General features: G+C 48.3%; 5 protein-coding genes, 2 long non-coding RNA genes and 1 pseudogene across 14 annotated transcripts; 3 read left to right on the top strand and 5 right to left on the bottom strand.

Moving 5' to 3' along the window:
• Positions 1-46,108: 46,108 nt before the first annotated feature.
• On the top strand, positions 46,109-165,844 carry LOC146433032 (uncharacterized). Its single transcript, XR_014853975.1, has 2 exons — positions 46,109-46,199; positions 156,761-165,844. It is a non-coding gene; the product is annotated as an uncharacterized LOC146433032 (long non-coding RNA).
• LOC146433036 (lysosomal amino acid transporter 1 homolog) lies at positions 84,611-89,877 on the bottom strand (annotated as a pseudogene).
• On the top strand, positions 93,219-154,818 carry VEPH1 (ventricular zone expressed PH domain containing 1). Of its 4 annotated transcripts, none has more exons than XM_085068903.1 (15): positions 93,219-93,414; positions 102,524-102,597; positions 106,077-106,357; positions 106,916-107,131; positions 108,936-109,110; positions 122,941-123,107; positions 124,138-124,347; positions 128,137-128,357; positions 133,767-133,976; positions 135,209-135,603; positions 144,369-144,508; positions 146,039-146,173; positions 148,061-148,178; positions 153,919-154,055; positions 154,394-154,818. In XM_085068903.1, exons 3-15 carry the CDS (start codon positions 106,220-106,222, stop codon positions 154,628-154,630), a joined length of 2,499 nt encoding a protein of 832 aa, XP_084925029.1. In that variant the 5' UTR covers positions 93,219-93,414; positions 102,524-102,597; positions 106,077-106,219; the 3' UTR covers positions 154,631-154,818. The 4 variants fall into 4 exon arrangements, with proteins under 4 accessions (XP_084925029.1, XP_084925028.1, XP_084925030.1 ...); XM_085068902.1 differs by lacking the exon at positions 93,219-93,414 and adding an exon at positions 99,888-100,198; XM_085068904.1 differs by lacking the exon at positions 93,219-93,414 and adding an exon at positions 101,403-101,452.
• On the bottom strand, positions 112,474-118,345 carry PTX3 (pentraxin 3). Its single transcript, XM_085068899.1, has 3 exons — positions 118,100-118,345; positions 117,093-117,617; positions 112,474-113,892 (listed from the first exon to the last, which is right to left on the bottom strand). Exons 1-3 carry the CDS (start codon positions 118,248-118,250, stop codon positions 113,279-113,281), a joined length of 1,290 nt encoding a protein of 429 aa, XP_084925025.1. The 5' UTR covers positions 118,251-118,345; the 3' UTR covers positions 112,474-113,278.
• On the bottom strand, positions 126,381-127,993 carry LOC146433034 (uncharacterized). The gene is made up of 3 exons (XR_014853910.1): positions 127,623-127,993; positions 126,768-126,867; positions 126,381-126,460 (listed from the first exon to the last, which is right to left on the bottom strand). It is a non-coding gene; the product is annotated as an uncharacterized LOC146433034 (long non-coding RNA).
• Positions 165,845-169,303: 3,459 nt separating the features above from the next.
• CCNL1 (cyclin L1) lies at positions 169,304-181,828 on the top strand. The gene is made up of 11 exons (XM_085068908.1): positions 169,304-169,596; positions 169,773-169,847; positions 170,008-170,117; positions 176,102-176,222; positions 176,662-176,726; positions 178,029-178,128; positions 178,237-178,341; positions 178,575-178,716; positions 179,855-179,966; positions 180,092-180,190; positions 181,111-181,828. Exons 1-11 carry the CDS (start codon positions 169,342-169,344, stop codon positions 181,457-181,459), a joined length of 1,533 nt encoding a protein of 510 aa, XP_084925034.1. The 5' UTR covers positions 169,304-169,341; the 3' UTR covers positions 181,460-181,828.
• A 5,888-nt stretch (positions 181,829-187,716) lies between these two features.
• LEKR1 (leucine, glutamate and lysine rich 1) lies at positions 187,717-218,221 on the bottom strand. 2 transcript variants are annotated; one of them, XM_085068907.1, is made up of 12 exons: positions 217,988-218,221; positions 209,830-210,044; positions 205,828-205,947; positions 205,283-205,458; positions 203,278-203,463; positions 198,081-198,162; positions 196,547-196,624; positions 196,105-196,308; positions 194,985-195,048; positions 192,375-192,527; positions 191,153-191,452; positions 187,717-189,770 (listed from the first exon to the last, which is right to left on the bottom strand). In XM_085068907.1, the coding sequence occupies exons 1-12, from the start codon at positions 218,033-218,035 to the stop codon at positions 189,441-189,443; spliced, it is 1,956 nt and encodes a 651-aa protein (XP_084925033.1). In that variant the 5' UTR covers positions 218,036-218,221; the 3' UTR covers positions 187,717-189,440. The 2 variants fall into 2 exon arrangements, with proteins under 2 accessions (XP_084925033.1, XP_084925032.1); XM_085068906.1 differs by having other exon boundaries at positions 194,955-195,048; positions 217,988-218,220.
• Positions 218,222-234,732: 16,511 nt separating this feature from the next.
• On the bottom strand, positions 234,733-259,591 carry TIPARP (TCDD inducible poly(ADP-ribose) polymerase). 4 transcript variants are annotated; one of them, XM_085068896.1, is made up of 7 exons: positions 250,581-250,655; positions 250,414-250,486; positions 247,486-248,483; positions 239,063-239,231; positions 238,192-238,373; positions 235,653-235,928; positions 234,733-235,443 (listed from the first exon to the last, which is right to left on the bottom strand). In XM_085068896.1, the coding sequence occupies exons 3-7, from the start codon at positions 248,418-248,420 to the stop codon at positions 234,996-234,998; spliced, it is 2,010 nt and encodes a 669-aa protein (XP_084925022.1). In that variant the 5' UTR covers positions 248,421-248,483; positions 250,414-250,486; positions 250,581-250,655; the 3' UTR covers positions 234,733-234,995. The 4 variants fall into 4 exon arrangements, with proteins under 4 accessions (XP_084925022.1, XP_084925024.1, XP_084925021.1 ...); XM_085068898.1 differs by lacking the exons at positions 250,414-250,486; positions 250,581-250,655 and adding an exon at positions 259,459-259,591; XM_085068895.1 differs by having other exon boundaries at positions 250,414-250,685.
• Between the last annotated feature and the right edge of the window lie 658 nt (positions 259,592-260,249).

Genomic DNA, 260,249 nt, shown 5'->3' with positions numbered 1-260,249 from the left:
CAATAAAAGTAGCGGTGGTGTCGATTGATCCCCGAATAAAGCAGTTCATTAATATGTGCCCGAGCGCCTGGCAGCCCCACGGCTCAGAACCAGCAGCAGACACCTTCTGCCTCCTCCAAATCCACTCGTCACGTCCTACCTGGTGTGTGTGGAAAGCACAGCTGCTTCAGGCAGAGCTGCCCAGCCCTGGGCAGATTTTGGGGTGTGTGACACAAACCTGGTGGAGACAACAGGAATCTCCAACCTTCGCTCAGCTCTTGGCACGTCTGTCTTCAAGATGATTGTAATAAAAAGACAGGGAAAAAATGGGTTTTTGTCCTGTCAGGGAAGGTGATTGGGTGGTGCAAGAGAACTGTGTGGTTTTTAGCGCAGCTGCGATTAAAATAAAATAGTCCTAACGGGATGTTTTTGGACAGGAATACTGACATTCCTGCTTTCCTTGGAGTGGAATGCCTAATAAGTCTACAGGCCAACAGAAGTTGGCCGGGGCTCTTCTGTTTCTATTTTATTTCTTAGAGTGTCTGAACCCATAAAAAACCCCGTAGATTTCCCAAAATTTAATTACAGCCATTTCACCAGCCAGCCAGCGCACACGATCTGTGCCTGCTGGAGAGAAAATTTTCGTGCAGGATCGACACAGAGACCAGCTGGCCTGCGAGGGGAATTTGGAGAGGGGATCCCATAAATGCTGTAGGAAGGAGCAAACACCTGTTTGTGTCCTCCCAGAGCCCACGGTGTGTGCAGCAGGACCTGATGCAGATTCTGCAGGGCTGGAGGAGCACATTTTGCTGGAGTTCCCTCATTTTGCTGGAGTTCCCTCATTTTGCTGGAGTTCCCTCATTTTGCTGGAGTTCCCTCATTTTGCTGGAGTTCCCTCATTTTGCTGGAGTTCCCTCATTTTGCTGGAGTTCCCTCATTTTGCTGGAGTTCCCTCATTTTGCTGGAGTTCCCTCATTTTGCTGGAGTTCCCTCATTTTGCTGGAGTTCCCTCATTTTGCTGGAGTTCCCTCATTTTGCTGGAGTTCCCTCATTTTGCTGGAGTTCCCTCATTTTGCTGGAGTCTCCACATTTTGCTGGAGTCTCCACATTTTGCTGGAGTTCCCACATTTGGCTGGAGTCTCCACATTTTGCTGGAGTCTCCACATTTTGCTGGAGTTCCCACATTTTGCTGGAGTCTCCACGTTTTGCTGGAGTCTCCACATTTTGCTGGAGTCTCCACATTTTGCTGGAGTCTCCACATTTTGCTGCCTCTCTGCAGCAGCAGCAGGGCTGAGGTGAGCAGGGCAGGGAGCAGCCAGAGGTCTGACAGGGAGAAATCACATCCAACCCCCCAATCCCTGCCTGGATCTCGGTTCTCCACACAGCAACACAGGGAGGGAGAAGGGGAGAAACCCCCGTGAATAAACCTGCATGAAAACACGCCAAACCCACTGTACAAACCTGCCGTGTCTCGTGTTGTTCACTCCCAGCTTTATTCCAGGCTGAGCTTTCCAAGTTGCCTTTCGGAGGAGCAGCATGGGCAAAGCTCTGGAGCCGCGATGGTTTTGCAGCCCTTGGAGTGAGCTGTGCCTGGAGAGGCACGGAATAAATCATGTGTTGTGCTAGCAGGACACACTGTGCTCCTTCCTGCCCAGTAAATATTGATACTTGGCCAATCTTGTGGCTCTTTCCATCCCGTTTGCCCTTGAATCCTCAGTCCCTCGCTATTTCCGAGCGTGATTTCCCTCCCTGTGAGGTACAGCAGGTGAAAGTGCACCTGAAAGGTTATTTACCGCGCAGGTTTAAGGGATAAAACAGCAGATCTGTGGCGTTTGTGTGGTTCTGAGGTGGGCAGCAAAGTTCTGCAGGGACCTGGAAAAGCTGTGCTCATTTCTAACCTTTCCCATACTGGAGCAGCTCCTGCCCTGCTTCGGCTGGAGGATCCCAGCAGTGTTCCCAGCAAGGGCAGCTGTCACTACTCACACTTTACACCAGCGCCCAGCCTTCCCTCCAGGTGCTCCTCAGGCAATTAAGTTGGTGTGAGTGAAGGAAATCCTCCGAGTTTTCGACACGCCGAGTGTCCGTGCTCTGGGGGCAGCCTGGGGGGTTTGGGGTGTGTTCGTGCTGCTCTGCCAGCTCCTCCCAATTCTGCCCGCCAACCCCAATTCCTGACGGAGGAACCAGCAGAGCCACCGATTCCCATCACCTTCCTCAGCTCTGTGCAGCACTGTGCCTGTTTGATAAAGTAAAGAGTGGCACAAACCCCACCCCTTCCCGGTTTTTTTGGGAAAGGCTGGGAGTGGCTGCAGGATCTGCGGGAATCTGCCGAATCATCCGTGTGTGCATCACCGATGCTGTGCCCACCCCCGGCTCCTGGCTGGGCTGCAGCCTCTCCCCCTGAAATGCGATTTTCGTGCTCACAGGAGCCTCAACTGTTCCTAGAGAGGGAAGGGAAGCTTTTCTCTGCTCAGAGGAAGAGGTTTGGGAATGTTTTCCTTCATAACGAGAGGTTTGTGGCCTTTGCACATCAGACATGCTGCTCATCCAACACCCATGTGCTTTCAACAGGTAAAAATCACCCAGGGAAAAATGCTGGGACAGAATTCCAAATGGGGAGCTAAAAATGCACGAAAGGAGTAAGGGGCAGTTTGACTTTCTCAGCAGCTGCAGCCACCCTGAAAGCAGAGAGGATATCTGTAAAGCTGGGGTTGATAAAACAGCTCCACATCTTCCTCAAGCTCATTTAGGGAATAGAAAACATTTTCAGGAATGATTTTAGAGGATAGAAAACAGTTTTAGTGATGCTTTTAGGAAGTGCAGCTGCACTCAGGGCTGCCATCCCCCGTGGCTCAGGCTGACACCCCCTTGGTGCTCCATGTCTGGGGTCACTCGGGGTCCCCCTGTGTCCTGGGAGGACATCCCAGCCCTGTGCAGCCACCAGGCTCCATCAGCAGCTCCCTGCACATCCCTCTCTCTGCCACCCTTGGGAACTCTCACCCTGGGCTCTGCATCCCCTGGCAGAGGCAGGAAGCATGCAGAGTCCCTCCTGTCCAGTGCTGAACTGGTCAGCAGCTGTTCACCCCCAGCTCTGGTGTTTGCAATGTCCAGCTCGATGTGTCCCCTGCACCTCAATTGTCACTTGGCACCCTGGGTTTGCACAAACGTCTCCTGCCTCTGTGAAATGGGAATTTGGTTCAGAACTCAGTGGCTGTGGGGTGAATTGACCCCACAGTTCCTGCTCTCTGTGAAATGCAGCTATTTCCAGCCTCCAGTCCCCAGCCTTGCCCTGGAGCTCCAGGGAGATGCTGACAAACTCCACACTCTCTGGCACAGGGGAAACATTTCGTCACCCCCACGTTAGTTAGGCAGCCACTGCCACCATTCCTGCCTCCCCAACAGCAGCTCAAACCCAGTGTTTTCTTTTCCTTGAGGAGGAGAGCACAACCCACCAGTCACCACTGATGAGAACTGCAGATGGAGAGGAGTTAACCCCTGCTGGAGCAGCTCAGGCAGGAGAGAGTGTTTGGAAAATAAGGATTGTCTGTGTGTTAATAGAGTCACAGAATCACAGAATCATGGTGTGGTTTGGGGTGGAAGTGACCTGAAAAGTCATCCCATCCCACCCCAGCTATGGCAGGGACACCTTCCACTGTCCCAGGCTGCTCCAAGCTCTGTCCAGCCTGGCCTTGGACACTGCCAGGGATCCAGGGGCACCACAGCTTCTCTGGGAATTCCATCCCAGCTCCTCCCCACCTCCCAGGGAACAATTCCATCCCAATATCCCAATATCCCAATATCCCAATATCCCAATATCCCAATATCCCACTAATCCTGCCCTCCTTCCCTTTGAATCCATTCCCCCTTGCTCTGTCCCTACACACTCTTAGAAAAAGTATCCAAATTTTAGAAGCAGCCAGAATGAGACACAAGGACTTTCCTTGGAGGTCCTTTGAGCTGAGTGACTCCGTTCTGCTGGCTGCCCTGATCTCCTCACAGTGTGCAGAGCAGGAGGTTTAACACCCCAGCACAGCCAGCAGTGAGCAAACTGTTATTATTAACAACAACACACTCACCACCCTCTCACTGTCCTTCGAGTAAATATTTAAGCAGTGGAAACTTGGCTTGCCCTTCCCCAGACTGGCAATCTGCTGGAAATTGAGATCCTGCCTGGATCCCCTTACAAAATCCCTGTGAACACTCAGAACATCTCTTTCACCATTCCTCCACTTAATGTACACATTTTAATTGTTATGCAGATCCTGGTTCAGGAAATATTTGGATTTGGAAGTGTTTGGCCATGTGGTAATCTTTAGGAAGAAGGTAAACATATTCTTTGTTAAAGAAAATGTAAATAAAGCATTGCCCCAAAATATCTCTGAGAGGTTAAATGCAGGACAATGGGAACCACATGGAAATATTCCTGCTGTCCCAGGGCAGGAAACTCAGGGATGTTCCCAGTGACTTGGTGGCTGCAGCAGGAATTCTGCTGGGGTGAAGTCCTGACCCTGTGAGATAAAGGAAATAACAGGCTGAGGAATTACGTGGGTTTGATGCATTTTAAATCACAGACCATTGAATGGTTTGGGATGGAAGGACCTTAGAGCTCACCCAAGGCAGGGACACCTTCCACTGTTCCAGGCTGCTCCAAGCCCTGTCCAGCCTGGCCTTGGACATTCCAGGGATCCAGGGGCACCACAGCTTCACTGGGAATTCCATCCCAGCTCCTCCCCAGCCTCACAGGGAGGAATTCCCTCCCAATATTCCACCTAAACCCATTCCATCATCTCAGACCTGCTTCAGATGAGCCCAATTACCTGAAGATCCATCAATTCCCAGAGCTACCATGGCTACAACATCCATCCTCACCCTGCACAGGGCTGTGAGCTCATCCACAGGGTCCCTGCTCATCTTTCAGCTGCTTTTCCTCCTTGTCCAACACCCACAGTGGGATTTGGGTTATTCCCTCACTGCTGGAACTGCAGGAGAGCATTCCCTGATGGGATCTGCTGGGATCTGGTGGAATCTGCTGCGATCTGATGGCATCTGGTGCGATCTGGTGGGATCTCCTGGGATCTCCTGGGATCTGGTGGCTTTCAGGCCAGCTCTGTCCTCCCCTGCACAGCACAGGCTGACAGACCCTTGGTGGGTTTGTCCCTTTTTCATGCAGCTGGCAAAGAGCTTTGCCACGTTAAGCAGATGACAATTCCTACATATGTAATCAGTTTAATTACAGAAGCAGTTTACAATATTCTCCTACCTGGGCGAAGGATTCTGTATGAATTTCAAAGGTAATTGAAGTGCATTCATAGTGCTGAAGGAAATACGAACATTTGCAATTCATGCATTATTTGACATTCAGATGTAATTAATGGGGATTAATTTCTAATGAACTCATTTTGCTTGTAATCAAGAACTTCTTTTCCCGGGCTGGGGGAATGCCTGTGAATTTTCCCTTGGAGCTTTCTTGCATAACTTGTGCCCCGAGCTGTGTGTGTGGAACAATGGAGAGGCAGATTTACAGGGTGTCAGCTCTCTGCTCTGGGCCTGCAGAAAGATGAATTAGGCCTCCTCTCAGAAAAGGGAACATATATACTTCAAAACAATTGTTTTTAGCCAAGATCTGGCCAAGGTCACGCTGAGTTCTGGGTGATGTACTCCTCTGAGTAATTTATCTCTAAGGCTCTTTAGAGGAAGAATTTATTTAAAATATTTTCCAAGTCGTGCATGAGTTCTTTAAGTGTCCCACTTAGGTTTCAGAAAAACAGAAATAAACATTGTCCAGGATTTGGTTTTGGTTTTAACTGTTTCCTGTGTGTTTGTGCAATCATTGCTCATCCATGTGGGGAGATCTGGGAGGATCCAATGGACTTCTAGTGTTGTCCAGGAGGAAAAGGGGAATTTGGTGTTGTCAGAGTTCAGAAAATTCAGAGCAGAGATGTGGATTAATGCTGGGGGCTCAAGTAGCCAAGAGAGTAACTGGAGCAGAAAGAAGAATTTTTGTTCTGCCCTTTGCAATTACAAATCACAGAATCCCAGAATATTTAGGATTGGAAAGGACCTTAAAGCTCACCATAAAGTCCATGGGCAGGGGCAGCTTCCACTATCCCAGATTCCTTTAACCCCATCCTGGAAAATGCTCAGAGTTTTGTATTTTAACACCTATAAAACTGGGATAATCTCTATTTAAATATGGAATTGAATTTGCACAGATTGAAAGAAAACTTCAAGAAAGTTGTTGGATGTGCACTGAGTCCCTCTGTGGGCAGGATCTCCCTGTTCCTGTGCTCTGAGGAGGAGGATGGAGGATGGATAGCTCCTTTTCCAGCCAGGATTCCCAGAAAAGGAGCTGCAGAATGTAAATGAAAACGAACAGAACAAATCAGGTTTGGGCACAGAAGAAACACATTGCCCACCAGCTGCTTTTTGCCAGGTTTCTGTACAGCTCCTGAATTGGCACAGCCCTGTTGAGCTTCAAAGGTCTGAGCAAATGACAGCCTGGGGCTCTTGGATGGTGGCTGAGGTGACTCTTATCACTGCAGTCCTGGGGATCATTTAGGAGCAAATGTCCATCCCAGCTCTGTCCCTCTGTGCTTCCCTGGGACACCAAGCAAGGCAGAAAATGGAGAAAAATCTCGTGTTAAAAAGGGATAAAATGGTTTAACACTGCTCAGGATCCTGCAGAGAAGAATTCCTGGAGCATCCCAAGGGTTCCTGGAGCATCCCAAGGGTTCCTGGAGCATCCCTGGAATGTCCAAGGCCAGCTGGATGGGTTTGGAGCAGCCTGGGACAGGGGAAGGTGTCCCTGCCATGGCAGAGACTGAGATCAGCTCTGAGGTCACTCCCAAGCCAAACCAGGCTGGGATTCTGTCCTTCCAGGAAAGAAATGAACTGCAAACACTTCTTGGAAGCAAACTGCCTTTGATCCTTGAATGACAACTTTCGGGAAAGAGCCAAATGAGTGAATGGCAGTGATGGAAAGGAAGACAGAAGACTTTAAGCTTGATATAATATTTTTTCCCACCACCAGGATTTGTATAAATAAACACATGAACAGCCAGCCTCGCCCTGGCTACCAGCAAACTGCAAGGCTTTGAATACAATTAATGCAAAATATAATTTAATGGGGACTGTCTGCCCTCATTTGCAGCACATGGATGGCATTCCAGTGGGTTGTGACCCCATGGAAATTCTCATGAGCAGCACTTACTGAGCTGGAGCTCCATCAGTGTAAGTGGAACTTCATGAAGGAGAGTTTTTATTTTTGACATTAGTTTTAAAGAAAATTAAAAACGAAATACCAGCTGATGTCTAAGCCCTCGGCAGAGCCATCCAGCCCCCAAAATCAGCTGTTAGTTGAACATTTCCTTGTGTACACAACCATCTCCGTTGGTTTGCAGGGAACAAAGTGCAATTCCAGTCTCTACCCGAAGCTGTGGCCAGGGCAGAGCTGTGGGAATCCTCAGGGGTGTTTGAACAGTGTGTGTCAAACAGCTCTGCAGCCACAGAATCACACAGAGCCCTGGGCTCCTGGGGCACCCTGAGCCCTTTGTAGGCTCCCTTTGGGACTGCAGAGGGAAAACATCCTGAATCAGTCACTGCCATGTCCTTATTTCCCTCTCAAAGCAGGGGCAGCCAGCAGGCTCTGTTCGAGGCATGTAAAGAGGTTTCCAGCTGGGAGGACGTGTTGGGATCTGAAGGCTCGTGCTGGAGCAGCTCCTCGTGCTGGAGATGAATCCCAGAATCTTCCCTTCTGCTCCTGGGGAGAGCAGGGAGCTCCAGGGGACCAGAGGGATCTTCCCAGGCTGTGCTAACCCATCCCTTGGGAACAAGCTAGGAGATCTACAGGGAAATAAAATCAGTGCTGGTTGTGCATTAAATGCTGGCAGTGCTGGAATTCGGGGGATCAAGGGCTGCAAGAGCCTCGAAACAGAATCTCACTTATATCATGTTCTTCAGACTCTCTCCACCAGGCAGATCCTGGGAACAGTTGGTGTAAAGTTAATTGTCTTGAATAAAGTTTCTGAAGAGAGAAAAATATCAGTTCAATATCAGAGAGAACAGGATGAGTGCTCTGGTTACATTTCCATGACCAATCTGGTTACATTTCCATGACCAATCTGACTACATTTCTATCATCACTTTATCAATATTTTAGGCTTTACTATTTGGATTTAAAAAAAAAAAATTGAGCTCCAGGACCAACCCAAGCTTCTCAAGGACGTGGTAGATTTTAGCTGCTGTTGGTTTATGCTCAGTGAGAACAGAGCAGAGTATTGGCAGTTGCTGAGTCTGACTGGGTTGATCTTTAAAGCATCAATTCATGGGGTGTTTGTCTTTCCCTGAGCCTGCTGTCTGCAAATCCTTTAGCAGGCACGGAGATCTGGGGGAGTCCTGACCACAGCAGCATATTTTATTTGTTGAAAATCAGTTTTGTATTGTAATAAAGAATATTTGCTGTGGCAGCCTGGGGTTTTTTTCTGGAGCCTGATTTATACCTGTCCAGACAGCTAAAGAAAAATGCCTTAAGACTTAACTGCACAATTCTATTATCCTAAGTATCGACTCTCAAATTCCTGTAGTGAACTGACTGTGAATTTCTGATTAAAAATGAATCCTAATTAATTTAAGGAGAGGAAAGAAACAAAAGGGAAACCATGAGCCTGACATCATGGATGGGAATGGCCTGGTGGGGATGGAGGGCTGAAAATGTGGGAACAGAAAATGGAATTCCAGGGTGCTTTGGGTTGCTAAAGCTCATCTGCCATGGGATGCTTTCCACTCTCCCAGGCTGCTCCAATCCCCTTCCAGCCCTGGATAATTCCAGGGATCCAGGAGCATCCTGGTGGAGCTGAGCTGACTCCCCTGGCAGAAGGAAAACCTGCAGTGAGGACAGCATGGAGAGCTTCCTGAAGGGTTCTTTTGGGGATATTCCTGCTGTGAGGATGTCCCCAGGCCTGGGGTTGGGAGCTCAGCAGCTCAGCCCCACGATGGAGGCAGAAATGCTGAATGTAACATCAGCAGGAGGAGGTGGAGAGAGGTTTGGGATTCCTGGATGGACTTGGGGTGGGAGAGGGAAGGAGGGAGGGAGAGCTGAAGGAGCAGAAATGACTCAGGGTGGAAACATTTCCTTCCTGATCTTTGGCAGGGCTGGTGCTGCTCTCTCCTGTCTGTCTGACCCATTCCTGGCCAGAGCCCATTTTTCCAGCTGGGATGGAGCTATTTACAGCCCTTTGGGATGGATGTGCAGGGGCAGCTCTGACCTGGGGCAGATTTAAACCCTGATGGGTTTCCCTGGAACCAGCCTGCTGCTGCCCCAGGAGAGGCTCCAGCTTCGGGAATCTCCTGTCCAGAGGGAGCTCCAAAAAGTGCCCAGGGATTAAATGATTGATTGATTGATTGATTGACTGATTAACCAGGAGTTATCCCTCCTCCTCCACCAACCCTCCTCACCCCCGATTTCCATGGCTCCTTGCACTGTCCCAGGCTGCTCCAAGCCCTGCCCATCCTGGCCTGGAGCATTTCCAGGGATGGGAATGAAGGTGATGCAGGAAAAACAAGCAGTGGAAATCAGAAAAGGTCACTCAGACAGGCAGCATTCATTCAAAACCAGTCCTCAAACCCTGTTTGTTTAACTTTTTGTTTGCTTGTTTCTAATTCTTTAATATAAACTAGTCATTTTTAATTATTTCAGATGCAACCAGAGACCTTTTTTTCTGATTTAAATTATATATATATATAAATTATATATATAAATAGTTATATTTATAACTGTTATAAATATCATTTTTCTCATTGCAAACCAAAGGAATCCCTAAAGCTGTTCCAGATGCCAGACATGGACATTTGTAACATTCCTACTGCAGGGATAACTTTGGATATTGAATCCAAAGCAACAAATTTAACAAACAAGAACTTGACACATGAAGGGATAACACGGTGAGAAGAAAAAATCCAGGCTGTAAAATTCAGGTGAAACTTCTCCAGTTTGTACAAAGAGTTTTACCAAAGTTGGTTTAAGCAACAATACAGCTCAAAAATGAAACCTGAGGAAGTGTGAAAGAGCTGGACTGGGGAGAAGTGGAATAAAATGGAAGGAAGAGGCAATGGAAGAGAATGAAACGAGTCAGCAAACAAATGGGGACTTTAAAAAGTGCAAAATGTCAAAGGAGAAAAGCAGAAAATCAAAGGAAATGCCAAGGAAGAATATTTTCAATCAGGCAGGAATAAAAGCTGAGCTGTACGAGGCAAAGTGCAAGAAACACCAGGAGTTACAATGTTCTAGAGACAGCAAAACTCTGCAAATACTCAGGAGAAAAGAGCAAATAGGAAAGCCCTCATTTTGCATTAATTGTGTTCCCTTTCAGACAGCACATTCCAGCTCTGGAAAAACTGCTGTAATGAGATTATTGTTTATTTATCCCTCAGCTGGTTGCTGCTCAGCCTGGCTCTGGTTGATCTCATTCTGTCAAACCTTGCCGTGGAGCTCTCCAGTTGTTACCTGGAAATAAAGACTTCATCACCCCCCTGGATTTGGAGCAAAAATCCTCCTTTTACAGCCCTGTTTTTCCCAAAGGCTTGGTGTGATTCCAGCTCAGGCTGCAGCTTTGCAGCTCCTGGGCAACCAGCAGCTCTCCATGGTTGGGGTTTGGTGGCTTCTTGACCTTGGGCAGCTCAGCTTTGGGAGTCACCCCTAAACTCCACTCAGTGCAAGGCAAAGAAATACAAATTCAATTAAGCATTCCACTCCAAATATTAATACAGAGTAATTCTGGCTGATCCTGTAATGGTTGTTGATAATCCCTGCCCTCACAGCCTGGCAAAGCTTTGCATTTTTGGGGAAAAGAACGTTGGCAAATAGGCATAAAACCCCCAAACATGCAATTAGCTGTATCTAAATAATCCCAGGAATACACTGAGGAAGCAAGTGGGAAATGTTGTAGGGAGATGTGGTTACAGAGGGAAAATTACTGTATTATCATGTATTTTAAACGAGCAGGTGCCCACATATTCCATGCACCAGCACCATTGTGTTAGACACTAAAATCAGATTTTAACCTCCTTTTAAATGTTCTCCCTTCCCCTCCACTCCAGGCTCTGGAAGTGTTGTTTTTGTCACCATTTTGTCACCATTCTCTTGGCTTCCCAAGCTTCTTTGAGCTTCTCCCCAATTACAGGAGCTGCTAATAGACCATCTCCTTGATAAACTCCCTCGTTAAGAGGAGGCAGGACAGAAAACCAGCCTGGTCCTTTAAAAGTTTATCCCTGTGGCACCATCGTGTAAGCATCCATATGGGACAGTAAAAATGGAAGACGACACATTAAATGACATTATTATAAAATGCAATACTCTTGGAATGATCCCTTATTAAATTAGGCTCTATGATCTGAGATGAATTTCCCCGATCCCTAATCCATCACCAGAGAAATATTAAAAGATAGGTCTCAACTGGTATTAGAATCGCACTCAGTCTCTACTTTCATTATTTTGAATTAGGGTGCTACTGGGGGGAAGCCTCTTAATGAGAATTAGAGTGATTCACTGGCCTCCTTTTGGATTTTGACAAGTAAAATATTAACTCTTCAGTCACAGCTGTCGGAATTAAAATACTTGGCAGCCACAGATGCACAAATTAAATTGGCCTTTATGTTTCCATATTGCTGACCTCCTTAGAGGCAAAAACATCAAACCCAACAATAACAGCAAACCCACAGCATGTCATGCCTTGGAAGAAAATATATTTATTGAAGTTTTTATATTTGTTTCAGTTTTGAACACATAATTGAACAAATACGGGACGTTTCTACAAAAGGCTCTTATTTTAATTTTGCGTTCTGTAAAACTTCAGCTACAAATCAGCTCCTCTGAACCATTAATCAGGCAATAAAATAATAAATGAAGTTATTTCGGGGATTTCTTAACTGTTTAAACCAACATAAATCAGATTTACATGCGGCGCATCAGTGAAAACATCTTAATGGCTTTGACTGGCATTTCTTTGGGATTGTTTCTCTGGTTTTAATAGATTCTTTTTCTTAGAAACAATATTTGAAAACGCACAATTATTGCAAAAGAACAAGGCTTTTTATTAGCAGCGCTCCGGTTTGGAACAGCAAAACCAGCTGGGGTTTAGCAATGTCAAGGAAAGATCCTTTCTGATCTTTCCCCCCCCTTTTCTGATTTACTGCTGTGGCAGTGGAATTTCAATTAGTCTCAGTTAGATGTGTCTCAATTAAGTGCATTTCAATTATAATAAGAGTTTCCAAAGCGGAATTTGCAGCGTGGAAAAGAAGGGAACGATGCAGGACTGATGCAGGAGTGATGCAGGAGCGTTTGGTTTTATTTTTCAAGCCATCCTTAAATTCGCTGCTCCATCACCGCGGGGTCTGTTATTCCTCCCCGTGTCCCTGGTCACCTCCAGGGTCTGTCCCTCCTCCCTACCGATCGGCATCGATCCCAGCGCTGATCGCTGGGGAATGAGCCGCGGGGGGACAGTGATGGATGCTCGGAATCCTCTCACCTTCGCATCCAATCCCGCCCGAGCTCCCGGAGCTGCGGGCAGCGCTGGGGGAAAGCTGCAGATCCCAAAGCAGCTCGGCGGGATTCCCTGGAGCTCAGGCTGGGATCTGCTCTGCAGAGCTGCGATGCTGGCAGCACGGAGCACCTCGTGTTTGATGGGAGGAAATCCAGTTTGTTCCCCACTTGCTGCTTTCCCACTTCTCGCTCATCCATAGCCAGGCAGCCCCTTCTGCTCCTGAGAGGGGAGTTCAGAGCTGATAACATCGCTAATATCCAAAACAATCCAGCTCTGAAACCTTCGTGTTTGGAAATACCTTGCAAAATATCTTGCAAGAAATATCTTGGAAATACCTTAATATTTGCAAATGCATCCAGGGATCTGCTGGGTGGATTTGCACTGAGCACGTTTGCTGTCCCTGCTCCCCACAGCCAGCTGGGAGCATCACCCCAGGGACAAGGGACACCTTGCTGTGCTCAGGACAGAGGCACTGGCCTCAAGGTGTGCCAGGGGAGGTGTAGGTTGGATATTTGGAGTAATTTCTTCACCAGAGGGGTTGTCCTGTGCCCGGGCAGGGGTGGAGGGGTTTAACAGCCCTGGGCATGTGGCACTTGGGACATGGGGCAGTGCTGGAATGGTGGGACTCAACGGCCTCGGAGGGCTTTTCCAACCCCAGTTATCCCTGAGGATGGAGAGGTTCCCTGGTGCTGGGACAGCTCAGGGTGTGACATCCAGCCCTGCCTGCTCACAGCCACCCCGAGAGGCCCCAGGTGAGCTCCTTGTGCTGCTCTCAGTCCCACATGGGGAAAACATTCCCTGCAGGATCCCAAAGCTCACCCAGAACCACTTCTACATCATTTTTAATCCCTTTTATTGCATTATCTCAGCCCTGCAAGCAGCTCCTTCATGGGATTGGGGTTTCCCTAGGAGCACTTACCCCATCTCTCCTCCTTGTCACATCCCCACTGGGTGGTGAAGCTCTCCTCCCATCTCCATCCCGAATTCCCAGTCTGGACTGGAGCTGCTAACCCACACAGACTTTTCCAGGCTCTGTGGTTCATTCCCAAGTCCCCTGGCCGGAGCTGGGAACACCACAGAGCCACCTCGGCGTGAGAATTAGTCCTGGGAACTACTTAATCCATCTTCCCCAGAATTAAATGTGCATGCTGCGCTGCCGGGGGCCACAGGCCGCTTTAATTTCTTCTTTAGAAGGCATTAGCAGAACTCGATAAAGGGTCAAGTAATTTCATCCAACTCGCCACCAGTTAGTTAAGGGGAAGCGACAGGGCTGGAGCCTGACGTGGCTACAGGAATTATTCCGTAGAACGGGAGGTTGGAAATTCCATTTGTTTGGTTGGAAGAGAGATGGGGAGAGGGATGGGATGGAGTTTTTAAGGATCACCTCTGAGTGATACCTGCAGTTTGTGGGGTGGGCTGGGAGCCCCAAAATGAGATGGTTTGCCCCAAACTGTCAGTGATTCCTCCAGTTTGTGGGGTGGGCTGGTTTTTGGGGTGGGCTGGAAATGAGATGGTTTGAAAATCCATTTTTTGGTCGGAAGAGCAATGGCGGGAGGGACTGGATGGAGTTTTAAAGATCACCTCTGAGTGATTCCTGCCGGTTTTGGGGTGGGCTGGGAGCCCCAAAACGAGACGGTTTGCCCCAAATGGTGAGTGACTCCTGCGGTTTGTGGGGTGGGCTGGCAGCCCCGAAATGGTGAGTGATTTGCCCCAAACTGTGAGTGATTCCTGCATTCTTTGGGGTGGGCTGGGAGCCCCAAAACAAGATGATTTGCCCCAAACTGTGAGTGACTCCTGCCGTTTTTGGGGTGGGCTGGCAGCCCCGAAATGAGATGGTTACTCGCGGCAGGGCAGAGGCTCCGCGGCGCGGCCGGCGAGCTGGCGGGGAGGCTGGCAGGGAGTAATTCCCGGGAATTGTGAGCGGACAGTGGGTCCGCGGGGAGCGCTGGCAATCATGGCGGAAACAATGTTTGCATCGATCAGCTGTCACGGTGATTTATGGCTTCATTTTGCTGTAATGGAGAATTAGTGGAAAGATTATCAGGGACTCAACACTTTGGCTTGTTACCCATGTCCAGACGAGCAATTTGTCTCCCTGAAGCAGTGAAATACTTGTGACAGCTCCAACACTTGCCCTAATTCAATCAAGAGAAAATGTTGGAATTAATTTGTTACAAGAAAATTTAAATATGTTCAGCAAACAGTAACCGCAGAGCAGCGGCTGATTTATTGTGCTCGGCAAGATATCGATCCGCTTCGATCTGGCCCATGTTGAGGTTTTAATGTGTAATAATTTCCAATTTAAAGCTCCTTTTCAAGATCACGGGTTTAAAGAGAGGGCAGGCTGGGTCTCAAGACCTGATTAGGAGCCTGTTGCAATGGCTTTGTCAAAAGCCTGTTTGAATGTAAATTCATAGTTATCTTTTGCACTATCTTTAATATTCTTGACATGGATTTTATTGTGTGTCAAACCTCAGGCCAGCTGCCTGCCACAACCATTAATGAAACATCTTAGGAAATAAATCTCAGTCTTTATACAATATTTTTAAAAACCTGAAACATTAGATGTCAGCGAAAAAGGTGGAACTGCATCCTTTTTTTTTCCTCCCTGCACAGTAAAGCACCAGAGATGGAGCAGTTTTACAGCTTCCCTACACAATTAGATTGAATTATTGTGCAAATGCTATTATGCCATAAGCCTAAATTCCAAAGTCTGCAGGAATATTTTAGGTGCTTGTACAGATCTGTTATCTCCATTGAAGGTGTGACAGCTTATTCGACCCGTACAGATCTGTAATTTTTAAGGTTTTCATTATTAAAATGCTCTCTCCTAATGCCTGTAGGGTGACACAGCCTGAAGAGGTGGCTGGAGAGTTGGAAATTTAGCTCCTTATAATTCCTGGAGCAGCCCTGGTGGTCTGCAGGCCATGCCAGCTCCTCTGCCACCCAACCCCTGCAAAATGGGGGAAATGAAATGTGCTCAGTGAGTCCTTTCAACCAAATCATTATGGTTAATTAAAGGGGAATCCAGGGCTAAAACCTGCTTTAATAACCCCCTTGTAGCTCCAGCTGTAGGTTTTCTCCAACATTTTTAGAGCATCAGTGGGTCACATAATCAGAGAGCAATCCTGTTCAACCTGATCAATAAAGAGTCATCACCAATGCTGGACACATCCATAGCCAAGGATTTTTTTTGCTCATTAGTAGTTAATTTTAGTTATTCTTAGTTTTTCTGCCTCACATTGAGCACTGCAAAAATCAGCTCTCTTTATTTTAACTGCTTTTTGTGCTGTCAGATCTGGGGTTTGGTTATCCTCACTGGGTCAGCAGCTCTGGGAGGTGCAGATTCTCCCAGGAAAACCCACAGCTGGATTTTCCCACATGGGCAATGGGAGAGGCACTGTGACACCTCAGCCCCACCTGGGCAATGCCAGCAGGATTTGCACCTTCCCAGTGCAGGAGGAGCTGAGCTGCTGAGCTCTCCTGGCCATCAGAGCACCTGCTGCCTGCAGGAAATCTCCCCATCCTGAGGGTGTGAGATCTCTTTGAAGGATCCATGCTATCCCATAAAAAAGAGTTCCCTGAGTGGCAGCTGGAACCACAGGAACCTCTTCCTGGCTTTGGAGAAACCATTGCAGGAGAAAAATTTGTCTCTGTTCACATTTAGAGGCAAAATGTGAAATATTCCTGATCCCACAGCCAGTTCTGAGTGAACAGAACCACAAGATGTCCAGGTGGGATCACATTTGCTCAGTAAAATGAGGTGAATTTGGGTCAAACATGCCACATGTGGCACCAAAACACAGAAGGTGTTTTGGTGCCACAGTGTCCCCTGCCACACCCCGGGGAGGTGACAAGCTGGGATTGTGGTCACTGTGCTGGGACACAGCCGTGGGATGTGCCTTGGAGCCTGCAGAGCAGCCTGGGCTGAGCTGTCCCTGTGTCCTGTGCCTCATTCCAAAAATTCCCTCCCTGATTTCAGCAGGACAAGGTTTCACCTGCCAAGGGCTCCCAAGATTTCCTTGATCTCAGATGGTGTCTCTGCTCCAAGGATTTAATGCTCCAGCCTTTCCTGGCAGACACATTCCCACCTCCCTCCTCTCCACGATGGAGTTTCACATCATCCCCCCTTCCTGATTTTCCTTCCACATGTGTGCACTCAGTGCCTGTGCAAAAGCAAATACAGTTTTATTAAATTTCGTGCACGAGTTAGATCATTTTAAAAAGGGATTATGGACATGCTGCAGCAGCTTTATGAAGGGAGGTGTCCCTGTATTCCTGAGATTCCCTCCAACCAGGGGCTCCAGGATTGGGAATTGATGCTTTTTTTATAAATGCTGTGATGATATGGTGCTCCCACCTCAGCAAATCCATAATTACAGCCCAGTTTTTCATTACAAACGAGAACCGTAAATATTCCTGTGGTCTTTGATGGAATTTAACTTCGGCAGCAAACAATATCTGCACATGTGTTTCCTATCTTGTTCTTCCCCGTGTAATACCAGCCATGCTACAGCCAGTAAAATATTACTGTAAAATTTATAATATTCAGCCTGTGTTGCAAATCTTGACCAAAACCCCAGGGATTTCTATCAGAAGTGTTCCTGAGGGTTCCTGGGAGTCAGCAGAGTTCTGTGGTTGGAAAAGCCATGGCAGGAGCAGCTTTATCCCTCATGGTCACCCTTCAGGGATGTCCCATCCATGGGCTCTTCCCACCAGAGCCATGCTACAGTCAATAAAATACTATTATAAAAGCCTCTTTGCTGCAAATCTTGACCAAAACCCCAGGGATTTCTATCAGAAGTGTTCCTGCTGAGGGTTCCAGCAGAGATCTCATGGTCAGAAGGGCCATGGCAGGAGGAGATTTGTCCCTCATGGTCACCCTTCAGGGGATGTCCCATCCATGGGCTCTTCACCCCAGAGACCCTCACAGCTCATTTTCTGTCCAATTCAGGGGCAGCCAGGCTGCTGCTGGTGGTTTTGGAGGCTCTGAGCCCTCATACAGAGGGATGCTGAGCATCCTGGGGCTCTGCAGGGAGGAAGAGAGAGCCATACCATGTCTGTGGGAACTGGAGGAGAACCAGCCCTTGACATTTCCAATTGAACCAGACTGGTATTTAAAACACAGATAAACTGACATTTAGAACAGGCCAGCGTTCTGTTGTTTCAATTCTCTTCTTTTTTCCTTCCCTTTCTCCATTTTCTCGTGGCTCAAGGCCCCATGACCTGCAGGGACCCCATGGCTGAGGTGTCACTCCTGCTTCTCCCGCCCTACAAGCAGGAAGGATTTCTTGCTCACCCCTGGCTGATTGCAGTGGGATGCAGCGTTGTCCTCACCCGTTAATGTGTCAAAATGCAACACCAAAATCAACTTGTGATCTCTCCCAAGCTGTCGGGAGCAACGCCAGGTTCAATTGTATTAAATGTTGGTCAGCAGTGCTAAAAGGCAGCATTGTGGATTAATAATATCAAGAGAAATCTGAAAACCTCATCTCATTTTCAGAGGGCTGCTCTTGGTTTTCTTTCCTCTCTCTCTGCTCGAACAGCCAGGAACTGGTTTGGTTCCTCCTGTGCCTCAGTGAGCCCCGAGAAATGAGCTTCTCCAGCTCCCACTCATCAGCCTGGCCCCGCAGCCACGGGCTGCAAATCCCACCGGGGGATGTTTATTTGTTTTTAAAAAACCCTATCCCGATCTGGATCTGCCCCTGCAATTGTCCTCAGCGCTGAAATACAAGTCTCAGGGCTGCTCGTGGCTGCAAACACCAGCGCTGGGACAGGGCTGAGAGAATGGCATTCCTTTCAAGTCCCATTTGCACAAAGCACAAAAAATCCGAGGAAAAATAATCTTGAGACGAGTTACCAATTGTGAACTTTATAGCAGTGCCAGCCATTAACAATAGACCCTCTCGGGTGGGTTTTGCTGCCTTCCCATTACGATGTTTTCTCCCCACAAGGTCATTTTAGGTCCTCAGCCTCAATAATCATTTGCTCCATTGCAGACAGGGCTGTCTTCAGCCTCTCAGCTCGGAGGGAGAAACCCAACCACGCCGTGGGATCCTTCCACAGCCTCTGCCAGCAAAAATGGCTTTATTGTGCCCAGAATAAGGATGTCAAGGGTTTCTCCACGAGGCTCTGGTTCTGCCTGCTGCCCCAGAGCTGATGGGAAGGACAGAGCTTTCCGTGGGGGTGAAGGCTTCTCCAGCATTCCCATTGTTGCACAGCTGAATCCAATCACTGCTATTTGTTTTTCAAAACAGGGCCCAGCTCCCTGTTGCTGGATGATGTTTTCATCCGCTGACATTTAAAAGGAGCTATTTCAAAACGGGCTGAGAACGTTCCTAGGATCCCTCTGTTTTTAAGGTTTTATCGAAATCAGCTTTTAATTATCTGTTTGGGAATAATTGTTGGTAAACAGCTCCGTGCCTGCTCCGAAGGAGCTCACAGGACCTGTAAAAACCAGCTAAAAATGACATATTTTAAGACAGGAGATTATTTTTTCCAAACCCACAGAGTGATCAGATAATGCTCAAGCCCAGCATGGCTGTGATTAACCATTTCCTTCAGCTCCCGAATTGCTGATGCACTCTGGAATGAAGGTAGAGCAAAGTTATTAAAAAAAGAAACAGCCTTTTCCTTGGAGAAGCCCCAGCCAGGCTCTCCTGCCCGCAGGGAGCTCCCAGCAGGAGCAGATTGCAGGAATTTCTGAGCATCCTGTTGTGACGCAGGGTCATCCTGGGGGATGCCTTTTATCAAGGTTGGGAAATTAGTTTTGCTCGATTATGGTTAGGATTCTCTTCAAACGATCTGCCAGGACTTGGGGATGTCGAGGAAGGAAGGGGAGAAGGAATGAAGTCCTTCAGAAGGCAGTTGTGACCTGCTGAGCTGTTGTGTCTCCTGATTCTGCCACAAAGAGCTGCCAGATGGCCCTGGTTCCTTTCCAGGGGGTTTGTTTCCATGATTTACATTCCCAGGAAAACAAGAAGCCCAAAGACCAAGCTTGGCTCATGTCTGCTGTGGCCACAGGCTTTGCCCTGCAACAACTAATTGCTCATAATTAATTATCACAAGTCGTCAGAGTGGAGTTTAGTCCTCGTGTCTGTAATGTCAATTCACAATTAATTTAATTCACCCCCAGCCTAACCCAGGTTTGGCTCTGGTGCTTTACTCACCCAAAGACAGCAATCCCTGTGCCTGGGTCACAAGGAAAGGTGGCTGAAATGTTCCAAGGAATGTTCCTCAGAGTGAGGGAACCTGCAGGGATGGATTTTGGTAAAGCATCAATGCACATCCCAGCAGCAGGGCCTGGGTGAGATGGGGAGATTTGGATGTTTGTTCTCCGATGAATAAGGGAGTTTTGGGATGGTTGTGATCTCTGAGGAGTGAGGTGCTGTGGAATCATAAAGCCATGGAATTGTTTGGGTTGGAAGGGATCTGAAAGAGCATCTCATTCCAAACCTTTGCCCCTGGCAGGGACACCATGGAGCCTTCCTTGCATCCTTGAATCCTTGCAAAGATTTCAGCATTTTTCCTGATCTGCCAGGATTGGCTCTCAGGGTACGAAGGACACATCCCGAGCTAAGATGACTGTTTAACTCCCATCTGGCAGAGCAGGCTAATCAATTTACCTTATCAAGCTCCCACGTCTAATTAGAGCTCTCCTGACACCATCCCCGGGCTGGGTTCAGCTCCTTCTGGAGGCACTGCAGCCCTTTTATTACTTTCTACAACTTAATCACTGTGTTTTAAAGACATTTTCTCTGAATTGCTCAAAGGTTAGCCCCTCTGTCAATTTAAGTCAATACCCTCTTCTTTTCAAAATTAATTGCTATTAATTAATCACCATCTGAAGCAGTTTATTGGTATTGATTGGCTCCCTTTTGTGTGTTTCTGGGAGATCTCTCATTGGTTCTCCTGGCTGGGTTTGTTTTCCAGCCCGTTTGGGTGAGCTTGGGGTGACAGATGAACATCTCAGGCTCCAGGACAACCTTCCTGACAAAAGGATATCCATGCTTTAGGTGCTTTTGTGGGATTCTCTGAACTTCCTCAGCCACTTCAAACTGCAGATTATTTCAGATTTATTCTCAGTGGTTTGAAAACACATCCTGGTTTTGGGTTCCTGACTCCAGTTCATTTTTCCTGGTGTGACCTTTGGGCACAGATTGGGAGCATTAAGAGGACAGTCACATCTTTCTTTCCCTGCTCCACCTGCAGTGGGAAGGAGAAGATCTCACCCTAAAATCTCTGCAAGGCTCTGCTTCCTGCTGCTCCTCAGTGCTGGTGGGAGGCAGGAAGGTGATGATGGAAAAACATTAATTTCTTTCAAGTTTTGCACCGTTATTGGCATTTTCTCTCCGACCTTTTTCCCAGTGTAATCAACTAGCAGTGATCAATACATTAAAAGTCAGTTTTCCTTGGAAGCCTCGCCTGGCAATGGGTAGTGACCAGTGCAGCACCATCTTCCCAGTCATCCCTAAACTGGACTTTTGTGGGGTTGAAAAGACACCCCAGGTCATGCTGGGGTGAGCAGAGTGGGAAAACCCAGCAGGAATGAGGATGGTGGTGGGAGGAGGTTTCACACTGAAGGAGAATCTGCACAGTAATGTGTTTTTCCCAGAATGAGGAACCATTTAAACCCAGCTTAACCTCGGCATCAGATTTATTCCAACACTTCAAACGTCCCCTCCTGGCCTGGGGACACCTCAGGGTGATTCACACCTGAGAGGAGAACAAGCCACATGTCACCTCACCTCCTCCCACAAGGACAGGCAAGGAGTGATTCCCAAAGCTGAGCTTCCCTGGAAAATCCCGATGGTTTTTCTCGCTGTCCCTCCAGCCAGTGACACCACGAGCCTGGTGACACCAGAGCCTGGTGACACCACCGTCCCTGTCACCGTGTCTGATCCAGGACTGCAGCAGCCACGTTCCAGGCTGAGTGCTGTCATTTGTCAGCCTCTGAAAAGACAGAATTCCTCCTCTCCAAAGCTTCCCCAGCTCCCCGGGGATGTCGTCAGCGGCTTTCACCGCCTTGAAAAAAATGTCATTTTTCTTTTTTAAAGAGTACTACAATTATTATCACCAGGCCTCGGGGCACTTCACCCCAAATCACACAATGCTATTTCGGGTCTCTCTTTTACCACAAATGTTCAAAACCGGCTGCTTAAATCCAGTTTTCAAGAGTGAATTGGGCATTTAGCAGCCCGAGAGTCTCCTGGCGTCTCTGGGATGCTGTGGAAGATTCCAGCCAGCCAGGAGCACCCAGAGGTCTCATCCCAAAGCCAGGAACCACATCAGGAGTGTCCTGGGATCCTTCAGGGTCAGAAGGGTTTGCTGGAACTTTTCTCCTCGCTCACTCTTCGGGATGGCCAGATGTGAGGATCCAGCTGTGCAGCGCTGGCTCAGGCAGGGTGGTGCTCAGTCACCCCACAGAAAATGAGGATTATATCTTGTATATGAGGCTTTTTGGATTAAAATTTGCCGAATTTGAGGGGCTAATTACTCCTGGGACAGATCCTCCTCCTGGGAGGAGCTGGGCTGGAATTCCCAGAGAAGCCTTGGACAATTTTTCCCCCTGCAGCCTCTCCTGGCCGTGTTTATGGCTGAGTTTCCCTGAGCACCTCCAACACTGAAAGCTTTTTTTCCACGAGACAGATGGAGCTGTTCCTTCCAAGAGTGAGCAATATTTAACCTTAAGCACTTTCAGATCCGGCCTCAGGAATATTGAGATGAAAGGCTCGTGGCACTAAGCTCCTTTCAGATGGCTATTGCAGCCGAGCTGGCTGGACAGGAGCGTGGCTGGGGCTGAGCAGTGTTTAACATGCTGCCCGTGTGCCCGAGCTGCTCCAGCAGCCCCAGCAAGAATAAATCCTCCTCGTTCAGATTTAATTTCCAGCGGCAGCTCCGCTCCTGCTATTGTGCTTCTCCTGAGCATCCTTTATTGGAGTTGAAGGTGCTCGGAGTGGCAGGGAGGGTGTGCAGGGATGGCTTCACCCTCTCCCTGCCAGCGTGCCTCCTGGGGCTGGGGTGGCACAGGGGACAGTGGCCTTGGTGGCTCAGCATAGCTGGGGCACTGTCACCAGCACGGTGCTGCAATGCCCGTGTGATTTGGGTGGGAAGGACCTTAAAATCCATCCATTCCCATGGCAGGGACACCTTCCACTGACCCAGGCTGCTCCAAACCCTGTCCAGCCTAGCCTTGGACATTCCAGGGATCCAGGAGCACCACAGCTTCTCTGGGAATTCCATCCCAGCTCCTCCCCAGCCTCACAGGGAGGAATTCCTTCCCAACATCCAATTTAATCCACACTCTTCTAATTTAAATCAGTGAATTGCAATTATTGAAATGATATTCAGTTGACAATCATAGAATTATAGAGTGATTTGAGCTGGAGAATAACAGCTGGAGAGAACGAAATGGGAAATACAAACACATTTTCAAGAGATTTGAGGTTTTCCCTGCCCTGTTGATCCTTTACATGCAAATCCTCATCTCAGAGCTGTGCACTGGGAGGGGAACAAGAGTGAGTTTTTCCTTGCTGCACAAAACACAGGCAATTCCCAGGTTTTTTTTAGGATCTCATTCATCCTCTGAGTTTCCCAGGGAGCCCCTTTTGGCTTTGTCCTCTGCAGTGGCCCCATGGCCTGGCCACGATCTGTATTTGTCTTGATCAGGATATTAAACCCCGCTCGTGCACAAAGCACGAGGTCCCTGTGCACCAGTGTTGAACTAAGAAATCATTATCATCAGCCAGAGGAGAAGGATGGATGATGGATAATGGGTCTCTCCCTGCCCAGCGATCATTACACTCCTGCCGATGAGGCAGCAACTGTCTTAAGTCCCATTAGTGGATGATGGGCTGTCTGGAAGAGAATCCTCATTCCTGGGCAGGCAGCTCGCTGCCCTAACCCCGGCCAGGAGGGACTGTCCCCTCCAGCCCAGCCCCCGGCGTGGGGAAAGGTGAAAGGGCTCTCCACGTGAGGCACAGAAACACGGAAACTGCAGCTGGAAGGCAAAATGCGCCTTCCCGGAGCGACTGCTGGGCAAAAAACACGTTTAGGAAAGTGCTAATGCAAGTCGGAGGTGAGTTTGGGGTTTTATGTCTGTGAGTTGCCTGCTGGCTTCTTTTATCTGTGCAGAGAGGGTTAAACTCCTCCTGTGCTCGAGGGATGAGCAGCGATGGCTGGCTGGGTCTGGTGGGTGCAGGGAGCGGGGACAGCAGGGACAGCGGGGACAGCAGGGACAGAAGGGACAGCAGGGACAGCAGGGACAGCAGGGACAGCAGGGACAGCAGGGACATCCCCACGGGTGTGCAGAGCTGTGACACAGCCTGCCACAGGTGAGGGTGCTGGGCAGCGACATGGGAACGAGCTGGAGAGCAAAAGTGATCTGCAGTGAAGGGCAGGAGATGTGGGAGCCACCCCGGGGTGATGTGGGAACAACCCCCAAAATGATGTGGGAACAACCCCCAAAATGATGTGGGAGTCACCCCAAGGTGATGTGGGAGCAACCCCCAATGTGATGTGCTTCACCCCCAGGTGGAGCAGGAGGTGAGGATGCTGTCAGGGGTGTGGGAGCAGCTCTGGGGTGTCTGAGCCATCCTGGCTCTGTCCTGACTCTGCAGACTCACAGAGAGCTTCCTGCCACAGGCAGTTGCATTTTCCTGGAATATTCTCCTGTTGCTGTGTGATCCCTGAGCTCTGCACGGGCACAGCTGCTGATCCCAGAATGGTTTGGGATGGAAAGGACCATAAATCCTATCCCATTCCACCCCAGCTATGGCAGGGACACCTTCCACTGTCCCAGGCTGCTCCAAGCCCTGTCCAGCCTGGCCTTGGACATTCCAGGGATCCAGGGGCAGCCACAGCTTCTCTGGGAATTCCATCCCATCCCCTCCCCACCCTCCCAGGGAACAATTCCTTCCTATTCCCAAATACAGAATCACAGAGAAACCTGAGCTCCAAAGGACCCACAAAGGTCATCGAGGCCAGCTCCTGATCCCCGAGCTGCAGCTGGGAATTCCCACCACAAAGGGTATCTAATCCCACCTCTGATCCAAACCTCTCCCCCTTTAATGCCTCAGCCCTCCACGAAAGCACTGGCAAATCTCCGTAATTTTAAGTAAACTTTGAGCAATTGAATTTGAAGTCATATCTAAATCAGATCCATGGCTGGCCTGTGACCTGGGCTGATGGTAATGAGCAGAGGTATCTGCTGGCTGTCCCTGGAGAGCAGCTCTTCCCTTGGCAGCTTCGCTCTGATTACACAGCCCTGACTGCAACTCCCCTCTGTGATTCATCCTGACGTGATCCCCTGGTGATGAGAGCCCGGGACAGGATCCTGTGTGCAGCTGGAAATACATTTAAAAATGCATTCTGGAGGGTTTTCTTTAAATTATTAAAGAACGGTAATTCACCTTTTAAACTCGCCAAGATGTAAAGCGCTTTATGGACTATCTTTCAAATCGTTTTAAAAATCTTCAGATCCCTCTCTTGGTGCTCTCATAACTATTTAGTAAAACAATAATAAAACCAAAACCGATACAAATGTTGCCTGTTGTTTAGAGAAGTAAATATCCTTGGTAAGTCTTAGCAAAGCACTTACAACAGAGTGGTTTGGATGCAGTCCAGACTGTTCAATAGTTAATATATTATTCATATTAATAAAATAATGTTTGGAAAGGCACCAAGAGCCATAATCTGTGCAGCCAAAGCCGGGGTTTAGCAGTTAGTTGACAATTAGTTACCAGTTGAGGGTTTTCCATGTTTCTCTGAGTTTTATTGGGGTGTGAAGAGGATTTCAAGCCATGTCACTGTCACAGCTGGGATTCACTCACCATTCCCAGTGTCCAAACCCAGCTTCTCCTGGACCCTGGGCTTTCACCCCGGGGGCTCCAGCGGCTGTAAAATCCAATCCCAGTGGGACACAAAGTTTGGGAAGTTCCTGGGTGTCCTGGATGGATCTTCCTGTGCCCCAAACCCTGGCAGAGCCCTGTGCCCCAGCAGCTTGGAGGGGCTGAGCCCTCCTGCCAGAGCGGCGCAAAACAAACCAGCCATTTGTAACCCTTAATTTAAACAGCTCCCGAAGTAATAGTATAAATAGTATAATGCAATTGTAATGGCTAATGAATTATGCATGCAGCCTCTTCCCTCTTTGAATATGCATGAGGCAGGAAATCGCCGAGTGGCACAATATTGCTGCTTTAGTGCTCGCTCAGAGCCCTGCCCTGGGGACAGCAGCTCCCCTGGCTCTGGGCAGCTCGGGGATGCTCCAAAAGAGCTGGGAAAAAGCTCCTGGTTGGGACAAACCCAGCGCCAAACGCTGTCCTTCCAGCCCGGGGTGAGGTGGTGTAAACATCACAGCCAGCTCCGCACCGTCTGGCTGAAAATCAGGGTGATATCAAACTAGTTCTAGAAGCTGAAGCAAATAAATTAATTTCAGTGACAGGAATAAAGTGGATCTAATTAGAAGTCCCTCTGCAGTGCCTCATTAGTGTGGTTGGTAAGTAAATGAAATTTCAGCGGCAGTGAGTCGGACGATTTGTCTTGGGGTATTTTTAGGGTTTACAAAATACCAGCAAACGGGGTTTTCCTCACAGAAAGTTCCCTTCATCAGATGTCTGGGGGCCTTTTCCACAGAGCGTGGCACAGTCACTTCATCTACATTCCTTGGACACTTCCCTCGCCTTCTGCAGCTCATTCACAAATTGGAACAAATCAAAGGGATTTTTGGAGGCAAATGGATTTTACTGTCTCATTGCCTGCCCATAACTCCACAGAGCACCGTGCTGCTGTCGCGTCTGAATACTTGAGAAACTTCATCCTTTTGCCCCTCTGAATAAAGGACTTTTTCCCTTTCCTGTGGGTGCTCCTGTCCTCCAGCAGGGAGACACCCCACGTCGCAGGGTGATTTTATTACAGGGCTGTGCGGGGAGCAGGAGCAGTCATTTGTCAGCCTGATTCAACTTGAGGCAGCTGTTGGTAACCTGCAATCCCAGACTGTCAGTCAGCAACGATTTCCCTTGACTTTCAGTGCCTGGAAAGTCATACCCCGTGGTAATTTAATGAGCGGGACATCAAAATTCTGCTCAGAGCCAGCCGGCAGTGGTGCTGGCAGATCATTTAGTGAGAAACCCTCCTTTCAGGACAGAGCGCAAAGTTATCCCACTAATTGTGTCCTCAACCCATCAGAACCCCAAAACCCCGGCAATTCACAGGGCTGATGGTTTTGGGATGTGCTGCCACCTCCCATGCTGTTGTTACTCCAACACCACGAGGTCTGGATGTTGGGGATTGGATCAGATTGATGGAGCTGCTGCTCTGGAGAGGTGGCCCAGGGACAGGGACACTGCCCAGGGACACTGCCCAGGGACACTGCCCTGGGCTGGCCTGGCTGGAGAGCTCTTCTCCTGATCAGGGGAAGCTGAGAGAGCCCAGCAGCTCTACATGCTGTCTGCAGCTTTCCAGGGTTTGTTTGTTATGCAAAAAGAGGGTTTTTTGGATAGAAGCTGCGATTGCTGCCAGGGAAAGGCACAGGTTGTAGCTGTGTGAAGGCACTTGGGTGATCACAGCTTCCCCTGACACCTGGAATGACAAGAGCAGGGCAAAAGCTTCCCAAAATCTCCATTTGTAGGGTTGGGATAAAAGCCTGCATGAGTTTTTGCCCCACTGCAACCTGAATTTCTCTATTTGGCAACAACCCTTGTGATGCTGGAAGAATGTTTGGATTGGGATTTTGCTGTTCAGCTTCCACCTCCTGAAATGCTGGAATTAGACACTGTTTTTATGGCAGATTGGAGTGTCCAAGGCCAGGCTGGACAGGACTGGGATAGTGGAAGGTGTTCCTTCTCATGGCAGGAGGTGGAACAGGAAGGGCTTGAAGTCACTTCCAAGCCAAATCATTCTGTGATTTTAAACCTGGTTTTAACCCAAGAGCAGCCCTAAAGAGGTGGCACAAAATTGGGGCCTAACCATTGCAATCGGTTCTTACAAAAACATCAAATTGAACTGGGTTATTTTAGCTTTATTAGACTACAGAGGTTTGGACATCTAAATTAGTATAAAGTCCTTAACAGATTTTCAGCCAATGGCTCTGATTAACATCTTTATTAAAAATTTTTGCATGGATTAAATTCAGACACTTCCATTCTGTTCCACAGTGTGACTGCCTAGGAATTGGGCCACACAGGATGATTCATAAAGTTTAGATACCAGAATAACATCCTCAGGCAAGAATAATTTGATTTTCCCCCTCTTCCCCAAACATGTTGCCATAGATTTTCCTAAATGTTTTACAAACAGTTATTAAAAGCACATTGAGAATCTGAATTCCCCGTGGGCAAAATGTTTTTGTACTTAACTTTCGTTTAATTCCAGAAAAAAAATCCCATCTGGTCAGAGTTGCAGCAAAACATGGGAAAATCCTAACCCAGCTATCACAGCAAGCATGTGAACCCACGGATTGCTGGTGGCCACCTTGCCTCACCCCATTCCCTCCGGGCTGGCCAGGCTGGGCTGTAGGAATCCCTTTTGGGATCTGCCCGAGGCAGAGCTTTGGGTGGTTCAGACATCTCCCCTTCCCCAGGTGAGTTTTCTGGATCACAGGAGCACCCTGGGCTCATCTCTCCGTGGGTTGGTGGCTCTGTGTGCAGTGGTGGTTCTGAGTGGAGAACTGAGTTACAGAACCATCATGGAATGGTTTGGGTTGGAAGGACCCTAAAGCTCATCCCATTCCACTTCCCCACGCCAGGTTGCTCAGGGTGACATTAAATGACAAGGAGGAGCTGTGGGGTTTGGCACACCTTCCCCACAGCATCATCACAGACAGCAAAACCACCCCAGCATGAATTCACTGACGTTCAAAATACGCATTTACCAGCTTGTGCTTTTAAACAGCTCCTAACTGAGCAAATAGATGGGAATTTTAAAAAAACCAACCAACACCCACCACCCCTTTTCAAACCTCCCTTCCCTTAACAGCCCGGTAAATTTTCAATGTCATATTCCTGCGCTCGGCCGCCCTTAATCTGACAGTGTCACAGGGATCTATCTTCATTTTCTCACTCTTTTCATAATCTAATCCTCAGCTCTAACATGCAATTAGTGCCCTCCTCGCCCCGCGCATACCGAGCAGGCTGATTGCTACAGCTCTCGCTGTGCAATCCATTTAGCGCCGCGCCGCGTAATGAATATGTACATGGGGGCGCCGCGCCGGGCAGGGTCACAGGCAATCAACCTTGGATTCAATTAGGCGAGTCAAGGTTAATGACTCGGCGCACTGGTCAGAGCAGCGCGGCTGCCGCGCATTCAATCAGCTGTGGCAGCTGCGGGACGCGTGCGGGCAGCGCGACAGCGACAGCGACAGAGCTGGCACTGCGGGCAGCGCGACAGCGACAGCGACAGCGACAGAGCTGGCACTGCGGGCAGCGCGACAGCGACAGAGCCGGGGCTGGCACTGCGGGCTGGCACTGAGGGCTGGCACTGCCCAACCCCATCGGCAGGGACCCTAATGAGCATCCCTAATGGGGTCAGGCAGCGCTGGGTGGGGTGCGGGCTGTCTGTGCCCTCCGGTGCTCCCGTGGGGACAGCGCTGTCACCCGGGAAATACCACCGGGCACTGATGGAGCATTTCCCACCCGGGACAGGGACACTGAGAAAAAACATTTTCCACCCGGGAAAGGGACATTGATGGAGCGTTTCCCTCCCGGGGAAGCAGCACTGATCAAGCATTTGCCACCCGGGCAAGGGGCACGGATCAAGCACTCCCCACGGTCACTGCAGGGCTCTTACCCCGCAGGAGAAGTCCCAAGCTGCAGCTCTGTCCTATGCCATGTCCCTGCTGCCCAGGATCCCTGGGATCACACCCTGGGTTAGGCTGGAGCACCCGCGGAGCTCATTTGGTGTCACTGTCCTGCTCACCCCAGAGCCCATGGCACAGCGCTGCGCCCAGCCAGCCACAGCCTGGGTGACACTGGGGCACTGTGCCTTCTCCAGGCATTGCAGGGGCCTGGAGGGTGACACCAGCTGAGGGGGGACACCAGCTGAAGGGTGACACCAGCTGAGGGGGGACACCAAGTGAAGGGTGACACCAGCTGAGGGGGGTCACCAGCTGAGGGGGGACACCAAGTGAAGGGTGACACCAAGGTGAAGGATGATACCAAGTGAAGGGTGACACCAGCCGAAGGGTGACACCAGCCGAACGGTGACACCAGCTTCCCCATCCTGGTGTCCCTGCCAGGAAGGGCTGCTCCAAGCCCAATGCTCACCCTCATCACCCCCAGCCCAGACGGTGGTGTTTCAGCACAACTTCCCAGCTGATATTTCTATGGCACCTATTTATCTTATTTATTTCATCTCTCAGGGACACAATTTTTTGCTTTGCCCCAGGAGTAAGGATTGTGTGAAAGGGTTTGGAATAGGAGGTGAGGCTTTGATGGGTGACTGCAGACACTTTATGGCACCTATTTCTATTTTTTCATCTTTCAGGGACACAACTTTTTGGTTTTTTGGCCCAGGAGTAAGGATTTTGTGAAAGGGTTTGGAATAGGAGGTGAGGCTTAGATGGGGACTGCAGACACTTTATTCCACAATTCCACCCCAAAAGGTTCAGTTCCACCCCTGGCTCTGCCAGCCCTGCCTCCCTGTGCCCATCCAAGGCTTCCCACGGGGCTGCACACCCAGGGGGGAGTTATTTAGGAGTGCAGACAAATTAAAAACATAAATAACCTTCGACTGTCGGAATCTTTTCAATAAAAACAAATTATGGGGTTTATGCATGTAAAGCAGTTTCGCTTGGTGTGAAGAATCTTTTACATGTGATTTATGCTGTTATTAAATATGGGGCAATTTTTAGAACCAAATCACTGCTGTCATTTGGGGACCATTACATTATATTTAACACAAATTCCTAATGAATGTCTTTTTCAAAATGTTCTTCCAACGCAGAGATTTTAAAAGAGAAGCACCTTTCTTTAAAAAATATAATTTTGTTTATTTTGTCTTCTTTTCCTTTCTTTTCACTTGGAGAAAAAATTGGAGAGGGCAAATGAACAACTTCAGTTCCCATAACTGGTCAGGGATGCAGCCTGAGAACAGAGAGAGCATTTTAATAAATCCAAATTCCTCCAAATAAATTTAATAAATCCAAATTTATGAAACATTTCCCATGCTCAGGTGGGCATCAGGTGCCCATCACTCTCCACACTGCCCAATGTCAGCAAGGATGTGCGTTTGGAGCTGGAAATTTGGAATATCCTCACTGCATTCCTCAGTAAAATTCCTGCAGAATTTCTGGGTTTGTTGTGTTTTTCTCAGTGTCTTTACAACCGAGGTTGGGAAGTTGTTCCAACCAAGTTTGAGACTTGGATGTGCAGGGCTGGGGACACTGATCACCTCAGGACAGCCCTGGGGAATTGATCCTGGGGGAAAAGGCATCTCCATATTTATATTATTTATATTGAAGTCCCAGCTCTTGCCTCTGCTCGGCACTGCAGTCCCAGGGGTGAGGGGAGAGCACCCAGGTGGGTGTGGAGTTGGGGTCAGAGCCAAAGCAGCTCCAGGCTGGGCTGCTCCATCACCTCCCTGATGTCCCAAAGCCACCATGGAGCCACCTGGGCTCCCCAGGGTGAGGTGACACTTTGCATTGCACTGTCATTCATGCAGGAATTACAGATTGCTCCCTCCAAACAGTGATCAAAAGGGAGCATAAAATACTGACAGACAAGCTTAAATCCCTTCCTGCTACATAAAACTGGAGAAAGTTTCTGGAGATCTGTTCAGCTCTTCCATCAGCAGTTAAACCTCCAGCAAACAGCTCTCCCAGGCAAGAGGAAAGAGCTTGTGAGAGCTTCAGTTCAGCCCTGGCACTTTGGACAGAATTAAACTTTCAGAACATTTCAGACAGAATTAAACTTCCAGTACATTTCAGACATATATATTCCCAAAATAAATTCCATTGTAGCAAAACACATTCAGTTATAGCCATGAGATCAGACATTTCAAACCAGTGCCATTATTACACACAATTACATTGAATATTACTTTTATTTTATTTTATTTTATTACTTTTATTTTATTTATTACTTTTATATTAATAAAAGGCACCCCAAACCCAGACTTTCAGACACTTTTCTGGAAACTCCAAAGCTTCCTCAATGAGCACTGAGAGTTAAATAAAGCTTTCCAAAGGATCTATCAGGTAAATGTTATGGATTGCTGTGATTTAATTTATGGGATTAGTTTGACTTTCAATTACCAGGCTTCACACTGAATCACTTTATATTTTGAGCTCTGTAAGTAGCACTCCTTCCACTCGATCTTTCATTTGGGGAAGGATTATCAATAATTAGACACCATGGCCTTATTGATCAACTAATCAATAGCCACATTAATCATCAGCAGCCTGAAAACAATTCACTCTTTGCATGAAAAGGAGTCGTTGCAATCAAATTAGCATCCTGTGCCTCACCCCCTGCAGGTGGTTCCTCTCTGAGAGAACGGGGGAAAAAGAGCTTTTGCTCTTCTCCTGAACTTCCTAATTCAGTTTGAGTCGTTATTTCTTCATTTTCTGCTGTTGATTTGTCACTAATGATCACATTTGGCCCAAAAATGTGTTGGATAAAGAGAGAGAGGTGACAATCTATCCCCTCGTGGGCAGCAGGGAGGATTGCAGGGTGAGCCCCAAGGCTGAGCTCTCACCCACAGCCCCATCACCCCAAAGCTCAGCACAGGGGAGGTTGAGTTCCCCCAAACCAGCTGCTTCACACCAATGGCTCTCTCTGAGCTTTTCCCCCTTTAATCACTCAGAATTTCCCCAGGAATTCCAAATGATTGTACCTGCACATTATCCAGGTTACACAGGGTTTCCTCAGTCCAGAGGGGAGCACCTGATTAAGTTTGTGTTTGCTGTTCTTGGTCATAAAAAATCATTTATAGCCAAGCCTCTCCATCAATCAGGTGAGACTATTAGGAAAACAACAAACTGCCCAATAAATTATCCTAATCTGCTGTAAAACTGATCTTAGTAATTAATTTAGTCAATTATATTTAACCAGTTGGCAAGTGGCCTAAATAATGTAATCACATTGGGTTTTCCATGGAATAAAACCTGGGAGAGCTGAAAAAATCATTCAGAAGAACCCAGAACTGTAATTTTGGGTGGGGATGTCCTGCAGGGCTGTGGCTCAGGTGAGCACATGGCTTCAGGTACAGCCAGAAATGGGGAGGGGAGGTTGGGTTTGCTGAACCACATCCTTTCCCACTTCCTGTGGGGTGGAGGTGGCTTTAGGGGATCTCTGTCCATCGGTGGAGAGGACTCTGCTTGGCTCTGACACCCCTGGAGTGCTCCCCGAGCTGGGTCACTGCTCAGCCCCTCAGCTGAGGGACAGCAGATGCAGATCCATGATTGCCATGGGGCTTGAGCCTGGAGTTCTGTTTGCTGAGAGTCAAACAGCAATTCCTGAGCTGGTCACAGCAGGATGGGTTGGTGTGTTCATCAGTGCTCTGGATTTGCAGAGGAATCATTGGGTTGTGCAGGTCCTGGTGGGAAGGAGCTGTTTGTTTCCTTCCTCTGAACAGGTCCTGCTCCCGGTGTCAGGGGCTGACTCTGCACTTGGAAATGCCAGCAGGATTCCAATGGGATTTTAATGGAGACTCCATGGATAACTGAGCTGAAATCCATGGGCTGCACTTCATGGAGTTAAATAAAGGCCATGATTGTGGTCAGGAGGGAGAGTTTGCTGCAGCAAACCCTAAACATGAGCTGTTGGTGGGATGGCCATTGGGGAGAGCCCTTTGCAGTGTCCTTTGCAGTGTCCTTTGCAGTGCCCAGCGCTCGCCACCGGAACATTCCCAGTGCTCCCCGGAACACCAGCTGTGCCACTGGCAAACCCACAGGGAACCCCCAACAGGGCTGCTGTGCTCCTTGCCAGGCACATTAGCATCGCCTTCAAATGGTAAATCCATTTCTTAATCACATCTTCTCGTTGCTGCATTAATGGAGGAGCTCGTTCCGCGCTCCCTTCTCCGCAAAAAGCAATCAAAAACCTGGCAGAGCAGCAGCGGTGCTGGCTGTCCCCTCCCTTGTCACCCGAGCCTTCCCTGGGAGTGACTTGGGGTTTAACCCGTGTGGATCCAGCCTCGGGCAGGGCTGGGACATGGGGACAGCCCTGGGGGATGTCACAGGATGTGTCACCATCGGGAGGGGCTTGAGCTGTCCGCGTGGAATGTTGGAACTTTGAGGAGGGAGTTTGGAGCTGTGAAGGGGCAAGAGGGCTGCTGCTCAGAGCATGCAGTGGAACCATGGAAGAGTGGAGCTGTTCATTTGGAAACAGCCACTGAGGTCATGGAGTCCAACCATTCCCCAGCACTGCCCAGGCCACCACTGATCATGTCCCCAACTGCCACATCCATGTGGCTTTTAAATCCCTCCAGGGATTGGGACTCCACCACTGCTCTGGGCAGCTGTTCCCAAGCTAGACAGCCCTTTCCAGGAAGAGATTTTCCCAATATCCAACCTAAACCTCCCCATGGCACAACTTGAGTCTGTTTTCACTTGATCTTTGAGAAGAGACACCAACCCTCACCTGGCTGTCCCTCCTGTCAGGGGTTGTGCAGAACCACAACGTTCCCCCTGAGCTGAGCCTCCTTTTCTCCAGGCTGAGCTCCTTTCCCAGCTCCAGCCCATTCCCTTCTCTGCACACTTATGGAACCTCCACAGCTCATCTCAGCAGGCTCCATGCCCCCATCCCATCCCATCCCATCAATGCCATCCCATCAATCCCATCAATCCCATCAATCCCATCAATCCCATCCCATTATCCCATCTCCCATATCCCATATCCCATCCCATTATCCCATCTCCCATATCCCATATCCCATCCCACCCCACCCCAGCAGGTCAGGCTCTCGGCACGTGCCATGGCTCACGAGGAACCAGAACTCCTCACCTCCTAGCCCAGGGCAGCTCCTCCCTGCCCACAGCCCCGTGCAATAAAGCCTGGCTGCAAACCCCATAAACCCAGCAATTAAAGGCACGGGGTGATGTGAGGCAGGGCTGGAGCAGAGGCCTCCTGCCTTTGATGTTTATTGCCACAGCGCAGCAAATCGGAACAATGCCGGGCTGCGCTCTCAGCGCTCGGAATTGCACATTTGTTTCCAATTTTACCAGTTGCCATTGTGGGCTTTGCTGCTGCCATTGTCTGAGGGGTGGCAGTTGTAATTTCCCCTTTGTGCTGTGTGACTCGGAGCAGCCCAGGCCGGGCAGGCACTGCCCTCCTGCCCCTCCTGCACGGCAAGGTCACCCTCCTCATCAACTCCGCCAGCGCTGTTGGTTTTATTCATTACATTTGACATATTAAGCTTCTGTATCTTGGCATAAAGGACACAATATTGCAGCATATTGGCAAGCTCATTTGCTTTTCACAGCCAGTGTTGTGTCCAAATAGCAGTCCCTGGGGAGCAACACGTGGATCTAGACTGCAGGAAAATGAGCCTCAGCAGCAGGTGGCCTTTTGCAGCCTAATGAACACGGCAATCTGTTACCAGCACGGCGAGCCTTTTCACCAGACAATTAGGCAACTAAGCATGTAATTATTCAGGCCAACAAGAAGAGCCTCTTCTCTAATTTCATCTTTTCATTGCTGTTTACTCACCCACACTCCCCTCATTAATGAGAGATTTTCCAGTCTATGCTAATTGGTTTCAATAACATTCATTTCAGTTGAAAGGGAGCGATTCTGTTAATTGGGAATCGAAGGCGTCTTTTCATTTCAAGTGCGTCCTGCCATGGAAATCTGAACACTCTCAACAGGTTCGAGCTAATGAAATTAAGTTACACAGCCACCGGTGGTGTAATAGAAATAAAGTAATTTATTTTCACTGAAGCATGTGCTCTAGGTCCTGAACAATTAATCCAGCTCGTTCAGGAGAGCCATCAGAGAGGAGATTTGGGATAAACAAGGCTGCAGCTCCAGAGCTGCCACTGCAATTCTCAGGGTGGTTTCACTGCTGAGCTCTCCAGCACAGCCCAAAATGTTTAATGGGAATGAGAAGCATTTATGGAAACACTAATTCTTTAAGAGCTGTTTGGGAAATAAAAAAATAGAGTGCGGAGCTTGCCAGCCTGTTAAGTGTGAGGGTAAGCTAAAGCACCATAAAATAAACAAATGGGTGGTTCTTGGCTCTGAAATCAGAGCCCAGCCCAGGGCACGTGGTGCTGAGAGGACTGGGGAGCTGTAATCTGAATTCTTCAGTGTTCAGGACCTGGAAAATGAGAGGGGACTGAAGTTGAGTATGTTTGGGTTTTTTTCATTGACCAAAAATACGAGGAATTGTTTTGAAGGAAAGCTGAGATTCTCAATTGTCAATGTTTTTCTGGTGTTCAGAAAACCTTAAGGAAAACTTCAGCTACCTTCTTCCAGCTTTAGGCTTGGAACTGGATGGTTTTTAAGGTCTCTTCCAACCCAGCCCATTGTGGGATTCTGTGATTCTGCCTCAGAGAAACCTCAGAACATCTGCAGGCATCAGCAAGGTGGAGGAGGCAGCTGGAGGCCAGAGCATCCTGGCCATGCCCTGTCTTTTCCTTATCACAGAATCCCAGAAAGGTTTGGGTTGGAAGGGACCTTCAGGGTCATCCAGTGCCACCCCCTGCCATGGGCAAGGACACCTTCCACTGGGCCAGGCTGCTCAGAGGTTTCCTCCTGGAGTGGCTGATCCCAACTGCTGCAGCTCTCTGCAGTGGTCGTTAATTAATTAAAAATAGATTTGCATGCTGAGAGCTGCAGTCTCCAAGAACTACAATCTCCAAGCAATGCCAAGGCTAAAGGATGGCTTTCCATGTGGGAAAAATCAGGAAACTGAAAGCTTCAGTGTGGAGGAGACCAAAGCTGGAGCATGTCCAAATGTTCTCTGTAGCTGACCGTGAGCCAAGGGCAGAGGGAGATGGAATTCTCTGCAAATTCAGATGTAGTTGTTTGTTTTTCAGCTCTGATGCAGTATATATTTAAACTATTGTATGGTCACCTAAAATACTTATGTACAACTGAGTAAAAAGTGCCCCAAACCATATGTCTTCCTGACTTCATCAACTTTTAACGGAGATTTCTGGGTTTCCCCACCTTTTTTTCCCAGCCTTAAAGCAGCCTGACAAATTAATTTTAACACAGGTGAAAGTGCAGTGTGCAGCTTTTGTTTTTATCCAAGCTGCTGATGGGAGGTGCTGTCCCACACCTTTGCGGATAACCCATCCTGTGTGCTGCTGCTGCAGCTGGAATATCTGTGTGGTGGGAGATGCCCTTTGTGCCAGCAGGAAGAGGAGCCCTGGTTTGCTGCAGGTGCTGGTTGTGTTTCATCTCGGGTTTATTTATCAGCATTCATGCCAGCATGGGGGATGTAAATGCTAATGTTGCTTCTTTTCAAACCTGGCTTCCCAAATGCATATTAGGCAGAGCCTTATAAAATAATACTCTGCAGCCTGTTATGAATATTTCAAAGAATTATTTCTTTATTTTGCGCAGAGCTCATCGGGCTGACGTTTGATTCATAGCTGCACAAACGTACCTGGGGTTGCTAAGGTTACCCAATTTCATTCACCCACAGATAGTTGAGATCTACATAATCCCATCAGATCTTCCACTGCATTTCCAAGTGCTATTGATGAATGGGGCCTTGCTCAGATGATGTGTCCATTTACATGTGATATATCTCACGAGTCCTGTCTTCGGAAATATTGCAGCTGATGAGATTTCCCATTATGTGCACACACAGAAAGCAGAGGTGAGTGGGTTTATTCTCAGTTTGAACAGGTCCCAGAATCAGGAGCCAAGGAGGGTGTTTTGTGCTTGAATCTTGCTTTTTTCTGCCCAGAATTTTGGGGCTGTAATGCAGACTTTGCTTTGGTCACAGCTCCCTGTGGTTGCCACCAGAAAGTCTCAGCCCCTCACTCCCCTGAGCCACAGCTGACAGTGACACCCTCCCCACCTCTGAATGGAAAATATCCCATGAAAAAGGAGCAGTTTTTCCAGCAGAAGTCACAGACCCTGGGATGGCCCAGGCTGGGCATTGTGGCTCTCGGTGGTGACAGAAACCAGGGGACAGCTGGGGCAGGGGGGAAGATGCACCATGGACAGCAGCAGTCCTGAGCAGTGCCCTCCCCTTCCCACCTCCTGAGGACACAACAGATGAATTTCCATGTTAGAAACCACAGCCAAGCCACAGGTGCCCTGTAATTTGAATTTACAGGGGCTCAACAGCAACCATCAGCCCAGAGTGCTGGGAGACAAAGAACATTTTAACTCCACCAACCAGCCAATTCCAAATCCCTCTCCCTGTGCCCCTTTTCCTCAGAAACCCAGCCCAAACCACATCCCAGGGAAGCAATGGGACTGTGGTTTTGGTGGGACTGGGGTGGGCTGGGAGATACTGGGGACTCGTGGAAGCCCCAGGAGCCAACCTGAGGTGTGGATGCTGCCGGGGTGGTTATCCCAGGGGAGCATCCCTCGCTGCTCCAGGGCACTGCCAGCCCTGCTGGGACACACTGGGACAGATCCTGTTTGCATAGAGAGGATGAAAACCAAACCAACGTGGTGGGAGTGGGGTGAGGACCCTTGGTCATTTATTCTCAGAGCAGACCTAGTCAGAGTCTGATCTCCAAACCCAGAGGTGTTTGTCCCACATCTTCTCAGAGATACATTTGTGAGTGGAATGAGGGAACTATTGTGGAGGCAATCTGAGGCCTGTGCAGCCCTGCAGACCCACGCTGTATTCCATCCTTTAAAAGCTATCACTTTACTCAGCAAGCTGCTTACTACAATTATACAATGTTTTTCTTGGCCCCCAGCTACATTAAACATCCCTTTTACAGCGTTTGCTGTGCTCCCCCGAACGCCTGGCTCCCGAGGAGGGGATTGTAAAGGGTTATACTGTAAAAAGGGACACGGGTTCCTCGTTAACTTTATAGTTTCACTGCCTTGTTTTGGGGCACCTTCCCTTCCTTCCCTTCCCTTCCTCCCCTCCCTTGGCTCGTGGGGCTGAGCACAGCTCCTTTAGCCATTGCCTGGGAATGTTATCCAGCAGCATCCTCTGCTCTTGGCTGCAAAGCCCTTCCTAAGGTGGATTCAAAACCCTTCCTAAAGTGAATGTAATGCTCCTCCTGAAGTGGATCCAAAGCCCTTCCTAAGGTGGATCCAAAGTCTTTCCTAAAGTGGATCCAAAGCCCTTCCTAAGGTGGATCCAAAGTCCTTCCTAAAGTGGATCCAAAGCCCCTCCTATCAAAGCCCCCAAGCTGAGCACAGAATCACAGAATCTTTTAATCACAGCATCTCGGGATCGCAGGGACACTGGGCGGTGTGGGTGGGAAGACCCTCAAAGCCCACCCAGTGCCACCCCCTGCCATGGGCAGTGACACCTCCCAGCAGCCCGGGCTGCTCCCAGCCCTGTCCAAGTGCTCTCCCGGGATCCATCCCCGGCGGCTCCCCGCTATCAGGGATAAGGCACCTCGGCAGCGGCGAGGGCAGAGCTCCCTCCAGAGCCGCCCGCCGCAGGATTTATGTTTCCCACACGTTCCCAGGCCAGCTGGACTTTTTTACACCCCTGCACATTATCGAGACAGGCAGAGCAGCCGATTAAATCATGTTTGAACGTGCATAAAACCTGTCCTCGTTCCTGCACAGCCCGGCCAGCCTGCCTGCTGCTAATTATAGCCGATAAAAGCGGCCGGCGCGGCGGAGCCCTGCGAGCAGACAACGTCTCGAGCTGTTGATTATTTAGCCCTATTATATATTGATAGCTTAGGATTTATTCCTGAGAGCAGAGCCCAAGAGCTGGGGCTCGGCTGGCTCCGGGAATGGGCTAGCCCGGGGTAATCTATCAGGGGCAGCAGGAGGAGGAGGAGGAGGAGGAGGAGGAGGAGGAGGGTGCTCCAGCAATTAGGGAGCAGCAATCCCGGCGATGGGCTATCGGCAGCATAATAGAGATAATGGCTTTTACTGGCCAGGCCGGGCACGGGGCTGCTGGGGAAGCAGTGACATGAGATAAATAGAGAAATGCTCATTAAAAGCTGCTGCGAGCGCGGGCGTGAGGCACCACGGTGTCTGGATGGAGCAGATCCTCCCGATACGGGCGGATGTTGCAGGGAAACCTAGATGGCTGCGAGTTTAAGGGCATACATTAGGCTGGTGTTTGTGACAGAATTAAGTTATTTCCAGCCCAACGTGTTTTCCATTACAGCCCCCCCTCTCCAAGGTACTATTTTTACCGCCTGCGCTGTGAAATGCCCCTTTTTTCCCCTCAAGTTTTCTGCCCCAAAATGCCAGATCCTCCCCAGACCTCGCTCTGCCAAGCATCAGCGCTGGCTGCCGGGGTGGCAAAGGTTTCACCTGCAAGGGAACATCTCACGGGGGTCAAACATCCATCAGCCACCAACAGCAGTGGTCAGCCAGCATCAGGCACTGATCTCTGCTCTGGGACAGGACAGGGAAGGGCTGGAGCTGTGTCAGGGGAGGGCTGGGATGGAGATTAGGGAAAGGTTGTTCCCCAGAGGGTGCTGGCACTGCCCAGGCTCCCCAGGGAATGGGCACAGCCTGAGCGGCCAGAGCTCCAGGAGCGTTGGGATAACTCTCCCAGGGATGCACAGGGTGGGGTTGTTGGGGTCAGGAGCTGGACTGGGTGATCCTCGTGGTGCCTTTCTGACTCAGGACATTGTGTGATTCTGTTTCATGAACAGCCAGCAGGGATGGTGGTCACCCTGCACACCCACTTCTCTGTAGTTATTGCAGTCTTGCTGAGCAGTTCTGATCCATTAAGGAGTGGAAATTGGCTCCAAATGCTGGACTTCATAGAAATGCATGATCTGTTCACACAAAGAGGGCTGACCCTGGAATTGGGAAGCAGGTTTTGAGGGAAGCAGCTCTCCAGAATGAGAATGTGCTTTATCTTCATTAGTGTTTCACCCTTACACAAAGACCCTGGGTACAATAATTAACAGGTGAATTATGGAGGTTCCAGCTCACACCCAGGAATAAATGAATACTTTTACTGCAAACCCCTTAAAGATGAGCGGGTGGCAAAGTGTATAGGTTAATCAAGTGTTCAATAATAAATAAATTCATATACTGCTAATAAATTATCTCATTTTGTCATCCTCCAATTTGTGAACCACAGGGTATCAGAGTAAAAATTCATATTGGAGTTGTGCTGCCTGAATTGATGGCAGCTGGGCATGGGAGAGGCACAGGGTGAGCATCATCCCTGGCAAACACCTCACACATCCCTCTTTTCCGAAAGGAGGCAGCGAAAGGGTCCTGCTTGAAGATTTTCTCCTCCTGAATATTTCAGTTTAGCTGAATATAAATAAATCAGGCACTTCCAGACTCAGCAGGATCCTACCTCCTGCGATATTGCTCTGTCATCCTATTCCTGCCCAGCCTTCCTTCGGCATCGGCCCGGCTGCATCCTTTATGAGCTCCGTGCTGCCCCCGGCCCTGCCTGATCCGGTTACCGGAACACCCACGGCAACCGGGAGCTTTCCCAGCCACCGGTGTGTCCTCCCGGTGCAGAGGGAAGGCTGCCTGGGCTCATCCCAGCAGTGCCATGGCTGCTCCCAGCCCAGCCCTGCTCCTGCTCCCCCACCCGCAGCGGGATCAGATCCAAAGGAAGCCTGGCACAGGGGTCTGCATATGGCCAGGGAGCAGGGATTGTGTCCCTGGGGAAGGGATTCCACCCCCAGCACGTGCAAAATCCCACTATCCAAGCAGGTGGGGATTTTGGGATTTGCTCTTCTCTATAGTACGCTTGAAGTCAGTGAGCTCAGCCCTTTCCTGAACATCCCTGGAAAGGCAGTGAGCTGGGATGAGCTGGGACATGCTGGGGACTGCTGGGGTCAGCTGGGATCAGCTGGCATGTGCTGGGATGAGCCAGGGTGAGCTGGGATGGGCTTGGAGGTGCTTGGGATGTGCTGAGATCAGCTGGGACATCCTGGCACTTTGTCCTGGGATGAGCTGGGATGAACTGGCATGCACTGTGATGCTCTGTGACATCCTGACACGTGCTGGGATGGGCTGGGATGTACTGGGGTGAGATGGGGGATCCTGACACATGCTGGGATGAGTTGGGATGTGCTGGGGTCAGATGGGGGATCCTTACACATGCTGGGATGATTTGGGATGTACTGGGGTCAGATGGGGGATCCTTACACATGCTGGGATGAGTTGGGATGTACTGGGGTCAGATGGGGGATCCTGACACATCCAGGGATGAGTTGGGACCGAAGGTGCCTCTCGTCAAGCATTCCCCTTTTCCCACATCTCTTTATTCCCAGTCCCACTTCCCACAGGCACACACAGGCCTCGGGGGGTGACTGCTGCTTGCAGATTCCAGGCAAAGGGAGGGATGCAGGAATTTGGCAGAGCATCTTCATTTTGGGAACTCCTACAGCACTGTCAATCACAGCACACGAAACATCAGGAATCTCACAGCAACAGCAATTCTGAAATTGTTTCCAAAAAGGTTTTCTGTGAGTTTCTCTGAAGATTCCTGGGATCAGGCTGTATTTCCCCAGCAGGCTGAGTTTTACTGCCACGTTCTGCTCAGCAAAGGAGCGAATCCGATAGCGCTGCTCCGGGAGGATGTATTGATCCCAGCAAGGAGAGTGCCTTGGCTCCGGGTGGATGAGGGCTTGCAAAACGCAGATTGATTTTAGAAAGAGCTGCCAGGAAGAGCTGGGATAGCTCGGGGATGGCAGAGGCACCTGGTTCATCCCTCAAATATTTGCCCACAAGCACGGACATGGCTGGAGGACACTGCTGCAGGAGGGATGAAGGTGGGAGGTGCTGAGATGTGTGTCCTGAGCATCCCTGGTGGGGATGGGAGCAGGAAAGGGGCTGATTCCTCATGTCCTGCAGTGCTTGGTGGGGTTAGAACATCCCTTTGCTCCTCTTAGGGGTCTCCCACACACCTCTGCAGGCCCAGGAGTTGGAGTTGATCCTTGTGGGTCCAACTTGGGGTATTCTGTGATTCTGGGATTCTGTGATTCTGTGGTTCTGTGATTTTGTGACTCTGTGATTCTGGGATTCTGTGGTTCTGTGATTCTGTGATTCTGTGATTCAGGGACTCTGGGATTCAGGGATTCAGTGATTCAGTGATTCAGTGATTCTGTGTCTGACACCCCTTGGTTTCATTAAGCCCCTCACAATTCCCTTCTTGCTCTTCTCCAGGCCCTGCTCTTTGCTTTCTCTTCCTTACATGGATCCTGAGGACATTCCCAGGGAGGTAACGTGGAGCAGGAGCAATAGGAGACCCAGGCTTTGGGAACTGAAGCAGCACAGACCCTATTCCTCCAGCCACACACTAATTACACTTAATTTGCATGTGCTAATTTCCAGTGCACACAAAAAATGGGGCAAGCAGGGCACCCCAAAGCTCAGCTCTCCATCCAGTCCTCCCAGACTACTGGGAATTCTCCTCTGGCTGAGGAGACTGAGGAACCACAATGGGAACCAAAACCCAAGGGAAACAACAACAAGAAAAGCCATGGCAGTTGTTAAAATGTCTTGTGTTTCTTTCCTGCATGAGAGAGACTATTTAAACTGGCACAAAATAAATTTAAGGAGCATATTCTTGGAATTACATAGAAAAATACCCCATACGTTTTGGCAGCAGCTAAACATATCCTTAATGGAATTCATATGGGGCCTGGAGTGATCACAATGTTTGGAGAGGAGCCAGATAGTAAGTAATTTAAACATCACAGGAAATTAAATTTTAGAATTCAATTTTGCATAAAGTTTTCTGTAATGAAAATGTCACACATAAATTATGAAGTCTGATTATATTCTTTTTTGACTTTTTAATAAAATAATAGAGGCACTTGACAGTCAAGAACAAATGCATATTTTATGTGAGGAGCATTACGTTAAAGCAACGTCCTGTGGAAATAATGGAACAGATGTTAACACTGCTCTATCAGTTATCAGGTGCTCTGTTCAACAGCTTCAAACACAAGTATTTATTAAAAATGCTAACGGGATTGTCTCCCAGGGTTATCTAATTGTGGGCTTTAAATGGAGGTCTTTAATGTAATTAATTATAGCTGTGGAATTATGGAGTTAGGCCATAATTTATTGGATATGTGGATGTGTCCACGTATAAATTATAAGCTGCTGTTAATATGGAATTAATTCAGGGCAGGGGGAGAAGGACTTTGTGAAAACACAAACTTGGTCATAACAGAGCCATAAATCAAAACCAATCCAAATTGTCCCTTCGTTTCCATGGAGAGACTCAATGCTGGCACACGTGTCAAACTTCACCCACCTGGGGACATCCAGCCCCCGAGCTGGGCTGAGAGCCTGGGGGGACACAGGGACAGCCCTGAAACCTCCTGCTCTGCTGGTCCTGCAGCGTGGTGGACATCCTGGTGGGCATCCATGTGGTCATCATGGTGGGCATTGTGCTGGGAATCATGGTGGGCATTGTGGTGGACATCATGGTGGGCATTGTGCTGGGAATCATGGTGGGCATTGTGGTGGACATCATGGTGGGCATTGTGGTGGGAATCATGGTGGGCATTGTGGTGGACATCATGGTAGGCATTGTGGTGGGAATCATGGTGGGCGTTGTGGTGGACATTGCTGTGGTCATCCTGGTGGGCATTGCCGTGGTCATCGTGGTGGGCACTGCTGTGGTCATCATGGTGGGCATTGTGGTGGGAATCATGGTGGGCATTGCTGTGGTCATCGTGGTGGATATTGCTGTGGTCATCATAGTGGCCATTGCTGTGGCCATGGTGGTGGCCATGGCAGTGGCCATCGCAGCAGGCAATGTCCATCTGTAAAGCCCAGCCCTGCAAGAGCCACCAGAGGCAGCTTTAGATCAGCAGAACTGTATCGATTCTCAGCAAAGCCGATTTTTGGCCAAGGACATTGCTCTGCAGCCTTTCTATAATAGCACCAGCTTGGCTTTGTGGCTTTTTCCATATCCTGACAAAGTCCTTGGTGGCTCTTCCTGCCCAGCAGCACTGGATGGGTGTTTTGGCTGGGCTGGCACCCGGGGCTGGGTGGGATGCTCGTCCTCCTCCTCACCTTGGGGTCAAAAGGATGCAAAGCTCTCCCAGCTGGGAATGTTGGGAGGTATCAGGATGAGACCCCAGTGCTGGCTGGATCCCAAAAGTTATTTTTTCATGGAGTAAATATCCCTCTGAAGAGGGATATCTGAGATCCTAGCATGGAGATGTCAAAAAGCTGCATCCCTCTGACAGGGGATGTTAAAAACCTGGCACAGCAGCCACAGGAGCTGTGGTGGGGAACGAGATAAGGGTTTTCCTTGAGCTTCCCACACTGTCCCCCATGCATCCCTGTCCCTAAGGGATTATAAATGTGCCCAGCACAGGCTGAAGGAAGTAAAATGCATCAGTGGGTTTGCAGTTTGTCCTCATGCCCCATTCCCAGTCCCTCACTCCATCCTGGTCAGGATTTGGGGTGGGTGGTAGGGTTGGGGACACCTGCAGCAGTGGCAGTTGGGTGAACAGGAGTCATGCAGGTGGCTGTCCTGGGGAGTTCAGGCGTGGGCTGGGTTTGGGGGACAGGAATATCCTGGAGAGAGACCTCTGCTCCTCTCAGAAATGTCCTGGAGGTGCTTTGTCCCCTCTTTGGGTGCCTTGTCCCCTCATTTTGTCCCTGCAAGAGGAGCACAACCCTTTTCCTGCTCCCAGGGCACAACCACCCCGCGTGATCCCAGTTTTAGGATCAGTGTCTCCTGCAGTCTGGGACCATCCCTGTGCTGAATCCTCCTGCCAGTCTGAGGAGAACCTGGTGGCACAGATGGCATCTCCCTGGGCACATCCCCACTGCCATCCCACCAGGGCTCCCAGATTCCTGCCAGGAGGATCCCCAACTCCTGCAAACCCTTGGCTGCAACAGGCTGCAGCCTCTTCCAAACAGCTCGGCAAAATACAGTGGGATTTGTTTGCTTGGATTTAAATGGGTAAATTATTTGAATTTCTCCACCCCCAGGTGAATGATTTAGATGGCCTTGACCCCAGGCTGACTGCAGGGATTAATGTGGGATAATGATTGCTGAGGCTATCATTGCAGCAGGCATCATTAATTATCCTTATTGATTGGAGCTTTCAAAGATAAAGCATTATGCTGACTGGAAAATACCCTCTTCCTGCAAGGTCAAGGCTAAAATAGGGCAGCTAAATAATTGCATTAACAAACAAAGAAATAAAAATAACCTCTCGCTGAGTTGTGTAATTAAGATCCAATTACAGCGTTCGGCCCTGCTGGGGGAGCAGCCTTGCCTCGTGTGGGATGTGGGATGTGGGACAGGGGATGGGGGAGCTCATGGGATCCTGCCAGCCCCACCTGCAGCCCTGCCAGGGGCTGGGGGATCCCTCTGGAAATACTCCTGGGATGGGAAATTAAAAGGGTCAGATGGAGAAAATGATAAATGGCCTCAAGTGCTGTTCCATCACTTTGGGGTCAGAGGGTGGAGTTTAGAGCTGTCCTGGGGGTGTTGATGTCCCTCACTGTCCCTTTTCCCTCCTGCAGCATTCCTGACCACAGGGAGCACCTGGCTGCAGTTTGCTCCCATGTTTCTCCTGCATCCATTGCCCAGAGAAGCTGTGGTGCCCCTGGATCCCTGGCAGTGTCCAAGGCCAGGCTGGACACTGGGACTTGGAGCAGCCTGGGACAGTGGAAGGTGTTCCTGCCATGGCAGGGGTGGCACTGGGTGGCTTTGAGGTCCCTGCCAGTCTAAACCATTTGATGATTCCATGATGCCAGATCATCACTCCAAAGGAAAAATCCTCCAAATCCAATGCTTAAACCACCTTGGGTGGGAGGAGAGCAAGCCTTGGTCTCTGGTTCTGTGTGAGAGGGAAGATTCCCATCTCCTGCAGCCCACATGGGCTTTGGATCCTCACCAGTGTTTGGGGGGAGCCTGGTGAGCTGAAGCCCTACAAACACACGAGGTCAGAGTTAGTTATTAAAGCCCCAAGGGTGGCTCTGGTTTGGTGCAGGTGACTCCTGGCCCTGCCACCCCACGGCACAGCCAGCTGGGAATTACTGCTGCTCTTTGAGGAACGTTTGCCTAAAGGTCTCAGTTTATTTTCCGTTTTGTCATGTGCTCCGCTGCCTGATAGGATGTGATGTGAGGTTGTGAAGTGTGTTTCGAACTGAAACATTTTTTTGACATCCATTTAATTAGAATTATTTTAATTCAAACATTTGTCATTAGGAAGCAGACGATCTGGCACACGCTCCAGCAGCCCTCCTGCTCCTCGTCATTAGGAATTCTTAAACCAATAAAATAATTTATTTAAACACGAGTATCAATTTCCATTTAAGGCATTTTACAACTTGGGTTTGAGCTGAGGGAGCCCAGTCTATATCAGCGGGAAAGATCACCTCCTATCATGGAAAATTGCTCCAAATGTGAGGTTATTCATCCCTTACAATGGGTTTTGTGAAAGCCAGATTCCTGAGGATGGGAGCATGGGGTTGAGCACTGCCAGGGGGAGGTTTGTCAGGAGCAGGATCAGCTCCTCAGGATGTTTCCCCACTGGAAAAGAGGATGGGAATCTGACCATAAGCACAGGAACTAAGTGGTGTGCTGGTGCAGGGATCTGCCCATCCTGTGCCCTCTGGCACCCCGGTGAGGGATCCTGCTCCTGTCCCTGGCACAACATCAAATCCATCCCACGTGTCTTCCCCAGAGCCCTGCAGGAGCACCCAGAGGGTCTGCAGGGCCTGAGCTCACACCCTGACAGGATCAGAGCTCTGCTTCCTCCCGCTGCAGGTTCAGCCTCGAGGATTAACAGATGAGGCTGAAGACTTTTGATTTCCAGATGGTTTTTTTGCCGAGGCCATCCAGAGGTGCTGGAAGATGGAGCTGTGGTGGTGCTGATGGGAGCAGGCAGGGCTGGATGCTGCTTCTGTGCTGCCATGGGATTGCTGGCTTGGGCTGGGAGCTGTGCTGGCCAAGGGCCAGAGCCTGCCCTGACAGCTTCATTAGCCAGAGACAATCTTTGCAGAGTTAGAGGTGTCACGTTGGGTAATTAATACATCCCCAGATATGCAGATTTTCCTGGGCTTCTCAGCAGAGCAACCCAGAGAGCAGCACAGTGTGAGCTGAGGGGGGAATCTCTCAGAGAATTGTGCTGTTCTTTAGACTTATCACTCATTATAGGTTGCAAAAGGGGGGGAAAACTGTGAAAAGGCAACTCCGGGAGCAAAAAGAGTTTGCATTATTGTTCACCCTGTGAAAAGCGAGGTGCAGGATGTAAAGCACAGGGGGAAAGCTGCCAACAATAGACCCCATGGCAACAACAACTTCTAAGGGGGAGCGGGTGCTGCACATCCCACTGCCCCTTCCTTGATGTCGCTGCTGCAGCCCCGCGAGCCAGGCGGCCCCGTGGGGACAAAGGCCCCCTGCTGCCCGCCGCACAAAGGCAGCTCCTTGCCTCGCTCGGCACAAAGCGCCTGGCTGGCACACGGCACGGCTGCACCCCAAACCAGGCACAGGGGTGGCTGGCAGGAGCAGGGGCTGCAGGGTGCTGGGATGCAAGGGAGCCATGGGGGTCCTGTGCCTGTTAGAATGGCCCACAGTGCCCAGCAGGGAGCCAGCCCAGCTGGCACAGACCTGGTGCCAATTGGGGTCCTGTCCCAGTTAGCACAGACCATGACGCCCATCAGGGTGTCCATTGGGATCCCAGCCCAGCTGGCACAGCCCATGGTACCTGTTGGGATCCCATCCCATCCCCATGGCCCATGGTGCCCACTGGGATCCCATCCCCTCCCATCCCATCCCATCCCATCCCATCCCCTCCCATCCCATCCCATCCCCATGGTGCCCATCAGTTTCCCACCCCAGTTGTCACAGCCCATGATCAGCACCCTGGGGACATCACCCACACACTTCTCACAAAGGCACAACCAATTCCACACCCACTGTCCCCCATCTCCTCCCCTGCCCTTCCCTGTAAGAGCTATTTTTAGCTCTTTTGGGCTGCTGGTTCCTCTCCTCTTTGTCACCAAGCACAAACCACGGGGTTCAAACCACATTTCCCTCGCTGCATTAGCGAGAAGAGGAGTAATTTTGACTCAATTTTTACATGCAAAGGTCACCATTAGAAAGTCATCATTCAGCTGCTCCCAGGGCTGGGTCCTGCCTGCGCTGTCATTAGAGCAGAACTTCAGGAGGTTCTGCCTGAAATGAGAGGGTATTTTTAGCTGACAGAATCACAGAGGGAGCTGGGGGTGCGTGGGGAGATAAGGGCATGGCTTAGATTTCTGCCTTTACGCTCGCTGTCAGATTCAAAAAAATAAATCATAATTTTGATTTTCCACGTCCCTGAGGGAGAGATTGACAAGAGCATCCAGTGCTCATAATTGGATCATTCCTCTGGGAAAGTTGGCTCCTCCGCTGAAATCCTTACATGCTCTGAGGAAAATTGCTCTCAACGTTATTGAAAATATTTTAGGAGACTGAAGATTCTGGGGCCTTTCCAATGCGAGTGCTCCGGTCGGTCCTGCCAAAGGAAGACAATAATGGGAACCAAATCTGGAGAGCATTGCACTTAATTGGAGCCCAATCCCCTGAGCCAGGAAGGCCCACGACCCCCGGGGGCTCTGAGCCCTCTCTGCTGGGGACTCGCAGGAAGGAGCCACCAGGATGCCTTCCAGAATAGATGCCTGAAATAAATTATTGAAAATCTTTGGGGTTTTTATCTTTGATAATGAAAAATTCAAGTGTTTTGACGTGGGTAAGTGCCGGAGGGCGGGGCTGGGGGAGGTTGGTACAAAGCCTCTCCTGCTCAGTCCTTTTCATTGGTGCTGCAGGATTGTGGAGACAAACCTTTGGGGTGTGTTGGAGTGGTTCACAGCCCCTGTTTGCATCCTCAGGGGGATGAGGTTCCTTGCAGAGGTGCTCTGTCAGCCTCACCCTCCATCTGAAGGAGGTGGAAACCAGGTGGGGTCAGGCTTTTCCCTGAGAAAACAAGGGAGAGGAATAGAAACAACCTCAAGTTGCACCAGGGGAGGTTTAGGTTTGATATTGGGGAAATTTTTTTAATGGAGAGAGCTGTCAGGGTCTGAAAGAGGGCAGTATTGGAATCCCCATCCCTGGAGGGATTTAACAGCCCTGTGGATGTGGCACTTGGGGACATGGGGCAGTGGCCTTGGCACTGCTGGGGGATGGTTGGACTCGATGATCTTAGAGAGCTTTTCCAACCTGAAGGATTCTGGGATTCTGCAGGCTTCCAGAGAGTGCTGGAGACTCTTCATCCTTCCCTGTGGAACTGCTGGTGCTGTGCACGGCTTTACCCAGCTCACTTTCCGAGGACAGGGCTAAAAGGGAAGGTTTTGATGAGATATAGCCTCCCCTGCCTTCCACATAAATTAATTTCACAGTTTAATAAACTAACAGGTGGTTCCACTTCAGAGTGAGCAGATGTTACCCTGAACGAGCCGAGTCCCCCTCGCCATCCCCTCATCCCCCAGCTATTCCTTCCTTCCTACCTTCCCCTTTCTCCTCACCTCTTCCCTTTCCCCCTTCTCCTCTCCCTGATTTATGAGCAGCTCTGATATGAAATGTTTTGCCTGGGCTCTATGAATATTGATGATGGGGCTGTGCTGGTTTGAGCTGCATTCATAACTTTCTGCTCTTCCTAGGAGCATCCCCTCTCCCAGGCTCCAGCGCTGCTCTTCCATCCCCATTTATTCCGCGGAGTTTTCGGGAGGCAGCCCCATTTGTTAGAGCTGCACATTTGTCTTGGATTATCTCCCGAGGAGGAGACGATAAGTACTTACACAAACCTACGCCGAAATTAAACACACAAAACAAATGAGCCTGGCGTGTTCACATTCTTTCATTTCCAGGGATAATGCCCGGGAGGAAACACTTGTGTGACCGCAGATGGAGGATGGGTTGGGAGCCCCAGGAGGGGTTGGGCTGCTCTCTTTAGAGGAAAGCTCTCCTCTACTTCCCATATGGAGAGAAAAAATGATAGCCCTGCTAATGGCTGGGGCACGGCTGGGCACCGATGGGAAGGAGGAGGTAGCTGGGGATGGAGGGAAGACTGGAAAATAATAATGGGAAATGTTTTGATAAGAAGCGTTGTGGTCTTATACAAATATTCCAAAACTTCTGGAGCCCATTTATCCCCAGATTGAACCCAGATGACAGCAAGCTGCTCGCATGGGCTGGAATGTGCCTCCAACAGACACCCAGTCCTGGGCTGGGGACCCAGGGGGGGACATGGGGGCAGCCCTGGGTGGTTCCCACCCCCCTCACCTCCTCCAGAGCCCCAAACATCCCTGTCTGACCATGGCTGGGCACTCCTGCACCCCTGGGATCTCCTTGCAGTCACTCACATCCCTCCTGTGGTAAAGGAGAGGTTTCCAATAGGGACACAGAGTCCTGGAAATGGTGAATGGAGCATGGAAAGCACCTTAAGCTTTTCAAAGGCTGGAAAGGCAGGTCCCTGCCCAGCCCACACCAAAATCCAACAGCAGCCTGGCACCTCCCTGGGCCTTGGAGAAGATCTAAACCAGAACAACTCAGCGTTTCCACTTCTCCCTTGACCACCTTCCTTTTGCCTCCTCTTTCTCCAGCAGGCACCACCATTGAAATTTCCTTTATATCCCTCCTAAGCTGCTTCTGATGTTCAGGAACAAGTGGCAATAAAAAGTGTTAAACACTAATCCCTCATTTCCTCCTGGAAGCTCTTGAGTGTGATCCTGGTGTTTATTTTCCCTGGAGCATCCAGCCACGTGCTTGAAGGGCCACAGCACCGTTCCCTGCTGGGGTTTGGCTCTTTACCTCTGCACGGGCAAAGCCTGGAACTTGTAGTTTTAGTGCAAAAGTCAGCAAGAAAACCCAGAGGCACTGGGTAAGATCCATTCCTTTGCCAGCAGTCACTGCTGAGCATTCCAGAAGGATGAACCCTAAACACTGGAGCACTCCAGCCATTTCTTTGCTCCATCCAGGGAAAATTTCCAAGGAAAGGATTGTCCAGCCTGGCACAGCTGCCCAGGGCAGTGGTGGAGTCTGAATCCCTGGAGGGATTTAACAGCCATGTGGATGTGACACTTGGGGACGTGGGGCAGTGGTGGCCTTGGCAGTGCTGGGGAATGGTTGGACTAGATTTTACATTTTTCCAACCTATGCAATTCCATGATTTTATGATTTTGTGGGCTGGTGTTGGCCCCAGAGGCCTGGGCTTGTTGCACAAACAGCGTTGGCTGATCAGAGCAGCTCCTGGAGAGCATCGATAGCAATCGGCAGCAGCAGGAATGAACTCGGGATGTGTAATTCCCATCCAGCAGGAATAATCTTCAAAGTCCTGCTGGGGTGCTTTTTGGACGACAGCAGAGTTTTCCCTGCTGTAAATGGGATGCGAAAGAATTAACTGAAGTTGGAATGTTATTGTTTGTGTCAGACTCTGTTAACCACGTTAAAACTATATATAATACTTCAATTTCCTATGTCAAAACTCTCTAATGGGCAATATTCCGAAATCAAAGTCTTATGGAGCGGTTAATCTTCCGCATGGACAACGCCAAGTTTAAATCCAGTCCAAATGCCACTTCTCAGTCACAGCTTTAAAGGATTATAAATGATTATAATGGTATTTGTCTGCTTGCCTGATACATAAGTTCACGTCAATGTTATCTCGAAAATTGACATTCGGTTTCATCTCGGAGGTGAGAGAATAAACTGTTGACTACCAGCTTCAGAGAGGAAAATGGATTAGCTCTAATGTAATTAGGGCTCCATTCACAGATGATTATTTTCGGCGGGCGCACAAACGGTGCTGATAAGGAGCGAGCTCGGCGGGGGCGGCCGGGGGAGGCTGGGGATGGATTTGCTCTTTATTCTGCATGGGGTGATGGGTCCTGTGTGCAGCTCCTGCTCCAGACCTGCACAGGGGTTGTGCAGTGCCCAGGGGCATGGGGCTCCCACACTTGGATTTCCATGATTTCCATGATTGCCATGATTTCCGTGTGGGTGCTGATGGGGATGAAGGTTTGCTGCCAGGCTCCCTCTGACAGGTCAGCTCTTGTGAGACTGAATCTCTGCTTTGGTGCTTTCCTGTGTCCTGTCCCAGTGTGCCAACTCTGACATCAATGCCAACTCCAACCCCAATGTCAATGTCAGTGCCAAAATCAACACCAGAACCAACACCAATGTCAACACCAAAGTCAATGTCAACATCGACATCAACACCGATGTCAAAATCAACACCAATGCCAAAATCAGCACCAGAACCAACACCAACACCAATGTCAACACCAACACCAATGTCAACATCAACACCAATGGCAAAATCAGCACCAATGCCAACATCAGTGCCATGGTCACTGCCATCACCACCACTGTGATGGTGTCCTCCAGCTCATGGCTTTTAAGTCCTTTCAGCACTCCAAAGACAACTAAAGCCATGGTGCCTTTTTAATCTGTTCTTTTTCTGTGTGACACTTTAGCTCTTAAAAAATACGTGAAAGAATAAGGATTGTCCCCGAGGATGAAGGAACAATGGGAAGCAGTGATGATTTAATGAAAATAAATATATTAATCTGTATACACTGGTGCTAATACAAATGCTTTGTGAACAGCATGAAAGATTTTGCATTATTTTCAAAAAAGCACAAAACTCTTTTCTTTTACATTTAAAACTCCATTTAATTTTTAAATCACATGATAAATGGTGGCAAATTGAACTTTATTATGAATTCATGAACGCAGTTTAATACAACTGTTCTCTCTGGCCTTTGTGCTTTAAAGACAGTCCATTCTGCCACGATGTCATTTTTTAATGTGCCAATTCAGTGATGATGACCCGTGGCTTTGCTGGCTGCAGGTGCCACGCTCTGTGTCCAGCCTGGTCCACTTTGAGATCACAACTGTGGAAGAACTTCTGCTACTTTCCCATCCCTTGGATTGGCAGGAAAGACCCTCATGCAGAGAGCTACAGGGGAATTATGGAGTGGGGATTATTTTGCGAAGACAATGCAAACTCTGAGGCGTGAATGTCAGTGCAGCGACTCTCCGGTGAGGAGCCTTTTCCTCGGCAGCCTTGGCAGCTGACAATGGCCCAGCCAGCCCAGCCAGCCCAGCCTCCAAGCCAGGCTCCAGGGAGCCAGCCCAGGAAACGCCAAGACGTCTTGTTTTGGGCACTGAATTGTTCTGTTCCTGCATCAACCCAGCCAAGTCCTCCTTATCCCCCTCCTGCCACCCTCAGCAATGGCAGCTCAAGGACAGGGCTGTTTGTCCCCCCCATCCCCCTGTCCCCATCACGGAGCCACCAGAGGAGGTGACATCTGCACATCCAATACTCACCTGCCATGAAGAATATTGAATCCCCCACTCTGTTGGAGGATTAACAGGAGACATCACACTGGCTTTTCAACAGAATAAAAAATGGACAGATAAAAATTGTTAAAATCATGATGGGGATTAAATAGGTCTGTGCAAACTACAGAAATGCAATTGGTAGCTGAAAAATGTGTGTGCACACTCTGGGTGTTTCTGTGGGCAGAGCAGAGTCTGTGCCTGCAGGAAAAGGATGCCCAGTCCTGAGCACAGCCCCAGCTCCTGCACTGGGCTGAGATTTCTTGCAGAGACTTTGGCAGTAAAATAACCACAGCTACTCGGAAAAACTTTTCCTCTTCTTGCTGGATACCCCCTAAATTTAGAAGAATTTCAGATGGACAAATTAAAAAGTACATTTGAGATAAAATACACAGTCAGAGGCAGATTTGAACTCCAGATCTAACTCCAAAACTACTTGCATCTTGACATGGCACAAAGATTTACTGTGCTCATGATTATATCCTGTAGGTAGCAGCTCTGCAAGTGGGAAATAATTCAGGCAGGGATGTGGAAAGGGAATAACTTTTCTTCTGAGTGCTGAACTTCAAGAGCAGCAGCTCAAAGCTGAAGCCCCACTGTTTCCAGTACTTGAAGGGGGCTTGTAACAAAGAAGGAAAGCAACTTCTTACACAGGCAGATGGTGATAGGATAAGGGGGAATGGCCTTAAAATAAAGGAAGTGAGATTTGGGTTAATTATTAGGTAGAAATCCCTCCCTGTGAGGTTGGGGAGGCCCTGGCACAGGTGCCAAGAGAAGCTGTGGCTGTCCCTGGATCCCTGGCAGTGTCCAAGGCCAGGTTGGACAGGGCTTGGAGCAGCCTGGGACAGTGGGAGGTGTCCCTTGCACTCAGGGACTGTGGGGTATTAAACAATGAGCCAGCAGCAGTGCAGGGTGATGGTGATCATGATGATGATGATGTGCATTTGGGATCTTGGCCCTTCAGAGAGCTTTTCCCCTATTTTGCTCACTGAAAATGATATAACCATACATAAAATAAACTCTCTTAGCCCCTTTCTTCATGCACCAGGAAATGCTCTGTGAAGGCCCTTCATAAAAGGCCTGTCCCACCTTCTCAGATTTAATTATAAAAATACTTGAAACACAATAGTCCTTCACATGCAGGGCTCATTTTCTAATTGAGTTTTGATATGGATACACACCCAGGAGACCCTCTGCTGATGCACACAACAGATGGAGGGACTGAGGCCTCTCTCTCCTCTCCCTGCAGCCCAGGCACAGCAGGAGGATGGGTCAGATGTCCGGGATCATCTCTCCAGCCCCTCCTGCCCACAGGACATGGAGCTGGTCTGGGTGCAATGTGGGGACCCTAAAGTGTCCCCAGGGTGGCCAGGGGGGAACTGGGCAGGGTGGGAGCTCCTGGGCACTGCAGCACCTCCTCTTCCCTGGCAAGGATGTCCTTGAGCCTCAGTGAGCGACCTGTCACCAACCCTTCCCCACCTAGTTAGGCTACACCAGCAAAATTAATCCTGGTTGTATTTAATTTATTTTTATTGATTAAATTTTATTTATCAAATACATAAAATTAAATTTTATTTAATTCATTTAATCCTGAGCAAAGGTTTAAGCACTGAATTGGAGGCTGAGCCCAGGAGGTGAGCAGTCCCTGCCTTGCACCAGTGCAGTGCTGGTGGGCAGCACTCCGAGGGGATGACACCCCGTGATGAATTACTCACTCCTCTAACATTGCCCAGCTGGAGTGGCTGCAGCAAGCCTTCATTTACTATTTATAAACCTCTCCAGCTGTATTTTGCTAGGCAGAGCAGCTGGCTCGTTGCGGGAGTGTGAAGGAGGGGATGTTAACAGGTTGGCTGGTGGGACTCTGGAGAGCGTTTGCAGTGGCACAGGAAGGAGTTCATGGGCAGGACAGATCTGAAAATCCTCCTGCAGCCAGGCCAGGGCTGCAAACCCCCGGGGCCAGGCTGGTGAGGGGGATCTGGATGGCTACCTGTTCAAAGATGATATTCCTGCCATGATTATGGTGAGAAAACAGCTCGGGAAGGCAGAGCCCAGGGCTGGTGGTGCCAGCCTGGCACCCACTATGGGAATGGGGAAAATCCTTCATTTTTTCACCCTCCTTTTTCACTGTCCTGCTGAACTCCAGCCTGGGCAGCTCCCCCATGTGCTCCTGCTCTCCCACCTCACCCCTGGCAGTGTGGGATGTGGTCCTAGGTGGGGACTCATGGAACTGGGAGGTCCCCACACCTTGGGGAAAAACCCACAGAAAACCAGCAAAGCCCAGCAGAAATAGAGGCAAACCCCACACACACATTCCCTGGGTCAGAACCACACGAGCTTTGTGCAATTGCTTTGTGCTGGGTGACACATCCCCACGCTCTGCATAGGCTTCTCCCACCGCTGCTAATGCAAACATTTAATTTTGATGATTTATAGCACAGCTATAAAAAAACTCTGGATTACGCTTTGGAGTCAAGGTCTCAGCTCGAGAGCACATTTTTATGGAGTCAGCATCTCTGTTTTTAAAAGTTATACTTCAATATTAAATATGACTTTTTTTTTCAGCAAGTCAATAAAATCCCTTTAGAGCAGATAATAAACTCATTTCTTCTGGGCTGGCTATTGTTTCTAGCCTGGGTCATATCCTGAAGCCTTTTAGGCTGTTCTTTGGTTTCTCTGAGGAGGAATTTTGAGTTCAAACCCTCTCAGGTACTGCCCAGGCAGGAGCAGAGCCCCAAACCAAGCCTTCCCTCATACAGGCTCTGTTCCTCAGTGCAATGTGCTTTGCAGAAGGAACCACCAAAGTGTGGCATAATAAGTTCTCTAAGCTCTCTCCCTCTCCCATGGCTGCTCCTGGACCTAAAACCCTGCCTAGCCCAAGGAGCAGCAGGAGAGAGGGAATTCTTCATTGTGGGGTCCTGCCTTGGGGCTGAGCCCATTGCTGCAGCTGCTGGGGCTCATCCTCACCCTGTCCATCCCTGTCCCAGGGCATCTCCATCCCATCCTCATCCCACCAGGATCCCCAGTGCACCCCTGTGAACACCCTAATCCATTCCCTGTCCCATCCTGACCCCATTCCCCATCCCATACTTTCCCATCCCCTCTCCCCTGTGCCTGGCAGCAGAGCTGGGCTGGGAATGGGGCTGGGAATGGGGCTGGGGTGCAGGATCCTGCACCAGGGTCACATCTCTGGACTGCAGGGAGATGCCCACAGCGGGACAGTTGATGGCAGCAGTCCCTGCAAGAGACAATCCATGTCTGGGACTGGGTGGAATTCCTATGGAGCTGCTGTACAATAAAACACAACTTCTGCCTTTAAGGGCAGACACGTGTTTTATGTCTTTACTGCTCTGAGAATTACCCTGTAATCTTATTTATTTTCTAATACAAGTTTCTGTGGAAAAGGGTATCATAAGATAAATAGAAATTAACTGATTATGAGGATTGTCATTCTTTAAGTACATATTTATCGGGCCATTTGCTCATTCTCTGCTAATATCTTGACATAAGAGTGTCAAATTAAACACTCCCCAGATTAGGATAATACCCAGCACTTTTGTAGCTTTCCTATCTGATTTGCAAAGCTTTCTTCTCCACAAATGCACTTGAAGTTGGTGCTTTACAGGGCTTGATAGAATTCATTTCAGGATTAATAAGCCTTCTCTGAACCATTTAACAAAATCTCTGCAGCATCCTAGTCTTGAATGGGGAATAGATTCCAGAGAGCGCTTTAATTAATTTGTCTAATTAATGGGGGGAAATGGAAGTTGGTTCTTAGCTGCAAATTGGTTCACGTTCAAATGTCAGCAGAGTTCCAGGGGTGGCCCAGCCTCACTGCCAGCTCTCAGGGTTATCTGGGGGTTCAGCTGTACACGAAATTCAGCGTCTGGGCCCACAGAGGCTCTAATTGCTCTGGCCACGCTGCCTTTGTGCAGCCATTCATCCCAGCCCCGCTTATCTTGTCATCCGCGCTGTCATTAGCGGCGTTTGAATGCATTAGTGACCCAAGGCAGGTTGGGCAGGCGGCGATTAGGGCGGCAGGGCCTGAGTGATGCTTGAAATACTGGAATTGTTCTGCTCGTTTCTGTCCAAACACGAGGCTGAGGCGGCAGCGGCCTGCCCAGTGCTGCTCTGAGGGGAAACACTTCCTGCTGTTATCGTGGTGTGATCGCTGTGCCAATTAACCTCCCGCTAACGAGGCTCCGGTGAGGTGGGACAGGTGGTGCCAGAGCTGCACAGGGTGTTTGGACAGGGAAAGCAGCGCCTCACCCCCTCACAGCCCCCTCAGAGCTGCTGCTGCTGCTCCCAGGATGGTTCTGCACACACAAACACCTCCAATGCACCTCCAGTGCATCACTGAATCCCAGAAGGGTTGGGTTGGGTGGGACAGACCTTAAATCCCATCCAGTGCCACCCCTGACGTGGCAGGGACACCTTCCACTATCCCAGGTTGCTCCAAGCCCTGTCCAGCCTGGCCTTGGACACTGCCAGGGATCCAGGGGCAGCCACAGCTTCTCTGGGCACCTGTGCCAGGGCCTCACCATTCTCACAGGGAACAATTCCTTCCCAAAACCCCACCTAACCCTGCTCTCCATCAGTGTGAAGCCATTCCTGTGCACTGTGGCCAGCCCTGCCCGGCTCAGCATCCTCCTCGAGAGACGCTGAGGAGGAGGAGGAGGCACCTGGAGCTGGTCATGGACCAGAGCCCAGGGGACCCTGCTGGCTGCGCAATCCCACCAGGAAATGGAGCTTTCCAGGCTGAGGGACATCCCTAATGCAAGAGCAAATCTGTGGAGTGTCTATGGACAGAGTTTGTGGCGTTCTGATTTCTGTGGTGTGAAGGAAGACGTCCTGCAGCATCCATGTGGACACTGGGGAGTGTGAGGGGAGGAAAAGCAAGCAGCCTGGGGGGTCTTGGATCAGGCTGAGATTTATGGAAGGGAAGCTATCCTGTGGCTGCCTATGTACAGAGCATCCTCCTGCCCTGAACTCCCACTGAAATCCCTGCAGCAGGAATTGTGTGCTCCTTGCTGGCTCCCACGGCAAATTAAATCAAATACCTGGACAATTAGTACAATCCTCATGTCAAGGGAACAGCCTCCAGACACAGCACACACACTGTATGTTTGATAGATCTGAAAAATCTTTATAGTCAAGATATTTTACGCTGAGCCGCATTGATTTCCCATCCATTTTTTTTATATCGGTGTGTGTAACACCAGTCCAGCAAGGAATACAATAAATACCAGCAGTGATTTATCCAAATGGCATTCAGCAGGCACTTTGCAGTCACTCAGTTCATAGACCCAGCATAAATAAATCAACAGGAAAACAAAAGCCAGCACGTAAATCCCATGTGCAACCTGCACCCTTCTTGGGATGGAAAATCCAAAGGGAAAACAGAGCAGGCATGAGCCATTCCTGCTGGAGAAGCTGCACATCTGGCTCCCCTTGCTCAGCTAAGAATTTGCTTTTCTCTTTTCATTAAATTTTGCAAGGATATTACAGCATTTTATCTGCCAGTCCTACTAGCAGAGGCTGCATTAGCCCACGAATTACCTGGGTCCTGTCGCCTGGAAATTCAGATAAGAGCAGGCAGGAACAGCTCCAAAGGGGCACAGAAATGTTTGTGCTCAGAGTCTGGTGGGTGGAAATGGGCAGGAGGAGATGGGAAGGAGAAATGGGAAGGCTGAAAATAAAAAATACTGATACCAAGAAGAAGAATGAGAGGGAGAAGGAGAAGGAGAAGGAGAAGGAGAAGGAGAAGGAGAAGGAGAAGGAGAAGGAGAAGATTTTCTATATTTTATATAAAATATAGGATCACAGAATCATTAATACTGGGGAAGGCCTTTAAGATCACCAAGTCCAACCATTGACCCAACACTTCCAGGTACATATAGATACACTAAATTAATGCCATGGTGATGTATTTTAACTGAGTGAATTTAAAGCCTCCACGTTCAGAGTTTCATTTAACCTCTTGTAATATTTAAGATGTTGCAGATGCTCTGTTGCAGCACAGATTAGCTCTCCCACAGTTTCCTGCAGCTCTGCATGGAAGTTACTTTATCCAATTGATTTTCTAGTTAATTTAAAACAGCAAGACTAACAGGCTGTGTGCAAAAGTCAGTGTAAAAGTGCATACTTTAAAATGGGGTTGAAGCAATTTTAACTGGAGATATTTCTTCCGTCTGCCTGTAGGAAAATAAAATAAAATAAAATAAAATCAATCCTAACTTAATTTGGAGACCACAAACCAACTTCCCTGTTTGCTGCTTGCTGTGAGGAGCACAAGAGGCTGGGTTTACAAGCAGGATTTGGGGCAGGGAGCCTGAGAAACCTGTTGCATGTACAGCAATTTTAATTTTCACTCCTTTTAAAAGCTCTGCTGCTCCCACAGATCCAAGGGGATCACCAAAGCCAGCTGCTATTTCAGGGCTCTGGATATGAACAGCAACCCTAGGAACCCTGGAGGCTCCCTAAAAGCCCTGTGGAAGTGCAAAGGATTATTAGTATCAGATCAATGCTCGTATATCTGCTGTGAGTGTTTATTGTGCAGCGGCTGCTGGGAATGGGGAGCAGTGGGTCAATCCTGCCCGCCCAGCGCTGCCTTTTCCAGGAGAATTTGGGATCCCCAGGCTCAGCAGCACCTCAGGGGGTTCTGAACTAGGCTTTGCACCCCAAGGCACACCCCATGAGCCAGGAGTGGGGACTCAAACCATCCCCTTTGGGTGTGGAGTTACAGGATAGAGGGAGCAAAGCAACAGGACTTGAGAGCCAAAGGGACCTTCTGTCTCTGGCCCAGCAGAAACCCTGGGGTCAGTAAAAAACCATCCTAGCCACAAAGAAAGTAGAAAGAGTACATTGTAAACTTATAAACTGCTAAACCTAAAAGTGAAAAACACCATTTATTACCTTAATAAGTATTGTTTAACTGTTGCCATAAAAAGTAATGTTATAAAACACAATAGTTAATTGAAACACTTTGCAGTGTAAAGTTGTTTTCTGTTCATGTTGTAATATATAAAAAAATCATCACTGAGCAATAAACATCTTCTTTGCTCACCACCATCTTGTAAAGTGTGTACCCTCAAAAAACACTGCATTTGAGTGCTGGTTCTGTGGCCAGGGCAGGACTGGGGAAAGGCATTCTCTCCCTCTTCAAAAAAACAAATATTTTCTTGCCCGGTTCTCCTGAAGGTGGGAAGTTTCTCCTGTGTGCTTTCCCCACAAGTGCCAGGAGGGAGGTTAATCCTCTCTGTCCTGCAGCAGGGAAGCAGAGCAGGGCTGCTGGCAGACCCCTGACACTGAGTTTATTTCCTCACCAAAATAAACCCAAACAGAGCTCACAGGGATGGGGTGTGGAAACCTCAGCCTGAGAGGCAAAACTTTCTGTCGAGTGACAGTCAGGGATGGAAGAGACAGGGCAGATTGCTCAGGTGCAATAAGCTGATTTTAGTGACACAGAGCTGAGTATTTATACCTGCTCAGCAGTACCAAAAAATAGATCCCTCTATAAGCAGTAATCACTATAACAACCATATCTATGTCTCTCAGTAATGTTGCAAAGCAGATACATACCAAACAAGCCTTTCTCTCATGCTCCCTGTTTGCTGGTAGGCTGCACTGCCTGCCATGGTTTGCTGGGTCCACATGAGTTTGGCAGTGCTCTCACTTCTGCTTTCTAACTGCATCTCCACATCTTTCCACGTTATTCCATCCACCCTCACAGATGCTGTGCTCCAGTTTGTGGAGCATGGAGTGGGACAAGGCTGCTCCTTTTCTGCAGGGAGAACAAGATGGCAGAGCTGCCAGCCCAGCTTTTCCTGGTGATGAGGAGCCATCAAACCTCACAATATGACTGTAAAACCCACCAAGCTGGGAGGGGAAAAAAGAGAATAAAAATCATATTAGTGTTGGAAACTCAACTTTCTACTTTTCTTCCTCTGGCAGGATTTAATAAAGCCCTGTCCAGGGCTAGCGCCGCTGACAGCCACAGGAGCCCCAGGCAGGCACCTCGGGGTGAGTTTGCAGTCAGACATCGTGGTGAGGCTTTATTAAAGCCAGATCCAGGGAGAAACCTGTGCTCTGCAAAGCTGAGTCACAAACAGGGCACACTGCAGCTCCAAACAACCCCATCCTGGGTGAGGGGCTTTTTTGGCAAGGCACATCTGCTGATGTGAAACTCCAAGAGAAAAGGAGGGGAATGGCTCAGGATGGAGGTGGCAGCAGCTCTGTCTGGGGTGGGTGAGGAAGCTCTGCTGTCGTGGTGGTTGCTGGGTGGGACTGGCAAAAGTGACCGAAAAACAGAGAACACTCCAACAGGGTGGGGATCCATGATGCCAAAATTTGGGTTTAAGGCAAGCAACCCCCCATCTTCTTCTTTTGGGGAATTTTGTTTGGATTGTTTTTTACACATGTGAGTTTAACTAGCAGAGGTTCTGAGGGTTTAATGGGAAGTTTGTTCTCCTGCAGCCACAGCAGCCCTGCCCTGCCCTGCTGGGCTGAGAGGCTGGTGGGGTTTGAGACTGGATTTGGTTTGCGTTAAAGTCCAAATTTGGTTTGGGGTTTGGGTTTGTGGAGGAGTTTGGTTGGTTTGGGTTTTGGTTTGGGGTTGGGGTTGGCTTAGGCTTCGGCTTTGGCTTTAGGTGAGGTTTTAATTTGGCTTGGGCTCAGATCCAGGTTTGGGTGTCCCAGGTTGGGATTGAGTTGAGCTCAGGATTTTGTTTGGGTTGGGCTCAGCTTTGGGTTTGGTTTAGTCTTGGTTTTGGGTTGGGATTTAGGTTTTGGTTGGGTTCAGGTTTGGGTTAGGGTTGGTTTTAGGTTCGGATTGGGTTCAGGTCAGGGTTGGGCTGCGTTCAGGTTCAGGTTTGGCTTTGGCTTTGAGTCCATGTTCGTGTTTTGGTTTGAGTTCACGCTGGGGTCCCAGTCCAAGTGGGAGTTCAGGTTTGGGGCAGCAGTCCTGGTCCCTTTCCAGAACTGCCCCCAGCTCTGGAGGATTTGGAGCTCAGGGTGGGACAAGGACCAGAGGCTGAAGATCCAAATCCTGCAGGAATGGAAGAGGTTTGCAGTCAGAGCAGGACTTTCCCAGAGCGCTTCTGAAGCAGAGCCTGTCGGAAGATGAGTTTTCTAAATGACTTTCCTAACTTGTCTTTTTGGCTCCTGTTGGTAATTGGTTCATTTCCAGGTACTTGCAAGAATGTAAATATGGAATGAATCAACTTTTTCCACATTTTCTTTAGCAGCCCTTTTATGAAGAACAGATTTTCCACAGAGGAAATTAAAAAGTACATAAAACTGAGAAATCATGGTGTTGTTGAGAACAGCATCAGCTTTCAATGTCACTTTATAACTGGCAGCACATACTGTATTCCAATGGCATTAATAGAAACTACAAAGTTTGTTTCAATTAGCTTCGTTTTTCTTTCAGAAAAGGAATTATCATAAATCCCTGAAATAACATTTGTCCAGAGGAGATGTGTAGCGTTACTTTAGAAATCTTTTATGCCTGTTTTTAAATTACACTTCCTTGTAAAAATGATTATACATTGATTTAATAAATGCACTTGATTTGTGTATATTGCTGAAATTAAAAAAAGCCACGACACAGCTCTGATTTCCTGTACAAGGCTGTCAAACAGCTTTTCTGCAGTAAATTCTGAGAGAAGGCTCTTGGCAACTTGCTCTGTGCATGGGCATGTTAGTGAAGGAGAAGAAGAGGTTGCATTAGGATTTGGGCAGATTCTTTCAGAACAGCTTCAGAAATAATCTTCCTTCCTGATCCATCTGTCCACGTGGGAGGCCCTGGCCCTTGTGGAGGGTGATGGGTGTGGACAGCCCAGAGGGTGGGACTGACCAGTGGGACTGACCAGTGGACTGACCAGTGGGACTGACCAGTCCAACCCCACACCTGGATCCTGCAGGGTGCTTCTCCATCAGCTTTGCAGCTGAAGCTCCATCCATCCCACACAGGTCACTGAGCAGAGTGTGCCCAGGTGCTCCAGCACTGGAAATAATCTTCCCTTAAGAGTCTAAACAAGCCTTCCTTCCCATGCCAGGGAGAAGCTCACAGCATATTTAGTCATTTAAATGTGACTTTTGCATCTGATTATCTCCATTGTGGTGATGATTTGCTGACAACTTTACCAGGAAACCACCCACTGAAATGGTGCCCATGTTAAATGTGGCATTTCATGGTCTTCTTTCACACCAAGGCACTGATTTTTGGGGTGCATGGAACAAATCCCGAATCTCTGTGGCGTGGGGAGGAGGTTGGATGGTTTGGTTGCTGCACTGGTGGCTCTGGGGGGATGCACAAGGGGCTGGGGGGATCCTGCTCTTAATTAAAATATCACAAAGGTCCCTCCATGCAGCTGACAACAGATATAATTTATCTTGTCAGCTGTCCCCACATCAGAAGTGCACTCTTTGAAGCAGTAGTAATAATAATATTAATAAAAATCATCTCTGCCTACAATGTGGAGCAAGTTGTGGCTGCTCCCCTGCCTGAGCCTGCCTGGGTGGTGGAGCAGCTCCAGGCTCTGCTCCCGGACACTCCCTCGCTATTTCTGCTCCAGGAAAAATGGATTTTCCCAGACGTTTTGTGACTTTTTCAGGAGACCATCCCATATTCCCTCGGCTCACCACTCCAAACAGCCCTGCCCCTCGCTGAGCTGTTCTGGGGAAAAGAGCAATAGTTGTGCATTTGCTGGGAATTACAGAGGATGAAGACAATTACAGGATTAAGACAATTAGGGCATGAAGCAGATCTGATCCTCTTTCCATTCCCCAAATCACATTTCCTACTTTGTTTTCGTGGCACTCAGAGTCCATCTCGTGTGTGAAGTGCTGCTCACGTGTGACACCCCCGTGGCCCCATCCCGGGGGAGCAGAATGAAAACCTCACCCGGGGCTCCCCAAACCCAGCCCCTCTCTTTGGGCTTCTCTCCCTTCAAATGGGAGAACACCAACTCCTCCCTTCCTTGGCCCCTCTAGAAAGTTTTAGAATTAAAATCACCACCGAACTTTTTGATTTCACATCCAGGGGAGCAGCAGGACGAACCCCACGGGCTCTCAGGCTGTGTTGCACGTGGGATTTTCCATCATCTCCCCACCAGCCCAGGGCTGCGGCAGTTCCAGCGCAGTCCCCCTTCCCCTGCCTCCATCGCCTCCTCTCCAGCGCCCACCGCAATTATCATGCAAACCAGCGCCTCGCGCCTCGTTAATGCCTTTCAAACCTGAACTTCCTTGAAGTTCTGAGGGTTTCAAACCCCTGCTCCCCATCAGCAGCGTTTTTTCCCCGCGCCACAAACGCGCAGGACGCTGGAAGGAACGACAGCAAACGCCGCGTCGGGAGTGTTTACACGGCTGTTGTGCAAAACGCCGCCGCGCTAATGTATTCCTGTTCCTTAAATTCTGTTAGCAGTTGTAAGGCAGTCGGATCCCACCCATGGGAGCGTGTGCCCTCATGAAACACAATTACAATGAGAATATCTCATTATCTCATTGGCTTTAGCTTACTCTTCTGTTTCCATGGTTTCAAATACACAGAGGAGCCCGAAACTAAGCGCGCCGCTAACAAAGAACATCTCCTTGTACAATGACATCAGATCGTGTCCGACAGGACAGACTCTATTAAATGCCCCCCGACGTGGGGCGAAACGCACGAGTTGGGGACACTTTCAAACGCACGAGCTGGGGACATTTGGAAACGCACGAGTTGGGGACACTTTCAAACGCACGAGCTGGGGACATTTGGAAGCGCGCGAGTTGGGGACACTTTCAAACGTACGAGTTGGGGACATTTGCAAACGCACGAGTCGGGGACACTTTCAAACGCATGGGTTGGGGACACTTTCAAACGCACGAGTTGGGGACACTTCCAAACGCGGTATCTCCAGGCTGCTGCGGGGCTGGGAGGTTTCCCCGGGGAGCAGCCGGGCGGTTCTGTCGGCGCGGCGACCGCGGGCAGTTCTGCAGTAAAATCGGTTATAAAACGCTCTCTCTCCACGCCGAGCCCTGTCGCACCTCCCCACGGCCCCTGTCCTGCCCAGGCGCGGGGTGGGTGACGCCGAGTGACTTGGGGCGATGCTCCGGGGAGGACGGGGGTGTCACCCAGCCAGCCCAGCGCGCTCCCAGTGACCTTTGCCCCCCGGTTTGTCCAGCAGGAGTGCTTTGGCCCCCGGGGAAGGGCAGGCCGGGCAGTGCCCAGGTCCCAGGCCAGCCCTCCCACCAGCCGGGCGGCTCAGCCGCGGCTTTCCAGCGGCTGCATTAAAAATTCCACGAATCATTTATTTACCCTGGAGTATATCCGGTGACATAATGTGACAATAATGACATCCCTAGTGGTGTTAATTGATTTTGTCCTGGTAGAGGAGGTAATTTGGCGTCCACAGCAGCTTCTAGATCACGGACCTGCTGATTGTCTGCCGAGGTAATATTACTGTTAATGAAGAGAAAACACGCTTTCCTCTTTAAAAGACAATATGCTAATTAAGACAGACAATAGAGAGTCAGGGGTCATTTATTATTTTTAAACAGAGAGTTAATGCTAAACGACTGGCATGGAAGTGCAAAACGGCTGTAAATTAATAAGTGCGATTCCTGGCTCATAAAATCCATCGTCGCCGTTAAACAAAAAGAAGGGCATCATGAAATATTCCGACCGTCGGAATACTTGAAGGTGTGAATAATTAACAGCCACAAGTTAACATCCACCAGCTTGTAAAAGGTCTGATTAAAGGCAGTGTTCATCAGCCACCAAACTATCACAGCTCGTCGGGTCAACAGCTCCTAATTAATGATTTCTTATTAGGGAGATAAAACGTATTTTCTGGGGAGAATTATTTTTAAAAAGGGAACGAGTGTTTTCAGTGTAATGAGTGGAATAATTAGAAGCCGTTTAATGGGGCTGAGGCTGGCTGGGCTCCCCGGGGGGTGTTGCTGTGGGCAGCGGTGGCTCTGGTGGCTCTGGTGACACCAAGGGCTGTTGGAGATGTCCCTGGGCAGATGCTTCACCTGGAGCCTCCAGCTCAGCGCTGAACTCTGCTAAAACCCAACCCCAAAATCTGCATTTTCAGCTTTCCCGGAAAATACATCAGCGCAGCACCCAAACCAGCACCCAGCTATGGCTGATGGGATACCAAACCCTCATCTCCCTCCATCGGTGTGCTCTTCCACTGAATTTGTATATTTATTTCTACAGCTTTTCTTCACAGGAATGAAGGACACTTTTCTTGTTCTGTTCTAACCTCCTCAGTTGAACCTGTACATTTATTTATCTCCAGAAAGAGGGACTCTCTGCATTCACCTGTTGCAGAGTTCATGGTAGCATCAAGCACTGGCATCACCTCAAACTCGGGATCACCACTGAGGTGCTGTTTTCTTGAATTCTACTCCTTTTGCTGCTGCATTAATATAAATAATCTTATTTTCAAGAATAAGTTGGTTAATGGCTCTGGGGATGGGTTTGGAGTTTGGGATTTGTGTTTAAGGATAGAGATTATAACACTGTAACCCTTTTTTTTAACTAAAAATATCCCCGGAAGGGTGAAGAAAATACATTATAAATTAGGAATTAGGTCACTGGGATGCTACAAACCATGTCTAACCTGAATATTGAAGAGAAGGAGATACCATTTTAGTGCACTAAAAACCACCACAGGGGGAGTGAACACCTCACAGCATACCCATGAGCTGTGGAACTCCTTTCAGGGATGTTAGGGAGAGGAAAACCAGGAGGATTCCAGTGTCCCCTCAAACCCTCCGGTGTCACCCATGCTCCTCACCGGACGAGGATCAGAGGAAAACGAGGTGTGGCAGAGCTGGGAATTCAGGTCGGAGCTCCCCCGGGAGGGAGGAGCAGCTTTGTCCCCAGTAAACAGCACAGAGCTCTGGTGACAGCGTGGCCCCTGAGGACTGGGGCTTTGGGCTTCAATTTACCTTTTCAGCCCAATTTCTGAGCAGGGACCTGCGTTAAAGGCATCTCCTGGTGCTCATCTGCATTTAAAGAAGATAAGTTCAAGCTCTAAACCCTCCAAATTCTGCGTGGAGCAGGGGCTGATGAACCAATATTGACTCTGGATTCATTTTGGGGCCTAAATGGCATTTTAGGAGGTGTTTTAACGAGGGAGCACTGCGCATGCCCCCGTGCTGTTTTGGACTCGCTCTAATGATCTGGAGGCGTGGCCAGGCTTTAATGATCCATTTAATAATTTATCAATAGAGTTTGTAAGTGCTAATTTGCACTTTTAGGTGCACATTCTCCTTTTGAAGCCGCCACACAACCCCCTATTAATGTTAATGGGAGTTGTGCTCACATTAAAAGGAGATTATACCCCTAAGGTGTTTAACATCTGACTTCCCCAGGTCTGCAGCGGCACTGCTGAATGTCACTTCTTTCATTTCGGGAGATGGCTTTTGGTTGGGCTGTCACCACGCGAGCGAGAAGGCAAAGGAACTTCAAACAAGGAGGGAAACTGGGCAGTGGTTAAGTCAGTGATTCCTAGTCTTGGGCTTAAACCCAGTTCCAGGGGGAGGTCGGTGATGGAGCAGCTCCAAAGGGAGACGGAGTCCCCTGAGCCACCCAGGGGTGTGCAGGGGTTAATTTATGCCCAGGAAAAGGGAGAGGGCTGATAGTCTGGAAAGCAGATTTCCTGCACCAGTTTGAGAGAAACTCTAATCACTTCTGGGGGCAATTCTTGCCGTGGCATCAACTGCTGCCGTTTATGGATTGGCATCTAATTAGTGGAGGGAGGTGAGGACTTGTGTTTATCTCCTGACTTAACAAATCACTTCAGCAGGAATTTAAATCCTATTTGCTGCGCCGGAATTAATTGGGTTAAATGACATGGCTACGGATCGATGCAGAGAGGGTTTCACCCCTTAACCCTTTGCTGAACCCACACCTAGCAATGACTGGGATTTGGGGAGGTAAATGGGTGCAGTGGGGTTTGCACAGGGAGCAGTGTGTGGACACAGGGAAGAGGATTAACTAGTTACTAAAACCCATTTTCTCCCCCAGAAATGGTGTCAGAGCTCAGCCACTCACCTGCATCACCTCACCGAGGTCCTCAGATTCACTCTGAACCCCTTTGGAGGGATTTGGGGGAGGATCAGATGATCTCTCTGGGGTCAGTTGGGGTCAGCCGCTTGGGCTGGGTTCCCCTAAATCCTGGTGTCCCCAGAGGCAGAGTGAGGAGCAGAAGAGCCCTCGGTGCTGTGTGAGCTCAGCAAGGACAAGAGCAGCCCTGGGTGATCAGCGCTGCTTCCAGCACAAATCCCAAGCACAGCCCCATCGCAGCTCCTGCGAGGAGAATTAACCCTCCCGCAGCCAGAGCGGACACGCCTTCACCAGGAGGGAGGCAGAGCGAGCCTGCTGATGAATTATGCATTTGCCCCACCTGGGAGTTCATATTTACCATATCTTGCTGCAATCCATTAGGAACAACAAACATTGTATTTATCCAGCACGCTCCAAAGGCGTTCATTTGCATCCCTGCCGGGAGGAGAAGGAGCCAGGCAGGCTCGGAAGGGCCAGGGCTGGCTCCAGGCTCAGATCCAACTTCGGGAAAACCCTCACAAAAAGCCCTGCACACTCCTGGGACAGCTTGGAGGTGACTCAGGCTGCAGGTGCAGGCAGGGACGGGGGTGAAGGGCTGAGTGCACCCCGAGATGCTGCACCCCAACACCTCCAGCACCCTGAGAACCCTCAGGACCACCAGTGCCCTCAGCATCCTGAGAACCCCTGGGACCCCCAGTGCCCTCAGCATCCTCAGCTCCTCAGGACCCATAGCACCCCGGGAACTCTGGGGCTCCCAAAACTTGCAGCATCATCACTACTCCCAGGTACCTCCAGCATCCTCAGCATCCTCATCGCCCCCAGAACCCTCAGCATCTCCAGCACCCTCAGCACCCCCATAATCCCAGTACGTGTAGCACCTCCCAGTACGTGTAGCACCTCCAGTACCCTCAGCATCCCAGTGCCCCCAGCACCTGCAGCATCCCAGCACCCCCAGCACCCCCCAGGAGCTGCCTCAGCACCAGCACTGCCAGCACCCCAACCCCAGGGTGGCTGATGCCCGGCCGGTGGGTGTGGGTAGCCTGGGCTGGGAGCCCCCAGCCCCCCAGCCCCCCACAAGCACGGGGTTTGGGAAGCCAGGGAAGCAGAGGAATCCTGTTTTGAAAGGATCGATGCTGGCAGAGGCAGGGGAGGCCCAGGCTTCTGAGGAGAGCAGCGCATCTCCCGCATTTCATCTCGGCTGCCCGCCCGTCCCTGCAGGACCGCGCCTCCCGCCAGCCGGCCTTTCAACCGCTCTGCCAGCGCCGTGTTTGAAGATGTCAGGGGAGAACGGCGCTCTCTGTGAAGCGAGCTGCAAGAAAAGAGCCTGTTCCCTGTCCCTGCTCGGAGACGAGCTCTTGAAAGCCTTCAGGAGCTCCCCAAACCAGCCTCGCTCCCCTTCCCGGAGCTCCACCGCGGCTCTCACCTGCCGGGATGCTCCGGCAGGGAAGGAGCTGTGCTGGAGGCTCAGGAGTCCAGAGGAGCACTCAGATAACCCTTTTCCTTCTTTCTTCCTGCTTAACTCAATAAGGAAAAAATAAAAGGAGAACTTCTTTCCTTTTTTCTGACAAGGAGTGGAAAGCTGCGGCAGCGTTTTCTGCAAAGCAGCAGCTCCAGCAGCCCCCCGGGTCTGCTCTGCCCACCCAGGCAAACCCTGGGCGAGCTCTGGGCAGGAACACGCTGGGCTGAGGTAATCCCCAGCCTCAGCAGCACGGGGGGAGTTTGCAGTGATGGACTGCGAGAAGAAAATGGGAAAATTCCTTCCTGAATAGCAGGGATGACCCATGGCTGAGGTGGAGCCTCTGGAGAGCACATCCATGAGAAACAGGGAATGGCTTCACACGGACAGAGCTCCGGGAAAATTCCTCCCTGGGAGGTGGGGAGGGGCTGGGATGGAATTCCCAGAGAAGCTGTGTCTGCCCCTGGATCCCTGGAATGTCCCAGGCCAGGCTGGATGGAGCTTTGAGCAGCCGGGGACAGTGGGAGGTGTCCCTGCCATGGCACTGGATGGCTTTGAGGTCCTCCCAACCCAAACCACTCTGTGATCCCGAGATTGATGCTGCTGAAAGAATAAGGCAAATATTGATATAAATATTTAAACTTCACTTACAGCCCTCAGCGTCTATTTACTCCAAAGCATCCCCTTGGAAAGTTTCGGCGACATGATCTGCAAATGAAACAACTTTTCAAAAGCCACTCCAGGGGCACACAAAGGACCCAAACTGCGCTGGCTCGGGGTTGTGCTTTGAGGCTGAACACGGGGCGGTGAATGCAGGGCTGGCAGCGCCGGGCACAGGGCGAGGGGCACAGGGCGGGGTGGCCATGCCCGGGGCTGTCACCAGCGCCGCGGTGGCTCCCGGCAGGGCTGGGCACTCGCCACAGCCCGGGGAGAGAGGAGCACATGAAAGCCGGGCTGGATTTGCCTTGCAATGACAGCTGCATATTAATCTAAAGAATTTCTGAAAAATCAAAAAGACATTTTTCAGCAAAATACACCCCTAGAGCCTCAATGCTAAAGCAAGGGAATAAACTTGAAACAGGATTGATTTCATCTTAAAGGGAATAGCTCTTTGAAATGCTACCAGCTGCAGTTGTCTTATTTGGTTTTCAATACTATAACAAAATTGTGCCATATTGTGTCAAATAAGGAGATAATATAACAGCTTTAAACAAATTTTGTAATTACGGGATCAATCGGAAATGAATTAAATCCGTGTGCATTAGGTAAGTGGTGCCACTGAATACTGAGTAGCTCCAAATCCCAGCCCTGAGCCCATCTCCAGTGGTGGCCCCGGGGCTGGGAGGGGAGGTGACACCAGCCGGGGGACATGGGGACAGGGCAGCCCCGGTGGGTGCTCCCGGGCTGGGGAAGGAGCACAGGTCACACGGCACCGTTCAAAGCTAAAAGAGTGAAAAGGAGCTCCCCACAGCAGGCTGTGCCACCAGAGCAGTGCCAGCAGTGCCAGCTGACCTGGGGAGAGCTGGGGCAGCACAGTGGGGTTTGCTCTTGGCAATGGGAATGCTGGTCCAGCCCAGGATGTCCCCAGTGCCCCTGTCTGTTCACAGAGGGATTTGTGTTCCTGCAGCCAGGTTGGGTGGAATACAAAGCCACTCTCTGATAAAGCTGTGTGCCCCACACAGCCACCCAACAGCCAAATTGATCTTTGGGGTTCAGGTTTCTGCCAAACCAGAAATCATCCACAGGGCAGCAGTGTCAGACCCCATCCTGCAGGGAAGGACCATGGCCAGAGCTCCTCTCTGCCCATCCAGGATTGTTCCATCACTCCATTCCATCCTGTGTGACCAAAGAACAGCATCCATGCCATGGTCACTGATAACAGCACTGAGAAGATCCCACAAAACATGGTGCTGGTGCATCCCAGAGATGGTGGGAAGAAAAATCACTGTGACCAGGAGAAGCTCTTTGGCCTCTCCCCCTCTGATGCCCTGCCTGCTCAGGGGTGTGGAGCCCATCACTCCTGCCATTTAATTATTGGTTAATGAACTTCTTATGCAAATGAAGCACCAAGTGGCCCTTCCAGCTGGGATGTCACCCCAGAATGTGTGGGGAAAGGAGCTCTGGGTGCTGCACGGAGCAGGATTGGATCACTGAGGAATTCCACCAGGGACTAATAAAACTATTATTTGGAAAAGCTTCTGCATATTTAATATTCTTATACAAACTGGAGCATTCCAAATCAGGCCTTTCTGCTCTTTCAAAGAATGAGGGATGCTGTTAGGGAATAATACATTAATAGCTGAGATGCTGCACACAGTGGCTTTTCTGAGGCTCTTTCTGCACCACTTGAATAATTCTGTTGATTCCTCCACTTGAACATCAGATTTGTGTTTGAGCTGCTCTCTTAGAAGCTGCTGCCACAGCTGGAGCTACAGGATGAGTCAAAACAAGGATCTGTGAACACAGGCAGCTCAGGAGGGGGGACTGTGTGCAGGAGTGCTCATCAGCCCTCCCCAAAATTAGCCTCTTCATTTCTTTGTACTCTCTTTGATTTCCCTTTTCCCACACTTCCTTCAGATTCCTGTTTTTCCTCCAGGGCAGCAGTGCAGAGCTCGGCTGGGACAGGATTTGGATCAAATACCAGGAGCCCAAGTTATGTGTGGCTGGGAAATGCAAACCCCATTTTCTCTGCTGGAAAGCAAATACCAGCAGTGGGAGGGGTCAGGAGCTGAGAAATTTTGAAAACCCTGAAATTATCAATACAATTATTAAAAAAAATATCTCTCCTGAATACATTGCACCCCAATGAGCAGAATCCTGGAGATGTGAGGAGCACCACCAGCATGGAGAGAAGCAACCAATCTCCTAGAAACTGGAGATTTAATGTCTTTAAGACCCAAAATTTCATTTTTTTGGTTGCATTTTAGAGGATTGAACAGTATTTCCTTCCATCCTGTGCAGGTCTGGGCTCCCAGGCCATTTCCCATGTCTATAACTGGTTTATTACCCTGAGTGAATCTCCTCTCTAAGATCCCAAACACACCAAAACAGCTCCCCTCATTCCTCACTCCTGAGCTCACCCTCCATTCCTTTTTGAGGGGCTGCCCAGGAGTTTTTGGGTTAGAGCTGCAGGGAAAGTTCACCTCTCCTCCTCTGCCTGTGCTGCCTATGCTGCTGTGACAACAATGCCAACAATGACAGCCAGAGCTGCTCCTGTGTCTCAAGAACCAACTTTGCAGAAGACATCAGCAACTTCAACACAACAAAAATCCCCCCCACCTTTAAGGGTCTCGTCACACTGAAAACTTGCTGGGGTTTGTGACAGCACTTTTATATAAAGATACAAGAATTCAGATTTTCCGTGTGATGCAGCACCAAAAATCACATTAGCAGAGAGCTGGAGCAAGAAGATCAACATTTATTACATCCCCATCATACACCTGCTTTTAAGTATGAAATGGAATATTGGATAAAGAGGGTTTAAAATCAAACCTGTCTCCAGCTTTGTGCTTGGGGCGACTTCTTGAAGCGCCAGCACCGCTGGGGTTGTGTTAGATTTGCTGTGGGGATGCAAAACACAACTCCAATCATTTGTCTGGTGTGGTCTGGGAGATGGAACTGATAAATGTTTGGGAGATGGAGCTGATAACTGGGGGAGATTGGGAGGAAGGACGTGCTCCAAGGGTTGATCCATCCGGATTAGATATTCCAGTCTATTCCCAGTACTCTGTGTGAGCAGCAGGCAGAGTTGGCACCCTGAGCCTCCAGGCTGTGGTGCAGTGCAGAGTCCCTTCCAAACCCTTTCACCTCATTTCTAACCCCCAAATCTCCCTTTCTCTCAGCAAGATGTGGATTTTACCTGGACAGTGGATGGGCTGCACTCTCTGGGTGCCAGCAGAGCACAGCCTTGGCTCACTGTCAGATGTTCTGTGGGGTGGAATCAGAATATCCTGAGCGGGGAGGAACCCACAAGGATCATCCAGTTCCACTTCTGGCCCTGCACAGGACACCCCCAAAATCCCACTATGAGCCCAGAGCTTTGTCCAAACACTCCTTAGCTCTGGAAGGCTGCTGGGCAGGGAGGGCAGCAAGGAAGGTGTTTGTGCTGCAGGTTTTTGTTGCACTGAGCAGCAAGAATTGTACTTTGGCAGCACCTAAATCAGGATTTTCCCTCCCAGGCAGCGCAGCAGGAGCCTGGGAGTGACTCTGCCTGCCCTTCCAGTCCCAGCAAAAGGCAGCAGGCAGGCATGGGAGAGTCACCTGCACCTGCTTTGGTGTCAACAGCATCCTTTTGGGGCATCTTTTACAGCAGCAGCTCAGTATCCCAATATTTCATCTCCCAGGACAAGCCATGGCTCCCATCCTGCTGCTCGCCAGCTCAGCTGCTCCAAACTCACCCTCTGCTGAGGTTCCTGCAGTTTCAGAGGCACAAACAGGCAAAAGATGCTGGTTTCCTTTGGAAAGACTTCAACCCATCCCATCCCTGCAGCTCCTCCATCCCACAGCACCTCCCACAGCAGGAAAACCACAGGGATTGTCCACCATCCACATTTGTGCAGGGAGAGACAGCAATAAATAACAAATGAGTTCTGATTATGTAACTCAACCTTACTTTCGATGTCCAGACAAATAATGGGATGCAATACTAAATCACACCTTTGTGTTTCACCAGTGCAGAGCCAAACACACACTGCAACATCTGGAGCTCTGGCTGAGCCTTCCAGTTTTTGTGGGTACCTGGAGCCCGAGGTTCACCTCCAGCAGAGCAGATGGAAAAGTCTCAAGTTTTAACTCCTGTGGTTCTCACGGAAGTGCTGGCAGGCAGGGAAAAGCATCACCCTCGGTGACAATGTGCAGCCAGGGCAGGAGGGGGTGGGAACAATTTTTTAAAAGCAGTAGGAAAGTCAAGGTACAGACTCATAAAATTATTCAGGTTAGAACAGCCCTGCAAGGCCATCGAGTCCAACCATTCCAGCAGTGCCAAGGCCACCACTGCCCCGTTTCACTATTAAGTGTTGACAGATTTTTTAATTTTTTTTTCTCCCGTTTTGGCCAAACCAGGTGAAGAGTTTGCTAAAAAAGCACCGCCCCTGTTCCCAGCTAAAACCTGGCAAAGTTGGGCAAAACGCGGGCAGAGCTTGGACATGCTCAGGCAGCAGAGGCTGCTGGAACAAAGGAAGCAAAGGACCAAAGCAGCAGCGGCTGAAGTTAGTTTCTGGTGGCTCTGTGGGTTCTGTGACAGATCTATCCGCGGGTTCTTCCCGGAGCTCCGCAGGGTTTGCGATTGGCGGCTCGGCGGCGCTGGAACAGCAACTGCTCCATCTGCTGGGAGCGGAGCCGGCAGGGAGGCGATTCGGGCTGCAGCTCCCCGCAGGAGCGGGGCGATCCTGGGGAGATCCTGGGGAGATCCTGGGGCCATCCTGGGGAGATCCTGGGGAGATCCCGGGGCGATCCTGGGGCCATCCTGGGGTGATCCAGCGGCGATCCTGGGGCCATCCTGGGGAGATCCTGAGGCGATCCTGGGGAGATCCTGAGGCGATCCTGGGGAGATCCTGAGGCGATCCTGGGGTGATCCTGAGGTGATCCTGGGGTGATCCTGGGGCCATCCTGGGGCGATCCTGGGGCGATCCTGGGGCCATCCTGGGGCTCCCGGGGCTCCCAGCATCCCAGGGAATCCCGGCTGGAGTGCGGGAGAGAGCACAGATCCTAAAGAACCCGGGCTGAGCCGGGGAGCAAACGGAGCACTTGTAAAAGGGGATTTAGGACAGATATTGGGGCAAAAACCTTCCCTGGGAGGGTGGGGAGGCCCTGGAATGGAATTCCCAGAGAAGCTGTGGCTGCCCCTGTATCTCTGGCAGTGTCCAAGGCCAGGCTGGACAGGGCTAGGAGCAACCTGGGACAGTAGAAGGTGTCCCTGCCATGGCTGGGGTGGAATGGGATGAGATTTAACCCAACCCATTCCAGATTCTATGAGGTTTCCCAGGACTGCAGCTCAGCCTGGCACCAAGCAGGGTTGGGAGCACAAAGCCTCTGCTGTGCTCTGCCCAGGGTTCCAGTTTCCACTTTAAAAAACAAACACAGAAATGCAGGGGAAAAAAATGAATGTCTAACATTTAATCTTTCCTCTCATACAAATTTTTGCTTCCTCACAGCCCAGGGAGAGTACAAGACCAGGCTGGACTGCAGGACTCATTCCCAGATTAATGATTGTGGATCTGCTTGGACATCGATGGCTCCAAGCATTTATTTGTCCTGGGCTAACTTGAATGAGCTCACACTCCAGATGGGGTCAGACTGCCCCAGGTGGAATCAAAGCACCCCAAAAGAGATAAGACTGCCCCAAAAGAGGTCCAAGTGCCTGGCTGTGGGTGCTTAGGTGTGTAATGGGAGAGATGGCCCAAGCCTGGCCCCTGGCCAGGGGCTCCCAGGGGGGTTCTGTGCTATCCAATGTGCCTGATGGATATGGAGACATCCAGACAGACGTGGATGTTGGAAGAAGAAGGGAAGAAATACTTCCTTGCTTTCTAAGCGTGGCATTTTTGTACCTCAGCAAATTGGCGTCGCTACCACCGGCAGTCCTTACCTTAAAATATGGGCATTTCTCTGCTGGAAATGCTTTCCTGCACTATTTCCTTGACCTGAAAGCTGGGAGTGTCAATACATCAGCACTGAAGTCTGCTGAGTGCCTAGAAATAAGGGGATATCATCTCCAAAATGAGTGCCCACCAGGCTCTGTCAGCTCTGCCAGTGCAGAGCAGCTCTTTGCAACTTTGATTTACTGGCAATTGTTGGAAAAGGAGCAAGCAAGGAATGAAAACCCAATATTTCCATTACCGTTTACTTAATAAAAAAATATTGTAGGGAAGTCAGACATCATAAAACGCCCATCCTCGCTCTGTATTTACAGGGTCATCCAATAACTTGAGCCAGACCAGTAATCAATTTTAAAAAGCCCTTTGCAATTGAAGGCACAGACAAGTGAGTGCTCAATATCAATATTCCCCCAGCAGAGCAGCAGTCATGCTGCTCTGGAGAGCCCCAGCCACGCCAGGCTGAGTTAGATCCTCGCAGGGGATGAGGTGCTTGGCAGGGAGCTCTGGAGAGGGAGGGAAGCTGATTTCCCAAGGAGCCTTTTGGAACCCTGAGAAATTCTTTCTCCAATGTCCCCAAGAGCTCTTCTGCATCATCCACTCACCAGACGCCTTCTCTCTGATGTGGGAGGTGTTTTTACCATCAAGCTTTGGGGTTCTGGGCAATCCATGGGGCAGAAGTGCTGCTTGTGGCAAGAGAACTCAGTTCTGAGGAGGTGGTTTCTCCTCTCCCCCAGTATTACATCCCCCCTTCCTTGGCTGCTTCTGGTCCTTCCCATTGTCCCAGAATCCCAGAATGGTTTGGGTTGGAAAGGACCTTCAACACTGTCATTCTGACCCCTGGGCTGGTGGCTTTAGGGCTGCCCAAAGCTGAGGCTCTGCTCATGGGCAGCTCAGAGTGTTCAGCTTCCTCAGAGTCCCTTTGCGCCATATCTACAAGAATTCCTTTAAGAGGAGAAACCTCAGGCTGCTGCTGAAGAAATCAAGGTCAGCTCAAAGGTGTTCACACTCTGGAAAATGTCCTCCAGGCAGGAGCAGGTGGACCAAGGCAAAACCACACCATCCTTTTCCTTCCTGTTGTCTGCACTCATCCTCCAAAGCCATTTTCAGATAAAATGTGCTGTTTCAAGAGCTGCTCTTTCTGAGGCTCATGCCTCATCCCTGAATCCCCAGGGAGCAGCAGGAAGTTGCAGGGAGCAGGAGAGGCCCGGCTGTAAAGTCAAAGCAGCACTTCTGCCAGAGTCACCCAGCATCTCTCATTTCTCAGTCGATGGTTTAATCTATTTTAATGATTATCAATACTGATGGTGAGTGTAATCACCTTGTCTGATACAATTGCTAGAATCTAAAAGTCAACTTGATTTTAATGGTTTATCATTAGGAGTATTATTTAGTCGGATTAAACTGGTCTTAATTCCTCTGCAGTCATTATTTAAAAGCTGTTTGGAGCACATTAGGGCAACCCCCCTCATCCCAGAATGAATCAATGCCCTGTCTCCATCCCATATATTTCCAGCAGCCTCTCACAAGCAGCCACACGATGGACACCAAGGCTCTATGAGCTGTTAATATTCATGAATCCTCCCTCCTGCCGTTCAGATTCCCTTAGCTGACCCCACAGCAGGGGCTGGTTGAGCTCTCCTGCTGCCATGGGGTTATTAACCCACTCTGGCAGCAGCAGGGCTGGGAAACACCCACGGACTGGGATGTGGAGAGGCTGGAGCAGCTTCCAGGGAACAGCTCCAGTGCCTTCAGAGCAAGTGCTGTGCTGCCAGGGAATCTCCAGGTGCATCCCTGTCACTGCCCACAGCAGGGGACACAGTGCAGCAGCAATCCCAGCACATCCAAGGTGGGATTTTTTCACTGGAGCTGGGTTTTCCAGCTGCATGGATGTTGTCCCGAGGCTGCCAGCGAGCATCAGCTGCTGTCTAACCATCCCCTGCAGGGCAGAACGATGTCCACCAGCGCCTTTGGGAGTAAAACCTCCCGATGTCACCCAGACCTTGGCTCGGGAGCCGGATGGTGCTCTGGAGCAAGGCTGGATCCCCTGCTGCCTCTTCCTGCTCAGGTACCAAACCCGATCTCTCCTTCCTCTTCCTGCTCAGGTACCAAACCCGATCTCTCCTCCCTCTTCCTGCTCAGGTACCCAACCGGATCTCCCCTCTCAGGGACCAGCAGCCCTGCTCACCCTCAGCCCCAGAGCCCCCCATGAGCAGGGCATTGCCTTCGCAGCCCTCTGTCCCCGGGAAAGCAGGGACGGGCTGTGCTGCTGAGGCCTGGGGAAGGCTGAGCACCTGCAGGGACTCTGCTCGGTGTGGTGGCATTAGCTCACTGCAGCCACAGCCCCAAGCACATTCCATGTGTTTTCCACATTATCCATCAAGGGGGTTTTGCCCCTCTCACAGTGGTTGTACCAAAAAAATTGTGGGAGCATCTTGTGTTGCTCCCAGAGGATGCTGAAGAGCTCTTTATTAGGAGTTGGAGGGAATGAGATGTTGGAACAACCGACCATGGCTAACAAGTGCTGCTCCACACTTGTGCTGAAGCAACTTTCCTTCCCAAAATAACACAAGTTCGGGCAGGGAGAACAAAAGGATGAATTTAAGAAAACCTTACATTCCAAGAGACAGGCAGGAGGTGCAAATGAAGCAGTTTTCTTATTTTAAATTTTATTTTTTTTTTAATTGAACAAGAGATCAAACCCAATGTGTAACATCCAGGAGTGACTCCAGTCCTGGAGGAGCCTTCTGAGGACAACGAGAACTGTGGTAGCTCAGCGATGGGATTAATTTGTTTAAAAATAAAGCCCTGGAGACATTTTAGATGTTTCCTTTAGTTAATGAGATTTCCATGATAGTTAAAAAAATAAAATTAGCAAACAATGCCGTTAATCTCGGATTACAAGCAGCACCAGGGAAGAATTAGTAAAATAAATCAAGAAGATTTAAGGCACTTTGCTCTCCAGTAAAGTAGCTGGCATGGGAGTTCCACACTGTGCTTTCCTGGGATTAAGGAAGAGGTGATTTGGATCTGACTTTCAGCCTTTAACCTGGAATATTTGAGCATGGAAATAACATTTTCTCAAGGCTAAATCTTGATTTAAGCCATACACAATAATAATTTATCTATGACCTATAAATAAATAACTACCACAGCTTCACATTTAAAAATTCAAATTATTTTCAGTCCAAATCCTCAAATTAAACCACAGCAACTTCATACACCCCACATTCGGCTGTTCTAACCAGCAGTGTGAAACAGGGATAAAAAGACATCCCAAAATAGGATTACACAGAGCAGCAATAAAAGGGGAAATAATCTTTGAAGAAATGATGGAAGAAAAAATTCTAAGGGCATTAAGAAGGAACAAGTCATGGTTTCAATCACAGCCAGGCAGGAGATTGGTAATCTCATGTGCACAGTAGATAAATCTGGGAGGACAACAAATTGCATTTTAATTTATGTAGTGAAAAGGTTAATTTTTAATTCCCTCTACTCACTCCAGAAATCAGGGAAATACAGACTGAAACTAATAAAGTAATGGAGTTCTTTGAGGTGGATCCTCAAAAACACAGAGAAAAACATTTCATTTTTAGTGAGGGCTTTTGGCAAGAATTTAAATATGATCAATTGAACACATTGGTTTCTTTTGTTATTTAAAAATAAATTTATTATTGATTAATTTGTATTACTTAAAACCAAAATTTATATTGTGTTCCTTTAAGTTACTTGAAATCAAAGGGAAGGAGCTTCATGACCAGCCCACAAAGCCTTGTTTTCTGTACTCCTTCAAGGCAAAAAGTTCCATCACATTTTACTTGTAACCCTAGAAAGGAGAAAATACAGAAAAATTCCAGCTCCAAACTCCAGATCCCCTTGGGTGTGTGGCTCAAATATCCATGAAAATGTCCTTTCAATCTCATCCTTGTGCTTTCAAGGGTCCTAAGTGTCAAATAAAAGGATAAGAGGAAGGTCAATCCAGGAAAAACTGGAGAATCTCACATTGCCCTGCATTGCTCCAGCACCAGTGCTCTAAGTGCTGTGGGCTGGGAGAAGAGGTTGGTAAGGAGAAAAAGTTATTAAAAAGTTATTTAAAAACTCTTCTTAGCAAGAGCTCAGCAGGGCCTGGTCACCAAACACAATTCTCATCTCCCACAGAATTTCCAGGCAGTCAGATCTCCAGGCATTGACACTCAGACAACAAATGACTCAACATTTAGTGCTGTTTTCAACGCAAGTTGGGCAATTTGACATCATTATTTATTCCCATTGTAAACCAGACCATTGAATGGCTGCTTATCTCAAAAGAATTATCAAGTGTGTCCTTGTTCTTTTTCCTGATGGTGTCAGCTCTCCAGTAAAATCACTGACTTGGAGCACAGACAGCCCTTAAATACTAAATAATGACAATTCTCCAGAAGTTTTGCTGGATAATCACGAGTTTTGTGCTTGAGTTCTGAACTTGGTACAAACCACTTTGCTTTCTAATCGCGGTTTCCCTGTGAAATGGGAAAAGTGCTGAAGTCCCACTGTGGATCAGAGAATGCCAGAACCATGGAATTTGGAAGGCTGGAAAATCCTGGGCTGTAGCACCCTGAGCCCCAGTTTGCTAACAGCACCAGAGCTCTGCAGGTGAATAAATGATAAACACTAATGATGTGGAGCTTATCAAAGAGTATTTCCAGAATGGTTTTCCAGCAAATATATCAGCTGCTTCTGTTTTTTAGAGAAGGCTAAACTGCCAAAATACTGAATACAGGAACTTTCAGACCTCAAGAGACAGCCCAAAGTGGAGGAGACAACCAAGCTGAGTTCCAGAGTAAACTCCCTGAGAGCCACCGAGCTACTGCAGCAAATCTGTTCCATGAAATTAAACAATGTACTGACAATTTAAAAATCTGAGATGGATTTAAAAAACGAGTTTAAAAAGTGGAGGCAAACCTAAGCACTTGCAGGAATGCAGAGAAGTTGAATGTCTGGCTGGGAAACTCTCCTGGCTCAATTGTCAGGCCAGGCTTCTATTTTTAGTGCAATAATTAAATTGCAAAGCCTGATGTTTTGTGGAGGAATAGAAAGGATTCCAAAGGTGCAGGGGAAGTCTGTGTAGAGCAGCTTGGCTCTTGCTGAATAAACTCTGGCTAGCCAGTAACAGCCTGGCCATGCTTAATGAAAACATGTGGAAGAGCTGAACACAATTCCCTGAAAATAGGGTGATGTCAAAGCAAAAAAAAAGAGAAAGAAAAAGTCTTGGTGAAGGGCTTTGTCTGAAGTAGACACAAAGCAGTTGTTTGGGTTTGGAGGGAGAAGGGGAGGAAGGACACAGGGTGGGAAATAAGAGGAAAGGATGAAGTTTTCCAGAAAAACTGGATTCAGGCTGATAGAAACTTCAGGGTGGTGCTGCTCCAAGAGCAAGGGCAGGACTGAGTTAGGACTTTAAAACATGTAGGACTGCAGCCCTGTGAACAAGGGAAACATTAAATTATCGTGGACAGAACGTAAAACTCTAGTAAAATCCAACCCAGGATTAAGCATCCCTAAGAAGCTCCAGAATATCTCAAGGAATCCCAACCACCTCCCACTTCAAAGTGAGAGGAAACACTGAGTGGAACAGGAAATGATGTCCAATTTATAATTGAAATGTGCAGTGATGAAACTCCTCTCAAAAGGAACAGGAGTACAGCTTGTGCTTTACAGACAACTGAACACTTCCATTAATTATGGGAATCACTGGCTCCTTGTACTACCAACCAACCTGAACTGCAGCCACCAAAGAACTGGGATGAGTGTGTGGTGATCCTGTTAAAGCTGAAATGACTGCAGGGGAATCCTGCCCTGCAGCTGCTGCTCCAGCTGTGAGCTTGAGCCCATTTGTTTCCAGAATGAGTCCATGCTAGCCGTGGCAGATGGAAGCAAAGGAATAGTGCAGCAGACACAGAGTGAGTGAACTCTTAATCCTGCCTTGGACCTTGAGGAATGAGGGTTTATTTTCCACCTAATGAAACTCTGGACACAATCAGGAATAAAGTCGACCAGAATTAGGCAATTTCTCCTCAAAACAGACTGCTACACAAATACCAATGATGAAACACCTCCCTCTTAGAAATTAGGATTTTTGGGGTTAATTCCTCTGTTTTCCGAGACCCAGGTGAGCCTGTCCTTTGGTTTCTGGATTAAAGTGATGGATCAATTTGTCAGATTTTTATTTGCTTGCTTTGCAAGGAGGAGCAATGAAGCTGTTTTTAAAAGCAGTGCCTTCCTTACCTTTAGGGCTCTCCAAGCAGGAGGTCTGCTTTTGTTTTCTCTTGATTACAAATACTTCATCCATTCCCAACCAACACTCTATACTTGACCAGATTCTTGTAAGCTCCTCAACCTGATTTGGAAGCATCTGTTTCCAATATCATTTGAACTGGAGGACTATTAACAAGATTGGATTCAGACCCCAATCAAGGCAGAACCCAGGAATTAATGTCATGTGCAGGCTGGCACTGCAATCCCGGGGCAGGAATGGAGAGGGGGAGTTCTGGGGGCAATAAAAACTTGATTTTCAGAGTCTACCATAGAAAAGCATCTGCAAATCTGTACAGAATGTACTGTGAGGGTCATCAAGATCAAGTTCTGGGGGGTTTTTGGGTAAATAAATACTGCCTGGTTTATGTTTCCAGCTGGGGGCTGGAGGACAGGAAAGTCAGGATTTTGTTGATGGAATAACCCCTGAATCCCACAATCTGCTCACAGAATGCATTGTCCCATCAAAAATAAAACTCATATTTGCCTCAAAACAGGACTCAGTTTAGTCTCCTCATCTCAGTGGGGGATTGTGTTCCATGATGCAGAAGGTTTTGCCCAATCCACATTCCAGGGGTTGGGAATGACACTGGAATTGCAGGGCTCATCCCAGAGCCAGAGCTGTCTGCTCACTGTGATTGCAGGGCTGATGAAATTACTTTAATCAGAAAGACACCACTGATGCCTGGGAATCATAACTTCTGGAAGAGTTCCAGGTAAATCTGGTGAAGAATTTGCTTTTAATCTGGAATGGATGAACACAATATGCTGGAATCACTCCTCATTCCATCCTGGTTTATAGCTCCAGTTCATGGAGTTAAGCACCAAGATGTTTTCACACACAAACCTGCAATTCTTTCTGCAGAAAAAAAAAAATCAGAAGATCATCTTTTTATACTCTTTTAAGTGCAAATCCACGCTGTGGTAACAAGACAGGTGACTGTAGTGCACAATCCAAATCCATCCCTGTTCAACAGGTGTTTAAACAAAAGTAAAATATTTCTCCAAACATTTTGCTTTTAATTTCTTGAGCACAAAATGGCCATGTTCCATCTAGAAAGAGAATGACTAACAGCAACTAAGACATTGTGGGAATCTTGGGTATGAATATATTAATTTTAAAAAATCAAACCAGCACAATGTGCAACCCCTCCCCATATTTTAGTGTCTACTTATTGTATCCAAGTAATAAATTACCCTGTGCAATGTGGCTTTAATGTTGATATTTTCTATAAACTTACTATTCTTGTGAGAATTATCACTATAGAAAGGGTGCAAATTATGGTTCAGCAAGAAGATTTTATTATCAGGTTAGAAAAAATGTGATTTTTTTTTAAAAATCCACTTTATTTCTGATCTACTTATTACCAAGCCTGTCCTGAGAATCTTTAGCTGTAACGGGAGAAGGATAGAAAAGTGTCAAGGAACAAAACTCCAAAGCTCCCAACCATGGCCAGGGCAAAGAGCAAGTAAGAGGTGCTTTCTGTGGATCTTCTCTGGAGCTAAACACAACTACCATACACAAATTATTAAATTAACTGCTTTATAAAAACAAAGAAATGTTAAAATATGCCCCACGGTAGCCAGTTGGAGAGAATTTTGGCATTTTGTGGTATAACACATTCAAAGAGTTCCAGGCATTCTTGTCCGTGTCTTCCTGGGGTTCTCAATTTTTTGAGTTTTAGCACAAATCACTGAAAATTCAGGAACTGTGGCAGTTCTTAGAACTCTGGTTAATGCCATTTTTGTGGGAGTGCAAACAGCAGGGATAATCTGCTTCCAAATGATGACTAGTTTTTAGAGGATCTGTTGCTGTAGCAGTATATTTAGTAGATCTTTTTGAAAATATTGCGGCATTCCAGGTAGAGAGGGAGTATGAATAGGCTTAGAAATTAATTAATAATTTCCATAATCAATTAAAACATCTGTATACAATTGACAAAGTAAAGCCTTCTTGTCTTTTGATGTGTTTGTTGGGGTTTTTTAAAATATACTGATAGTGAAGAGGCTGTGGGGAACAGTCATGGCATCTTGGTGAAAAGGGGCTAAGATTTAAAATTAATTTCCCTCTAACTTTTATTCCCATTGGAACAGTTTGGAGAAAGAAAAGGGGAGATGCCACTTCCTCATGACAATCACACAAAACAGGCTTCTGCTCACATCTGATAAATCCAGCTGTAAATATTCCCTCCCTCTTTCCCTGCCAATCAATCCTCTTCCAGCACTCAAAGACCATCACTTTCCTAAAATTCTCATCAGCCTTCTCCAAGTGGGAAAAAAAACCCAACTTTTTTTCCAGTCACAAAAGCAAAGTGGGGGTTTGAGTTAAGGAAGACTCAGTGTGAGGGAGAATCCAACACTGGAAGCGACAGAAAATAGAGTAAACAAGTGCCAAAATCACATTTTTTTATGGAGCTGAGGGAATCTGCTGCCCAGGTAAAACACAGAGGACACAGAGCCCCAAATACAGCCTGACATTTCAATCATATCAGGAGAGCTCTGCAAAAGGAAAGCACATGGATTTTGGCAAGAATGCTCTGAGGCATTTCAGAGGATTAAACTGAGAGTCCATGGGTGAGTTTGTGGACAGAACTCCTTTCAAGCAGTTCAGTGCTGCTCTTCAGATGACCAAAGAGGGCTAGAAAGGGTTTAATCTTCGTCTCACAACAATGCAGATCAAAACTGGTGCCAGGCTTTGGGATATGACACTAATATCAATCCAGTCCTCCTGCTAAAAAAGCCTGGGCACAACAATTCAAACCAAAACTAACAACTGTAGCTCGAGCCAGGAAAAAAAAAATAGAATCATCCTGTCTGGAGAAAGCAAAATACTCATTTTTCACAGTTTCAGAGTTGCTGGTTTTCTCACTCTGGCTGTGTTTTGAAAATAAGCTGCTTCCCTGCTGGGCTGTGCTGCTGGATTACAATTATTTCCCTGGCATTAGCAGGAAGGCCATCAAGCTGCTGCAATAGGCTGTGAACTTTCCTGCTGGACTGACAGCTGCAGGTACAATGGTGATTTTATTGATTTTTTTTTTGTGGTCTCCACGTGGATGTTTACAGCATTTCCCACAGGCAGAAACACAACATTTATGTTCTGTTAGTTCAGAGCAGCACATCCTCGGGACCCAAAGGACACAACAAGCTGCTGAAAGGAACAATTTTATAACTTCTTGATTTTGGGATGTGTGGGAAAACCATCCACATACATGATTTCTAACTCCTCGTTAAAAAGTCCTCCAGATTTCTTTAAAGTACACAAACTTTTCAGGACACTTTTGGGTGGGATTTTTATTTTTTTTTAAATGGGAATAGGTAAGAACTTATATTTTTCCTAGGGATTGCTGTGCTCCTGAGGAGCAGCTGACAGAGGGCAGTGACACACAGAGCTCTACATCCCACAGTCCAGGCTGTGCCCAAATTCCTCAGGCTGCGACTGCCTGGAATGACACACAAACAAATTAGCTGGAAAATAACATCTGCTGTTGATTTGAGGTCACTTTCTGTTTGCAGTACAAATATGTAAATGTAAAGGTAGAATTTCATGTCTCTTTTTCTTGGCAGCAGTGGGAGTTCCACCTCTCTTTTCTGGGCTCTCTGCCCACCCCTGCTCACCATCATAACTGTGCTCATTCCAGCAACTGGGGGCAGCAGTGGAGGAACTGCTGGGGAACTCCTTGGTGGACATTGCTGCTGAGAGAAAGTGTTCATTCTCATCTCATCTCTTATTATATATTTATATATTATTGTATTATAATTATATATTATATCTAATTATATAGGATTAAATAACAGCTAATAAACAAAACGGCTGAGTAGAACAGAATACAACTTTGTCTCCACACATCTTGACTAAAAACTGCAAAATCAAGGATATTTGAAATGTGAAATACTAAAATCCCTGATTTTATCATCAGTAAAGATCCTGATGATCACATCATTTTGGAGCAGGCAGTGGCAGTTCAGTGCACCAAAGCCTGGGTTTGTTTCCAGAGGAGGCAGCAGGAAGGAAATCCCTCAGCACTGCCTATCTCCAGGTTTATTATCAGTTCCATATTGAATCTGCTTTATCCCTATTTAGTCTGCAGGGAGGCATCTGGTTTACTTCAGCTTTTTGTTACCTCTGCTCTACCATGGATTTTCTTTCTTTTTTTTTTTTAATTGATGAGTTAATGGTTTTGATTTGATACAATATGAACAGAGCTGTCTTCCATTTCAGACAAAACAGTAGTCCATGGGCAGGCTGAGCATTCCAACCACTGCTGGGATTTTCTCAAGCACAACTCCAGTAATTTCATTCCCTGGAATACGTTTTTTTTAAATGCATATATTGAAACAGAACACACGAAGATGTCAATATATTTTACGCTATAAGCAAATAAAGCCCAGTTTCAATCAGTGGGGAGGAAACCAACTGAACCCCACAAAGAACTAAGGTTTGGTTTCAACTCCCACATATTTCCACAAAACCCATGGAATCAGTTAAAACATGGAACCAGATTACACAAATCTATTGCATTCTTTATGTCTCTATCAACTGAAAGTACTCCATGGAAAATATTCGCAGATGTTTGTGGGTCAGAAATGAGAAGGAAGGGAAAACTGGAAGCAATAGGGAAAACTGAAGGCAACAGGTTTCAGAACTCCAGATTTTGTACACTCTATTCTTTGATCCCTCTGGAAAAAAAAGTATTTAAATTCTGCAGGAAAATCAGTAAAGACTGTGCTACATGATGGAGAACATTTTAATTATTGTAAAAACGTGTCTTTTGTCACCTTCTGATTCTTGAGCTCACAGTAAACAAATTGTGAAACCATAATTAGGTCCTTGTTCACACAAAGAGCAGCAGTGACAATCTGAGAGAGGAGACACATTTGCTTGTTCAGTAGGCAAACAATCTGAAATAGCTCAACAGCATAGAAATGTTGCTTCATAATCATTATGGGAATGACAAACACCAAATCACTGCCAGAAAGAAGCATCCATGTAAATATTTGGGCAATTATGACTTGGTTTATAGACGGCAGATCAGTGAATGGAATACAAAACTCTTCTCTCCCAGTGTGGATTTGGCAGTGCAATGTTAGGCTCTCCCAGAGTTTAAAGGGACAATTTGAAAAAGATGAATGAAAAAGCAGGAATATGAACAGATCACCTGGACTGGCAGCTGGTTTGTTAAACAGCAGCCTAGGAAATTGGTCAGATCTGCAACCATCCTGGCCTGCAGGAAGGCCCAGGACAGTGCTGGATCCACTCTCCCACTCTGGCTGGCGAATTTGACTGCAACAAATTCCAGAAGGAATTGTAAAACAGTGTAAGCAAAACAAGGTTCAATACCTCAGAAGTTTGGGGTTTTTTTAAATAAAAGATTAAAGCTGCAGGTACGGGGACCCCTCACAGCAGCACCCCTCTCGCCTTTGGAAGAACTTGGTGTCACCACAGCTCACCAGGTCCTACATCATGTGACAAAAGGCACAAATCATAAGCTCCTTTTTTGTGAACTGCACTGAAACACCATTTTGTGGTCACCAGAACTACATCACAAGCCTTCTACACTCACCTGCTGTAAACACCAGCATTTCAGTTCCTGAAAACAGAAAACCCTCATAGAAGGGCTCAAAATGAACAGAGAGTTCTCAACTACTCTGAAGGCCCTAAACTGGAAAGCTATGATTGACAATGAGGACCAGGGAGAAATCCCAAACCTGAGCCTACTGGACATATCTCGATGAATTCCACGCCCATAAACATGACAATTTGAATGTAAAGCCCTTTTCCAAATAATATTTCAGCTCACATTTCTGCAGCTCAACAGCTGAGCAAGCATGGTTTTATTCCACTCGATTTCCACAGCCCTTTTACCAGTTCAGTAAATTACATCCCCTTTATGGGCACAGACTTTGGAGTCAATCCCATGTTTTTCCAGGCATTTGTACCTGCTGAGATCATTCCCACTTTCCCTGTGTCATCTCCTACCTGAATGCCTGAAACCTGAACCCAGTGACCAAGTGATTCAGCACTGTGCAAGTGCCAATTTCAGTGCTGCTCCTGACCTTTTCCCAACCCAAACTGAATTGGCAGGACAGGACTGGAGGGAGAGCACGGAATTTAAATAAACCGTGAGCCAGCTTGTGCTGCAAGTGCACACACAACTCAGGGTAGAGGAGATAAGAGAGGAGAGGTGATTTATTCTCATTTGCTCTAAGTGGCAGAGATTAGTGTCAAGTCAGTACAACAGCACAGTACATCAAGCTCATTTGTCAACCACCAAATATTTTTGCAAACATGAACAACATGCTTCTCTGGCATATTATTCTATCTGTATTATGCAGATAGAGGAACATATCCAAGATAAAATTAAAAAAAAAAAAAAAGGCAGCTTTTGCAAAAGGCTTCAGGCAAGATTACTCATGTTTGAATCTGAGAAGTGCTTAAGACTTTCAACTTGGGGGAGTGCAGCAAGCAGAAAGCAGACAATGGAAATGAGCCCTGTGCCAACACTCCAGCACTCCCACACATCCCTGGCACATTCTGCAGGAGGTGCCAAAGGCAGGCTGTTCCATTCCTGCCCAATCTCCTGTTCTCTGCCGGCAGATACTGAGAACATGTGCATGCAGCTGAGGAGCCATCATTCCTGGACGGAGATCCAATTCCAGAAGTTGATTTCTGCCTCCATTCCCAGCCTGTGCAAATCCCCAAATCCCGTTAGGGCTGCTGAACATCCTCTGTGCAAAGCCCTGAGCATCCAGACAGCCCTGCATGCAGCAGCTCAGGCAGCCCAATCTCCCACAGAAAGCTGCCAAATTCCAGGGAATAAATACAGCCACTGGGAATGAGGCATTACCCACACAGTGCTGCTCCTATTCACCCATTAACACACACAAGTTGAACTTCCAAGAAAGAAAAATACTTGATGGATCCAATAAGGAACACTCCAAATTTATTGCTGCAGCATTTCAGTCTGAGCTCGTGTTGGATGAGGCTGTCATTGCCACTGAGGGGCCAGAAATCTGCTACAGGATGAGCTAAACCAAGGGATTTATTGGAATTTAAGACCCAAACTCTGATTTTTCATGTTCAACATGATGCTAATAAAATCACAGTACTTTTTTAAAGGTACTCACCCAGATCCTGAACACTCTGCACACTCTTTCAAAATACATTTATATAAAATATTTATCTATTTGTTGGTTCTATGCAATTAATTTGAAAATAATGCCATGAAAAAAGTAATTTAAGATTCCAGGTGAGCTTTAAAGTTTACTAAAATCCATCCAACCTAATCAGTGACCCCACATAGCATCAATTTCTGTTATTTAACACTCCAGAGGAAACAGGGGAAGCATAAAAAACCTTACAGAAAGCAGATACAGGTAATCCTACCCCCAAAATTCCCTAAATAATGGCACTGTTATGCATCAAACTATTCAAATCTTGAAAAAGCTTCAAAGTTTGTTTTTACAGAGCATCATTCTGTGTAAAATTAGGGCTTACTTTGCTCATCAGCCAGAAACTCCTTTTTCTTGCCAGGAGACTTCAAGGTTTTGTGGCTTTAAATGCTGGAACAAGTTTCCTGCAGGAATTGGCTGCTTCTCCAGAGAACTGTCATCATAGGACCTAAACCAATTAAACAATGAAAATACAACATACATTTATACACTGAGAAATCACCTGAGCCTGGAGGATATATTCACTTTATTCTCCTTACACTGGGGAAGTTATTAGACTTTATAGTTATCTTTGAAAATAACTGTTAAAGTTTAAAAAAACGTTGCAAGTAATATTTCAAGTATTTTTTATCCCATTCTGGCACTGTGCAGCTGAGCAGACTCACTAAAATGGGGCAAAGTTTTTAAATTTAATTTTTGGGGTTGTTATTATTAAATATTTGTGTTTCTAGTCCCTAAGACTATAATTTTAGTATTATAAAAATTGCTATTTTTCTTAAATCCCTGGCAAAATATCCTGTCCCAGGAAGAGCAAACCCAGGAATTCCACATGAAAAGAGGATAAGGAGACTGCCAGGACATTTCTTTGCTTCCTGTAGTATTGAAGTTGTCAGTGATGAGAAAAGCATAGAATGGTTTGGGCTGGAAGGGACCTTAAAGATCATCCGGTTCCAATCCCCAAATAATAAAAATTATATTAAAAATTGTTCCTATAACAATTCTTTGCCTGTAACCTCATATTCTTTCTTAGATTGCTGCTCAAATACTGGTTACTTCCATCTGGAAAAGTTCCAGTGAAGGTGTGAACTGGGATCCTTGGCATCACCTCTTTCTGCAAAATTTGGTGTTTGTCCAGCTACAAATAAACTGTTGTGGTCCAAGATATTTAGGAATCAGGAATCAGTAACTGGAGCCTCTTGTTTGGACACTTTTTCTCATTTTAATATCTTACTCTGGACGAAGTAAACAGAAATAGACAATGGTTTGGAAGTGAAATCCACTTGCTTAGGAAGAGCCTCCCAGTGCAGACAAGGAAAAGCAAGTTTTCCCTGGAATTTGGGAGATTTGCTTCTCTGCCTCTCCAGCTGCTGTGAACATCCCTGTGCTCTGGATGTCAAATAACCAGAACTGCAAGTGATGTATGAGGATGTCAGATGTGTGTTTGGCTGACGTGCAAGTTCTCTAAACTGCAGTTAAGAGCAGCTCAAACCCCAAAAGGGGTTCATTTGTACAGTGCTCATCATTTAATTCCTGCTGGGGAGGGAAAAGGTGGAGCTGGGCTATGGAGTAACCAGGATTTCTGCAAACATATCCCAGTATTAACCTGCTCACTGGATTTTGGTGTAAAAGCATTTTTACACACTCCTGGTTGTGAATCCTGCCTGGCCAGATTTCACCTGGAAACCAAGGCCAGTTCCCAGAGAACAATCCCATTTTATTTTAACCTGGGATAGTGGAAGGACCTTAAATCTCACCCAGTTCCCCCCCATGGCAGGCCTGGCAAGGGATGAGATTTAAGGTCTTTCCAACCCAAACCCGTCAGGGTTCTATGATTCTGTGATCTACAATTTTCTGGTTTTATTATCAATAATAAACCAAAGAACAAACCAGAAGGAAGCGCCTTTCAGAAGAGCCCAGCATGCCATCTCCGGCAGCGGGAATGGAGCTCCCGGCGCTGCTGCTCCCCTTGTCCCTGCCGAGCCGGGCAGCGCCGGCGGGTCCCGGGGGCAGTGAGGGGATCGGGGCAGGCAGGACACGGCAATGACAACCGGGAGAGGCAGGACACGGGAATGACTAACCGGGAAGGGCGCTGGGAGAGGCGCCGGAGCGGGAACACCGAGCTGAGCCCGCCGGGCTGCGGCGGCTGCTGCTCCGGGGGCGGCGGGAGCGGCTTGAGGGAGACACTGAGGGCGGGAAGGAGACTGGGAGCAGGGACGGGGCCAGCCGGGTGAGGGGGATGAGAGGGATGAGAGGGATCAGCGGGAAAAGCGGGATAATCGGGAAAAGCGGGATAGCCGAGATGCGAGGGATAGCCGGGATGAGCGGGAGAGCTGGCAGAACCGGGATGAGGGGAGTGACCGGGATGAGCGGGATAGGGAGGATGGCCTGGAGAGCCGAGGTCGCCAGAAGAGCTGGGATGGCCGGGAATCCCGGGATAGCCTTGGTGCCCGGGATATGAGGGATGACCGGTATAGCCGGGGTGCCCGAGATAGCCGCGTTGCCCGGGATATGGGAGATGGGCGGGATAGCCGCGGAACCCGGGATAGCCTTGGCGCCCGGGATACGGGGGATGGTCTGGCTGGCCGGGATTCCTGGGATAGCCTCGGTTCCCGGGATAGCCAGTGTTCCCGGGATAGCCGGTGTTCCCGGGATAGCCTCGGTGCCCGCAGCACCGCCCCAGCCCCGGCTCCCCTCAATCCCCTCAGAGCGCGGGCACAGGGCGCCCCCTGCGGGCGGGCGGTGTGAGGGAGCGGAGCGGCGGGAGCAGCTGAGGGCCCTGCAGCCCGAACAGCCCAGACCCAGCATTTCATCCCTCAGTCCCGGGCTGGGCAAGGCTGGAAGGGATCACAGCGTCCGGATGTGCCTCCCGGGGCTGGGCAGAGCGGCAGGGTCGCTCCCTCACCTGCTGGAAGTGCTCTTCCCGTTGCAAGAGCCTTAGGAGACCTTCCCACTGTGGCACCAGCACACACCTGCTCGCTTGAACACATTGGAATCTGATTGGTAAAGACCTCAGTACAAAGAATTCTAATTAACAATCCTGGTATCTTTGTAGGGATCTTTGTTCTTTTAGAAACGTAGAATGGTTTGGGTTGGAAGGACCTTGAAGTTCAGCCAGTGCCATGGCAGGGACACCTTCCACTGTCCCAGGCTAATCCAAACCCCAATGTCCAGCCAGCAGTGGACACTTCAGGGATCCAGGGGCACTACAGCTTCTCTGGACACCCTGTGCCAAGGTCTCCCCACCCTCCCAGGAAAGAATTTTTCTCTAAAATCCCATCTAACCCTGCCCACCTCCTGCCCAAGGCCATTCCCCCTTGTACCATCACTCCAGCCCCCTGTGAAAAGTGTCCCTCCAGGCTCTCTGCAAGCCCCTTTAGGTGCTGGGAAGCTGGACATGAATATTTTAGAATATTTTGATAGGGAAGAGTGTTGTATAATTTACTGCATTTTTAATACAGTTTTACTTTTTATTCTCATACAGGCTGATCATGTCAGTGGTTGCTGCAGCCTAGCTAATTAACACAGGGCTGAGAGAATGATTAAAGGCAGGCTCTGGGTATCTGCATTGTTCTAGTTTAATTGCTGCTCAGGCAATGATTCAGTGTTGGTTTTGGCAGTTGAGCTGCATTTGTCTGGCACTGTGAAATTCCCTGTTATGTGCATGACACTCATCTGTTGTGGATGGGCAAAAGCAGGAGGAATTATAACAGTTCTAGTGGCAGGCTTGTGGGAGGAATAGGTTTTGTTCTGTGGAGAAGACCAGGCTGGGTGGGGTTTGGAGTGACCTGTCTAGTGCAAGGTTTTTCCTCCATCCCAACCACTCCAGGATTCTGTGATTGTAGGAATCCTACATGGACCTGGATGGACCATGGAAATTGGAGGAATCCTGGGTGGAACCTTCATGCAAACACACTGTCCTTCCAGCCTGAATCCATCCCTGTTCCCTTTGGATCTGTGCTGTAGCCTTGTCACAGGTCCCCTTTTTCACTCGGTTTCCTTTTGTTCCTGGGTATTTAAAAACTCATATTAAGCAAGAGGAAAAAGGAGCAATAAAGCAATTTAAATGTGGAAAAACACTGTAAAAATACCACCAAAATCCTTCCAGAGACACAAAAAAAGTCTTCAGAAACAGAGATTGACATTCCTGGGTTTATCCAGGCCTGTTGCTGTCCCTGTTCCTGAATAAACACATCTTTGATGTCACTAGCTGCATTTCATGACAATCCCTTAAAAAAGAAGTGACTAAAGAGAGGATAATGTGGAAGACAGCCAATTACTCCATAAATGTAAACGACATTAAAAGTGGTGTAGAGCATTATATATTTATGGCTACAATTTTGTTCTGCTGTCACATAACAAAATGAATAATGCATCAGTCCAAGAACTTGTCATTAAGTGAATTTCTTTGTTGCCTTGCTATTAAAATATAAAAATCCTCGGTGGGTGTATATGTGTGACATTAACCCTTTTCTGGGAGCAAAATGTAGGGTGGAGGAAGGCACTGTTTGACTGGAAAACGAAAGTAGATTTTATAATTTTAAAAGTGAAATAATGCTAGCGATATTCATCAGAGGGATTTGATGGTGTTCAGAAAGGTTTTTTCTGTTAATGAGGGGTGATAAATGCACTTCACCTCTCAAACAATTCAGTACAAGAAGGACAGGGACACACTGAGTCCAGGGGAGGGCCATAAAAATGGTTCTCTAAGAGATGAGACAGTGAATAATTAAAAATATTTGACTGTTACTCCTATGGTTAAAGTTAAGGTGAAGAATCTGCTGAGCTGAGATCTGGTACCTCCTAAAAACACCTCTGAAGTTCATGGTCTCCACCTCCAGCTCCTGTGGGTTTCAATCTCTTTTCCACGTTGCCTTCCTTTAATCCGAGGAGAGGGGAAAACATCTATTTACAGCCTGCCAGGGGAGACTAAAGGGCCAATCTAACTTCTGATTAGGAGAAAATTGCCTTTATGGTTAAGCTGGATATGGAATTTCAGGCCCCAGCTGAAATCCTTGTCCTGTCCCATGAGTCCTGCTGAGGGGGAAAAAAAGGAAACCCTAATTCAGTTTGATGAGGGTGAAACTGTTTTGGTGTTGAGCCTTCCAGACTCTTCCTTGTAGATGCACGTGATGAGTTTGCACCTCTCAAATGTAAGATTAAACTTACCTGAAATACCATTTATCTCAGAATGCATTAATCTGATTTTTTTTCTATTTTCTCCTATTTTTCCCTAAAGTAATTGACAGCAAAATTGAATCGGTTTCCTACCGAGTTGGACTTGAAAGTTGAACAGTGAATTTTCTATTACTTGGTTTCAATGCAATGTGTACACCTCATGATTTGATAAATTCAGACCTGCTGGGGAAAAGCCAGGAACCACATTTTGGACACAAAGGATCAGATTGTGTTTTATTTCGCAGGGACTATTGGTTTAAATTTTGAAGTTATGAGAGAAAAATGGTTTCTCTGCAAAATGTGTTGAAAATTCAGGGAGTTGCTTTCTGGAGCAGGAGGTTCTCAGGTTTGGGAGGATGTTGGAGGAAAAACAAAACATACAGAGATACTACTTAAAAAAACCCCAAAACAACCACCTCAGAAACAAACCCAAACTAACAAAAAAACCCCCAAACCACAGAGAAACAGTGTAATGTAAGCTTTGTGAGGATGGCTCAGGAACAGGACAGGACAACAGAGCAGAGTGAGAAAGAGATGAAAAAAGATATTTACTCCAAAAGGAGACTTTTGAGAGAGTAAAGAATCATTAATTCAAACACCAGGACAAACCAGTGATGTGGTGTCCTCTGTTTCTAATGGACCAGGGAAAAATCTCTGGCTAATGAGTAATTTCCTAATTGTGAACTGTTGAAAAGCTTTGCTTAGGGAAGCAAAATCAGGACAAACATCAGGTGAGCCTAGACCTGGCAGCTCTTGCCTCAACAGGTTTGGTAACCTCGAGGATTTTCCAATCCAACATTCCTACAGTTTCATGCTCACTTATTTATACAAAGAATTCTACAAATACAGGAAAAAAAAAAGAGCAACAAACCAAACAAACAAAAAACCCTTTCCTGCCAAGCTGCTTCCATATCGGTGCTGATATTAATTAATTTAAATAACTTTTTCCATGAGGTGCTGCCTGGTGGAAGTGTGTTCCTCTTTCAAAGCCCTGTGCTCCTCTGAGGTGCAGCATTAATGATGGATAGCTTATTAAGCATCTGAGCAGATGTTTTCAATTTTTTCGTGCATTACTGAGGCATCTCTCCGTAGCCAGGAGGAGAACCTGAGCTCAAGGAAGGCGTGAGCACCTTGTGGAGCAGTACTGCTTCTCTTCCTCGTAACTCAGCACAAATCCCTGGATTAATTTTCACCGCCATGGATTATCTGGTTTCATTAGCAGCTTCAGAGGCTGCGTGTTTAATATTAATAATCCCTGTTAGCCTATCGACTTAATTAGGAGGAGGAACAGCTGGATGCGGTGCGGAACCAGCCCTGGCTGCAGACGGGCTGTCTCTGCCCTGATTGCTGAGCTCTTCACTCGGGGAACGGCATGTCCTCACGGCTACTTATCGATACTGCCGCTCCTTCCTGCTGCCAGGACCCTTTTAAAGGCTGCTGGCTCCTAACCAGCCTTGGGAGTGTGGCTGGAGCAGTGCTGTGGTCAGGCAGGTTTCCCTCTGTGTGTGAGTAGCTGCCTGTGCTCTCCTGGGGTGAGTTTTCCTCGCTGCTGCTCCCAGGGACAGAACTGGGTTCTTTGGGCTGTCATCAGCTTCATTCATTCTTCCTGGTTCTCCTTAAAAACAGTCGCCTAATCCCAATGCAGCTTTTGACCCCTTGGGGTGTTAGCAGGTAGGAAAAACCTCCGGGAATGTGAGAAGTGCAAAACATAGCTGTTAAACTGCTCCTCACCTCGCAGAGCTGCAATTCCAGGGACACCAACCCAGCCCTCGATGCTGGGTCAGGTTCAGTGTCTAAAGCCCCAGCAGCAGCAGAGCTATGCAGCTCAATTAGCACACTTCATCAACTATGCAGCGCAATTAGGAGAGTCCTGTCTGTGGAAAGCAAAGCCAATGGAAAGAGAGGCCTGGAGTAATAAAAGATGCAGTTCAGTGGGAAAATGATGCAGGTGGTTAATGAAAATGTTATCTGAGATGTGAATGTGTGTGTGGTTGTAAAAACGAGGCTGGGTGTGTTTGAGTGACTGTGGATATGCACAGTAACTGGAGAATAAGAATTAATATGGAAAAAAGAATTGTTGCCCAGAGAGGTTGTGGATTCCCCATCCTCTGGGATGTGTCCACATTCCCTTGGAAATGTCCAAGGCCAGGCTGAGCAGGCTTGGAGCAGCCTGGGACAGTGGAAGGTGTCCCTGCCCAGGCCACCCCAGCACAGAGCAGCATCTGTAACTCAGATTTATCCCATCCCACATTTCAGCCTCAAGCCCAGACAATTATTAGCCAAACTGAACCCCCTTGGAGGTGTGATCTGTGAGTCCTGCCCAATTCTCCTTAGTTTTCATGGCTGAGTCCTGGCATACACCAGGATTCTGCCATTGGGAAAGGCTGCAGGGACATAAACCTGGTTTTGCCATCAGCATTTTATGTTGGGAGGGGGTGGATTCCTATGAGTACCCAAAATTAAAGAGACTCCAGCCTGACTGTGAAATTAATAGAGCTCTCAACCCCCCCTCTGTCATTATATAACAATTGTTAATTATTTACAAGCAAACTTGTGCAAGAACAGTATTGTAGCTGTCAGCATTGTCATTATTAAAATTAAAATGCTTTGTCTGGGTGGAAGATAACATGACTCATTTTGGTGAAATGTAATGAATATGGAATATTCTGTTGCTTTTCCCCAATTAGTCGAAGGGAGAACAATAGCCTGTCTCTTCCCTAACAAGATGTTTGTTTTAAAAAGTCTAACAAAATAAATATTTTCAGGGCCTTGCTGAAAAAGGGCGTCATTCATTGTAGCTGTTATAATAGAAGTTAAAACCAATTTTTTTTTCCAGAATGGGGAAAAACCTATTTTCATAAAGGAAATTCTCCTTTTTCAGCTGCTGAAAGATGTGTGTGAATCTTTTTCCTTTATTACCACGAAATCTTGGTTTGTCTTATTAAAAGACTTTAAGGCTCGTCTTGTTCCACCCCCTGCCATGAGCACCATCCTCTATCCCAGGTTGTTCCAAGCCAAATCCAGCCAGGCCTTGGACTCCTCCAGGGATTGGGAATCCACAATCTATGGGCAATTTTAGGTCAAAATTAGGTTCATAGTGAGCAAAGGAATCAACCTCTTAATTCCTACTTAATTAGTTATCAGATGGAGAAATAAAATCCAACCCTCTGTCTATGCTCTCCTAGTCAGGCCACCCTGCCCTGTGAAATTTATTCTATTAAAATCTCCTGTTTAGAAAACGATTCTCAGAGTGAGAATGTTTCTGTTCTGCCACCATGTCACAATTTTTTTTACAGTCTCATAGAAGTGGGAGTGAAGCCAGCTGTGTTCGTGTCCTTCCTGAGTTAAAAGGAAGATGTAGGGAACACACAATTGTATTTCCCCCAAAGAGCAACAACAACTTTAACATCGTTAAAAGAATGTGTTCACCCCCCATTAATTTTGTATTTGATTGGCCAGGCTGTGGTGCAATGAACAGGAGCAAAAAAACCATTAGGAGGAATTGCCATCAAAATTGAGGACCTGAATGTGTATTCTAAGGAGCAGATTTTTTTTAAAAAACCATAAATGATAAACCCCTTCAGTATTACAAAAGGCCTAACAAGAGTTGTACAAATGTTTCTCCTCATTATCTTTGGGCAAACAGGCTTTTCTTTCTCCCAGCAGCTGCCCAAGGGTGCTTGACCTCACACTTGGCTGTTCCCTGTTGGTTCCTTTGATATTTCTTTGGCTGTTATTAGAAAAATGCCTGTGCTGGGACACTCCCAGAGGGGCTTTGCTCCTGGAGAGGAGGACACAGCCAGGTTCGTGGGGTTGGTCTGTAGGGTAGGTTTTAGTCGAGCTTGACTTGGTGGGAATCTGGAATTCATTTATTAGCGGGAAGTTAAGGGGGAAAGTGTTTAATGTGTAAGGATCAGGTGTGTGTGGAATGCCACTGGAATGCTTTGGAAATCATAGCTCTGCTGCAGCTGCCAAGCTCTGGAGGTGCTCAGGTAGGTCCTGGGCACAGATCCCACCTGGGATGTTCCCTTGGGAAGAGCTGGCTGCAGTCCCAGGAGTTGGTGAGGTGCCCCAAGTGTCAGCTGAAAGGCTGCATTTCCTCAGGCTCCTGCTCTTCCCCAACTTTCCTTTTGCCTAAAGCTCCTCCAAAGGCACTGACAGGCTCCGAGAAGAGGCCCCATAAGTAATATTAACTTCTGCAATTTCCTTGTTACTCTTAAGCAGGTTATTAATTAACTGAATGTAACCACTGGCTGTTGATAAATCCTTTTAACTAATTCAAATTCCGTATCGGGCTGGGAGCATTTTCACTCGAGCTGCTGCCCAAGTGAAGCTGGGTGAGGAATTATTCCCGATGTGTTTTCCAGCGCCGGAGTTGGGGCAAAGGGAGAGAAGAGATTTGTTTGCTTGATTCCACATGACAACTCCAGGGTAACTGAACAGCCTGCACGGTTGGGTTGACAGGGCTGAGCACCAGCCAGCCTCACATACCAGAGCCAGGGGGATGGAAGGGGCGCTGGCAACTGGGATGGAGCTGATCCCAATTTCTCTAAAGAGCGACAATTTGCCGTCAATTATTCATGGTTTGCTGAGGTCTCGCTTCTGAGAGGTATGAATAACTTAAATATGTGTTCATGTAACAGTTTGAATAATGAATACATTACCGCGAGGAGAGGAGTTGAGGAGCAGAGCTGAGTGTTAAATAATGGAGGAGGTTTTGGAGGGAATGTGGTCGTTAATAGTGGGACTGTTCTGGGTTTTCTCTGGCTGCAGGAGCTGTGGTTATGAGATGTACAAACGTGTTACAGTGATGGCTGTGGGTTGGCTGGAAGTGCCAGGGAAGGGGAAAGCAGTGCCTGTGTGTGAGACATGAACCTGCAGAGCTCTGGATCACCCTGGGGCTCAGCTGTTTCCTTCCCCTCCCTCTGCTCGGGGGCTCTTTGTCCCTGGGCTCAGAATTAATGCCTTATTTTGGGGAGCTCTGACGGACTGGGAAGCTTCTGGTCCTATTAAATCAGGAGCTGGAGAGACACTGGGGTGGATTGCCAGGTACCTGGGAGGAACTTTAGGACATTCAGTGCTTGTCTGCTCACTGCTGTTTCAGGACACTTTGAGGTTCAGTGATTTTTGCATTTATTTACTGCTCTAGTCCAATTTTCCCTTCCAGAGTGGCATTTTTCGTGACAAGGTTCCTGTATTCTGACCCTGTCACCCCTCATGCTCTGCCTCATTTCCTCCTTCACTCTCTTCAGACAGAAATACACATTATTCCTTGTAAAATTTTAAACCAGATTCATTTTCTGTAACATCACTGCAGTCTTGAAAATAAGTCACAGATCTGAAAGCTCATTAAGCAACCCTTGAAAATGAGCAGCTTTTGACAGCATCATTGTGACAGTGAGGGAATTGGTGTTTGTTATGAAGGAATTTATTCCATCTTAACACTGTGTTGTTTAGTTTAGCCTAATATTTTAGTATCATGGAGACATTTACACATGGAATTCTTACAAATCTGCCTTACTGATGTTAAAAATGCTAAGTCTTATGAAGTGTTATATAAAGCACCAGTGTGTGCTGAAACAGCAGCCAAATATTTCTTACAGACTGCAAATCAGAGAAAACTGTCTTGCCAGCACCCAGATTATCAACTAGTTTATTTATATAAAAAAATTGATCAAGTTGTGTGTTTGCAACAGTAGAAGTTGCCAAGTTCCTAAGTACATTCTTACCCCTCTGCAGCAGTGGGTTCTGCATGGATTGTGCAGCCAAAATTGCTGTGGAGCTCAGTGAGATCTGAGGTTCACCTCAAGCAGCTTCTGACCATCAAAGCTGCTGATTAAACCAGCTCAGCCCTGGGATTCTGGTAGGAGATGACTCCTAAAAGGCTCTGTAATTCCGGATTATTCCTCAGTTGTCCCCAGAAGGACAGAAGTTCCTTGTGTACAAGAGCAAGTCAGCTCCCAGCTCCAAGGTGTTTCATTAGCAAAAACCAGTTTTAACCCCAGCCTGATTAACAAACATCATAATTTATTGTTTCATCCTCTGGTCCAGCTCAGCATCCATTAGGTTTCAAGGGATGTGAAGTGTGGAAACCTGTCCTGACAGAAAAAAAGAGAGAGGCTTGTAGGAAACAATGCTTGTCTTGTGGGAAGATTTTAAGTATATGCAGCTGATCCCATGGGAACTGCTCTAGTCTATTCACCTTGGGTGAAAATGATGCTCTCTCAATATAATCTTTAATCCTTTTCTTTCACTGAAAAATGTGAGAACTTTATTTCCAAGTTTTGGAAGAATGCTCTGGTTTAGGGAGTAAATTCTTTCCAACTATAAAAATAAAATAAATTGTTATTAGTGCAACACAGAGGGGAAAGGTTCTCTGAAATATCTTGTAATATTCTGTCCATTAAGTGCATGTGGGAATGTTCATGGGAAATGTATCCAGATTTTTTTTTTTTCTTTTTTTCTTGGGTGGGTGCAGGGAGAAAGGAAATATCCTGCACTCTTGGCAATATTTCAAACTTCTATAACTTTGAGACAGAAATACCACAAAATAAATTTTCCTTGTGAGATGGGGAAGAATAATTTCAAGAGAAGGGAATTCTACCTGAAATTCAACGTTTTCTTTGAAGATGATTCCAATCTTCCTGCTATTCATGGAAAAGGAAAATAAAAGCAAATATGCAGCAATAAAAATTGCAAACATTTATCCCCAGAGCATGGAAATCTAAACCTGCTCTTCACTCCATGCAGATGTGAATAACATCAACCCCAGAGAGCTCAGCAGAGCTGCTCTCCTGGCCTTCAAGGGCTCAGGTCCTAAAGATCAAACCCTGTTTGGTGAAAAACAATCATTCCTGGAGGTGTCCTAAGGTAAATTTTACAGTCTGGAAAGGCAAAGGATCACTAATAGTATTTTCCTTCTGTTTTCCTGCAGTGCCTTTCATCCAAGGCATCCCAAGCACTCTGTCTAATCCCTAAGTGTGTTAAGCATGGCAACATGGCTGCGAGGTAAGGAAATTGAGGTTTTTAGTTCCTTTTCCTTTTTAAGGATGCTCAAAGCTTTGGGCTCTGTTGTGCCCAAGATGGCCATGGTACAGAAACACCTCCCAGTTCTTTAACACAAGTCAAAGGAAATTCCCAGATCACTTTGCTGTGTAATTTACTGGACACTTTAAGTTACTTTTTTTGAACCAGATGCTTGTTTTCACCTTTTAGATTCTGAAGATTTCAGAAAAGTCTTTGGGAAGTTAAGGAAATTATTTTCTTGTGGAATTTCCTTCACTGTAAATATAAAAAAAAATTATCTTTTCCCTTCCTCTTTGGTTTAAAAGATTTTTTTTTCTGTCCTTCTAATGTCATTCAGCAGAAGCTGAGCTCTTGATAAACTGTAAGGCTCAGCCTTTTAGCTCAAGTTCAATTGGCTTTTGGCTGCCTGTAGGTCCAACTGCCCTTTTCCATGGAGTTTTTATTGTTAATCTTCTATCATTGGGGGAATTATTTTGCAAACAGACCAATTTGGTAGCTTCAAGCCCTGAAACCTGTCAGGCTGGCTTTTGTTCTGATTGCTCCTGATAAGGAGCTTTGGTAAGAATGCTGTGCCTGCAGCAAGTGGAGAGACTCACCTTGGAGGGGAGCAGCTTCAAGGGTCTGGGGAGAGGGTGGGTCTTGCAGCTTGGCATGGAAAGGGAAAAGGGGTGCTGGAAATCAGATCAAACCTTGGAATTCATGTGGGACTCCACCAGAACCAGTGGAAATGGCTTGTGTGAGAAGCTGAGGGTTTTTTCCTGCATCATGATGGCTTGAAGTTTGTTACAAGCACTGGAGCTCCTGCTTTGTTCCCCACGTTTTGGCCTTGGGAAGGTGTGGATTCCTGCTGGGAAGGTGTGGATTCCTGCTAGGAATCCCCTCAGATGCAATGGCAGTGGGGATTCGTGCAGGATGGACAAGCTTTGGCAAAGCTCTGCCTTTTCCATTGCTTGTGGGACACAACAGTGAGAGGGAAAATTGCTGGGTGCTGTGGAGTTGAGGTGATGTGGATTCGAGGAGATGAGACACCTCAGTAACTACACTCTGAAGCAATTTTATCATCCAACTTGACCCTCTAAAGAAAGTAATTTTAAAACACCATTTTATAAGACACACAATTTGTTTTCCCTCTTCCCCAGTGTCTGCTGCCTATTAATAGCAAATCCTGTAGCAAGCAAGGAAATGCTTAAGTAACAATTCTCTTTAATGCCTATGCAAGGGAAATATTTCCAGCACTGTTACACAATGTAAGCATTAAGAGGATTTGCTATAATTCCATTTCAAAGAGCTCACAATAAATAAATAAATGGTTTTTTCTGCATCATCCTGAGCATCGTCTAGAAAACTCATGTCAAAGTGTCTGTTCAGGTGGAGCTCAGGTAGATCCTTTGCAAAAGGCCAAGGATCAGGGAATATCCTGAGCTGGAAGGATGTACTGTGAGGATGATGATGGATATTCCGTGGGGATGATGAAGGATATTTCTTGAGGATGAGGAAGGATATTTCTTGAGGATGAGGAAGGATATTCTGTGAGGATGATGAAGCCCAACTTCTGCAGAAGGGGCTGCAGTGTTTCAGAGCAGCTGATCCAAGGGAAAGCTCCATGGACATTCCTTCCTGGGGCACTTTCCTACTTGATGTGGGCACATTTTGTTGTGCTGCTTCTGAGGGTGATGTTAAAAGCCAAAGCAAACCTCAGACCCTCTTTTGTGCTCATGTAAAAGCTGCAGAACGACAGCATTGATTCCCTTGGCCAGGAAATCTGCTCTCCAGCAAGGCTGTTCACTTGTTCTCTTTCTTTCAATCAGTGTGAGCTTACCGAGGGCTTTTTCCCCTCCTTCCCGGGGAAGGATAGCTTTCCACTAACACAGAGAGGTCTGTTTTCTCTATTAAAAACAACTGCCCTCAAGTGGAGCAGGCTTTGTGTTTTGCCCTGGAAACAGAGCAGCTCATTCAGAGATAAGGCCTCCCTGCTTTTGGGTTCCCTCAGTCACCTGACGGAGCCATGGGTAACTTTTAGGCTGCTTTAGTCTGCATTCCTGGGATGCTTTCTCCGTGGCACTGCAATTAACAGCTCCGGGATCCCTGCTTGCCACCCTTCCCGGCTTTCTGTGGCCCTGGATGCTGCCCGGGCTGAGAGGAAAGGCTTTGTGCCCAGAGCACCTCTGCCCATCCCCGAGGATGGCCTGGGGGAATCCCGAGCAGGTAAAACCATCTCTTTGTGTCTGTGGCTTTTGGAGCTTTTATTCTTGAACTTGAGACTGGCTGAGTGTGAGCAGGGTGTGAGTGTCTGAGCTCACAGCATCCCTTTGGTTCTGGGATATTAACCTGTTGGCACTGGCAGGAGGATCCAACCTCGTGTGCTTTGGGGTTTGCAGTTTTAGCTCCTTTCTGCTCCTGCCTGATGAAATTGGGAGTCCTGTGGAATGGTATGATAGAGCTGGGAAAATTGACACAGCCCTGCCTTGTGGCATTATCAAGTGCAATGTATTAAATGTGTATTAAAATAGAGATTTTCAGGGAGTTGTTTCCTGAAGGTTCTCAGTGTTTTGCACTGGTTTTGCCCCAACCCTGGCAGTGCTCAAAGCCAGGCTGGATCAGGCCTTGGACAACCTGGGCTAGTGGGAGCTGTCCCTGCTCAAGGCAGGGGTGTTGGGACCAGATGGGCTTTAGGATTCACTCTAATCCCTCAGAGTTCTGTGATTCTATGATTATATTTGGCTTCCCCCCCTCCCCCTGCAAAATAGCATGAAATAGAGTAATTTGGGTCAAGGATCTCCTTATCTCAACTAATAATTGTAAGTGATCTATTTTGTGGCTTTGTTTGTCAGCTCAGGAGAAGAATCCAGAGGAATTGACATCCAGGGTGAATCCATGTGGGACCCAACTCTGAGCAGAGTTTTAGTTCTCAAGTGCAGGACACTTCCCAAAGCAGGACACTTCTGCTCCACTCCCCAGCCAAGGAGAAATGCAGATCCAAGGCTTTGTTTTACACGAGTTGAAAAGACCCCAGGGATCATTTTGGCAACAAAAGTGACTGTTTTTTCTAAACAAAAATCGTTATCTTCTCAATCTTGTTAATAATGTTTTTCTGGAGTCAAGACACAACAACCCTGAAAACAAAGGAAGAGGCTTTGCCCTCCTCCCTGAACTCTGCTCCTGAGTGGGCAAAGGGGTTTGGAACCCTCATCAGCTGCTCTAGTCACCAGCCTGCTCAGATAATATGCATTGAAAGCAAGAAACCCTTGGGTTCTGTTATTATGTATTTTTTAATCTAATTTTAAGTTATTTAGTGTTTGAAGGTAAATATTCACGCAGTTTATGAAGATGCTTAAGGATGGCCCTGGGTCAGGGGGTCCTGCCTGATGCTTTCACACACATTTAAAAATCTTTGCTAAACTGGAATATGTCAATCAATGCATTTGCTAATATTCCCTTTTTTTTTTTTTTTTCCCTTTTAGACTGGGGCCAAGGAAGCCTTGAAATACAGCCCAGATTTATCCTTCATATTCAACTGATCACTGCTGCCCAGGCCTGCTCCCATTTTGTCCCCAGCTGAGTGCTCCATGCCCATGGTGCCTGCAGAGGGTGGCTGAGCAGGGCCATGCATCATCTCTTCGGGCTGGTTTTGGCACAGAAGGACCTTTCCCGGGCAGGGGATCTCTTCTCCCTGGAGGATGCTGAGATCGAAGGAAGCCTCTCTGAAGCTCTTGAACAGATCAGAATCATTAGTTCAGCTGCAGTGAGTGAAACATTATATTTTATATTCTATATTTTTTATTTTATATTTCCGTATAATTTCTATATAATTTCTATATATTTTCTGTATATAATTATAGATAAATATATAATTATACATAATTTATATATTATAATATTTATATATTATGTTTTTATATATTTATATATTTTTTAATATATATAAATGAAGGGTGGGATATAAACAATTTAAATTTCTGATGAGACTTGAAGAGCAAAATGTAAGATCTAAAAATGTGGTAACAAAATACAGTTCCCACCAGCTGGTTTTCCTCCAAGATATTTCAAGTTCATCTTCCTAATGATTTTTACTAAATAGTTACTTAAAGCATATTAAAGATTAACATGAGATTACAGGGCTCCATATGTTGACAGTAATGAGAATGCAGACCTGTGGGGTGACAAATTCCTGAGTTTAATCGTTCTGAACGTTTGTTGGAAAGGTAGAGATGGGCAAATGGCCACTGGACTGCTACAAAAACTTCATTTTGTTTGTCGTTGCCAACCAACTCGCTGAAAAATGCCTTTTGCTGCTCGCCAGGACTACCAGACCAACGACAACGACCAGGCTGTGGTGGAGATCTGCATCACCAGGATCACCACGGCCATCCGGGAAACCGCCTCCATCGAGAGGCACGGCAGAGCCCTGGTGGCTCTCTGGGAGTCCTGCCTCGAGCACAACCTGAAGCCCTCTGGGAAGGATGAGGATGCTCCCCATGCCAAAATTGCGTCTGACATCATGAGCTGTATCTTGCAGGTAAAAGTGGGCTGGGAGCATTCATTGCGGATGTCGTTTTCTCTTCTAAAATGGATTTATTTCTCTTTTTGGGTGTTGGGTGAGTGGTTCTGTTTAAAACTAAGGGTCTGGGGAATTGCACTGTTACTGATTCCTCCTGTCTGGAAGTCACTGAAATGAAATGAGTCAGCTCAAAGAATCATGGAGCAGTTTGGGTTAGAAGGACCCAAAATCCCATCCAGTGCCACCCCTGCCATGGCAGGGACACTTTCACTGTCCCAGGCTGCTCCAAGCCATGTCCAGCCTGGCCTTGGACACTGCCAGGGATCCAGGAGCAGCCATAGCTTAGTTCCAAAAGTGCATTTACTGCTCCCTGAAACAGAGCTTTTATTGGCAAGTTCCTCTGCATTTAAAAAAAAAAAAGGTATGAAGTGAGGTTTGCTAGCAGATGTGGGGGATAGTTGGAACAATACTGAATATCTGCCAGCTGGGTTGGATCTCAGGCAGGTCTCTGTTGATAGCAGCAGCAGGGAGGTCCCCAAGGTTTGCAAACGTCACTGGATCCCTTTATTGAAATCTGCTCTTCATTGTCACCTCCCCATTTTCTAAGTGTGCCTTCCTGCCCTGATGTTTATCATGGAACAAACAAAACCTTTCTCCTTCCCTCTGAATTCAAACCTTTCCTTAACTAAGGATTTTATTTTTATTGTAGCGGGGTGGGGGAAAAGAATTGTTCTTCTGAATTTTCTTAGATCTTTTAAATCCCAGTCAGAGAGCCAAGCCTTATCTTCCCATTCTTTGTGTGGAGTAGCAGAGCAACGACTTGGAGCAGCATTTGGCTTCTGCTCAGTGGTGTCTCAGCCAAACATAACGAGGCATTAAGTTGATTTAAACATGCTGCTGCAGAAAGCTCCATTTCTTTCAAGGGCTTTTCTCATTAAAGATGCAGCTTTTGGTCATACGGCAGCTGCCAGAATGATCTGTCTTGACACCGAGGAGTGGCTGCACTTCTTCCTTAGGGGTCTCTGGAAAGGACTGACCACTTCTTGGCAAGTCTGAGTTCCAGGGAAAAATCCTGAGAGCCACTTCAACCCTCTGGAATAACAGATTTGGCCTTTCTCAGTCTAAATTTTGTTCTATTCAGAGCTGCTCCAGAATGAAAGTCCAGCAAGTCTGCTCTGCCTTCCTTTGCACTGTTTTGCTGCTGTCTGAAACATCTGGGTTCCAGGGGTTGCCTGTGATTTCAGCTGCTAATTAAACATAATCACATTGCAGGATTATTTTCAGAAACAGGGATGTGCTCCAGTTTCAAAGAGCTGCTCAGAAGGAGTGGAGAGGAGAGGGAAGCACTGGTTAAGGAGGCTCCAGAGGGAATGTAGACCCTCAGTTACACACCAGTGTATCCACACAAAATGTCTTGTTAGGAATGTTTACATTTAATTAGTGCACTTCAAATCTTATGTCTTTTATTTTTATTTATTTTTATTTAACTTTAACTTTAACTTTATTTAACTTTATTTAACTTTATTTATTTTATGCGCTTCACATATTTTATTAGTGGATTTTTTTTGCTTCCTCTATCAGAACACTAAAATAGGGCTATTCTTCACATTTCCTACTGCATTCATTTTCAATTTCCTAATTTGCTCTGTCTTTGGTTCCTGCCTTCACTGGTGCTACCAAACCATGACCTTTCTTGACAGGTTTTTTTGCCCTTTTCCCCTTTTTGTTTTGACTTTTGTTTCCCTCCTCTGCCCAACAAGGAAGGTTTTTACATTAATCAAACAGGACTTTTATATTAATCATTTTTTCCCCATTTTTGCAGAATTACAACCGGCCTCCAGTGATGGCCTTGGCAGTGCCAGTGGCAGTGAAATTCCTGCAGAGGGGCAACAAGGAGCTGTGCAGGAACATGTCCAGTTATCTGTCCCTGGCTGCCATCGCTGAGGCAGAGCTGCTGGCTGAGCACACAGAAATCATTGTCAAGAGTGTCCTTCAAGGTAGGACCAACCAGAGCTTGGATTTAATCCAAATGGGTGACCACTGGGTCAGTTAGGCTGTGTTAGGATTATAGAATTATAGAATTGTATTATACAATTATTATTATTATTATTATTAGATTATAGAATCAATCATTAAGAGTGGGAAAGACTCCAGGATCAATCCAACCATTAAACAAATCATGCATAAAAACATGTGAGATGTATAAAGCAGACCTAGGGAAATATCTATAAATATGATCAAATTAATCAATCCAAATGGGTGACCATTGGGTCAGTTAGACCGTGTTAGGATTATAGAATTATATTATAGAATTATTATTATTATTAGATTATAGAATCAATCATTAAGGGTGGGAAAGGCTCCAGGATCAATCCAACCATTAAACAAATCATGTATAAAAACATGTGAGATGTATAAAGCAGACCTAGGGACATATCTATAAATGTGATCAAAAGTATTAATCACACTCCAAGAACAGATTTGATGAAGGAAGATGTGAACTTCCTGCACCTCTGGAGGTTTGGCTATGGGTTGGCTGACCCACGGGGCAGGAAATACATCTGTACTCGTTAATATTCCCTACTAATGGACTCCAAATTATCAGCCCTGATATGAGGCACCAGCCATGGAGCTCTCATCCTTCCCCCTAGTGTCACTGGCAAGTCTCCAAAAGAGAAATGGGGATGAAATTAATCCCATTCTGCGGTGGAATAGTCAGATGGAAGATATAAAAGCTTTGTAGTGGTTCTTTAATTTTGCCTAGGTTATTAGCTTTATATAGAACAATGTTGCTAATCTCTTTACATTTTAGTTTTTGTGGTTTGAAGAGCCAAAAATATTCATTCCTCTATAAAAGGAAGTCCAATTGAATTGAAGTAATAAAGTTCACAATGTTTGTTGCAATACAGTGCTACTGCAGTGGTAAAATCACTGCTGTCCTTCAAGCAGGGCTAACAGCAGTAAGTAGCAATAACTAATTTTTAAAAGAATGCTGAATTATGAAGACATGAAGCCCTCAAATTAAATATGTGCATCCTGTATTTATTAATTTATTAATCGTTATATTCTTTTAAGGCTTGACATTAGTATTTGTGTTACAAGTGGTAATGCACAATATTAACCCAGTTGTAAGAACAGAAAGAAATAGGGAATATATTCATATATAATCACAGAGCTGGAAAAGCAATTCCCACCTACAACTGAAGGTTTCAGCACGACTGAATTGTGCATTTTTGTTCTTCCACCAGCAGATGTTGCTGTGGATATCAGGTTTGGGAATTCCAGCCTGGCAGAGGCCACTCTGAACAGGCAAAATGGTTTGTTTTGCGTAGTGCCTTAATTACACTGCACATAATTGGTGTGTCAGGCATGAAGAGCTGGGCCTGCAGCAGGCTGAGAGTCAGGCTGTCAGGCTGTCTGCTGAAGGGAGAAGGGGAGCAGCAGGAAAAGCTGCTGAGGATGAATTTCCAAGGCAGTTTCTGGAGACAAAGCCGTGTTGTGGGGCTGCACAGACGGGGCTCAGCCTCGTGGCACCAGGCTCAGCAAACTTTGGCCCCTTGCCTGCAAATGTTGGAGAGGAACTGGAGCTTTTCATTACTTGGGGCAACTCTTTGGCTGCACAGCCAGGTTCTTATCTTATTAGCTAAAAAAGAGCTCTTTAGAGTTTGACTGCTGTGCTGCAGCGAGGGTGAGCTCTGAGCACGGCTGTGCTGAAGGCTGACACCTTCCATCAGCACCAGGGGTCACACGGATTTATTGCCATTCCCGGGGGACAGCAGCAGCTCTGCCCTGTAACTGGAGAGTCCCATGGCTTCTCCACCATCCCAAGGAGCTCAGCCATCCTGGGGATGCTGCATCCAGCAGAGCTGGGCTCAGCACCACACTCAGCCAGGCACAGCTCAGCCTCGCTCCTTCATTTGTTGGCAGTGCAGAATTGCAGGGGCTTTTCCATAACTGGAGTCCAAAGTACCCCAAAATACTATTTCCTCGGTCTTTTCCAAACCGTTGTCAAAGGAAAATACAGTTGAGCGAGGAAGGAAAGAGAGAAGTTGTGCTGCTGGGCTTTGGGAAAGCTTTGCTGCTCCTTGGAGGTGATAAAGGAAGAGCAAAACATTTGGGAAAAGGGAAGTTTTCGAGCTGAGTCAGGGAGGATGGAAGGCCTGGCTTTGCATTTGGTCCTCTGCCAAACCTGAGCAGAGACAGGAGAAGGCTCCTTGCAGGACAAAACATTTCAGGTATGAGCTACAGTAAGGAAAGCAGCCAGCAAGGATTTCTGGTGATCTTTTGGAGGATTTTCCTTTTCCTGCTGCATTTCATGGACATTTGTTTTCACTTAATGGAGGGCATTGAACAGAGAGAGGATTTGAGAGTGGTTTTGCCCTTGCACAATGTTGGGACCCCAAGTGTTTCTGTAACTCTGAAGATTTGGGTTTTGGCTGCCAGAGATGAACAGAGGTAATATTTCATTGTTCTGCAGTTAAGGTTATTTGCAGATATCACTTAGTGAGGGATTTTTGTCAAGTTTACTGCCAAGCATTTATAACTTAGATACATTTTTATTGCAGGGTAACAGGAGAAATTCCAGCAATCAGAGCAATTCTTTTTCCCTTAAGTAAGCACTGCTGCCAAAACTTTGCAGCAGGTCGTATAACTTTAGGTACAAAGCACAACCCCCTTGAATGGCACAGCAAAGTGGAGTTTACCTGTTTTTACCACTTTTGTATCCTGTCAGAGAGGATCTGTCATGGTCAAGAATAGGTGCAGCAGCAACATGTCAAGAAATTTGTCAAAGTGTGTTCTTTGGACAGCTGTAGAGAATGAGACAGGGAAATGTGGGAATAGAGAAGAAGGATGGGCTGCTTCCAGGGGAAATGGGAATTGCTTTGAATAAGACATTCCTCATGATAACTTTGTTCAGAGGCTTCAACAGGTAGCAAGTAATGGTTCTTGTTGTAAATGGTTATATATCCAGTGAGTACCAATTAATCACTCTCTGCTCATTCTGTTTTCTACATGAAAATCACCCCCAGTTTCTTGGCTTTCTGCAGCTGCTGCTTATGCTCTTTATCCAGCACTGGATTTTACTGGATTTGGGATAAGTTTGTGAGAGAGGGGAGAGTCACTGGCAGCAATTCTGAGCAATTCTGCCTTGTACAAACACCCTGAGGGCAGCAAATAAGTCCAAATCTACCTTAAAACTGTCCCCAGAGGGCCAGGATTGTGCAGGGGGTCTCTCTGCTTCTAGGAGAGATTGCTATTTCTGTTTTCTCTATTAGCAGCTCAAACTGCATGGTTCAAACATGGAAAAATTCCCACTTGGGACTTGGTTCAGAGTTTTGGTTTGTAAGAAGGATGGAGAGTTTTAGTCTAGTAAAGTATCTTTATTTACAAAACAACTTTACAAAAATAATTTCAATAAAATTATCACAAAGTCAATTTACAGTATAATACAGCTGCATTTTCTCCCAATGTAACATCGGATTATGAGGGGGAATATTATTTTTATATCAATCCATGGCATAAATAATGCTTTAAACAAGGAGCTAGTTTTCTTAGAGTCTACAAATTACTAACAATGATTAATAGACAACAGGATTCTTGATTTGGCTGGTTCCTCTGTGAAATTCACATTAACACTAAAGAGCCCAAGGACTGGAGAAGCCTGGAGGGTGCCTGGAAGGGTTTGGGTTGGAAGGACCTTAAATGCCATCCCATGCCACCCCTTGCCATGGCAGGGACACCTTTCTCTGTCCCAGGGTGCTCCAAGCTCCATCCAGCCTGGCCTTGGACATTCCAGGGATCCAGGGGCAGCCACAGCTGCTCTGTCTGTTCTCCAGAGCTCAGCAGGGATGTCAGGAGCTCCAATTGACTCCCGAATGTCCATGGTGATCCTCACTTTATGCATCACAAAACCTGCACCGGAGAGACAGAGCTGCCTGACCTCAGGAGCAGCTTTTCCAACGCCATGCCTCCATCTGGGGGTGTTTCCTCAGTGTTTCGCTGAAACAGCAGGCAGAGATCCAATCCCATCCCCACAGTACCTCGTTCTGTGAGCTTGCAGTGCTGATGTTCCTTGGGAATCCCAGAGGCAGAGGCTCCTGCAGCTCTGGCTAGTGTATTATTGACATTCAGCTCTGTGAATCCACACCCTGTGCAGTTCAGGCTTTAGGACACGTACTGGGCTCCTCCGTAGGGCAGCACCTCCGTGACCCCCCAGCCCACCACGTTGCCCCGGGTGCCACAGGCGTCCCCCCCGCTCTGGGCTGTCACCTCGGCGGGGCTGAGCACTCGGTCCCACAGGTTAAAGCCCGTCAGCTTCCCCGAGAAGGCCAGAGCTTCATCAAACCCTCCTCCCACGCAGCAGCCGTTCTTCTCCTGCCCGATCTGCAGGATGCCCCCGTCGGGAATGGTGTGAGCCCCAGCCACGCCCGAGGCACTGACTGCCAGCTCCCCCTGCGCCCACAGGGATGCAGATCCGTTCTCCGAGCTCCACGTGCCGCAGAGGTGGAGCCACTTCCCGGGAATAACCACATTCCTGGCAGCCAGCTTGTGCTGGGCACCCCCGACAGCGAGCACTGCCGCGTCCCGGCTCAGGTACAGCTGGATTTCATAGGGGTTGAACTTGGTTCCGTAGGAGAAGACAATGGTTTTGTCCAGAGCCTCGGTCACCTTGAGCCAGATGCAGGCAGTGAAGGAGCTCAGGGTCATCCCAGCCGTGGGGTGAACACTCCCAAAGATCTTCCTCGAGCGCATGGGGAACAGAATTGCTGTTTCACACCCTGGAAGAGTTTAGAAGATTGTCAGGTAAATAAGAACTGGTTTATTTGCATGTGCAGAGTTGGGATCTTTGGCATAGCATGGAATCAGTAAGGTTGGAAAAGACCTCTGATCACCAAGCTGTGGCTGTCCCTGGATCCCTGGCAGTGTCCAAGGCCAGGCTGAACAGGGCTTGGAGCAGCCTGGGACAGTGGAAGGTGTCCCTGCCTTGGCAGGTGCGATTGGAATGAGATGATCTTTAAGATCTCTTCATCCCAAACCATTCCATGATTCTGTGCAATCCTACTGCCAGCCCAGCACCACCTAAACCAGCTCCTCAAGTGCCACATGCACACAGTTTTGAACACTTCCAGGGATGGTGACTCCACTGCTTTCCCTGGGCAGCCTGTCCCAGTGTTTGACCCAATGCCTTCCCAAAGGGAGCTGAGAGCTCAGCTCATCCAGTGGGATGCAGGAATCCACCCCAGGATGCTTTGAAGGAGCTGTCAGAGCTGATGGAGGACATTTTTGGACACTATGGCAAGGGATAATCCTGCAGGAATCTCTTGGCTCTTCCCCCTGCACAGGTGGGGATTGCACAGTCCTGTGCCATGCTAAGGCATCTCCAGGGTCAATGCAGCCTGACTGCCCCACGCTCTGCAGCCAGCACCTCCTCCTGCCACAGGGATTCTTTAGCCCCTGACATCGGGTAGTTAAGTCAGGTAATTAACCTTCCCTTGGTGTCATGGAGCTCTTGGCTTAGCCTCTGTGTTCTGTTTAAGTGTGGATAGTGAAATACCAGCACTGTGCTGGGGAAGGGGGTCAGGGATCCCTCAAATGCAGGTTTGGATCCCATGGCATTCCCGGGATAGATGGGAGGCTGTGCCTGGAGCAGGGGACTGCTGGGTGGCTGTGCCATGGATAATGGGACATCAGGGCACAGGAGCTTCTGAAAAGCAGGAGGTGTTGGCAGGAACCCGCTGAGATGGGCTTGATTATTTCATTAACATAATAACTCTCTTTCTTGGCCCTGCCTTTAGGATTTTTTGGTCAGGAGCACTCACAGGCACTGGTTAAACAGGAGAAATGTGTAAGACAACTGATAGTTTTTAAGCCAGTTCTTCTGTCACATCCAATTAATCAATGTGTTGATAATAGAAATTAGATTCGTTAAAACCTCTCACAGAAATTTATGTGACTTGGGGAAGCAACTGGTGGTTCTCAAAGCCAAGGCATTTTTGGTGGTTTATGTGCTGTTCCCTGGTTGTACCTAAGTTAATATCCAAGGTGACAGGGGGGAACAAGCAGCCCCTTCTCCAATTAAGCTGCTTCATTTCCTGTTTAAAGAAGCTGGAGGATCTGAAATGTCTAAAACGTGTGTGGAAATTTCTGCTCCGGGGAATGAAGGACTCTTTGTGCCCTCCAGGACTGAGCTGCTGTGGTATTTCATGGGCTGCTTCCTTCCAGCTTTGAGCAGATTTTACATCTCCCATTGACCCTTTTTGTGAGGGGCAGGGTCAGTGAGCAACTGCTGGGGATTCTCCTTAAAATGCTACTTAGGAGCACCATTGTGAAAAAGCTTTTAATTAGCAGGCTTTCAGGCTTTATTATCAAAGCCTAAACAAAATTAAAACCAGCCTCAGTGAAGAACAAAAAAGTGTGATTAGAAGATCCCTTAAGAATATGGCTGGCAGTAAGTCAAGATGTGAGAAATTAAAGTCAGTTGCTAAAAATTCCCTTGAAAAAAAATCCACAGAGATACTCTGGAAGTACTTAAAATGTAGCCTTTAAATTCAAAAGTATGGTCGTTTTATATAAAACCATGTAGGAACCAGTGGAAATAAACTGCGTTTCCACTGCTGATCCTCAATGCAGAACGAGTTTGTTGCTCTCACCTAGTGCAGAGTAGCTGCTGAGGCTGGCTGGGTTGCAGGGAGATAAGGAATGAGATCATGCTGTCTGGAAAGTTTGGGGTTGGGGAAAAGAGGAATATGCTCAAAGATCTCCTCCCAGCACACAAAGATTTCTGAGGTGTTGTGATAAAGGAGTGAAAACAATTCACTTCTAAAGCTGAGTCGGTGCCCTACATGGAAGGATGGATTCGGGTCAGGCTGTAAAAGCTTTGATGTAAATGATGTTGTGGCTGTGAGTTGCTGCCTTTGCTTTAGCAATTACAGACTGTTTGTTTTTGCTCCCTGCTGTATAAGTTCTCTCTGGAGATGCTGCACCCCACCTTCCTGCACACCCACCCTGCAGGTGGAGATTTTTGGGGGGTGTTAGGCTGCAATAACTGTTATTTGTGGGGAGCAGAGCCATTAATCAGCACTGAGAAGGCAGGCAGTGAGAGCTCGCTGGTGGGCAGGGTGATTTCAGGGTGATTTCAGGATGGTTTCAGGGTGATTTCAGGATGGTTTCAGGGTGATTTCAGGATGGTTTCAGTGCAGTTCATCTCGCACACGGTAATTTTGCACCCACACTTTAAACAAATGAGGGGCTGCTGTGCCTCACCCAAGGTGCTGCTTTTTGGGTTGCACTGCACAGAAAAGCTGAGTTGGGATTGGAGGTATAAACCCACCTTTCTATGGCCACCTCACTGACCAGTGCCAATGTTTTGGAAGGGGAATAATCCCCCAGACAACAGCACCACAGGTTAATGATTTCTGTGTGCCAGAGGGAATATTCTGTCCTGACAGTGCCTGCAGGGAATGTGCCCTCCTGCCCTGGAAGTGTGCCTGGCTGGCTGGCAGCAGCAGATCCTGTGCTCCTGGCTGTTGGAGTTGGTGAGGAGATGTTAGTTTAGGAATGGATGTCAGAAGGAATGGGAACATGCAGGAGAACAGGAGAGCAGAGCTCCGTGAGTGGTGTTAATGCACAGCAATTACCAGCTCAGAAGGCAAAAGGTGAGAGAACATCATCTGGATGTCTAAAACACATTTGCTACTCTCTGGCAATGGCTTTGATCTGGGAAAGCCTGGAGGAGGTGGGATCCTGGCTGGCTCTGCCCTGCACGAGGACTTTGATGAAACCTTTCTTTGATCCCACGTTTGAAAAGCTCAGTGCCTCCTTCTCCACAACTTCTGGGGTTCCCCCTTTCTACACTGCCTGTTCCAAGCTGCCCAGCAGCTCCCGAGGTTGCTTTGGAGAGGGAGGAGCTCAGGAGGGGTTTTTGGGATCCCTGTCTGCACAGCCCCCCAGGCTCTCAGGTGAAGCCCCCAGGACTCACCTGCTGGCAGCAGGTGCTGCTCTGCCCATTGCTGCGATGTCCTCAGCTCCGCCCGGGTTTGCTGCAGCTCCTTCCACACCGAGCTCAGGATGGCATTGTCCCCTCTGCTGGCACCGAGTTTCTCCTGCTGCTGCCCAGCTGTCTCCTGCTCCTGCTGCTCGGCCCTCCTGCGCCAGGCGCTCTCCAGCCAGCCCAGCCTGGCCGACACGTTGTGGCTCAGCTGCAGGATGTGCTCCAGAAGCTTGCCCTGCTCCAGCTCCTGCAGCCTCCTGGCCTCCTCAGCCTGCTCCCTGCTCCTCCCCAGCGCCTGCTCCACCTGGGCCACCACGCGGGAGGTGACGGTGGCCAGGGTGCCCGCCAGGGTGGTGGTGAGCTGGCTCAGCTCTGCCCTCAGGGTCTGCAGGTCCAGCCTGGGCAGCTCATCCAGAGCCTGCAGCATCATGTTCTCCTTCATCTGCGAGTTCTCCAGCATGATGAACAGCTTGTCCCACTTGCTGGGCTCCCGCTGGCAGTCGCACGAAGCAGCTGGAAAGGAACATACAGATGTTGCTGTTCCTTTGTACTGAGTTTGAAATGGGAGTGTTTGGTGAAATCTGGCTCTGTGCAAGGCTCGTGTCCTCCAGACTGTCACGGCATCATGGAATCACGGGCTGGTTTGGGTTGGAAGAGACCTTAAGGACAATGCAGTCCCCATCCCCTGCCGTGGTGGGGTCACTGCCTTTCCCTCTGTATCAGAACAGGGAAGCAGTGTGATCACAGAGATCCTAAGCCTGTGACAGCCTTTTGCAGGAAAACGGAGAAATAAAGAGTCTAAAGCACAGTCCAAGGCACCCCATCCGAGTGGGTATAATACAGAATAACTTTACCATTATTGTCATCATAATCACTGCTACAAGCACGAGCTTCTGAAAAACGCAAATTATCTTTGCAGTAATAACTCTTACAAGGGCTAGGCAGCAACGAAGGCAGTTCTGCTCTTAACATAAATGTGGTTTAAATTTACTTACCTTCCTCAGTCCCAGGGGCTGGACCTTCGATTTCATTATCCAGGTTCACATACAGGACATGCTCGTAGTCATCATCTTCATCCAGCACAGAGCCAGAAGCCCTGAAAACACACAGCAGCGTGAGCAGAGAGAGCAGCTCTTGGGGCAGCATTCTCCTGGCTGCTCGCTGGCGATCGCGGGGCTGTCGGGAGCTGCCGGGGCTGCAGCAGAGCCAGGACTGAGCGGGAGAGGCGCAGGCAGCCCCTAATAAACGCTGCAGCCCGAATGAATGAGCAGCCGCCGTGCCAGGGATGTAACCGGAGCTGCTGGCTGTTGCTCTTGGCTGCGGGAGGAGGGGGCGTGCAGCTTGCTCAATCCCAGCTCCCAGCTCTGCCGGGGGGATGTTCTGCCCGGCCAAGGGGAAAAACGGGGAAAGCTGCTCTGTCCCCGGAGAGGACTGGGGCTGGAGGCGCTTGGGCTGCGCTGGTCGTGTTGTTCTGTGCTATTTGCGGGAAAGAAAGTGTTCCCTTTCACTGAATTTCCCAAATTCAGTTCGTGGTCGGTGTGTGCCAGGGCTCTGAAGGGGATTGGTAGAAAAATAAACATACCTGGAGCTGCTTTGGATCTGGTTTAGCTAAATAGTGCAGCTTTTTTTGGGTACTTAGGCACTGTTATATAATAAATTCTATTATATACCAACAGTTTATTGCTTTAAGCAATAAAGGAGGATTCTTAAGGAGTTCTTAACCACTTGTTAGGGTTCTGCTTTTCCAGCCCTAATTAGCACTTTTCAACACCATTCCTACGTGGATAACTTTAGTGCTGTATCCTGTTTTGGGCACATGTAAATCAGCAGCTGTACAATCAGAGTTGCATCAGCTACCTTTGAAAAAGCAAAACAGGGTGCTTTTGGATGAGGCATTAATTTAGGCTTAGCATTATTGGCATTAATCTGGTTTAAATTCTGTAATCTTGTTGGTTCAAAAGGCCATTAATCATGTCACAGATGCTTTGCTTAGGTGACATTAGGGGTGATCTCATGCAAGTTATGGATTGGCTATGAAATATCCAGAGAATAGCAAAAAAAACCCTGCTGTAATTACATATAACTTGGAATCTGTGCTTCCTTTCCATTTGTGTCTCTGGTTTTGCTTGGATATTGGGGAGGAATTGTTCCCTGGGAGGGTGGGGAGGCCCTGGCACAGGGTGTCCAGAGAAGCTGTGGCTGCCCCTGGATCCTGCAAGTGTCCAAGGCCAGGTTGGACAGGGCTTGGAGCAACCTGGGACAGTGGAAGTTGTCCCTGCCATGGCAGGGGTGGAATGAGGTGGCTTTTAACCAACTCAGACTCTTCCCTGATTCCAAGATATTGGTTCCTGCCACCATGGGGGCTCCAGCTGCTCTCCTGAAAACGCAGATAACAAATTGTAATGTCAAAGCAATGTATTAGAAACCTGAAAAATTAGAGATGATGTTTTTTCAGAAAATTTCTTCACTGGAAGGGACTGTCCAGGCAGGTTTGGAGTCCCCAAGCCTGGAGGTGTCCAAGGCAGTGCTCTGGGCTGGTGACAAGGTGGGGATTTGGCACAGGTTGGCCTCTGATCCTGGAGGGCTTTTCCAGCCTCAGTGCTTCCATGATTTTCATGTAGACCTGTGCCGAACCCGAGTCATCCCAGAGAGGAAACTGATCCTGGTGTTTGGGCTTTTGTCTTAGGAAACTGCATTTGGAGTTTCTCTGGGCATTCCCTGGGCACGTTTTTCTTCCCAAACTTCCCAGACTCTGGGATGGGCAGAGCTGGAGCTCGGGGCTGCCTTTTCACACCCCAGGGTCCCTCCCTGCCTGCCCTGCGGCCATGCAGTGTCCCCAGCTGCAGGACACTTTGTGCCGGAATTGTGTCACTCCCAGCGTGTGGTCTGCTCGGCAAGGGTGAGAAATCCTAGTCTGGAAAGGATTGGGGGTCAGGGTGGCAGGGAAGGAGGAGGGAAGGAAGGTATTTAGGGAACTGAGTGGGATGTTTTTCCATTCTCACACAACAAACGTGTTTTCAGGCTCTTAGTTTAGATTAAGGCGGATGAAGCAAGATTGGGAAAAAGTGAATTATTCATAATTCCTGCTATCCCCTCCGGCTGCCCGAGCTCTGGGAATCAGGAGACTGGGGAACTGTGTGTGCATAAATCCCTTAGAGACCACAAAGGTGTGACAAACAAACGGCTCTGAGTGTCCCGTACTAACTCAAACATGAAAATACCAGAAAATGGCAAACTGGGTTGTGCCCGGTGACCTTTGCTGAGCTCTCTGAAGAACAGACCCAACCTGGGCTATCTGGCTTTGTTTGCAGTGAGCACACCGGTTCTTCACTTCAAAGCAATTCCATGTCAGTGAGCTCACTCCAGTCTCACTGCACAGGGAGGGGATTGCTCTGAATTGCCTTTGCTTTGGGTTTATCTCGGTTAGGGAACATCACCCAGCAGTGTTTGCTGCGGGGAACTGCCCGAAGCTGAGATGCACAGAGTAGTTTTTGTTCGGAGGTTTGGTGGCTGCAGTCCATCCCCTGCCTCATGTGTGATTGCATCACTGCTGATACACCCCACACTGCAAACGCTCCTTTGCCAGACTGAATAATGAGCTTTCCTTTCCAGATCCCTTCCTATCTGTGACATCCCAGCTTAGGCAATAGCATGGCTCAGGTTGGTGTCTTTCATGCTTAAAGCTGTTATTTTTATTACTCCCTCTTGGATTCCTTCCCATCACACTTCTATAGCTGAGAGGAGTTTTGTCTGTGCAGGAATACGGGAATTCCATCTTTTGCAATCATTGCTGAAATTTGACTGGAGTTTAAGGGTTCTGCTCCATGTGGGCAGAAAACTTCCAGTGGAAACTAAGGATGGGTAAGTGCAAAGAGAGGATTTAGTGCTGGAAGCATGACATCACCTGGAGAGAAAACAGTTTTTGGTGTATTCAGTACAAAGTGCTCCATTTTGAACTATGAAGTGAGTCTAGAAAAGACTATTCCGCCATAAAATATGTATTCCACTGAATACATCCTCTCACCTTTATATCATGGAATATTGTGAGTTGGGAAGAACTCCCAAGGATCATCAATCCAACTCCTACTCTGCCCAGACACCCCAAAAATACCACCCTGTGCATCCCTGCAGCTCTGGCAGCCTCAGGCTGTGCCCATTCCCTGGGGAGACTGGGCAGTGCCCAGCACTCTCTGGAGGAAGAACCCTTCCTGATCTCCAAGTTCTCTGGGTGAGTTGGTGTTTGGCATCAATCCTGTGGAATGTTAGTGGTGACTCTTCTTACCCAGATCCACTGGGAACATCAGGAAGAGATTCACCCAGGGAATGTGGTTAGAAAATGGCCAGAATGGAGCGGTTTGCTCATCTTTTTAGGCTGATTCATCAGCAAATCTCTTTCCTTTGCCCCTGGCCTTTGTGATTGTGTAGAACAGAAGATAAATTTGCCACATCCATGGGGGGAGGTGGGGTGTGACCTCCCTTTGGCACTGCTGGGGCTCAGAGCAGCCTTGGGGAAGCAGGCAGGGATTCTGCAAGCAGGATAAGGTGCAGAAGTGTGGCTGGCTGGAGAGGAGAGACACTCCTGTGAAGGATAAGAATCCCTCAAGGATCATTACGAGCTGTTGGACTCAAAGCTGTCTGAACCTGCAGTGAGTTATGTGCTCTTTTCTTGGCTCAGGGCTGTGACACCCAACTGTGTCCTGGGGTGCATTTTCTGCATCTGCCAAGAGCCCCACGTGCTCCAGGCTGAACCCAAATATCCTTTTCCTACCATCCATGAACAGATCTGCTTATCTTCCAAAATTATCCGGCTCAGATCTAAATGGGAGAAAAAGCAGCAGGCCAGAGAGCTGATTCCTCTTGGAAACCAAATCCAAAGAGGCCGTGAGGACTTCCAAGGGTTTACAAAAAGGATTTTACAAAAAGGAGCCATGCTAGGCTGCAATAGGCAGATGTTTTCCATATGTTGCTCGAGTGAAACTTAAATCCATTGAGGCAGGCATGTACTGCATTGTGAAGTTATATATTTTGGTATGAGCCTGGGCTTCAAATTGAATTATGCACAGACATCTTAAGAAAATGTGTGAGAGAGGGTTTAGCATATCTCTGTCTGTCTGCAGTTGGCTCTCTCTGGCTCCTCTCTACTCCTGGAAATGGCATCCTTAACTATTTCTGTTCAAATGCATGTTTAGTTCTCCTGTTAACCAACTCTTCCTTCCGTACGATGCTTCTCTAATTTGAATATCTGAATCTCAGTGAAGGAGAATTATAGTTTTTGTCCTTTGTTGTTTCTCTTTGTTGTTTTTCTTTGTTTGTTCTGTGTCATTTCTCTCCTTCTTTCTCTCTTCTCTTCTTTGTTTTTTTGTTAATTGCAATCACACGTAGCTTGGCCTAGGACTCCACAGAGCACCATCCAAATCTGAAAGCTCATTAAGCAGCATTCTCATGATGTTCAGAAATAAGATGATAATTAATAGGAATTGGTGGGGTTTTTTTACACAATGTTGTTATGCCTGCAATGATTTGTTCTAATTTGGTAATTTATTTGCTTTCTTCGCCCAAAATATAATTTTCTACCATTTTCTATAATTTTCTACAGTTTTCTTTAATTTTCTACAGTTTTGTGCCTCCTTGGTTTTGTGCTGATGATCCTTCAAGGCTGGGTTGGAGCAACCTGGTCTAGGACAGGCATCCCTGCCCAGGGTGGGGAGTGGAACAAGATGATCTTTAAGGTCTCTGTACCCCAAGCCATGCTGTGATGTGTCTCCAGGTGTGTGCAGGTGCTGAGGGCACTGAGTGACACTGACCCTGTCCCTGCCCTGTCCTGCTGTGTCCCCAGGGAACTCCCTGCTGCTCCGTGTGCTGCCAGCCCTCTTCGAGAAGCGCCCAGAGCCCATCCTGGCCCGCCTGCCCGAGCTGGTGGCACCTCTGTCACAGCTGGACCCGGCCGAGCAGCACCACCTCCTCAGGCTCCTGCTCATCGTGGCCAGGAAGAGAGAGCTTGGGGTAAATCATGCTGGGAATGTCTCCCTGATAAATGTGTGTGTCTCACGGGGTTGGTGAGGGGGGAATCCTCAACATGCCTTCCTGCACTAATTCTCTGTAAATCCTCAAATTCCATTCCAAGTTCTCCACCTGGTCATAAGGAGAACAGAACAATGACTCTGCTGGACCTAAAGGTTTGGGTTAAACCTTTTGTTTCCAATGGGTTTGGCTCTTCCTCTGTCAGCTGAGTGTGAATTCCCATAACTCTGTCTCTGTCAGAGTACATGAAGTGTATGGAAATCCATGTCAAGGACAATTAAAATGATTTAGGAACTGATGAGAACTGATAATCCTTAAAAAACAGAATGGGTTGTTTTATGCCCCATTCCTGTGTCTGAATGTCTTTTCCACAGAGGCAGCAGTTTCCCTGAATCCAAGGTGCATTAGTGTGCTTTGTATTTACCTAAATTAATCCCTCTGTGGGAATTTGTGTACACTGCATCCTGTTTGGCAGATGGCTCCAGAGACTACAAGGGTTCTTACAAGAAATGACAACTTACCTGCAGCACTTTTATTATGCAATGAGGGTTTTGCCCCTTGTTTTCCCCTCTCTTCCAGCTCCTGACCTTGTCAAGTTGTTTAGCTTCCGGCAGAACCCAAAAATTTCTACAAGCTCTTTAATTTACTGCATCATTGGGGAAGGCTGAGTCTTATGCTGTTTTTATCAATAAAATATAGACTGGCCTGGAGCAAGGAAAATATTTGGTAAAGGTGTTTTTTTGGCCTTTTTTTTTTTTTTAATTGGGCATTTCCTTCCTTATTTATGCATAACTGCCATATTTGAAAGCAGAGCTTACCCTTATTCCATATGTTCAGTTGAACTTGGATTGACCTCAGCAACAGCTCCATGCAAAGGTCACCAAGGGTGGAAAACTCTTTTATTAACCCAGTCTAGTGGTTTATTTTTATCACTCTGCTGGTTGTATCTCCTCTGGTTATATGTGTTCACAATTCAAGATAGAGATTCAATTTGTTTCTGACTTTTTAATAGGTGCTGAAGGAGTGTTTGCCATTTTTATTTGGCCACCTGAGAGATCCCAACCACAGTGAGGTGATTCTAAACATCCTTCTGGAAATATCCAGCTATGAACCAGCAGCCCTGGCCCCTTTCCTTCCAACACTGAAAGAAATTGGGGAGAATTTCCCCAGTTTGATTGGGCAAACAGCAAAGATCTTCGGAGCTGTTGGACATCTCGATGAGGTGAGGTGGGAAACAAAAGGACTTGGTTGGTTTTGGGGTTGGGTTGGTTGGGGCTGTTTTCATCTTGTATGAAGTCGTACATCCACATATTTCCTTCTTCACAAGTAACCAGACTGCCCTGCCATGGAATCATGGAATGGTTTGGGTTAGAGGGACTTAAGGACCTTCTTACTGCAGTCCTTCCCCATTTGGCATTATTTTGGGTGTGTATTGGCTGAGCCTGGCGTGTCTGAGCGCCGTGGGTGCAGCACAGGAAGACACCATCCTTGCTGTTTCTACTGATCTGGAGCTTTATATTCATTTAAAATTAAATTTATCTTGCAAGAATCAAAACCAGATTTGGTTTGGCTTTGTAAATCTTGTTTCTGTTGTGTGGGAAGAGGAGCCAAAATCCCATTGAGGCCTGGGAGCCAAATGAAATTTGTTGTTCTCTCCTTGTTTACTTCCATCCCCCAGTAAGTTTTACTTTTATAAGATCTGCAGGTGACCACATTTAATTCTGCATTTAGTATTTGAGAGTCAGCATTTTCTAGAAACGTTACAGTTCCTAACCAGCTACTCCTCAGCTGAGCACAGCTGGGCTCAGAAGTGAGGGATGTCGTTTGGATTCTGTGTTTTGGGGTGTTGAACCAGCTCTCCCCATCTGGGTGTCTCTGAGGCTCCATTTCCGCTGAGCTCTGCTACTTCAAAGGGGCTGAATTTATTTATTTTGCCTTTTGTTGCTGGGATTGTTTTATACCAAGAGTAAGCGAGGAACCAACTGGCCCTGCTGTATGTCATGTCATGCTGGAAATTGCAGGCTACACAAAGTTTACGGAGACACAATTCAAGGAATATTTTCTCCTTATATTTTTAATATCATAATTATATTAATTTTAATAATTTTAATATAATTTTTTTTCCTGTTGGTTTATGAGGATGCACCAAGCTACTGAGTGGAACATACTCAGCCTGCACTGAACAATTCACCTCCAATCTCTCTGGAGTAAGTGTTGAGTAGCTGGCACTCTGTCCCCTGTCATGAGTCTGATTTTTTAGGAAGCTGCTGACTCAGCAGCATGGGGAGGACACATTTGTCATTTGTTTGTCACTGACATCCCTGGGACTGTGCACTCCAGACTCAAAAACAGGGATAAAGCAACATGCAAAGGGTGGTGGAGGTGAATGTTCCAACAGGAGATCGATGTCTCCTTTCTTGTTTTGCTCTCTAAAAAGTTAGGAAGTGTGAATGATTCTGACTTGTGGAAGGTCTTGAAATCAGGGAGTGGTTTGGGTTGAAAGAACTTAAAGCTCATCCCATCCCAGCCCTGCCCTGGGCAGGGACACCTTCCACTGTCCTGGGTTGCTCCAAGCCCTGTCCAACCTGGCCTTGAAAAAGGAATCATCTCATCTGAAAGGACAAAAAATGCCTCCAAGGCCAATTCCTGAGCCAAAAGGTGAGATCATGGAATCAGAAAATCTCCCAGGCTGGAAAAGACCTCCAAAACCATGGAGTCCAACCATCAACCCACTGATGGTCTCATCTCCCAGCCCCCATCTCCAGGCCTTCCCAAAACCCTCCCTCAAAAAATCCCATCCCCAAAATCCTCCCCCCTTCTCTTTCCTAGCGTGGATACACTGCCACTTCTTAGACAGAAATCAGCATCCTCTGCCCGGCCAAGCCAAACAAGTGGGGAAGGAAACATCAATGGCAGAGCTGGAATTTTGTTTGTTGATGTTTTATTTCGCTGGAAGGTTTGCCTGGGGAAAAGAGTTGGCAAGGATTGAGGCTTGGCCCTGGACGGTCCAGACTGCAGATCTGAGCAGCAAATCCTTGCTGGCTCCTAGAAAAAGACTCTTGTGCTTCCATGGACCCCGGGAGAGAGGCAAGCTTTGGGTTGGAAAGGTTGCCCCTTGTTTACACACACCACTCGTGTTGGTGTCAGCCACACTCTCGGGGGGAAGTTGAAATCAGAATTTCTCCCTTAACCATAAATTTGTGCAAAGCAAAACCACCGTCTTGGGGCTCAGGGCAATTGGACACTGCAATTTATTTTTTTCCCCTGTGTTTTGAACCAGCTGGGAATTGGAGCTATTTCTGAAAGCCTTGTGATCTTTTTGTAGTCTCCTGAACCTGTTTTTAAGAGAAAAGCACAACACTTTGCCACACCTCATTGCCTGTGCTTTAGCTCTTCACCTTGTGGCAGATGTAAAGCCATAAAATGCAGGGGCTGCTTATGAGAAAATACATGAAAATACATCAAATAGGCATTGCTGAAATAACAAGGGGCTCTGTGCATCCAAACAGGCTTTCTGAACCACTTTGGATAAGAATTGTGGCAGGGATAACGGCTGCTTTCATGTCGAGCTATTTTGCTGTAATTTTGTTTTGTGTAACAGTTACATATTATATTACTCAGGCGAGTTTATTGTTCTTTTACCTCACTCCAGGCGAGTAGCAGCATTTCAGCATGGCTGGAGACTCTCCAGCTGGATCAAAGTGACAGGAAAATGGTCAAAACTGCTCCTCCATTTAGTCTGCTGCACAGTTTGTTTAGAAAACAAAAAATGTGTTTTAAATGTTAATTGAGCCTGTGTTTATCTCTTGGAGGAAGGATCGGCTTTCAAATAAATGAGTGACTGTGCACCAAAAAGTCAACCTCGTTCAAGCCTTTGAGGAAGCAACTCCTCCGTCACAGCCCAGCCCAGGGTGTAGCTGGAGTTTTCCCCATATGGCTGAAGGGAAATAATTTCTCTGATTCCCTCTTCCCATTTATCTCTGTCATGATGCAGCAGAGCTGCTTTTCCCTGAATTACGTTGCCTTGCTGTTCCAAAAAAGCCTTCCTCCTGACGCTCTGGCCACGTCCTGCCAAGCCCCCTGGGTATTTTTATGGCCCAGCTGGATTTGGAATCAAACTTTCAGCAAGTTTTGCTCCCTGGTTATGAGTCCTGGAGGAGAGGAAGGAGTAGGGCTGTGACCCCGCAGGGTGTGGAGCACGTGCATGGCACACGACCTCCCTGCTGACCCTTGGGAAGAGGAGAGCTGTTGATTTTTGCCTTTGTTTGTGTTTCAGCACAGCCTCTGAAATCCAAGTATCTCCCAGTTTCTGGATCATTTTGCTGAGGACCAGGTGGGCTTCCCTGAGTGGAGCCAGACCCAGCTACCCAGGGAAGGATCTGATGAGAGTTCCTCAGTTAATTGCCAGTTTTTCCACTGCTTTTCCCACTTGGGTATTTTTCGAACAGTGGAACCCAATGCAATTAGGATAACCATAACAGAGGAACCATAAATAACCTGGAGATGTTCAGATCCAGGCTGGGTGTTCCCCATTCCTGAGGTGTTGGTTGGAGCAGCCTGGTCTATGGCAGGTGTCCCTGCCCATGGCAGGGGTGGCACTGGGGGATCTTTCAGGTCCCTTCCAAGCCATTCTCTGGTGTCATGGAACAGCTGAGCCAGAGGTGAAAAGGTGAAAGGAGAGATTGGTGCTGCTGGTGCCCTGATCGCCCAGCCAGGCTGATCTACCAACCCTGAACATTTTAGAGCCCTAAAGAGCCTTTAGGGATGTGGCTGTAGGTCTGAGGAGGAGACAAGATGTCCTGAGTTAGGCTGGGTTAGGTAACACCAAGAGGAACAAAAGCCACTTCAGTGTAACCACAAATGAACTGGATTGGAGGCAGCTGCCTCTGTGTCACGGTGGTGCAGCCACTCTTCCCCAGGGACAGTGACTCACGGCGAGCTCACCAACCCCTCACAGAACCCAACAATGAATTTGTGTGTTCAGAGCTGCTCTTATCTCCCCGCTGCCCAGGAGCGAGCCAGAACATCCCTGCTGTATCTGGTGAACCAGCTGGCCAACATGGAGCACTCCTTCCACCACATCCTCCTGCTGGAGATCAAGAGCCTCACGGACAGCTTCTGCAGCATCCTGGGCACGCAGAGCAGGGACATCTACCGCATGAGCAACAGCTTCAGCGCCATCGCCAAGCTCCTCCTGCGGCACCTCGAGCCTGACGGCCTGGGGACAGCCAGGTACTGGGGGTGACAAACCTCAGCCTCCCCAGGGCTCTGCAGGGCAGCAAAACCCCATCAGACATACTCACATCAACCTGTGAATGATGTCCTGTTCTGGGAACTGCAGAGAAGCAGGACAGGGATTGAGCCATAATTATAATTATTATTGTAATTATTATTATTTACACAACCCACCATGATGCACCAATTTACGGTTGAAAATTACTTTGTTAATTAAAATACTGTGATATTCCTATTCCTTACATTCTGTGCTTAACACTTATAAGATAAGAGCTGATTTTTGAAAACCAGGTGGAGTGGTGGCAGCCAAGTACTGTGGGGCTGACAAACCTCAGCCTCTGCAGGGCTCTGCAGGGCAGCAAAATCCCCATCCAATATATTCCCATTGCCATGAAAAAAGCCATGCCCCCGATAAGTAGACTCAAGCAAGCTAAAATGCCTCAGTTAAAAATAAATCAGTGAAGTCAGGCCTCACAATTATCATTGAGTTTAAAATGCCCACTGAGGGGGGTGAGAACAATGGCTGGCAGAGCTCCCCAATGAAGATTTGCCTAAAAAAAGTTGAAAAAAAATTTCTCAAGCATCCACAGTGAGATGTTCTGCTCACTCAGCTGCTTCTGACTGCATCCTGAGGTGAAAGAGTTGTGATGTTTGTCAAGGTGGGGATAGAAGTGTTATTTAAATACATAGTGGGAGTCACTTCTAATTAGTGAGAGACTTATAATTAGAGTTGTGTACACTGCAATAGGTCAGGAGGGCACAGAGGAATAGTGCTGCTTTGAAAAAATGGAGCACAGATGTCAGAAACTCCTCACAGTGAAGGACAGCCCTGGAGCCAGACTGGCAGCAGTGGAGCCAAAACAGTGAGGTCAGTGGAGAAACAATTAATTGGTGTCCCAGAGAGAGGTGAAAATGAGAGAGGAGAGGAACCCAGAGAGAATCCCTCATCTGACTACAAGGCTGGGAGAAATGTCCAAGCCTCACCTGGTGGCAAAACCTCACCAGAAATCAGCCCTCAGTGCTTGTTTCATGAAATATTTCACAAGAGACAGTGAAAAGGCCAAAGAGGAGATGATAACGTGAGCAGGAAAAGCACCCAGCTCTTCCAAACTAGCCATGTTTACTGGGAAGAACAGGATGCCAGGTGCCACTTAGTGAAGGGACCAGGAGGATGTCCTGTGTTCTGGAAACTGCAGAGAAGCAGGACAGGGATTGAGGCATAATAATAATAATAATAATAATAATGATAATAATTTACACAACCCACCGTGGTGCCTCAATTTATGGTTAAAAATTGCTTTATTTGTTAAAATTCTGTGATATTCCTATTCCTTATTATATTCTGTGCTTAACACTTATCTCTATAAGAGAAGAGCTGACTTTAAAAAAAAAACAGTTGAAAACAAGAAAAGGTTTTCATCAAAATCTGGCTGTTTCTCTCTGAAATTCTTTTTGTTAAGAAGTGGCTGAAGAGTAGAAGCTTTGCTGTCTGAGTGTGGTTACAGATGATTTTCCCTCTCTGCTCCTTGATTTTATTTCTTTCTTTCTTTATTTCAAATTTCATTCCCTCCCCAACCCTCTGTGCCTTTATTATCTCAACCTGGCTGTGTGAGATCACAGCAAAATACTGATTTTCCAGTTTTTAGTGATTTAGTTTTGTTGCAGGCCTGTATCAAGCAAATCATCATCTAAATCAGACAAGGCTGAATGAGAGTTCTCTGCTGATTCAGGCAGAGTTGATTCCCTCTCGACCTTGGGAAGTGGGATTCATCCAGATGTGGACAGGGAATTGCCCTCCCAGCTGTGCAGCTGCTGCAGTGCTTTATAAAGAGCAGCAATCCAGAGTGTTTGTGCTGGGACAGGAAAACAGGGGTTTAAACTGTGTGCCTGGATTATAACCATTCCTCCCAAAACTCGTGTGTTTACATAAGGAGAAGCTGATTTCTGCAGAGCCATGGCTGGCCCGGCGTTGTTTGACACAGGGAATTTTACATGCAGGGACTGCAGAGCTTAATTAAAACCAGGCCTTGCTCTGCTGCTCCTTACTATCCCAAAATTGCAAGTTATTCAGTCCCAGAGGGGCTTTTAAAGAGCATATAGAGGGTTTTAATGGACTTAGCCAACCTAGAGGGGCAGTGCAGTCAATTAAAAGGAAGGAAAGGTTCAAAGTCCTTGTTCTGGGCAAGAGCTGAGCTCACCAGGGCTGCTCATCTCAGTGCTGGGGCTGCTTGGAATTGTCCTTATTGTCTTTGACACTGAAAGAGGAGAGAATTTGGTTGAGTACAAGGAAGTTCTTTGCTCAGAAGGAGGTGAGGCCCTGGCACAGGGAAGCTGTGCTGCCCCTGGATCCCTGGCAGTGTCCAAGGCCAGGCTGGACAGGGCTTGGAGCAGCCTGGGACAGTGGAAGGTGTCCCTGCCATGGCAGAGGGTGAAATGAGATCAGCTTTAAGGTCCTTCCAGCCCAAACCATTCTGGGATTCTGTGAGAGAGGAGCCTTGGATTTAGGATGAGAATTCAGGTCAGTAGAATGGGATGAGCTTTAAGGTTCTTTCCAGCCCCAAGCATCTGTGATTCTCTGGCAATTTTATGATCTTTTCTCCACCCCTTGCCTCCAAAGCTGTGTGTCTGTCCTGTTTGAGGAGGTGACTGTCTGTCCACTGACAAACCACAAGCACCTGATCCATCCTTGTGGCCTCCATGTGCACACAGGTGAAGCCCTGGCCACAATCCCAGGTGAATTTTCAGCAATCTTCCTTTGGGATGCTCTTTTCCCCACTGATGATGTGCTAGCAGTGCTGCTGCTCTGCAGAAATGTCCTTTACACCGAGAGATTGAGGTGCTTTAGTGCAGAGGATTTCAAAGCACAAAGCCATCAGCAGCCTGGCGCTGTCTCTGTCCTTCTGGTTTCTCCAGGAGCTCCTGCATCCTCCTCCTCTTGCAAAGAACTTTGGTGTAAGCTGATCCAGCAGCCTCAGCAATGCTCCAGCTCCTCTGCCAAGAGTGCAAACAATGGCTTGTTTGAGTGGAGCTGAAGGGGAGCCCAGCAGGAAGAGCTGCCAGGCATCCCCACGGGGTGGGATGGAGCCCAGTGGGGTTTGTGTGGGGTTTGTGTGGGGTTTGTGTGGGGTTTTTGTGGGGTTTGTGCTGCTTGTGGCTCCCCAGGGAGCTGCTGGGAGCACAAGGCCGATGCAAGGAGAGCTCGTGGTGCCCAGGGGGTGTTTGGTGTTCCTCTGCTTCCCCCTCAGAAATGCTGGTGAGGTGAGGTGGTGGCTTGGGGAGCTCATCCTCCACACCCTAGGGGTGACTTTTTTCTGCTCCACACATGGAAAATAGGATTCATCCACGTTTCTTTTCGAACCTGAATGATTTTATGATTCTTCAGGAGAACTGTTTCCTTGTATTCCCTTCACAAAGCCATGGGAGCTCCACAGGAGAGTTGTGGACAAAGCAGTGCTGTTTAAAACATCATTTTTAATTCCAAACATCACCAAGGCTCCCTGGTTGGGGTCTGTCACTCCCACAGCCCATCAGTCCATCAATCCCCTCTCTGTCCAGAGGCTTTGCCCATATTTACCCAGGGAACACAGGTTTTCCTCAGTGCTCCTTCCCCACAATGGGAGCAGTGTTGGGAGCTGTGGTGGAGTGACTGCTTTCCAATAAATTAAATCTTGTCCTACATCCCCAGAAAGATTTGTTAGGAAAGGTCACATCAAGGGTCTTTATTACGGAAGAATATTTTTCAAGTGCTCCTCAGTGTTAATGTATTATGAGGTCTTGCTTAAATTAAAAACAAAGCAAGACAAAACTTGCCAACTCCCCCAAGAAATATCCTGAACTGCCTTTATCAAAACAAGTGAGAAAGCGCATTTTGTGATGCCGCATCTCTGGTTGTTTTTTAAAAACCTGGCAAAATTAAACATTTTACAATGGGTAATTTGAAGTTTGGGGAGTTTTTAATGATCTTCCCCACCGTGAGCGTGACTTGTGAGGCTCTGCTGTGCTGGAAAGGCTGTGTTAAACCTCTCATTTGTGGTTTTATATATCCCTGTTTCACAGATTTAGCTATTCAGATGTTTGTTCATTGGGGGAAAAAACCAGAAAATCAAACAAAGAAACGGTCTGAAGCAAAACAAACTTGTTTTAGAGCTGGGGGTAGCATTTAAAAAGCAAACACAGTTTTTTTGTCCAATCCCCCTTGATTCTCTGAGAGATTCCTGCTTGCTTTGTGCTGCCTCCATGATTTTTTGTGCCAGTTACTCCAGAGTGGGATGGCAATGTGCACATCATTTTTTGTGCCAGTTACTCCAGAGTGGGATGGCAATGTGCACATCATTTTTTGTGCCAGTTACTCCAGAGTGGGATGGCAATGTGCACATCACCCCAGCAGGAGAGGGAGAGAGGAGGAGCAGTGATGCTCTTGCTGGGAAATCCAGTCCTGCTGCTGCTGCAGAGTAAAGATACTCAAAATCCAGATTTCCTGCAAATGGCCAAATATTCAAGGAGCTGAGTCTCTCTGCAGGCTCTGAGTGATGAAGGAACCCAAAAGAAGTCATTTTCAAAGCTGCTGGAGGGAATCCAGCACATTTTTACCAGCAGATTTCGTTTTGTCCTTTGAAATTGACAGCTTCCCTTCAATTTATCTTAAAGCTACCTCTGAATTTTGTATTAAAATGTTACATATTGTGGCTGCCCCTGGATCCCTGGCAGTGTTCAAGGCCAGGTTGGACAGGGCTTGGAGCAACCTGGGACAGTGGAAGGTGTCCCTGCCATGGCAGGGGTGAAATGGGATGAGCTTTCAGGTCCTTCCAACCCAAACCATTTCATGATTCCCTGATTCTGTGATTTTTAAGAGTAACAGAACAAATCCAACACAAAACTCTTTGTCCTGCAGGCCTACAAGTTCATTTTAACTCTTCATTTTCTCTTCGCTGAATTGGAATCATATTGCTTAGAACTTTTCCAGAGTTTTAAGAGGTATTTTTCTTCCTCAGAGTGCAATAATTCAGTTAGAACTGCATGTACTTTGGTCAAAGCTTTAAAACCACGGAATTCTATAAACTCTGCAAATAGCTTATGAAAATAATGCAATAAGTCAGTGTTTAGCAATTTTGAGAGAGTGGTTTGAGTTCAGATGAAACACTTTTTGACTCCCAGGGAAAGAGTTGTGATTTCCCTATGCAGACACAGCACATGCAGTTTCTAATCCAGGGCTGTCAGGGATGTTCAATGTTCTGATGCATCAGAGAAATTAATCTAGAAGATGTTCTTCAAAATAACCTAAGGAATCTCTGTTTAAACATAATTATTTTACCAGACCCAAAACACAAGTCCCAGGCAGAAACACAGCATCAGCACCATGACCTCAAAGTGCTGCCAGGGTTGAACCTCTGCTTTCTGCTTCCTCAGGATGGAAAACGACCCTGAGGAAGAATGTCCTGTGCCACTAGATGATTTAAAAGCTGTTGTGAATGGCAGTGAAGAAGATGAAAAGCTCCAAGTTAAAATCCAGGCTTTTGAAGAGAAAATCAATGTGGACAACAGCACCCCTGGCTCGGTGAGGAGATACAGCCTGGGCCAGGTTTCTAAAGAAGAAAGGAAGGATATGAGGTTTAACAGGTATGGCTCTGGAAAATGTGTGAGGGGTTCAGGGAGATCAGCTTTGGCATAAAAATTTATCCAAATATAGAGGGTTTGGTCTGCCCATGTGATACCCACAGGCAGCATCAGCCTGATGTTAACCAATTTTTGTATCCAAAAATTCAAATGCTGGATGGCATTTTTCCAGGTCATTAATCCTGGAATGGGTTGTGGAAATGACCTTAAGGCCCATCCAGTGCCACTGTCCCAGCCTGGCCTTGGACACTTCCCAGGATGCAGGGGCAGCACAGCTTCCCTGGGGAACCCATTGAATCTCTCTGTGAAGGAAAATAATTGCATAGAGATACCACAGAAAGGAAGGAACTGAGAGCTTTTTGGGGATGTTATCACCAACAGCATTTATCAAATGTGTCCCCAGTGTCCTCAGGCTGTTCACAGCTCCACACAGAGCTCTGCTCTTCCTGCTCCAGGAGTTGCCCTTTCAGTCCCTGTTGCTCTCTTTGCTTCCCTCCATCCCCAGCAGAGGATCCAGGGCAGGAATGGTCCTGCTTCAGCGAAATGCTGCAGGATGGCATGTTTATGATGTGCTGGATAAAGCAGCCACACCACTCCTGTGGTTATAAGATCCTTGCAGAGGAGCTGCCTTGCTCCCCCATGGCAGATGTTGGGATATGTGGATATTATTTGGATATTATTTCATTTCACTTGCTTGTTAAAGCTTTGGAAATGCAGATTTCCCAGAAGGTTCTTTCCCCTGGCTCGGTGAGCCCCACAATCAGCTCGCTGCACAGAGCACATTTTGGGGTGAACAGAACCACTACTGGGGTGAATAGAACCAACAGAACCACTGTCTGCTGAATCTTTCTCAATATAAGTAACTTTGGAGTTTATTAGTTAATTTGAACAATCTCATTGTAATGTGTATTAATTAGGAGATACCTGTTTTTCCCAACTCTAAGCTGTTTTTAGAGGTTGAACCAATCCAGGTTTACAAAGCTCTGCTACATAAGGCTGAAAGGCATATTTTCAGATGGAGCAGACATCATGACTAAATCAAACCTTCCCACAAACAGAACAGATAGCAGAAACCCTAATAACACATTCATAAATCTTTCACTAACAGATATAACAATGATAACTAAAGTTATGTGATTATTCAAAAAGACTTTAATGTTCAGAGTATAAATTTGGGGGGATTTTCATGCCCTGCCCCTATTCCAAACCCTTTTTCCTTCCTCCCTCCCCTGCAGGTCCAAGAGCCTTGCCCTGCACGCTCTGAGGATGAAGGGGCTGAGCTCAGAGGGGGAGCAGGACGAGGAGAACGGGGAGATCCCTGCTGGCATCTCCTTCTCTGAGATCTACCTCAGCCAGGAGCAGGAGAAAGGGCATTTTGGGGTCCATCCTGAAGTGATGCACGTGGGGAACTCCCTGATTTCACACCCAAGTGCTGATTACCTGCAATCTGCCAGTCTGCCAGAACCCACCCCAGAGAAGGCTGCAGAAGGAAGGGCAGAGGCAGCCACAGGCCCTGGGGAACAGCAGGACAAGCTCTACCTGCACTTGAAGGAGAACCTGGGGAAAGTGAAGGAGTATGTGCTGGAGATGGGCAGGAGAATTCCCATCCCAGACCAGTGTGTGATCGAAGGTAAGCGGCAGAAGCTTTTCCAATTGTAACAGCTCTAACACCACCCAGACCCCCTCAGGGCTCAGGAAAAGGGGAGCAAAGACCCCCAGCACAGGCAGGAACTGCAGTTTTATCAAACAATGCCTTTCCCAAATGGAATGTTCTGAAACCTTCCAGGATCCTTTTCCTTCAGGCACACAGCACATCCCTCACCTCTCCCAGCCTCCCGTGAGGGTTCAGGTGAATATTGCCCTTTGGATGTCCCAGGAATGAGCCCTGAGGGGGGCAGAGCCTGGGGGCACAGGGCAGGGCAGGGCAGGGGAGGGCACATTCCCAGCTCCAGGCTGCAGTTATGGAGCTGAAAAATCCCTGGATTTATATTTGATATCAAATCCCTGCATTGCTATCCAGGGATCGATGTGTGCAGGATGGCCATGTGCCATGGGCTCTGGGCTCATCTCTGAGGCTCCTGCTGGCTTGCTTTGGGGCAGATCTAGGTCTCCTCCCTCATTATCAAGTTATTCAATCAGCTGGATGATGCCAACACAAATCAGGACCCTCAGGGCAGCACATCCCAACCCCAGAGCTGCCTGGGGCACCCAGGGTGAGATCCCTGCTGGGCTGGGTTGGGTTGGATCCCATCTCACAAACCCCTGGTGGGTTAATGCTTTGTGCTTTCATCCCAGGTGGCTCTGTGATGCTGCTGCTCTTTGAAGTGAATATTTTGGGTTAGGTTGGGTTGGGTTGGGTTGGGTTGGGTTGGGTTGGGTTTGGTCAGGAACCTTCTGCTTATTCCCTTTGAGGTGAATTTGTCAGTATCCAACCCCTCACTGGTGGCCATGAGCTGTTCACAGCCCAACCCTTCCACAGACCATGGTGATCCCAAAGAGCAGCTGCCTCAATAAATTTAATTTCATTTAATTCAATAAATTGAATTTTCAGTCACTTCAAACATCACCTTCTAATACAATGTCACTTCAGCTCCAACAAACATCAATGAAGTTGATAAAATATTTATTTCTTTCTCAGTGGTCAAGAAGTGGAAAAGCAGTTTCCACTCATAAAAGTGATATAATTCCCTCTATATATTTTTAAAAGCTTATGCTTCTGAAGAATTTCCTAAATACCTTAAATTCCAGGTTTAATAGTTGAAATAGTTATTTGGTAGAATTAAGGATAAAACTTGTGTTCCATAAAATTCCAGTGAAAACATGAGAGTGAACAATGTGGCTTTTGAAGTGCTGAGTGCTCTGACCCCTCACTAATGAAATCCCATATATTGAATATTTTTTAATGTATTGCTCAGTTTCCTTTCTGCAATACCTAATATGATACGTCCTAGGCATGTGACTATTTCCAAATTCATTCAAACTATTGTAATTTCCTGAAAATCCTCAACTAGCATTCCTAGGGAAATTCCTTGAGTAGGGACACATGTGCAGAGCAGAGATTTATGGGATTTGTTCTAAATCTGTTGAAGAAATGCAGCCCAGCTCATTCCCCAGGGGACAGCTCTGTTAATATTTCAGATATTGCATAAACCTCTCCAAGAACTGCACTTATTGCACTTCAGAGATCCCCAAACTCTAACAAGGCCCACTCAAATGCGTGTTTCACATTTCAAGAACGTGTTCAGAAGGAAAAAAAAATCAGAAAATCTTAATAAACACAGTTGGCTGATTTTCTGTTGGCTACGTGGGAGTCTGGACTGGAAATGTAACGTGTGAGACATGGGAGATGTGAAAAGATAAGGACTTCAGAGCAACTGCTCATGACACAGAATATTTGAATATTTGAAGGAAATAGTGGCAGAAGGTGTTGCAAGAACCTCCCTGGATGAGCAATCCAGGGAGTGCACATTGCCCAACGTGGCCTTTCCTTGCTCAGCCCTTCCCCAGGATTTCCAGTGCAGCTCCTGGCGGCCAGCAGGGTGCTAATGGCAGTTAGGAGAATTTCTGAGGGATGATGGACCAAATTCTGGTCTTTTATCCAGAATTCCACCCTCTGCTTGCATTTCTGCTGGTGTCTGACCTTGGAAAGACTGTCTGGGAATGGGGGGAACTCCTCATTGCTCAACCCCAGCTGGGGATTCCTCCAGAAGGTGGTGTGCTGGTGAGGACAGAACCTGGGGAACATCCCAATTCTCCTGTAGGACCTGTCAGATCTGGGCACTGATGTCACAGGGAAGGTGTCCCTGCCCAGGAACTGGAGGGTCTGTAAGGTCCTTTCCAAGCCAAACCACCCTGGGATTGTCTGCATTAATGAAAGCCTCAGTTTGAAGGATAAAGGAGAGAGTGGCTGCAGGAGTGTGAGGAAAATCAGAGACCTCCGTGTGGAGATAAATGGACTCAGCAGGCTGGAGAAGAGATTTGCAATATCAGGAATGACTGGGAGGATTAACTGAGTGTCTGCAATGATCCAGGTGCTGGAGAACACACAGTGAAGTTGTCAGAGGCAAGTTCAGAATACACAAAATAAGCACCTCTGCTCTGCTGAATTGTCTGTGATTTGCAAATTGGCTTTTCTGCTCTTGAGGCAGATGTTTGCTGGGTAGGTCTTACCCCTCACAGAGTATTTCTGCTTTACAGGGTGTGATTTGAGGCTCCTTGTTGACTTATAAGCTCATTCAATTTATATCCCATGTCCAAATGGATGCAATATGAGCTGGAGTGTCAGATTTTACAGCTGGGAAGGGCTGCAGGTTAGGAAGTGTCAGGGTGGATCCACGAACTGTCTGTGACAGTTTGAAGATGCTTCATACAGACCTTGAAAAAATGCCATGTCAGCTCTGTTGTTGAGTATTTCTTATTTTTGGCTGGCTGTGCCTCGGGCAGGGGAGAGCTGGGAATGGGGTGCTGATCCTGCAGCAGGAGCAGAGTTAGGGTTGGGCTGTTGGCCAGAAGGTTTTATCCTCAGCAAAGGGCTAAGCTGGGGTGTTTCACAGAGCAGACAAGCTGCAACACCAGACTCGTGTGCATGAGGGAGGTTTTTGGAATAGCACTGCAGTCAGAGAGGGGATTTGAGCTGGGGTGGAAAGAAGGAACCCAAAACTACAAAAATCCATTTATTGGTTCAGTTCCTGCTTAGTTTGAAGCCCTGATCCACATCTCTGCCATACCTGCAGCAATTTGAGGCTTTTTTTTTTTACATCGTGTTTGTCACTTTAAGCCTCTTAATCCTGGAGATATTTCCCTCAAAAAAAAACCAACAACCAAAAAAAAATTAAAAAAAAAAAAAGGAAAAAACCAAGCCACCATATTTGTCAGGCTCTTCATGGAGTTCAGTCAATAGTTTCCCTCAGCCCCTATTTTTCCAGCTGGGTTGGGATCCTGGATCTTCCCGACCCAGACCCTTCCAACCCAACCCACCCATGATTCTGGGGTTTTAGGTGTTATCACCTGCCAGTTCTGGTTTGGGGATGACCAGAACATCCAGCTGGGAATGAGATCCCCCCAGGTTTTCCTGGCACAGCCCCATTTCCCTGCCTGGAGCACAGGAGCCCTGCAGACCCACCTGCTGCAGCCTTGCTGCTCTCACCTCGACCCTGAGCCCTGGGGGATTTCTGACTTGCTCTCCTTGTCTCCCAAGAGCTGCCAGAGTGGTGGATCAGATCCATGGCCATGTGGATCCTGCCTTTAGGGGTGGCTGGGTGCAGATGATTCCCAGATACCAGCCTGTCCATCTGCTGCATTTGGTTGTAACAAGGGCAGGTCCTTGTTTTCCACTCGAGTTCTGCTGGATTTTTAGGTAATTTGGGTAAAAATCCAGCACACGAGCTCAGAGCTTTGTGTGTGGAGTGAGCTGCTGGAAAAGCAAGCATCTGATAATATCTGTGTGTGGAGGATGCTGAAGGATTTGCCATCTCCAGCCTCCTTCTGAAAGGACAGAGCCCTGGGAGAACACAGAACCATTCCCTCCTCACCCACTGAGGTCACATCCAATGACATCCCATGAAAGACATCAGAACCCTCTTGGAGCAGTCACCCTGGCTCCCCAGTGCCATGCAGGAGGAAATCCATGCAGCACACATCCCGTGGGGCTCCTGGCAGCAGGAGGAGGCAGGGGGAGCAGGTTGCAGCTCTGGCCCTCAGTGTGGTTGTGATTATGTTTTATGTGGTACTGAGGGATAATGGGGACCAGATGACGGCGTGGATGGAAAAGCTCACTGCTCCCCTGCAGTGCTCACCCCTGCTCCGGCCTGATGAATTCCTGCATTCCATCAGCCAGGCCTTGATTGGGAACAGATGGCCTTGGGTCCTTCAGTGGGATCAGTGGGATCCCACATTTGGGGAGAGCAATCCCAGGGAGCAGCGCTGCTCTGCTGGGCACCACAAACCTCAGCTGCCATTTCATCCATCCCAAAGGTGTCCCAAAGGTGGGGGAGGCAGGGAATGGGAGTGATCCCACCCAGGACAGCCATGGTGCTCCTGGTGATTGATCCACGGGGAAATTCCTAGTGCCACAGGCAGAGTGCTGGGAATGTGCCCAGCTGGTCACTGGGAATGTGCCCAGCTGGTCACTGGGGATGTGCCCAGCTGGTCCCTGGGAATGTGCCCAGCTGGTCACTGGGAGTGTGCCCAGCTGGTCACTGGGAGTGTGCCCAGCTGGTCCCTGGGAATGTGCCCAGCTGGTCACTGGGAGTGTGCCCAGCTGGTCACTGGGGATGTGCCCAGCTGGTCACTGAGGATGTGCTCAGCTGGTCCCTGGGAATGTGCCCAGCTGGTCACTGGGGATGTGCCCAGCTGGTCACTGGGAATGTGCCCAGCTCTTCCCTGGCTGCACTCACACACCTGTAGCACATCCTGGCAGCTCCACCCTGCTCTCCAGGTGGCTTTACCTGGCAGCTGGGACACTCCTGCTGGGTGGTGACATCAACCAGGGCATTGGACTTGGATGGGGCTCAGAGCAGCCTGGTCTGGGGGAAGGAAGTGGAGGTAGAACAGGATGAGCTTTAAGGCTCTTCCAGCCCAGCCAGGGATTCTGTGATGATTTTATGACTTCCAGGCTGCTGGATTTGCCTGTTGGATGTGAAGTCTGTGTGCTGAGTGCCTCGTTGTTGGTGACCAGCCCTGGCACAGCCCTGCCTTCTCCGTTAATTTTAGTGTAGCTCACTGGAGGTGAAACCTTTGCACTGAGTTATGCCCTGCACACAAGTTAGCAGTGTTAAAAACAACATAAAGCAGCATTTCTTGAAGCTGCTTGCTTTAAAAATTGCCTTCTCCTCCCATAAACATATTTATTGTTTGCATACTTTTTTGTGATCCAAACTGAAGAGGTCAGGCACAGGAAACTGAGGAAGCTGAGAAAGCTTAAACCCAAAATTTAAAAAGTTGCATCCATTTCTTATTGGTTCCATGCTTATGTGTGGGTTTGATTCTATTTAGGAAATTTATGAGCATACTTTTGCTCCTATTAACAGATTTTATTTAATAGTAAAGGATTACCAATGTAAATCAAATCAAATAATGCATTAATTGTTCCCAGAACCAGTGACTCTGTACCCTCCTGCTTTAGCCCAGCATGTTAAGCTGGAATAGGTAACAACTGACAGCTCTACTGACATTCTTCTGGTTATATTTTGCTCCTTTTCCCAGAAAAAGTTCACAACCACTGGCTTGTGAACTTTAAAATTGCAACCTACATTCCCTTATTTCCTGTAGGAGAAACAAGTTGTTGCAAATTCCCTGGCTGGAAGGCAGAGACTTGACAAGAGTTGGGCTGAGAAATGTGCCTTGACTGGAGGAACATTTCCTTGGGGTCTTGATAGCCTTATGGGGCATTTGGTGACTGGGTGGGGTGGGTTTGTGAATTGTGTTGCTGTTCACTTGTTCTCTTGGTTTAAAATCCTTTCCTTGTGGGACTTGGACTCTCCTGCCAAACAAGCACAGCCAGGCTGAGGAAGGAGGAGAACTCAGCAGATAGTGAGAGCACACAGGGAAATGGTCTTAAACTGCCAGAGGGCAGGGATGGATGGGATTTTGGGAAGGAATTCCTCCCTGGGAGGGTGGGGAGTGGCTGGGATGGAATTCCCAGAGCAGCTGTGGTTATCCCTGGATCCCTGGAATGTCCAAGGCCAGGCTGGACAGGGCTTGGAGCAGCCTGGGACAGTGGAAGGTGTCCCTGCCATGGCAGGGGTGGAATGGGATGATCTTTAAGGTTTCTCCCAACCCAAGCCACTCCATGATTCCATGACTCTGCTGACATTGGAATAACTGACATTCCCCACTATAAATGGAACCTGGGAGTTCATTGCAAGCCATTGAAAAATGCACATAGCAAAGGTGGGTTTGTCATGAGGCAGTGCTGAATTGAGCACAGCAAACCCAGCAGAGCAGCCCTGAGTTACAGCTCAGCTCAGTCCAGAGGCTGTGACATCGTCTGGTGTGGAGTTAAACACACAGTGTCCACCATGGTATGGTGAAGACACTTTACTGCAAAAATCCAGGGTTGTTATACTGTTAGTTTGTTCTGAGTTTCCATACTTGTGAGGCACAACAAATGTGCTTAACTAACCACCCCAGACCAGATAGGAACAGCATCAGGTGTGACCAACCACAGCCCCACTGTGAGCACTGATTGTTCTAATAATTGTTTTACAATAATCTAACTTGTTTCTCACGTCCAATTTAGCTGAGTCATTCCCAGAATGCTTTTCTAGTTAGCCAAAGTACCAGAAGTGAGCAAGGACTTTACAAAAGCAGCAAGACCCTCACTTTGCAAAGCCTTCCTGCTCCACACAGTCTGGTTGGAGCTCTTTGCAGCTGGGAGTGACAAATGAACTCTGCTGTTTTCCAGGAGCTTTGTGCTCAGCCAGCAAGGGCTCTGCTCTGCTCTGGTGTTACCTGGTGTAATTTTCTCTGGTGTTGATTTTGGCACTCAGCCCTGTGTGCTCCTCAGTGTCACCCACAAAACCTTGCCAAGCCCTTCCTCAGCAGCTCCTGTCCCTCCTCTGTCATCTTTTATCCTGCAGCATTCAGGGATGTCCTTCACAGCCCATCAAACATGATCCTACCTGGTGCCTTTCTTATCTGCTCACCAGGGCCTGGAGCTCTGCCTCTTCTGCTGCCAGGCTTCCTGTCAATCCATGTGTTTGTAACTGGAAAAATAATGGTTGTGCTCCAGGGAGGAGGAAGGACAGACTGCCTGCTCCTCTTCACTGTGGTTTGGAGTTTCTTCTAGCTAAGAGTCATTTCCCATCATGAAACATCAAACACACACACAGCCCAAGGCCAGGCCTTGATTTCTGGTTGAATGCAGCAATTTAAGGGTTTTAGTATCTGTGAGAGGTCTGGAGTTGGAAGAGCATCTGTCAGCAGCCTCCTTGGAAACGTCACTGTGTGCTTTCATGTGTCCCAGGACTTGGCATGGCTCTAATTAACCCCCTTGGCTTCCCAAACCCCTCTGTTAGCTTGAACATGGGCACTGGCAGGTTTGGGTAAGAACCAGGAGGTTTGGGTAATTAAACTCAAGTTTTTCCTATAGCCACTAATCCCAGGGTGTGGATTTTATGCCCCTAATCCAAGAGCAGTGGATTTATTCCCCATCTTTGCCCTGCAGACAGTGGGATGGGAAGGTTGGCCTGGGCCAGCTGTGCAGGGATGTGACTCAGTCTCGAGCTGTCCTGGTGAGTCACTGCAGGGAGAAGGAATAAAATGCTCAAAGCAAATCTCCTGTAACTGGAAAAATGAGTTGTGACTTTTGAGAGAACGTGACTAAGGAGAGATGCTTTCTGGGTGTCCTGGCAAGGAGAGGCTGAGAGCAGAGGCAGCCTGTGTGTCCAACAACAGACCAGCTTGAAATGCTTGTTTTTAACATTTTCCATCTAATCAAGATGTGAAAGCATAGGAAGGAAAGGTAATAAATGCAGTATTTCACATGTGAAGAATGAGTTTAGCAGAGGTACAAAAGATGCGTTGCTATAGCAAAGTGTCAGTGGTCACACTGCCACTGAAAATTCAGAAAATCTAAAAGTGGGATGTTGGAATCTGCCAGAAATGCTGCAGAGAGGCCAGATGGCTGTGAGGCTGGGAGCAAAACCTCCTGAAGCTGGCAAGGGGAAACCATTTTATCATCCTTTCACAAAGCTGTTTGATTTGCTGAGGAAATGGTTCTAGATGGACAGAGGGCAGGGATGGATGGGATTTTGGGAAGGAATTCCTCCCTGGGAGGGTGGGGAGGGCTGGGATGGAATTCCCAGAGAAGCTGTGGCTGCCCCTGGATCCCTGGAATGTCCAAGGCCAGGCTGGACAGAGCTTGGATCAACCTGGGATTATGGAAGTGGGTGGGACTGGATGGGATTTAAGGTCCTTCCAACCCAAGCCATCCCATAATTCTGTAAGATTCAGCAAAAGCAGAATTGTGCATCTCAAGGCTTCATTTCCAGTTGAAAACATCCCCTTGGCAAGGATTCCCCAGTTTTCATGGCTGGGGCCTGGCAGGGCAGGGGGTCCTAAAAAGTTCTTCAGATCAGAACAAGCAATGCAGCTCTGGTGGATCTGATGGTTTGAAATCCCAAACAGCAGGAAGCACAAAGACAGCAAACAGCCTGGCTGGGCTGGGCTGGGCTTCCCCTCGTGCCTGTGGCAGTGAAGGGCTGCTGGCTGAGAGCTGAAGCACTGAGGAATGAATTTCTCTCCTCCTTTAGGGGCTCAGACACATCAATGCCCTTCTGGCCTGCAGGAGATCCCAGAGTGGGAATGTTTGCCTCCTTGGCTGTGGTTCCCCAGCCACACACACTGAGTTTTCTCTCTGGTTTGTAGTTTAATATTCCATACATTCCTTTGCAGATAGTGTTCGAAGCTGTGTGGCAAAGCTGTTCTTCAGCTGTCCCCTGAAGGGTCACTACTGCCTGTACAGCAAATCCAGCTTCACCCTGGTGAGCCAGCAGCCTCCACTCTGGATCCACATCATGTTCCTGTTCCAGCAGGTGAGGGGGACACACCAGTGCCACCCCTGCCTGTGCAGGTGGCTCTGGGGAAAGCATTTTAATGGTTAAACTCATTAAATACACTTCTAATGACAGTGGTTTGTGAGCCTTGTGATTCCTCACAAAGTCATTCCACTGGGATGAAGTTATTCTGTGCTTTGTAAGTTTTTTTATTTCTGTTAAACGCCCCAAATTCAGACTGGCTGGGGAGATTACAGAGTCTGGGGATAAAAAAGTGGGACCAAACCATATTGTCCTCATTCAGGCAAAAATTCCAGCTAGTCCCAGGTGCCTTGGAAGCAGCCAGGAGTTGGCAGTGGATTTTAGGGGAGCAGCACCAACCCCGAGGCTGCAGGAGGAGGTTGGAGGTGCAGAACCCACAGGGGTTTTTTACTGCAGAAGTTTGGACTGAGCAGGATTTGTAAATCTGCTCAGGATGGTTCTACCAGCCCTACAGGGATTTTCCCATGTTTAATGCTGTTTCCAACTGCAGCCCAGAATTTGGACACATGTGGAATGTCCAAACAGGTTACAAATGGTGTGAAACTAAGGGAAAACCCAACATTCACACTTCATGATGAAACAGGAGGGGTTTGAGTCAAAATACAACGTTCATTCTCTAAACCCACACAGAGCCTTTTGCTGCAGTTCATCCCATCCTGAGGCAGCCTGGGAAACACCCAGGATTTGTCCAAAATATAGCACAGGGAGGGATGCTGTGGATGTAACAGCCTGAATTGCTCTGCCCTGTGTGTGTTCCTAGAAATAAGCACTTTTCAAGAACACTGGTCAGTTAATTTAAAAAATATTAATGGAGAGTTCTATGGTGTTTCAAAACCCTTGGATGGAAATTGGGAAATTATTAGTGCAGGACAGCAGGATTAGGCTTGATGGGTTTGCTGGGAAAGAGGAGACAGAAAGTCCATCCAGAAATCCCATGTTTGAAGGACATTGCCCATATTGTGAAATCAAATAGTTGTAGTATGGAAAATCAGATTTGTTTGTGCACTCTTAGCTTGGCTCCTGCATGCAAATGCATTCTTCAATTAAAAGATCACGCAGGAGATACAGGAGAGGCACAAATGTTCTCTTGGCCATGGTGTTCCTGTAATGAGTGTTCCTCCCTGTGGCTGGAAATGCCAGGTTTTCCCAGAGGGATGCACCTCACCCTCACCTCTGTCTGCTGCAGGAGGCCAGCGCTGCTCACCTGGTGATAAATGAACATTTCGTGGTGATAAATGAACATTTCCCATTTCCCACACCAAGCTGTGTGGTGCTCATTGATGGGTAATCCTCGGTGAGCCACAGACCTCAGAGACATGGGATGCTCAATGAACTTAAAAAACCCCAAAGGAAATGAGGGATTTGATGCTGTAGCTCCTTGTGAGCCCATTGATCCATCAGGGCTCCTCCCAGAGAGCTGCACTGAGCCCTGATCATGCCCATGGCTGTGTCCCTGCGAGGACAAGATGCTCCTTGTTAGTGGCCAAGTGACAAAATACCTGAGATAATTTGCACTGTTTCCTTCAGAGCCTGTTTGCAGAGCCTCTGTCCATCCACAGCAGCTCTGTGCAAGTCCTCAAGGCCCTGTGGGAGAAGACCCAGCTGAAGGGGACACACAGCTTTGAGACTGCCATGATCCAGTCCACATTCCCACACCAGAAGGTAAGGGATTCTCCTCCTCACAGATGAGAGCAGCAGAAGGGCTTTGCCCTGGGTTTTGGAGCCTTTAGGATAACTCCAGTCAGGCTTTGCTCTGCAGAGCTCCTCAGGGGTGTTTTGTGCTCTGAGAGGTCCTCAGGCTTGTTCTCCACCCCTCCATGTTCTCCATGTGATGAAAACCTGGGATTTCATCCCTGAGGAAAAGCAGGGATGCTGAGCATGGGTGTTACCTGCTCACAGTCTCCAGCTCTGCCCTGGGCTGTTGGGCAGCCCTTGGAAGTTCTCCTGGTGAAACACAGTCCTGGATTTTATGGGATTATTCATCTGCCCATTAGTTACCCCCATCAGTGTCAGGGATTACAGCCCAAAGCTCTCACTGTCTCTGGGATTTCAGCAAATGCTGTTTCCAAGCTATTAATCAGCTTCTTGGAAAAGGCTGCTGTAGGATTGGGAAAAAATATATTTCTGAACATCGTCATCCAGCTCAGTTGGATGAAATGAGTTGTCAAATATGATTTTAAAGCACTCTCTAATGTGATTTTAAAACACTTTTTCTCGGAATACTGAGGGCATGAAGATGTCTGGTGGAATCAGATTAAATTACCATGGTTGGGGCTGATTTAAACCCCAGAGTACTGCTAGGAACACCTGCTGAACTCCCAGGATAACGTGGGGTTGAAGTGGGAACTCTTGCTGGGGCTGAGAGGAGAGGGCAACCCCACCTGTGAGAGCAGTTTGGGGCCAGTTGTACTGAGACACAGAGGAGCTGGAGCTCAGGGTGTGAGCTGCTGTGAAATGCAGGCCTGGCTTATCCACAGGCATTAGAGCAGCTTTGCTGCTCAGCACAGGCTTACCCTGAGCTCCTGCCAGGCTGCACTCATCCAGAGTCAGAGCTGGTGCAGCAGGAAGGAGTTTGGGGGAATAAAGAGCTCAGGGCAGAGCAATCCTGCAGGGGCAGGGTGGCTATGGGGCTGCAGGACATCCCAACCCTGCAGTGGCATTGCTCTGCAGTGCTTGCACAGCCTGGTAGTGCTCACAGACAGAAGCCTGGCCTATTTTGGGAACTTTCATCACTCCATGACGGTCTCTGGGTTCCCAAAATAGCAGAGCTGGGAAGGGAGATGCTGATCTGGGTTAATGAATCCAGCAGTGATTGGGGTGGGGCATGCCAGGAGCTGTGATTGCCCAGCAGCCTTGGGAGGCTGAGGACAGTGGGACAGTGGGATATGTGAGCTGCTCAGGGACTTCAGAGCCACTTGTGGGCTCTGCACTTCACTGCTGCATTTACTTTCTGGTTTGGTTTTGTTTATTAATACAGAAGAAGAGTTTGTTCCGGTTTTGTTGCTACTAAAAACCTGAGTTGTTTCTAGTGCCATTTCCATTCAGTTTTCTGGGAATGAGGACTAGGATTGCCACAAAGAAGGCTTCCTTTAGCTTTCACATTTCCAGAGAATCTACCTGGAACATTCCCTGCATGACTTTGTCCTTACTTTCCTCAGCTTCTGCCATAATGGGAATTTGTCATCTTAGTTGTCCCCATTGCTAATTGGGCTTCAAATATTATGAATTATTTGACAAAATTATTGTAGTTGTTATTGTATTGTAGATATTCCTCTGCCAGCGGTCCAGGAAGCAAAATTCTGAGGGTGTGGTTGCTTCATTAAGCACAGCACTTTTGATTTATGGATCAGCTGCTGCTGCAGCTGGAGAGACAGAGCCATCCTGCTCAGCACACTGCCCTGGGCTGTCCCTCTGCAGGGGACACAGAAAGGACCCTCAGTGTCCCTCTGGGATTTGGGGTTGCCAGCAGGTGTCTAGCAGTGCTTCACCTGATGAGTTTGGTGTCTAGCAGTGCTTCACCTGACGAGTTTGGTGTCTCTCCTTTGCCAGGACCTGGAGAACGTCCAGCTGCACCTGGAGGAGGTGAGGTTCTTCGACCTGTTTGGCTACAGCGAGCAGGCAGGAGCCTGGCAGTGCTTCATGTGCAACAACCCCGAGAAGGCAGCAGGTACAGGGGGTCACTGCCACTGCTGGGCTGCAGTGACACTCACAGCTCATGCTGGCTGTCTGGGCACGCTGGGGAAAGGGGAAACCAAACTCTGCAGTGTCTGTTCTAATTGGAATTCTCCACTGAACCCATCAGCACAGAGCTGATTTGCTGTGAGCTTAGAGGGACACAACCCCAAAGCTGCACCATCACTGACCCCTGGGGAGAGGCAGGGCTCTGCACCCCTCCTGCAGCCCAGATAAAGGATTTGCATCTCCTGGGCCACATCCCAGGTGCTCTGGAGCCTGCCCAGGTGCCACAAGTCAGGGGGTGTTGGCACAGAAACACCACCTGGTTCATGCCACCTTCACTCTCAGAATTACTTGCTTTAGTATCATTTACTCCACAGTACATATCTCCTTAGGGACATGGTGATTAAATATTATTAAGGCATAATATTTCAGCTGTATTGGGAAACAGGGTGAGTGGAAAACAGGAAAAAATATCCTTTTTCCCAGGTAAAATATCCTGGTGCCCTGGTTTTGAAGCTTCCTGGTATCCATGTGTTTCAGATCAGTGCCCTGAAAGGCAGAGGAATGCCTTGTTCTTGGATGCTTTCTGCCAATCTGGAGAAGTCTGGCCAATCCTGGCCAAGAATTTTGACTGTTTTAGCCAAGTTTTTGAGTAATTGGCTGTTTCAGCTATTTATTTTAACAGTTAGTGTCTCTTCAGACTTCATCAGCCCTGAATTTAGTTAAATCTGGCAGGAGTGGCCCAGCTGCTGCTGCAGGCCAGGCTGCCCTTGTTTGTTCCATGGCTGTTTGAGCATCTTCTCCTTCCCAGCTCCCACAGCACTCCAGGACCATCAGAGAAATCTTGCTTGGAGTTAAAATTTCAGCTCCTCCATGCTCTCAGTGTGGTTGCTCCATCACATCAGTGATGTCAAGCTATGAGGAAAACGAGTATCTTGCTTCAAATGTCAAAGCTTAAAGAAATAACTTTGGTCTGAATTTCCAAAGACATTTAGCCAGCCCAGCCTTGCCTCACTCTTGCTCTCCTGGCTGTAACTGTCCTTTTCAGGAGAAAGTGCTCTCTTTGTCTCAGTTTAAAAGAATTTTTGTCAGAAAGGCTCATTGTGAGTATCATGATTTGCTTCTTGGCTCCAAAGGCCTTTAGAAAACCAAGAAAATACAGGCCTTGAATGGGTCATGTGAAAGCTGAGGAGAGGAACGTGGAAGAGGGAGCTCAGTGGAATAAAAATTGGCAGGAAATGACAACTTCACCTTTGTATTGGGGGTGCAGAGCTGTGGCAAGTGGGGAGAGTTGTGGCAGAGTGAGAGACCCTGCAGGGTCTCTCTGGGTTTATAAGATCTGACACAAGAAAGGATTTGGAGGTCTCCTTGGATTGGGCAGGAATTTAAAGGCTGTGAAACATCTTTTATTTTCATTCCAGAGCCAGAAAGACCCTTTGAAATCTGAAATACTTTTGAAAGACAAGAAAGCAATTTCTTCCTCTCAGCAGTGCTGTTTAGCAACCAAATTCCTGTTGACGAAGGAATTCAGAGGCAAATTCTTTGTCTATTATTGTCTGCTGGGTTTGGTTCATGTGGGGTTTTGTGGCATTTTTTGGATGCCGTGTTGCAATTTGCCATTTATCCTCCAGACTTGGGCAAACACTGCCTTAAAACCCTGACCTTGCCTTGGGATGGAATTCCCAGAGAAGCCCCTGGATCCCTGGAAGTGTCCAAGGTCAGGCTGGACAGGGCTTGGAGCAACCTGGGACAGTGGAAGGATAGAGCACCCCATGGCAGGGGTGGGATGAGATGATATTTAAGATCTTTTTCATCCTAAACCATTCCATGATTCTGTGATCAATAGTTTTTGTTTGGATGCAGCTGGGAAGGTTTTTGGAGCTGGAGCTGATCCTGTGTGGAGCAGAGTGGTGGATGCCCCCACAGTGACAACTAGAGAAAGTCTGAGTCTCTCCCGTGCGTTCCTCTGGCTCCAAAACATGTCTTGTACAACCACACTTCTCCAGAAGTGCTGTTAAATCATCCTGAATTGGCTTTTCCTGCCACTGAGGAGGAGCATTCCCACAAATCCTGCTCATCTGCTCCCATACACGTAGGAGCTCTGGTCCCAGAGGGAGGAAAATCAGCTCACACCATTGTGTGTTCCAATTATGGCCACAAGGCATTGGGAATGTTGGAAAATGCCAGGAATCCTCTGCAGGAATCCAGCATTAGGACAAGCTGGTCGTTGGGAGCCTCATTGCAGCACAACCCTCAGCCCTGACAGTTTGGCTCCACCAAGCTCTTGCACAAAACATTCTGCAGAACCACCGGAGAGCTGGCAAGGGAACTGCAGCACATTCCCTCTCTGGAAGCTCCCAAAGATGTGGCAGGGATCCCTGTGGGCTGCAGAGGAGCCATCTGTGGGCAAGGATTCGGGAAAAACTGAGGGGGCTTGCGAATTTCTCTGGAAAACTGCAATTCCCTGTGAAAAGCCTACAACACATTAACTTGGGAATGCATTTATCTCCCACCAGCAGTGCTGATTATCCAGAGAAACTACGGAGCCCAGCTATAATTTTCACTGGAAAATCATAAAGAGTGGCATCCTGTGATGAGTTCTTTCCAGGTTTTCAGCAAAACCCCATGTGGTGATTAATGGAAGAGAGTGAATCCATATTCCCCGAGGTTAATTGCATTTATCTGCCACACATTCCATTCTTTCAAGTTCATAGGGGTTTATTATCACTGAGATCATTCATGAATTCTTGTGGAGGATTTTATGTTTCATCAAATGCAAGATTTAATGCTTTGGGTTTTATCTGTCTCAAGTTCATCTTGGAAGAGTTTGGAGGGTTTTTAACTTTTTATTCAGCACCCAAACTACTTAGAGCTGGATGTGTTGTAGTTCTGCAAAGAAAGCAAGATGGAAAAGAGAAAATTCCAACAGACACATCAACAGGAACTATTCAGGGGTAAATTCGAGTTAGAGTCTATACTGAGATTGTTGGAGAAAAAAATGGTTATTTCAAGACCCTTGGATATTTCATGACCTTTTCAAACTGAAAGAGGAGGAATTTAGAGGGGATATTGGGAAGAATTCCTCCCTGGGAGGGTGGGGAGGAGCTGGGATGGGATTCCCAGAGAAGCTGTGGCTGCCCCTGGATCCCTGGAATGTCCAAAGGCAGGTTTTGGGGCTTGGAGCAGCCTGGGACAGTGGAAGGTGGTGACACTGGATGAGATTTAAGGTCTCTCCAACCCAAACCATTCTGAGATTCGGTATCACAGTAAATAACTTTTGATGATTAAGGAGATCACCCAGGACAAGAGCTCACCCTGTCAGCGCTGTGCTGAGGCACAAACTGGAGCAGGAGAGGTTCCTGTGCCCTACAAGGGAAAACTTCCCCACCAGGAGGATGATCAAGCACTGGGACAGCTGGGCCAGAGATGCTGTGGAGATTTAAGTCCCACATGGACAAATCCACAGGCAGCCCAGTCTGACCCCTTGGGTGACCTTGCTTGGAGCAGGAGGTTGGAGGAGAGACCCCTCTAGCTCTCTTCCAGCTGGGTTATTCTGGGATTCTGTGAAGTCAACCACAAGGAAAATAAGCAGAAGGACTTAGAAAAATATTGGAAAAGAGCTTCATTCTTATCTTGCCTGAATCTTTCTCTCCTAATCAGCCCCTCAGACATGCTGGCATCGGATTCATTACAGCCACTCTGCAAGCTGACATCAGAATTCCCCGTGGGCTTCTTTGTGATACACAGGAGAAGTCCTCTGGTAGCATTGCTTAAAGCCACTGGCTCCTTAAAGAGAGACCAAGCTTCTTAGTAAATCCTGGTTTTGAAAGATTTTGGCCATAAAAATTCACTCTAGGCCAAAATTGCACATTGGCTTCCTTTCTCATGTTGTGCTCCTGACCACAAACTATCTCGGTGTCATCTGACCCCTGAACCTTTTGTGCCTTACCCCTCTCAGTTTGGTTAAAACACGTTCCTACTGCTTCAGAATGGGATTGAAGATGTTCCTGTGGGACCAGGAGCCAGGCAGAAAACAATATTTAACACAGTTGCAAAGTTTTTGGTAAGGGGGACACTAAAACATGGCTCTGTCCCACTAAGGAGCGTGTGGGGAGAGGGTGCAGCCCCAAAACAGCTTCCTGGTAAATCTGTGCCATTTTGCAGTGACAACATTTACACAGGGAGGGAGAAACCCTCTGCTTGGCTTTACCCCATGCCAGGATGGGTGCTGCTTCCCAACACATCAGTGCTGGCATGAAAATATAGGGAAAAATGGTGGAGTTAGGAGGCAGAGCATGGCCTGGTCCTGCCGTGGAAATCCCAGCTGCAGCTCCCCCCCGGCGCTGAGGCTTTGCCAAGTCCCCTTCCATTCATCCATCTCCTTCCAAGCGCTCCCTATCTGCAGAGACACAAATATTTATGGTCTTTCCTGAGGAAATTGCACGAGCCCGCAGTGCATCCCCCCGCCGGCCTCGCTGCCAAGGAAAACAACACTGGGGGAAGAACACAGCCTTTATCCACAGCTGATGCCTTGGATTGGTGCTGGTTTGGCCTCTTCCAGACAGGAGCTGGGTGCCCAAAGAGCCTTGGACACTGCCTTGGGTAGCACTTGGCTCACCTCCACCCTCACCAACCTTTGGGCTCAGGGAGCAGAGCTTTCAAGGAAAAGTGGTGCTGGAGGGATGGGAGAGCAGCCAGCCAGGGATAACTGCCCGTCTGACAGATGCTGGGCTGAGCTCCAAGGCAAACATCCCATCCAAAAACATCCCTTCTCACACTGCCTGTGCCTCAGACTGCCCTCCAGTCTATCTGGTCCTTCACGTCCCGACTGTGGATGTACAGAGAGATGAGAAAGGAAAGAGACCCCTAGGAGACATTAGGGCTTTAAACTGCTGGAGGACTGGGATGGATGGGATTTTGGGAAGGAATCCTTCCCTGTGAGGGTGGGCAGGCCCTGGCACAGGGTGCCCAGAGGACCTGTGGCTGCCCCTAGATCCCTGAAGTGTCCAAGGCCAGGTGGAGCACCCTGGGACAGTGGAAGGTGTCCCTGCCCATGGCAGGGGTGGAGCTGGATGGGTTTAAGGTCCTTCCAACCCTAACCACTCTTGGATTCCCTGAAGGTTTGGGAACACTTTTCCAGCTCCCAAAACCTCACATGCATCCAGCCAAGGTAAGTGCCAGTGAATCCTGATCCCACCTTGGCAGAGGTGGCCACAGCTGGATCCACACCCTGTACCAGGAATTGCTGTGGGACAGCAGCCCCGTGGTGTCTCTCAGCCCCATGTGTTCATCCCACTCCTGGCTCTTAATCCCTTCTCCATGGGGCTACTGCAGTGAAGGGAACTGCTGCAGTTCATGGAGAGTGATATCCTCAAAATATTCCTGCCCAAACAGCAGAAAACTGGGAGATGTTGTGGGGGGGAGAAGTTCAGGATGGCTGAGGGAGCAAGAAGAGCAAAACCATGCAAACCATGCAAAACCATGGAATTTCTCATGGAATTTAGTCCTGAGAAAGGCAGGTAGACATGGAAGAGAGGGCAGGTAGGATGGAAGAGGGGTCTGAGCTGTCAGCTCCATCTGCTCAGCCTCCCCAGCAGGACATGGAAGTGAGAGCTGGATAATGGAGGTTGGGAAATGAGAAAGGCAGAAGAACCTTCCTGCAGCACAGCATGAGTTTTTGGCTGGGGAGAAGGAGGGTAGAAGTGACCTGCTGTGTGTTCCCTCCTCAGTTGTGAACCAGGATGGGCAGCCCCTGATCGAGGGCAAGCTGAAGGAGAAGCAGGTCCGCTGGAAGTTCATCAAGAGGTGGAAAACACGCTACTTCACCCTGGCTGGCAACCAGCTGCTCTTCAGGAAGGGCAAATCTGTGAGTCACACCCCAGCAGCTGCATTGCTCCCTTTCCCTGCTCCCCAACACCATTCCCAGAGGTTTTCACCCCTCAGCTTAGCCTGTGGTATTTTTCCCACTTGCAAAGTGCATGGCAGGGGACAGCCAGGGACAGCCACAGGCAAGGGGCTGCAGCTGAGCTGTCACTGCTGGGCACAAGAAGGTCCCCAGCTGTCAGGGGTGTAAGGACCACCTCATTCCACTATGCCAGGCTGCTCCAAGGCCTGTCCAAGCTGGCCTGGAACATTCCAAGAGCCCGAGGGAGGTCAGGGCAGAGCTCCTCCCGCCAGTGACAGTTCTGTGCCGCTGTGTTGCAGAAGGACGACCCCGACGAGTGTCCCATCGAGCTGAGCAAGGTGCAGAGTGTCAAGGTGGTGCCCAAGAAGCGGCGAGACCGCAGCCTGCCGCGCGCCTTCGAGATCTTCACGGACAGCAGGAGCTACGTGTTCAAGGCCAAGGACGAGAAGAACGCCGAGGAGTGGCTGCAGTGCCTCAACGTGGCCGTGGCGCAGGCCAGGGAGCGCCAGAGCCGCGAGGCCACCACCTACCTGTAGCCCTGCGGCCACCGAGCCTCGCCCTGGGGCACTGGGGGATGGCCACTTGTCCCTGCCAGCCCCTGCCAGCCCTGCCAGCCCTGCCAGCCCTGCAGCTGTGGCAGAGCTGCCCGCAGTGCCCAAGGGACAGGGACACCTCCAGGGGACTCGGTGCCACCACGCTGGAGCACACCCTGGCACAGGGACACCTCCAGGGGACTCGGTGCCACCACGCTGGAGCACAGCCTGGCACAGGGACACCTCCAGGGGACTCGGTGCCACCACGCTGGAGCACACCCTGGCACAGGGACACTGCCTGCTGCAGGAGCAGCTGCCACCTTCCTGGGGGAAATCCAGTGGTTGTTCTTCAGCCTGATGTCCTGAAAGCCAAGGAATGTGGTTAGAAACTCAACCCCTCAGCCTGAGGTGCTCCAGGCCTCTGACACTGCCAAGGTCTCCAACACTGCCAAGAGAATGCCAGGAGAAAGGACTTTCTGCTTTCCTCAATCACCTTGATGTAAAAAGGTAATCTTTTTAACAGGTAATTATTTAATCCCAGTGGACTTTATCCTTTGGTTGGTTATATGTGTCCGTGCTGCTGCTTTCAGGTTTTAATGGGGCAATTGGAAAGATTTTGTATGGATAGGAAATAATTTTAAATATTTAACTGGTTTGACTCTCCCTCTTTCTCCTGGTTTTGCTCCGCTTTGTAAGTGAATGTAATTTTAAAATTTTATTTTCCTTTTTTTTTTTTTTTAATTCTCTTCTCCATTCTGTAACTTTTCAAAATTTCTGCAAATCTGGTAAATTCCCAGTTTGTTTGATTTTCTTTGTTACTTTCAAATTACTCCAAAGTGAAGGAAGTGTTGCAGAAGAGACTGAAGGAAAAGAGGGGGGAAAAAAGAATGAGAAGTCTGCAAGGGAAGAAATTAACTCAGAGATCACTCAAGGCTGAGTAGAAATAAAATCTGAAATTTTTCAACCTAGCAAAATATCTCTTTTGCAAAAGAATCATGGGATGGGAACAACATGGAGTGCAGAGCTCTGGAGTTAGAGACACCCCGGTGCTGTGCCAGAAAATAATTCCCTAAATTAGGGAGCTCAGCCACACTTCTCCTGACTTCAATTAAAAGTTGGAGGAAAATAAAAGACAAATTCAGCTGGCAACTTTTTCCAGTCACCCTCCTAAAAGGAGAAACACAGAGATCATCAAGCCAGTGTAGGATGAAGCAGGGGACTTCTCAAGCAAATGTATAAATAGCTTTTATTGGTTCTTTTTCAAACAACTCGGATCAAAACACTTTGGATTTAAACATCCAAAACCTTCTGGATTTAAATATCCACTGGGAACATGTTGGTAGCTCTGGCTTTGCAGTGAACACCCTGACCATTCCTGAATGTGGGCAATTCCCAAACCCTCCAAGTTTCATGGATCAGCATCACTCCTCTAGGAAACAAATCCTTCCAAATATTGCCTCCCACTTTCACGAACGTGTTTCTGCAAGGACAATGATCCATGGTTTCTGAAGGAGCTGATGGCCACATCCCATGCATCCTTCAGGGATCCAAGTCTGGCTGAGTGTGTGGCCTCAGGAACAACTGCTGCCTCAGCTGTGGTGACACAGGGGACAATGCCAGGGGTCTGGCAGGGAAGGGCTGGCTCACACCTCGGGGCCTCACCACATCCCACCCTGCAGAGGGACAGGAGCACCAAGCCCATCCCTGGTGGGATGAGCTGGCTTCCAGCTCTGTGCAATCCACAGGGGACCTGCTGGGCTGGATCCCTATGGGAGTCACACTGGATGTCCTTCCTGAGGCTCCTGCCAGCAGGAATTATCCTCTGATCCAAGAGGGTTGCCAGGAATGTCTCAGCAGCTGCGATCACTGCTCCAAACGAGCTGCAAAGCAGAGCCCTGGAGCCTGCCTGCACTCCCCAGGGGGGGCTGTGGGGGATTTGCCCACAAGAGGGCTGATAGGAGAAGGGAAATGAGAAATAGGCTGTCTGACCATGGGCTGCTGGGGGAAATGGGGAAAATCTGATTCCTTCAAAACTGTGTGTCACTGGTGCCCAGAGAAGCTGTGCTGCCCCTGGATCCCTGGAATGTCCAAGGCCAGGCTGGACAGGGTTGGAGCATCCTGGGACAGTGGAAGGTGTTCCTGCCATGGCAGGGGGTGGAACAGGATGCGATTTCAGGTCCTTCCAACCCAAACCAGTCTGGGATTCCTGAAGGCAGAGTGATCCTCACAGCTGCTGCCAGGCCTGACTAGACCACGAGTAACAACACTGCTTCCTGCAGCTCAGAGGAGCACAAAGAACAAGGCAATTCCATGGTAAATACTTGTAAGATAAATATGAAAATCAGTGATATTTACCCAGGCAAATGACAGGTAATCATTGATTGCTTTAACAAATGTAATTACTTCAGCTAATTCTTTGTTGCTCACAAGCAAATCATTTGTGTTTCAAATATTCTAATTTGTTCCATTATTCCCTGAAAAAATCCTGTGTTCCTTCCTGTGAAGAGTGTGCAAACAGCTCCTTCTGATCACACCTGGGCTGTGCTGGTCAGTTTTTCTGCCCCCAGATGTGCCAGACGGGCACATCTGTGGTGGGATCACACCTTCCAGAGTCAGGGACAAACAAGAGCTTTCCCCCACAAACCTCCTGCTTCAACTGTTGTTCTCTCCCGAGTGCTAAACTGCCTTGAAGGTGCAAATTCCCATTTTTCTGCCATTTTGGCTGTGCTGACCAAGCCCCAAGTGGGGCACATTCTCCAATCCCAGCAGGAATTTCCAAGGCCATGCTGTGCACTCCCCGAGCCCCCTGTGCTTCCACAGCCTCTGCTGGACGGGATTTCCTAGAAACAGGAGCTGTGCACCAACCCTGCCTTCCCAGGGCTTGTTTGGGAGAGCTGAGCCCGGCTCTGGGAAGCTTTCCAAGGAAATGTTAGCCTCCAGTTCCCCCCTCCTCCCTAAGCAAAGCGTTCCCCAGCGTTTGACAGCAATGGACTGGAGCAGGCGAGAAATGCTGAGGCACTGAGCACTGGCCTCGCAGCAGCGTGGGGATAAAGGGAATAAGCTGCACATTATTTTTCCAGCTATTCCAATTCCGAGCTCAGCCACCCATGGGACTAACCTTGCCTGCTTCTTGTTGACAAGTCCTCTAATTCATCCCGATGCTGATGACTAATATTCCTTGGGTAAAATCCTTGACCTCACCGAGGTCAAATGCAGAACTTCCATTAACTCTGATAGGGCCAGAATTTTCCTTGGACCCCTGAGTGTCCTGGTGGTGCCTTTCCAGCTCCCTGCACTGCCCAGGCTTGGCCAGCTGCACAGCACCATCCCTTCCCTCCCCACCGACACACCTCGGGCACCTGGTTGGCAGCCAGGAGGATTTTGGGGAGAAAAGCTGCTTCCCAAACTTAGAGCAGCACGAGGAATCAGCTGTGCCTCCAGCAGGCTGCAGTGAGGCCATCCCGTGGGACCTGTGGGATGTGACCACCCGGCAATGTCACTTCTGGGGTTTTGGGGGAATTCTGTGACAGAATTCCTGCGGCTTTTCGTGCTCCAGCGGCAGGAGGAAACAAGAAATGGGGGTTGACTGGGGTTTTTTCCAGAGAAATAAGAGACATGCCTGCAGCAGTTAGGAAGGGTTGATATTGCACCTGTGAAGGAGTGGGACATTGATTAATTAGATGTCAAATTACAGCTACATTGAGTTGGCTCAATTATTCCATAAATCTCCCCGTTGTCTAATTAGGCGAAGAAAGAAGCAAAATCAGACTTGATTCATTTGACTGTTTCACTGCAATGACCTGGAGCTCTCAAAACAGTTTGTGCTGGGGTTGGTTTTTGCCAGGACATGGATGTCCCTGGCTCACCCCACCTGGGACAGCCCAGGGTCTCTGTCCCACCCCAGTGATCCCAGTCCTGGTCCCTCCAGGGGATCCCAGGGAGCCCTGACAGCTCTCACACTGTGTCAGGACATCAAAAGATTTCCATTTATTTGCTTCTACAAATGTGGACTTTGTAATATAAACATTCTGTCCATCTTCTGTGGATATCAACTCCTCATCCCTGGAAGTGTTCAAGGCCAGGCTGGGTGGGCCTTGGAGAAACCTGCTTTGGTGGAAGGTGACCCTGCCCATGGAACAGGATGGGCTTTGGGTCCCTTCCAACCCAAACCCTTTTATGATTCTGTGATAATCCTGGCATGTAAGTAACTGCAATGTTTAGGACACACCAAAATCACTTGTTGTTTTTAGGACAGCAGTAAAACTTCGTTTACACAATAGCTATTGTTTAAGAGCCAAGCTTTGCCTCCTGATCTCTGCCCCTGCCCTTCCCTTCAGCTCCTCCTCAGCAGGAAAATCAACATGGACATGTGGTGGCTGTCTGTCTGTCTGAGAGGGGATGGATGGGGACACTGGAATCCGAGGGGTCCTCCCCAACCAAGCCAGGCTTTTGCTGGCAGTGTCAGAGCAGGTGGCTCGTTGGCATTGGTGACACCACAGCCACCCCCAGGCACTGCCTTGGATGTGGTTTCACCACCCAGGGCGTGGGTAAAGGTCACTGAAAATCCAGGATCACAGAAGGAACGCCAATGCCTCCAGGTTAGGAGCAAAAAAGCTCTGTTTTTCACTGGCAGCTCTTCATGGAAAAGATGTGTCTGTAAGAGGGTCCTTTGTTCACAGAGGTTTATTGTAAAGGATAACTTTGCTCCTGTCAGAGGCTCCAGGCCTGCCTTTGGTGGAGGGAGGTTTCAGTCAGGGTAAACAACAGGAGAAGGCCATGTGTCACAGAGCAGCTCTGTGACCAGAGGGCTCAGCCTGCCTGGGCTCTGGGGCCTCCAGCCCCAGGGAAAACATTCGTGGCCAGGGTGTTGTTTTTGCTTTGAAGGACACAAGTGTGAAGATCCTTTGCTCCAGTGCAGGTGGTGTTTAGGCAACAGCAGAGTGTGTTTGTCCAGCTGTCCATGGCTGTGCCTCAGCTCAGGGAACCACAGAGTCCGGGAATGCTTTGGGTTAGAAGGACCTTAAAGACCACCTTGTCCCTCTCCCTGCCATGGCAGGGACATCTCCACTGTCCCAGGCTGCTCCAAGCCCTGACCTTGGGCACTGCCAGGGATGGCTGCTGGTTCCATGAGTCCCTCTGTGTCCTACTGCCCAACCAGCACCAGGAATATGAGGGAAGCACAGAATCCACTAACACCTCCAAAGAAAGGCTTTAAAACATCAGCAACAGCCCAACTGGAAAGTCCCCAAGCTCTTTCCAAACACATCCCCAGTGTGCATGAGACACACATTTGTGTGACCCACCAGCCTGCCAGGAATTCCCACTGTAATGGTGGTTTGAATTTTCCAGCTCCTTTCTACCAACTTCACACAGGTTGAAGTGTCCCATGGTGGAGGTTCCCTGCCTCTGGCACCTCACTTCTCTCAGGTGTCCCCGTGAAGTCAGGTATGAAGTCGGAGGTAAGTGAAATAAAAGACGAAAGACGGGGGAAAATGAAGTTTCATGGACTGACATAGAATTCTGAAAAAGAAAATTCTGAGGGTTCACTGTCAATCCCCAAGGGGGCACGGGCACCCCTGAATTATTTACTGCACACCCAGGGCTGCAGGGGCCACAAGTTTTCTCCTGCAGAGAATGTCAACAAATGCTGTGGATTCACCACATTTCCCACCAGGCCTGGTCATTGCAGGAAAAGTCCAAAGAGGTGCATCTTGTTTTGATCATTACATTTTGGGTTAGGAAACACAGCTGGACATGAAATCCAAAGATGCCAGAAATGCCTTTTGTCCACCAGTGGCTTTCAGCAGCTTGTTAAACACTCACAGATTGTTTGGGCAGCCTCAAAGCTGACAGCCCTGGGATGGAGACATCTTTCCTTTATTTAGGCTGATGGGTGAGGTTACACAGCACTCACTCACTCCCTTTACCGTTGCTGCAGCCCAAAATGTGCAGTAAAAATGATAATTCTAGTAAATGATGACTTTTCTCTTGATGATGATGTATGCAAATGGGCTTAAAGGGAACAACTGAACTATGCTGATCCCTTCTGGGGCTCCCCTGGGACACCAGAGCAGACGTCTGGCATGGTTTGAGTGCAGAATCACCACGGGTCTTGTTCTGCTGCACAGCAGGGTCAGAAGGTCTTTCTCCCAACCCTCCTGGCAATACCTGCAGGCACAGAATGGCCACAAAATCAGAATTAACGCCTTTTGAACTCCACACAATCCTTTATTCGTACAATGCAATTTGCAACTAGTGCAGGAGAAGTGTGGAATTTCACTTTTAAAGTTCCCTGAGCTTCCCACCCTCTCTCTGGAGGGGCTGAGCCCCTCTGCCACCCTTCCCTGCTTGGGGAAGATCAGAACGGCAGGATCCACTCCTACCTTCTGCACAGCCTCTGTCAAACCTGATGGAGACAGACAAGAGACCGCGGGTGTTATTTTCTTTTTTTTTTTTCAGTTTAATTTACCTCAGAATTGAGTTTTACCTGAGGTCAAACACAAACGTTGTGAGGTTTTGGGATGTTTTGCAGTGACGTGCTGCCTCCTGCTGGGTAAAGGGCTCTGCAAAAGAGACTGCTCGGTGATTTATTAGAGAGGATTTCTTTCACCTGAACTTTGGAAAAGGCTTTGCAGAGATTGCTAAGCATTATTATTACATATACTTGACAAAACCCATGTTTAATAGTTTAGGGAAATACTAGAAAATTATATTGTCAGTCTTTCCAGAAAACTAGAGAAGGCTTAAAGCATTTTGAAGAATCTTCTCATTCAGACTCTGATCTGTTCTCAAAATGAGTGACAGAATTATTTAATAGTGTTGACAAAAGGGGATTTATATTACAGAAAAGCTTTAATATATGATAATGTACACTGGGGGGGAACTTTGCTCATAAAGGTAGAAATTCCTATTTCTGTCAATCCTTGAACAAAATGTCTTCCCATATCCTCATAAATGACCTATTAACATGATTTTTTAAAATTAATTTTATTCCCTTGTGTAATTCCCTTAACTAACAGGAACTGAAAATATTCTGGGATATGAATCTCCCAGACTAAATTTATACACCAGTACACCCTGGCAATGTACACCCTGAGTATGTTTAAATATCAGTTTTCTCTTGGTGCTCTGGGGACAGTGAGCTTACTGATGACACTATAACTAATTACTTCAAATAACCAATTTCTTCTGTTTACAAGTGGCTCATGGGCTGTCAGTGGCAGTGCTGGGTGTGTTCAATATTGCTGTTGTTATATCAGTAAGCAAAATCTTGCCCATATATTCTCACTTTGATTTCCCCTCCCTTTGCTGGGGAGGTTCTTGTCCTTGTCCCTTTTGCCTGTCCTGAGACTGCTGGGGTGATATAAAAATAGCCATCCTGAGGCTTTTCTGCAAAACCCCAACAACCCACTAGATGGCAAACAACCCCTTGAAAAAGCTCACAAATGCAGCTGCTTTAGATAAATAAAGACAGTAAAACTCACCACTGGCAATTCGCTAATGGAATTACATTTTGGTTTATAGTTAGCCCCAGATGACAGTGAAGTTTGTCAAAAAAACATTAGTAAGGTATAATAGTAAAAGCTGTTTCACATTCCTGAATGTTGAGGTACAATATGAGCTTTTACCTGGAATGGTTTGGCTTGGAAGGGACCTTTAAAGGGACACCTTCCACTGTCCCAGGCTGCTCCAAGCCATGTCCAGCCTGGCCTTGGACACTTCCAGGGATCCAGGGACAGCCCCAGCCTCTCTGGACAAAAATTCCTTGGAAAACTTGTGCCAAAGTCTCCTCACCCTCACAGCCAGGAATTCCTCCCCAATATCCTGCCTGAATTCATCCTCTCACTTTTGTCAGTGTGATCCACACCTCAAAGAGGTTGTGCTGTTTTCCTGCACTGTCCCACTCTGCCCAGAAGGACAGAGTTCCACACTCTACTGCAATCCATGGGAAATTTGCCACTGACTCAGAGTTTAGTGGAGATTTCACTCAGACAGGGCAGGAGAAATAAAGTCCCTGACAGAGCAGTAGATGAAGAGGCAAGGACCTGATGGCCCTGATCTTTCTGCTGTGAATCATTCTCTGAGGGGGAAAAAATAGCAGAAAAGACCGCTTGAGGTTAAGGAGTCACTTGAAAATGCTTTAAAAGCAGAACAAACTTGCAAAGCTGTGAAGAAATCCTTGAAGAGCTCACAGACCATGACAGGAATTCATTCCTACAGGGAGAGAAGGGGTCAGCTGACATCACCCCCAGCTCTACTCTCACTCTGCTCTGTGCCCTCTTTGCTTTGCCAACTGGTATTTTAACACTTGGATGACAGAAGTAACAACTTATTTAATATTAAAGCAGCTTTTTTCATTTATACACACAAAGGGCTCCTCCTCACTAGCACAGCAGTGAGTTGTGGCCACAAAAACCCAGCAGCAGAGGGTGTGCAGCCCCTCAGGTAATTCTCACAGCCCTTCCAGAGCAGATCTGAACAGCCCCAGAGCCCTCCTGGTTGCTCTGACCGTGCCCACAGTGCTGCTCTCCTGACCTCACCTCACCCTCAGGCTGTGCTGACCACAGCTCAGTAAATGCAAATAGGCAAACGGTGAAGTGGTGAGAGATTTGCTCAGTATTTACATGAGCTGAAGCCTCTCTGTACCTGCTGTGTCTTTGCAGGGGAAGCACCTGCTGGGGCTCACAGCTCGATGTTTCCTTTCCTGTGCAGCTGCTCTGCAGGCAATCAGATAAGAGTGGTTTGGATGCCAGCCCTGTCCCCTGCAGCAGGATGTGGCCTCGGTGTGCTCGTGGGGCCTCTCTGGGCTCACCGAGGCTCCAGAGCTGTGCTGTGCCTGGGGAGCCTGCCTGGGACAGGCAGCAGGGGCTCCTGCTGCACAGCAAGGCACCTCTGGGACTGGAATGTCCCTCTGGGGCTGTGCCAGGGCTGCTAACACAGTCTGGATGGGCAGGAAACTCCCCAAGGCTCCCACTGCCCTGAGCCTGAACAGTGAGGCAAGTCCTGGGTAAAGCTATTCCATCTTAAACAGACTTAACTCAGTTGGGCTCAGTCTGCTGGCCCAGCATGAGGAGAGCACGGGTGACACTGGGGTTTGCAGGCTGAGTGTCACAGTCATGACAGAACCACACACTGCACTCGGTGCTTTTCCATGTCCTTGTGCTCCTCAGCTCCTGGATGTGGTTCTCCATGTCCTCGTGCTCCTCAGCTCCTGGAGCTGGCCTGTCCCTGCTGGCACACACTCCTCAGCTCCTGCCACATGACAGCCAGGTAAGCCCAGGCCTGCCAAGCCAGCGTCATCTTTCTTTTTCTGTCCTTCAAAGCTGCAGACTCATGAGGAAAGCTCTAAAAATAATCGAGGCCTCTGCTTGTAGTGACAAATGTCCTCCTGCCAGAGCTATATCTGTCCCTGACGTGAGCCCTGCAGGATACAGCCTGTTCTCATCTGTCCCCTCTGCACCAGTGGCTCTGCTGTGACCTCCTCCAGCTTAACACCCTGACCTGCACTTCCTCAGTCCCTCCTGCACCTCCAGCACCTCAGCTGGGACAGATTTGGGACACCCACACCTGCACACAAGGACAAAGGACAGGACTGCACACAAAGGACAAACTCAAGCCTTTCAGCATCAGGGTGATCCACGGTGCAAGAGCCTCTTGCTGAGGCAGAGTAGCTCTGGGAGCCTGGTTCATGCTCACTGTCATCCTTTCCCAGGTGCTGTTTTCCCAGCTTTCTTACCCTCCACTGGGAATACCACCAGACCCATGGCAGCTCCACCGGGCCAGGTGGGATTTCAAGTGGCCCACTGGTGGGATGGCATCCAGGCTGGCTGTGTGTCACACTGTTCCCAAAGGTGGCCACAAGTGTTTGTGACCCCCAGGACTGTTTGTGGCAAGGGCTGGAGCTGTGCCACCTCGAGGACGTGAAGCAGCCTGTTTGTTCCTGTCACACCTTCACGGTTTCGGGTGTCACCCGCTGTGCTGAGTCAAACCTGGGGCACAGCAGAAACCACCCGGCAGCAGAGATGTCACCACGGCGCTGTCACACTTCGGGGTGATTACATCCTGCAGTGCAAAGCTCTCCTTCCACCCTGTGCATCTGCCCACACAGAATTCCAGCTGCTCGTGGCCAGGCCATGCACAAACACTCCCTGGGGAAGAGCTAAAGCTGCTCACACCCAGCCTCTCCAGAGGGTGAAGCCCATGGATCCAGCCTTAAAGGTCATTATTGGTGCTGATCTACACTCAGTGGCACTTGATAAGATCCAATAAATCAATTTCCACATGCTCTTCCTGGAACACCAGTGTGTCTCAAGAAGAAAAGCAAGGTTGGGCTTTAAATGTGCTGAAAAACAGGTTTGAACTTAGGTGACTTCAAGCCTGATGTTTAATTTGTATATACATCAAACTGCTATATTTGTGTATTTATTTATGTTAACACTGTTATGGCAAATAGGTCAACTGGTGAACATCAGCCTGTAGGAAAAACTGATTTTAATACATGGTAAGTATTCCTTATTTCCTTGTTTTCCCAATGCCTTGCACTGCTTTGATGGAAGGTCAAGTAATTCATGTCTGTTGTGATAGAAAACCTCAAGCCTCGAGTCCATAAACTCATTAACTGAGAAAAACAGGCTTCATTTAGGCACTGAATCTAAAAAAAAAAAAAATCTGTGTAGCACTTACAGAAATGCAGATTTATGGAGAAAACAAAAAGCAACAAATGTTGTGCCTTGAGCATGACGTTTGAAGAGCACAAATTTTCCAGTTTTGCGGTATTTTATATTCTAGATGACAGAATAATTGAAAAAAATATTCCTTTCATATACGAACAATGCTTAAATCGTTTCTTGATAAAGACTTTAAGCCAGTCACCAGCTGTGCTTCCACTGCAGTAAATAAGAAAGGAGTGAGAGGAATTCCACTGAAACCAAGAGAGGGAGGGATTGGGGAGTGGAAGGTAAAGGCTCAGTTAACCTGAAACAGAGAAACATTTACAGCCAAACCATCGCAGCTCCCCTGGTTTCACACCCAGTCATTCACGGTGCAAACTGCAGGGTGTGACTCCACTGCTCAATTCCTCTTTTCTCTTTCAAAACCAGTGAGTAAGAGCTTAAAGATCTCACCCTCTGGGAACGATTTCAAATAATCCTCCTTGTTCCTCTCAGCTGCTAATTCAGAGCCCCAAATTGGAGTCTCTATAAATCTTTCATGAAGGTATCTAGCGAATTTCTCTTCAAGTTATAATTTGGCAGAGCAAAGCACTGTTTATCCAGCTGGAAGAAATCCCACTGCCAAGTTTTTTTGGCACCAAACTTTTACGTCAATGCAAACCCAGTACTCGACATGTACTGGGGCTGTACTTGCCATCAGAAGTTCTGTTCGAGCTGATAATAGAGATTTTTATCACTGATATGGCACAGAATTACAGATTCTCAGTTAACTTATCCCATTGAGCATGAGGAATTAAAGTAAATCTCCTAAATTGGTCTATTAAAAAAAAAAAAAAAAAACTTTCAACACATTTTTACTTTGGAGATTTTAGAATTTCATTAATACATTGATCAAAAATAGATCTAAGCTTATTCTGCATTGTCTTAGTCTCATCTATTTGATATGACAGCAGAAACTTTTAGATTTCAGCTCATGTCAAAATATTTTGCTGCCTAAATTCCTGTCATGTTGTTTTCTTACAGCCATCATTCTTCAAGGAAACCAGATTTTTCTGTCATCACAGATACTTATTTCCCCAAAATAATCCTTTCTTTCTGCTAAGGTAATTGCACACAGTGATTTGTAGTAATTTGCTAAGAAACTTGTTGTATTTTGTTCTGGGAAACATTTGCTGCCAAGCCTATAAATCCTGAGGGGATTTAGACACGGAGGTGATCTCACTACCCACCAGAAGAGAGGGTTTGGGATACCCAAAACTCGCTTTCCACGAGGTGTTTCCTTTTTTCCTTTTTCTATATCACTCAGTTTTGAGGTCTCTCACTGCGATCAGGCACCTGGAAGAACAAAATCAGTTTACATTTGTGCACAACTGATTTAAAGAAGCTTCCATGGCCTGCACAGTTCCAGGCCAAAGGGCTCCAACAGAACCAGGCTCGTTAGTGACTCAAGCAGCAATTATTGATTAATGCTGTTTCCCAGCAGTGTCCTGGCAACAAAGCACTGCTCATCTTTACTGAGTTCAAAAATCTGCACACAAACCCAGCAAGGATTGGTCAGAACGGTCAGGCAGGTTGAGCTGCAGAAGAAGAGCAAATACAAATCTCTCCAGCTCTTTGAAATATCAAAGTGTGACCTGGAAAACTGGAGCACATTAAAATCAATAAATGATGGGCGTGTGCACGGAAAAAAAAAAATAGTGGGCAAATTCCACCGCGCTGACACCTGCTGCTTCCATGACTCGTTTTTCCTCCTTTGCAGCCCCTTTGGCACATGCTGGTACCTGCGAGGGAAATGGAAAAAGCTGTGTTTGCCTTCTGTAAATACCACATAACCCAGGGTTTTCACTTCAGGATAATCTGAGGCTCAGAGAACTGAGTCAACTTTCCCCAGCTCTCCTGTTTATTACGATTTCTTTAATCTTCAGTACATTCCGTGGGCTGTAAATTGCTTTTGCCATTGCAGAGATGTTTAGCGCCAGCATTGTGGGTTCTTAGGACTTTCTTTGGCTCTGTTATCACAACACCAACGTGTGTTTCAGGTTTCTAAAAGGCCAGTGCTGTTCCAGGTTGGTAGTGGGATATTTTTAATCCATGTAAAATTGCTTTAAAAATCTCAGGGATTGTATAGCACATGGCTATAGGAGGGGAGCTTGTCAAAGAGCCAGGAAAATGGGGTGAACTATTCCAAATAACTGGGTAATAAATAATATCCTTTACAAATGACCAGAATCCCTGCTGAGTCATGAATCTGCACACATAACAGCTCCCAATTAAACGCTTTATTTCCATAAAACCCACTATTTTGGTAATAGCTACAGACTCTCAAACGCCGAACTGTAATTGGAAAAGAAGGGTATAAATCAGCTACACTGCAGAGAGCTTTCTAAAAGACTTGTTTGTAAAACTGGGGAAGTTTATTAATGACTGTAACCATGACACAAAACAAGGCACTGCTGCACACCCGAGAGGGAAAAGCAAACCACGAGCACTCAGCCTCCTCCACACGGCTGGTCCTGTGGGTCCTGAGGGAGCTGAGGGAGCTGAGGGAGCTCAGCCTGGGGAAAAGGGGACCAGGGGGACCTTGTGGCTCTGCACAACTCCTGACAGGAGGGGACAGCCAGGGGGTCAGGCTGTGCTCCAGGGAACAGGGACAGGAGGAGAGGGAACAGCCTCAGGCTGGGCAGAGGAGGTTTAATTTGGACATCAGCAGGAATTTCCCCATGGAAAGGGTGGTAAGGATTGGAACTGCCCAGGGAGGTTTGCAGTCCCCATCCCTGGGGGTGTCCAAGGGACAACTGGCTGTGGCACTCAGTGCTCTGGGCTGGTGACAAAGTGGGGATCCGCCTCAGCTTGGACTGGACCCTGCGGGTTTACTCCAGACTCTTGGATTCTGTAACTCCATGTTCGGAGCACCCCAAGCCCAGGGCCGAGGCGGGCCGCCGCCCGCTCCCCACACAACATGGCGGCACGGCCCCTGAGGCGCCGCTGCCACTCAACCCCAGCGAGCCAATCAGGAGCCGCGGCCGCCCCGGGGGGCTGGACTGTGCGGTCAGCGCGCGCGTGGTGTGAGGGGCGCGGAGGGATCTGGGGCGCGCGGCGCTGTGCTGCGCCCTGCCCAGAAGTGACGCCAGCGCCGGGCCTTTCCCGCTCGCCGCGTTCCGCCCTGTCGCGACTGCGCGGCGTGTCGCGATATCGGAGCGCGGCGGGAGCGCCGAGCCGCCGCTGAGCAGCCGCTGGCACCGCCCGGGCGGCGTTCGGGAGCGCGGTGTCCCAGGCAGCGGTGGGTGCGGTGTGCTGTGCTCCTCTCCGCGCCTCGCTGGCAGCGTGAGGGCGGCTGATCCATGAGGGCATGTTTCCTCATTTATTGTGAATTTATTACGTACAACGGCTAAAACTGCCGAGCTGATTCATTTCGGTTTCTCTGAATAAATGAAGTTGGAGAGAACTCAGCGCTGGACGGACGTTTGCCCACCGGCAGGGCGCAGCCCATCTGCCAGTAATACACCACAATCACTTTACTTTTACTCGAATTTATGGATATTTTTTTCTGTATGTGGCATATTCCTAGTACCAAAAGCCCTAAGGCATGGCTTGGATGCAGGACACGAGCCCTGGTTAATTACCCATGCGCTATTTCTACACTTTATCTGTCTATTCTGTGTTGTGTCCCGGCCCGTGGCAGAGGTTGCACTGAACTGACCCTAAAGATCCTTTTCAGCCCCAATACAGTGGTTCTGTGCTCAAACCGCACTCTATCAGCATCATCCCGGCTCGCTCGCTGCTGCGGCGCACACTGCGGTATTTTCACTGGTTTAAACCTGGTTTTATTCCCGTTCCCGGTTCCCGTTCCCGATCCCTGTCCCGTTCCCGGTTCCCATTCTCGGTTCCCATTCCCGTTCCCGCTCCCGGGGCGTGTCCCGCGGACTCTTTTTTCCCGCCGCCCCCCGCGCGCGCGGCGCTGGCGGGTGCGTCACGCGCGGGGCCGCGCAGTAGGCGCGCGGCCGCTCCCGGGAGCGGACCGGACTCAGCGCCCGCTCCGCCGCCATGGCCGCCGCGCACCCGGGCCCCGCCGCGCCCGCCGCCCCCGCCCCGCCGCCCCCCGCCGCCCCGGGCATCCTCATCGGCGACCGGCTCTACTCCGAGGTGTCGCTGACCATCGACCACTCGCTGATCCCCGAGGAGCGGCTCTCGCCAACCCCCTCCATGCAGGACGGGCTGGACCTGCAGTGCGAGACCGACCTGCGCATCCTGGGCTGCGAGCTCATCCAGGCGGCCGGCATCCTGCTGCGGCTGCCGCAGGTGAGCCCTTGCCGGGGCCGGGGGGCTGAGGGGAAGGGAAGGGCGGGCGGCGCCATTGTGGCGGCGGGAAGGGCGTGAGGCGGCGCGGGGGGGCGGCGGCGCCTCGCACAAAATGGCGGCGGCTGGGCCCGGGCACTGACTCGGCTCCTTCTCCTCCTCCTGCTCTGCCCTCACAGGTGGCCATGGCGACGGGGCAGGTGCTGTTCCATCGGTTCTTCTACTCTAAGTCCTTCGTTAAGCACAGCTTCGAGGTGAGCGCGGCCCGGGGGCACCGGGAGAGGGCGGACAGGGCGGCCACGCGCCGAGCAGGCCGCTCGCTTCGAGCTTGGCGGATTTGCTTCTGAGTTACGTAATTCTTGGTTTATCTGGGTTAAAAGTCATTCGCTTAACGAAAACGGGGCTTCCTTTCAGATTGTTGCCATGGCCTGCATCAATCTCGCGTCCAAAATCGAAGAGGCGCCTCGTCGGATAAGGGACGTGATCAACGTGTTCCATCACTTGCGGCAGTTAAGAGCAAAAAGGTAAGACCAGCTTCGTTATGAGCATAAGCACCTGTTGCCACTAATGTACGCTGCAGTTCTCAATTCACAGTATTTTTCCAGGCTAAGTTCAACGACCTAAAATTGAGAAGGGAGTGCCCGTTGGCTGCTGTGTAGGCAGTACAGTGCAATCCCGGCTGCTTCTGCTTTTGTTCACTTGGTAGACCTGTTTTCGTTGTTGGTTTAGCTGCAATTCACAAGTATTGGTTCTAGTCTTTGGTCCATGGTTGTAGTTTCAGGTCTGTTGATTTTTTGATGTCTTGTAGTTACCAGAAGGTAGTTGTAGGTGTGAGTAGCCGGTTAGTGAGTTGCTGTGTATTCTGCAGTCTTTTAACCGTACTCAGCAGTTCTGTTGCGTTTTCTCATTAGTCTGTGGCTGTCTAGTTGTGGTTGTGGTGCTGAGAAAGTATCTGTTAAGAAGAAGCTGAACTTTGTGTGGTGACAATGTTACCTTCTAGAAAAAGCCATTTTAAGAAGTACCTGAGGGAAGGTCTGGTTTGGCCTGCAGTGTTTGCAGTTTTTATGTTGAGGAGACTGTACTTGACTTAGGGAGGCTGAAGACATCTTTAGGTGGAGAAAGTGAGATTTTGTGTTGTTCTGGTTCCTTGTGCCTGTGCAGGTGGAGTGGGGGCTCACCTGGCCGTGTGCAGGTGGTGTAAAGCTGTTGTGGAGTTGTGAGTGTCTAATGCTGCTTTTTGTGTGTAAAGCAACATCTCTCGTGTGTAAAGCAAATTAGCGATGGATGGAAAGGAGCAAAGAGTGGTTGAAGGGAAGTTCTCCAAGTTGCTGTCAAACACAAAATCTCCTTAATTGTCAGGGCTGTGATATTACAGTCTGGGATTGGAGGCTTCAGCTTTGCTTCTGGTGGCTGATTGCTTTAAGTTTCAGGTCCTTTGTAGTTACAAAAGGATGTTGTTTTCAGCTACACTATTAAATTCACACTTTATTTCTCTGGCTTGTGTCACCAGGTTACGGTAGGAATTTGAAGTTCAGTGTTGTGTAAGCTTTTCTGGGAAACAGAGTAGAAATCCTTTAGGAAAGCCAGCTGGTCGTTGGTGTCTTTATCTTGGTTATGCTTCTCTTGAAGCCAGAACTTTGGCTTTTGCTGCCTCCTGATGGTGTTTTCCGAGTTAGTTTTAGATCCAAGAAGAAAGAGTCGGTGTTACACTTTGGAATTTAGCTTTGTTCTGTCTGGCTTTTAAAGCTGTTATCCCTGATGGCCCCGAGAGAGCTGTGTGAAGTTATGCCGGGTGTGAATTCACTGGGGTTGTCTTCCACAGTTATTAAGGCAGTCTGTTATTGGAATTACTGGAGCAGGCTCAGTGATTAGTAACGTTCTGGCCTCCATCCAGGAAGTGAAGGTTAATTAATCATATGCCTCGCTTTTCTTTGCAACGAGAATACAAATTAGTTGTTTCTTTGTGCTGTGTGAAGGATCAGAGAAACTGAACTTAACCTGTGAATTTAAATCTTTTCAGCTAGCCTGTTCCAAATCCCAACTTGTGCATGTTAGGTGGTGCCTAAAGTGCATCATGTCCAGAGAAAGCGTGCACTGCTACCCATTATTTTCGGGAGAAATGGGTATTGTTGCTCTGCGATTCTGAGTGAATCTGCATGAAATTAACCTTAAAAATGCTGCAGTCTGACATTCAGACTTGCACATCCCCTCCCCCCCCTTTTTTTTTTTAGCAAGCAGGATGTAAACGTTTTTCTGTACTTTTTACAAGCTGACAGTTCAATCACCTGTACACGTTATTAACTTCAACTCTTTTTTCCCTTGCAACCGACTATACAGCGACCAGCTACATTTACCAAAGCCTGGGTGATGTGGAGTGGTACATAAAGATGAAGCTGTCGTCATGGCAACAGTGAGTGAAGTATCGAAAATCCCCAAGGAGAAGCCAGTGCTCTGAGCATAGGTCACTGGAATCGGGGGACTAACAGGTTGGCCGCTGGTGAACCATTTGGAAGAACTCCTGTATCTTGTTATAAGCTTTTTTCTTTGCTGTCCAGGTTTTTAGAATACTAGCTTAACCTATTTTTTTTGTTTTGTTTTTTTTTACTGAAGCTAACATTTAGGCTGTAGTTAGTCTCTCACACACAACCCAGAACTGAAACAGGCTGCTGTACTTTCTTTTTTAGACTAGCATTTCTGTTAACTGAAGCTCTTAACCTGCACACGAATTTGGGGTAGTTTGGGTAGGCTTTGCTTTCTTTCTTAACCAGTTTTGGGTTCTTAGTTCCACTTTCTGGCTCTGTATAATTGCCGTTTGAATTCACAGTAAAACAAGGGTACAGAAGTCTTGAATTCGTAAATTTTTATCAATTATGATGTAAGCAGTCCCTTCTATGTACCTGTTTGCAGAACTGGGAATTGCATTGGAATTTTCTTTTTGTGAGACGTGTAGTCAACTGAGGTGGTATTTCTAATGCTGAGAAGTAAGAAAAAGCTAAATAAGTGTTTTGGACAAGCATATTTTCTTTGGGATCTTTGACGAGCATATGTGATGTAGTACTGCATGTAAAAATGTTTGTGTGCATGGAGAAAAGCTCGTACTATGGAAAAACTGCTTTTTAAATAACTGTGTGCCAAACTCTCTGTGTTCTGAGCAAAGTGCAACTGTTGTTTAACTTGTAGAATGTAGTTTGAAGTTGATTTTATTTCTTTTAACTGTGCCTGAAAGCTGCAGAAAGTCCTAAGACTGGAAATGTGACTCATGTCGTGCTGTAATCTCACATGGTGCTTTGAGGTGCTCAGTCAGCTGTTCCTCACTCAGGGGCCCTGCAGTGGGGCTGCATTAATGACACACATTCTTAGTGCTCTTCAGACTGTCCTGCAAACCTGTGCTGCTTGTCTGTGATCCTGGAGACAAACAGAGAACTGGTGTTCTTTTATTGACCAGCACAACAGATCTCTGCTCTGTGCAGTGAGGTGCTGATGCTCTGCTGTACTTGCCAGAAGTGCTTTGCTCGTTGTGAACAAAACTCCACGCAGGGCACTGCTCCTCCAAAGTATTAGTCATGCCAAAGACATCAAAGTTTAATATTACACCAAATGAAGCTGCAGCTGTGTGGAGAACTTAGGTCTTGTTTGTCAGAGTGATTTAAAAAAGGATATTTATAATTTATTTATTGTTACAAACACATTACAGTGTGTGTTAATATTCTGGGTCATTACACAATCTAAATCCCAATCAAGTTTGGATCTCTAGTGTTGGATTGACTTCCCAGGGGGGACACTGTGCTCTGTCCTTAAAGATAAAGTCTTGCTTAGAGCTCTAGTGCTGGTCTGTAGGAAGATTCCAAGTGAGAACTTAAAAACCCTCCTTGGCTATGCAGGGTTTGAAGCTTATATTTCATATATAAGCTTATAAATTCTTTTTCTCTGGTTTGTTACTTGGCCCCAAGGTAAATCTTGGATTGAGAATTAAATGCAGCAAATGCAATAGCAAAGTTCCTTTTTTTCAAAGGGGAATCTCTGAAGTTTCTAACTTGTAAATAGTTGTTTACCACCATTGCAGAGTTTATGGCAAAAGTATTAAGTCGGTGCATTAATACTGTGGAGAACCTGACTTTTGCCTGTAATAAGGTGCAGTAAAACACTGAAGTCTTCAGCAGATTTTTGTGTTTCTATAAGTGGATAAAAGGCTGCATTTGTCTGGAGACACTGTCTGGATAAGGTAGTTTCTCATGGCTTCCCTAGGGCTGTAGGTGTCTAGAACTTGTCACTAAAGCAATGTGGGAGAGCAAAGTAAATCAAAGCACACTTGCCATGTTTGGTTTCCTGTCCCTGCACTGTGGAACATGTGCCAGGGGTGAACTGTTGATGCTGATCCCGTGGCCCTGTGCAAGGACAGTGAAAACTTAAAATACAGGAAAGACTTACAGCTGTCCTGCTGCACTTGGAGCCACCTTAACTTCCTTCCAGAGCTCTCAGGGACATGTGGAAGGTGGGATGTTGGATTTCTGGTCATGTTGTCCCACTGGACATTTTTTTAATAGACTGGAAGTTATAACTGTCCTGAGAGTTCAATCCAAGATCTCCCACCTGGGATGAAGCTTTCTGCTAACAAACAGCCTGGACACCTGAACTCCCTCTGGGTGGTGCTTTGCAGATCCTGTTAATGCCAGGGATCTCAAGATAAAATTGTGGGAAGCAGTGTTGGAGGAAATGTTAGCAACACCAGTAAAATCAATGGGAATGAATTTGAAGTGAATCATTTTCACTGACTAGAAGAACTTAACTTGGTTGTTCCATTGTCCCACTCCAGAGCACTGTGTTCAGCCTGTCTCTGTAGTGCTGGAGTGTTCAGACAAAATCAGCTTCTCACTCAAGTAGTTGTCTTAAAAAGGCTTGAAAGGAAAGTTTTTCTTTTTAAGTTAATTTATAGGGAGAAAAGAAAAACAACCAACCATAAACAACAACAAAAAAATCCCCCAGTTCTGGGTTTATTTAGAGGAGCTGAAATGACAGACTTTGTATACTTGCCCTGATGAGTAACACTTAACTAGAGAAGTTACTCTGATGGAACATGGAAAACATGGCATTTTATATAAGACAGTAGTTGAGTTGTAGGTCTGTCCTGGCACCAGGAAGCTGCAGTCATTCATTCCAGAGCTGGGAGCTGCATCTCATCCCCTTGGGAAGGGCAGGGAGCTCATGCTTCAAGTGCATGGTTACAAAACAAGATGTTTTCAGTAGAGAGCTTTGTTGTGTCCTTTGCCCACGGCAATCAGTGTCTGTCCAGGTGACTGTAGAGGTCATGGCATAAATGGGATTATCAAAGTTGGGGAGCTCATCCAACCTTGTCATTAAATTGACCCTTTCTTCCTGGGAACATTGGGGCTTTGAGTGTTTTTTCTGCTCTGTGACCTATCAGGGAAGAGAAGTGAGATCCACTCATGGAATTTGCAAGTTGGCAGTGAAATATTTTGTCCGATACAACAAAAGCTGCATTTTGAATCCACTTTTTTCTTTCAAAGGTAATGTAATATAAATTTGTCACCAGTGCTTGGGGTGTATCCTGTACACAGACTGTGGTTTATTAGAGGCTAACTAGCTGCAAAAACATTATTCTGCTTTGGAAAGCACATGGAATGTGTGAGGCATGTTACAGGGAAAAAGCTGGTCTGTCTTCAGGAGGAAGTGGATTAAAATATCCCATGTGGAATGTTGAAAGGTCAAGTCTGAGCATGGATAAAGCAAAGAATATGCAATGGAGTGTGACACTCGTGCATGAAGTGTACAGCAAGTTATTGTGATTAAACATGCTCTGGGCAGTTCAGGGGTTGCATTTGGAAGGAATTAGGACTTGACAGTGCTGGAGTTTAAAGTCTTTCTCTCTGAAACGAGCTGTTGTTTTGCAAATGCAAATAGCAGCAGGAACATCCCTGGTACCACTGGAGAGGGGTGCAGGCCCAGAGTCCCAGGCAGATCTGTCTCTGTTTCCCAGGTTAATTCTGTGCTTCACTCAGCTTTTCACACACCAGAGGCAGGGCTGGCTTCTTCTCTGAAAGGTGAATCATCTGCTCTTCCAGTGCATAGAGAATGGCAATTTCTAAAGCACGAGTTGTTACTTTATTACCAGTAAAAAGCCCTGTTCTGGCTCACTTCTGCTTTGAAATCCTGCCTGGCAAAGGACTCCTGCCACCTCTGCCACGGAGAGGAAAAGTTCTTGGGAATGTCCCCCATCAACCAACACCTTCCAGCAGCTGGAGCAGTGCAGTTTGCATACACAGGAGCAAAAGGTTTTTTTTTTTATCTCAGCCATCTAATCTGTAGCTAGCCAAAGGCAGCAACTAAACTAGTTTATCTAAACTTGGACAGCACAAGATTAATGCTTAAACTTGCTTGCAGGAGTTGAAAACCGGTTTCTGTTGCCATTAGTTGGTTGGAAGGGAAAACAGAGTTGCCGTTGTTTTTGGATATGCAAAACAGTTTTGATTTTATTTCTTGCAAACTATAGGACTCCAAGCCCCCTGATACTTGATCAGAACTACATAAACACCAAAAATCAAGTAATCAAAGCAGAAAGGAGGGTACTGAAGGAGTTGGGATTTTGTGTTCATGTCAAGCATCCTCATAAGGTGAGTTCTCAACAATAATGTGATTGTAATTCTTACTCTACCTTGGTGGCATCACTGGGAGCTGTGGAACAAGAAACACAGGTGTCAGAGTGACCTGCATTCTTATTTATTCCTCTGTAGTCATTGATGATTTTGCCAGAGTACTTGGGCAAACAGCCATATTGACTGTGGTAGAAGTCACATCCCTGGGAAAGGTTAAAGGCTTGTTTAAAAAGCATGGGAAAGTAGTAGAATAAAGAATTGTCTGAACATGATTGGATGCCATGAGAGCTTCGAGTGTATGCTTGGAAAGGAGAAGTCCCCATTGGTTGAGAATACTGTTTGATTTCTTTTTTACATATATATATGTGTGTATATATAGATATACATATTTCCTTACTCTTGCTTTATGCATTAAAACTGAGTCATTTTTCTCTTCCCCCCCCTCCTTGTTCCTCAGATCATTGTTATGTATTTACAAGTCCTAGAATGTGAACGTAATCAAACCCTGGTACAGACAGCCTGGTAAGTTGCTATTTTCCATTCTTTTCCTAGCCAGGAAAATAGTAGCAGAAATAACAAGCTTGCTGATCCCTATGCAAAGCAATGAGATGTAAGTTACTACCCAACCACATTTGGAAAATCCTGTAGTGCTTGTTTCTGCTTACTATTTTCATGGCTTGATTCCAGCGTAGCGATGGAGAACTCAATTTAACTTTGTTCTTTTTTCTACTCTTTGATTGAAGGGTAGTCCCTGCTGGTAAGTCATAGAGCTCTGCCCTCTGCACCTCAGCCCATGACCTGGGGATGGCTGCTTTGGCTGCCCTTCTCTCCAGCCAACCCAGTGCAAGCCTCAGCCGAATTCACTGCCGTCACCCAAAGCCATCGGGCAGCACCTCCTAGTTCTGTCCAGCTGGCACAAGGATTTGTATATTTGGTTCTAGAAGTAACTGTTACAACTGTTTCTCAATGTCTTTGTTGCCTACCTGCTTTATGTGAAAGGACACGTGGGGGACAATTCTGCCAGCGTTTCTGTAGTTGATTTAACATTGAAACTTGAGTTAAACAGAGGATGACAGTGCATGCAGCATGTTCACTTAGCAGCCAGGCTGGGCATGGGGGTGTAGAGTCCACACTGACTGACTGCTGTTCTTTCTCTCCCATGGCCTGGGAATTCAGAAATCCTGGAGCTCTGCTGCTTACTGTATCTCTGGGCATGTGTTGCTTGGCAGTGCCAGTCCTGTGAGGACAGGAGCTCAGGGGAGTGGGGGCCCAGTTCTGACTCACAGGTCTGTTTCCAGCACTTGCTGAGCAGATGGGGTGCATCTCTCTGGATGAAGTTAATGTGACTCAAAGCACACAGAATTTAAATGCAATCAGAGTTTTATGAACTCTGTGGGTTGCATGTAGCCTCTGGAAAATGGGAGGTTGAAAATACACCTTGCTTTCCTGATGGCGCTTGAGTTCTATATTGATTTTTAAACACAAAATCGTTGGTGTTTAAGACAAACAGCTGGACAGATGTAAAGTGGTTGTTATAGTGTAGCTCAGTGGACACTTCCCAGGATAACTTAACCTAGGAAGTAGCCATTCCACCCTGCTTGGGTTTACTGCTACACATTATTGCCTTGGGGTTCAAACCAGTGGCAGTGGCGCAAACTGTTCCAAAGTGACTCATGTAAGCATCCAACACAATCATCTAAAGGAAATCACATCTTTAATATGACAACAGAAAAAATAATAAAGTCAATTGAGTCTCCAGTATTGTTAGCCTGTAAAGAAGAAAAGCAGATTGGAGAGCCAACCGTTGGTGCTTTGTTTTTTCAGGAATTACATGAACGACAGCCTCCGGACGAACGTGTTTGTTCGCTTCCAGCCGGAGACCATCGCGTGTGCATGCATTTACCTCGCTGCTAGAGCCCTGCAGGTGAGCATTGAGCTCTGCCTTCCAGTGCTGCTATCTGGTTTCAAGAAACTTCATGGAAATACATAAAACCTGTTGTAATCTCCATTACACTTTTTGTTTGATTTTCAGATCCCGCTGCCTACTCGTCCCCACTGGTTCCTGCTCTTTGGCACCACAGAAGAGGAGATTCAGGAGATCTGCTTAACAACTCTGAAGCTGTATACCAGAAAGAAGGTGAGTTTGACATACTGGATTTGCCTACTTGATGCTCAGAGCAGCTTGAGCTGAGTTACCCTAAAGAGTCTGGGAATGCCTGCATACAGCTGTCCTAAAGAGGGGTGCAGGAACAAATAATAGAAGTCTCATTACTGGACAGATGATTAAAAGCCAACTCAGTATTTTTCAGAAATGAAATGAAAATACAAATTACATTAGTTCAGCTTCTCACCTCATTATTCTTTCCACAGCCCAATTACGAATTTCTGGATAAAGAGGTAGAAAAGAGGAAAATGGCACTACAGGAAGCAAAACTAAAAGCAAAAGGTTTAAATCCAGATGGAACTCCAGCACTCTCAACACTGGGTGGCTTTTCTCCTGCATCCAAACCATGTAAGCTTGTTTTCTGAACAGGCATTTGCATAGTGTGTTAGGTATTTATGGGAAAATAAAATAGGTTTGCTTTTTCAGTTCAGGTTTTAAACACAGATTTTAAAACCAGTTTCAGGACCTTGAAACCAGATTAGAGGGGAAAAGGGATGCTTTATTCTATATTTCCTCAGATTAGAGAGTGATATATTAATAATAAGCACTCTTAAGAGAATGAGTTAATGAAGCAGAAATTGCTGTATATTCCTGTTATATCCAGAGAAATTTTTGGATTTAATTTGGGGTTTGTTGCAGTAGCCTTCATGGCCCTTTTTGCAGCAGGTACCTGTGAAAATCCCTTTTCCTGGTGGATTTTAATACACTTGGCATCTGTTCAGTGCAGTGAGGGCAGACAGCTGGTGGTCAGGAAATGGGGCAGGGAGAGGCCAAGCACTGCCTTGGCATCACAGGGGGTGAATTGGAACGTGCATTTTGAACTGGCCAGTCTGCCTGAACTCTCATGGTTTCTCCTGAAGAATCTTGAGTTTTCAGAGGTGTTTGGGCTGAGAAGTGTGAATTCCTCACTGAACAAGGAAAGTGTTTCATTGCTGTGAGGATGGAGCCAAGGTTGGAAGAGTTGGAAAGCAGGAGCTGTGGTGGGCTTAAAAGCCCCCCAGAGGAATCTATCTCTGGGCTCCACCAACTGTCTGTAGAGACAGATTGACTTCTTAACTAGATAATTTTATTGGTTATTCATTTGTATTTGTGCCATTAAGTTAAAGATTAACCCTGTGATTTTGCTGGGCAGTCTTAAAGCTTTCTCTAGCATTGGAAATGAGCGTCAAGGTAACAAGTTCTGTATTGTGGTGTTCAAGGACAGCTTTTATTTTGTGCCTTTTTGCCCCTGTGGATGAAATTGCAGGTGAGGCTGGCTGTGTGCTCTGAAGGTCACAGTGCTGTTCCTCCTTCATGGGCAGAGGGTTTCCCCACGAATATCCCATTTCAGGAGTGAACATGAATGGAGAGATGGGATGCAATAATAGCTGTAGAGTTCATATCCACACTTAGTGCAGATCCTGGTGGAGGTGTCTAAGGGATGTACAGTGTGTTTATGACAAAGGATGTATAAATGGCTAATTTTGAATTTAAACTTAATTCTTAGCTTCCCCAAGAGAAGTGAAAGCTGAGGAGAAATCTCCTGTGTCTGTGAATACCAAAACTATTAAAAAGGAGCCAGAAGAGAGGCAGCAAACCTCAAAGAGCCCTTACAATGGGTAGGTAAAACTCTCCTGACAGGAGAACACTTCAGTAAAAATGCTTTCAACTGAAGTACAGGGAGCTCCTCCTGAGCTCCTGCATGGTGTAACAAGTGCCTGACAAGTGTTTTTGTGCCCCCAAGGCTGCGTAAGGAGAGCAAGAGGAGCCGCAGCAGCAGAAGCGCCAGTCGGTCTCGCTCCAGGACAAAGTCGCGCTCGCGCTCCCACACTCCCCGCAGGCAGTGAGTGGGGCTGGCTGGGGGGCTGGGGGCTTTGTCATATGTAATTCTGGAAATAGAGACTGTTTCAGCAGGGCTTTGCACTGCTAAGAGCCAGGGGCACTCCTGAGTGCTGGCCAGCAAAATTGAGAGGCTTGGCTTGACTTGAGGCTCTCCGTTCTGGGCATGGAGCTGCTCTTAAGAGCTCAGGCTGTAAAATGGAAGCTTAAGCTTGTCCTAGCTGCACCGTACCTGAGGAGTCTGTGCTGCAGTGGGGTTGGTCTTCCCTTGTTGGAAGGATCCCATTCCAAGTGAGAGCAGTCTCTGGGAGCACAGGGCATTTGGAAGGGGTGGGAAGTGCCCCAGGAGCCAGTTCAGGTGTGGCAAATCTCCTTGTGTGTCAGTGCTCTCTGGTGCAGGGCCTGGCTCCTCAGGACTCTGCCCCTGTCGTGGCATGGGAAGAGGGGGATGCAGTGAGAGCTGCTGGCTTTCAGGGGTGTATTTTAAGATAGGGGTGTATTTTAAGAATCTTCAGGCTCTCTTCTAATATGGAAACTGCCAACTTGGATCTCAGTGAAGTGTTGCCCAAAGTATCACTGAAGGAAAAATGCAATAAGCAATTAGTGATCTGGTGTTGAGGGAAGACATTTAACCAGGTGGAGAAGTGACAGAAGATGCTGCATTCTGGTTTCGGTTTGGGCTGTTTGTTTTCACACGAGCTCAGCTGAGACACAGAGTGGTTGGGGGTTGGAAGGACCTTAAACGTGACATTGCTGACCCCAGCCTTCCACTGGGCAGGTCGTGTGTTCTGAGACATTGCCTGTCCTCCCTCACTTACCCCTGGGGACAACGCCTGATTCCCTGCAGTAACTCGGAAGCTGCTAGCACTGCTTTATTTCTGTGTGATTCTGGACACTGTGTAACCATTGCCCCTCTCTCTGCAGCTACAACAACCGGCGCAGCCTGTCGGGCACCTACAGCTCCCGCTCGCGCAGTCGCTCGCGCAGCCACAGCGGCAGCCCCCGGCGGCACCACAACCACGGCTCGCCCCACGCCAAGGCCAAGCACGGCCGCGAGGAGCTCAAGGCCGCCAGCAGACACGGCCACAAGCGGAAAAAGTCGCGCTCCCGCTCGCAGAGCAAGTCCCGGGAGCACTCGGAGGCGGCCAAGAAGCACCGGCACGAGCGCAGCCACCACCGGGAGCGGCGGGAGCGGTCGCGCTCCTTCGAGAGGTCCCACAAGGGGAAGCACCACGGCAGCAGCCGCTCGGGGCACGGCAGGCATCGGCGCTGAGCCCGGCTGCACGGACTGGGGAGCCGCTGCGACCCCCGAGCTCCTTTTCCAAATGGTGTAGAAGACGTTTTTTTCTTTTGGGAAAGAAACTGTTACCGACTTTTGCACATCATACCTTAGCAGTATCTCCCAGAGGTGGCAAACGATCAGGTTCACTGTATGTATTAGAGTTGTGTATTGTTTATTGAGGTGAGAACTGGAGAAAGGGTTTCTGTAAAAAAGCAAAACGTACCTTATTTTTATACCAGTCAATTGCAGACGCTTATATTTAAGTATAGTTATTTGTTTAAACATGGTGGAGACTTTCTTACACTGGTTTTAGTCTGCATGTGTTCAAAGATTTTTACAAGAAATAAAATATAAAGCTTTTTTTTTTTTTTTTTACTGCCTGTTGGATGCCAAATGTATGGAAACTAAACTTGGTTTTCTTACACACCATGGCTTTGACCCTTGTGCCTGAGTGGGACAGGGGCTGTGGATGTGCTGCTGTTGGGAGGGAAAACTGGGAAAGCTTTGGGTGTTTGTGTCCTTCTGGGGGTGCAGCTGGGATAAATGGTCATGGATGTCTCTGAAGTTCAGAGGGAGGAGACAGGGGTGGGCTGCTGGTGTCCCCTGTCAGCTGCCCCTGGGGAGTTACAGGGTCTCCCTGCCCCTCTCCCTTTTGCTCTCAGCTGTTCCAGGTAACATTCCTGGAGGGATCAGGTGGGAGGGCTTTATTTCCATCTTTCATTGCTGGTGGGAGGCTGCAGGCAGGGGAAGGAGGGATTTCTTGCAGGTGTGATGCTGACACAGCTTGGGAAGCTCAGACCTTCCCTGTGCTGCCCTGACAGCAGGGAGCTGCTGGGGCATTGCTGCATGTCCAGCTCCTGGAGCTGCACCTGCTGTGGGAAAGGAGCTGAAAGGGGAGAGGAGTTGATCTGATTCTCCCTGTGCTGCTCAGGTAGTACCAAACCCTGGGGCTGCAGGTGAGAGGGGTTTGCTGTCCCTGCTCACCTGGAGCCCCTGGGCTCCCAAAATGCCTCCCCATTCCTGCTCAGAAAGGAGAGAACTGAGTAATAACTCCATGGTGTGGTGCATCCCTGCCCTGTGTCCTGCTGGGCCCCATCTGCAGCTCCTCTGGAAATGCAAAAAGTATTTCTGAGAAGGGAAAGACAAAATCTGTCTGTTTCTTGGTTACCACTGTGTTTTTCAATCTGTAACAACTGTTTTGTGTGTGTTGCTTTCAGGAAAATGAGTTTGTTGCTATGGAAATGGAAGGAGCATTTCCCCCAGATAGTCCAGGGCAGAGAGAAAATCCTGGGTTTGGAGGAGCAGCACCACTGACTGGCTTGGATTTGGGGTTTGTGTTGCAGTGACCCATGGAGTGCTCAGCCCTGGCTTTGTGTGAGCACAGTGACCCCTCTGCTGTGACACACTGCTGGAAATCAGCAGTTCCACTGGGCTGTGAACATCTGAGACCCACAGGGACAGGGAAATGTCCCAACTGCTTCTCCTTGGCCATGGGGCTTTGCCTGGGTGGGTCTTACCTCAGAGTTGCTTTTCCTCTGAAAAAAGGATTTTGTTCAAATTTGTTTACTAATCTTCAACAAAAAGTTGCAAAGGTTTCAAGGGATTTCATCCAAACTGTTCTTGTCCTTCACTTGCAGCTTTGTTGCAGGTGTTGGAAGGATAAGGGTGGACCAGGAGCTTTGGACGGAAGAAAAAAGTGAACAACATGAGAATATTCTTGATAGAAATTGGCCCAACAGGTCCCTGGCAGGGCTTCAGTCACTCCCAAGCCTACAGGTGAGTGGCAGCAGGTGAGGTGACAGGGATCCTTTTCCAGGAAATCTTTCCCTGGCTGCTGCTCCTGCCAGGAAATGTTAATGAAATCCATGATTTCACATCAGGCTGAGTCCATTACTCTGCTGTCCATGCTCCCTAATGCTTCCAAGCTCTTTGGGGCAGGAAGCAAACCCTCCTGGCCCCTTTGGAAAAAACACTCCTGCTAAGGAAACAGCTTTCCATCCCCTCCTCCTCCTGGTCACAGCCCTGCAGGGCCTTTGAAAAAAACGTTAAAATTAGTAAAGCTGGCCTGAAGAAAAAAGTCTTTGTATTCCAGTGGAAGGAGAAAACTTGGCAAAAGTGACCATTTTTGTCACAGGATGGAGAATCCTTCTGGATGGGTTTGCTGGAGAGGGAAAAGGGCTTGTGCAGCCACTCTGCAGACACATTCCAGCTTCCCAATGCCCTGGGGCTCCAGGGATTCTGTGCATCCGTCATTCCCGGGGGTTCTGTGTCCCATCAGTCCTGGGATCCTGTTCCCTACCATTCCCGGGATGCCGCGGTGCTCCTGCTGCCGTTCTGGGTTTCCTCTGTAGGTGGAAGTGTTGCAGAGCCCAGCAGAGCCTCCCCTGCCCTCCCAGCTCTGCTGGGCTTGAGCACCCAAAGCCACCGAGGGGACAAATGTCCCACCCTGGGCCATGGGGACAGAGCAGCCCCAGGTCACACCCTCGGCTGGACACCCAAATTCCAAAGGGGAAGGGAAATTGGGGTTTCTCAGCACAGCCTGAGCTCCTCCAGGCCCTGGCACAGGTGTCCTAGAGAAGCTGTGGCTGCCCCTGGATCCCTGGAATATTCCAGGCCAGGTTGATTCCACAGCAAAATGATCTTAAACCAAGTGAATATCCTAAAGGGCTCCCACAGATTTAATTCCCCCTGTTCAGTGATCAGTGCAGCTTCTCAAAATTCCTTCACGACTTGGGACCCCAGGTTTGTATGGAAAAACCAGGAGCTGGGACCCAAATGCCTGAACTCCCACTTTAACTTGGTTTAGAGGGTGAGAAGCTCAGGTTTTGCTCAAAGCCTTGAAAGCTTTTCTGTGCCTCAATACCTCTAGAAAAGGAAACATCCTCAGCACCTTTCTGCCAGTTGGAGATGGTTCAGAGTCTCCCCCCATGCTGAGGAGACAGCTGGTCTGAGGCCACACGTGGGGTGACAATGACGGAAGGAGAACACAGGGGAGGGCAGAGGCTGGAGCTGTCACTGCCATCCCTTCCGAGGGGATAAACCACATCCTCCCTGGGCAAAGAGCATCTCCTCCCCCCTCCTCAGCATCCCGTGGGTGTCTCTCCAGGCTGGGATTCCCGGGCCAGCCCAGCCCCAAACCAGCCCTCCAGAATTCCGTATTTTTATCCACCACGATGCTCAGAAGGCCTGGCCAGGCAGGGGGAGAGCACAGCAATGCTTTGCCATCAAGGAAACCGCAAGCACGAGCAGAGATGTTATCTCTGACATCTGGCCCTGAGCAGGGAGCTCTGGCTGCCTTCCTTGGTGGATGGGGATGGCCTGAGGCTGCTTTTTGTTTCAGGACTCCTCGCAGATTCCCCTGGCGACACAAGGGCAGCAGCGACACCTTCCCTCTGCCCTCCTCTCCTCAGCAGCCACGGAGCAGAGCCAGCAGTGACCTTGGGCAGAGAGCAGGAATGTGAATCTCCCCAGGTGAGAGATTTTTAGCTCATCCAGTGCCATCCCTGCCATGGCAGGGACACCTTCCACTGTCCCAGGCTGCTCCAAGCCCCATCCATCCCGGCCTTGGACATTCCAGGGATCCAGAGGCAGCCACAGCTCCGTGGACACCCTGAGCACTGAGTGTCCTGCCTGTGCTCTCAGGGCTATGGTGATCATGAGGCTTAAGGTCCTGGAATCATTTTCCCTGGCCCAGGCAAAGAGGGATCCCTGGAGATTTTTGCCTTCTGGGATCTGTGTGTCTCCTCCACACATCCTGCTCTGTGCCAGGAGCCTGCCCAGGTTTTTGCTCTCCTGTTATTTCTGGCACTGGCTTTGGATTAAATGCTTGTTACATGAACCCTGAGTTGTGCTGTGACCCAGGGGAGAGGATATTCCATAGCTCTCCTGCATGGCCCTGCCCAGCCGTGGATTCCCCACATCTCTGATGCTGCTGGGGTCAGGAACACACAAAGATGCTCTCCTGATGGAAGTCCTGTGGATAAAGGATTGTTTCCCTGTCAGATGAATCTTCAGCAGGTTTGGAACATCCTTGCCCAGAGCCAGCCAGAAAGGATTTCTGTGGATTTCTATGAGCATTAATTCACAGCAAATCCTGGTGTTTTTACCAACTTTTTACCCAGGGATCAGCAATCCAAGTTCTTCCTGTGTCCAGCTTGAGCGGGTGAATTCCTGCCTCATTCAGCTCCAGTTACTGCGTCCATCACCCTCCAAGGAGGTTCTGAGGTTATTTTTAGAAGGAATCTACAAAAACAGCCCCCAAAACCAGACATCAGCAAATAGACAGGAGTTGGCAGCCAGTGAGGCTGTGCTGCTACTTGGTTACACCCACGGCGTCCGTAAATCCTGCTCCACGTCTGACCCTTCCCGGGCGCCTCCCAGCTGCTCCCGAGGATCCTTTTTTGGGGCCTTTTCCCAAAGGCACATGTGGTTCTTTGTTTGGAACTTTACGGTGATTAAAATGACCACTCAGTCCTGGCGAGTTCAAACAAATCCTGCAGGCAGCACAGTGCACAGGAAACAGCTGGGGACAGAGAGGATGCTGGAATGGATTTCATGGAAATGTTCCGTGAGCAGGGTCAGCCTGGGGCTGCTGAGGAGCTTCTTCCGACAGAAATCATTCCAGAGCCAGTCCTGCTCCACCCCTCATTCCTGATTTCCCAGTGCCCAACCTCAGCACCAGCCATGGAGCAGAGCAGCTGGAATTCCCAAAATCCAGCCTGGGGGATGTGCCAGCCTGTCAGTGAATTGCTGTTCAGCTGCCCTGGGTGTGGGAAAAGGGATGTCAGGAGAGGGCAATGCCTGAGTTACAGGGGCTGGAGGGACAGGGACAGGGAATGGCTTCCCACTGCCCCAGGGCAGGGTTAGATGGGATTTTGGGAAGGAATTGTTCCCTGTGAGAATGGTGAGGCCCTGGCCCAGGGTGCCCAGAGAAGCTGTGATGCCCCTGGATCCCTGGCAGTGTCCAAGGCCAGGCTGGACACTGGGGCTTGGAGCAGCCTGGGACAGTGGAAGGTGTCCCTGCCATGGCACTGGATGGGATTTAAGGTCCTTCTAGCTCAACCCAGTCTGTGATGATGATGATGATGAAGGAGATTTGGGCAGGACAGACAGTGTGACTCCCCCAGGAAGAAGAACCTGCTGCATTCTGTGGATCTCCAGGCTCCTGTGCCCAGCAGGTTTCTGCCAGGACTCTTTCCCTGCAGTTCAAAGCAGGTACATTCCAGCTGGGCATTATTCCCTGCAGGGAAAGGCTGTCAGGAGGCCAAACCAAACCACTTTCCATGTCCCATAAACTGGGAGATGGAAAATACCCTTTGGGTCGCTTGGTTCAGCCCCTCCTGCAGCACAGGGCTGCTCCTGACAGGACATTTTCCATGGATTTTTCCCACCCACTTTGAATGACTCAAGCCCAGGGGCTCCAGCACTGCCCAGGGATCCTCCCTGGCTGCACAGCTCCAAGGGAGGACATTTTCCGTTCTCTCACACTGAGACTTTCCCAAATGTCAGCCCTTTCCTCCCCTCCTGGACCCCCCTGGGTTATTCCCCTTTCCCTGACATTTCCCACCCTGTTTTCACTCCCTGTCTGACGCCAGAGCCTGAGCCCTGCTGATCTCAGCCACACTGTTGGGATGTGGGGCCTGGAAAAGTGGCCTCAGAGACACCTTGGGCAAAGCAGCCTCAGTGGAAAAGTCTCCATCCCCTGACATCTCTGGTGGCACCTGTGCTCATGCCTTGGATTCCTGGGAAGGAGCAGAGCCCACCCTGGCACTATCCCTGCTCCCAGGGTGGATGCAGCACAGTGGGATCACTCCAGGCAGGATCCAGAGGCTGGAGGGACAGGAAAGCAATCCATGGGAAGGTTTATCATGATCTGGGAACCCCAGGGCAATGGCAGATGCTCCACATAAATTATATCTCTGCTGTTAAAATCCCTTCCACATGAATCCCTGGTAGTGCCCTTTTTATTATCCCACCCAGAGGAATTCTGTCCTGTACTGGGAGGATGAAAGCCCTGGATTTGTGTTTGACACCACTGCAGCTGTGTTTGGGGTTTGTTCTTCCTTCAGCAGGACACTCTGAACCACCTGTAACCACCAAGGCCAAAATCCAACACTGAATTTTCATGATGGAAATAAGGGCCTGTTTTGAATAGCTAAAAGTGAAACTGTGTGGGGTTTGTCTGAGAAATTAAATTTCTCCAATTTCATTATCCTGCTTTTCTTTTGGTATTGAAAACTCATAGCACAAAGAAAGATAGTCTGGTTTTTATTCTGATTTATACATTTTAATGATCTGTGGCATCAGTTTCTATTTCCATGCACTTTTAACACTGCTAAGGAACTAAGATGCTTTTTTTCTGCAGTAATGATTTCTTCTTTTGTAGAAAAACTCCATCTGCAAGGCACAGTCGGGATCCCAGATCCTACACACACCTCAGAGCAAGGTCTACTCATCATCCCAGCTTTGGTTTGTGATATCCCAGAGGGAATGACATGAAATCCATGGCAAGCTGTGCATGGTAAGTGCTAATCCCATCTCCAGCAGGACCAGACATGGGATGGTCTCCATAGCATTGTCTGTGGAGAACAGAACATTTTGGGCAACTTCAAGGGGAAAAGGGTGAGCCACACTGAGGCACTGAGATTCTGTGGCTTCCTCTTGTCCTGTCCCTTCTCACCTGGGAGCAGGGATGGATCCCACCCAGCTCCACCCTCCTGGAGGGTTAATGATGAGGGGTTTGGCCAAACCTTGGATCGTGTTTGGGGCTCCCATGAAGGATCAGCCCAATCCCCCTTGTCCTGCCCTCAGGAAGCAGGCCTGGCACGGGGGATCTATCCTTTAGGGAAGGTTTAGGTCTGTTAGGAGCTCTCACTGCAGAGCAGGCAGCACCACCAGCTCTGTCTGGGCCAAACTGAAGCCTTTCCATCAGGGAAGGACAAGCCAATCCTGTGCCATGGGATGTTTTCCCCAAGGGAAGGGCTGGAATTGTGCCCACAGCCAGCAGGGTAGGATCCACAGGGACAGGTTTGTTCCGAGCCTGGAGCTTTGTTTGGCTTTGCCTCGTGCCTAGAGCTCTGGAGCAGCAAGGTCTCTGACACCACTGCTACGAGAAATATTCCCTTCAGGAAGTTTGATTTCCTAAAATTTCAGGGCTATAATGAGGTGTCCACATCCTCCGTGGCACTTTGTGCTGCTGCCCTTCATCCCACCATGGAAAACACTTGGTAAACTTTCCTTGACATGGTGAGATTCATGAAATAGTTTTCAAAAGCCAGTGAAAAAGGGTCCCTGACATTTCCCTATTTTGCTTATTGCTTAGCAGCAGGAGCTCAGGGTTCTGGGAGGGAGGGGGAGAAGGGAAATATTTGTTCTGGACTTGGTGTGGGTCCAGGAGCTGGACACTCCCTCATGCCAGAGCCATGATCCTGTTCCTGCTCCCGTTATTTTACGTGCTGTTCCTCCCTGGCCACACTCCCCCTCTACTCCAGCTGCTGCCTCAGGACACAAACAGGGGCTGGTGGATAAGAGCCCAGATTTGAAATCATGGAATCACAGACTGGTTTGGCTTGGAAGGGACCTCAAAGCTCATCCAGTTCCACCTTGCCTATCCCAGTGCTCCAAGCCCCATCCATCCTGGATTCTGGGCCATTATTCCCTGCCCAGGGCCAGGGCCTTGGAACAGGACGAGCTCTAAGGTCCCTTCCAACCCAAACCTTCTGGGATCCAGGGATTCTCTGATTTCAATCCCACCCAGTGAAGATGTGCTGCTCTTCGTGCTCCTCTTGGAGAGACTTCTTTTCATCTCACCTCGAAATGCACTCAGCATTTAGTTACACCGCAAATAAATGAACGGACAGGTAAACATTCCAGCACCAAAAATAAATAAAACTTTAACTAGGTTTTAAACTGTAGAAATGGCTGAGTCGGGGTCTCCTTTGGCGGCTGGAGTGGTTTGTTCCCAGGTGAGCAGTCAGAGCTGGCTGGGCCGGCGCCTGACGCCGGCAGCGATGCGGCTGGGGGGCTCGCCGGGCGCGGCTGCTCTGCCCTTGGGCGGCACGACATCCACACTGCTGCTGCCGCGCCGAGCCGGGCCGGGGCCCTGGGCAGCCCTGGGCACGGCCAAGGCTCCGGCCAGAGGGACATCCCTGCTGCTGGCCCGCGGCAGGGAGCTCGGCGAGCCCGGGAAGGTGCCGCTGAGCCTCCGCAGCTGCAGCACTTGCTCCCGAGCCTTGCCCAGCGCCGCCGTCAGCTCGAAGCGCTCCTCGCACTCGCGGCGCACCGTGTCCTGCAGCACCGAGTTCTGCAACGGGAAACACATGGGCAAAGCTCCCTCCGACACACCTGAAACGGCCTGGGACACAGACCTGCAGGAGGGAGCTCTGAAATGGGAAAAACGCTGGGAAAAGCTCCATCCATGAAACCTGGACTGGCCTGGGACACTGGGTCTGCAGCAGGGAATTCTGCAAAGGGAAAATCTCTTGGAAAAGCTCCATCCACCAAACCTGAACTGGCCTGGGATATTGACCCTGCAGCAGGGAATTCTGCAAGATCAACCCTGGGAAAAGCTCCATCCACCAAACCTGAACTGGCCTGGGACACTGGCCCTGCATCACCCTCTGTTCCCTTGGGAATCCTGAGCACTTCTCTGGGATTTACAGGTGTTCTGATCCAATCCATGTTTGAGGCATGAACTGTATCAGTCTCTGACAACAGGAAATCCCAGAAGTGCTCAGAAGGTATTTCTGCTCTCCTGCCCAGCTGGAGGAACTGGCAATGCTGCTCTTGGGAAGGAAAGGCAGAGGACTGAGATGGAGTGACACCCAGGGCTGTCAATGCTGCTTTTCCCTGCTGGGAATGGAATCCTGGAATGAGGTATGAATGCATGGAGTCATGGAATCACTCATGGAAAGGCCATCGAGTGCCTCTGCTGTCCCAGCACTGCCAAGGCCCCTCTGTCCCATGTCCCCATCCTGGATTGGGCACAGATTGGGCACAGCCTCACTCTAATTCCTCCTCTAATTCCTTTCCTAACCTTTCCAAGGAAAACATCAGTGCCAACCCCAGCACTAATTCATGTGGAAGAGTTTTATTTTCACCGTTGACCAATTTTTTTTCCTGCCACTTAATTGCTTTGGACATTCCAGCCTAATCTTATCTCCAGTCCTGACTCCACATTTCTCATGGAGCAGCTCTTTCCTCCCTTCCCATTATATTCCAAACATTCAGCAAATGTTTGTGGTCAGAATATCCATCAGTCAAATTTCTCTTTGCATTTAATTCATTTTTATGCATTCCTGAGTTAAGGAAGGTGGCTGCACTGGTGGGAGCTGGGGCACCAGTTCAAGGAAGGAGAAATAACTGTGTTTTCTGCTCTAAAAACTGGGAATTCTTGGTTGTTTACCCATGTTTGGGCAGTGGGACATGAGGCTACAGACTAAGAAAGGCCTTGCAGGACCCGAAAAATAGGTATGTTTGCCTATAAAACACTAATTTAAGTCTTTGCTGAATTAAAACTTCACATCTTTTGTGATCTACCATATTTAGGAAATAATGATGGATTTGTTTGAGAAATCTTTGCATTTCACTGGATTTTCTGGTCTGAAACCCAGAACTTTGCATGATTCTAGAAATCACATGTCTCCCAGTAAAAATACCCAGGCATTTCCCAGGTCATGCTCCTACCTCCTCTTGAACTTGACTCAAACTGTGAATCAGCTGCGTCCTCTCCTGGGTTAATTTTTCCAGTTCATCTGACTTGTGCTTAATTTCTTTCCTCAGTTTGTTCTGGAATGATTCATTGTTGCTCTTTTCCATGGTCAGCTGGAATTCAAGTTCACTGATGAGCCTTTTAAGGTTCTGGATTTCTTTCTCCTTGTCTCCATCTTTCTCTGCCAGTTTCATTTGGGCATCTTGGAGTTTCTTCTCCAGGATTTCAGTTTCCATCCTCAAGCTCTTGGTGGCACTGGATATCAAACCTGGGATCTGGGTGACATCAGACAGCAGTTAATCTCCACTCAGTACCTCTAAATATGGAGAATTAATAGCAGACAAATGTTGACTTGAGGAAAAAAACCAACAAATTCAAACTTACAGGTCCTCAGAGGGAAAAAAATGCTCTGAATTTACATAATGCCCTCAGAGGACACCAGAGAGCTGCAAATTAATTAACACTCACTGAGAACTCAGAGATTAATTAGTGTGTTCAAGATCAGAGACATTGAGGTAAAAATGGGAAAACTGAACTTCAAGTTAAATTTACTGGAAGTCAGTGTTTCCTCAGGGTTTAGAAATCATGGTTAAATATTTGTCAGGAGAACAAAGCCAAACTTATTTTAGCTCTAAACCACTGCACAATGTCCCAGATTTTAAATAACAATATAACCTCATTGCATTCTTTTTTCTTTTTTCCAGATTTCTCAGGAATTGTGTCAAATCTTTGGAAACCTCAGGTTACAGGTATAATTTCTCCATTTCTAAATAAAATTTGTGGTGGCAGCAGCAGTCCAGCCCAGCAGGCCTTAACTCACCCCAGAGCTGCTGGGTTCATTTGGGAAGGGATAAAATGTGGGTTTGTGGTGCCTCATCATAGCCTGAAACAGTCCCAAGCTTTTAAAAAATGATGATGTCAGATTAAATGTAATTAACTACTCCAGGGACATAGATGGAAATAGATGGTGGTGAAAATACGAGATGAGAAAGAACTTCCACACCAATTAAATTGAACTGGAGTAGTTATTTTCAGCCTGTTCCATTAAAAAAAATTAAATATACCAAGATTGGGAAAAAGTACTGTATCATCCAGATAAAGGATGACACATAAAGAAGGTTTTACTCCTTCACATTCCCATTTTTTACTGGTTTTCCATGATCTTCTGCCACAAGTTTTCTCTGGAGCATTGCACACCTTCTGCTGGAGCTCCTCGTGTTCTCTCTGGTATTTTGTGATCAATTCCTGCTGTTTTTGTCTCTCCAGGTCCAGCTCCACTCTGGCTTCTTCCCTGACCTTCAGAATTGCTTCTTTGTGCCGAGCCTCCTCCTTGGCCAGGTCCATTTCCAGCTGGGGACAGGAGGGTTAGTGACATTGTCATGGGTTGGGTTGGGAGGACCTTAAATCCACCCAGAGCCACCCCTGCCCTGGCAGGGACACTTCCACTGTCCCAGGGTGATCCAGCCTGGCCTGGGACATTCCAGGGATCCACGGAGCCACAGCTGCTCTGGGAATTCCTTCCCAGCCAGGAATTCCTTCCCAAAATCCCATCAAATCCTATTCTCTATCCCTCTGAAGCCATTCCCTGTGTCTGTCCCTCCAGCCTTGTCCCCAGTCCCTCTCCAGCTCTCCTTTAGGCCCTGGAAGGTCACAATCAAGGACATCCCAGACTGAAATATTGGGTGAAACATTGCAGTCCTTACAGCATCTCCATCAATTCACATTACAAATCCAAATGTGCAAATTCAGCCATGATTTCCCCAACAGAAAATGCTGGATTCTGGAGGAAACACTGAAGGCTGCAGTTAGGGAAATATTTTTCCCAACCCAGGATGTTCCCATTCCCTTTGAGCACTCTGGGTTCTAATGGATTTAATTGTAGCAGGCTGAGAGCACAACAGGCACATTAAATGCACAACACAGACCTCATTACTTGGAATTATTAAAAGCAGGAAAGCCCACAATGAGCTTAATTACAATTATCTAATTTCACGCATTAATTATGAGCAGAAGTATAATAAATCTCCCTGAAGTCTTTAGGGGGAAAAGAGAAACTGGAAATATTTTCATTATTTTTTAAATCAAAATCTACCCAACATACTCTGGGTGTGGAAGATGTGCAAGTTCCCCACCAAGGTTTAGCTTAAAAATTGGTTTATTTGTAAGATGCTCAAAGTAGACTTTCCTCCTTCTCCTTCTTCTATTTCTTTTTCTTCTATTTATTTTATAATTTCTATTTTTTTTAATTTTTAAAAATTTTGTTGTCAAATTAACTCTATTATTATAGATCCAGATCACTTTTTGGAGGCTGCTTGACTTCAAAAATGAAACAAATAAAGGCAATATAACAACCTGAGCTCATTGAAACAAACATTTCGCATTTAATATTTGAAATTAATAAAGCTGAGAACCACAACAGGAAGCAAAGTGGAAGTTGATTTTCCAAGAAAGCACAATGGCCACCAATTGATTTAAACCCATTTATACGCCCCTCAGTAATTAATATTTTCAAAATGCAGAAAATAAATGTTTCCATCCATTTTTCAGGAGGATTGTCTCCATGGCAAGGGTGGTGAAGCAGTGCAAGGGTTAATCTGGGATTCTGTACATCTGCTATGTTCCAATGGAGTTATTGCTTTAATTACTTCCTAAAAGTGACTTTTTTTTTGGTTGCACTGAAACAATTTCAGGTTTGTGTGTATTTTAAACAGCAAACTTGACCCCCTGTACTCTGCAGTGGCACAAAGCAAAGGCAATATTGTCACTTTGTTGGTTTTTTGGCTGCTGAGCCCAGCTTTGGGGTTTGCCATGGCTGTGATACCAAACTGAAATTGCTCCTTTTCCCTCCCACCAATCTTTATCTTGTTCTCCTGTCAGGCTGAAAACACTCAGTGATTATGGAGTCAGTGTGATCCCCTTTCCAAATTATATCCTGTGCCATGGAAATGAAAGTGTTTCCAAAGAAATGTAACTGATCCTAATTGCTACAGTCCCCAGATTTTCCTGGGATTAAATAAAGCTTTCAGGCATTGAAACAAAAAATACAGTAATTTTAGTCACCAGTTATATGAGGATTAAATTTGACAAGTCAGTTATTCCTCCACTCTGCTTTTAAATTTTCCTTCACAGATATATACATTTTAGTTTCTTATTCTAATATACAAATATGCTTTTTAAAAAATTATTTTTAAAATATGAATCTATTTTTATTTCTTATTCAGTTCAGGGTTTTTTGGTGCTCATAGGAAAAAGCTGCAGGTGCAAACACAGCTGGCATGGTGACAGTTTATGGGAAAAGAGCTTCCCAAATCCCTCTGGAAGAGGCTGGCAGGAGAACTCCTTGTGCAAAGGACAGTGGGGACAAGCTGGGTTGTCCCTGGATCCCTGGAGTGTCCAAGGCCAGGTTGGACATTGGGGCTTGGAGCACTTTGGGACAATGGGAGATGTCCCTGCCATGGAAGTGGATGGGCTTTAAGGTCCTTCCCACCCAAACCAGTCTGGGATTTTGAGGTTCCATGAACTCCAGCAAATATGAAATGTGCTTTTGGAAACAGGAAGCTCCCCAAAACAAACCTCTCCCTGTGAATTTCTGGGTTGGAGGCCTCAGCAGCCCCACAGGTCACAGATTCCTGACAGAATTTTTGGCTGAGTCGCTTCCAAAGCAGTCTGTTTATGATTCCACAATTCCATCACACGTGGCCCTTGAGGAGATCATTCTGTGCTTTGCTGTGCTCTCTGTGAAGCTGCAGATCCCCAGCCCAGAGCCCCCCAGGGTACCTTTTCCCTCCAGGAGTCCTCAGTGCGCACCTTCTGCCTCAGCGCCTCCTGCAGCTGCTCCGCCCTGCTCTGCTGCGACACCAGCAGCCGCTCCCTGCAAACAGAACTGGGGTAGAACGCTGCCCTCTGCCCACCCTGCTGCAATTCCAGTGCCTCACAGTGAAATGCTGCTCTCCTTTCCCTTGTTCAGCAATGAATCCCAGGAATCGCCACTCGGCATCTCCACAATGCCCTCACTCGCTTCCTCATCACTTCCTCGATTTTATTTTAAAGAAAATACTGTCATTGATCTCCACTTCAAATAATATCTCTGTATTTCTTTGATATTTCTCAAGACAAATTTTGAAGGAGGCAGAGAAAAAATATTCCAGCCAGAAATTGTATTTCATGAAGCTGGAATATGAGGATCGTTAATTAAGGAATTGTAATGGGTTTGGAATGAAACCCACTGAGTGCTTTGTGCTGTTCAAGGTACTGTTTGGTATGTGGGGCTTGTAGGGTGAAACTCCTGGAGAGGTTGAATTCCTGCAATTGATGTAGTTAACAACTTGTCCACCACAAAAATCCCTCAGCATTCCCAGGGTCTTGGACAGGATCAGGGGGAGGTGTGAGAGCAACTTCCCCCCAGTGCAGTGTGCCTCTGAAGGGTCTCAGCTGTGAGCAAAGCTGCCACTGGCCCTGGAATTGCTGTTCAGATGTGCAAAATAAAGCACTGAGCTCCTGAGGGCTGTTTGCCCTGCAGTGGGATGGAGTTGGAGTGCCTTTGCTCTGGACTCACCAACCCAAATCCGTATTTTTTCAATTACCTGCAGCACAATCTCCATATCCAGTTTTGTGCCTGACAAGCACAGGTTTGTTTCAGCATTTAGAAGTGCCAGGAGGCACCAACTGTTCTGCATTTCAGGGGTTGGAATATTCCCTGCACCTCTAGCACAGAGAGCAGCTGGAACAGCTGCAAGACATGGGAGATTTGGGGTTCACATTAAACTCAAGCTGAAGCCCTGCAGTCCAAGCAGAAATTTTCTACTCCTATTTTTTTTTTTCTTCCATTCCAGTTTTGCCTATCCCATAATAATTTAAAAACCCAATCCAATGATTGCAAATTTCCCCAAATTTCAGGAGAACCTGAGTCCAGCTCAGCTCCCTTTACCTTTCCTGTTTCAGTATCAGCACCTCCTGCTCTGTTTGGCTCAGGAGAGTTTTCAGGGTTTCCAGCTCACTCTCTGATCTCCCAGTTCTTCTTTTCAGATCTTCTTCTTTCCTTTCTTTCTCAGCCATTTCCTCCTGTAAATGTTTGCAGACTTGTTGGCACATCAGAAGGGATTCCTCCTTTTCCTTCAGCTCTTTGGTAAGTCTGCAGATGAAATAAAGAAGCAGCAGCATTGTAGTTACCATATTCTTATTTACTGACAGAAATAATGCCTGGAAAATAAAATATTGGTCCAAACCCCACAAATTCTTTATGAAGTAAAATGTAGTGACTTGACAGAAAAATGTTAAAAATTAATTGAATAAAAACTGCATTAAAATCATGAAATTCTTGCTCTCACTGCTCAAAAATATGTCTTATGGAATATCACTTCAGCATTTACCTGGACTCAGCAATTCCATTTTCGTATTTGATCTTTTTCAGTTCATTCTGACAGGCTTCAAGCTCTGTTGACTTCGCCCTAAAAATCATTGGGGGAAAAAAAGGGTATTATCCAAGGAAATGAGCTTTTACTCCTGCAGCAGCCTGGATGAATTTTCCAACTTGTGTTTTCCATTTCAGGTAAAAAGCCACAAACAGAAAGTTCTGTCAGCTCTAGCAAAGACTGTTAATAATTGGAAGTTACACTTCTTTGTCATCTCAGCCTGACCAGGATAACAAATGTTGCAAACAAGAAGTGAGCTCTTGCAACAGTGATGAAAGCTTTGAGTAATAAATGAATAAAATGGAACAAATTCCAATTTAGTAGGTAAAAGAGCTGGAAACTTTGCAGGTTCTATGTCATTATGTCATCATTTCACCAATTAATAACCATGGTTAAGCTTCATATTTACATTTAAACAGATATAGACTATGCTGTTTTATTAAATTGTGCCCATATTACACTGAAATTTTAATTTACACTTGGAAAGCCCTCAGTGTTTATTTAACTGTGTTCATGACAGCTTTGTTCCCCACTCAATCCTTACATTATCACTAAAATACTTTGTTGCTAAGCATCCCAAATATTTGCAACTTGCTTATGGTCAGACCCCCTGAATAAAGGAACAGAAACCAGAAAGTGCAGAGCAGAACTGCATGAATCCTTTGCTTCAATTTCAGGAAAATATGAGGAAAGAGTGATGAGGATGTCTTGGGACTGCAGCACCAGCTCCTCACTGTGAGCATCCTGCTGGCACTTTCCCTCTGAATTCTCCTGGAGATGATGTTCCCAAGCTGCTCCAGTGCCCACTGGGGTTTTCAGCACTTGGCTGTGGAATTTGTACTGTTTGAGTGTTGTTGGGATGTCAGGCTCCAGCTGTGAGAGTTCTGAGTGGCTGTGGAGTGCTCTGGAAATGTGAGAAAATCCTGGAGTGGTTTGGGTTGGAAGGGACCTTAAAGTTCCATGGCAGGGACACCTTGCACTGTCCCAGGGTGCTCCAAGTGCCATCCAGCCTGGCCTGGGACACTGCCAGGGATCCAGGGACAGCCACAAATTCCCTGGAAAACCTGTGCCAAGGTCTCCCCCACCCTCACAGGGAAGAATTCCTTCCCAAAATCCCACCCAATCCTGCCCTCTGGCAGTGGGAAGCCATTCCCCCTTGCTCTATCACTACACACTACTTTCCACATGCAATTTTAGTCCTGAAATTATGTGAATTTCCCAAAGCACACCCTACACCTGTGTGTCAGGTGAGGCACTGGATCAGGCTCATTCTCCCTCCTCTGCAGCTCCACTAATCCCAGCTAGAGGAAGTTCCATTACTCCCTGCTCCCCCAGCCAGGCAGGTGCTTAGAAATAATAATATGAAGGTAAAATAGTTCCTCTTTTGGTCAAAACCTTCTCAGATCACTGTGACAAGCAGCACTTGCTGAAAAAAAAAGTGGTTTCTGTGGTTTATGTGCAGTGGGAAGCAATCAAGGAATGAGAATCTTACAGCAGCAGCTTCTTGTAGTGGTCCATCTCTGCTGTCACCTTCTGCAGCTGCAGGCCAGCTGTCTCCACCTGGTTTGTTAAATCTGAAAACAAAAACATCAGGTTGTGTCTCTGTTTGTGGGAAATGAATTCACTTCAGTGGTTTGTTCCCAGGTCAGACCTGCAGCTCCTCACTGCCACCTCAGGCAGAGCAGTGCACATGAACAAAGATTGTCTTTAGAGCAAAAAGCTGGGTTTGCTTGTTTGGGGGTTTTTATCCCACCAGAAAACACCAAATTCAACTGCACTGAAATATGGAGTGCTTTAAATCATATAGTTTGTGCAGAAAGCTGAGAGCAAACACATGCAGGAAGGTGGACCCAAAACTCACCTGTAATTTCCTCCATCTGAAACCTTGACAATAATTTAGTGATGTTATGTGCTTTTCTCATCCTCTAAATGTTATCTTTCAGAACTTATCACCTCAGCTCCAATCAGCCATTGCCTTTTTCCCAGTACATATCCCAGTTTTTTTAGTTTAATTACCTCATCTGCCTTTCTGTGTCTTAATATCACCCTTTTCTATTTTTTAAAATGATAGGAATACTGATAATTTGCAGATGTGAAGCCCTGTGAACCGAAGCAACAGCACACAACTTAATGTGATTTTCATCTCCATGAACACATCACAGAATCATGGAATGGGTTGGGTTGGGAAGAATCTTAAAACTCATCTAGTCCCAACTCCCTTCCACTATCCCAGGCTGCTCCAAACCCCATCCAGCCTGGCCTGGAACACTTCAGGGGCAGCCACAGCAACTTGGGCATATCTAAATATGTTAATGAACAAGAGCTGCTATTCCAGAAAGCCTCAGAATGATATGAAATCAAAGTTCCTACCAAAAAGGCAGCACATGGGAAAAAATCCACTGACAAATCATTGCAACAGGTCTAGAAGTGAAAGAAAAAGCAAGATTTGCTCTCGGAATGCAACAGCAAATGAAGTGAGGTGACCTTGTCTCTGAAGGGAATAGTTTCCACCACAATCCTTCAAAGTCCTCTGATGTAGCTTCCCAGAAGCCAAATCTGTCATTCCTGTTCTTAAATTTGTCATTTCCCCACAATTCCCTTCTGGTCCCTTCCCTGGGCATTCCTCAGCAATGCACTGTCCTGCACTCTTTCCCAAAGCTAAAAATCCAACTTTCATTTCCTGTCACTCATCTTGGTGTTGGTCCTGTCACTCATCCTGTTGGAATCCTACAGAAAAAGGAGAAGCTTTGGCTTCAGCTGCCAAGCAGATGTGAGGCACAAGATTGGAACAAGCCAACCCTGAGAGCAGGAACATGATTCTGTGAAAAGATTCAGCCCAGAGCAGTGTGGATGGACAGCAGAAAGAGCAGATCCCTCTGCCCATCCTCACAGGCTGCTGGGGAGAAGATTTTCCCAAACAGCTCTTTCTGACCTTTTTAAAACTGTTATAAAAGATCTCTGCCAATAATTAAAACTGTGGTGCTTTTTTCTTCTTCCTCGATGTGGGAGTGTGGACTCAAGTTCTGGAATAAAGGGAAAGGAGAGGGATGATGCTTGCTTTGGTTCTAGTGCTTTGGGTGGTCTCTTTCAATGCCATTTCCTCTTTCACTCGATTTGTTTTCAGAAGTTTTCACGCTCACTGAGCATGGACAGGAGTTTTGCATGAGGGAATAGATGGATTTAATTATACAAACGGTTTCTGCAAGTCTTCTCTAGGGACAATTCCCACCAGAGTCAGTGGGAGTTGGTGGGCAGAAAGTCCCACACCCATGGAGGCAGATTTCAATGAAAAACATGGTAAAAACGGGCAAAGTAATAAGGAGAAGGATAATACAAATGGAAACTTGTGCTGAAAACTTGCTGAATAGAGGAAAATGTATTCAAATGCTTATGTAAAAATGTTCTCTGGGAATGAAAATAAAGCCCATTGCAAAACATGCAAAGCCAAGAGAAAGAATTCACACTTTGTAATAGTGATACTGAGCTCAAGGCTGCAAGAAGAACCACATCTTAAACACTCAGCAGGCCAAATCCATCTCAGCATCATTCATGTCGAATTTTACTGATCTCTGTGACTCAGAATGGCTCTCACCACAGTCATAAACCTGCCAGTAACCTTTCAGTGAGCCCATGCTGTGACAAGGACAGAGAATGAAGGGCACAGCCCTAAACATGCTGAACCAAAGAAACAGAACAAAGCTGGGGACTGTTTCCTCTTCCTTGGGTGAATTCCCATCACTGCAGCTCCTGGGGTGTGCAAAACACCCAGGAGAGTCTGCCCTGAGCAGGGTTTCTGGAATTTAACCACCCAGTTTGCATCCAAGGGCACGGTGCCCCAGCTCCTGCTTGGAAACAGCAACAACTGGTAAAGCCTGCAGTGAAAAATAAAAATAATAAGCAGCACATTGGGTAAGCAGCCACTCTGGAAGCCATCAACTCCCCAGCTAATTCCTACCAGATTCCCAGTGAGATCAGATCAGAAGCACACGTGGTAGATCTGGGTAATTTTCTGCTTTTCCTGCAAAACCTCCAAAATCCAATACAATTTCTGACAATTTTTGTGTCATCTAAATAAAAGCTCAATGTTTCATACATCTGTGCAAAAAGGAAGAGTCTTTCCCTGCAGTTAAGGCTCTGTGGGGAGGTTTATATCCATAGCTCAGATAGATCATGGAATCCCAGAATTCCAGACTGGTTTGGGTGGGAAGGACCTTAAATCCCATCCAGTGCCACCCCTGCCATGGCAGGGACACTTTCACTGTCCCCAGGCTGCTCCAAACCCTGTCCAACCTGGCTCTGGACACTGCCAAGGATCCAGGGGCACCACAGCTTGAGGCTCAAAGCCATTTGCCCATTTCCCAGCAGGATTTGGATTCATCACCTTCCTCTCCCCTCCAGGCACTCCCACACCTTTGGGTTCTCTCAGCCATCAGGGATCAGCCTGGAAAACCCTGGGAGCTCAAACCTGGAAAATGGGCAAGGAATTGGAATGGAGAGAGAGCACAGATCCCTGGCCAAGCACACTGGAACTCAGCTCCTTTTGCTGGATTTCTCTGCTCTTCTGGGAAACAGGAGGTTACAGCAATTGTGTAAAACCCACTAAATAGCTGCCCCTTTTTGGGCTCTGAATTTGGCCAATGAGCTAGGTCAAAGGGGCAAAAATATTTCATTTTTCTCAGGACATTATGCTAGGCCAAATTGTACACTTAACACAGATAGTTCCCAGTACATTTATTTTAAGAGCATGGCAGACAGTCTGTGAGAAATATGAAATACATCCATGAAAAATTACTGTGTCAGAGCAGGAAAACGTTGCCTCACACATGTTTCCAAGGAGACCAAAGAAGTGAAGTAACACCCCAAGTCCCTGCACAGAACAGAACTATTTATTTGTATATATAATATTTCATGTACTGTGTTCTCCAAGATAATTTCTGTCTACACAAGAAAGTCCTTATTCTATTTGTGACTCAGACAAGTCTGGAAGGAGCCAAGGGATGGAGTCCAAATTTACATCCTTTCTGGAGAGCTCACCAGTGCCACCAGGAAGTGCCCAAATCACTAAAAGCTGCCAGGAACTGGGAGGATGTGCCAGGAAAGGAGTGGTTGAGGCTTATCTCCCCCAGCATATGTTGCTGACCACTGCCAGGCTGGGCTTAATTCTTTCACTTTCATATAGAAACCAGCAGAGAAAAAACAAAAAAACAGGGACCAGAGGCACAAATCCAGGGCAGCCTCAGTGCCCTCAAAAGAATAAACCAACAACTGCAACCATGCAAACATGAGAATCTCTGAGACCTTACAAAGTCCTTAAAAAGGGAAAAAATGTTATCTTGGCAAAGCCTGCTCCCCTCCCACTCCCCCAGTGACACATTACAAGCACTCCTGCATTCAGAAGGATTGGATTTGCTCATCCATGGCCAGAGTTCACACTCCAGCATCAAAGGATTGGGTCTAAAGCCTGAATTTCCTGCCTGTATTCCTGCCTTTTTGAAGCCAAGCTAATTGGGAGATGTCAAAATTCCTACAGAGCTGCTTCTCCTACACATTAAAATCCATTTGAAATAGTGTCCTTACTTATTGGCTGGAAAAACTGAACAGGAAAAAAAGAAGATTCTGACCTTAATTTTCCTTGGAGACAACTTTTTACCCCTCAGTGTTGAGGCCAAGCAGACAAAACAAAATGGAACAAAGACATGGAATTATGGTTTGGGTGGGAAGGGTCATTAAAGTTCACCCAGTGCCATGGCAGGGACACTTTCACTGTCCCAGGCTGCTCCAATCCCTGTCCAGCCTGCCCTTGGACACTGCCAGGGATCCAGGAGCAGCCACAGCTTCTCTGGGAATTCCATCCCAGCCAGGAATTCCTTCCCAATCTCCCATCCATCCCTGCCCTCTGGCAGTAGGAAGCCATCCCCTGTGTCTGTCCCTCCATCCCTTGTCCCCAGTCCCTCTCCAGCTCTCCTGCAGCCCCTTTAGGCCCTGGCAGGCTCTGAGGTCTCCCTGGATTCTTCTCCTCTCCACAGCCCCAGCTCTCCCAGCCTGGCTCCACTGAAAAACCCGCATTCCTGCTTTTCCTCAAGAAGTAAAGTGTGGTCCTTCTGTGAGTCACACTCCCAAGCAGACTGATCCCAACCCCTCCTGCAGGGAACTGGGAGTGTTTTCCATGGATTCATGTGCTTCCTCTTCCACTCAGACTGCTGAAAAGCACTAATGAGCCACTGCCTCGTCACACTCTGCTCCACACCAGCCCTGCATTCCCCAGCTCTCACCCTTCCCAGCCTCCCCACCGCAGCTGGAATTCATAAAAAATACATTTCAACAGCACTCATGGCATGAATAGGAGCTGTTTGAACTGCAGCCTACCTAACACCGCAGGAAACTATTCACCCCCTTTGCGTTTTCAAATCTCTTCAAAGTGGTCTTTAAAGTGCCATTGGAAACACTTCAGGGAGATGAAAACACTGCTCCTTTCCACGAGGAGTGCTAACATTTCCCTCTCCAACATCCCAGCTCCTCCAGCTGCCTGCAGCTTTCCATAGTCTCTCATTAGCCTCATTATGGCAGCAGAGCACAGAGTTTATAGTTAGGAGCTGAAGTAGCCTATGGAGCAAGAGTGCTTTTAAAAACTTTCTTTTTCTGCATTTTTTCCTCGGGATTTTGCTAGAAAGGATAAAATCTTCTCTTACCCAGAGTTTCCTTCTGTAGCTCCCGGCAGCGGCTCTGGAGCTCATTGCCCTGCTGAAGGGAAGTTTCCAGCTGTTGGGTTTTCAGCTCAACTGTATCAGCCACCCCACTGAGGTGTTTGACTTTCTCCTGGAGACACTCATTCTCCCGCTGGGAATTCGCCAATCTTTGGTTCAATTTGGGTATTTCTGAGGAGGCAAAAAAAAAAAAATCATGTTATTTTATATTGGCCATGAACCACTGATACAGCAGAACATCAAAGCTTTTAAATGGCCTTCACAGGCCAACAAAACTAAGTGGGGCTAAATAGTTTCGATTCAGAAAGGTGAATTTGACGATGGATATAATACTCCTGGGGTGGCACTAGACTGAAGTGGATGTTGGATGAGGGATACACAGCCTGTGTAAGGCTCCACAGGAACTCTGTATATGTGGAATCCTACAGCCAATAGAACCAGGAATATTCCAGAAAAGCCTTGAAATGTATGGATCCCTTTGAGGCTGAAGATGTCTGCAGGGACACACGCTGGGCAGAGCCAGGAGCAGGCAGGGAATGAGCCCAGCAAGAGAGGATTCCTCAGGCCACACCAACCTTTCTGTGTCACACTGACACTGACAGCTCCATTCATTGCTCTTACAAAGAGTGGATTTTAGGGAGGGATGTTCTGGTCACACCTCTCCAGCAGGCAGGAGCCCTTTGAGGGTCAGGTTCCCCCAGCTCCCTGCTGCTGCTGCTCAGTGGGTTTGTGGCACTCCTGGCACAGCTGTCCCCAAAGTCCTTCCCAGAGGGAACAAAGCCGTCACTGAGGACACTGAATTCACTGCTCGTGGCCCAGGAAGCACTGCTGGCCACTGGCAGCTGCTGTTTCAAACAGCTCCAGGATTTCTGAGCTGCTCCAGGATTTCTGAGCTGCTCCAGGCATGCAGGTTTTGCTGGAGCTGTGGGTTTGCACTGGAGACCACAGGGACAGGGGGATTTGGGAGATGTCCAGATGTTCTGCCATCAAAGCTCTTCTCCAAGAGTGCAAAGCACGACATTTCCAGCATTACATTTTTAGGAAAATCTACCCATTGCTGCCTGCAAATTTCCAGGAGGTGGAGGGCAGGAGGGGAAGGAATAAAATCTGTTTCATTGTATTTGGGAGCAGAACTGTTGTCACTCACAATGAAAAGTCCATCTCCCTAACAGCTACAGGAATTCCAATCTACTTTTGCAGATGAGGAAATAACAGCAGTGAGTTATCACTGACCAAACACAAATCCAATCAGCTCACCTACTTCTTGGCTGCCTTATAGCCCTGATCACACTGATCCCAGAGGTTAATTTGGACAAAGATGGGATCTTTGGGGTGCCCTGTGCCCAGCCAGTTGGACTGATTCCTGTGGATCCCTTCCAGCTCAGGATATTCTATGATTTTGTGATTCTATGAAACAGCAGCTCATGCACACTGAAAAACCACAAGGAAAGGAATATATCTGAATATTATTTCCAAAGGCCTCTAAAGCTATAAAAGCAGGCACAGGGCCAGTTGGGGAGCTCTGGATGTTGCAGTCTGTAATTGCACCACTGCACACTCATTCCAGTGAAACCAATGTCAGCTGAGGCACAGCAAAAATGGTATTCAAGGATCAGTCTGAGCTCCAGCCTGAGGCTGGGCACGACCCCTCCTGAACAAGCCATCACTTGTGCCTGATGAGGCAGGAGCTCCCAGCTCCTCTTCCCCTGAAGGCTGCCCTTGTTCCAGCAGGAAGCAGGCTGGGGGCCAAGGGAATTATTCCCAGCCCATGGGCTGCTCCGTGCCCCTTTCAACCCCAAAAACCCCTCAGATAAGGAAGGCTGTGTTTGACAAAGGAAGGGTGTGGGTTTGCTGGTGGCCCCTTGGCCACAGCCTGTCCACTTTTGGGAGGAAGCACTGCAGGACACTCCAGCAGCTCCCAGAGGATGTTGGATCATCACCCTGTAGTATCCTATTTTCTCTTGCCCAAAATGATTGCAAGATGCTTCACCTGTCAGAGCTTCTTGGCTCACAACTTTTATTTGCAGAGAAATTTCTTCTTTCATGGCAGCAAAGTTCTCCAGGTTGGTGGAGATGACGTCTTTAATACTGTCTAGTTCACTTCTGATGAAAGGGAACAGTGAGACAGCTTTGCTCAGAGTTGAGCAATGGTGTTCCAAGGTATTTCTGCAAGAGAGAAAAAATACCACATCTATATCTTATAATTATTTAGTAAACTTGGGAATTAGACTAAGCTTGACAATTATTTTTCCATTATCTGATAACTTATACTGCATGGGGTTACAATAATTTAGTGTATGAAATGTGCTGTATATTGAAAATATGTCTAGTAAGTTTCTCCCTTCTAAATGTTGATTTAGAGCTTTTCTGTATAAATTAAGAAAACTGGACAGGCAATTGTACAACCATTTTTAATTGAGAAATCAGAGTAATCACATTTAAATGACTGCCCAGCTTTATGGCTAGTCTTTATAAACAATAGATATGTAAGAAATAGAGCATTTCCAATATCAGCCTTCCTTCTGGGGTTCTTACCTGAGCCCCTGTGACTGCTTGTAGGCAGCATCCTTCTCCTCCTGGAAATACTGCAGATCAGCTTCCACATTTTTCACCTCCTCTTGCTTGGTTTTAAGTTCCACTGTTAGGGCTTTTATCCTACAGACAAAAATGAAATAATCAGGATTGTTTGCACTCATAATCAACCTGTACCTTTGGTTTCAGCTTTCCAAATTTGTTCTTCACCTCTAACACTGGGAACTTTTCATTACAGCACCAGCTTGTTCCTCAGGCACTGCCATCCCAGGGTAAATAAACACATTTTAAACCCTGTTCTTTCAACAGCTCAGCACTCACTGCCATAATTGTCAGGAAGTGAAGGGAACTGCACAGGAATAAAAGAGCTGAACCCAATTCCCTTCCTGTGGTACATGTGGGGGAAGAATCCCACGCAGCACATCAGCCCCAGCTGTTTGCTGTGGAGATCCATCCTAAAGCAGCTTTCCAGCCCCAAAAATACATCCCCAGTGACAAACAACTGTTAAAAACCACCTCCTCTTTAAGCTTTCAACACTTACTGTTCGTGCAGAGCAAATGATCTATTTGTCTCCTGGTGACTCATTGCCACAAGTAAATAAATAATATTTGAATAGACAAGTATTTTACAAAAGCAAAGGCTGGCAGAAGCACTGCATCAGCCTTGGCTTCAATTTTGAACAGCAGGAGAGAATGAGGATGATTTATAGTGAAAACATATAAAAATTAAACCAAACTAAGACAGCACATTAGTTACTGTTATCACATAGATCAGCACCAAAATGCACATTTAAAAAAATATTAGTCCTGGTAAAGAAAGCTGGATTTGCAGAGCTCTGACAAAACCAGAACTGAACAGCTGCAGGTTAAAAAGCAAGATTTTGGGGCTCAATTGTGATCACTGGAATGAAAAAAAAAATTTTGAGGACATTTCCAGCATTACATTTTTAGGAAAATTTCCCCATAGCTGCCTGCACATTTCCAGGAGGTGGAGGGCAAGAGGGGAAGGAATAAAATCTGTTTGATTGTATTTGGGAGCAGAACTGTTGTTACTCACAAGGAAAAGCCCATTTCCCTAACAGCTACAGGAATTCCAATCTGCTTTTACAGATGAGGAAAAAAATGAGTTATCACTGACCAAACACAAATCCAAACTTTGGGAGTCAGGGAGAGCAAAATGCTCATTTTCCATCCTCATTCTGGAATGGGCAGCATTTGAAGATCTCTCGGTTTAAAAGGAAACTGGTAAATAAGGAGAGACACATTTTCTTCCTCTTTCCATTCCAGAGCTCTGACATTAAAGGGATGTTTTCAGCATGTCCTGCTCAGCCACACACAAAACCAGTGGAAAAGGCAAGACAGTTGCACTGCACTGTCACCATCAGAAGGAAGGAAAATAAACTCGTTATTTTGGGGCTTTTTAGCACAAAGGAAAAGTTAACTGGATCGTTAAAGGCTGGCATTTAGAGAACGGTGGGAACACACTGATCTCATCCCTACAGTTCACATCAGCTGGGAGAATTCCCAGCCCATCCTTGCATCCAGCTGGGGAATCCAGGAGGAATCCTGCCTGGGTGGGAGGTGAGGTAGGAAATGTTCACTCCCGGCGCTGACAGGAGAAGAATAGCACGAGAAAAGCAAGCAGGAGCTGCAAACACCCTCATTGTCCCAAAAGCAGTGAGAGCAATTCTTGTTCTCGAGGGGATTGAAGGCATTTCACACCACAAGAAATACTCCAAGGCACAGGAGTCCCAGGGGGATGGAGGAGCACTGGAACATACTGTCCAAAAAAATGCTCCACCCCAGCATTTTCACTTCCATGAAACTCTGGGAGCTGCCCAGGGCCAGGAGCTGCTCATTTTCATTTCACAGCCAGGAGCTGCTCATTTTCAGTTCAGACTGTGGTGAAGTCATCACCCCTGGAAGTGTTCAAGATATGTGTGGATGTGGCACTTCAGGACATCTTTAGCATTTACATCTATTTTACATTTCCTATACTGGATGTGGCAAGAATTTTGATGATTAAATTAATAACAATTCAATTAATTATCAAGGCTGAAGTGATTGTAACACAGAATAAGGTTGAATAGCTGAGTGGAATCACTGCTGTTAGCTCCCCTTCTCCTGCCAGCATCCCAAAGGAGAGCTAACCTCCCAGGTGGCTTTCAAGGTTAACCACAGGTACCGACAGGAACATCTGAACCTAAAGGGAATCTAAAACTGAAACAGTCTGCAGCTGATAAGAGAGATTCAATCCCTTCGTCTGGCAGAGATAAAAGGAAGAAAAAGGCATGTTTGGCTGCTGGGAGCAATGGTTTGTCAGGCTGGGCAGAGCCAGGATGTTGAACAGTTTATGCCAAAGCACAAGGTAGTCAGAGAGGCCCAGGACAGCCAGGAGAAGATAAGGAATATTCAGACAAGTTACTTAACAAGGCACAATGGTTGATTTATGGCTGCAATGGAAGCCTGCTGCAAGTATTCCACTTGATTTCAGCAGCTTTTAAATCAAGTGGAGTCTTAGGGGGGAAAAGTGCAGAGATAAAAATTTTATTAACTGTTCCAGCTTTACTACAAAAAGTCAGCTCAATGAAAATTTAAAGTTTAGCTCTGGCAAATGATCCTCAACAAGAAGAATGTGCTGTCAGTGTGTTTGCTCACACTCTGGATTCTGCCACCAGAGCTGCCACCCAGGGTCGTTGAAGGGACAAGGAGCAAACACACCCATTAAAAATAGATATTAAACCACAGAAAATATTAAATATTGGGAAGAAGATGTTAAATTTAAATGAAAAAGGTATGGCAAGAAACATTATGAGTGATCTACAAGACAAATGCATTTTGTTCACTTTTCTGGGAACTTGTGCTTTTAAATGAATTTTTTATTAGTAATATTAGCAAGCAAAAGCCTAACTAAACCCATTAATTAAGTTAAATTTTTAACAGTATTTGAGTGACTCTCCAAAAAAAGGCAGGTTTCCAAAGCACTCCAGTCCAATCTCAAGAGCACCTTCAGCTCTACATCACTTGGTGTGTGAGTCAGTCACACAAGGAAACCACTCCTGGGGATCCCAAAAATCAAACTGAGCTGGTAATTAAAATTAAAGCTCATTCTTACAAAAAACTTCTGGCAGTGTGAGTCAGATGAGCAAGAAATTACCCAGAAGTTTCTGATGGCCTTGTTTGTCCCCATTATTCCATCAGTAATCAACATGAGGAAAATAAAAAGGATACTTTTTATAAAGTATCTTTTATTAATTGACTATAAACATGAATTGTTTATAGTCCTACTGTAATCAATTAGTGGAATATAACAATAGATTCCAATATATGAGGACAGGAAAGGATACTAACCCTGTAAGTATGAGCTGAAATTATGAACCCACTTGAAGGTTCTAATTGTGCCCTGAAAATCCAAATGTGGCTCTGAGATCTACCACTAATTACTGGAGTTCATAAGGTATAAAATTCTCCCTTTAACTGGGGCCTTCCCAGCTGTAAGGATTCCAAACCTCCTGTTCTGAAGCAAAATGTCCCAAGCAGTACCCAAACTGTTATTAATTGCTTTAGTATTCTGTATCAGACAGATACAGTGAACCCTGAGACTGCCAGGGAGGAACACTGGGAATTCTTCACCAGGTTACTGTGAGACTCTAAGCCCAAATCTCAGCCCTGTGGTATTTCATTTGGGATATTACAGTTTTATTACAAGATGATAAGATGAAATATTTATCATTTCCCTTTGGGAGTGTGTGCAGGGGAAATCCCTCTGTGTGCCTTCTGGCCTTTCTTTCACCTCCAGTATATTGACTGCTGCTAAACTGCTCAGGAATTCTCCACCTGCTTCCAAAGGATACTAAGAAAGATGATTTAAATCAAGTATTACAGCATATATGGGCCACCTGAGAAAAGCAAGACAAATGTTATTTGTATTTTAAGCTGCTTTGGGCAGAAATTCCCTACCCCACACACAGGAGAGGATCACCAGAGGAGATGATGTGCTCTGACCTTTCAGTTTTGGATTCGCTCTCAGCTCGGCAGCGCTCAAGGTCGTGGTAAAGAGCCTGCAATTCTGCCTGAAGCCTCTGCTCCCGTTCTAGGCTTCCTTTGTAAACTTTAATCTCCTTCTCCATGGCTTTCATTTTGTCTTCCATCACCTTAAACTCGTGGATGATCAGGTAGCTGACTCCGCAGTATTTGCACACTGTCTGCTCCCGGGGCAACTGCAAGGAGAGAAAATGGTTCAGGTTGTCTGTAAGAATTAAGTTCAACTAAAAAACCCTCAGTGACACTAAGAATAATAATAAATCCAAACTATTTAAACCTTTTACTGCCCTGGAACATTTCAGATCAGATGATGTTATTGCTTTAACAAATAAAGACAAAAATCCAAATTAGCCAAACGAACCCCAGCTATAGCAGCACTTTCCCTTAACTGGCAACTCCACAAGATTCACCAGCTCTGGCAATTTGATACATGAAATGCTGAAGTACTTCTGAGTTAGGTTTGATGTATTCATTGAAAATAAAAAGCTGTGGTTTATAAAGTTGTCTCCTTAATGAATCTGGGATTGCCTGGGCCAGAAAAATGTTATTTCTGTGGTTTTCTGACAACTTGTATCCAACTGAAGTAGACAAGATGAGGGAGAGTGAATAAAGTGATGTAATCCAACAATCTTTACAGATATAATTCATGAATGATGCTGATGAGGTGTCCATGGCACTGTGGTGCTGTGGAACCTCTAACCCCTCTGCCAGGTACAAAGGACTCAGGAGTAATTAAAAACCACAGAGCGTGTAACTCCCATCCAGTGGAAAGGCCATTTATTCAATTGACAAACAGACTTTTCCAAGTGATCCAATTATTAACCTGAAGCAGGGAACACGCAAGCACCTGCTCAAACACTTTAAGTCCAATTAAGAAACCCTTGTGTTACAGAAGAAGGAAAAAAAAAAAGACATTTTGAGACATTGGGATAAACAGAAAGCAATCCTACCTAGAGAGCAGAAAACAGCTTTCCAAAATTATAAATTAAAGACTCTTTAACCCACGATCCAACAACCTTTAGCATTTCAAACCGAGTTTGATGTAAATGGTGTTTCAGGATGCCCTGACAAGCTTTATTTCCCCATTTCTTAATGCTGCCCCAGTTTCAACCCCCCCTGGCTACAGTTGCTCTGAAGGAGCTGAAAACACAAATTTATTTTTCCTGGCAGCTGCAAACTGTGCTTGGAAACCCGAAACTGTTATTCAGGACAACTACCCAAAGTTCCAAAGCACTGAAATGAGTGTATTGAGAAAGGACAAAATGAGCTGCTGCAGGAGGGGGTTCTTATCACAGCCAGGACATGGTGCTCTCACTCAGCACAGCCACTGCTGCTGCTCAGACAAACAGCTGAGAAATTTCACTGGCTTCTCCAGTTCAAAACAAGATAAACTCATCAGGGACCTGAACTGAAAATGGTTTCTGCAAGTACCAAAACTTCTTCGTTTTCAAAGTCAGTTTGGTTACTGAATTTCAAAATAAATGAAGTCATAGGACAATAAATATTATCTGTCTGGACTCAGTTGGAAGTGGGTTCTGTTCTCCTTCCATGTTCATTCCTCAGGTGGAATGAAAATCTGGGAGGATTTGAGATCAGGTTGGGTTTTTACAGTATTTTCTACAAAGTCAAAAAATCACAAAATATGAAATTCTGAAAAGTCAGGACCTTGCTCTGCACATTATTACCCTGCAAGCACTGCAATAAGTGCATAGACTGAACAGCTTCCAAATATCCACCTTAATATCCTTCCCAATAGCACATCCATCCCTGCCCTCAGGCAGCCTTATAAATAAATGGTTTTTCCAGGAGGAAAGCTCCATTAGACCTTGTCTCTTAGACACCAAAACTCACCAACCATGACACAGAATCTGTAGGGAACAAATTGTCATCAGTTCTTACAAAGTACCTTTTCTGGAACAATGAGATTGCTGAGTAACTACCAAGGATGTGTATAAACACAAATATATGGTTTCAGATTCCACATTTCACTGTTTCCATTTGATAAAAACACTGTTGTCATCTTAAATTCAAAGCAGAAAAAAAATCAGGGGAAAAACAGTTTGGAAGGAATAGAAAAGGAAACTGTCAGAGCTGTGAGTAGAAAGGGGAGTTGCATGTCCTGAGCACTGAGGAGAAGCACTGAATAGAAAAAATCAATAAGGAATTAAAAAACCAATTTTGCTGAGGACAAAGTGCTTGAACTGGGAGGGTATTTATCCTTTTTTAAATCCTTTTATTTTATAAGATTTTGAGCTACAGTTGTGATGCACAGATGCTGTAAAGCATCTGGGGGAGCAGTTTCCACTCTGCAGTTGGTTTTGGAATAAAATATTATCCCCTGGTTACAAAGATTTCTTTAGCTACCAAGGCAAGGGGAGGACTGAGCCAAGAGGGATAATCACTCAAATTACATCTGTCTGACTCAATTCCATCTGCAGAGCATAAGTTATAAGGAAAAAAAAATTAGTGGTCTGGACCATTTTTAGCCTTTTGAATGATGAAGCAGGAATTTCTACCATTCCTACTTGAGCAAATAACTCCAGGGTGTGTCAGCTCGTGCACCACTACCCTTGTCCTCTGGAATGTCACATTCCAGCCACAAACATCCCCACGATGGAGAGCTGGACTCCTGTTCAAAAAGAATGAGCTCCTCTCTCATTTAGCAGGGCTCTGGAATTACAGCATCCAGCATAGAGATCACTCATCACAGAATCCTACAATTGCTCAGGTTGGAAAAGACCTCCAAGAGCATCGAGTCCAACCATTCCCCAGCACCCACATCCCCAAATGCTACATCCACAGAGCTGTTAAATCCCTCCAGGGATGGGGATTCCACCACTGCCCTGGGCTGGACAGCCATTCCTATGGAGAAACTCCTCACAACACCCAGTGCTCCCTGATCCCCAGCTCTTGCTCCCTTGGTGGATCTGTCAGGACTGAGATTGCTTCAGCAAGGACTGGCCAAATAACACAAAATTCTATATTTTTTCAAATTAAGTTGTAGCTGAATACATAAAAGAAAAAAAGAAAAAAAAAAACCTTATGCTGCAGCTGGGTGGTCTTAAATGATTTCTGTATGTTGAGTTATTCTACCTTATTACCCAACGTTACTTTCTTTTTTGTTTCACTCTTCTCCCACACTACTTTCATGTCTCTTATCCTGTCTGTCCCTCTCCTCACATGCCAGTCAATCCCTATTGCACAAAAAGAAATCATGACTCAGACCACACCATTGATTTTCAAGGCAGTGCACACTTCTGCTGTATATGCAAAATAAGGAGCTATCAGATTGAAATTGATATTTGCTTTAGTCAAAGAAAGATTTTTAAGAGTCTCAGTAGAAACTTCACTTCTTATAAAGGAAATACAGTGTATTATGAGCCAAGTTTTCAGTCAGCATCTACCCCAAAGCAATACAGATGGTACTGCTGAGCCATGCTGTTCACATCATTATTTGTTCCCTGCCCATAAAATCACAGTTGCAAAATAAAAATCCCCGTGTTTGCTTTGAATACACGAACAGTGGAGAAACAGGCTGGGAGTAAAACCAGAAGGTTGCTTCATTCAAAACATGCCCTGGAACAATCATTGTGTCACGACAGGAAATAACCCCGGGAGCTCAGGTAGTCGAATTCATTGCTGCCTGGGAGGAAAGCAGACTAATGAATCACAAAGCACTGCCTGCTCACACTCACTCTGTGACACACAGAGTGTGTGACACACACACAGTGTCAGCCCTGCAGACACAGCACATGGCCAGAGCCCTGCACACCTTCCTGAGCTTTCCTGGGATGTGTCACTGAACGTCCCAGCTTAGATCTGAAACTCAGAGTGCTGCCACAAAACACCTCAGGACACAACACACCAGACAAAGGGTCACTTAGCCCACTGTTAACCAGATCTTTACCTGACAAACTCCCTGCATCCCTAGGTGTGACTGTCAGGAAGTCCCTGGGAGCTGCAACCCCACTGCTTGGGATGGAGGAGATTCCAGTCTGAGCAGCACACTTGGACACTGGTTACTTGGATATAGTGAATGCAGCCTGGCTTTGTAAGAAAACTCTGAATATAGAGAACACAGCCCTGGTCTGCTGAGAAAAGATTGACTCTACTGCCTAGAGAGGGTGTGGAGTCTGCCTCACTGGAGATACTCCAGAACCACCAGGATGCAATCCCTGGCAGTGTCCAAGGCCAGGTTGGGTGGCACTTGGAGCACCCTGGGACAGTGCAAGGTGTCCCTGCCATGGGACTTTAAGGTCCCTTCCAACCCAAACCACTCCAGGATTTTCTCACATTTCCAAAGCACTCCACAGCCACTCAGAACTCTCACAGCTGGAGCCTGACATCCCAACAACACTCAAACAGTACAAATTCCACAGCCAAGTGCTGAAAACCCCAGTGGGCACTGGAGCAGCTTGGGAACATCATCTCCAGGAGAATTCAGAGGGAAAGTGCCAGCAGGATGCAGAAAAGAGCTCTGCCATTCTACCACGCTTATCTGGACGGCACAAACTGAAATGATTTCAGATCCCTGCTGGTACCAATGCTGCACGTCCCGAACAGAGCTGTGCTGTTCATTCCCAGCAAGTCCTGGCGGATGGGACAGGCTTGTGATCTCCCAAACACAGCTGGAACTGTGTGTTCCAGAACCTTTTCTAAAAATCCCCGAGCCCAGGATGCAAGGCAGCAAGAAGAGTGCAAGCTGACGTGATGTGCTCTGCAGAGCCCAGCCTGTGCCCAGTGCGCAGCACACGTGGCAGAGGCTCTGAGCACCCATCTGCTGTACACCACACTCTGGGGACACCACAGGACGTTCTGTACTCCTGGGGAACAGCCTCAGAGCTCCTCAGCTCCTGCCGTGAGAGAACTCTTCATCTCTAAGGGTGTCTTGGCCCTCATAATTTCATGATTTATGGTAACAAAGCTTATTTTTTTTGCCAAATAAAATATGAAATTAAAGATAACTTTGTTTGCTGCTGTGAGGACTTGGGTCATTCTGTTGCTGTTTCTGTTTCCTGTTCCAGGAAGATCTTCAGTGCAAAGCTGCATCTTCCCTTCTACTTCCCTCCACTTCCACAGAACTTTAGTAAGTTCACAGGTACACAAAAAAAAACGTGACCGCTGGCAACAAACAACTACCAAGGTGAAATATAAAAGCCTTGAGGAAAAATTAAAACAAAATTAAATATTAGCCAAACAACAAAACCAGAACTTCCCAAAAATACATATCTATGACATTGGAGTCAAGCAAATACTCCATCTGTACCCTGCTGGGCTCTGTGACACCTCTCAGGATGAGTTTGATGGAAGAAATTCTATGTAAATACAATAAAAATAGGCATTAAATGCCAGTGACTTAGATCTTTACTAAGAATTAGTTTCCAAGAAGTATGCAACTATAAATACGAAAGAATACCATAAACTTTAATAATGGACATGTGGAGGTTTTGTTTACCTGTTGTTTTTATTTTTTTCATTTAGCACCTATCTTGCAATGAATCTGTTGTGAAGGGGGTGTGAGAACAGAAGGAATGAGAGAAGAAAACAGGGCCATGTGAAAGTTTTTACACAATTCTCAGAACAAAACCAATCAGAACACAAAGAACCAAAGTCTTTTCACATCTATCATTTCCTTAACAAAATGCCAAGAAATCTCCTTCCCTCCAGACTAAATCTGCCTTTAAAATGAACTCTTGCTAAGCAGCCTGTGAAGCTCCAAGTAGAAGAACAAGAGCTCTGTGAGGCACCTCCTGGATGCTTGTGAGCACCACAGTGCCTGGCAAGGGAATATCCCTGACTCCGGGGCTGCAGTCACAGTGCTTGCCATGCTCCCTCCAGACACACGTGCTCCTTGGCCTGCAGATCCATTCGGGAGCACGTGCTCCGTCTGGCACAGCAAACCACTGCTGGCACCAGTTCAGCTCTGCTGGGAGGGAGCTGGAAGGGAGATTCCAAAGGAGAGGCTATAAAACCCCAGCAGCAGAGAATGGGAAGGGAAGGAGAACATGTGCACAGAAAAGACAGGAGATACAAGGACAGGAAATGGTGAGAATGACTTGTAGTATCTTGTAACGATGCTGCAGCTACAACACGAGTCGGCTGAGGAGGAGATGAGCAACAGCACAGGATGTGTAAAAACCCGACACTTTCTCATCCCAAATGCTGGGCTGGTGTTGCCTTGGAGCTCCCACGTGTCTCATAGAGGATGAGACAGGAGCAGAACGCTATCCACACACACAGCTGGAAATTCTGTGTCTTCTGCACCACACCTTTTTGCTAAAGGTGTACCCAGCACTGGAGGGACCTCAAGAGATTGCCTGCCCTGTCCTCTACTCCGAGGGAAAAGTTGTCCCCACAGTCCCACTGGGAGAATTCCACAACTCCCTGGGTGAGCTGCTCCAGAGTTTCAGAGTGTTCAACCAAAGCACATCCAGAAAGGTGAGGAGAAGACTCATTTGCACCTGGAAAGAAACCACCGTCTCCCTCCACACTGAGCAGTCATTGTGCCCTCAAGTATTTCCCAGAATGAGCAAACCCAGCTCTACTACCCTTTCATAAATATCACAGATTTTTAAGTTCTTTACCATCTTTGCTCTTTTCTAAATTCCCATCAGTCACGTTATTATTTTTAATGCCTGTAGCTCAGAACTGAAACCTCAACAGCTCTGAACAGAGGGGCAACAAAGACCCAAGTTTCTCGTGCAGTTCCTGTTACAATTATTGATATATTGAAACTAATAAAATATTAACAGCCTCTTCCTGTGTAACATCCCCTTATTAATATTATTCTGCTTATGACCTGCTTCCAGACCTCACTGTTAGGTTTGACAAGTGACAAGGAGGTTATTACGGACTTTGTATCAACACATTGGATTCATGTTAAATACCTTATTTTTCCTAAGAATATGGAGTTCAGTGCTGCTCCCAGAGTGCTCACACCCCTCCCCGGCTGGCACCAGTGTATTCCTCATTGTAATCCAAGATCTTGGCTCAATAATAACCAGCAGACACTGACACTGCTGCTGACAGAATTAGTGTCACTGCCTTTCTGTGCCTGCCCTGACTCCCACTCCATCCTCGTGCCAGCATATGCCTAGCACATGGATCAGGAACTGGCTCAGGAACCGATCCAAACACAAAACAGGCTCCAGTGCCACCAAACTGCAGCTTTAAGTCATTAGAGGAAATATTAAGCAGTAACCAGCTCCAGAAGAATTCCCTCATCCAAGGGTTAGGCACAACTGTTTCTCTGAGAAGCTTGCACTGATTTTTGCTCACCACCTTACCCTGTTGGGGCTAAAAAACTAACTGCTAAATAAACAAACTTATGGGGATCCTTCCTGTTACCAAAACAGCTGGTTGTGGGTCTGAAAGAGTCCCAGCTTCTTCCTTTCCTCTTTTTTGAAGGTAAGTATTCCTTTTCCCTTTCTTTGTTTGTCTTACCCATCCTTGAATTCTCAGAAATTGTCTGAACAGTTTCTTGGACTAATCCAGGGAGTATTTCTCCAGGCTGAGTACACAAAGCTTTTAAATGATTTGTCAGTTATGAGCTGCAGAGCGAGGAATGAGGACAGCTGGGTGTTGTACTGCCAGAATGAAATCCTGATAGTGTTACAAAAAGTGACTCGTGTTCCACTTGAGTGGAGCCTCCTGAACTGAGCCATACGAACAGCAGCACTGTTACAGTGGCAATAATCTGTCTCCCAAAGAAAAGAACACACGAAGATACGAGGGAAGAAGACGGGGAATGTTCCGTTCCTGTGTGTGTTGTTACTCCTCTGGAACATGGCATGCTCTGCAGTCCTTCCAAACTCCCGGCAGCACAACATGCCAGAACAGGGCAAATCTGCGACTCACCTGCGGTGACAACAGCGGCAGAGCGAGGTGTTCCCTGCGACTCACCTGCAGTGACAACACCGCACACCTCAGGGGTTCCTCTGCAGCCTCCCGAGAGAATTACTGGCATTACACTGCACAAAGAGGAAACCCAACACCCAACCTAACCCAGGGCCAAAATGCACAGAGCACGTCTCGGTGCTCACAGGCCTGTGCACCATCCCTGCACTGCTGCAGGAGCTGCTCTCCGAATGCTGGAGCTCGCTATTTCCACCGCTCGTACCTTGCGGATCTCCTCGGGCAGCGCGTGGACGGGGCCGTGCCGCTCCATGGCCTGCGGAGGGCTCTCCGGAAGGCTCTCCGGAAGGCTCCGCGGCGGGGCCCGGGAGCGGCCGGGGCTCGGCAGGGTCAGAGGCCGCCGGGGTCCCGGCACAGGGGACCCGTGAGGGGCGGGGGGGGCGCGGCGGCCGCCGCCATTTTGTGGCTGCGGCGTCCGCCGTAACCGCGGCAACGGCGCGTGCGCGACAGCGCGGGCTGCGCTGAGGGAAGGCGCTGAGGGCGGCGCGGCCTGGCTGGGGAGTTGCGCTCAACTCGCCACTAAGACCTCCCTGACGCCCTAAAGTCAGCCCTGAAATCACAAAGCCGCTCTTGACACCCCGAACCCGCTCCCGCCATCTCCAATTCGGCCTTGGCACCCCAAAGCCAAATGCTGACATCTCAAATTTGGCCCTGACATGCCAAAGCTCTCCCCCCAATACCACAAAGCCAAGCCCTGACAGCTCAGATTGGGCCCTGAGCCACACAGCTGTCCCCAGCGCCCCAAATTCATCCCTGCCACGCCAAATTTGTTCCTGCACAAAGCCAGCCCTGACATACCAAAGGCCCCCCTTATGTCCTGAATTTGCTTGACACCCCAAAATCTTTACTGACGCCCCCAAAACATCCCTGCGCCCTCCAAGCCAGCCCTGACAGCCCAAATTGAACCCTGACACCCCAAAGCCGCTCCTGACACCTCAAACCCGGATCTGACACCCCTAATTCAGCCCTACCAGCCCAAATTTGGCTCTGACACCCCAAAGGCACTGCTGCCACCCCCAATTAGCCCCTGCCACCCCAAATGCAGCCCTGCCACCCGGGTCATCTGCGTGTCACACCCGAGGCACGAGCTCAACCTCGGGATGAACCGGCCAGCTCCCGGTGAGAGCCACTGGAGCGCACAACAGCCACGAAAATAAATAAATCAGGAAAGGATGGCAGCGGGATTCGGCAGTTCCAGCGGGATTAATTCCACATTCTGCCCTTCTTTGCAGCGCTGGTTCCTTTTTCCTCCAAAACCGAGCTGCTGCTGGGACTCCGCTCTGTCGCATGGCAGGGACCATCTGTCCCAACCGATTCCTGTATCCCCAAAGCAATTCCTGCATCCCCAAAACATTCCCTACAGCCTTTTTCAAAATTATACACCCCCACTATTTAGGGACACACATTTAAAGCGAAGCATCAGTAAGCTTTATTGGGAAAGAAAAGTGAGGAGGTGCTGTCTCAACAGAGGGATGCAAAGCCGGGGGTCGACGGAGGGCGCCGGGCGCCCTTTCGGGCGCCCGTCACCCTCCGTCGCCCCCCCGGCTTTGCACGGTGGTGCCACGCGTGTCACCGCGGGTCCCTCGCGTGTGGCCGCCGTGCCCCGTCCCGCGTTGCGTGCCGAGCTCCGAGCCGCGCTAATCCCGCCTTGGCAGCCGCCTCACGCCCCGCTCCCCCCGCCTCCGTTTTAACCTCTTCGTGCTCCCGCGGCAGGCGCGGGCGAAGGGGGGTGTGTTGCGTGTGAAGGGCGGCTCGCCCCCCGCGGGGGTCATTAATTAAGATCTGCATTAATAGGAGCTGGCGAGGGCCCGCCTTGGCTGGCAGCGGGGTCTGGCAGCGGGGTCTGGCCGCGCCGTGCCGGCAGCTGTTCCCGCCGTGCGTGATGGCGGCGGGCGGGGGGGCGGCGGCTCTCACGCGATGGCGGGGCTGACGTGCCGGGCCAGGGTGTCGTGAGGCGCGGCCGTGAGCTCAGCGCGGATCACCGCGGGCGGCGAGCGGGGGGAGGGCGGGCAGGGCGGGGGGAAGGCGGGCGGCGGCACGCAGCAGGCAGGCAGGGGCGGCGGAACGGAGGTTGCTGCATCGCGGCCCCCGGCTGTGCCCGCTGAGGAGGGGCTGAAGGGGGCTTGGCCAGAAGGACCTGAAGGGATCCAGTCTTGGGGATCCCGTGTTTGGGGGGCTGGGGGAAGCTTGTCCCAGAGGGTTCTGAGGGGATCAGTTCTTGGATCAGGTCCTGGGAATCCAGTTCTTGGCGGGGGCTGAGGGGAGCTTGTCCTTGGGGAGCAGGTGAGGGGATCCAGTCCTGAGGGAAATGAAGACGATCCCGTGCTCGGGGAGCTGAAGGGAGCTTGGACAGAGGGAAGCCTGTGGATGATACGATCTGGTCTTGGAGGGCTGATGGGACACTACTGTGGGGGAAATAAACGAGATGCTATCCTTGGGTCTGAGGGCAGCTTGGACAGATGGAGCCTGGCCGGGGGGATCTGGGGAGATCCTGTCGTGGAGGTGTGGAGAGCGAGGCAGGGCCGTGCTGAGCCAGCCGGGATGCTCCCACGCCGGGCCCTGTGGGAAGCAGCGCTCGGGAGAAGCTGCTCCCACCACACAGCTCCGAAGCAGCTGTTTCCTCCCAGCAGGAAGCCCCCACAAACCCCCACTCCTCATGGAACCCACAGCCCGCTCACACATCGCGGTGAGCTGAGCGGGCTCGGCGAGCCCCTGCCCGAGGCCTCCAGCTCGGGCCGGGCCGGAGCGCGGCCGTGGCTGTCGCCGTGGCACGGTGCCGCTGTTCGTGCCAGCCCCAGCGCCCGGCGCCGCGCGGGATCAGGTTCCAGGCGGTGCGAGCAGCTCCAAGGACAAACGAACGGCAAGAACCGAGTGCGTGACACGCAGCAGTCATAAGGCAGCTATTTCCATTGTTTTCCGGCAGGCTTTGTACCTTCTCAAACACACGTGGAAAGCCTCCTGCTGCTTAGAAATCCCAGCCCGGAGGAGCAAAGTCCGTGCCATGGGCAGCCGGGGAAAAAGGCAATTAACACCAACACCCTCTTCGCACAAAGCGGCACCGGCCGGGGGGCTGGGAGGGTGAATAGGTGTGTCCACACCTGCAGCATTCCCTGGACAATGAGAAATCCAAATTTTATCCCAGTTCCCTCGCTTTAGGCTGCCCTGTTGTTTGCTCAGTACAAAGAGCGGCGCGGGGGAAGCGGTTTTGCAGCGTTGTCTGCAAACAGCTCCTCTGGGAAGCTCCGGTTGTTTTCCTAGGGAGGAGCAGAGCTCGGTTATCGCTCCGTGGGTACACGGGGGATTTGGGCAGGAGCGGGGATCCCGTGCCGGGCCCGCAGCGCGGAGCAGACATGCGGCAGGAGGGGTCAGGGGAAGGACAGCGCTCGGAAGGCAGCAGGTTATTCTCGGTGCTCCGTGCACATGGCTTTAGTTCCCCTTTTCCAGCGATATTTGCTGGATTTGTTTGGTTTGCTCCGCTTGCCCCCTCTTTGCAAATGTCACAAGGACGAGAGCGTGGGGGGAGAGGGCCCTCTGTGGAAGGATGTTTGGAGAAAGGATCTGAGCGCCAAGGCTACCTGGGAGTCAAGGTCAGGCAGGTCGCTCTGTGCAAAGACCAGAAACTGCAAGGCAGCAGGGATATGATAAAATCAGGGCAAGCGGGACAGAGCAGGGTGCCGGTGGTGTGTGCGGGAAGGCAGAGGGGAGGGGAGGGGATGGTCCCGCTCTCCCAAAGGCACCGATGCCACTCGGAGCAGAGCAAAGAGCAGCGCGCTGGTGCCAGCGGGACGTGCGGGACAGCAGTGGCATCCCGAGGGATGTGCGCCTGCCGTGACATTGACAAATCAAAGTCAAGCTCTTGGCTGCAAGAGCACATGAGGTGACTCAGAGAAAGAAACCATATGATTAAGCAGCAGCTGAGTGCCAGAAGTGAAGAGCTGTCAAGGATAATATCGGGAGTGTGTGTGTCTGTGTGTGTCTGTGTGTGGAGGACATTGGGTTTATTTGCCACGATAGGAAAGGATTTGAAAGGGAATACAAGACGCTTGTACTGAGTCCGGCTTGGCAGCAAGAGAACTTGGGAAGGGTGCCAGGAAAAGCGTCAGGGATACAGGGCTGGAGTGAGGAGGGAATGCAGAGCACAGAGGCAGCTCCAGGAGTCAGGAACGGGCACAGAGGGCAGAGGGCACGGAGCAGCCGCCGGGATGGCATTGGGGAGGTAATCACAGACTCATTAGGGCTGGAAAAGAACTCCAAGATCATGGAGTCCAACCTTTGACTGACCAAACACGCCGTGTCACCAGATAAGAGCACTTAGTGCCACATCCAGTAATTCCTTGGACATCTCCAGTGATGGGGACTCCACCACCTCCCTGGGCAGCCCCTGCCAATGTAAACAGCCCTTACCATGAAGAAATTCCTCTTGATGTCCAACCTGAACCTCCTGTGGCAGAGCTCGAGTTTCCTCTGTTTCCTCTTATCCTGTCAAAATGTCCAAACAAAAGCCCAAACCCCCGGGAGATGATGCAGAGGGGTTGGAGGCTTTGTTCCCCGTTTTAAACGCATTCAAAAACATATCTGTTTTTGAAAACATATCCTAATGCTCCTGGATGACAACGATGATGGCACTCCTGCCTCCTCAGGCAAAACAGAACTGTTATCATGAGGGTGAGGCTCATTCGTGCAGGACTCAGCAGTTTCCCAGGAGCCTGCCAGGGAACACCCATGGGATCACAGAAAGCCCATCAATCTTTCCTATTTCCCCCAGTCACCAGCGATCTGCTCTTTCCTAATTTAAACACAGGAGCTGGAGGGAGGGAGGGAGACGTTTCTGCTTCTGTCTTTAAGAAAAAAACAAACCTGAAAATCCTGCCAAAACAGAAACTACACACAAAGCCCTCCCTACTGGAAGGGGACAAGGATGGATGAAATAAGACAGATGTCACAGCCTTGGTGAGCTACTGGGAGAAACAGCAGGCAGTGATGAAGGACCTCTGGAGTCACCATGAAACAGGAAAAGATAAAGAGGAAACACAACTGAAGGAAGCCAGGACACTTAGAGGATGGAGCATCCCAAGGAGGGTGGTGGGGCTGACTCGAATCCAAGATCAGTGCATGTTCATCATTCTGAGATCCAGCATGCAAAAACAATCCCCAGCTCTCCCAGCCAACAATGAAGGGAATGGGATTACCCATACAAATAAGGAATAGTGAGGAGAGTCCTTGCAAGCTCTGAAATTGTGTTTTGATATCTACTGTTGACACAGTTCTGCTTGGGCTCCTCTCCATCCCCTTTGAAACACTTTTACACAGCAGCAGACAGTGCTTGGCAGGATTTCAGGCTGCTCCTTCCTCCACCTCACGTTAGTACCCAACTCCTGCTTTGCGATTGCCCTGCAGTGTCCTGGCACATCCTGACAGCAAAACACAAATGTTGCATTTCCATGGCATGGCCCGACAACTGAAATTATCTCCCACAAAGAGATAACAGCACGTGTGTGTTGATTGCAGGCTGTTGCTACAACAGTTGATAAGGAGCAGCCTGTCTTTATTTGTACGGAACTGGGATGAAAATAAGGTGGAATAAGGTTTTTCTTGCTTTGCTTTAGAACCTGTTTCCTCGTCTGTCAAGCCCATTGACTGCAGATGGGGCAAGGCAAGACCCCAGCTATCATCCAAAACACAGATAATGCTTACTGAAGTGCAAAAATGGTTATTTCTGGCATCTGAAGGGGGGAGGTGACAGCCAGGGGAGTTGGACTTGACTCAGTCTCTGTCCTATCCTGACCAAGAGCTTGGCCATTGTGGCCTGAGGCCACCTGAGGTGACCCGTGGCTACCTGAGGTGACCCATGGCTCTGTTGCCAGCTGAGCTGGCAGCTCATGGAGCCCAGGGAGGTGCAGGAGCTGTGGCAGCTATGCTGGCTGGTTTCTGAGGGGTCTGCAACAAAGACCTGCACAAGGAGCTGCAGAGGGGTTGTTTTGGGTCTTCTCTAGCATCACAAACTTCTCCCCCATTCCTGTGACTCACCTGTCAGCAAGGTTTCCATAAGCTGTTTGCTTATCCTAAATGGTTAAGGAAGGAGACTTCAGACAAAATTGCTCTAAAAGCTTTCAGTTTCTTTGTGATTTATCCTGAAAAAAAACAGTTGAAGAACTTTGCACAGCTGCCAGCAGAAGGCGTAAAGCTGTTGAGATGTGTGGGAGCGAGAGTGGGGACTCCATGGCAGGGGTCCCAGAGCTTTGAGGTCCCTTGCAGCCCCAGCAGCCTGTGAGTCTGTGTTGGCAGAGAAGTGTCCATGGCTCCTGAGGAAAGCAAACCTTGTGTGTGACCCGTGAGAGGCAGGAGGGCCTTGTGAAATGGGACAGTGTTTCCCAGTCACTATGGAGTCACCGAGGGAACAGGCATATTTTCTTCCTGTTTACACAACATGTCACCAGCAGCTTTGTCCCCATCCCTGGTGACCTGCAGCCCTGTTGACACGCCATGGCAATAACGCTTTGCCAGAGGGCTTTTGTGGGCTGAAGAGGAGCCTGGCCCTGCTGCAGGATGCTGTGGTGCAGCAGGGCTGGGAGGAGGTTCAGGCACAGCCTGCCCTTTGCCAAAGGCCCATGGAGGCTGCAGCCACCAGGGTATGAGTGAGGCACACCAAAGGTGGCCCAGATGTGTCACAGGGTGAAATTGCTCCCAGGGAATTGCAACGACAAGGTACAAACCACATCCAGAATCAGTCCTGTGAGGGAGCTGGGAAAGGAGCTCAGCCTGGAGCAAAGGGGATCAGGGGGACCTTGTGGCTCTGCATAACTCCTGACAGGAGGGGACAGCCAGGGGGTCAGGCTGTGCTCCAGGGAACAGGGACAGGAGGAGAGGGGACAGCCTCAGGCTGGGCCAGAGGAGGCTCAGGGTGGACAGCAGCAGGAATTTAGTCATGGAAAAGGTTAAATGTTGGCAGGGGCTGCCCAGGGAGGTTTGAATTCCCCATCCCTGCAGGTGTCCAAGGAAGGACAGGACACTCAGTGCTCTGGGCTGGGGACAAGGTGGGCATTGGGCACAACTTGGACTGCATGGGCTGGGAGAGCTTTTCCAGCCTCAGTGATTCTGTGTCTCATCTCTACACGTGCAAAGCTGAGCCTTGCTGGGAATTCAGGCTGCACTGGGGTTCCTACAGGGACTCAGGGTGCTGTCACACTCTGTGGGTCCCTCTTAAAGTGCAGCAGCTGACGGCTTCAAACCAACGGTGCCACTCAGGACTCCACACCCCTGTCACACATGCAGGGACAGTGCAATACATAATTCACCGTTTTTTCACAACACTGCGAATAAACTGAAAGTGAATTTATTCCCAGCGGTTGTGGCGAGTGCTTTCGTGAGCTTCCATTTCATCGCAGAAAATTTCATTCCCAAAGAGTTTTGCTGTCGTGTGGTGATGGTGAGAAGCGACAGAGTCCCCAGCTGCACCAGCAGGAGCCACGCACAGGCTGTCACAGGGCATCAGTCACAGCCTGTGCCACAGGAAAGCCACACACGGCAGCCAGCCTGGCATCCCACTCTGCAGCCTCCTCTCACAGCCTGGTTGTCTTCCCTGCAGAATCCAAAGTTACACACGAGCTGAGCTCCCTGACCTTGACCTGCTGGTGAGAGGAAGGGCTGTGGGTTCTGCAAGGGGTGAGGGGTGAGAGCCACGTGTCCAGCAGGATTTGGGGTGCCCAGCACTGGGATCAGCTCAGGGGGACAGAGCATGTCCCATTGTCCTTGCACTCTCCCTCCTCCCCATTCCTCTGCAGGAGGGCACCACACTATGCCCCCCTTTTTGGGGAGAGAACCTCCCTTTGCAGATCCAAGTCCGATTTGACTCAAAGCCTGCAGTTTTGGGAGCTGTGCAGTGTGTCACCCACTGACCTGGGCTCGGTGCCTGCAGAACAAAAGCTCTCCCTGCTGCTGTTTGCTCTTTGTGCAATATCCCTCTGAGTACACTTCCCATATCTCGGCTGATACGGTGGGAGATACTCACTGTAGTATCTTCCACTCCCAAAGGGAGGATCAGCACTTCCTGCTGGGGGTACAGCACTCCCCACCCCAAGATTAAGGGCACATTCAATATTTATTGAGCTGTCACACCTTGAGGCCCTGTCAGGATTAAACTCCACAGTACCTGGTGCTCTAAAACCCTGATAAGAGGCATTCCCATTCCCCCCGTGCCACGTGTGTCCCTGCTCACCACCAATGTCACAGTGCCCGGAGCTGCCACCCCGGTTATTTTGGGGACGGCAGTGACTCGCACACAGGTGTCACCTTTCAGAACTCCCAAAAATAGAGCTTGAAAAAGTGCTTCACGTAATCCTTACCCCATAAGGCCTTCCTGGCTGAGGGGAAAGGACTTGCCACAGCAGCAACAGGACATGAGAGTTTTGGGAATTAACTCAGATCCAGAAAGAAGAGCCTATTTTTACAGAGCCTTTGTCCTTCACACACTGCAGGGTGGATTGAACCATAGAATCACAGAATCACTGCGGCTGGACAAGACTATCAAGTCCAAGCTGTGCCCAATCCTGACCTTGTCACCAGCCCAGAGCACTGAGTGTCCAGTCCTTCCTTGGACACCTCCTGGGATGGTGAAATGGATGGATTGGCAGAATAATCCTCATTTGACACTGAAAGAGATGTTTGCTCAGACAGGGGCCAAGATGAAAGAGGATCCAGATCTCTGGATTATAGAATCATGGAATGCTTTGGGTTGGAAAGGATCTTAAAGCTCATCTCATTCCACCCCCTGCCATGGGCAGCAACATCTTCCACTCTCCCAGGTTGTTCCAAGCCCTGTCCAACCTGGCCTTGGACACTTCCAGGCATTGTTCCGTTGATTTCAGCCCACTTGATTACAGCTATCCTGCCTTGTAATAATTCTATGATCAATAAAAGATAATTCTGCCAAGGTTAAAGGCAGTCAGTCAGACAGGATTGATCACTTATGTTTGCAAATGTGTGGAGCTCCCTGTTGAAATGCCTTTTGCCAGTTCTTTGTGGGGATCAGAAAACAGTCCCATTCCCGATTCCCTGAAAACCAGCATTTCCCAGCTGTGTGTGTCCCCAGGGAATCAGGCAAATCCTGTTTCTGTTTCCAGCCCAGCCTCGTGTGTTCCACAGCACTCCAGAACGTGTCAGGAAAGCAGCACAGCTGATCTGGCACGTCATTGCTGCACAAGGAAATGAAAATAAATACAGATTTATGAAGGAAGGCCCTTTTCTGGCACCAGGCACGGATTTCCTGGCTGACTGCTAATACCAAAGTGCAGATCCTCTATTTTATATCAGCCAGGGGAAATCCCAGCAATTCATGCCACAGCATTAAAACACAGGGTTCTAAAAATAGCATCCCAGAGCTGGACTGGAAACAGCAGTAAAAACGAGAAAGGAAACCTTGTCCTTCTGTGTGCTTGCTCTTTTGAAAGCAAGACTGTTACATTCAACCCCAGAGCTCATTTCAAACAGCAGGGCTCGGCAGGTGGGCTGGGAATATCAAAGTAGCTCCTGCACAGGGACATTTCTCTGTTTAAATCCTACATTTATTTAAGATTTCCAAAACTTGTCTCTCTAAAAAGGAGGGTGTTTTCCAACCTCCGTGTTCTCCATCACAGGTGTGTCATTCCTGCTCAACCACATTAATTTTTCCCATGATCCTGATAATTAATCCACGTGGATGGACTTGGAATTCAGATGTTTCACTGTTTGACCTGGAAATTCACATTCTGACACAACCCAGGTCCCTCGTGCAGTTCCATTCCCTCAAAGTCACAGGGAGAAGAGGAAACAGGGGAGAATCTTTCCTGCCTGAGGGCCGTTTGGGAGACCACACAGGAAAACACATCTTGTTATCCCACCAGAACGTGGGAAAAACCAAACAGCCCTAGGCCAGGGAAGTGATGTCAGGGGCTGTAGGTTTCTCACAGTTGAATTAAATACACAACACCCACAAAAATCCCAGATCAGTCGGATGGAGGATGCTTGGGACTCACAGTTATCCCAGGAAATCTGCAATCCTCACAGCATTGCTGTCCCAAGGAGATCCTCTGGGCCTTTCCCATGTGTGATTCCCTGTGCAAATGCTCTTTGGCAGGCTGGGAAAGCAAAGTTTGTGAGAATTTCTTGTGATTTTCCCTGAAAACAGAGTTTCCCAGGAATTACGCTGTCCGAGAGGAAGCGGTCAGTGGGATATTTATACAGCTGGCTGATCAGATTGCCTTGGTATGGATTTTCCAGAGGTCTGGTTACTCATGGATCTGCCAATCCATTCCCAAACCTGACTCAGTAAGCACTTCAGTATGGCAATAGCCAGCATTGCTTTTCCATATTATTTAGTGTTCTTGCTAATCCATAAAACATAGCAACTCGGAATGAAAACCACAGGAAGAAAGAGCTAATGAGCTCCTCCTGTAAGGCTCTGTTTATACAACTCCCGTTAAGGTTAATTAGCCATGCAGAGACACAGCAAAAGGAAAATGGAAGAAGGGACTTAGTGCAGCCAGGTAATGATCCCCTTTCCCCAGCCTTGCTCAGTGCAGCAGCTCCAGCTACTGTGGCTTTACCCCCTCCAGAGCCTGCAGACACACTGCACATGGCCAGATTGCCAGAGACACTCAGTCACATCAGTTCTGCTGTCACAGCACAAGATTGAATAGGAAAAGAAGAATAAAATCCAAACTCACAACAGTTATCAGGGGAGCACTTGAATTTCAGCCTGTATTTGATTAGTGAATAAGATTTAAATTCTGAACAAGCAGGTCTGGGGAAAGTGTCCCTGCCCAGGGTGGAGGGGGATCAGGAGGAGCTCTAAGGTTCCCTCCACCCAAAGCAGGCTGGGATTTGTGATTCTGGCTCAGCCCTCCAGGAGTGATGGATCAGAACAAATCCCAGCTGCTGCTGGAGGAGGCTGCAGGGTGTTGGTGCCCGAGGCTGGCGTGCAGGCTGAGGTGTCCATTCCAGCACGGCTGCTCCGGGCAGGAAAGCCGTGTCAGGAGCCATCAGGGAGCTCCACAGGGATGGGACATCTCCCCCAGCCCTGTGCCCCCGGCAGAGCTAATCTGAGCAATCTGTGCTCCCCAGCTAATCCTGCCCTGCTCACACCCCGGGCGTGCTGCCCTCAGCTGGACCCTGAGCCTCTTAGGGCCAACAGGATCCATGCAATCCATCAGTGCTTCCCAAACAGCCCCAGTGCTGCTGGGACAGGGCTGGAGCCAAACCGAGCCCTGGGCTGAAACTGGTTCCCATAACTATTCAAATAAAGCATTTCCATAACCACAGCCAGCAACTGCCAGCGGTTTGTGACAGGACAAAGAACGGCTTTCTCAAATCAATTTCACGAGAAGGAAGGTGAAAATGTGGGTGAGAGGCTTTTTTTGGGGCTGCATGAAGCCAGCTTTTGCTGGCTGATGTTTGTCCTTGTGGCAACCATAGGATGTGATCAGACAGAATACAGTGGAATTGCTGGGATTATCCTGTTCAGGACCAGGAGTTGAACTCGATGATCCTTGTGAGTCTCTTCCAACTCAGGATGTGCTGTGATCCTATAAAACCTGTACTCATGACATGTCAGACTGGGGGCATCAAAAGCCATTTTACATGAACCCCACAACAAAATTTCATTCACAGATAAGGCACATTTAAAACAAATCAAGTTTGGGGTTTTTTTGTGGTTATTATTGTAACTACTCAGCAACAAGCAGTGATTCCCTACAACTAAGGCATTCAATTCCTCTGTCCTTTCATCCCACCAGGATGTCAGCAGTGGACATGGCACTGAGCTACCACTCGTCAGCCTCATAAAGGAAATCATTAAAATTCACTGTCAATTAAAGCTCAAGCAGTTTGGAGGTGCCTGCCCAGCCCAGGGGGCTCTGGGATCGCTGGACTTCCCTCCCTCCCTCCCAACCCATCCATTGCATCACTCCATGTCCCGAGGCACCATCTGCATTTTCCCACATGGGCCCAGATGGGACATTAAACTGAATAATGAGCTGGTGTTTCCCGAGGAGAGGAGCTCCCCAGCAAAGTGCTGATTCTGGGATTTCTGGAGGGAGGAAGGGATCTGACAAGAGGAGGGAAAGAGCAAAGGCTCCTTCTCAGCCCTGCTAGGAGGGTGCCAGGCACACACCCCACACACACATCTGTGCTCCTGGGCCTTTTCCAGCTGTGCTTGGAGAATGCTAGACAGGAAATTGATGCCACAGGGCAAATATTCATTCTTCCCGACTTCCCTCCCAAAGCAAGCCCAGATTTGCCCTGGCTAGACTGCCTTCCTGTGGAGCACCACGGCCTCCCCACAGCATCCCCAGCAGAAATGACTAAAATGTGTGTTAGCCTGGAAAAACAAACAAACAACAGCCTGCCAGATGTTTGCAACACCAACCCAGGAACACAGAGCTCACAGGAGCAGCTGATGCTCACTTTGCACTTCCAGGCCAGGCTGGAGAAGCTGCCAATTCCAGCCTCTGACTGAGTGCCCTCATTCCCAATGAACCAAACCTCCAAGTGCCACATCTGCACATTTCTTGAACACTCGCAGGGCTGGTGGATGCTCCTGAAGCAGGACTGGGTGTTTTGCTGAGAGTCTGGGAGATCTCCTGCCTTTTCCCTGCTGGCATCCTGGCACTGCCCACTGGGGATGAGGAGGATTTTGGAGGCATTAGTGTCACACAGCTCCTCAGTCCCTCAGCACATTGCCTGTCCCTGGCTGGGACACTGCAAGGAGCTCAGGCTGAGCTTTGCTCTGCAGGGCTGTGGAGTGACAGTGACAGGAGCTCAGCCTGGGGCCTCACCAGCACCTCATTCCCATTTTCCCAAGGCTGTCACCCGGCGTGGTGTGACCCTGCCCGAGGCTGTGCCAGCCTGCGTGTGCAGAGCTGCCGGCTGAGAACAAACCCTCGCAGCCTTCGTACATCCAGTGCTGCTCTGCTCTGTTATCACAGCCTTATCAGTGACAAAGGAGCCACCAGAGCTCCTCAGCTGTGGGGCAGCCCCTCGGGAGAGCTCCCGGGAGCTGCAGGGAGACGGGAACAACACGGGGAACAGCCTGGGAAGAGCAGCCAGCGCTCCCTGAAAGGCTCAGCCCCGATGATGGAGAGGCAGCTCCGTGGGATTTGGCCCCAGCCCGGCCGATTGCAGCTCATGGAGCAACAGCACAGACCCGGAGAAACCCTGAGTATCAGCAGAACAATCGGAACAGCTCACACGCCACGTCCCGGTGTTGCAAGAGCCCCAGGAGCAGGAGCAGGCACGGCCGGGAGGGCGCAGGGGATCCTCCCGGAGCTCTGCGGCTCCTTCCTGCCCCAGGTCGCTGCACACCGAGCTGGAGCCGCTGCGGTTCAGCAGGAGCAGCAGTTCCCTGCCAATGCCGGGTTACAGCACTGCCAGTGTCCCTTCAGGACAGGTACTGGTTTTTAGCACCAACTCATGAAAAAGGATCGAGCCTCTGCTCGTCACCCAGGGAGGCAAATATTCAGGAGCATTTTGGTGCTTCTGTTCCCAGCTAAAGCTGGTGCTGGTTCCTCATTCCCCTGCCTGCAACAATTCTGGATCTTTGTGCACTGCAGCAGCCTCCAGAATGTGGTACAAATGTGGGCACTATAAACACTTGTGTGGTTTTATCAAACAGTTCTAAAATGTGCTTCCCATGCCTAATGCTCTGGAAAATGGGCAGGAATGAGACAGAAAGCACCTGGAACGTCTCCATCAGCAGGAGACTTCTGAGCTCAGCAGATCCCAGCTGAGATTATCTGGAAAAGGCATCAGTTGGTGCCTCGGCCTCAGTGCTGCATCCAAGAGCAAAAACCAAGAGAAAGCCAAAGCCCTTTGGTCTGACTGTGCAAACACTGAGTTCATGGGAAACAAACAGGAATTTGATTCCATGGTGGTATTTACTGCAGAACTTCCCTATCCTGTCCTTCCTGTGACCTGGCTGAGGGTGTTTGGGATGGTTTTCAATGAACACCACTCCTGGGGACAGCAGCATGGACAGGCCAGCCTGGACACGGCTTGGAGCAGCCTGCTCTGGTGGAGAACAGAGGTGGGAATGGCCAGGAGCTTCCCCTCATCAGGGATGGACTGAGACACTCACTGTCCAGGCTGCTCCATGAGCTGGGCTCAGAGCTGGACAGCAGATCCACCCTCTGCATGGAAATCATGCATCTCAGAACCATGGAATGGCTTGGGTTGGGAGGGAACTTCAATCCCATCCATCCCACCCCTGCCACGGCAGGGACACCTCCAAGGTTTCTCCAACCCTGTCCAAGCTGGACACTTCCAGGGATGCAGGGCAGCCACAGCTTCTCTGGATCACCTCCACCACGTGAACCCATGTTCCCCCTGAGCTCATCCCAGAGCAGCTGCAATCCCTGGTTCTGGGATGATCCTTCTCCCCACACAGCTGCAGAGGGTCGGGGAGTGCACAGTCCTCAGCCAAAGCAACCCCAGGGTGGATCAGCACATGGGAATGTTCTCCCATGCAAGGGGAGAAGGCAGGAGATGATTTACAGCAGGCTAATTACGCAGGAGACAACTTGTACCCGGCTGTGTGGACAAGAGGGAGCCCAAAGAAAACTGAGACAACAACAACCCTTAGGTCAACCTGACATTTGTTGTTGGGTCTGTGGGAAAACAGCCTCATAAAAACAGACTTTGTAGCCATAAGAGAAGAATAATATTAATGCAGAGGATGTGCTGTGATGGTCAGATGGTGATGACACAGTGGGGATGGAGAAACCCCAGGGGCAACCAGAGATGCTCCCTGCATTCATCCCCAGTTCTCACTCCTGCGGGAGAACCTCAGATTTCCACATTCAGAACTACAAATAAAAAGATGCCAACCCCAGGCTGGGCAGAGCTTTGATGCTGGGAAGCAGGAGGCTGTGGTGTGTTGTGCTCTGTGCATCCCATGACTCAGCCCCTCACGAGGTGCCAAATTCCCTCCAGCAGAAGGAAACCCAGGGCCAGCCTGTGCCACCCTGTTGACACCGAGGGCACTCCTGGCCTCGTCTCACTCTGCTTTCCTGGGAGAGTTGAGAGGAAAGAGGGTTTTTCCCAGGCAAAGCTGTAGTGAGCTATGGGAGAGCCACAGAAATCCTATGGAAGTGCCTGGGAGAGCCACAGAAATCCTCTGGAAGTCCCTGGGAGAGCCACCCAGCTCTGGCATCCCAGGAAACTTCTCACTGCATCCATCTTTGTTCTCCCCCATCTCCAGCAGCACTTTACAGCCCCTGCTCCAAGTCTGGGAGTTCCAAGCCCAGATTGCAGCTCACAGATACCAGGAGCTGAGGCACATCAGCACAGGGAAATGTGATCCTGGGTTTTACCCCTGACAGGGACATTGCCTGGCTGGAGGTTGTCCAGGAGCTGTCCAGGCTCCACCCCAGCAGGTTTTCCTGCTCGATGCAGCCCTGACCTGCTGGGGTGACCTCAGAGCTGACCCTGCTTTGAGCAGGATGCTGGTTTAGACACCTCCCAAGGCTCCTTCCCACTCCCAGGACACCTCCCAGGGAGCCTCCCCAGCACCCACTGCCTGCACCTGCCTTGCAGCCACTTCCCCAAACACTCCAGAGCTCTGCCCAGCAGCCCCCAAGCACCTGGGAGCAGGGGACAGGGACAATTTCCCACTGCAGGGTACTTCTCTGATGAAATCCCACAGCTGGACAGCCCCAGAATCGCCAGTACAAAGCCCAGGCAAGGGCAGAGCACATCCTGGGGAGCTCCCGAGCCAGTTTGTGCCCATGTGGGAAGGGGGAAGGTCTGGCTGTTCCCACAGCACCTCTGGGGCTGCTGACACTTCAGTGTCTGCTCTGGGAACAGCTCCTGCCCTTCTGCCCAGCTCCCAAATCAGCTCCTGCTCAAACTGTTCCTTCCTCCCGGCCTCTGGGGCACCTTTATCCTGCTGTCCAGAACAGGCTGTTTCATGACAAATCCCAGGCACCGGCAGTGACCGAGGCAGAGGTGACCTCATCCTTCACTGTCACCCACGTCACTGCCCCAAGCTGGGCAGGCTGAGCTGGCAGTCCCCAAACAGAGTCCCCACAGTCACCAGAGCCCTCCCGGATGCTCAGGGTGCACAACACACCCCGCAGCCCCCCTGGCTTCCCACGGCTCCAGAAACACCACTTGTGGCCTGGCCAGCCCAGCAGGTCCCTCCTGTGCCACCCCCACAGGGCCACCAGCTCCTCGCTGGGCTTTTCACAGCACAGCCTTGCCCAAAGGTGTGTCACCCCCAGGTGTGTCACCCTGGCAATCTCTGCAGTGACACAGCGAGATCGTTATCACAAACCCTCCTTTGTCACCTGGTTTCATCTTCAAATTCTCCACCGGTGACAGCACCAAAACTGGTGACAGCACCAAAACCGGTGACAGCACCAAAACTGGGCCAGGAGGCACGAGAAGGATTCACCCCCTCCATGGTGCCCCAGAACCCCCACGAGGGTGGGAAGCTGGAGCCAAGAATTATTGCAGCATCGTGGCTGGGAGGTGGCACTGCACCGTGGGTGTCATTGTCACAGCCAGAGCGAGAACAGGAACACAGAATACAGGGAACATCCCCATGGCAAAGATGGGATCAGAGCTGTTCTCCCCCAGTGTCCCTCTCAGGAGCAGGATGTAGGGACAGGCATTGCTCAGGGCTCTGCTCAGGTGTCCCTCGAGCAACCTCTGCCACAGCCAGCGCTGCTCTGGCGCACGTAGGAGGCAATTAATGTAATTAGGAGCATGTTCTGCTCCTGCCGGCTCTGCCCCATGCCTGCACCACTCCCAGGGAGCTGGAAGCCAGCAGTGACCCCACAGGAGCCTGGAGGGCTGTGGATGGACAAAGGAGTCACCAGTGCTCACCTGGCTGGGCACCGGCAGTGAGGTGACAGTGACACGGTGACAGTGATGGCATAACAGGCACAGCCCGTGACTGAAATGACACCCACAGACACATTCTGAAACACGAATATTTACTAACATAAATAAACAGTGTTTTATAACAAAAGGCACGGATTTTCAACTATAAACAATGGAAAAATATGTACAAATTTCCACATAGGGAATCAACCAGCAAGTGCACAGTTGGTCACTTCAGATTTCCTTCCTTCCAAGTCATTCCACCAGTTAGGAAGCATCCAGATTTTATTCCCCCCCCACAAACTGCTGCCAGGTGAGAGAGAGTTTGTGCCCAGGGAATGCTGGAGCAGCACAGGCCGTCAGATGGACACGGTGCTGCTGACTTCTTCATACTGGATAATAAAATAGGGGTAGCTCTGGTCATCATTAAAGATGACAAAGATCTGGGGCTCGAAGTAATTGTCCACGCAGGAGTCGTAGAGGTCGCTGGTGATGCTGCCAGGCTCCACGGGCGGCGGCCTCCTCATGGTGTGGTTGCCCACCGTGTATCTCCCCGTGAGCACCTTGGCCAGGAACATGAAGTGGACACCCCTGGGGGAGCGCTTGGAGAAGTTGTGGGAGTAGCTGGCCTTCCTGGCGAAGTAGCTGCCCTGGCCAAACATGGTGGCGTGTTTGCCGCACACCCGCGGGTCGAAGTTGTGCTTGCAGATCCCATCCACCACGTCCTGCGAGGTGCCGTGGAACAGGTGCCTCTCATTCATGATCCTGTCCAGCCCACACATCTTCTTGGACATGTACTCCTTTTTCCTGGAACACAAAATTGCAAGGGAAGTGAGTGCTCGCTGCAGGTTGGCCAGGGAAAAGCTGTTCTTGCTGTGGTGTCACCAAAAAGCTGTTCTTGCTGTGGTGTCACCGACTGGAATAGCAGAGCTGGGAGAGGAGATACAAAATCCCTCTCATAAAATTCCTCCTCTAGGAATATCCATTATAAAAGAATTGGAATTGCGTTCTCTTACCTTTTATACTTCTCCCAGAGGAACTGGTTCTGCACTCGCAGGATTTTCAGAATTTTGTATTTGGTCTCTGGCACAGTCTTGTGGAACAGGTTATAAATGGTTCTATAGCTTTTGTCTTCCTTCAGAACAGGCACTTGGATGAAGTCCTGAGCTGGATCCATACCAATCCAGGTCTCAGGGTAGAAGCTGGGAGAGGGGACAGCAGCTGGTGACAAGTCGTGTGCGGAGGCAGCGTCGGAGCACGGCGAGGGCACAGCAGAGCTGCCGCCCAGGGTCCTGGGGATGGACAAAGGTTGTGCTCAGACACCACTGCAGCCTCCAGGCACCTCCAGCTCATCCCCAGCGGGGCTGGAAAACCTCTGACTACCATGGAAGTGTCCAAGGGCAGGCTGGATGAGGCTTGGAGCAACCTGGGCTGTGGAAGATGTCTCTGCCATGGCAGGGGTGGCACTGGGTGGGATTTAAGGCTCCTTCCCAACCCAGGAAGATTCCTACTGCCATTTGCACAGCCAGATGTGGATTTGCATTTGCAGCTGGTTATTTTCCTGCCCCTCCTCTGGGAATGCTGCCTGGAGAACAGGCAGGGCTGAGGGACAGAGCTGTGGCCATGAAGCCCCACGGATGCCACTAAAAACCCACCTGGAAAACCCAGCAAAGGACACCAGCAGGACTCTGCTCTCCCCACCTGCACCTCTGGGGAATCCTCACACTCTGGAAGCTGCTAAATTTAGGAAAGTGGCATTTGTGGCTTATGCCCCTCTGATCCCACCTGAGTGAGTAGCCTTTACTCAGCTGAATAAATCTTTGCTCCCTGGATTCTCCCTCCTGCTCCAAAGGGAACACTGGGATGGTGCAGTGCCTGCCCAGCCCTGGCTCACACCAGCCCAGCTCTTGCAGCCTCAAGAACACATGGAGCTAAGTCCAAAGTCCCCCAGAGAGTTATTTTCCCAAAGTATTTCCCTTGGAAAAGCTGCCAACCCTCCCAGTGCCCCGGAGCAGGCAGCAGGAGAGAGCAGAGCCCCAGGCAGCCCAGGGTGGAACTGCTCTGCAAACCCCACAGATGGCCAGAAATCAAATCAAATTCAAGGAAAAGGCCTGGGAGGGGGGAGTTTAGTGGAAAAAGGTCTATTTTTAAATCAACACACGGAAAGCTGTGACAGCCCTCCCACTTTTCAGGGCAGAAAGACTGAATGTTCACTGCCTGTCACCTCCTGCTCGAGGCCAAGGCCAGGATTCCCTGCATTTGCATGGATTTGACTGAACTCAAAGTTCTGCTCACTGGTTATTAAGCAGAAACCCAGAAAATGGATTTTGTTCTAAGAATTAGTATTAAAATAGCAATCAAATATCACAGTGCATTTGTTTTTAATTTGTTTTTGCTCTTTGATGGGTAAATGCATTAAAAAAGTGTTCCTACAGAGCATCAGTCACTCACACTGCACTGGAAGACCAAGCAGAGATTGCCAGTAAGTCATGGATTAGTGAGGAAGACATCAAATCCAATAAAAATCCTGCAATCCTATGGTGTTCTTTGTTCAGCTCTTCAGATTAGTGTAAAATATATTATTTATTCTACAGGGGAAGCCGTTAAAAAGGCAACATTTTTCATTTCTGCTCAAGGATTTTTTCCAATTTTAGAACAGATTTAAGCAGGTGGGAGGTGAGGGAAAGAACAAATCTCAGGTAGCATCATGTGGGAAGTGGAGGCAACACTGAGTGCTTAAGGGTGGATGCCAAAAATATTTAAAATGCTCTTGTTCTGCTAAGAATTGGTGGTTTTAAGTAAGCATTACAAGGTTGTTGGGTAAAGAAACTCAGAATGAGGTTTAGTGCAGACCAGAAATCTCAGAGTGTGGTTTGTAGGTTTGGTAGCTGCACAGACAGTTCTGGTCAATCCACTGGGAGTGCAGAGTCCTCTAAGTCCAACAAAATTAATTTGGAATTAATTGGGAATTGCATTATTTTAGCAAATCACTGTGCTAAAATAGTCCCAGGCAGCAAAACACAAGGAGGACCCCTGAAATCCTTACTTGTCATTAGGATGAGAACCAGGACTGCTCCAAGCACCAAGTCCACACCTGGTTTTTTACTAGCATCCTCCAGCAGTTTCTCTCTAATAACCTGGGGTTTCCTTCCTGTAAAACCTTGTCTAAAACACCTCCCAGCCCACATGCTCTGAGGCTGTGAGCAAACCCAGCCTGCCCTGGGGACCTCTGTGAGCACAGCCAGTGGGATGGCTCCTCAGAGCCCATCCAGTGCCACCCCTGCCAGGGCAGGGACACCTTCCTTCCCCAGCCCAGGATGCTGGAAAATGGACAGGAATTTGGCAGAACAGAGTTCAACCACCTCCAAGGCACATTATCAATTTAAACACCGCGAAGGAATCCCTCAGATTAATATTTGGAAAGTGGGAAGAGCTGCCAGCACGCCCCAGATTTTGGATTCTCACTGCCATTCCCTCCCACACCTCCAGAACAGAACTGCCGGGCCAGGCTGGCACGGAGAGCAGCAGGAATTGCCCCTTTCCCGGGATACCTACTGCAGGAAGGGCATGAGCAGCACGCAGGAGCGCAGCAGGGGTCTCCTCTTGATCTCCCTGCGGAAGCAGGAGTTCTGCTGGAAGCCATCCTTGATGTTGAGGATGTACTGGTTGTGCCAGGTGACGAAGCGCACCTCGCGCAGCCCGCGGCAGCTCGCCTCCTCGATCAGCCTCACCACCGGCTGCTCGGGGAAATGGGGAAAATGGGGAAAAAACAGGGAAAAACAGGGAAAAAGGGAAAGGGAAACACACATGTGAGAAACCACACCTCCAAAATTCACATTCCTCTTCCACACTGCACAAATGCAAGTCGTGAAGTTCTCCCTGCAACTCAAAGCCCTCAGTGTGCTGTTTGGGGTGTTTCTGCCCAACTCTCTCCAGTTCTTCCACTTGGGAATTATTTCTGGGGTTGCCAATGCTGATGAGGTTTCACTCCAAACAGCAGCTCTGCCCAGCCCAAGGGCTGCACCCCACAGCTCTGGCAGTGCATATCCTCCCTCAGCAGAGCTCAAATTAATTCAGAACTGCCAAGGTAAATGGAGGTGATGTTCTAAAGGCTGCAGAAACTGTCCTAAAACCAAATCAGCCTCCAGAAGGGCTTCCTTGCTATTGACACAAACTGGTCAGCCCTCATGTCTCTGATGTTTTCAGGGCTAATCCAAGTCACGGGATCACAGAGCCACAACCCAGGGCAGAGCTGCCCCTTTATTGCTGTCTGAGTCCAACAGTGACTCTCCTCTCCCTCAGCAGTAACTCCCAGTCACTCCCCTGAGTGTTTGCAGAGGAACCAGGTGAACATGGACATACTGAGCATGTGCTGCAGGGAGAGTTTGGGCTTCCAGCCCAGGAGCAGGATGGGGAGCTGCCATACCTCAGAGTACTCTCTCCAGCCAAAGTGGTCCCTGCAGAAGTACTTCCACACCGTGTAGCAGTTGGAGCTGGAGCTGGGGCAGGAGGCTGTGGACAGGCGTCGCATTTGGTCAAACTCTGCACTTTCATATAATTTCATGAGGTTCAGATCCACCCAGAACTCCTGGCCCCTGGGAAGAAAAGGAAAAACACAATTCTCACATTTTGTGTTCCATTAAACCCATGGTTTTCAGTGCAGAAGGACAAAACCTCAAAGCCAGCACTTGTCTGATGTGCAAAATCCCAGAATGGTTTGGGTTGGAAGAGACCTTAAATCCCATCTTGTTATCCCAAATAATCTATTATTAGGTGTACAACATGATTAGATTGCATGTTAGTGGAAATGCTTCCCAATGTCCAGCCTGGCCTTGGACACTGCCAGGGATCCAGGGGCAGCCACAGCTTCTCTGGGCACTCTGTCCCAGGGACTCCCCACCCTCCCAATTCCTTCCCAAAATCCCATCCATCCCTGCCCTCTGGCAGTTTCAAGCCATTCCCCTTGTCCTGGCACTGCATGCTCTTTTTAAAGGTCCCAGAGACACCGCGAGAGGTGAGAACAGATTTCTGAAGAATTTCTCCTCACCAACTCACCAAATAAAGGTCTCTATTTATAAAGCAGTTCAGTGGAACTCTTTGCACTGAGAGAATGAGCACGTTGAACTCTCGGAAGAGCAGGGCACACAACCCAAATTTGGTGTTATAGAACAGCACAGTTCAAATAAAACTCCACGAGCTCTCAACAGGGGGTCTCATGACCCCATGAATAAGTTCCATTTTCCCTGTCCCCTAAATGTAAGAAATAACACAAAGGTATAAACTTTTCAGGACACTGAACTGAGCAGGTTCCTCGACTGGCAAGTTACAACACTGATGAATTTTTTTCAGATGAGTGCAGGCTGCTAAAATAAAGGTATTTGGGCTCTTCCTTCCACCCTTCTGAAGAACTTCAGCCTAATGTGTGAATCCCCCGGGGCTCTTTCCCTTCAGCAAGACAAACACTCTCTAGCTGTTATGTACAAATAGATGAGTAGAGAATCTGTTTTGTAAGTGCTCTGAAAATACATGTGGTTTGAAACTCCTCTCCGAGTTCGGGGACGTGTCGCCAGTTACCGCAAAGAGGTTCAGAAAAAACAGAAACGGCAGGGGCCGTGCAGGAAATGAAACCCTGTTCCCATCAGAACAGCTGTGAGACACAGCACGGCTCACACTCAAACACACTGCCCCGCTGAAACTGGTGATTTTCTCTCTCTGACTAAACCAGTTCCTCTCTGCACCAACAACAACCTGACAGCCCCCCGGGGACCTCAGGGGCTTCAAAGAGCCAAACATGTTTGAGAAGCTTTAGTACTCAGGGCTGGGAGAGTCACACCGAGCTCAGCTACTGCAGGAGGCAAGTCAGGCACTGACACTTCCTGGTGACACCAAGGCAGCAAGATTTCAGCTTGTTTGTAGGCTTGTTTGAAGCTGCAGGTGAAGGAGTCTCCCAGCCTTGGGTGGGACTGAGTGTTTAAACTCCTGTCTGAAACCAAACTTCACTTCAAGTACGTTGGCTTTGAAAGATGAGAGAGAAGCACAGAACTGGTCAAGTTGGAAAAGCTCTCTCAGCCCATGGAGTCCAAGCACTCCCCCAGCAGTGCCAAGGCCACCACTGCCCCATGTCCCCAAGTGTCACATCCCCAGGGCTGCTAAATCCCTCCAGGGATGGGGACTCCACCAAGCAGTCTGTGCCAGAGCTGGACACCCAAGCAAGAGTCTTATTTTGAAGCACAGGTATTGAAATAGGAACAGCAGAGCTCAGACAATATTTGCTCCCATGGAAAGCCACAGTGGGAGGAAGAACAAAGGGAGGGAACACTCCCAAGGGACGTCCATCAACAGCTCTTCCCAACTCGGCAATAAAAGCACAGCAATAAGCAGGAGTGGTGCATGGCATGTGAAAGGCACACAGGAACCTCTGCAGCAGGGCAGGAGCACAACCAGCCCATGTGAGCCTCGATCTTATCGGTGGCTCATTTCAAACCCAAGAGAGGGAAGCAGGTGCCAGGGCAGCACATTAGTTTCAGATTTTACTGAATTTGTCCCCTGCTCAAGTCACGCTGCTTCTCTCTGTGGTGACTGTGGGCCAAGTGGGAGGTGAGACCTCAGATGGGGAAAGGTGCTACAGACACATTTCCCTCTGAGCCTAAAGGCTCCATCCTCTGGGGACAAAATAACCCAAAAGAGTGGCTTTGCTGCTTTTCTTGTGTTTATTTTGAAAAGTAGGAAAGGCTGTCTTTTCCTGCCTTTACAATTGGTGAGTGGGGTGCTTGGAAAAGCAATCTTCTGGAATGTTCACAGCGAGTGGGCCCAGCTTGTAAATCTGAAACAACTGCTGAAACACTGGCCTACATATATATAAAAATATGTATATAAATATTTATATATATAAATGTATAAAAATATTTATATATATATGTGTGTGTGTGTGTATACACACATATATATACAGCTTAGATGAAGGCCTGGCAGGGAAAATAAAAACAACAACAACCAACAATAATAATATTCATAATCCCCCACCAGCTCTGGATCAGGAAGTCCTTGAGGCAGGGCTGCTAGGGGAGAAGGAACTGTACCAGAAGTTGTTTGTTCTTCCCAAGAACCCACTCCTGGCCACTCCTGAACACGAGCTCCTGGGTTAGGGGGCCCTGGGCTGTGAAGCACTGGCAAGTTCTAAAACTCCACAGCAATGAGGATGTTGAGCACATTCCCCTCTTCCAAGGATTCCACAGGCACCCTATTTCCTGTTTCACATCCCAGCTACACCTTGTGTTTGCAGGGGAGGACAAACACGGTGTCACTGTCTGGGGCAGCTTGCTGGCTCTGACCTGCCCCGGATGTGACTGTCTTTGGGAGTTTTGTTTGTTTGCTTTAATTGTTAAATCGGCAGAAGATGCTCCTGGCAGGGCGTGGGACTTGATGACCTTTAAGGGTCCTTCCCAACCTAAACTATTTGTGTTTTAGAGGAGCACAAGCACAGCTCTGAGTGGCTGCAGAGCTGATACAGGCAGGGACCCTAAAGCTCACCCAGAGCCATGGCAGGGACATCTTCCATTGTCCCGGGCTGCTCCAAGCCCTGTCCAGCCAGCCTTGGACACTTCCCCCAGCTTCTCTGGGCACCTTGTGCCTCCCACCTCCCAGGGAACAAGTTCTTCCCAATATCCCATCTAACCCTGCCCAGTGGGAATTCATTCTTCATTCCCCCTTGTCGTGTCACTCCAGCCCTTTCCTCAAAGGAATGCTCCACATCACACCTTGCACAACCAGCTTCCCCAAAAAAACGCACTCCTGTGTACATGTGACCACAAGAATCAGATTCTCAATTATTACTCAGCTCAAATCCCTCCTGATTTCAACAGATCCGAGCACGCAGCAGGAAGGAACTTCACGATCACTGCTCCTGCTGAGCAGATCATTGTCCCAACCTCTTTTGTCCCCTCTGAGTCCCGGAATGGGCAGTCCTGTCACAGCACTGTGCCCGCTGGTTACCTGGGAGCAGCTCTGGGAGCAATCCTGCAGCGATTGCCCAGCTTTGTTTCAGAAAGGGCTGCTTTATTCCCCTAAGCACCCGGGGAACAGCCTGACCTCAACCTGCAGCCAGGTGACAGCTGTTTCCAAAACTGCAATCTGTTTATTGACAGGAAACAAGGGGAGGGGTGGCAGTGATTGTCGCCTCCTCGGCAGCTCGGCACAGCTCGGGGCTTCCCTGCCTTTCTACAGCTTAGAAGCCAATTAGTTTTATTTCATATGTAAATGGTACTCCCAAGTGCAGCAGAAAGGAACTCATTGTGTGTCACACAGCACAAGGCAAACACTTCCAAAATCACTTCACAGGGGTTTTGTTGGAGGCTCTGCCTTGCATTCCTGCTAGAATGGAATGAAAAGCAGCTCCAAAGCACTCAGAGGGGTACAGCCAAGAACCTCCCCCAAATTCAGGCACAGGGACTCTCAGCTGGTTTCCCACCTCCCTGTTATCACTAACACATGCCTTATCTCACACACTGTGGATCACACAGAAAACTTCTGAAATTTAACTATTTAATGGGCTGGGGACCTGCAGAACTCCCCAGACTGCTGCCCCGAAAGGCTGTGGTTATCCCTGGAAATGTCCAAGGCCAGGCTGGACAGCAGCCTGGGACAGTGGAAGGTGTCCCTGCCCGTGGCAGGAGTGGCACTGAATGGACTTTAAGGTCTTGTCCAACCCAAACCACTCTGTGATTCCATGATTTCATGCCTGAAATGCTTCCACTGTGCTCGGTATGATTTTAACACATCGAGCACACTCTGTCAGCACCACAGAAGCAGCCATCCCACACACACAGGAATGAAGGAAAACCAGTTTCCTGTACATTTAGTTGTGCCCATGCCTCTCCTTCCCAGTCCCTCCACGTGCCCACTGATAACTGCAGTGGAACACACCACATTTACAGTCATGGAATCATTTGGGTTGGAAAAGACCTCCAAGAACATCGAGTCCAACCTTGTCACCCAGCCCAGAGCACTGAGTGCCACGTCCTGTTGTTCCTTGGACACCTCCAGGGATGGGAACTCCAAACCTCCCTGGACAGCCCCTTCCAGTGCCTGACCACCCTTTCCGGGAAGAAATTCCTGCTGATATCCACCCTGAAGCTCCCCAGGACAGCTTGACTTTGTCCTGTTGCTATTTACTGTGACTTCACCCAAGAACCATGTGTGTGAACAGAGTGAACAGCTCCCAGGCAGAACATGTCCCACTGCAGATCCACCTGCTTTTCCCTGACTGGAGCCATTCCATTTTCCCCTCCCTTCTAGCCAGAAGAAGCCATTTCATAAAACTCACAGAAATTACAGGAAAAAGAAAGAAAAAAGAGAGAAAGCAACAGTGAGAAGCTGCTGTGTCAGGCAAGTTGGGAGACCTTTTTGCCAAAGGAAAGAGTGCAATTTTCAATGGGTCAGGGACTGCAGAGTTGTTTTAAACAAATCCTCCTGTAATCCCTAATGCTCTTGCTTGTTTTGAAAAGCAATGTGTGCATGATAGGACAGGTGTGTGTGTGGGGAAACCTGCTCAGCTCCTCAGCCAAGTATTTCCCCTTAGCAAAGAGCATCTTAAAATATCCCAGCGTGGGCATCTCCTAAATGGAAGGCAGCACTTGGCATTGCTCTCTCTTTGCTGCAAGCTGGAACTTCTCCAGGGCCTCTCCTCACATCTAGGAAGAAAACTGAGTGCTTCTAAGTATTTTAACCTGCTTAAGTTGATGTTCCCCCATTTGTTTGGATAGCTTGGTATGTGGCTCTGCATACTTGGCAGACTTAAGAAGGCAAAAAACATAAGTAATTTATGATAAATACTCAGTTTGAGGCCAAACTGCAAGAAGTAGCTGAAGGAGTTGCATTACAAAGTAACTAAACAAGGTTTACCACTCCTCTGAGATCACATTCCCTTAGGTGAGAGGCAACAACATAATGTATATTTCACATTACTCATCTCAATAACTTATCTCCATCATTACTCATCTCGATAATTAAGAGGAAGGAAGGTTTATATAAATAGCTCCTTGAAGAACACCCTAATTTAGAGCTCATTCCCTAATTGAGCCGATAGCCCCACACTTTGTGGAAGGGCTCAGCTCCCCGGGGCAGCCCTGGCTGCCAGCATTGCACTGCACACTGCAATCCCACTGCCCACGCCACCCCAGCGCGTGGGACACAGAGCAGGATCAACAGAGCGTGGGACACAGAGCAGCCTCGCTGGCCATGCAAAGTGCTGAGCAGGCGTTTCCTGCTGGCTGCCAGGGAGCAGACAGGCCTGCAAAGCTCGTCTGACCACGGGAGATTAATGGCTTTAACAAATAATGCTGTAACCATGGGACGCGGCGCTGGCGGGGCACGTTCCCAGCTGCCGGGCTGCCAGGGGACACAGCACACCCGGGACACCGGGCAGAGCCCCGAGGGACCGCCAGAGCTCCCCACACCTCGGCAGGGTCTACTCTAACAACGTGATGTTGCACAAGAAGAAGCTGGTGATGATACACAGTGAAACATCGACCTCTCACCTCAAAACCTGCCTTAAAACCTGGGCAAGGCAAAGTTCTAAGGACGATCAGACTCAGCGTTTGAAATCAGCAGCTCTGGTCTTAAATAGAGCTTCACTCCAAAGGTCTCACTGACACTTATCCACACATGAAGCTCGTCCAAGGTTGAAAGGGATCTTAAAGATCAGCTGATTCCACCCCCTGCCATGGGCAGGGACACCTTCCACTGTCCCAGGCTGCTCCAAGCCCCATCCAGCCTGGCCTTGGACACTGCCAGGGATCCAGGGGCAGCCACAGCTTCTCTGGGACATCTGTGCCAAGGCCAATTTCTCCCCAACATGCAGTGTAAATCTGCAGTTTGGCAGAACCCACCGAGGTCAGGTCTGTATTCCCAGGCAGTGCCTTGCCCCAGGGCAGTGTCCCACCGGGCTGTCCTGAGCCCACACTGCTCCTCTGCCTTCCCTCACACCAAAGGAACATCTTGTCTCTGGCATACACCTGCCAGCTTTGTCCCCAGCCGGATCAGACAGGCAGAAACTCCGTGTCCCTCAGCCCCACCAGCCCCACCAGGCTGGGACCTGCACACCCAGAGCAAGGGCGATGTCCCTGCACAGCAGCTTCCCGGGCTGGGGACAATTAAGCCATGACCAGGCACTGTGTCCTTTACCATTAATCATTCCCAAGTCCATCCTGTAGGACACAGAGCTCACATGCAGCGATGGATTCTGTGACACAACTTCTAAAAGAAAACCATTTGCTCATTTGCACTGAGTTCAAAGTTAAATCATGTCATGGGCCTGTCTCTAGCTATGCTGTTTGGTTTAGAGAAATCACTTCAAATACTTCAGAAAATGGAAGTTTCTCTGTTCTTTTATCTGCTCTGCACTTACAAGGTTTTAAAATAAAAAAAAACCCAAAAACTGTTGTATTTCTACAAGGCAATTCTATAAAATATGAATGTTCCGTACTACATATCCTACTTCATTTTCATATTCAGTGTGGGGCATCCATAATCTGATATTGCCATCACTAAAAAGGCCCTGGCACAGGTGCCCAGAGAAGCTCTGGCTGCCCCTGGATCCCTGGCAGTGCCCAAGGCCAGGATTTGGAGCTTGGAGCAGCCTGGGTCAGTGGAAGGTGTCCCTGCCCATGGCAGAGGTGGCACTGGGTGATCTCCAAGGTTCCTTCCAATCCAAATCGGTTTGAGTCAATGAAAAAGACTGAATTTAGTGTCTAATCCAACATCAAATGAGTGAAAGTAAAGACTAACACTGACTTTACGCACTAGATTTGGTCTCTGGTGCTGAATGAGAAATCTCAGTTTAATAAATGAAAATAAAACATTGAGAAAGCAGGGATAAACTTCCTTCAGGAACTGGAAGGAAGAAGAGGCAGTGAGCAGATCCCTGAAGGATTCAGATGGCAAAAACACTGAGAAGTTTTCACTTTGAATTGGAGTTGTGCCAGCCTGGCAACCTCTCTTATCTGACCTGCCACAATGTGCATCACACACTTCCTCCAGAAAAAACGCAAATCAGCCTGGGCTCTGCACTAACTGCACCCTGTAGACATCACTGCCCCACTGCTCCTCGAAGAGCAACCTGCAGGGGAGAAGCTGAAGTTTTAGTTCTCGGGGTGCAGGAGCCCACACTGGTCACACACCAAACTCAACTAAACAGCTGGTGGCTAATTTTGGAAAATGAGTCCATAAACACAGCTCTGTACAAAGGAAACAATAACTTGTAATAACTGCTTTAATAGTGGAGATGATCAGCATTTCTGGCAGTGTGGCTCAGGTTGCTCACAGGGAATTAGCTGAAATAACCCCATTTACTATCAGTGATATGACATTTCCAAAGGTCTCCCCAGATCTCCCCTCTGATTTAGCTCTTTGGAACGGAATGATGAAAGCTGTGCTGGGAGTGCACAGTCAGTCTGTGCTCACAGTGACAGAGAGCAACTGCTCTGTCATTCCTGTCCCCAGCGCTGCCAAGGCTCTTTCATGCTGCCACTTTGTCTAATACAGAGAAAACACTAATTAGGAACGCCAAGAACAAGCACAGCATTCCACAACAGTCTCTGAATTCCGACAGAGCTGAAATTTTCTTACTTCACACACTCCAAGTCTTTCAGCTCCAAAGAACACATTGCAGATGCTAAACAACGGTTTTACAGGTTCACAAGAATTTTTTGTTGAGTTAAACTGGTTGGATATAAATCAGGAAACATCATCCCAGGGTTTGTAACACACGTGGATACAAATATCGGGGGGAAAAGGCACATGCTGTTATTTTTCTGCACCCTTCCCAGCAAGGGAGTAAAGTCAATTACCTACCGATACTTGACTTTGATCTTGTCATTGTCAGGGTTGCAGTAAAGCCTTTCCAGATGCTCCTGGGAATCGTTAGTCACACTTTGCCACCTCTGGGTTGCTGTCCTCCTCACCTGCCAGTGATAGGGCAACACTGTGTGATGCTTGGGACAATCACTACCATAAGCACAAGAGCCCTGGAGAAAATCCACACAGATTTCAATCCCATCCTCCTGGTGGGTGTGATACTGCAGCTGGTTCAAGAGCTCAAACACCAGATCAAGGGAAGCTTCTTCACTTTTATCCTGAAATATCCCAGCACTGAATTTATTGCTTGGGGTCAAGTTGTATTGCATTGGACAGCTGTTCTCCTGGAATAAGCCAGATGTGTAGCTTTCCAGAACCTTGTCAGGGAACAAAGGACAAGCTGCACCATCACTAGCACTTGGGTGCAAAGGATGATCCTGGAATGATTCATTACCATTATCAGCAGCAGTTCCAGGAGTTTCTGGGGAGAAGCCTTTGTCTCCTGCCTGGACATCCTGCTCAGGATGCCCGGGGGAAGGACGAGCTCCTGGCAGTTGACCCTGCACATCTGGAGCTGTTGGCATCAGCACAGTCACATTGTTTTCTGTCTGGGGGCAAGAGGTACCGAGGTCCAGAGTCTTTTTCACAGCAGGTTCACATAAATGACCGTGGCCACCACGTTGGCCTCGGGGCACAAAGACCCTATCCAAGGTGCCAGCTCCCAGCAGGCTGGTAAAGATCGGCCGCAAAGCCCGCAGAGTTTGTGTGTCCAGCCTCTTCTGCACTTGCTGCTTCTTCTTGAAGCAAGGCTTCACCGGTGGGATCTTTTCAGACAGCCTCACCTGAGGAGAAAAGTCTTCTGAAGGAGAGCACTTCATTCCTGGGCAGGGAGCCTGGGGCACCACACACGCTGGCTGGGGTTCGGTGTCCATCGGACACACACTCTGCTCTCTCCAAATCACTTTCAAATGTCCCAGAGCCTCCCAAGAATCAATCTAGGGCAGAAAAGAAAACAAGACAGTTAATCTCTCTAATTGCTCATGGTTGACACGAACAAGATCACCCCTGGAGAGGATTTCGAGCCAGCAACAGCAAACTCCTCCCCTCGCTGTGACTGCGGGTAGCCCTTAGGCACGTAAAGCATGAAAACAGCTAAACTCAGGCTAATTAATCCCAAACCCACACTCCTCATCTCCCCGCACATCCAGGCTCTGAGGCACTCAGGCACGCACACACAGTCCCCCGAGGGTGGGCAGGAAAGGGGGATGGTCCCACGCCTCCTCCCTGTCAGGATGTTCAACAAACAAGAGCGCTTGGGTTCATTCTGTTCCACAAAAGCGAACATGACAGCGCTGACTGCTGTGCCTCCCTCACACACAGACCCGAGGAGCATGAGACATGTCCCCCCCACATTTCAGACATTCCTGCACCATTTCCTCTCCCACCCGAGGAGCAAACCTACACGTTCCCATTCCATTCGCATGTGTCCTCCCTCGTGCCACCTCCCACACCCACCGGCAGCACCGCCAGGGAAGCGCTGGCTGCACCGCGGCAAACTTCACACGGACTTCAGCAGGGACCACGACGGAATCGTGCCGTGGTTCTGAGGAACTGCAGTGCTCACAGCCCGTTCCTGCCCCTGCTGCCCTGTCCCTGTCCCCGCCCTCGCCCTGTGGCACCCTCGGTCACCGCTGGTGACACACCGCGCTCCTCTGCCTCTCGCCACGCTGGGCAACAGGAATTAAAACTGCCCCGGGAAGCAAACAGAAGGGTGATAGTTACTCGGGAACTGAGAAAGACATTATTTGCAAGCTGCAGAATTGTATTTTTTAAAAGCACAAATAAGCAGTGTGTCTTGAACGTCACCAAAAGCAAGCGCTATGCCTTTTAATCAGGAATCCTGTAATATTTGATTACATTTAATTAAACCTTCCTCAATCTCACATGCAGGCTCAATGCTCAGAGCGTAGCACATTAAGGATTACTTCCTGGATAAATGCATTCCGAGCAAAGTTACTCCTCACTTCAAAACAAAATTCCAGAAAACAACAGAATATTTGGCAATAATTTCTTACTACTGATGATTTGCTCTGGAAAATTTCTCATAGAGTCTTCCGTATTTGGGAACATTCATTTATACGGCTTTTCCATTTCCCTGGGAAACAGCACATCAGGATTGCCAGGAAAAAAAAAAAGAAAAAAAGCTGTGCCTCTCCAGCTTTCCCATTTTTAGATTAAATTTAAAGCAACTGGTATGTCTGTTTGGCAGTTAAACCCAAAGTCATCGGTGTATCTGTTATTCTTCCACAGACACCAGGCAATTCCTCCAAACCACCAAAGGCACCTTCAAGTAATCCAAAGGTTTAAAACTCCTCGACTCCGAAGAGAATGAGATGTTCCCGTTCGTGCAGCCCAGGTCTCGCAGCCCTGGCGAGGAGCAAGAGGATCTGCCAGAGCTCAGGGACCCCTGCAGTGCCAAGGAGCTGAGCAAGTGACTTCTGATCTCCTTCAGCCATACCTTTGCTGCTATTTCAACATTTATAGTCCTCACTTGATCAGCATTTAAGTTTTGCTATTTTTACAGAACCGCCTTAGTGAGCAGAGCCGGATCCCCCTCCGACTCTACAAATAAAGCAGGCAGAAGGACGAGGGCGAGGATTTGCGGGCATTCCCGTGGCAGCGCGGCACGGCCGGGAGCGGCGGGCAGGCCGATCCCGCAGCGATGCTCTCGCACGCAGCGCTCCAGCAGCCAACGACGTCTCGCCGGGAGGCTTCGCTCCCCGAGCGCTCGCCATCGCACGCGAGCCGCACCTCCGCCGGCCTCAGAACACGTTTCAACAATCAACAACAAAAGCGGCAGCCCAGAGAAAGAACCTGAGCTCGGCGGAGCTGCCGGGCAGCCAGCCCAGCCCAGCTGGGACCTACCGGCGCGGGCTCCCTCGGCGCGGCTCCCGCGTCCTGACCCAAATCCACGGTAACTCCAGAGCGAAATCACTTTCTGCTGGGGGGAGATGTAATAAATAAAGGCGGGCGCTGGGGCGGTGCCGAGCCGCGCCGGGACACCCTGACCGCGGCCGGTGCGGGGTCAGCACCTCCGTGTCCGCGCCGAGAGAGGTGTCCGGCCGCACATCCCGCCCCAAGCCGCTCCGCTCCTGCTCGCATACTCTGCCGCCCGGTTAAATATCGCTGCCAGGAGTGCTGCGAGGGCAGCGCCGGCCGGGGCGGAGCGCGGGCGGGTCGGGCCGGTTCCCCCCGCCTCCCGGGCCGGTTCCCCCGCCTCCCGGGCCGGTTCCCCCCGCCTCCCGGGCCGGTTCCCCCCGCCTCCCGGGCCGGTTCCCCCGCCTCCCTGGCCGGTTCCCCCCGCCTCCCGGGCCGGTTCCCCCGCGGCGCCGGCCAGGCTGCAGCACGCCCCGTGCCCAGCCCGCCCCGCCCCGGTGTCAGCGGCGAGAACCGAAAGCGCTGCCCGAGGCCGTTCCCAGGAGCGATAGGACAAGAGGCCCCTTCGCGTTTCATTTATCACGCACCGAGCGTTTCGTTTCAGCCCGGGAGGGAGGGAGGGATGTCCCCGAGCACGGCGCTGCGGGCGTGGGGCTCGCACGCGAGCCGGGAACACGCCGGGAACACGCCGGGAAGGAGCCGCGGCAGCCCGGGCGCTCCAGTCACGCAGCACGAAGAACACTCCGTCCTCACGGAAAGCAAGGACGGCACCCCGAGCCTCCCCGCGCCGCCGAGCTCTCGGTGCGAGAGGCTCCAGCTGCGCTGATTAATGACTAAGAGACAAACACGGAGCCCGTCCCGGAACAAAGTCACCCTGACTCACTCGGGGCACCCACACGCAGCCCCTGGCACGGCGCTGCCCGGATCGGGGCTGTGCTCCCGCCGCTGACACACTCCGGAAAAGCCAGCCAGAGTGGAACAGGTTTCCCGGAGAGGCTGTGGCTGCCCCAGCCCGGGAAGTGCCCAAGGCCAGGTTGGACGGGGCTTGGAGCAACCTGGTCTGTGCAAGCTGTGCCTGCCCAGGGCAGGGTGGTGGAATGAGATGAGTTTTAAGGTCCCTTCCCAACCCAAAGCAGTGATAACGCACTGCAGGCAGCTCCTATTTATTTACAGAGCATTTTATAGGTGTAATTGGTTCAGAGCACAGTCAAGCTCCCTTTGTCCCAAAGCCATGGCCGTGCTGTCACCGTCTGGCTGTGCGTGTGAGGGCGCACGGGGTGTTCAGCTGTCCGTGCCGGCCGGGCATGCTTCCCTGCTGAATCACCGCCTGTTCCCACAGCAAACCCCAGCAGGGCACGGCCGGCAGTGCACACCGACACCAGCCAGGGCATCCGCAGCACTAACTCGGCCAGATAAAGTAACTTATAAAGAAGTCAATAACTTCAGAATGGAACATGTTGATGGAACACCTACGGTATTATTCGCCCAGAGAAGCTGTGGCTGTTCCTGGATCCCTGGCAGTGTCCAAGGCCAGGTTGGACACTGGGGCTTGGAGCAACCTGGGGCAGTGGAAGGTGTCCCTGCCATGGGAGGGGTGGCACTGGATGGAATTTAAGGTCCTCCCAGCTCAAACCACTCTGGTTTCCACAACTCGTGTTCTTGTTTTCTCTGTAAAGCCAGTCTTTCATTCCTTGTGCTCAATGACTTTATGAAATTACACATACAGAAAATACAGGCAGCTGGAAAGAAACTCGTTTTAAGGTGGCACAAGCTGTACAGCAATTGGAAAAGGCTGCACAGCTGCATATATAGTGCAGGTTGAATATGTCATTTTCCCAACAAATTACAGAAATGGAGCTTCACAGAATCCCGGAGTGGTTTGGGATGGAAGGGACATTTAAGCCCATTCAGTCCCATCCCCTTCCGTGGGCAGGGACATTCCACTATCCCAAGTTGCTCCAAGCCTGTCCAACCTGGCCTTGGACAATTCCAGGGACAGGGCAGCCACAGCTTCTCTGTGCCAGGGCCTCCCCACCCTCGCAGGAAAGAATTTAATCCAATCTAAACCTACTTCGAAGCCATTTCCCCGTGTCCTGTAACTTCCTGTCCTTGTAAATAGTCTCTCTCCGATGAAGTTAGAGAGAGAATGACTCAAGAGAGGTTGAGTAAAGGTGGCATCTGTATCTGCAGGAGCTGAAAACAAATTATCATCTGTAAATTAATTGAGCTCTTGAGTGTCTGAAGCATCAGACAGAGCCTCCCAGTCTGTCTGCACCCAAGTGTTTCCGAGCAGGGTGACTGGGATGTGTCACATCCTTGTGCAGGGAGAAGGAGCTGCTCACACACACTTGTATTTATGTGGCACCACCAGATCAGAAATTGCCACTTTGGAATAGCTCCTTTCACGCATGAGCTATAAATAAGAGGCACATATGGCTGAACGGCACATTGGGGTGGGCACAGCTCCTGCTGCACCGGGGCTGGGAGGATGGAACCGGGCAAAGACAGGCTGGAATAACCATCTTTCCCCAAACAAATATATAATTAAAAGAAACACAGCACACCAGACCCTCATACACCCATTTCTGAGGCCACCCCACACAAATATAGAAAGAAACTCTGACCACCACGAAAGCATGATCTCATCTTTAAATACATGTTTAAATCTTAGGCAAGGGAAAGAAAGCTTTAATTATTTCTTTCAGATGGTAAACGGCCCCAGCTGAATGCAGCAATTTACAACTCTGACTTGCAAATAGAGGATAATCAGTATGCACACTTGGATTTGCTGATGAAAGAGGGGAAACATCTGACTTAAATGTTTGTGATAAAACAACAAAGATCTCAGTTCCAACACATTTTTTTCTAGTGATAGAACTCCTTTTCTACCTCAACTCTTGCACAATGAACATTCTTCACTCCCTAAAACACATCCCAGTACAGGAAAGTTCATTGTCCTTTCTAGTGTTCAAGGCAACAAACAGCACCGTGCTGACAACTAAGAGATTATGGAATGGCTTGGGTAGGAAGGACCTTAAAGCTCACCTCTTTCCACCCCTGCCATGGGCAGGGACGCGTTGCACTATCTTAAGTGGCTCCAAACCCTGTCCAGCCTGGCCTTGGACACTGCCAGGGATCCAGGGGCAGCCACAGCTTCTCTGGGCACACTGTGCCAGGGCCTGCCCACCCTCCCAGGGAGGAATTCCTTCCCAATATCCCATCCATCCCTGCCCTCTGGCAGTGTGAAGCCATTCCCTGTGTCCTGTCCCTCCATCCCTTGTCCCCAGTCCCTCTGCAGCTCTCCTGGAGCCCCTTTAGGCCCTGGCAGGAGCTCTGAGCTCTCCCTGGAGCTTTCTCTTCTCCAGGTGAACACCCCCAGCTCTCCCAGCCTGGCCCCAGAGCACAGGGGCTCCAGCCCTGGAGCAGCTCTGTGGCCTCCTCTGGCTTTGCTCCAGCAGCTCCAGGTCCTTGCTATGCTGGGCCCAGGGCTGGGGCAGCTCTGCAGGTGAGGTCTCACCTGAGAGGGGCAGAATCTCCCCTCCCCTGCTGCCCAGGCTGGGGGCTCAGCCACACACGGTCAGGTCAGGTCATGCTGAGCTCCCAAATTCTTCCCAGGGCAGCTCCCAGCTCCAGCTCTCCTGGATTTATGCTTTTCCATACCAATGCTTGATGACAAATGCTAATCCCCTGCAAATAACACTCCAAGCTCTACCCTTTGCCAGCAAGCCAGGGTAGGTAAGCACCCAGGGAAGGGAAAGGTCAACGATGTGGACATTTATTAAAAGTTAACAGAAGGGAAAGGGGAATCTCTGAAGTGCTGGCTGTGTCTGTGAAGGGGAAAGGATGCCAGCCAGGTTTCACTGATGAGAAGGAAGAGGCAGGAGGGCAGCAGAGGTTTAGTCACAGCTGTATTCGGGCAGCCTGGGCTGGACTGACACCTACTGGGCTCCACTTGCTGTGGTCACTCCTCAAGACAAGGAAGGCAGAAATGTCACAGTCCAAACATGTCAACACGAGATTTTCTATTCAATACATTCATTCATCACTGATTTCTATTCATGAATTTTGTTCATTCATTCTATTCGTCTCCAGACACTATCTGTTTATACATGATAATCTAGAGCAGGTGTAAATGGAAGAAAGTGGCTCTAGTCTTTAAAATAAAAATTTTCTTACTAGTTTAAAATAAAAACTTTCTTACCTGACATATTCACTGTGTGGTGAGGATTTTTTAATAAATTTCATATTTTTCTCTTTTACACTGCTCAAAATAAAAGTTGCAAAACTAGAGTGTTTCCAATTAGTCAATGAAATCTTTTGATTCCAGACCCCACTTTTACATTTGCAGCTGGTGGTAATCAAAGTAATTTCCTTGGTCTCAAATTCTCCCTCTTTTAATCTCTTGTACTAGTAATTAAAAGTTTAAAATGCACAGCATGCTGTTTCCCCTACTGAACATATCTCAAGTTTGGTGAAAACAGCATTTATCAGGAAAAAAAACTCATATACATGAGTATCATCACACTTCTGGCTATTTCACTATCAGGTAATCTTATCTCAGGAAGTGGTTTAGGATTGATGAATTTGGACAGGAAACACATGATTCCAAGGGGGGGCCTTTTTCCTGGAAAATTGTTTAGGAGTTAATAATTTCTGTAGAGGTATTTCAGTGTCCCAGTCAGAGGAATGGACCTCGACTTTTGGCCTAGGAGAGCAGAGAACACCTCAGTGCTTTCAGGATGTCAGCACAGCAACACCATCCTGAAAGCAGCTCAGTCATTACTGACAGCTCCTGACTGCCTCATGCAACAGGAAACCATTTAGCACAGAACAGAAACAGAATTCAGTTTCATCAGTCACACTCGGGTCAGCAGTATCTCCAGAACTCAGCTTTCAAGGTAGAGTTTCCTTTTTCAGCTGGACCAGTCTGAGGGGAAAATGAATGACGCTTCGCAACTAAAACAATAATATTTTTTAAAATCCCTACATTTTATTTTTAAAATGCATGTAGTGAGCCTTTGCAGGGCATCAGGTATGGATTGAGATCAGGTAACACAGTACACCAAAAAGTAACAGCCTGGAGAGATACTCTGGGACATTAAACCGATTATTTAAAGCACCAATCCAATCTGGAAGTTCATGTAAGTACACAAATTAACACATGAAATGAGTCCAAACATGCCCACAGTGAGGCCAGGCTGGTTTGGTTCAGATGGGATTTTGTTGAACTGCTGCACCCTCTCGTGGAAGTCTCTTAAATCCACGTGAACCCTGGAAATTCAGTTAGGGCCAAAGCAACACTTACTAATCCGTAATTAACACAAACCAATTCATAAAACATTACTGAACTTTTGAGACTTTTTAAGGATAATGATGATTCTGGAACACTTCCCAGGTGGATCCTGACACCAGGCAGGCAATAATGTGTGAACGGCAGTGCTTTGTTCCTTCTCTTTTAGGCCAACTCCTTTTTAAACTAAACAAAACAGGAGTGCTCCTTTACAGTGCAGTGTTGGCCAAACGAAAGTTAAATATTTTCTAAAATCACCAGCTAGTTCTACCTAGCACATAAATCGTTTACTAAGTACATTCAAATAATGTAATTAACACCTAGTTCTTTTTAGCAAACAGGTCGTTTACTATCTACGTGCAAATAAAGTCCATTCTTCAACCAAAAATTCCAACAAATTAAAAAAACAGATGCCTGGAAGGGAACAGCACTGTCCAGTTTTACATCTGAAAACCAGCTAAGAACTGCTCCCTGCAGCTAACCTTTAGTTACCCAGTAAAATACTGATTCTACAGAGAGCTGCAGCACCTTGGAGAAGCTGAAGGTGTGAATGAAGATCTCTGTAGATATCCCTGGAAAAGGTCAGTCCTTTCAGTAGAAAAGGGAGAGGCACTGTAAATTTGAATTCCTCCCAGGCTCTGCATGACTCAAACGGCAAGGAGGGAAATAGGAGTGTACACACCTTAAACTGAGAATAAAGTAACTGAATGAACAAAATCAACGCTGGATTCAACAACACATTGTTCTTCTAAGGTGCAGGAGCTGAAGAACCAAAGTCTGAAGCTCAGGGAGCAGCTGGGCAGACCCAGGCTGCAGAACACCCAAATAAAACCAGCCCTGGGATGATGCAGAAACAGCCAAATGCCTGCTCTGCTCAGCAGCTGTTCTTGGAAACAGCCTGAAGTGCTGTGAGTAGGAGATGCTCTGCTCTGCAAGTGAGAATCTGCATTTGGACATTATTTCTTTCCACAAGAATCCTGTGTAGGAGCACACCAGAAATGCTTTACTGCTGGGATTCACCAATCTGTGTGTTGCTGGACTCAGCATTCCTGAAGGGTACAGGATACTGCCTTGCTAGGTTTGTTATGTTCATGGCTTTTTGTAGCTCACATTTCCTAAGGTTTCTGAAATTTGTAAAAAACTTGGTAGAATTTTCTCTAGCCAGGCCCAGGTTGAGCCACAATCAGCCAGCTGGAAAACACCAAGTTTTCTGTGGATGCATTAATCTCCAACTGTTCCAGCAGATGAAGTAGTCAGAAACACCCCCTTTTCTTCCCTCAGCCAAACATTCCTCACATGACACTCCAGTTTTAGTTCATCCTTCCTACTTTAGGTATTAGCATTTTAGGAACCATCAGCACAGGGATGGTCAACTCTCCTGACTACACACGGTAAACTAAAAGGTTCCTGTGGTTCCAGTCCAGGTGTTTGCCAAGCTCCAGGCTGCAGGAATGGGGAACCCCAGAGAAGACCCAGGTGGCAAGTGGCACCAAGCACCCTGAGCTCGTCCTCCAGTGCTGAGGGATGGAGCAGCAGGGGTGGGTGGGTGCCAGCATGACACATGCCAGGCTCAGAAATCCCATCTGGCTGCCTCCCTCCCACTGCCAGGGATCCAGCCTGCTGAACTGGACCGGGATAATCCCACTGCAATCACCTCACATATCCCCAGTGTGAGGATGACAGGAGAGCCACTTTGTTACTGCTGCCCCAGAGACACAAGCTCAGCATCCCCCATGGAAACGACTGCTTGATTGCCTGTATGTTGTGGTTATTTTCCAAACAGATTGCTTTTCAAAAGTGGTCAGTCTCAAACTCTTCCCAGAATAAATGCTGAGCAAGGCTGAATCTATTCCTAGACATGATTTCAGTCATGTGGTCCACAGGCACAAGAACCTTAAAAATGCTAAAGATGGAAACTGGAGCAGATGAGACCATTTCAAGACAACAGAAATGGGTCACATATGCTACACACTGAGCTGCTGTCACCGACAGAAAGTGCCCCAGAAATCCAGCAATTCCCAGCTTTTAGAAACGACAGGCACCTCTTTTGGGGGCTACATTCCAGTGGGAAGTGTCCCTGCCCATGGCAGGGCTTGGAATGAGATGAGCTTTAAGGTCCCTTCCAACACAAACCATTCTGGGATTCTAAACCACATGGAGGGACTGATTTGTCTGGAAAATAACACAGCCAGGTTATGGCTCCCATTTTAAACCTCAGACACCACAGAATGTTTCAGGAAAAGCACAGCACACAGGAGAACTGGAAAGCTTCTCAGTCACTCAGTTCTCACACACAGGGGGAAACTGCTCAGCTCGTGAGTGGTCATGCTCATCCAAAGGAGGTTTTTCTTTGTATTTAAACAATTCCCCATCAGCTGATCCCAAACTCAGCACATTAATCCCTTCCTGCATGATTATTTGCAGTAATCTGACACAAAGATGTTTTGAGTCTATACACAAGTAAGTGGTAACAATAAAATAAACAAAATAAATCCTGCTGGGAAATGTCACTGCCTTTATTTCAATTTTTCAGCTTAGTCCACATGATAGAGACAAAGTGAGAGCAGCAAAGATAATGCATGTATTTTCAGAATATTTATCACCTTTCCTGTGTTTCTGAAGAAATTTGGTAAGAATGCTAATTCCTAAGTTACAAAGACAACAGCATTCATTTTCCTGTTACCAGAAGAACTTTTGCTCTTGGGTCACAGAGCCATTGCTACTCTCATTTTGATGCTTCACATTCCCAACAGCTTCTGAATGAGGATTTAGCCAAGATGCAAATTTAGGCACTGAAACAAAACCTGGAACTGTTTTGACAGAAACTGGTGGCCCTGCTTATTTTGGGGAAACATCTATGACATACTCAGGGTATGAAGCTCTCACTGAGCAGTTCTGCCTGAAGCCACAGTTTGCCAGTGCCAGGGGCTTTAAAAAAGCAAAGTGCTCATTTGTTTTTTCAAGAAAATCTTTCATCATTCCCCTGCCTAAATCAATGTCCTGTTTCATCCTAATGGGGAGACAGATGGTCACTGGGCAGATTTCATTCCAAAATGACAGCATCCTTCCCATGTAAACCAAACCAAGAACAAAAAGACTTAATGACATCCCACCGACACAAAACAAACTTACCCAGATGAGAGCAAGGAAGAAATCTTGGCAAGGACAGAGATAATGATTAATCTAAATCTTGAAACTATCTTAATTTCCCCCACAGTTTCCAACTACTTTATACAGCTCTAAGCATGCTCTTTAATGAGGAAATTCACACGATCGGCAGCATTAATTAATTAGTGATGTTACCTACTGGAATCACAGACTGGTTTGGGTTGGGAGGACCTTAAGGCCCATCCAGACCATCTGAGCCATTGGCAGGGACACTGTGGGTTTAACCTGTTTTACAAAGAAACCAACACTGATCTCCACTTTTGTTGCAGAGCATCCTCAGCACAGAATTGGGAATGCCACTTAACAGGCAAACTGCATTTCCCACCTGTGGATGCCAAGAACTGCTGAAACCACTTCAGAAAAGGTTCATCCCTGGCAGTGCCCAAGGCCAGGCTGGACAGGGCTTGGAGCAGCCTGGCCTGTGCAAGGTGTCCCTGCCATGGCTGGGGAGGAATGAGATGAATTTTAAGGTCCTTTCCAGCCCAATTCCATGATTCCATGGAGAGGGGAAGGCTGGCTCCCTGGCTGTGGCACACCTGCCCCCTGTGCACAGCTATGGCCACAATGGTACTCACAGGTGCTCCTGCTGCTCCTCAGAGCTGCTGGGCTTCATCTGACGGGCTGGTGTGTCTGCAAATCCAGCCTGGCAACCCCTGCAGGACGGAGATTGCCAAGCCTGAAGGAAGGTCTGGCTAGCAGACGTGTAACTCCCATAGCTGCCTGCAGATAACATGAAATTAATAGTGCCTGTTAGCACACTGCATCAACACACTGATTCTGAAAATCTGCTGTTTGGTCTTGGAAATTCACTATGAGCTCAAAAATCAGAGTCCTACTGCACTTAAATGTTTTATAAAGCTCTGTCATAATGAATTAATTCTGATCACATTCAACCTTGTTTAAATTTAACCTTATTTCCTCATGGCATGCACCTCATGTGTTTTTCTTGGAAGCAGAGAACACCAGTAAATAAATGGGGGCAAATAAATGGGGAAAATTACTTGAATTAAAGACGCATGCTTTGCTAAATGAAGTCGACACCAAAATGTTAAAAATATGAAGAGACTGGGCAGTCCAGGGGACAAGGAGTGACAACGCCTGAATCCCACTGGCAAGCACTCCCCAGGTGCAGGACACTGATGTTAATCCCCAAAATCTCTGCCGGCTGTTACCACAAACTGCAGCAGGAACATCATAAAAACTGAAAAGCAGAGCATTCTGCGTGGCTCCCCAACCTGGGGTGGAGCTGCGGAGATTAGGAATGGCTCTACAGGCCTAAAACAAGACAGGAATGCTCCTCTGTGAGAGCTGGAGGGTGGGATTTTCACAGCGAGGGAAAACACGGGAAACTTCCACTCCTTCCCAG

The sequence above is a fragment of the Lichenostomus cassidix genome, chromosome 9 (assembly GCF_008360975.1).
Source record: "Lichenostomus cassidix isolate B80296 chromosome 9, HeHo_3.0, whole genome shotgun sequence".
NCBI classification, from domain to species: Eukaryota; Metazoa; Chordata; class Aves; order Passeriformes; family Meliphagidae; genus Lichenostomus; species Lichenostomus cassidix.
Note: the sequence above shows the minus strand (reverse complement) of the source record. Positions and strands in the feature narration are given on the sequence as shown.

Coding starts and splice junctions, on each gene's coding strand:
- LEKR1 (XM_085068906.1), bottom strand. CDS start 218,035: ATGGAGCGGCACGGCCCCGTCCACGCGCTGCCCGAGGAGATCCGCAAG. Junction 205,459..205,827: donor AAGCAGTCACAGGGGCTCAG/GTAAGAACCCCA, acceptor TCTCTCTTGCAG/AAATACCTTGGAACACCATT. Junction 195,049..196,104: donor CTGATACTGAAACAGGAAAG/GTAAAGGGAGCT, acceptor TTCTGTTTGCAG/GGAGCGGCTGCTGGTGTCGC.
- CCNL1 (XM_085068908.1), top strand. CDS start 169,342: ATGGCCGCCGCGCACCCGGGCCCCGCCGCGCCCGCCGCCCCCGCCCCG. Junction 170,118..176,101: donor CGGCAGTTAAGAGCAAAAAG/GTAAGACCAGCT, acceptor TGCAAACTATAG/GACTCCAAGCCCCCTGATAC. Junction 178,129..178,236: donor TCGCTGCTAGAGCCCTGCAG/GTGAGCATTGAG, acceptor TTTGATTTTCAG/ATCCCGCTGCCTACTCGTCC.
- TIPARP (XM_085068898.1), bottom strand. CDS start 248,420: ATGGACACCGAACCCCAGCCAGCGTGTGTGGTGCCCCAGGCTCCCTGC. Junction 235,929..238,191: donor CTGCTCATGCCCTTCCTGCA/GTAGGTATCCCG, acceptor GTCCATCCCCAG/GACCCTGGGCGGCAGCTCTG. Junction 235,444..235,652: donor CTCTGGGAGAAGTATAAAAG/GTAAGAGAACGC, acceptor TTTGTGTTCCAG/GAAAAAGGAGTACATGTCCA.
- PTX3 (XM_085068899.1), bottom strand. CDS start 118,250: ATGCTGCCCCAAGAGCTGCTCTCTCTGCTCACGCTGCTGTGTGTTTTC. Junction 117,618..118,099: donor AGCCCCTGGGACTGAGGAAG/GTAAGTAAATTT, acceptor GTTCCTTTCCAG/CTGCTTCGTGCGACTGCCAG. Junction 113,893..117,092: donor GCAGCACCTGCTGCCAGCAG/GTGAGTCCTGGG, acceptor AAACTCTTCCAG/GGTGTGAAACAGCAATTCTG.
- VEPH1 (XM_085068903.1), top strand. CDS start 106,220: ATGCATCATCTCTTCGGGCTGGTTTTGGCACAGAAGGACCTTTCCCGG. Junction 106,358..106,915: donor GAATCATTAGTTCAGCTGCA/GTGAGTGAAACA, acceptor GCTGCTCGCCAG/GACTACCAGACCAACGACAA. Junction 109,111..122,940: donor TGTCAAGAGTGTCCTTCAAG/GTAGGACCAACC, acceptor CTGTGTCCCCAG/GGAACTCCCTGCTGCTCCGT.